The following is a 243793-nucleotide window of genomic DNA, read 5'->3' as shown; positions in this document are numbered from 1 at the left end:
ATAAACATACATACACACACACACACACACACACATATATATATATATATATATATATATATATATAAATAGGTTGTAATATTATAATTATTGTAAAAAAACAAATTAGATAGATAGATAGATAGATAGATAGATAGATAGATAGATAGATAAAAAATAAGTTGTAAAATATGCAAGATAAAAAAAAAAATGTAAATCACGGCAGGCCAAAATTATTTTTTAGTTCTTTAATTAGGAGTACAATAAGCATCTTTATACATGAAATACATGTATGCTTCTAGTGGACATAACTGAAGCGGTCCAAGGATATACAGCTTATGGGCATAATATATTCATAACAAATATATTCTCAACTATATTAGTAATCATTATTCACATTCTGCGATGTACAATAATATTATTTCAAAGCAGGAATACTAAATTAGCCACTGAGGAGAAAACACCTTTCGTTTACTAGTAGTGCACCAAATGCATGTAAATGTAATATGCTAATAAGGAAAATTATTTCCAATATTTTCAGTATTTCCATGTATCAAAAAGAAGCAGGAAAAAAGGTAGATCTCCTTGGAATGTTCATGAAATTTAATAAATGTTGGGGGACAACTATGTTTGCAACCAGCCATAGGTTACAGTGAAATCCACAGTGACTGTCAATAAATGAGGATTTGGTAGCTTTCCTTCTGTCCACAGTCCCAGACCAGGCATGTCCTGTCAGCAAAACTGAGCAGATATGGGGCATATGGTGGCACGAGGGTGGTCATGAGGTGAAACAGAGCCATCCCTGCTTGTCTGAAGCGGAAATAAGGACTGATGTAATTCAGGCGATCTGCACAACTGCTTGCCATCTGCACCTCCATCCTGAACCATTTCAATTTGAAAGAAACAAGTCTTTTAAAGGGCCAGTCCATGCTTATGAGTTTCATTATGCCTAACCTTTATCGTGTATGATCTGTAGTGTGTGGTTTCTATTTAGGAAACCAAGTAAGGAGTCCTCACTGAGGTCAAATGGATTTACTCGCAGGTTAAAAATTCACTTTCCAATGTGTAACAAACCCAGAACAGAAAAAAATTCCAAACTTATCCCAAAAATAAGACCCTCTAATACTAGCATGTGGGGCTTCTCTGTTGTAAACAACTGCTGAAATGACATTATTAGCAAAAAAAGTAAAAAATTATTTAAAAAAATTAAAAACGCAGTCTTTTTTTTTAGGCCTTTGTTGCGAGCAGCTGTAGCATATCCTCTCAGTGTCACACAAAAATGATTTTCTGGATGGTGGCATGCTGTTGATAAATGTTTCTGTGTTACGCTGCAGAGCGAGTGTAAATGCATCATCAGTACACGTCAAAGAGCTTGTATCCGATCCAACATAAATCAATATTTTCTAGTTTTCGTTGTGGTTTTAGATGCATTTCAACTGGCCAGAATTCTTCACTTTACTCTTAATGCAAACATTATATAATCTAATGTTGTCTGGATATCATGTCACTCAGTCTCGCTGACTTTCAAAACCTCAAACCACAAACAAAGCTGCTCTTTCCATGTGTGTGCGGTCTTCAGATGACGGGAAACAGGACAAAAGTGAGCCAGTGTATTTGGGGACAGCAAAGATAAAGCTATATACCAAAGAATGGCTGAAGATGAGCTTCAGTTGTTGATGAAAACTTGATATATGGTGCACCCAAAGAGACAGAGAAAGAGGCTAGTGTAGCACAAAACATGCAGCTGCATATACAGAATCAAATATATACAGTATATATGTACAAATATAAGGAAATCTTTTTGGCCAGTGAGCTACATCAGCTTTAGTAGACAACAGAGAGTAGTTCTGGACAGCATAATATACTCTACAAATACAGCAGATGTGATGAACCACTATTTACTATGGTTAAAAATATAAATATATTCATGTTTCCAGACGGGAAGTCAGTTGCACTGATTTCATTATGGCAACAGGTTGTAATCCGGAAACTGTACCAGTAATACGTTGCTTCATGGATGTTAGCAGTTCTGGGAAACAGTTGGTTTGACCCAAAAAGTCAGTATTACTACATAAATGGCTCCCATTTTTACCACAAGAGAAATCCCCAATGTTCAGTAACATGTGAATTTGATTCCTGAAGATTTATGAGAATAAAGTGTCATTTTAGAGCTTAAAAAGATTCACAGATTTTCCTACACCTTCAATTAAGATTAAAGTGGCTTTGTATTATAGATATGGGACTGACATCATAGATGAAGACAACTGGTTTGTGAATTAGTTCAGTACGTCTCATGGGAATAATGCTTGGTGGACGCAATAACAGAAAAGCAGATAAAATATCCCTTTAAGATCCAAGTCGGAATCGCATAAAATGGCACACAACTTTCTATCCAAGAGGAACCAGTTAGACTTTGGAGGAAGTGCTACATGCACAGACTCCATCCGTTCCAACGGTTAGTTGAGTTTGTAGCAACAGGTAGAGAAAACAAAGAACTTTGACATTTAAAAAGCTCTAGGAATTCTTCCAGAATGTCCAACGGGTAGAATCTGAACCCTCCGAAGGGACCCAGAAACGCAGGACTTTCAGGAGTTCAGATGTACCTCACGCAAGCGCTCAGAAATTCAGGAGTTCAGGTAGGTTCTTGTAGAGGTCTAAGGAGTCCGGGTTTGAGAAAGCCCCTCGCTGAGTGACGTCCTTACCTGCGATCACCTGCTTTACTGCGACCTCGACCTTCTTTCCGCTGATAGTGTACTGCAGGCAGAGGAAATGAAAAGTCAATCAGGCGGAAAAGTGCAGAAAATAAAGCAAGGGAAGGAATTGCGACATTAAGAGCGAATGTCCAAGCGTAGCTCACCGGGATGTCTTTGGTCTCCAGGATCAAGGCTGGTATGTGTCGTGCAGAGAGAGCTACTCTGATAGCGCTGCGGATCTTCCCCACTAGCTCCTGACTGAAGCTCTTATTGGGTCCCATCTTCAGGAACAGAATCACCCGCTCGTCTCCATCGCTGTTGTACTGAGGGACACAAAGGCTGTCGGAAACTTCCTCAAAGGCTTCCACTGGTTAAAGAGAGGGCCAAAAAATCTTAGTCTTAAATCTGTCTTGCTATTATGTTAGCACATTCTAAATTATTACATAATCATATGTAATTATTTAGATAAAAATCTATAAAAAATATTAAGTCACTAAAAAATTAAATTGATGGCTTGAGCTTAAAAAAAAAAAGAGCATTAAAAGAAATTTGTTTAATATTAGAGTTTACACTTAATGGTGTTATTGTAATGTAAAACTGTAAAATGAAAGCAAATCTAATCTAAATATATAAATAGGTGGAATAAACATACACAGTTTTTAAAATCAGCTGATATGCATCCGATATTGACCGATATCAAGCATAGTTTCCAAAAAAAAAATTTTTTTTTTTACCAGTTTTCAAACCATTTCTTGAGCACTTCAAAATGATTTCTGGAGCATTGTGATACTCAAGACTGGAGTAATGGCTACTGAAAATTCAGCTTTGCATAACAGGAGTACATTATTATAAAATATATAAAAATGTAAATTTAAGATTGTAAATTGAAATATTTCACAACATTTTTATTTTACTGTATTTTGGATCAAATAAATGCAGCCTTAAAAAACTAAAACTTATCTGTGTGTGTGTATGCGTATACATATATATATATATATATATCTGTGTGTGTGTGTGTGTGTGTGTGTGTGTGTGTGTGTGTGTGCGTGCGTGCGTGCGTATATATATATATATATATATATATATACACACACACACACACACACACACGCACATACATATATGTATATATATATATATATATATACATACATACATACATACATACATACATATGCACATGCACAGACATATATATGTATATATATACACATACATATATGTATGTGTATGCATGCATAAAAAAATATATATAAATATATATACCTGTATACACAATTTTATTTATTAAATTAATAAATTACATTAACATTTTTTGAGATTTTAGCCTGCTAAAAAAAGTATTTATTTCTCACCAATGTTATAAATTTCTGAGCTCCCAAACCGAACTCCATTAGGATTCAATGTTCCGTCGCTGAAAGCACAGACAGAACAAATACTGCTTAATACCATAACTAAACTCACAGTATCATAATACAATAACAGCAATATTATAAGCATCTAAGCATAAACTAGAGAAGATGATCAAACAAAGAACAAAAAGCGAGACGTACCTTCTCCCCAGCATGACGACTCCTCCCGTTTTTGGATTTATCTTACAGTAATCACCGTGGGCCCAGACTCCTGAATGAGGAGATACACACAAAGATATGGATTGGACAAATAGTTATAAAAAGAAGCAGAGAACGCTAATGATGCTGAACTGTCCCGCTTGGCCTTTTCCTGCTTCTCCAAACTGACAGCAGCGAGGCTTCAAGGAGATTTTTCTTGTGCTAACAAAAGCTGGCAGCTTTTTTTTTTTTCTTTCCACCCGCAAAAATCATTTAATCAATACGGCGGAAAAGCTGCAGCCTCTTCCGAACACACTGAAGCGGCATGTTTGTTTTCCAAATCAAAGGGAGGACTCGCTTGCTTTCTAAATCGCACAGAAAACACACTTGACTGTTTAAGAGCTTCGAAGGAAGGAAGCACAGTGCATCTGTGAGCCTCTATAGACAAATGTGAGTATATGCAATGAGTCTGAAGCAATGCATTTTGGAACGACACCTATAATGCCTTAAATGAGATCTAGGGTAATGTCATGTGAAGGGTTACCTGGGAAGGTAGAAAAGTAGGCTTTGTGGTATTTGCTGCCGTTCTCGTCGTTCCAGAAATGAGTGGGCTGACACGGGATGGGCTTCAAACACACCAGCTCTCCGCTCTCGCCCCAAACAGGGTTACCTGAAATATACACCAAACACAACAAGGTTACTGAAGCAATAAATAGTCGAATTCAAGCAAGCAAAAAAAAAAAAAAAAAAAGTTGCATCATTTTTCTGCCAGTTAAATAAGGTTCTCAGTATTGTTTTAGGTAATATTGTAAATATATAGTCTTTAAATAATATACATTATATAATAAATCTACACCACCATTTAAAAGGTTGAGGTTAGTGAGATTTTTTTGTAATGTTTTGAATTTTTTTGTTAAATTTTAATAGTGTGCAATATTTCTACAATTTAAAATCAATTTTCTATTTAAATATATATATTTTTAAATTGTATTTATTCCCACTTAAGTCTTCAGTGTCACATGATCTTTCAGAAATCATTTTTAATATGCTCCTTTAGAGGAACATTTCATATTATTTCCAATGTTGAAAACGTCATGCTGCTTAATATTTTTGCACAAATTATGATTTATCTTTTTTCAGGATTCTTTGACGATATATATACATTATCTACTTCTTATGTTAATATAATCAAACCAGATTTCAGATCCAAAACTATTATTTTTGTATTAAAAACTGTACATTTAAATAAAAGACGAGCTCCATTGTCTTGTCCATAAAATCAGAGATAAACATGAGCGGTGTCTCACCTTCACAGTTCCAGGACTCGATGGCCATGCCCAGATTTCGGGCCTGAATTTCCCCTCTGTAAACCGGCACCGTCATGTTCTGACCCATGAAGCATGAAATGATGTCTGTGCCACCTGAGGGAAAGAATATTAAAGATGTTAAAATACAGTTTATCAAAATCTTCAAGGCAAGAAAATCTCACAGGTTTGTGGAGAAACTCAATATCAGACACGCTTCACGTTTCAGAACATCTTCACAATGGATAAAAAGCTCTAGAAAATTTAGTTTACTTTTTGGGAACCCATGGGATGTTTTCATTAAGGCAAACTTGTTGGCATAATTTGCTGATTGCTCCATTTATATGGATCACAGTTTCTATACCACAGCTCTTCCCTATTGATTTGCTTACCAGACACAATAAAAGCAAAAGATGCTGACCAAAGGTGCTCAAATATCTATTTGGCCCAACAAACTCTTCAGGAATGAAACTGAAACTCTTTTTGATGGTGGAGAAAAAGCCAAAGTCCAAAGCCATAAGCCATAAATGTTGGGAAGTAGCAGCTCAACAAAAGCAGTGACTTTGTTACATTTTGGTAAAGATTCTCCAGCAGCTAACTTGAAAGAGGTGACTAACTGAAGGAAATAACACGCAATACAGCGCCCCCTGTGGCAATGATGAGAAATGCAATGTGTACTTATGTTATGAATTGCATCAACAGATTTTGAATCTCAACAATACACAAACCTATGCAGCTAGAAGTATACGAGTTATTGTACATCAACAGAGCAAGTTTAGGCCTAAATTTAATGAGTTCCCAATATAAAGATCTACAACACGTGTGAGCAGTTCGAATGCTCATCAATTATAATGCCAGCACAGAGAAGAGTGGAGAGAGACAGAGACAGATATTGCAACCCAAAAAACAAAAAAGCAAGACAATCAATATTTCAATATAATGAGGTTTTGTAGAGAAAAACAAGGAGAGGTTGTGTCGGATAGAGTAAAAATAAGCTCAGTAATTGACAAAGGTAACGGCTGTAAAATTGAATTATAAAAGAGACTGAAAACCGAAAAAAAAGCAAGAGCAAAAAGGTTGCTGGGACAACAGATATGTGTGTTTATGTGTGTTTGTGACAGATGGCAGGTGATATCAGGGGGTCTATTGGATTCAGGAGATTCTGGGTGGCTGAAAGTGTTAAAAGTTTCCCTCTGCGCTCAGGAGTCTGGCTGGCACAGAAACAGGAGCGGCGGGAAACAAGCCCTGTCACATATGCTCTGCTTGACATTGGGGTCAAGGTCAAATCTGCCTCGGGTCGGCAGAGGTCACGTATCTGAGGGGAGCCGTGCACGGCGCTGATCCCGGACAAAGCGGTTTCTCAGTATCTCATAGGGCCGAGAGGCTATCTGAGCTCAGAGCTGAAGAAGAGCATGGAGTAGCTGCACTGCTGTTTTCCAGCACACATCTTTAGGGAGCCTGACATTTCAAAAACCCCTGGAGTCAAGAAATGTCAATCAAAGCCTTTTTCTGAAAAGTTATGAGGCTCGTGTGCTCCGCAAACGTGCCAGAATCCAATGAGAGTGCTGTCATGGTATCAAAAGTGAGCCAAATGGCAAATCAAAAAGCCTTCACGGCAGACATATGCAAAAACATCTTCAGAACACATCAAAATCTAAGACCATTCAAATAAATTGTCGACTTTAGACTTACATTATGATAATTTTTTAACAAAATTCCAAGTTTACTGCTAAAACTCTTTACCATGCTAAATCATAATAACTATATTAAGCATATCACATGAAACATCGTTATTGTTACTACTGTAAAGCCATAATAAATTCCATATAGTAAAATGAGAACTTCTGTTCTGTGGAGAGGTTATAAAGCCATGCTTTATCATTAATAAAACTGAAGAAAAAAAACAAAAAAAACAAAAAAAACACTGACCAAGAAGCATTAAAAAAAAAATTAAATCTAAAATAACAGCAAAGACAAAAAAAAAATTCTGTATGGTGAAACAGTCAAAGCCATGCTTTATTCTAAACACAACATGACTACTGACTTCATCAGCTATCTATTTTTTATATAATAAAATATCAAATACTGAGACAGCTGTAACTTCCTTGTTTTTTTCTTTGCAGTAGTTAATGAAGGAACAAGCGCTGCACATAAGAAGTCAAATAACAAACAGCTCTTTAATCTGAAATACAGGACTCCAGCAGGCTGCCGCTGACCTGCCATGAGAGCGAAGCTCATCTGGTGAAACCGCAGGGAGAGACTGGGCACAGGTGGTGTGTGAGAGAGGCGTGCTGCGAGACCCCAGTCACAAACACACACACATGCACACAAAATCAGCAGTCCACCACAGCTGTTAACGCTGATGCTAATTTGTTTCCGCAGGGCCCTGCAGGCATGAGATCGCACTGCCACACACACACACACACACACTATCAAGAGAAGCTGGAGCACTGATGATTGGAGAGAAACTGAAGAGTGGGCTCATCAGAATAGAACAGAGTAAAATAAAGAAGAGAGAGAGCGAGAGAACAGAACTACTACCTTTGCCAATTGTTTATTAGATAAACCATTTAAAATTAGACAAATCCTCTCCAAATACATATCAAGTAACCATGATTTAGAAATAGAGAGAGGAAGACACAGACACACATGGACAGAGCCAGAGCACAGGATCTAGACACTGTGATCTATAGCAAATAGTTAAATAAATAGTAAAGTAAAATAAAATGCCCACCTGATATGGATCCCAGTAGCACATTGTTCTTAATACAGCTGTACACATACTCATAGCTCTGAGGCTTCAATGGAGATCCTGTAGAGAGGAGTGTGTGGAGGGTCTGCAGGTTGTGTGTGTTTACTGTGAATGGACAAGGAAACAAAATCTTAGTTAAAAAAAAAAAAGAAAAGAAATGGTAGTTCCTAAAGGAAACACTACTGCTTGTAAACGCTCAGAAGAAGATGAACCGTAATGGCCACATATATGTACAGATCAATCTACCTATACGTTCATTCTGTAACAAACATTTTTAATGCTTTATGAATGCCAGTTCATGTCCCTTTAAGAATGAAGCTCTTTGTGCATCTGAGGTATTAGGTATTAGGGTTTAGGGGATTTATTTGTTTTGCATATTTTTCTATTGTTTTGCAATAACCATAGCATGTATTTAATAAAAAACGCTATTCGAATCAAAATGTAAAATGTCAAGAGCATTTTGATATGCCCTAATTCTACATTATATTATAAACAGTCCTGAAGTATAAAGCTCAGCTCAAAGTCTTCTATTAAAAAACTGTGTGGTCTGGAGGCAGATGGGAATGGCTCACAGTGATCAGAATTATGAACCACGTTAAACTGTGCTGAAATGTATGCAGGCGACATGCCAGGCCACCCGTCTGGGGTCCCGTGTAGAGCGGGTCTCTCGCCCCGGTTATCAGAGTCAGTGCCACACCCCACAGGCTAACAGGTGTCGCTCCGAAATGTCAAGCAGCCAAAGGGAGCAGCAGAGGGCCAGGAAGCACGTCTCTGACCCCCAACACATGATCCACTGAACCACACACACACACACACACACACACACACAAAACAAATAAATCCCCTAACTCAAGCACACCAAGAGCTTTATCTTTAAAGCGACATGAACTGGCATTCACAAAGCACTGAATATGAATACAGATTTCATTCTTCTGTTATACACAAAAGAATATATTTTGAAGACTTTAGGGAACCTAATCATTTGTTGCTAGTCAATGCATGGGAAAAAAATACTCTGGAAGTCAATGGCTACCAGCAAATGTTTTGCATTCTCCAAAATCTCTTCTTTTGTGTTCTGCAAACACATACAGGTTTGGAACAAACTGAAAACCGAATTGTAATTTTTGAGAGAACTATCACTTTAATTTTTCCATTGATAGACATTCTCATATAGCTGCATATCCTGACCAAGCATTTTCATTTCAAGGTGTATTTTTTAATCCCTGCATTGGAAACCACAGGTGCTCATAAAAGTGTCTCCTCATCAGAGCAGTTCCAGCAGTAACTCTTTAAAAAAACACTAATGTGATCGCTCTCGTGGCAGTCATTACGCATAAACTCCATCTTCCACTGCAAATTGCATTTTAATTCACTTTCAGTTTATCTCATTATTGTTGAATATTTACAAGCACGCACACGGTTTAGTGAATGATTCAGAGGCATCTAGAGACTGCTGGGAAAGTGGGCAAATTAATGTGTACTAGGGATGTCAAAAAACAGCACTATGGAAGCTAATTGAAGCTAACAAAACCCATACACATACATTTATTAGTCTTTAGACTTTATCGGAAGTATCAAGTACAGACATGAATAGTCAAACATGTGCAACAACGTGCTTTCAGACACGGTAAACAGTAGATGTGTAACAAGCAAGAAAGAAATCATTTGCCAGAAAAAGGTTTTGCATTGTAAATGTAAACTAGCCACTCTCCTATATGTCAATGAATGTTTATCCGATTAAAAATACTTACATGCCACTTTTTATTTTGATTATATAATTATTAGATTCTTTGAAGAAACGAATGATCTACAACATTTTTTTTGTGGTGGTATCAACTTGATATTAAGAAATGAGAGACATCACTGGTACTGAAATATTGTATAGTGACAATTCTATTATGAAACGAAAAGTGAAGAAATGAAAGAGAGAAGACCGAGGGATTGTAATTCTCACCAGGTTTCAGATTTCTCTCCTCCAGCACAGACAGCCACTTCGCTCCGGTCCCAAAAATCGTGATTCTGTCAACAAATGATAAAACAAATGGATGTTAACAATTAATTGTACATTTTAAATGTGTAAAAGCAAAATGGCTTTCTTAGAGCTAGTCAAATCTGAGGTACGCTTTACTATAGGCCACATCTCTGAGAAATATGAAAACCTCATTTCCAAAGCACTTTAGATTTCCACGCTTTCATAATAGACGAAAAAGTGGAACACTTTCAATGTCAATGAGGTGGAATTGATCTATATGGCCTGTTGACCTGCAGAGGCCTTGGTCAGCCATCTCTTGATGGAATCACTCGCAGTCAGAAATCAGGGGTCAGGGGTCAAGCCAATGCAATATCTGAAGAGCACAGACAAGCTTAAATGCTGTCAACACGGTTGTGTTAGTGTAACCTCCATTTGTCTAGCCCAGTATCCACTGCAAATTTACAGTACAGAAGAAATGAAACTGACCATTCCTAAATACAATTTGAATAGAACTGTAACTGCAAGAATTAAGTCTGACCAATGGTTTAAAATTAAACAGTGAAAAAAATGATTTCTATGTACTTCAACATTCACAATGCACAAAAAAAAATCTGAAATTGTCAGCATATTGATGACACAATGTATTAAGTATATACTTTTAGCATTATTAATTTTACATTTTTAAAAAGGTTAACCAATCACAAGGAACTTGCATAAAGTGTAAAATGTATAGCATTAAAATTATTTAATCTATAAGGCAAAAAACTAATCTATATTTGTCTTGCAAAATAATGTGCAAAATATCAAAATCTGCACATAAATGTAATTTAAGTAGCCATCTAAACCTACGACATTCTTGTTTTTTTTTCTTCTTTTTTTCTTTGTTGATTTTTCTCTTTTCTAGAAATGTCTAAAAAGAGACGTCCACTATGCGGATAGGTGCCATTACAACGTCCTGCTTGCGTGTGATTGGTGGCAGCTGGCAAGGCCTGGTTAGTAATGGGTCGTTTAGGATGTAGAAAGAGAATTGTATATGAAATGAATTGGAACATGATTTTACAAGCAAGATATCAGTCAGGAAAAAGAAAAAAAGGGAAAACTTGCCAGTACCAATCTAATGATATGACCAACCACTGATCTTCCTTCCGTTTATAGCATCATGGATCTCTGATTTACTGCATAGTCTAGCCATAGAATTCATCCTGGGGTTGTTCATTTGTCTAATATTAAAGAAGTGAAGCTCGTCTACATATTCAGACAGCTCATTTTGTATAAGTCACATAATTTTGGCCCCATCTGTACATGGAAAATTACAACTGGCAAATGAGACAATTATGCAAGTTTGGAATATAGACGTAAAATCTTAAGCAAATGCAATTCAGTTAGACTTCCGTTACAATATATAGGTGTATACCAGATCTCAACCTGATCCTTCGCTTATTGGCTAAAGGTTTGGGTTTATAACCAAGAGGCTGAAGGCTCAAAGGGGAGATCCATCAGCACTGAGAAACAGCACTCAGAACCAGGTTTGGTTCAACATGGCAAAGTCATGGAAGGTTTCACTGTCCCCAAATGATGCATAAATATTATAACAGGATTGTAATACGCTCATTCTTGACTTTAAAACCCAGCTCATTAAAAAAAACCTGTGTTCCTGTGGCTATTAGCATTGCAGAGCAAAAAAGGTTGTGGGTTCAATTCCCAGGGAACACACATACTGGTAAAAAATTTATAGCCTGAATGTACTGTAAGTCACTTGGAATTAAAGCTTCAGCTAAATGCATGAATCAAAATTTCAGATCCCGGACGAGCCCCCAGTTATAAGTCCCAACTCACTGTGTATATCAGGGGTGTCCAATCCTACATCTTTCATCAGAGTAGCTCAAACCAACTAATCAAGATTCAACGAAAGTAACACTCTGGATTGAATTTAAAACCGGTAGAATTGATTGTGGGTTCCTCTCAAATGATGGGGAAAGTATTGTGTCTATTGTCTTACGTCAACACAATCCACTCTTAGTCTCTTAGTCGTAGAGCTGCACAATAAGTCGAAATGGAATCGAGATCACGATTCGACAGAAGCGGTTATTTTCATGCGTATCTTTCAGTGAAGCACGGTTCTGTGATCAGCAGTAAATCTCCATCCAAAGGCCAGAGGGTGCTCTCACACTGAAACTCCAAATACACACTGAAGAAGAAACCCAGGAATAGCGGTAGCTGGATAAACAGAAGAACTGCTTTTATTGATTCAACATGACTAATATACACACGATTATGACAATATACGGTTTATCAGAGATGTTATTATTATTATAATTTTCTTTTAAAAAATGCCTTTATCACTGCTTAGAATATTATGAAATATGTTGCGTGCCTTATTCTGTGTAAGAAGCCCAATCATTTCACAGAAGGATTTATTTCAAACACTTGACTCAATTTTGGATTCAAAATATGTTATTACATGCTTTCAGATGGAGATGCATTTACTACACAGAGCCATAGTTCACTTAGAAGCTATGCAAACAGCTTTCATTATCGCAAATGATTTCTTCGATTTCATAATCACGCAGAAATCTGCGAAGTCCCTGATTTTTTTGTGTAACTTGTCAGTGAATTACGGCTCTGTGTAGTAAATGCTCCTCCATCTGAAAGCATGTGACGATGAATTACTGCTGATTACAGAACCGGCTTTACGATCAAAATGCACATGAAAATAGCAATTCGATTAATCATGCAGCCCTACTTAGCCTCGCCTAATACAACAATATAGGACAAAGAATAGTTGTGTAGCATGAACGATAAGTTTCTCAATGGTCCTTTGTCCAGAATAGGTTTCCCTTGCCTATTTTCCTTCATCTACTGTACATTGGCATCCCATTTGCCTTCAGATTGAATATTGATCATTTGTAAACATTAAACACAATTAACCTGAAAGGCAAGAAGTACAAGATAAAAGCTAATCCAGGATCAGTATACTCATACTACTAAGCATAGAGTGACAAAAGAGAGCGAAAGAGAGGGCAAGTGTTATTCATCGTGTAGTGGACAACATCGGTGAGAGTTCCACCTTTTCTGCAGACCAGAGGAGGACAGGTTGATTTAGTCTGAAGTTTGTCACAATGTCAAATGTCTACAAATTCAGACAGCATGTTCAAATACAGCCAAGTACAAATAAACATTTCCCTGCTAACACGACTGATCGCAGACATTGACTGAAGCAATGATCCCAGAATATATTTCTTCACCAACTTTCTTACAAAGAAACAGGAGAAGTGTTTCTTGACAATGTAAACCGACAACAGGAAGGATAAGCTTGTGATTGTTTCATACAGAATTGCTCGAACAGGAAAACTAAGATAGAGACCTGAAAAATACAGATGAAACAGTGCTGGGTGAGATTTTTGGAGCAGTTTGATGTTTTTCTATTTATTTTTGCTCCAGTTTCCTAAAGCCTTTCACACTCGCAGCTTCATTGGCTGTTGCTTATTACTGCCCTCTCGCTTGTCAGGATAGTGAACACAACCGTAGACTAAATGGAGCATATTTCAAAGTCTGAAACAAGCCTGAAGCAAGCTTGAAATCTGTCGGAGCCTCGACAGCCATAGTGTCTCTCTGAAGTGTGCTTAAGTCCTGTAGTGTGCTCCCAGTTAAGAGGCCCAATTTGAAACAATATCTTCCTTGCTCTTTTGAAACAAAACAAGTTGTAAACATCCTGCTAGTCTAATAATATAAAGGTTCAGAACCAGTTGAGGTTGAATGCTTGGAAGTTCTTAAAGTCGTGATGAAATGGAAGCAGCAAAAGATCTGATGCACTGTGACAAACATTTCAATGTAACATAATCCAAAAATAGTAGGGGGGCATTTAGTTGCATCCATCGGTTGTTGAGTGGAATTAAAAAAGGTAAAAAGTTTGGGTTTGAGTTGCAGTGAATGATGGCGTATCCACTAAATATATATAAAAAAGAACCATCTTTTCATCATCACCATAAACTCTAAATAAACCCTAAACTGCCCAGGGAAATAACTTAATTGGTGTCAGCGACAGGGCTCTAACTTAAAAATAATCTCATAAAGACTCTCAGATGCAAATCAGAGCTGCCTTTCAAAATTAGGACTGTTAAATTTTAAATTATCCACTTAATACAATTAATAACTATATAAAATAATGTGATTAAACACATAACACAGTTTAAGATGCCCTCTGACCCATGTGTAAATTCCACATTAGGAATATTCCTACCATTGGAGCAATTCATGCTTGAAATTCAGCTGCTACTAAAAGCAACACGCCTTGCCAAATCACATTTACAGAGAGCAGACCGCTCAAAAACAGTTCACACAGGACGCATTCTTGCGTTTAAAATAGCAAGACAGAGTGCAACTGCATGGAAATGAACGCAACAGACCAACATTTGAAAAAGTACAGACTAAATGATAGAATGCATCATGTGTGCACTTTACTTCGTTCAGACAGAATGAAAACTCAGTCTCAAAATTAATTGTTGTGGAGCGTAGAACTGTGCTAGACATATTCATTTATGTGGCAAATCAAACCAATTGAAGTAATTTTTTTGTCAAATCTCTTGCTTTACATGTTTGTCATAATGATACATCTTGAAATTTATGCTTCATGTGAGGGCTTTTTGCAATTAATATAATTAAATTTCACATACACTAGCACTAAGTTGGTAAGATTTCTGTTGGTGTTTTAAAGAAGTATCTTATGCTCCTAAGGATGCATTTTTTGACCAAAGAGGAAATAAACAGCTATATAGTGAAATAATTGTACAATTTAAAAGCTAATTTTTATTTTAATACATTTAAAATGTAAACTACTCCTGTAATGCTAAAGCTGAATTTTCTGCATCTTCAGTGTCACATGATCCTTCAGAAATCATTCCAATATTCAGATTTTATGCTCAAGAAACATTTCTGATTTAAAGATAAAATCAGTCCTGCTGCTTAATATTAGCATCTATTCTTTATTGCCATTAATGCAGATTAAAAGTAGTAATTTCTTAAAATAATCCTACGGACCACAAACTTTTGAATGGCAGTGTAATTAATTATATCAAATTGCAAGTAATTCATTATGCATTATTAGGAATTGACAGTCAACCCTAATTAAACATTTAAAAAAATGAAAACGTCTCTGAAGTGATTCAAGCACAAATGGGTCTGGTGAGTAACAGAAATGTGTGTTTTTTGGCTTTCCCAAAAGCTGCTGCAAAAATGTCTCTATTTTCTTCCTCTTGGGAAGAGGAGAGACAATGAGAGTTAAGAATAGAAGCTTTCACCAGAAGCCAAGGGAGCTGAAAATGAGCACACACACACACACACACACACATCAAGTGTGATCCAAAGGAACTCCAGTGTCTGTTGCACTTCGATCATTTCTGATCAATAACAGGTAAACTCTGAAAGGAACTCGATGCTACATTAGAGCTGGCCAATTAGACCCATCTCTTTAAATCAGCTTGCCGTCGTGATGTGGTGTCATTTACACAAAGGGCACAGCAGATGCTGGTGATAAGCACTGCCACACTTCAACCAATTACAGCTCGTGCATGAGGAGAAAAAAGAGAGAGTGACTGAAGCTCCTGACTGTGATACCTTCATTATAGAGAGTCACACACACACACACAGACTTACCCCAGACGGTCTACAAGGTCCCAGAGCACATTGGCACTGGGAACAAGAGGAGAGCCATCGTACAGGACCACAGAAGCCCCGACGGCTAGAGACGACACCAGCCAGTTCCACATCATCCAGCCCGTCTGCAACGAAACACATATCTACTTTAAGAATGGGTCAGAAACAACGTTTTTGTCCCATGTTTGACCAGATTGGACAAACACACCAACTACTCAAAGTCTAACAAACCGTGCTCCGAATGGACCATTTCAACCCAAATATAATTTTTAATATCACACCGGACCAACTAGATATTGCAAATCATGTGTACTTTAATTTTGCTAACATTACATATAGACATAGAGGAAAGAAAATACTTTGCCCTAACAAAGACATCATGGAAAATGATGTTAACCTGATGATTATAAATGGAGAAGAGGCATTGGAAGAGGCTTTTAAGATGCCAGATACGTACCGTAGTGTAATATATGATGACATCATTGTAGGTCATGTTGCCATGGAGAATGTGTTCTTTAAGATGCTGGATGAGAGTGCCCTGGGGAACGGAGAACAAAAGGGTCAGACTGTTGTTAATGTGATGGACCACACCTGAGGGTGCTTTGCTAGGACAACTGTGAGAACTTCAGGACAACGGACCTCATACATCCATCACAAATCACGTGAGTGGGAAAAATGGCAAACATAAAATCAGAAGAAGTCTGTAATATCAGAGGCGACATAAAAGAAAGCATTAGTCAATGACGATTGTGTTTATTTTTCTGGATCTCACGCTCTTCTCAAGTGCTGGTGTCCTGGCAGGCAGGGAACGAGCTAATTAACGAGCTAAAGGATCAGCGACACTGCATAGATTAAAAAACCCTCTCATTGCTTCTCTTCTAACACCATGTCCAGCAACGAGTGTCTAACACGTCTCCAAGCGAAAGCATTAATTGCATTCATTCGCTGACCGCCATAACCCGACGTGAGTACTGTTTTCATAAGAGCACACTGAACACTGATCATCCACAGAGCGAGAGGAGAGGAACGCACCAGCATGTGTGCATGTGATTGTGTGTTTTCATACACACAGCGCTCTAATTATCCAGCACGCAAGAGAGGCGGCAGACACAAATGCTGCAAAGGCTGAAGGGAAAAGCTGTGAAAAATGAAAACACAGTGTTATACACACACCGACCAAGCGCTAGCAAAGTGTGACCGTAAAGCACCCAAAAAACTGTGTTTTTGCCTTCCCTGATTTTTTCAATGCATTTTCTATGCAGTGCTGATTTTTTAAATTGATGTGAGCTGCTGTGTCCCGAATGTTGGGAGTGAACAGGAAATGCATTCAGAAGGGATGTAAATGGTGCACATAATTGCTCGTCCCAATTGCATCCAGCTTATAGTGTCTAACAGATTTTAAAACTGTCTCTTACTGTCATCTAGTGGTCAATGTTGGCTATTCATGAGATGGTGTGTATGATGATCAACAGGTGCTTTGACACACTTTTGGCATACAAACATCACAAAGCAGCTCAAGACACAGACCAAGTGGAAGGGTAAACTTAGTAGACTGAAACATTAGTTTGGTTGTAACTATAACATTCTAGCCACAACAATATAAAAAAAGTATCTATAATGTGGTGCCACTCCCAAATCAGTGTTATTTTAGTATTATTTACCAGTTCTATCAAACCTTTACAACTGTTCCAGTAGATGGCAGCAAGATCATTTTTTTAACGAGCTGAAAAGAATACATGATGTCACACCTCTGTTTATCAATTTGCACTGGTTACCAATAGCTGCTCGGATAAAAAATTCAAGGCATTGATGTTTGCATACAAAACCAGCACTGGCTCTGCACCCCTTCACCTAAATTTGTTACTTCAGATTTATGTGCCTCTCAAAGATTGCATCCTGCAAGTGAACGTCGCTTGATTGTGCCATCCCAAAGAAGCACAAAGTCACTTTCCCAGACTTTTACAGTAAATGTTCCCTCCTGGTGCAATGACCTGCCCAACTCAATCCCAGCATCTCTTCCTTCTTTGTTTGACCCTCTAACTCTAGCACTCTCATCAAAAAAAAACTTGCACTGTTAATTTACTGCTTGTTTTCTTAAATAAAAATAAAAAAACACTAACTAGCAGTTCTAATCTTTTTGCTCAATGGTTTCTTTTTATTTATTATGCAACTAACAAAAGCAAAAAAGACCTCTAACACTAGCTTGTTCTATTCTTTTTCTATTCTATCCGTTTTCTTTTTATTTATTACAGAATAAAAAAAACTGTACTGTGTTAAGCTTGTTATAGTCCTTGTATATCATTGCTCTTATGTTGATTTTGATTGCTTCTGTTGTCCTCATCTGTAAGTCGTTTTGGATAAAAGTGGCTGCTAAATGACTAAATGTAAATGTGAATTTATATATACAAAATATTAATATTTTGCATGGCATTTTTTTCTATTTTCAGGTTTCATCTTACTTTTAGTTAATTCATGTAACTCTGTGATATGCTGCTGTCATTTTTTTTCTTCAATATTTCAGTTTTCATTTTAGTAATTGAATGAAATGCACTGAATGTCAATTCTATTATTTTTAATTATATTTGAAAAAATGTTTTGGTTCTTAGAATCTATTTTTTATTGTTCATTTTTATTTCTTAATAAACTGTTATGATTATTTTTTTAAACATTTTAATGTATATCACTTTGAATTACCGTAGTGTATGAAATTTATTTTTATTAAAGCATTAAATAAGCATTTTTTCAAATTTGATCATCTAATATTTACATAGACTATTTTAAGCAAATAAAATGCATCAATATGTTCCTACATTATAAACTGATAATTTAGCTCTTGATATTTGCACCCATGCAAAACAAATGCATGCATCTGTATATTCTATTGTTTATACATCATGTTTGGGTCGAGGCGCTCCAAAATGCATCCATCAAGTAATTGCACAGAGTACAATATTTGCTCACCCCAGCAGAATGCACCATGCACTTGGGAGCTCCTGTGGTGCCAGAAGAGTACATGATGAAGAGAGGATGAGAGAAGGGCAGCTGCTCAAACTCCAGCTGAGGGTCCTGATCCCCTTCTTTACCTGTGGCCAAGAAGTCATCCAGGAACACGCTGACAGAAAAAGTACAGGAGACAGACAACACTTCAGATCTCATCTGAACATACAGCAGCAGCAGTCACTAAAAGAGACGGAAACTGAACTTCTACATACAAATGGAAGTACCAGTGCAATATATAATAGATGTGATTGATTGAAATATGATGTAAACACACATCACACACAGACCTGCTGGGAATCTTGGAGAGGTCAGTCTCCTGTCGAGAGCGGACGTATGGAATGACCACAACCTTCTTCAGGTCAGGGAGACCTGAGAGATGACAGGGGAAATATATATATATTAGGATCTATGAAATGTATGCATGTTAAAAGTAAAAAATATGGGGAAATTGTGGGCTGAAATGTATGCTTTAAACCTTTAACAACGTTTTGGAGTTTCTCCATGTGATCGTGCTGCTTGCCGTTATACACAACAGCTGCTACTGAGAAGATCAACTTGGGCTGGATCTGAGAAAATCGGTCGAGAACTCCCTTAAAATGAAACGAGACGCATTAAAGATAGAATAAAAATAAGGAGTAATGCTACTGATACAATAGGCTATATATATATATATATATATATATATATATATATATATATATATATATATATATATATATATATATATATATATATATATATATATATATATATATATATTTATTTATTTATTTATTTATTTATTTATTTATTTATCAACAATGAATTAAACAGATCAAACGTAAAGACAAAGGATTCATATTTCTAATAAATGCTGGGTTTTTTTACACCTTTTAATTCTTAAAAAAGTATCCTGAAATTTTATTTTACAATATTAATGAGCACTAAATCAACATATTACAATTTTTCTGAAGGATCATGTGACACAGAGGACTGTCATTTGGGCTCAAAATTTAGCTTTGCATCACAGGTATAAATTACATTTTAACATTAAATTGGAAACAGTATTTTTGATCAAATAACGTGGCCTTGGTGACTTTTTTGAATGAAAAAATACTGAGTTTGGACAAACTTTTGAACAATAGCTTATACACAATTGGCACATTGAATTTGCTGTAGTACCCTGACTTAACCACAGATGGCAGCAATTCATACACTAAGTTTGCTTCAGTCAATAAGACATGGTGAATCTATGTTGCTTTATCTGCTAGAGCCTGTCCTATTTATAGAATAACCTCGGCCTAGACTTACTTTAATCTCCTCATAGGAGAGAGAGTGTGTGTGTGTGTGTGTGTGTGTGTGTGTGTGTGTCTGTGTGTGTGTGTGTGTGTGTGACAGAATGTCTGACATAGCTAACAGGTCACACACACAACACACACACACACATTTAAAGACAGCCAGAATTGATGGTCAGATGACCTATTTTTTTGTACATGGGGACAGACACATTGCGATAATATGACCCTTGGAATCTTACTCTATTATTATATACACATTTTTTGCTAGTGAGAAATATAGATTACATTTAAAACACAAGACAAGAACAAAGTAGAAGCTCATGACAACAAACTGGCCCAGTGTCAGTATGAAGGCATGTGGGGCTATGAATGCTGGGACTGCGTGGTACAGCAATGCCTGGCAGCCGAGGGCATCCCGACTCATTCTTTATGCTGACAACCAAATCTGATATTCATACATCCAGAAAGGATTTCTCCACACCACTAAACGGATCCATCAGTGTCAGGTTTTTAATTTATTATTTATTAAAAATGAATAATCTGGCACTTTAAAACTTCAGTGACCGACAGTAAGGATGATGTCAGACAAACAATTTGCTATATGAGGTACACTGAATTGATCTAAAGTGACAGTAAAGACAATAATAATGTTAATAAATGCCATTCTTTTGAACTTGAATCTTAAATGTATCACCGTTTTCACAAAAGTACTAAGCAGCACAACTGGCTTAAACATTGATATTAAGAAGATATTTCTGCACAAAATAAGCATATTACAATGATTTCTGAAGGATCATGTGACAACCGAAGACTGGAGTAATGTTTTACTCAAAACTTCAGCTTCACCATCACAGAAATAAATGCCATTTTATAGATATATTAAAATAGAAAACAGTTATTTTAAATTGTAATATTTTACAATATTACTGTTTTTACCGTAACTTTGTAAAAAAAAAAAATGTTAGTGTTCATAAAAAAATAATCTATAATATAATTTTATAAAAATAAAAAAAATTAACTTTAGACCACGTTTTTCCCTGGATCAAAATGAAAGTGAAATACCTTTCCAACATGATCCAGCCTGTATATTACACATGTTCAGATGATCCACATCTCACAGAAAAATGGAAGTGGTTGCTAAACACTTAATGCATATTTTATCAAAAATAATATATTATAGTGGTCATATGGTTACATTATGCATGTAAAGCTCTTACATTGACACCAAAATCTGGAGAGGTTGAACTCCAGATGGCACCGATACTGGCAGCAGCGAGCATAGCCTCAACAGCATGAATCCCGTTGGGAAGATATCCTGAGGTAAAGAGAGAGAATAAAATCAAACATCACATTACAGACAGCAATCGATCACCTAAATGGTGCAAGAATAATTCTCAGGACATGCAAGTTATTTTAGGGAGCACTCAGCAGGCACAATATATTAAATTATAACAATGCCAAAAGAGTGTCACTGAAAATATTACACAATGGAAAATAAAGCTTCTAATATGTAACTAATATAAAAAATACAATTGCAATTTTTACTAGAGAATGCCAATGAACCAACAAGGCGTTTGACTTCACTACAATACAAGCCTTACATATCATATATCAAATCTAATTTGTTAAATTAATCATTGAGCAGTGTTTCCCACAAACTTACACTCTATTTGTGGCGCCATTTATATGCAAATTAATTCTCTGAAAGCAGGAGGCGCTTAGAGCGGGAGAAATAAAGGTTTCCCTGGTAACAGCTGTACAGAAAGCAGGGCTCCTCTCACAAATGCTTACAAACATTGCTTTATCAGATATTTATGGAAGCCCATTACCACCACTGAATAAAAAATAAATAAATAAAGGTTTCCTTTTTTCACATAATTATGAGATATAATCTTGTAATTGCGAGATGTAAAGTCAGAATTGCGAGATATTAAGTCAGAATTGCGAGATGTAAAGTCAGAATTGCGAGTTATAAAGTCAGAATTGCGAGTTATAGTCAGAATTGCGAGATGTAAAGTCAGAATTGCGAGTTACGAAGTCAGAATTGCGAGATATTAAGTCAGAATTGCGAGATGTAAAGTCAGAATTGCGAGATGTAAAGTCAGAATTGCGAGTTACGAAGTCAGAATTGCGAGATATTAAGTCAGAATTGTGAGATGTAAAGTCAGAATTGCGAGTTATGAAGTCAGAATTGCGAGATATAAAGTCAGAATTGCGAGTTATGAAGTCAGAATTGCGAGTTACGAAGTCAGAATTGTAAGATATAAAGTCTGAATTGTAATATATAAAGTAAGAATTGCAAGATATAAAGTCAGAATTGCGAGTTATAAAGTCAGAATTGCGAGTTACGAAGTCAGAATTGTAAGATATAAAGTCAGAATTGCGAGTTATGAAGTCAGAATTGTAAGATATAAAGTCAGAACTGCGAGTTACAAGGTCAGATTTGCAAAATATAAAGTCTCAATTGCAAGATAAAAATTGCGATATATAAAAAAATTCTGAATTGTGAGATAAAAAGTCGAAATTACCTTTTTTATTTTTTATTCTGTGGCAGAAACGGACAAGGGAAAAGCAGTTGGTTTCCTACAGAAATACAGTGATATATATATAAAAACAAACACGAGTTTCGATTTTTAAACATGCATTGCTCATGTTTATTCAACGAAGTCAAAGCCTTTTGGAAAATCTATTTATGGTGGTCAGTTTGATATTGTGGCGGGCTGCCACAAATGAATCAATGTATGGGAAACACTACATTAAGGCTATTTTTTTTGTGAACCCAATTGCAGTTTAGCCGATCAACCCTAACGGTTGCTATTTAACTTGACTTGTCTTCTTTCAGCTCTGAGTTTGTGGCTACATTTGAGGCTCAATTTAAATATTATTGCCTCGACAAGTCACTTTGGTAAGAAAGTACATGTCCAAAATAAGTGTATTTTTTTTAAGTGTTTTGCACAAAACAGAGAAAGGAAAGACAGAAAGCAGCATGGAATATAAATGATGTCCATTATCTAAATGATACTGCGGCTAGAAACCTTGGCATCATCTGCAAAGTGACCATATATTCGCTCCTACTCATGCACACACTCAAAATCAAGGGGACATACAAGGACACTTTAGAAAGAAACACACTTTATACATGAACACACACTCAGAACTGCACACCTATACACTCAGCTTATGTAAACATCTACACCTTTACGTCTCATAACACACACTCCTAAAAACAGACACACCTCTGTGAACACACAGTCATGATTGCATCCACGTAGACAAGTTTATAAAAAGGGCACAGTAGTCCAGGAGTTTTACAGCATAATTAACTAGCTAATAATTATTAAAGATAAACTGTGTTGGATTAAATATACTTTATTGTCCCACTATGGCAAATTTGTTTTGTTGGACTACATGATAATCAGACATTCATAACACCCAAACACACACAAGGGGATCTACACGTACTCAGAAAATGGTTCTTGAAATTATTTGATTTTTTAAATAATACAAATATTTCTAAAAAATAATTCGGATTTATACATATATATATATATATATATATATATATATATATATATATATATATATATATATATTTATATTTTTATATAAATATAATAAAATGAAAAGTTATTCATTCAAAATTTCTACTTATAAAAGTTACATGTATTAAATTTCCCCTAAATGTACTCATTTTAACTGGCAGACCATAAATGTGCAAAAAAAGATATCCAGCGAATATTTTTCAAATCTCTCCCCAAATAAAAATCTGAAGATATTCATAAAACTATCCTAAATGTCTTCATAGAGGAATAATCTCTATTCCATCTTGCTCAGTTCTCTCTGATTCTCTATAGGGACTTGCATAAATAAATCCTCCTCCCATTTACAGCCATTACGATAAAGAGATGATCAGCACTGCAGATAATGAACCCAGAATGACGTCAGCGATTACACACACATTTTCTCACATCAGAATTAATCTCACATGCTGCCACAGTACAGGATGGAGACATAAACATCTGAAGCTTCTAACCCACATCCGGCTTCATCTGGCCTGAATGCACTGAAATTTTAAATCTGCATTGCATAAAAAGACGAATTACCCCTGCCACGGTATAACTGTGCCCCTCTTATTCTCCATCCACAGCTATGAATGGCTCTGGCTGAAGCCCAGAACTGAGACAGAGTAGAGGAGTTTGTGATTTTGGGCTCTAAGAGTTAGGACACTCATGAAGACAAACAAGGACAGAATAAAAAAGCAAAGTAAGAGTGCAGTAAAAACAGGCGAGAGTGCCTAGGCCCGATGCAATATAAAACAGATGTAGATTTTCTTGTATTTGGTTCAGTGTTGACTTGTATTTCCTCATTCCACTACTGTCACATGGGTCAAAGAGTGAGAAAGGGCAACACGAAATAATAAGAGACAGATAAAGTGAAAGAGAAAGGGAAGTGACGCTCACCTGCAACCCTGTCTCCAGTTTTGATGCCCATCTTCCTCATGGCAGCAGCGAAGAGAGCGACATCACGCCTCAGCTCCCCGAAAGTCACCTTCACGATCTCCTCTTTTGCCTCAGCTTTAAAAATATATATAATAATGAAAAAAAAAGTAATTGTAACTTTTCTTAATATCATACATGCTAAACAGACATGTCAGAAAGTCATTATCATAATAATAAAGAAAAAATATAGAAGATAAAAATAGTAAAAAAAATGTTAATCATTATATTTTTTTATTTAAAAGGTAGGCCTATATTTAGTTACAAAGTTACATCATAATAAACACTAGCATTCAAAATTTGGGATTTTTAAATAGGTCTATTTTTTGCAAGAAATCACTTTTTCTCACAAAGGCTGCGTTTATTTAAAAAAAACTATATATATATATATATATATATATAATAACATTTTAAAATAACCGATTTATGCATTTTAAACAGCAGTGTCTGGAATAATTCTAATATGCTGATTTGGTGCTCAAGCATCATTTCTGCAGTGCTCTTGAATAAACAGGTGTGCTGCTTAATGAGCTTGTGCAAATCATGATATATTGTTTATTCATATTTGTTGGTAACAATATAGCACAGGGACCAACTCTCACTATTAACTAGCTGCTTATTTGCATGCCTATTATTAAACACATTGACTGTTTATTAGGATTTATAAAGCACATATTGTGCATGACCATATACTACATCCCTAATCCTATACCAATACCTACTTAACAAATAAGTACTAACAATTAATTAATAAGCAGAAAATTAGAAACTTAGAGACAAATTTTGTAGTCAATGGTGAGAATCTGGCCTTAAAATAAAGTGACCTATTTTTTTTATGAATTTAAATTTCAGTGTTTATTCAAAATATAAATCTTCTGAAAGATGATTAATGTGACTTTTGATAAATTTAATGCATCCTTGCATAAAAAATTTTTTTTTAGTTTTATTATTAAATGCATAAAAATGGCTGACCCCAAACTTTCAAACAGTCCTGTTTGTAAAATTGTCTCCATTATAATTAAATCTACATTAGGCTAACATTATCAGTGCATACAGCTAACTTTAATGAGCAACAAGAGAACTCTTTGCCATCTGTGACTGTGCTGCAGCAGAGATATCGCCGGTAATGTTTTTCATTACTGTACGTAATCAGCAAATGAAGTGTTAAATTTAATTTGCGCTCCAGAGTCCTGTGTAATCTACTTTTTCAGGTTAATGAGCCTCCCAATTTCACGAGGACACAAACCAGTGACGCAGGTACATTTCTAATAGATGCCACTTTGGTAATTACATCCGCTCTTTCCTGGACCGCATCACAATATAAAAGCACAACTACATGCATCCCGCCCCTACACAGACACTAAACCCACAAATCAAATTACAGACAGCATAATTCAGTTAGTGTTACATTAGCCAGAGGACCACAATGACAGATTCGGTCTATACAGATAAAACACACGCACACAGCACTGTTGCTTTTTTTTTAAAGAAGACATTTGTGCATCCAAGGTCAGGCTGACAAAGGCTCAAGGAGATCAGCAGACATAACAAATCTTTTTTTTTTTTTTTTTTTTTTTTTTGTATTGGGAGACATTTGGGAATAAAATGATGAAATGTTTCAGAGAAGAAAAAAAAAATGCAATGGCAACCAGGGTTCAAGAGCATCAGGATCAACCAGAAAGGATGCATTTTGCAATAGTGGCCAATTTAACCTGTTTATTACCGAGCAAGTACGTGAATGTGACCCTGGAGCACAAAACCAGTCTTAAGTCGCTGGGGGATATTTGTAGCAATAGCTAAAAATACATTGCATGGGTCAAAATTATTGATTTTTCTTTTATGCCAAAAATCATTAGGATATCAAGTAAAAATCATGTTCCATGATATTTACTTGATATTTCATGATATATCAAAACGTAATTTTTGATTAGAAATATGCACTGCTAAGAAATTCATTTGGACAACTTTAAAGATGATTTTCTCAATATTTAGATTTTTTTGCATCCTCAGATTACAGATTTTCAAATAGTTGTATCTCAATCCTTATAAATCATATTTATTCAGCTTTCAGATGATGTATAGATCTCAATTTCGAAAATGATTTACAATTATGACTCGTTTTGTGCTTAAGGTTCACAAATGGATATGAAATATTGATTTGAGATTGCATTGTTTCATTTAGAGGGAAACTAGCTCAGTCTAGACAATTATCCTGACCCGAGACATGCTCAGTAATAGTGTTGACCACAGAACAAAGAACGAGAGCTAACAAATACACTTGGCCAGTTCAGAGATTGGCTGTGGCTTACTTGCAGCATACAGAGCCACTTTGTCTTGATCTTTGTGCTTGAGCAGGTTCTCTGCATAATTCAGTCTGCTGCCTTTAAACCACTCAGGTACATCGGATATCCTTTTAGACACATCAACCACCTGAAACAGAGAGGGAGCAAAAAACTCAAATATATCACACATCAGTCTGATTGATGGAGCATTTCTCTTTTTTTGTCATTTTAGTCATGTTTATGTTCTTTATGGTATTATTTATTGATATTTTGTATTAGCCTTTATTATATTTTCTGTTAATTATGTATATTATTTTTATATTTCTGTTTAGCTTCCATGCATTTTTATTTCACTTTTATATTTTTAGTAATTTAAGTGCTAAACATAACATTTTTATTTAAGATGGTTTGAAAGAAGACATTCTAGCCACAACCCAAGTACTTTGATATGAACAACACCCTTCCCAATTATTAGTTAGTTTAACTACACAAACATACTGCAATGTTGTCATAAAACTGAACAACAAAATAATCTTTGAGTCAGCAAATAATCAAGTGAGTGCATGTAGTAAAATAGTCTGAGAAGGACATGCATAGATAAAAAGCCATATATGGACTGTAGATTGTGTTGTTTTATTATATTTTACCTTATGACCCTCTTTAAGTAAAACTACAGTTGTCTCAGACAGAAAAGCCCCAACAGAGATATGAATATTCCCAGCAGTAGTTCAGACAGTAGTTCGGAATGGTAATCAATTCATAAATGTTTACTAGGATAGTTACACGATTCAGGCATGACTAATGAGTTTGTCCATCATCTCTGTCATCTATTGCACCTATACATCCACAGAAGTATGACTGAAAACCAATCAGAACCTGACAACTACTTCATCATCATGGTGACATCATTTTGTGGCTATGGGTGCCACTCATCACAACAACAGGAGATGACAAACAAAACCCCTCTACATGCCTAGAGATTTAAATGTGAGAAATGTTGATTAATATATAAAACAAACTTACCTCCTCATACATCTTCGAACAAGTGATGCCACCGAATCTCCAAACCTGTGCCCAGAACTCTGGATAAGAGTCCACAGACCACTGATACAGGTCATTATAATTAGCTACAAAATAACAAAACAAAACAAAAAAATGATAGAAAGTACCATTAGACAAAAAGCATGGATTACTTCATTTCCTTCAGCAATGACGCAATACTACAAATCAGTACTTTAAACACAACACACTTGTAACATTTGATCTGACTCATTTTTTGTTATTTGCAACAATTCACAATATTGTGAATTACATATACCTACTAAAAAAGGCATTATTCAATTACTTACTAAATATTAAATACTAGTAACATGCAAACAAATACTTGTTGGTTAGTTTATTATAAATGCAACTGATGTCACGCCTGATGAGGTGCATGTAGATGATGATGAGATTCTGGAAATATTTAACGCATGGTATGAACGCCAGTCTCTATTCACTCTGTCGGTCTGTTTTGAGATTAACTCATAGTGTGTGCATGCATTGAGTTGTGGCATGCACGGAATGAATGGAAATATGTGGCCAGACATCCCTGCCAATGCAACTGAAGGAGTTAAAGACAAAATAGATCCTGGAGAAATTTTAATGGGCCAAATTTACAACTGAAAGCATAGTTAGAGTAACTGTTTTTGCTCAAATGTGGACATGGCATAAACCATGACTATCCCAGGATGAGCTATTAATGGGATTAACACCACACCATGCTACTATGTTTTGTTTTTCTGTGGAATAGGGGTGTGTTGTTAGCTGATATAGTAGTGTGCATCCATTCTAGCCCAGGCTGGCTCTACTCACCCAGATGCAGCCCGAAGACTCGGTTCACTAGACTCCGGAATCGGTCCATTTGTGTGTTTCGTTTCGAGTCCGGGTACCAGAGCACCCTCGACTCCATAATCTCCTCGCTCTTGGCCTCCGTGTCTTTAGACATGATAATAGGACGACACGCGTCGGTATGCCGTGAATAACCTATAAAAACTGCAAGAAACGCTCTACGGGAGTTAAACAGGCCGATCTGGTGATCGTGTATTGGTGCAACTCAGACACATGGATCACTTCCGAGCGTCAACCGCACATAATCAACTAGACGCGGCGGAAGCCCCGCCCACCGCGCAACCACACACCACCCTGCCAACCTCCATGTGTTCTTCCGCTTCTTATGTAGTGCCAGGTTTTAAAACAAATGTAGGTTTATGATTAAAAAAAATTCTAAAGGAGTTTTTATTGAAAAATATATATTTTTTTTTAGAAAGTTAATGGACCAGCATTTGCATTTGTTGGCTAGCACATTCATGCTGGACGGTCTATCTGTTCTATCTAAGATAGATAGCACTGGAAAGGAAATCCGTCTGATTTCTGCCAATCGGTTCTTCAGAAGAGTTTATTTCTGAGAAGGATAGTATTAATCATCATCATCACAACTTCATGTCTTCGCCCCTGACATCCCAAATGACATTCTCTTAAAAGTTTGAATAAACTTATATTTACATATGCACATAATGCAATATACTGCGTTTTTGAAAACACCTTTAAAGGGCAACAAGGTTTGTTTGTAATACAATTTGACTTAGTTCTCTGTATTGCATAAATTATTCAGCTTATTAAAATATTAAACAGGTAGAGAGAGCCTACAACAGCCAAGATTCAACTATTTGAAAATTTGGAATCTGAGGGTGCAAATAAAATAAAATAAAATAAAATAAAATAATAAAATAAAATCATTAATTAATTAATTTTTAGAAAATCTAAATACTCAGAAAATCACATTTAAAGATCTTAGCATTGCAATTTACTCATAAAAATTATGTTTGGATATATTTATGGTAGGAAATTTACAAAATATCTTCATGGAACATTACTTAATATCATAATGATTTTGGCATTAAAAAAAATCGATAATCTTGACAAATATACTAGAGATACTTAAGACTGTTTTTGTGGCTCAGGGTATGAGTCAAATCTGTTATCGATTCAGTGAGTCAGCGAACGAGTCTTTCAGAAAGGTGTTTGTGAACCGATTCATCACTTGATTGAAAAGAATCGGCTCAAAAGAACGATTTGTACACGGATGGGGCATCAGTTATTTATTTATAAACTTAATAAACTAAAACGATTAAGTGATGCCAACTAATAAGGATGATAGAATGAAATCTCAGTCTCAGTTTGGAATAATTATTTTGAACTTCACACAGCATTTATCCGTGCTTACAATATATTTGATAACATATGTATGGATAAGGAATACGCATAATTCCTGTTATAGAATGCAGAACAATTAAAAGTAGCATTGAAGAGCCTCTAAAAGTGTTACACAGATTCTTGTTTACGCAGAATATTGTATATAATACTTGTTCTTAACCAAGGGTCTTAGATAAAGCATCACTGTTAGGCTTTGGCGGAGGAATATCTGTCTGCGCCATAATTAGCATGTCTTTTATTCTATTGGTTCCTAAAGCTGGTCTCACATCAGCCGAGACCTCGGCACGAGAGAAAGCAACATGGACAGACGGAAAAACGAACCAATCACAAGTCAGACAGCCGTTCCGCCTCAAGCGCCCAGCCAATAGAAAAGGGATACTTTAGAGGTGTGCCCATTCACGAGCCAGCAAAACGATCTAATGGAAAAAACATAGGTTAACGTGTGAAAGGTGGCTCTGCGTTAAATGTTACATACATTTAGTTTGAATTTATACAGGTGACTTGTGTTTTCTAAACATGAGAGAACCAGAGAAGGGTACTGGATTGTATAGAGCTGTTGAATATTTTTGCTGAGTCACCAGCAGTGATTTCCAAGGCCAACTTCATCAATATCTATAAAACATTTAGCAATTAGGAGTTGCTTCATAGATTGGCCATATAACCTTGGCTGATTTATATTTAGATGTAATGAAATTAAAAGATAAAAAAGATCTATGAAAAAAATTAATCATGTAAAAATTTCTGGAAGCAATAAAAAAAAGGTTTAATATATAAATTAATTCAAAACACTGGATCTGCAACACATTGAATTTAGTTTTTAGTTCATTTCAAATTATCTGTACAGTGCTTTTTACTATACACACTGAAAGCAGCTATACAGGAAATAGGAAAATACAGAAAATAACAAATCGAGATCACTGTTACATAATTGCATATCAGTCCTCATTGTCCTGGAATGACAAAAATGCCCATCACCATGAAATCTTAAAACTATTCTTTTACATTTTTTATGTTTGTTGGACAATTTCTGGTTTTCTCTATACACAAGCTCTTTTCACTGAAATATACTTACATCAAACGTGCACCAATATGCATCTAATAAACTGTGCTAAAACGGAATTGCAGTTCTTTGCACTTGCATCCTGAGGTCTTTACTAGCGTAATCTTCACAGATTCAGTGTATCTGTAAGCCTATGCATTTACATAAACACAAAAGTGAGGAATAAAGAAAAGAAAAAGGAAATCTAACTGTCTGTCTGTCTTAGTAAGACTGATATGAAGGTTAGTGCCATAAATGTGCTTTTATAAAAGTAATCGGGTCATGTCTGCCCTTTGGGCACAACAAATAAAAAAGCAACAATGCACTTATATTTATACACAAGCCAAATATGGATGTCTTAAATACACAGTGTTCTTTATGATTGTTACATATTATGTAAGCCATTTAAGACAGCATTTGAAACAGGGATAACAAGGGATGCAGATGGCTGAATAAGACAAGACATGTTTGAGACAGAATCCCAGAGTATGACAAAACAGAGAAGAAGAAAAAACATACATGGAGGTGATTTTAGACACAGTGTGTTAAACTGTATGAGGAAACCAAATATCAAATGCAGCTAATAGTTTTCACCTAGTTATCAGAACAGTTGTGCTGCCAGCATTATATAACGTTCATTTCATTTGTGCAATGATCTGTTGGATCAGCTTCAGTATTACTGATTATATCCCAAACCATTTTTTGCAGAGCAAACATAAAATTTGCTCAATCTTCAAAAGCACCTTTGGAATGCTAAACTCATCCTTTGCTTAGCTGTGTGTCAGACCATATACGTGATTTAACCCTTCACAGACAGAACTGACTAGATCTGTAGAGTTCAGCGGAGGCCATTTGAAGAAACAAATGAAGCAATGTTCAAACAAGTGTCTGTTGCACCACATACAACATCCTATGTCCAAATTATGAGGTGAAGCAACTTCATAAACACCCAAAAAAAACTTAAACTTCAGTGTCCACTGTTTAACTTTTTGTCCACTGTAATTTCATTTCCAGGAGTGTTTTTAGATTCGCAAGGGTGATTATTATCACCATATTAATAATTGTCTGTTGTCACATAATTTAACTAGTTGCTTCAATCAATCAAAACACTTTAAACTGTTGCCAATAACAACTGATTACATTTAAACTCAGGAGCTGCTGCAGTATTATGACAGATACCGGTAGTCGTCGATTGCTATTGATCTGATGCAGTGAGAGCGAATGAAAATCTAATTAAGTGAATAGACTTTTTACATTCATTTTCACATTTTGTTTTAATCTCGACAGCTATAATCGATTGTCGAAATGAATCCCCCCCTTTAACTTCCATTTGTGCTGCATTTTTGGCCACAAGCACCTGTTATTTTCCCACCCTGGTGTGAGCAAATATAAACTATAATACTATTAAAAAAAAAAAAAAATTAAATAAAAATAAAAAACATTCAAGAACAGTTGGTCAAATTGTATAACACATTTATTAAATCACTTTTGGACCACATCATTGAACAAATTTCATAAAAGACATACAGGTTACAGACAGCGCAAATAATACCACAGCAAGCAACAGCGCAGGTAAACAGTCCTGATGAAACTTATACAGCACAAAGCAACCCTGATATAGAAATCTAGGCATTTACAATGCAAAAATACCAGTTAAAGTCTAGACTTCCCAAAGATTCAATGCCTTCTAGTACAAATCAATCAATGATTAAAAATCCTCAACACACAATAAATGGCACTGGTGCAGTCAACTGGGATCTGAGACATTGTGAGAGAGAACTGAGTCTTTCTGGTCAAGTGAGTACAACTCCCTCATATAGAATATAACAGATATTAATCAAATGCATAATATTCCAAAAATAAATTAAGGACATGATGCGTTACTGCAACTTACAAGAATGATATTAACTGCTAACAGTGCGGCTAGGAAAACACCTGTCATACATATTTCTGCAAGCAAACTCAGCACATTCACTCTGTAATCATAAGATCCAGAGCATTTTCCATGGTATATTACTGTGGCTTCTCATTCATCACAGATATGCAAGTACACAAGACAATTATAAATACAGGACTGTTTTTGCTGAGACAAGTATGAGTGTAATTATTATTAGTTGTCTCCAGTACTTGTACAATAATGCTGGTACATTGCAAGTACACAAGAGTTTGCTATTTGGAGATTCTTCAAGGCTGGTGTTTATGAGTTCCTTCACACATTCATACAGTAAAAAACAAAGGGATCTTCTTGAAATTAGTGCTTTCCGGAAGGCTTGGGTTACGTCGCAGCATCGAACTGTGATTGGTGGAAAAGTGAGGGCCAGTTTCTGGACTAAAATCAGTGAGGTCCAGGAAAAGACAGACTGTACATTTTGATCATATATCTGCTAAAAGTAAATTTCATCAATCTCTAAAAACAGTATAGAATGGCATCAACACTGACACGAGGGCTTAACGCCACAAAACTCTCACTCTGAAAGAATGACATCTTTAAAATAACTGACTGGAGACAAACAGAACATGAAAAAAAGTATAATTCAGTAGCGTAAATCACCAAAAACGAAAAAACAAAACAAAAACTGATTTCACAGTAAACACAACCTTTCACAATATTACACAAAATAAAAAGATATGTTCCCAGTATATATATATATATATATATTAACCTACTTTCAATGTTCACTGCTGTCCACTACTTCATATATTATAATCAAAGTTGAAAACCGTTGTGCTGCTTAATATTTTTGTGGAAACTATGGTACTTTTTTTCAGGATTCATCAATGCACTATAGGCTTAAAAGAACTTAACATTATTTAAAAAAAATAACAAAAATTAATAATATATAAAACATATTGCCTGAACAACATTAACGTCATATAATAAAATCTTACTGACTACAAACTTTTCAACAGTACTATTAAATACAGCAGTACTAATCGTGTAAAAAAAAAAAAAAACATAAAATAATGGCATTATATGGAATGAAAATATACTTGAACACAGACCATTCATAATCTTTCTCTTAAAATGGAAAAACATGTAAATTTTTTACTTACAGTCTTTTTTTTTTTTTTAATCTATCAAGCAGTAATAATAAATGTTCGAAATAGATTTTAAAAGACATGCAAATTAGCTTTGACTACAAGGGTTTAGCAAATTAGCAAAAACACGACGAATTAAAATCCAAAAAGGTTAGATTACAAACAGATTAGATTAGTAATCAGAAATCTCTAATAAACAAAATGCCACGGTGGTTCAAACCATAGAGGCCACTTTCTTAAAATGATTTTCCTAAGCAGCACTAACAGGAATTAGAATTAAAACAATATTTAATCAATTCAGCTCTAGAAGGGTATTAAAAGGATAAATATACCGTAATGAATACAATAATCTCATGCTGAGACCAAAGTGCATGACCAGGTTTTACCTAGCACGTGAGAACCTCTCTCTCTCGCTCTCGACTGAAGGTGGACAGAGACACCGGTCTAATATCCTCACGCTTCTGATGACTAGCTGCTCTCTGAAAGCGATTTCCACATACATCTCTATCCCTGATCGATCCTGAACTCAGAGTAACTTCTGGTGACCTCAAGAAGAGACAAGGGAGATGTGAAAAAGTAAAATAAAAATGCAGTGATACTGATTTTTACTCACACTTTGAGTGATTCAAGTGAACTAACTCTTAATTGCATCGCCTTAATGACTGATAAAGAACACACACTTATAGAAAGTGCCCTAACACAGTTAATGGAAAAAAGGGCTTAACACTGCACAAACGACTAACACACTCAACTCAAGGCTTGCAGACACACACAGACCCACAAAAAATCCTGATATTTGCTCAAAGATGGGCAGTTACTTTAGAAGTGGACACTTATAATACATTACACACAACAATAGGGTGGATCTAATCATTTCAGCATACCATCTAGGAAATTTGTCACATAAAATTCTTGCCTGACTAAAATGTTGGGACATCCTGAAAAAAAAAAAAAAAAAAAGGTTTTTTTTTTTTTCTTCTTATGCCATCTCACAAACCACACCTCTGACTCTCATTTCTCTAGGTTTTCAATCACTCTGCTCAAGCGGATGTTAAGGAGACGGATCTGGGTATCCAGGTTGTCGATCTTATCCTCCAGATTTCCAGATCCTCCCCCTTTCCTCCAGTATGCTCCCACCGGTCCTGTCATGAAGTACATGGCCATTATGAAGCACAGTGGCAGCACTGCCTTCTCCGGGTCACCCTCGAATTTCTGCAGAATGTACAGGCAGGAGAGGGCAAAAAGGGCCACGCGGGCCAGCCAGAAGAAACGGCCAAACACTGTGTGGAGGACGTAAAAGAAACCGCTCAGGAACAAGGACAGGAACCAGTAAGCCAACAGCAAGGCTGCCACCAGGAGGAGTGCACGAGGAGGAGAACTGGACACAGACGATGGGCTGAAGTAGTGCGTCAGATTCGAGGCTGAGGAGAGAATAAAACAGAGACAGATGGAAAGAGGAGCAAAGAGAGGGAAGGGAGAGATACGAAGGAGGTTTTAAGGACATGATTTTTCTGCATCACACACAAACAGTGAAGAAGTGCTATTTCAGTCCCTGACATACATAACTGCAGCAATTCTGATGCAGACTTACAGTCGATGCCCATTACATCGAGCAGATCCACCCACAGCTTCCACAAGGCGTCCACTAATAAATCGACTCCATGAACAAACCCCTCTGTCGTTTTTGAGAAGAACTGCAAAACATTGAAAGGTTTTTTTAATTAATGAAGACTGCAAAAGAGTTATATGACAAAAGAGCAAACATGTATTAGTGTGGACATTATAAAACATGCAAAGGTCACAGAAGAAAATCACCCAACTACCTATTATCTAAATTAACTTTTAAATATAAATTACAATAGATTTAGATTCAGTTAATTTTATTTTTGATTACACTGCATTGTAACATTATTTTTCTGACAATTAAACATATCCCTCTTCCCATTTCACAACGGTATATAATGTGTGGCATTATTTACATATATATATTTATATATATATAAACAAGTAAATACATTCTGAAAAAAATAAGTCAGCAATGTTTTTGAGGGCATTTAATGTGCATAATTAATAGACTATTAATTTACTATTATTGTTCAAATTATACAATATTGAAAAATCACGTATTTACTCAAGTTATTATTATAAATAATAATAATAATAATAATATTTATATAACACAACACTGACAAAACCCAGAACCTAGTGACCGAGATAAACAGAAAGATGCCGATACAGTGTGCTCTCTAGGTAGGCAGCTCACTAGATGTTGAAACACGGCCGTTGGTAGCTGATGATCTCTTCATGCCTTAAACTAGTGCACCTGAAGACAAAACTATATTTTTAAGCAGCAAGATAACACCGAACAATCTTATACGGACCTTGTGCACAGCCCTCATGTTGTCCTCTCCGAAGATGCTGCTGAAGGTTTGGTATAAGCTCGTGGCCGCCCTCCTGAAGCTGTTCGGGCTGCTGGAGTCTCTCTTGCTCCGAGCCGCCTCAGTCAGGAGCACGAAGGCCAAACACACGCTGAAAACCACGGCTAGTTTCGCTCCCTTCATCCTTGTAGGCGACCTGACAACCGGTGATATGCAATTGAGAAAATTCTGGATGGTAGCGGTCGAATAGAGTTTATAATACGCTGAATAAAGAGGTGTGATGTTCCGGAAGAAGATACTGCGAAAGAAGGAAGGAAGAAGCTGTGCGCGCGAAATAGAGCTGGAGCAGGGGCAAACTGAAACGGTGAACGAACGGTACCGGAAGTCTGAAAATATTCTTCTTCTTCTTCATTGGATTTTCACGGCAGTTGGCATTCATAGTGTTGAATTACTGCCATCTGTTGTCTCACTCTAGCTTACTCAATTTTTTATTTATTTAAACTCTTCTTTCCAGTCCAGTTCTCCTTAGAAAATTACACAAATATCTCCGTCCTTGGTCACTATTTCCATATGTTACTATATTTTTAACATTATATTCTAATATACTTATTTCCCGTAGCTGATTCTTGAACTCTTGCCTTTCTAGTATATATTTCTTACATGACATAAAGATGTGATTAATTGTTTGCTCCTCCTGACATTCATCATAATCCTGTTGGGTGTTTTCCTATAATATGAAGATTTTTGTTTAACTTGCAATGTCCAATCCTCAGTCTGTTTATTATGACTTGTTCCTTCCTCCCCCCTTTCTTACTTTCCATACTTATCCTATTTTGTATCATGTACAGATGTCTCCCTTTGATTTGCTGCTGACCCATACACAGTACAACCATAATCTAATTTAGACCTTAGTTTGTGTTTTGTGCATTGTGCATTAGGACATACTGTATTTGTTGTATATCTTATGCTTGGGAAATGAAGTTGTAAAGTTTATATTCTGTGGTGTTTTACCAGTCAATTTCTTCAACTTTACCACAGCTCAAGAGACAGATATGTGGATATATGATACGTCCAATCGAAATAAAATACAACTTGTAATTAACAACAGCAAAATTTATCACCACCATAATCTAAATCAGAAATCTGCTACTCATGGGTTAACTTTTGCTGACATTTTACGTCTACAGGTCTGGAGCAAAATGGAATGATATGTACAGAAACAGAAATCATAAAATAAATATGACGTAAATAAATATGTCAAAGTGTAGAATTAAATTAAGTAAACATGTCAACGTGTAGATAGAATTAAATAAAATGAAGATTTTGTTTTGAATTTGAATTGTATTTTATTCAATGTTTTGAAACTAATAAATAAACCACAATCAAGATTTAACAGCGGTAAAGTTAGTTTGACATTTGACATTATTTTTTTATTTAATTTTTTGCCAATTAAACTCTTTGCTGCTGTTGTTTTAATAATATAATTTAATAATTTACCTATATGTGTAATTATAATAGAAATCCAATAATAAAATGTTCATAAAAACATCCCTGTTATTGCACAAAGCTCCACTTTTGGAATTACAATTTTATGTGTTTTATAATAATTTTACAACTTTTAATGTATGAAATAATATAAATCCATTAAACTCTGACATTATTTGAGATAAAGGAATTAAACCAACTGCAAAATATTCAGAATATTATTCCCTATAATGCACACGAATTGTTTTTCAGAATATGCCTTTTTTGTTTTTAAAAATAATAATAACACACGCACAAGCATATAAGCATATTTGAAACTGTTTAAAATGTTTAATAAATATTTTTTTTATAAGAAATACTCTGACAACATGAAAACTGTTAATTTCTATGATGGGGACTTTTATTTTAAAATATTTATTTTTTTGTCGATGTTTTCACATATTCGTCGTGACTGCTTTTGGATGATTCTTGTGTCCAAATACATTCTCTTACACATGACTTAGGAAGAAAAAGTTTTTATTTTTTTTAATGGTCATGGCGAGGTACCAGTGACAGTTTGTCATTTTGCTTGACGTTGTGTGAAAGGAGGAAACGGCGGCACTTCCTCAGCAGAGTGACTCTGTGGCAGTGCGTCATAGCAGCCGTTAACTCTCCTTTGACTACTCTTGTTGAAGTCATGTCGTTTCGGAGAGCGATCAGTCTTGCGTGCGGCTTCGCCGGCGGATCCGCGGTTCTGGTGTGCGCGGCGGTGGCGGCAGATAAACACGGCTACTTCGCAGACCGACGCCGGTTGAGAGAGACCCTGGCTGCCGTGCACGCTGCGCAGCCTCCGACATGGCCCACTGCGAACGGATGGGACTATAACTGGGACAAGTAAGCAATAGAACCTGGTTTCTGATTGATTACTAGTGTACAAATAATATTTTGACGTATCTCTAAGAATAATAAGGTACTACGTGGACAGAAAACCGGAACGTGTGCTGCCATGCCACCATGTCCAAAAATCATCATAATAGGACGACAAGTGTAGCCTGAGGTTTAATGCCTTGTTCACTACTTGCATATTAATAAACTACAGCTGCTCTGTAAAATATTTAAAAAATAAGTCACCAAATATCAAAACTACAGTTTTTAAGCTTTCCAATAATATATAGTTTGTCAAGATTACTTTAGGTTCAGACTAAGATATTACTGTTAAAAACATGTAATAGCAAGTGGGCCCTTGACATTTAATAGGTTAATAGTTTTCTAACATTAATAAGACACATGAATGTGATATTTTAAAACTCTATCAACTATTTTATTGTTTATTGTAGTTATTTTCTTAACAATGCAGCGTATGCTTCACCATTATTTACTGGACTGAGTTCAATGGGCCTACTTTGTGAATAGCTAGTCTGAACACTTTTTGACTCTTTCAGACGTGATCCCTCATCTCTGGTGAACGGGAAGAGAAAGGAGAGCACTGGTGACGGTGGAAGTCCGGATGCGGAGAACAGCAAACCCAAAGCTACACGCCACATCTTCCTCATCAGACACTCGCAGTACAACCTCAAGGGGGATGGAGATAAAGAGAGGATACTGACGCCTTTAGGTACGGGTCCCTCAGCACATATCAAATGATGGAAGTGCTCAAACTTATCTATTAGTAGATGACATGCTGGTTTCTGTCTTGGCTGCAGGACGTGAACAGGCTGAGTACACAGGACAGAGATTAGCGGCGCTCGGACTGAAGTACGACGTTCTCATCCACTCCTCCATGACCAGAGCTACAGAGACGGCCAGCATCATCAGCAAACACCTGCCAGGTACTGCATTCTGAAGAGAATTGGTGGAAGAAAACATCGATGCATGTGCGTATCGCATTATTTTGTTTGGCGATACTGTATCGATTCTCAAACACCAAATATCGATATTAAAAAAAAATCATACAAGATTCATGGTTGTTTTGAGTTTATATCTAGATAGCAGTAGTTTTATCTCTAAAAATGTAATGACATTGTATGTTAGAATAGGAAACATGAACTATGAACCTTTAAGCAAGGTCTAAAAATACTTTACACATGTAATTTAACTAAAGAATCATGCAAGCACTTTACTTTTACCCCTTAACTTGTACTGTAGTAAAAGTGGTTCAATAACGTTGAACGTTACAGGAACTGATTAATTCAAATGCAGATTATAATAATAATAACAATAATAAAAACGTGTGTTCCTGTGGCTCAAGTGGTAGAACATTGCATTAGCAGCGCTAGGTTGTGGGTTCAATTCCCAGGGAACACATGTTAGGTAAAACATGTATAGCCTGAATGTACTATAAGATGATCTGGATAGAAGCATATGCTAAATGCATAAATTTAATTTAATTTAATTTCACTATGGCATCTTTTGAAAGCAGCAACATTTGTTGTTAAAGAGTTTGCATTAATAATATAATGAAAATAATAACTTAACTAATAAAGAAAAAGAGAGATGCTTGAAGGGCACGTCATACATTTAAATATCTGGAATAACTACCGTAAAACCTGCGATTGGCAAGAATATAGCTATAGAAGCTGGCATTGTATTGAAAAAACAATCAAATTTATTTAATTGGTTATTCTTTATTTAATTTAATTTATTCCTATTTTATTACTGACTGTTTACCTGTCTTTTTTAGTTCTAATAAATTGAATTTAAAATCAAAGTACTTTATAAATAAGGTGCCCTGACTTTAAAAAGGCTTTTAAAGGATGAATATGTAAAGTGTTGCCATAGTAGAGATGCTGAACTGTTCTTTTCTTCATGTTGTGTTCTAGATGTGGAGCTTGTGAGCTGTGATTTACTGCGAGAGGGTGCTCCCATAGAGCCTGTCCCACCGGTCACACACTGGAAACCTGAAGCAGTGGTCAGTGCAAAGTCTTCCTTAACCAGTCTGAAGCCACTGTGTTAGTCCCCATGTGTTTTTATTGTCTTTATGTGTTTTGTTTCTGTTGATGACTCATATATGAGTCATAACAGAACGATCTGCTAAGGTTAAAGCCGGCGCACAACTGTTCTTGTTTCGCTGCTGCTCATCTTAAAGCTTGATGTCTGAAATGTTTTTTGGAGTATGTTGAGTTTGGTTTTGCTCTGCGGAGTCTTTCCTCTCCTCACGTGGATGGTTGTGAAACTCTTGTGCTGGTTTCAGCAGTACCATGAGGACGGCGCGCGGATCGAGGCAGCGTTCCGCCGCTACATCCACCGAGCGGACGCCAAGCAGAAGGAGGACAGCTACGAGATCATCGTCTGTCACGCTAATGTCATCCGCTATTTTGTGTGCAGGTTTGTGTTCACTTGCTACTCAGTGCAGTCTTTCTTTTTGTGCTCTTTGAAGCTTTCATAAAAACAAAAAACTTTCATAAAAACCAGAGCAGTCTTACCACGGAGAGCGAATGTAATCGTAAGTATGCGCTGATCACTTTGTATTGTTACGTATATGTGGTTGCAAAAGTTTCATACATGCCCATTTCAGCCGCATAAGAAAAAGTTATTATGCTTTGGTAGTTCATAATTATGACTTGTGATAAAAATTACTTTTTTTGACTTTTTACGGTTTGTTTGCATCATTTTCTCATGTGGTAGAAATTAGCTTCCATATTAAATATGTGGAATTCATGAAAAACTGTTTGCAAACTTTTTCAATGGTTTTTGCAATGTCAAAGATCACTATTGCTGTTGCTCATACCTCAAATTTGCTAGCATTAAATGGTAAGTTCATCCAAAAATGAGGAACCTGAGGTAACTGTTCCACTCTTTCAGAGAAAATGTCAAAAGCATGACTGTAATGGAAATGTGTCTTCAGGGCCCTGCAGTTTCCTCCAGAGGGCTGGCTGAGGATGGGCCTGAACAACGGCAGCATCACCTGGCTGACGATTCGTCCCAGTGGCCGAGTGGGTCTCAGAGCGCTGGGAGACTCGGGCTTCATGCCTCCAGATAAACTGACACGGACATGACGTTCTCCAGCTAGACCAGCATGCCTCAAATCAGCCTAGAACTGAAGATCGTTGAGATGGACAGATGGTAGAGTTGCAAAGGATTTCCTTAAATCTTCTCCTGAATGTTTTTTCAGAGTCACAATATTCTAGAATACGGAAAGCGATTTCATATTCATCAACTTTAGGAGAAGATTGCTGTGAAATTTTCATTTGCAACTCTACCATGTGTTTCTGTGTTGATCAGTGACCCCACAAGTGTCTTGAGTGATTTGGTTTTGTATTTTTTTTAAAACAAGCAAGTTGAGAATTATTAATGTTTCTTCAATTAGACACTCCTGTGCCATGCTTTGTCTGAACTAAGGTGGAATTAACCAGCAAGTGTACTTTTTTATGTATATGACGAGGCGTTTTTTTTCCAGTAGCATTATGCAAACTCTGGATGCCTTGTTTTGGCGTTGGTGTGTATTTGCACGGTTTACTTGGAATCGTTTATCATTGCTTTAGAAGCACGGTGAAATGTGAGTATCTTGCCACTGAAAGGTTGAGGATGTTGTTATTGTTTACGGCAGTAAAAAATGAATGAATTGAGTTGTTTACAAGTGTCATTCAATGTTTGAGTCAGGTAATGGATTAAAAAAATGTCCAGATCATATTTTACATGAGGAAAAAAAAAACATTTGAACTGTCATGCACATGAGAAAAATAGCTTATCGTTTACAAATATAACAAATGTGTTTTGTACCTTAAAGAAATGTACATTTCAAGATTTGTTTTTTCTTGTAGAGCCAGATAAAGTCAGTGAAGTTATAAGACTGCACACTTTATTTATCGTTCGTCAATAGAACATCAAATACTCTTCTTTAACATACAATACTGTAATAAAATAGGACTAGAAATGCATGCAACGTAAAGGCCAGGACAACAAAAATAATTCAATTCTCAACAATAAACTGCAACTCATATTCAATTCACCAGTGTTGGCACTACAAAGCATCATTTAACAAAAAGTAAGGCTGGCATTGATAACTAAACTATAAACCTTTTTTCCCTCTCTTACAATTGTTTTTAAGAGGTATTCAGACACTGCATATGCCAATGCTACTGTACTGTATTTTATTCTAGGAAACAGAAAAAAGGTCTATTCAGCTGGTATGTGGTCAGTGCATCAGTGTTCCTTATGTTCCAAACAGATCATAATCAAAGGCACTAAAGCTTTACGAAGCAAAGATCAACAGGCCAGCACTACACTGAGACCGATGGGCACCAAAGAAATAGATCACATGATCTGAAAGAACCACAGAGGATGTTCTGGACTCCATTCCTTGAGATATTCATAGCAAAGCTGAGCTACCTGGAGCTTTTAGGAGCTTCTGCTTCTAGTCATGTAGCTTCCAAAATCAATGGGCTGAATCTGGCAAACGGATCCATTTACAAATCACTGGGACTAAAATCTTGGCCATTTATGATGCGATGAAGGAAAATGGTGTCAAACTCCAAAAAGAATTAAAAGTGCAAACAAATGCATACATAGAAAAGATAACTCACATTTATAAAACTTAAAAAGGGGATACTCACATGTTACAGACCTCTTGCCCCTCCAACACAAAGTTGTTATCACCAAAGCAAGAATCAACACCTGCTTTTGAGATTCAGAAGTTGGTCTTTTCTTATAGAAATTTAAGGCAGTTCTCCAATCAAGGAATAAAAATAACTCCTGGCAGTCAGTTGACGTTTTTCTTTTTTAACCTTAAAAACCCTTCAAATAAGTAACTTGTGCTACTGACAGTTAAGTAGCAAAAATAATTCAATAATTTATTAACATGTTATTTTAATTTAGCTCTGAGCTTTTTTTCCCCCTAATTTAAATGACTGTGTTAAGTAGGAAATTGTTCATTTCCGTTCAAGACACAGTTTTGTGATTCCACAGATACATCTCCCAAGCACACACACACACAGACAGATAAGAAAGAAAATAGAAAACAAAAAAGTCTATATGACCATCACAGATCAACCACTGGGTGTCATACACAGAAGTACTGAATATTTACATTTCTATTATGATTCGGGAACCCCCTGGGAGAGGTGCATATTATTATTTGAGCTGTGTTCCATGAACCTAAGAGCATAGAAACTGAAGACGGCCTGTTTGCGAGATCCTATCTGCGGTTTTCATGGCACTAGGAGTCCAATTTGAGCTTTTCATGGCTTCCACTGTGACTTTCATCCCATAATCCATTACCATTTCAGTTGCTAATTGGTAGAAATTGGTCCGGATTGGATTGAGAGCATCTGTTAAATGGGGGCGTCCCCGAAATGTTTGAGTCGTATGCGCTGGATGTAGCTCACAGGACTGTAGTTGGAGTGTGCAGGGCTGCAGACGTCCGGTGAGCTCATGTGACGGACTGGACTGAAGCGACCCGCTGGAGAGCCAGGGGTGACTGGATGAGCCCTCAAATGGCTCTTGTTCACCGCAGGAGTCTGCCAGCTGGAAACATAAACACAGACCTCTTAGTGCACATAAATATTTGTCACGAGATGTTTTCAAGAGCAATCTTTAAAAAAGGCCTGTTGTCATTTAAGTTTTTTTTATAAATGTTGTTTTCAAAGAAGTTTCCTATACTCTCCAGGATTGCATCTATTTAAAAAAAAGACAGTGATATTGTGTAACATTATGATGTTTTCTGTTTTTTTATATATTTACCACAGAGACAGTGATTGATGAACATTTTATCTTTACCAGAACTTTAAAAGAACAGCCTTTATCTTAAGGGGTCATCAGATGCTAAATTCACTTAAACATGTTTTTTTTTTTTACATGAATGTGTGTTGGCAGTGTGTGCACACATCCACCCTATAATGCTAAAAATCCCAGAAGAAGTGTATATAGTTTATTTATTTATTTTAATTAATATTTGCAAATCAGAAAATGGGCATTTGATATCCCCCTTAAAATAGTTTTCTTGGTAACATAAATGATTTTTAATAATAATAATAATAAAAAACTTCTGTTTTGAACGGTTGTGTAATGTACTAGACAGCAGTGTAACATAACTCTCACATGACCCACATGCCTACCTTTGCATTTCTAAGTGAGAGTATGCCTGAACTGTGCTCTTCCATTTGTGAATGCCGGGATACTTCAGAGGGTCAATGTCTGCGTCTCCTAAAGCTGACAGAACCTCTCGGTCCAACTTGGTGGGTGAATCCCTAAAATAAGAAGTAAAGAAAGAAGGTTTAAAAGCCAAAAACCTGACTTTTGGACTAAAGATGTTTTTTTATTACTATTATTTAAAAATATATATATTTCTTATGAGACCATCCACAAATTGTTCAGAACAGGACCTTAAATAAAAGATTTGCTTTCTTTTACAGCAAATGGTTAGTGTCAAAGATGAATTTTTGTATTATTACTAGTGCTGTCAAATGATTAACTGCATTCAAAATAAAAGTTTTTGTGTACATAAAATATGCATATACGTGTACTGTGTAAATATAAATACACACACATGCATGTATATATTTCAGGAAAATGTATAAATTTATGTATATTACATTTATATGTTATATACATTATATGAACAAATATATACATGTACATATTTAAAAAATATATTGTATGCGTGTATATTTATACATACATAATAAATATTCAAAGTACACACATATACATAATGTAAACAAAACTTTTATTTTGGATGCAATAAATCACTAATTACTACAGCACTAATTACTATTTAAAGATTTAAAGAATTATTCCAGTCCTCAGTGTCAACATGATCCTGATTTTTGCTCAAGTAAAAAGTTTTATGAAATTAAAAACATGCATTAAAATGTAAACAAAACATTTTTAATAAAATAAATATATGTATTGAAAATAATTTAATGCAATAAACTGAATGAATAAAAAAATAAAAATCGCCACATTGGCTAACTTGGTTGCAAATTTAACTGAAATTAACACTTCAGTAGAGGCCAGCTAGGTTTAGAACCATATTTATTACTATAATAACTTCTAGACAAATATATCTTAAGAGGAGTGGCAGTGGCACCATATTTATTTATTTTTTTGACACTGTGTGAGGGATAAATTCACAGTGTGTTTGAAGGTATGTAATGATGTTTAACAACTTCCAGGTTTGATGGACAAAAACTTCTTCATTTCAAAAGTTGTGAGTTATGAAAATAACATGTGAACTTGGACCTCTGCACTGAGCGTGCCACTGTAAACTGCAAGTCTATCCATCCTGGCCTTGTTTTCATCTGCATAAAATTTTATGTGGCATCTAACCTAAGGGCTATGCTTAAAAAAATGTACATGACACTGTTTACCAAAGTGTACTATAAAAGTCTAATATTTAGGAAATTCCATCACTAGCCTAGATATCTCCATTTTCTGCTATACTGCTGGAAATAAGTAATGCCTTTCTATCGAAGCATCACAGTGATCACACGTCCTCTCACCCTTCGATGAAGAGTCTATTTGTTACTCTAGGAGGAGTACGCAGAATGAAGTCCTGAGAACTGTCAAGTGATCTGTAGGAGCTGGAAGACCCAGAGGAGCTGAGGTCTCTTCCCCCATGGTCCCAAGACTTTGATCTAGCAGAGATCATGCGCTCGCCCCCTGGAGTCTCTATAGTCCGTTGGTTTATAGGTTCTAACCTCTCGTTGGCCAGAAAGTATTCATCTGAACTTGCACCGGACCTCGCATCTACTTTGTTTCTTCTCTCCAATCCATCATTCTCTGCTGCTCGTAATGCAGACGTTCCTTCTTTATCAAAAACAGAGGAGTCGTCTTCCGAGGACAAAGAGAGGCGGCCCAGTCCAGAGGAGAGCTCTGTGTAAGGTTTCCCTCCACTTCTTCTCTCCCTGTTAGTTCTATCTGGCTCATCCAGCAGAGACATCCTCTCAAACTCAACCATTAGGTTTGAGATTGGCGACAAAATGCAGGAATCTGATGAACTGCAGATGCGAGGGGACGTTTTGTCCCCGTTTGGAGTCCTTTCCCCAAGGCTCTGCTTACAGCACAGGCCGTTTTTACTGTTGGAGAGCAGTAGATCCTGCTCTGCTGCCACCTCGATGAGGTCAGCACTGTGGGACACTGGTAGGATGTGAAACTCAAGCCCCCCTACTGCCCCCTGCATGCCATCTTTGGAGCACACACAAGAAATACTGGTGAGGGCAGCGTTCTGCCTGTTCTTCATCTCCTCCAGGCTGATATCGTCACCCTCGTCCAAAAATGCCCCCACAGAGACGGAGTTACAGAACTTCTTCAGTTTGCCTGAAAACACAAACAAAACAAAACAAATTAATAGACCTATATGAAATAAAATTTAGAAATAAATTAAGAAAACAAAAGAAAGAACTGTGCAACAAGTAGTATGCAGAGATTCGGTTCATTTTTGTGCTGTGCAAAAGCAAACCAAGATGGCAGAAAGCAGCACCCTATTTTTCTTTAAACCTATTTTACAAAAGCATGTAAGCAAATATCTGTTTTATTGTGAATTTACACAAATAAATGCAAACCCATTTAAAATTCAGATTATTTTTATGATTTAAAGAAGTAGTTGCTTCCAAATGGAGGGAAAAAAAATTCAAGTGATTGCTTTTGCACCACATGCGCTCACAATGCTTTGACTGTCTTCATTTGAAAGTCACTTTGGATAAAACTGTCTGCCCAAAAGTAAATGTAAACATTTTGCGTCTGCATTAGATCTATTTCTGAATTAATAAAATGTGACTTATACCCTAGTTTTTTTTCTCTCTAAAACGCTATATATGTTATGCACGTAGTTAAAATGAGCATTCCTAATTGATATAATATGATTTTTATATTTTTTTATATTTTATAATGTAATTTATTCCTGTAATGACGAAGCTGAATTTTCAGCATCATTACTCCAGTCTTCAGTGTCACATGATCCTTCAGAAATCATTCAAAAACTCTGATTTGCTGCTCAAGACACATTTCTTCTTATTGTGGTGCTTACCATGATACATTTTTATTCAGAATTCTTTAATGAGTAAAATATAAAATAATTAATCTTTATAGTTTGATTGATTAAATGCCTTTTGAATGGGATGTTTTTATAAAAAATAAAAGTAAAAAAAATAAAAAACAGAAGAATTTTATAAACCAACTAGGGATGTCAAATTTCGATTATTTCCATGATCGATCGTCGTTTAAATTAACGATCAATTAATCGATTAATCGTTAACCATAATACTGCAAAATGAGTCTATTGCAGGCACGCAGTCAGCGGTATGACAAGATGTGCAAAAGCCACACACACACACACAAAACGCTTTCTCACTTGAATTAAAGAGGTTTTAGTCTGAATAAAATGCTAGTAGCATGATTATAAAATGAATAGATGCGATTATGATCATTTGATAAAATGAAGAGAGCGCGCCATACTTTTGAGGTCATTTTACTTTGTTGACAGTTTCCAATCCCGCACGGAGAACGCTGAACGCGCCTCTTTAAATGGTTTTGTGGTGCTCGTTGTTGTATTTTAAAGCACAATTGCAATGTTTTCAACTGACATTATTGTATAAAATTATCCGAAATGTGGAGCGCGTGTGACTGCGCTGCACATTAAGTGAACTACATCGGGGCTGCTGCACCAAAACACAGTTGCTCACATTAATTTGATCCTGCTGGATTCTGTCCTAGAAAATGTCAGATTTTTAAAAATCCGGCATACAGCGCATTAGATCGTGACAGTGCATGGGTGCACACGAGGATGAGCGAGCGCGGCTTTGGCTAGATTTATTTGGAGGTTATTGCTCATGTCTCATTCGGCACAAATCGAAATGTTTCCATATTCGCAATGTATTTGAATGTTAAACTATTATTTATAATGTAAACTAGGCTTGTACTTAACACGCATTCGCATATAGACGGAAAAGATGATCCTCTTCATATGAGCAAAAACGTCCTTGGAACAGCAGAGAGGACCGGTATACTACGGTCTATTTAAACTGACCAGTTTAACCTTTTAATGTTTAGTTGACATTTTATTTTGATAATGAACAGACTGCGATGTAAGTTTGAATCGCTAGAATATACGTGTGCAGCAGGCTCCGGGGCGATCGAAACAGCGGAGACATTAAAAAATATATATATTTTCCGCAAAAGTGTTTACTTTCATTTGTGCACACTCACAATAAAAACAGAAGATTTGTGCTCTTGTAAAATAAAGCAAACAAACAGAATGCGTTGTCATCCTTTTTTTTTTTTTTGTGAACTTATGGTGCGCCCACACTTCTGTTTTAAATCCGTTAATCTAAATTAGCCTATTTAAGTCGGATATATTTCGCATAGCCTATTTAAAAAAAAAAAAAAAGGTTTATTTTATTATCTTTCGCTTTTAATAACTGTTTTCGCATCTCTTACTGTGGTAAACATGGGAAGGGAAATTAAAGATTTCATGAATTAAGAATTCGTTCGATTTATTAATTTGTTCCCTTATTTCACTTAAATCATGGGTTATTTAGGGAACAAAATTAATGAAACATGGACAATTGCCACATTAATAATTCGTAGGAATGAATTAACAAGTTGTAGGAATGAATAGACTACCTGTCCTGTCACTGTGTCCCGCAGCCCTGCAAAGCGCACGATATAAAACAGTTATCTGATGAAATGATTAGTAACTACATTTCTATTGCATTTAATGTTGAAGAACTTTTATGTTGTTTCTATTTTAATGTACTTTAAAGTTTAAATCACATTAAAAGCTTAATTTGTACATTGTGAATGAATGATGATGCTTTTATATATCGTCACCGTCACTCACAGCCGCTCGCACGTGTTGAGTGCGCACGAGCCGCACGCAGCCCAACATTGAATCGGTTAACCGACCATCGATAGCCTTAATCGATTGCATCTCTTATCGACAATTAATCGATCATCGATTAATCGTTGACATCCCTAAAACCAACATTTGAAAGCATTTCAGAAAAATGTAGATATTAGAATAAAACCTAAACCTAAAAACCTTTTTTTAGGTAGCATCTTTCTTTCGAAAGCACCCTAAATATGATAGCTTTTAAAACACTGTAAAAACAATACAATAATATTTTTTAAGTTTTGACAAAAAGAAAACATTTTAAGAAAATGACAAAGCTCAAATTCAGAATAATAAAAGATCATGTATATGTTCTACAATTGTCAACTGTCTGAACAAAAATGTCCGATGGAATTAAAGAAAGCTCTAATTCACTCTCTGACATTAGATGAACAAAACAGCGCTGTCATATGGATTTAATCATATGCTATTTGGTAGAAGGTATCATATGGATTTAAGATCTTTTCTGAAGACAGTCATATAGACGGTTTCAACGGCATCAACATAAACAAACATTAATGCGCGTGAGCGCTTTTGTGGACCTAACTTAACTTCCGGTAGACTCCAAATAGAATCAATAACAACAGTCAAGTCCCTCTATAGTAGATATTTTTTGATAACAAACAAAATATGTTTGCTGCGTGGATCAGGCGGACTTAATGAAAATGCAAATTCATTCTTTGCCAGCAGGAGATGTTTTAAAGCACAGACATAAAGCGCGAGAAATAGAGGTTTCCCCAGTAACAGCTGTAAACAAAGCAGAGCTGGTACGCTCATACGCTGCTATCAGGCATATAACATGCAAGCCTTCCTTCAGAAATACAGCGATATAAAAACACCCGTGCCTCGTTTTGATATTTAAACATAAATTTAAGGAATTATTATTATTATTAAACGTGCAGTACGTTCCGTAATGTTACATTACTCGTGTTTATTTAACGAAGCCTTTTTGAAAATCGATCAGTTTTAAAATTGTGGCGAGTCTCCAAAAATAAATAAATGTATAGGAAACACATCCCACAGCACAACCACCTGAGCCCAACTTCAGTTTACTCATCACCTTGGCTTTAACTGCGTTTGTAGAAGGCATAGCAGCCAGACCTATATAACACAGACCGGAAGTTAACTTAGGTCCAGGCGCGTGCGCCCGATGAAACCGTCTATAGTCAGACTGTTAGATATACATTAACAAATGCAGTGTCAGAATGACACTTTTCACCAAGAGGTGACAAGTTTGCAGTTATGTTAAAAGTCAGTGGTCTTACCGGGAGATGGGGTTTTAAACCTGTTGCTGGTTTTGTTCTCTCCAGCGTCCTCGTGAGCTCGCTCTCTGAACTCCTTTTTACAGAGGTATGCTTCAAGCACTTTCAGGCCTTCGCTTGACTGCAGGTCTACAAAACTGTCCAGGAAATCCCAGTACTCTGCCCAGGGGTGACCGAGCTCATGGGCCAGATCTCTGCTTACAGACAGGGCACCATTATCTAAGCAATGCTTAATAGCACTCTTAAACGCTAATAACATTAAATAAGTGTCTATGATAATACAAGTAATGACCAGCTTCCTTAAATGATATCTTAGCACTGACCTGCCAACTCTTTCTGCTCCACGGTCTGGGTCCGACTTTAGGATGTTGTGGAAATGGTCTGCCTGTTCTCTTGGAGGAGTCTTCCACGTTCTTCTGAACTCATCTGCCTATATATATATATATATATATATATATATATATATATAAAAAACAATTTATATAAAAATTTGATGCGGTCATAAAACATGCCTAAACATACTACGCACAAAACTCACTTTAGATGGACTTAAAGGTCCAGCGAAGGCCCTGACTGCCATAACTGGATTCTTCGGGCTTCTGGGTAATCGCAGTGACAGATTTTCCATTGGCTCAGGGGACCAAGGTTGACCAATCACAGCTTGGGAGGAATTATCAGTAGCTCTCAATAAGGGGATGTATAATCGATCTGTAGCCAATCAGAAATCAGTGTTAGAATAAGGAATGCATCTACATTTTTAAAGTATAAAGAATAAATGCAAAACTATACAACCGCTGACTTGCCTTCCAAATATTCATTTATCTTCTGTTTGACCTCCTGAATTTTACCCTTTTCTTTCATTCTTTCACAAACAACCTAAATGAAAAATAATACAAATAAGCTTTGGTAAATGATGAAATCTTTAGTTTATGCACCACAGCTGCTGTACCTCAGAGGGCTTCTGGTTGTACTTGTTCTTGCAGTTCTTGTCGATATCTGGATGAGAACAGAGTACGTTCACAACTGCTGGACAGCCAAACTTGCATGCAAAGTGGAGCGGCGTCTCAAATCCCTGTGAAACACCAGATGAAGCATTCAAACCCTAGTGAGCCGCCTGCATTGACAGTATTCCAGCAATAATATGAAAGTACCAGACATATCAGATGCTCCAAACAGTGTCATCAAAATAATGCTGGCTTATACGATATTGTCTTTGTCAAATTCTGAGGCAGTAATGAATGTATCATCCTACAATGCATTATTAAGTTTTTAATCCAAGATGGCAACTGTTTTTTTCCAGAAATGATATTTCACAGCACACAATATTTTTGTGTTTATCAGAATATATTCAATATTTGAACAGTTAAATAACAAAGACAGATAAAAAGCACCACTTACAGCTTTATCTGGCGTGTTTAGGTACAAGTCTACGATATATCGGATGCGTTCCTGCAGCATGCTCTCCTGATCGTCTGGATACATGAGCCGCATGAAATCTGGGTTCTCAAGAGTGTCCAGCAGGATCTGAACAATGCCTGGCTGGTTCTCTTTAGCTGCCACATGCATCACATTATACCTGCAGCCCTCCTGCAGTCAGAATTACGATAGACAAACATTCAGAAGAACAGCATTGAGAGATTGAGAAGTTTAGATAACATGTAAAAAAATAATAAAGAAAAGAACACGCTGAAAAGTAAACAGCTGAATTTATACACAAGGGGAAATTAGGGCCCTATGAAATCAGTTTTATTTTTTCCCAAATTTTGTTTTATTTATTTTTTCAAAATTTCCATTAGAATTTTTCTGGATTCCAATTTTTTCTGTTTTAATTTTTCTTATCTCCTTTTAAATGGTTAAATTATATTGTATAACTTGTCTAACTATTTAAATGCATAAAATAGCCTTATGAAATGTATGAAATGTATGAAATTCTGTTGTGTAATAAAAATTTTCTGGTTATCAAATGAAGGCATAAAAAATTCATTTTATTTATCTTTTAATTATGAAAAATTAAGCAATCTTTACTTTTTGGTAAACAAAGAGGATTTACTATTAAAAATAAAACATGGAAGAAATGTTGTGTGTTTATTCCTTAAAAAAATAATGTTTGTTTCTTTGTAGTAGCAGTAGTAGGCTATGTGTATTCTGCTGAACATTTCTGTCAAATACTAGTCTTTAAATTAAACCAGACTTTTATTTTGACAGGTTACAGTGAATACCTTTACAGTTCTGTGTATGTGATATGACGGTAGTTTTACTCAAATCAAACGGTCAAATGCTCATATAGTGACTCTCAGAGCAGTTCTGGAGATGTTGTTCATGTGTTTATGTCCTTATTTAGTGAGACAGCAGACGCTGAAACACAGCGAGCGTCACCCGCGCTTCCGTATGTGTAATAAATGATGTTGCGCTTCTGCGCCATTTATTAACACAGCATAACAGGGAGGATTCATATTTAAATAAACTTTTCCAGCTTAATATTTACAGATATTAGTCCATATCGCGATATGATGTAATTGCAATGACCTACTTTTGATTAATTCTTTCAAAATTTGACAAATTCCGTGACATTCTGCGTTAAACTGTAAATTCCATTTTTATGACTGGATTCCATGATTCCGTCTGCGTTCATAGGGCCCTAGAAAATGGTGCATGTGAAAAAACTTGGGTTTTAAATAACATAATATTAAGGGTGTACTCACACTAGGCACGGTTGCCATGAACCGGGCCCGAGTACGATTGTCCCCCCTCCCCACTCCCCCTCTGGCCTGCACTCACATATAGGGTTTCAGCATTCGTGCCGGAGCACGCTTACGTCATTATGGTGCGATGGTTTCGGGATAAACAGGAAGAGCAGCGCTCTATGAACACAATGGAGTGCATCGCTCTGTTTTCTTTGTGGATAATTTTGTGTTGTTTGGTCCACAGCCTGTTGTTAAACAGATGTGTCGCCTTAGTGGCGCGAACATTTTCACGTAATCGTGCTGCTCGTATGAGGATGTTTGCATGATACCAGCTGAAGTGCAGCAAGGACTTTGCAGTTTTTTGTTTTTTTATGCGTTTTGCACCTCTGCCGTAGACCAAAGCGACCCTTTCCCTGCCATGTTGGTTTTGGAGCGTCGCAAAACCGTGATGCAAAGCGTCCTTTTCCGTGCCCCGGCACGGTTAGCGCTCACACTGCATGCGAACCGCGCCCGAGTCCAACTGAACCGTGCCCTGGCCCACCTCTTCCAAGCGGGCCAGGGCCGGCTAATCGAGCCGCGCCCGGGCACGATTCGGAGCACTCACACTAGTCAAACGAACCGCGCTTTGGTGGTCAAACGCACTCGGGCACGGTTCAAACTGGCAGTGTGAGTACACCCTAAGATAACAGGCTAGTTTGGAAAGAAACTTTGAACTTTGCAAAGAAGCCAACAGCTCACCATATCAAGTGGAAAAACAGCCGAAACATCCAAACCGATTACGGTACAAAAGCTCTCACCTGGACTACAGTAGGGTTGTCCCCTGAGCCGATCAGGTAACGAGGGTTGCTCCACACCAGCTCGGTGAAGGCCAGCTCATCTCCCTTCTCCACAGCCTTCCTTAGCTTGGCTGTCAAATCTTGTGTCCGAGGGCTCTTAAAACTGTTCGCCTTCTCCCTGTTGATTGTGTCTGCCTCCATCATAGATAAGTGGTCTAATTTAGGGAATTTAAACAAAAAAAAAAACTTTACATTAACAGTTTTTAACACATGATTATCTTAGCTTGACATACATTTTTATTATCAGAAACTTTAATATATAACATTTATATTGGGGTGTGAGAAAAAAAAAATCAGTCTTTTAGCATTTTCATTCAATTCATAAAATCGATTTTCTATTTAATAATAATAATAACAACATGATGTTGTTGCAACAAGACAGCAACAGCAATGAAGGAGGAAAAACACAAAAAAGTTTATGGAAAAATATGAGAATTGTTGATCTTCTGTAGTTATTATGGAAAGTGTCAAATTATTGATTTATTACCAAGTTAATAGTAAACTCTGATTTCTCAAGTAAGGAATACCCTTATGATTATGAATACCCTTACTATAGACTGGTGGTTTTGTATTAGATAACTGGTGTGTTTGATGAAAATCGTGAATCGTTTTTTAATGAAATCATGACCCCAAGAATCATATAACTTAAAATTTATACACTAAATTCTAAACATATAAATCAATCAGTTATGTTCAAATGGGCTTTACATTGGCATAATTCCTCACCTTTGCAAAACACCAGGCCAGATTTGACAGGAGAAACACAGGGAGCGCTTTTACTGGGCGAAGGATAGTAGTCACATATGCCTTTGGCAAACTTCTCAGCATCCTCACGATTGGAGAAAGCTTTAAACCGAGCCCCCTTCATCATTTTAACAGCCTGCAAAGCCTCTTTCTTATCCGTGTACACATGGGCTCTCTCTAAAGAGGAAGAGGAAAATAACAATCTTACACCAACATAACAGGTTTGAGTCATGTATTCTGCACAGTACAGGCATATAAAAGGCAATTGTACTACCAAAGTCTGTAGTACGAGTGCTAAAATACTGTTATCAAAGCAATAAAAATGTGATAATTTTCATATTACAAATTCTTCCATTCAAATGTTTGTGTGTGTATGTGTGTGTGTGTGTGTATATATATATATACATACACATATAGATATCAGGGCTGTCAATCAATAACAGTTTTTAATTAATTTATCACACCCTTTTTTCTGTGATTAATCGCACACTTAATGAATCAAAATCTGTATTCGAGATAAATTTAGATGTCTCTCCAAAAAGGACACTTAGAAACATCAAAAGGACACAGAAAGAACCAAATCATAGAAGAAGCACATTTGAAAAAAAAATCTGTATTGTATAGTATGTGTATAGTGCAACAGCAAAGAGCTTTTTTACATTTTAGAGAAGTTAAGTACCAAACAGGACCACATGGAGATGCGAAAAATAAATAAATAATAATAATTAAACCACTGGATCACTGGACTGAAAACTTTCCCGGAGTTTAGCATCTTAAAATGATCTGATCGCAAGCAGAGAAGCAAACCTGGGTTAAAGGGTTAGAATAGACTGTGCTTAAATTCTTTTAACCTGTTAAGGATTGTAAAATTAAATTGCATGCATTAATGTGTTAACAATGACTGTCCTAATTTATATATACATACAATAATTAAAAATGGCTGCATTTAATGAATCAAAAGTGACAGTAAAGACTTTAATGCTGTTAAAAAACATTCTATCTTGAATAAATGCTGTTCTTTGTATTAAAAAAAAATATTAGAAATATTAAGCAGCACAATGGTTTTCAAACCGTTGAATAATATTTAATAATTAAAATTATTAAATTAATGCAGCCTTGGTGAACGTAAGAGGCTTCTTTCAAAAACATTTTAAAATCTTACCAACCTTAAACTGTTTAACACAAACACAAGAATTCTCAGTCTTGTGCCAGGTGCCTAAAGTAAAGGTAAAAACTCTTACCATTCCTAGCCAGCGCATCCTCCCACAATGGACACACTCCGTAGAAAAAGGTGGGCGACACCTGTGCAGTTTTCGAGGGAGTCTGTGTCTTCTCCTCATTACAAGGGCACACTGTTCCACTCAGAGCCTCCTCTTCAGGCGGGTTAAGGCCTATGCCGTACCCAAAATCCCCATCCTCGCCTGGGACTGAATATTGGGTTGCTGATGTGGCACTGTTTCCACCGCTGCTGTCGGGCTCGTGAAGTCCAGCGTTCTCCACCAGAGTCCTGGCAAGCTTACGCTCAAATATGGCTCTTGTCGTGGCAGTGATGGGGCCACATTTCAAGTTGGCTTTAATGATCTCCTCCCTCAACTCGTCAGCAGTGAGACCTTTCAACCTGCTCAGGACCGCGTCCATGCTTCTGCTGCTCTACGGCTACCTGGTCAGCAAAACAATACAAACAGAAACTGATATGAAAGCAGAAAAGGGAGTTTAAACTGGAAAAACCCCACAGGTCTCATGCTGATAACAGCATCAGCTGGGACGGGTAACAAACATAGTATAAAAGCACCACTGGTGCTTTTCAGGAACAATATACTTCCTTTTTAATTGTTAAGACATTTTTTTATTGCACATGCAAAATGTACAGACGTAATTTAGTGCACATAACTAGGAATGAAAAGCACCAATTATAAAATAAATATTAAACATTAAAAATCTTAAACATTAAAAAAAAATGTAAATGATGAGATATGACATTGAAAATGCATGCGAAATGTGGCAAAGAGCAATAAAAGATTAACAATAAAATACTAATTATTTTTATTGTTTGGGTTTTAGAAACCAAACACATTCCTATGACAGCACTGAGAACCCCATGAGCAAATTCTGGTTAATAAACAAAACCAACACAAAATAATTTTGTTTTAAATGATAATCACCCCCCAAAAATAATAATAAATAATAATAAATAAAAACACATGAGGTGCATTTTCACTAAAGGAATCACAAAAACAGAAATCTGTTTCTTTATCTAATGTAACTTTGGTGCTAGTTTGGAAGGACATCCCTTACTTTATTATTTCTCACTCCTCTTAATCGCATCCCATGTGAGACCATCATGCATCTGCAACATCTGAAAAGTTTACTGAAATCGAGGCGTCACTCCCATACTACAATCCGTTGTAGGTTTTGTCTGTATATTTCACGATCCTGATTAATGGACATGGTAGATCAAAACACGGGGGATGAACATGTCACCCGTCATTTTTGCACCACTTACCATCAGCTAAACAGTGGGGCCGAGCGCGACGGGAACGCGCAGATGTGCATGAAGCGCGCGGACGCTTTGGAAGGGTCGCGCTGTTTACAGTTCGGTTTGCGCGTGCGCGTGGAACGGTCTACGCCTGCTCACTTCGCCAGGCATCGGATCTTTTCAGTAAATCGACTGAACAGGTTCACGAAAGAGCTCTGAATGATTCGTTCATAAATTCAACTGATTTTGGGAAGGAAATGGTACATTATCAAGTATTATTATACACAAAATTAGAGAAGCATTTACATTTACTCATTTAGCAGACACTTGTATCCAAAGCGAGGACAAAGAAACCAATCAAAATCAACAAAATAATAGAATATTTTGTAAACAATAGAGATGGGTTTTTAGCCGATTCGTGAAGATGCTTGGATTGAGTTAAGCAGGTCAAATTTTTAAATAGTTTTATTTCCGCAAAATATTGTCAGATCCTAAAAAAAACATACATCAATGTAAACCGTATTTATTAAGCTTTCAATTATGTACAAATTTAAATTCCCCAAAAATTCCCATCATGACTGGTTTGTGGTCCAGGGTCACATATTAATGACAAAATTCGATGAGGACTGACGGAACCGTATGAAACGAATTGCTCGAAAGAACCGATTCTCGAAAGAGCCGACGAGTCCCACGAGTCAATACTTTGACAACAATACAGCAAATACTAATGCCAATATAGGATCTCATCGCGTTATATTTAAGAATGAATGGTCAATTTTGCCAATGAAGATAAAAAAGGAGATAAGCTGCAGAACTGGGTGATTAAAAACGCAAGTTACCTCTGTTTTATGAAGGCTGCAGGTGAAGAGCTCCTTACGTTACATGTTCAGTTTCCATTCAGCCAAGCCTATTGACACGTATTGTGGCAAGACAGGAACTATCACTGTAGGTATATCGTATATCTGTACGTAAACAACTATAATCAAATAATGAAAAAAATTCAAGTTAACGTCTGAGCAAAGTGTGCCTCCCGGAAGTCTCTCTTTGCTTGTTTTTGAACTGCTTCAGCAGCGCCGTCTAGTGGCTGATTTGTGTATTTATTAAATAAAAAAATATTAAAAGGTTGAATGTTTGTGAAGCAGTACACCGTGTATGACGATAAACGTTCAAATCACCTTTAAAGTTGTCCAAATGAAGTTCTTAGCAATGCATATTACTAATCAAAAATGGATAAAACAATAAACTGTAATAACACTATTTCACGTTAATTATATTTAATTTTTGCAAGTGCATTCCTTGTTTCATGAAACAAGTTTACCAAATAAGCCAGATTTATTTCACTTAGTCTGAGGTATTGTAAGTTAATTTGGTTCAAAATAACAGAAATAACCCTGGCTTGTTTGGTGAACTTGTTTTATGAAATGGGCTTCAGTTTTCATCCCATCATAATTATATTTGTCAATTTTAACGGTCATTAATGAAAATTCATAAAAATATATCCTTGTTTCATGTGCATACTTTTATAATAACCAATTATGCACAGTTACATGCAAGTAAACTATAGCATATAGTATGCATGTTAATAATTCAGTACTTAACTGTATAATTACACTGTAACAAAATAAAGAGCAACCTGTTTAGCTGATAGTATATTACTGTGTAAAGCTTAAATGAGATTACATTTGACCAATTAAATAAAAAGCAGAATGTGTCTTCTAGCAAACAGTATCTGCCATAATAACATCATAAACATTGTCATCTAATAGGAACAAAAGACAAGATGTGATCGTTTTACAGAATGATTTATATTTTTTACACAATATGGTACATCCCATAAAAATGCAGAGCAAGCAAAGAATTAAGTCAAACTTTTTTCTTATTTATAAACACTGAACAGAAACTCGTGCTTTTAGTCAGTACAGCAATTAACACGCAGTATGCTTTCAGTTAATCACTGAATATGTATTAATCCTTTGAAGATAAATGTACATGTGAGTGTGTAAATCTTGGTTTCCCATTATGTCTACAGGTTATTACCCATCAATGTCATCCTCTCAGAACACACTTAAAACAGTTTAAGCCACTTAACATGGTTAAATCCAGCTCCACGGACAAAATCAAGACATCAGGGGGAAAGACAGAAATATTTGACCTAATTAAAATACATTATTCAAAATATATTTGCACGCATTTTCAATAATTAAGGCTGTAATGACAAACCATCCATGAGAATTTCAGGAAGCGGAAATGTTTTTAAATAAGTCAACAAAATATTGGGCAAAAAAAGGCAAAATTTGTCCATACCTGAAAGTCAGTAAGCTTGCTTTCTTTTATCAGTTGTGCAATAGAAGTAAACACCTTTCATATATATATATATATATATATATTATAAATATACGTACAACACACTCAACAGCGCTTTCGAGAGCACATTCAGCCTATTTTACATGATTTCCCAAGATCTCTCAACAGAAAAACTTCATTCAAGCTATACATTTTTAGTAGTATTTAAAGGTTTCCTTATTGGCTTCATTTGAAGGCGCAGCCCTAAACAGATCTAGTCGGATTCTGACAGCCGTTATCAAGAGACAGCCTTTTCTATGAGATCTCACATCGGTGAATACTAGCTGAAGATTGATGGGATGATCTGATACTTTCTCCCAGTCTCACACGTACGTTCCTGGGGCTTCAGGTCCTGAGTTTCAATCAGAAAGAAGTGTAATATTGTAAGCACGTCCTTAAGGTCCCCACAAAGAACAGTGGATCTGAACTCTGAGACCTAAAGCATTACACAGTGTGTACGTAGACAGGAAGTTGTCAGCATCGCTTTAGACGTGATCTAAGAACGCTCTGTTTTGGGTGGACTCTGTGCTCTAAAATGCGTGATTGATATGGGGCCTCGTATTGATTAATAGATCATATTTGCATTATATTGCATCAGGCATCTGTCCAGTGATGAGAGGAATGAGAGGTCAGCTCATTCACAGGCACAGAGGAATGGAAGAACCAGACGGATATGTAGGATATTCATCTGACCAATCGGGTCAATAGGTCACTATAACACTGGAGTCTGGTGCCCTGGATGTTTGTTGATCACATTTGCGTTTTTCACTTCTGCAGGACCAAGCAGCTTAGCAGTAGCCCTCACAAACCTCTTTCTGCACCTCTTATGAGATGAAGCTGAACAACAGGTGGGCGACTATTGTGAACTACAAGCGAGAGGAACAGAACAGCAGCTGTTTTCGTTCAATGTGAAATTAGACAAACACCAAAATGATTCCTGAAGATAAAGCTGTGGTTGGTTGCACCCGAGCAATCTCGGTTGGGAAAGGATAAAGCCAAATATTGGCAGCTGATTAGAAGTAAATAAAGGTAAAAGTGCCCACAGAGATAAAACGGAACTTTCTCTTCAGATAATGAAAAGTTCAGGATTCTCTGTGTATTACGAGGGCTGCATCTCTTCGTTCTCTTCTTTATCAGGTGAATCGCTACTTCTGTTGTCGTGAAGCCCCAGTTTTTGGAGCTCCTCCTCTGCACTGGCCAACGACGTCACAGTGACCGTGTGCTCCTCCATCTGCTTCTGGAGGCTGTCCATCTCCTGCCTGCAAGAAATGACCAGCTTTAGTTCATTTACTCAAAAAGGGCATATTGCAACAACCTTACGATGCTTCAAAACCTGATTATGAATTTTATCGTAAGTGTCTGAAGTCTGGTAATCGTGTTGTATAACACGTGTGAGCCATTTAATTATTTTCTTGAAACAATGATACAATTTTGTCAGGATTTTAAGATGGCCAGAATGTTTAAAAGTAACAAATCGTTTGTAACATTAACTCTTGCATTTTTAATTTTTGATTTAATGTCATGCATTCTTGCTTTAATAAAAGATTTAATGTAAAAAAACTAACAAACAACCTGTTACTGAATAGTAGTGTATTAAATTAAATTAATTAATTAATTTGGCAGCTTGGAAATGAATACTCAGAGCCACTACAGTATATAGGTCAAATTAATAATAGGGAAAATAAATAAGTTAATGGTGTTACACATAGAAAGAGATGTGTGCAGGTCTTACTTTAGCTGTTTCAGACAGTTGTGGAGGTTATTGAGAGGCTCTTTACTGGCGGATGCCGAGGGTTTCAACAGTTCGTCCAAAAGCGAAGCAGGAACAGGGCAGTCTGGGATTTTTACTGGAGTCACTGGGGTGGATTCTCCCTTTACATCAACGCGCTGGTGTGGGGACAGAAATACACTCTTCCATGCAACATCCATGTTTTCTATATTTCAGATTTAAATGTGCATTAGTCTTACCTTTCTGAGCCTGCTGTTTTTGAGGTCCTGTTTGAGCTGGTTGTTCTGCTGGAGAACGGTCTTCACGCTGTTCCTCAGCTCTCCCACTTTAGCCTGCAGCATGAATTTATCCTTCCGTGTGCCGTTGAGCTCCTCCTGCACCATCTCCAGCTCCACCTTTATCCTCTACAGATCGCATCAAACAGAAAAGTCCAACATTCAGAAGAAAGGAACTATAAAACGTGTTCTGTCAACAGAAGCGGAGTAGTGTATCTGACCTGAAGAGTGTCCTGCAGGGTGTCCATCTCTCTCTGGTGACACTGCTCCACCATCTCAAGCTGCTGTTTCTGAGTCTCGATCTCCCGCTGCCTCTGCTCCACCTCCCACTTCAGATCCTCCACCTGCAGAGACAGGAACAGCACATTCATGATACACACTGATTCTGAGTAACAATGGGGGGTGCTCGCAACTCTCTGTTCAGATATCAAAGATGAAGATGAAACTAACTTGTGATAGGTCTGTCATGTGATTTCATGTGCAAAAACTTAGGCACAATTTTGTACTTGTCTACCCCTAAAAGTTGCATATTAATACTTCAGGACAGTTACATGTACCCTTGAGGTACTACTATAAAACTTTTAGGGTTAAATAAGATTTAAGAATGTCAGATTTTTAAGAAAATGTCATCTGTAAAGCGCTTTTCACAATACACACAATAAATATCTCATATGTGAACCTGAACCACAAAACCAGTCTTATGTATCAATTTTTCACAATTGTTATGATCGGACAATATTTGGCCGAGATGCAACTATATGAAAATCTGGAATCTGAGGGTGCAAAAAAAATTAAAAAAATAAATCTTAATACTGAGAAAATCACCTTTAAAGTTGTCCGAATGAATTCTTAGCAATGGATTTTAATAATCCAAAATGCAGTTTTGATATATTTACAGTACAAAATATCTTTACTTAATATCCTAATGATTTTTGGCATAAAAGAAAAATTGATAATTTTGACCCATACAATGTATTTCTAGCTATTTCTACAAATACACCCCAGAGACTTAAGACTGGTTTTGTGCTCCAGGGTCACATATTATGCTGTGTTCACAGGAAACGCGAATAGAGCATCTGGCACGAATGATTTCAATGTTAAGTCAATCTAAAGACGTCTTTAAGCGTGTCTGGAGGTCTGAGGCGTTTAGCGCGGCACGGTAGACGTGAATTCGCTCGCGAATGGTGCTTTTGTGCTTTTATGTGTTTTACACGAATTCGCGTCTGACGCCCGATTTGAAAAATTTTGGCGTCAATTCGTGCCGCGTTAACCAATCAGGATCCTGCGTAGGAGTCACTCATTCAACATGGAGGAACGACTGATGTTGTCAGTGAGCAGTCAGTTGGAGCTTTATGACACAAGTATCACACACAAGTTCATATTTCATGAATAAAAAGGACCTCGCTTGGAAGAGTTTGTTGTAAATACACATTTATCGACCCGCGGCCTTCCTGCCGTTTTTTACAACTATTTTCTCCCTAATATAGCCTACAGCTACTTTTTTACTAACAAGGTAATGTGTTTATTCAGAGGAAGTGTGCAGGAAAAAGTGGAAAAGACCCGAGTGCTCGATCTACATCAGGCATCTTGCAAACAGACAACCGCTAGCACTTGCCCCTCCCACAAGAAGCGGATTTCACCTCGGACGCACGTCAATTTTGCTTCAAACTAGACACGGTAGACGCGAATTTGACGCTCTATTTGCGTTTGGTGTGAACACAGCATTAGCATTTAGCAGATTAGGGCTGGGTTCAGGCTCTTAAACCTTAATACAGAATTTCAATGCATAACAGGCGAGTGTAAAGATTCAAACGGAGAGGCATTAGGTTTGTGCTGTACCTCTTGGTTAGTGAGGGGCTGTTTGCTGAGCTCATCATCAAGTTGTTTTTGAAGGATCTGGAGTTGAGCGTGAGCATCAGCTAATTCCTCCTGGAAATGAGAAACCTCTTCAGAGTGCTTCTCATCTTGAGCCCTGCCAAACAGAGACAAATCTCTCACAAAACACACCAAGACAATCTGAGGAGTCACAAGCATCTGCTCTTTAAAGTTCCCAGGCAGAGAAGTGACTTACGCAAGCGTTTGAGCCTCGGTCTGCAGGCTCCTGATGAGCTCCTCTTTGGCCTGCAGATCTTTCTTGATCTCGCTGAGTTCCAGCATGGCTGCTCTGTAATGCCTGCGGTTATGGGCTGCCTCCAGCTTGGCCTCCGCCACCTGAACAAAGCGTACAGACACACAGGTCACATGCTAGCACGTAACAAAATAAACCAAAGCCTTTGGTAGTTCTAAAGGGGAACTGGATACGCCTTGCAGCTGTTAAACCATGTATTAACCTGCTCGGTCAGATCCTTGACTTTTATTTTCTCTTTCTCCAGAGCAGCCTGCAGCGTCTGCACCATCTGTCTCATCTGCTGGTCCTCTTCTTCTTTACGCTTTAACACTGCCTGAACCTGAAGTGAAGGATTACTGAGATGTTAAAACAACCCTCCTAAAAAAAATACAAGTTAAAGAACAGTTTTGTGAATCTGAGAGGTAGCTATGAGATGTAGCATCACACCTGTAAGTTGAGCTGGACCAGATCTGCTTCTCGCTTTGCCAATGCAGCCTCCAGAATATTGGCATGTTCCCGCAATGCACCATGGGATTTCCCAAGCCCGGAGAGCTTCCCTTTCTCATGCTCTAGCTCAAGCACAAGCTTCTTATTAGCATCCTCCAGGCGACGAATTCTCTTCTTAAAATTTCTTGACTCTTGAAGCTGTGGGGGGAGAAATAAACCATTTAAACAAAACTTATCAGTGAAATTAAATGAATAAATCAGTTTATCAAATTATTGCACAGAATTACTGTATTTAGTATCGTAGAAAATGTACATGTACACTATCATTCAAAAGGTATGCATTGATTAAGATATATTTTTAAGAAATTAATATTTATCTTCAGCAGATGCATCAAATGCATCAAATTGATTAAAAGTCACAGTAAAGAAAAAAAATCTAATTTCACATAAACACTGATCAAAGGATCCTCATATGAAAATTAAAAAATAAAATTTTCCACAAAATTAAGCAGCACAACGGTTTTCATCATTGATAATAATAAGAAATTTTTTATGAGCTGAAAATTAGCATAATAGAATGATTAATGAAGACTGGTGTAATGCTGCTGAAAATTCAGCTTTGTCACTAAAAGAATACATTACATATTTAATCATAAGAATATTTTATGTTTTTCCATTAAATAAATGCAGACTTGGTCACCATTAAGAGACTTCTTTCAAAAATCGTACAAAATAATTTTCTGACCTCAGAAAATGATGTGCATGTAAACATGTTAATAAATAATAAACCATATAATTTGCTATTTTGATTCGATTGTGTCCTATGCAGCATTAATGAGTTTTTCCTCACCTCGTCTTCCAGTTCCAGCACTTTCTCCTGATATTCCTCCAGCTCAGTGCTAGTGAGGGTGATGACCTCCTGCAGCTCTTTCTCCAGCATGGCTTTACTCTGGCTCACTGCCTTCAGCTCTCCCTGCAGGGACTCCACCTTGATCTGAAGCAATAACAACCAATACACACCAACTCGTTACTGAAGTTATATAAGTTATATAAGAATTACAATCAAACGTTTACGGTATTTATGCATTTCTTTTAACTTTTAGTATGGACATTGCAGACCATCAGTAGCAGTTTACCTGAAGTTCTTGGCTATTTCCACCCTCTGAAACCTGATTTCTGAGTTTGACAAGTTCAGCTTCAGCGGTCTCTTTGGCGGCGAGGGCTTCCTGCAGCCTGCGACTCAGAATGCCAACTGCATTCTCATAGGCCTTATGCTTGGCCTTCATCTCCTTCTGTGCACTGGTTAAATCAGTTCCTATACGCTTCATCCTCACCTTCTGCTCTGAGATAGCCCTGGAAGAGGAAAGAACAGCACATGACAGTCATTTTTTGGCGTCTACTTCACTATCAGTTGTTCCACTTGTAAAAAATGCATCCCATTTCTCAGTGATTTCATTCTGAGATGCAAGATCATAAGCAAACACGCACTATTGTCTATACGTCACATAATATTCCTGATCACTGTGGAAACCCTTATAGCAGGAGTGGCGGTGTGATTGTTACTCACTTTCTGGCTTCATCTTGCATTTGATCGATCCTCTTCCTCAGATTTTCATTCTCTTCGGTCACTGCTGCCAGCTGGCTCTGGTCAAACTGAAGGGACTGAAGCAACAAAAGGGAGAGAGTAAAAATGCTATACACTACTGTTCATCAATGAATTTTAAAGTTTAAAAGAACAGCAATTTAAATTATCATTATTTTTGCAACATCATAGCTGTCTTTACTCTCACTTTTGGATTAATATAATGGTCCTTGCTGAATAAATATATTTACTTTTTTTATTTTTTTTTAGTAATGCTTTCGGTGTTTACCTGCAGTTGAGAGTCAAGTTGGTCTCTCTCTGTCTGTACGGATTGTAAATGGGCTTCCAGACCGTTCATTTGCTGCTGGACTCTCTCCACTTCCTTCTGCAGGCGAGTCTGTTCCTGTTCTGCGCTCTTCTTTTCTCCCTCCATTTTTAACAGCTCCTGCTTCAGGTCCTTCACTTCTGCCACCAGCCGCTTTTTAGAAGCCTTCAGCTCAGAGATCAACTGTTCTTTGGAGCTGGCATCTCTCCTGTAAGCTTCAACCATCACCTGCAGTAAAGAGCAGACACTTCTACCAACTGCATTTTGATTGGCCGATTCTGTTGATTCGATTGCATTAGGTGTATATTTTTTGGTGGTAGAAACTCGTCATAACTAGTCTTTTCCATCAGTAGACAAGTATTTAACGCCTTACTGAAATCAAAAAGGCCAAATGGAAATTCCTATGTTAAAGAAAAAATATATAACACAGACTATATAACGAGAAAACTAGATTCTATACACTTTAAGGTACTGAGATCTTACCTTTTGCTGCATGAACTGCTCTTTCAGTTTCTGTGCTTGTTTTTTGAGGTTGCCATTCTCTTGCTGGAGAGCTTCAATCTTGTGGAGAGAAAGAAAAAATTGGAATCTGAACCAATTCTAACATTCTTTGCGCTTCGCTCATTTCTAAACCTCTCACCTGGGTTGATTTAACCTGCACTTCCTGCCTAAGCTGGTCAAGAGTGTCTGACGCCACCAGCACTTCCTCTCCAAGCCTTTCCGCTCCTTCATCCAGTTCGCTCTTATCAGCCCGTGCCGCCTGCAGAGCAACTTCCAGCACTATTTTCTCATTTTGGAGAAACTGTAGTGTTTCCTCTTTAGCGGTGTTGTCAGTTTGTAGCTCCTCCAGCTGGGTCTGGAGCTCCTGGTAACGTGCTTCCAGCTGATTAAGGGTCTGTTCTTTGGTTTGGAGGGTCTCCTGAGTATTCGTGAGCTGCTTCATCAGCTCAAGGTGCTCATGCTGAAGCAATTGCACCTGGGCGTCTTTTTGGGAGAGAATGAGTTTGACCTGAAATGAGAAGAATCATTAGGGGGATGCTTATATTCCAGTCAACATATTACAAAAATGTCCCTGTGGAGCAACATGTGATTGAGGACCACAACAGTGATGGGTTTGAACCTACAACTCTTTAATAACAGGATGAGATCTTGAATACAAGAACACATCACAAGAGACAAATGGGGAAGTGTGTGCGAGTATTTCGTTACCTGATCTAGCTCTCTCTCCAGTGTTGTGGCTGTGTTGGCGAGTTTGAGAAGATGCTCTCGCTCCTCCTCAAACTCTTCCAGTTTGTGCTGAAGATCTTCCTCCACCATTGACTTAGCCTCCTGGATTTGATGGATGGCCGCTTCTTGAGTCAACATGTCTACCTAGATAGCAATCAGTAAATTAATACTATTATTGTGCACAATTAACTTATTCACTAAAGTAAAAATATATATTTGTGAAAGCACACTAAACTGGGGTGCGTTTCCCATTGAATGACGTAACTTGCTGATTAACCACAATTATACACTGCATTGTTGTGGAAACAAACTACCATGTTTCAGGTAATTGTGCCAAACCTCTATACTTTGTAGCTGGACAGCAATCCGTTCCTTCTCTTTTATAGACTGATGTTTCGTCTCTGTGAGTTTGTGAGACAGGGTAACGTTCTCCATCTTTAGATTTTCCATCACTCCGATCTGAGTCATCTGACCCGTCTGAAAGCAAATATTCAAACAAATACACACTACAGATGGCCATTTTGCATTTGAATCTTTCTGATAAACATAGGTTTCTGAATACATACATTATCACAAGGTTTAGGGTCAGTAAGATTTACTTTTTGAAAGAAACTGCTGCTTTTACTCAGATGGATGCATCAAATGAATGACTATATTTATATTTATATATTTATAATGTAACAAAATAAAATATAAAAAAATTATGTTGTTCTATTCATTCAATATTGAAAATACAAAAATATTAAAGAGCACAATCACTTTCAGAATTTATAATACTGAGAAATGTTTCTTGAGCAGTAAATCAGCATTAGAATGATTCCTGTAAAGATCATGTTCCATGAAGATATTTTGTACATTTCCTGCTGTAAATATATCAAAACTTAATTTTTGGTTAGTAATATGCATTGCTAAGAATTAATTTGGACAACTTTAAAGGTGATTTTCTATAAATATTGTCCTCCTAACAAACCATACATCAATGGAAAGTGACCCTGGACTACAAAACCAGTCACAAGGGTCAATTGTTTTTTTATGTAGATACATCATCTGAAAACTGATTAAATAAGCTCTCCAGAGATGTATGGTTTATTAGGATCTGACAATATTTGGCTGAGATGCAACCATTTAAAAATCTGGAATCTGAGGATGCAAAAAATCTAAATATTAAGAAAATCACCTGTGAAGTTGTCTAAATGAATTCTTAGCGATGCATATTACTAATTCAAAATGAAATTTTGATATATTTATATTTATTTTGTTACATTATAAATATATTTACGGTAGGAAATGTACAAAGTATCTTTATGGAACATGATAATTTTGACCCATACAATGTTTCTTTGGTTATTGTTACAAATATACCCCAGAGACTGAAGACTGATTTTGTGCTCCAGGGTCAAAAATGATAGTACACATATTATGGGAAAATAAATTTACAATAAATTGCACTTCACCTACAACATCTTTGCAAGTTTTAAAATGTCTTGTGCTGGGACATTTATGAGTAATGCATGTGCAATGCATGTTCAATTTCTCTGGTGCAATGCAAATTTCAATTCGATTTATTATTATTAGTGCTTATTTATTAATACTAGATTAGTGTGCAATATATACTATATAACTACTGGACTTATTATACACAACATTTATGTTATTGCACCTAATCATTTTTTTTTATATATTTGATCTAAAGTACCATTTTTATTTGAATAGTCTTATATTATTATTTGTAGGTCTTATTCATTTTTAATTTATCGATGTGCATATATTTGTCCATTTTATTTTTTACTTGTTCTTTTCTTTCTTTTTGAGAGCAATTGAAACATGGAAAGCAATTTCCCTCTGTGATTAATAAAGTTCTTTGACTTGACTTCAACTTTCTGTAAACAACATTATCTTCATGAGCTCACAGCATGACAATAGCGGGCCACAGTTACCTGCATGTCTGTCATCTCTCCCTGTAGTCGCACGCGTGCCTCCTGAGCCACGGTCAGCTGCTGCTGGTACCAGAGACGCAGCTGCTGTAGAGAGTCTACTTCTGCCTGCGAGGTCTTCAGTCTGCTCTGCAGAGCGTTCCTCTCGCTCTGGACGCGCTGAAGCTGTGTCTGTAGGCCTCCCATCAGCCGCCGCAGCTCAGAGACTAAGAGGAGAACCGCCGAATAAGAGAAAGACAGGGAAAATATTTAATAGTTCTATATATTTACTCAACATTTCTCTTCATTTTGTGAGCATGCACTCAGAAGCCCAGACTTCTGTTAATCACTCAATTGGGAATAGTTATCGTTTTTTTAAACAGGCCAAATTGTTCAAACAGTAACTTCAATACTTTCCAGTGTATTGATCAGAAGGGAAATTACCATGTTAAGCATCCTGAGTAAATATATACACTGGGACTAATATCTCAGACTCAACCCTGACATTACAGTGGGGCTCGAAAGTTTGGGAACCCCTTGCAGAATCTGTGAAAATGTGAATAATAAAAAAAAAGAGAGATCATACTAAATGCATGTTATTTTTTTATTTAGTACTGTCCTAAGATATTGTACATAAAAGATGTTTACATTTAGTCCACAAGACAAAACAATTGCTGATATTATTAAAGTAACCCCATTCAAAATTCAACTGTTCTTCAGAAAAAATCTTTCCAGCATCTTTGCATATTTTAACCCTTTCCAGCAGTGACTGTATGATTTTGAGATACATCTTTTCACACTGAGGACAATTGAGAGACTCAAACACAACTATTAAAAAAGGTTCAGATGTTCACTGATGCTCCAGAAAGAAACAAGATGCATTAAGATCTGAGGGTGAAAACTTTTGGAATTTGAAGATCAAGGTAAATTGTACTTAATTTGTGTTCCGGGAAACATACAAGTATCTTCTGTTGCTTACGAAGGGCAGAACTAAATGGAAAAAAAATAAGAAACATTTGGCCATCTTCACGGTGTTCAAAAGTTTTCACCCCCCAACTCTTAATGCATCTTGTTTCCTTCTGGAGTTTCTGCAAGGGGTGCCCAAACTTTCAAGTCGCACTGTATCTACCACTTTGTCTTCACCTGTGTTGTCCTTGGTATTCAGGCTCTGCTGCATCTCCTCGACTTTGACCATGAGCCTCTGATACTGCTCTTCAGCCAGCTGCAGGTCATTGCCCAGCGAGGCCAGGCTGGCATTCTTCCCCTCTAGATTGGCCTGGAGATCCACCATGGCCTTCTCCAGCGCAGAGCAGTTGGAGCGTAACGTGAGGACTTCAGATGTGAGGGAGCTGTGCTTCTCCTGGCTGGCCTGGGTCTGCTCCACCTGTGCCTGCAACTGAGCAGTCGCTGTAGCCAGCTGGGCCTGGAGCTCGGTCTTTTCTTTCAGAGCCTGGAAACAGAGGAAGGTCTTAGATGATCCAGGTGGTTGCAACCACATTTTAAAGAAGCATGTACTTTAGAGGTACATAACAATAAATAAATAATAAACAACTGTTTAAAAGGTTGGGATTAGGAAGATTATTTTCTTTTTCTTTTGCATTAAATTGATCAAAAGTAGTAATATTATATAATTATATCAAGTTTGTTATAGAAGTTTATTATAGATTACATTATAGTTTATTATAAATTATTTGGGACAGTGCAGTGTATAAGACATTTATATTGTTACAAAAGATTTCAGATTTTCTATCTGTTCTATTAAACTTTTTAATTCAACAAAGAATCCTGAAAAACTGATAACATTTCAGATCTGCCATTACAGAAATCTTTTTTAATGTATGATTTTTTTTAAAAAATATATTATACATTAAAATATTTTTTTATTTATTTAATTTTTAATGTAATTTTTTCATAAAAAAAAATAAAATCCATGTCAGTCGATCTCTAATAGATGTATATGTTCTGTTGGTAGCAAGTAACAAATAATGGACAAATACCTGGCCCTCTAGTATTCACTCACCTGATTGGCCTCGGAGGAAACAGACTCCAGTTGTCCTTCTAACCTCATTTTCTCTTTCAGCACTTGCAGCATCTCATCATGAGTCGCCATCACAGAACTCCCATACGACACGCTGCAGACGCATAATTTCACAGTGAGGGTGTAAAGGGCTGGTTTTAAGACAGATAATGACTTGAAATGAACTATTTACTCGTACCTGCTGGAGAAGCTGTCCCTGCGACTGCGAGGCTCCACGCTGCCCTCCGTTTCCAGGTCCTGCTCTTCCATGTGCCTCTCTTCAGTGGCTGCCTGCAGGACTTCATGCAGGGATGGAAAATCGCCCATGGCTTCTGGAGCAATTTCTCTCCCTTCGACAGTATATGGAGCCTTTGGCCGGTTCACTATTGAAGCTAACATATTATATGTGCCTGTAGTAGACACGCTACTATAGGACGAGCTATCGCTGTCATTACCATCGGCTTTGAAACCTGATTCGCTTCCATCCACCTCCGAGACGTTGTCTCTGACTAGCTGAGATGATTCAGAGTGAGCATTGGTCTCAGAACTGATTTCCGAAACGGTGGAAACTGAGCTGATGGTGGAATGCAGAGAGCTAAACGACGAGTCGGCAGACGCCGAAACTAGCCGGCCAGATGCATCGGTGCTTTTAGCGTCCGAATCCGGAGTTCTGTAGTCGGCGAGAGAGTGGATCTTGTTGGAGCGAGATGATTTGGATTTCTTCTCCTTGCTGGAAGGGATCCCCAGGCTTCCCAGTTTGGGACCACGAGGAACGCTGGTGCGCAGGAAAGAGTATTCCTTAGTCATGGCGACAGTACTTGCCCGTGGGAGACCCTCGGGATGGAGCATGAGCTCCGGGTCTAAAGTGCTAAATGGGCTGCGCTTAGGAGCGGAACGCCGGCTCTGAAAGGAACAAAGAAAATTAAGATGGAATGCAATAAGAAACAGCAGCCAACACTGGACAAAACAGAACGGTTCATCAGTAGGGGCTTTCGCACCACATAATACTAAGAACTAGCCAACATGTGATTCCTAGAGAACCAGTTTCTCCTGGTTGCATTTGCACTGGCAGCAGGAACTCTGAAGCAGCAGACAGAAAAGTCAACAACAGGTGAAAGGAGGACGGTGTGTGCCGTGGATTTCGTGATAACGGAGATGGAAACATAAATGCACAATTTACATGACTAAAAGTTGGGCTAAGAGACAAAAATTTCTATGACAACAAGGCTGAGAAAAAAACACGAAAGCTAAATGCCGTTATTGCTGTTTTCCATGATCATGGTGTAAATATTTTTTTTACATGGCTTTTTAAAAATTCTGGGTAGCCGGTGTTTCCCATGAGCTTGTACTTGCATCACTGGTAGTTTTTATAGAATTGTTTTATACCCTTCTCTGAGGTAGGAGCTAATTTATTTCACCCAAATGGAATTTCTAGAACTAAATATGTTCTAGTTCCTGTGGTGTGAACACACGAAAAAGCGGGTGGTTTCACCAATAGTTCTAGGAACTACGAAAAGGTTCCTCCGGTGCTAAAGCTTTTAATGTGTAACAAAGTCTACAAATGGCAACATATAAAAAAACCCTCATGTTGTTCAAATCAAGTTTGACATTCTTTTTTAAGTGGCGGTAAATCAAATAAAATAATTTAAAACAAATCAAAGCAATAATAATACACCAATCGTTCGGCATTATTGAAGTCAAACTTAGTATGATGCTTCTTCAGGTGCCATATTTAAATATAATTGAGAGCTGTGGCAGATTTAACATCTGGTCCATTTTTCAAAAAAGCTATAATATGACCTCAGAAGATATGAAATATAAGTTTTCTGTCATTTTTAGAGATTGACAATGTCCATTCAGTTTCACTGTAAGGAAAAGATTTCCTTTTGAAAGTCGAATGAGGGCGAGTAAAATGATGACAATTCTCAGTTTTCGGCCAACTATTCATTAAATTAAATATCAGTCATTTCACAGAAACTGACAGTTCTCATTTGCTCACTCACTCTCTCAGTGTGCCGCTGTACTCTGTATTGTTTGAGCTGTTCCTCCAGACGCCGACGAGCTTCCTGACGGATCTTTTCTTCATTTTCCATCTCCACAGATGGCTCTTTCGATGCTACAAGAAAGGCATGGTCAATAAAAACACTAAAACTCTTGCTACGTAAAAAAGGGCAGGTTGAAAGTTAAGATATTGTCAACCAAGCAACAAAGGATTGAACGCAAAAGGCTAGTGATTATACAAGAAAATGGTTGACGATGTCTTTTCTAGGGATAGAAACAGACAAATGGTTCCATTTTTTTAAAATACAAAAATAAATGGATTTGGCTTCACTTTACAGACGTGTTCAATGCAATCAATTGCACTGAATCAAATCATTCATAATTTCAATGCAATTAATTGCAGTTAACACTTCTTTGTATAAATGCATCTTTTGGTGGTGTAGATTTTCTAGGCTGAGTAAAGGTAAGGTTTTAAATAAATCTGTTACTAAGATGTTATTACTTTTTTGCTTCCAGAGCAAAATTACTAGAAAAATCATTGACTGTAAAAGTGGAAATGGAACCAGAATCATTCAAATGTCGTACGATTCCTATCCCTAGTCTTTCAAGAGTGAAGCTTCATGCTGGTCCTAGTACAGCAAACACCTCGTGAGCTCTGAATACAACCAATAATGAGCCATTCCAGCTGCCTTAGTCAGAAAAAGAGAAAAGCGCACTTGATTTTCTGCGTCAGTTAGTACTTATTAGTTCAGCCAAATTTCACATCCAAGCCAAATTGACTTAAGACGCATGATGTCTTGCCAGTATTTATGCTGTTCCCAGAAAATCACCAACCAGCATAACAACCCCAGGATTGCTGTCATAAAGCAATCACAATCACAGGAGAGACTAAATAGCCTTTTATTAATTTATTAGGTTACATAATGCGATGAAGAGATTCCCACACCAAGCCAAAACATAGGAGCAGGCAAAAACAGGATTCACCAAACAGGGAGAGTTAGCCTAAATCAGCCTCAAAAGCCAAACTTGGGGAGAATTACGACACAACAGGAAGGGAAGGCGGTGATTTGAAGGGTCATCTAATATCTTGTGCTTACACAATTCAGTCTCCTGCATAGGAATACTTAGTCTGAGTGATTGCAATGCATCACCCTTGAGAACAGTGCCTTCTGCAAGAGCTGCCTCAGACTTCTCTAGGCTTTCAGAGAAAGAGGCCACACCTGGATCCAGCTGTGCGCTCGGATGGGAATCGGGAAGGCGGCTGCCCGGGGATGGAGTTGCCAGAGGTGGGGTGCTGTCTCCGCAGGTGTCCTGACCCTCCACCATGGCCTCTCCGTTTGGCAACAGCTCTGCTTTGACGTGACCTAACACAAAGAAGGGATTCATTCATCAAACTAAGTGTAAACTTCTAAGCCAGTGCAACATATCTATCATGCAAAAGAAAAAAATTTCGGGTTTATTACAATATGGACCAAGTAAAATTACTGACTGGACATTCAAAAAGTCTAGGCCTAACAAATTAAGTGTTTGTGCATTTAAAATGATTAAAATTACGAAAAATGTAATCAAATACATTTATTAAAAAAGAGATGCACTTTAATTATTTTGGTAAGAATCATTTAATGCAAAAGCAATTAGTAATGCATTAACATTTACAATACATTTAATACAGTATTATAATATAACTATTCACTGTTCGATCATGTTAGCTCAAGCCCAAAACTAATGAAACTGTAAATTGCTACCAATACAACAATTCTCTAAATAACACTGTCGCATTCACAGGCATATTTTTCATCCGTAATTAATTAATTATTTTACATAGAGAAGCGTCTGTTAATAAAATAAATAGTTCACTACCATCTTTTCATCTCATGCAAGGTGTGCATAATTTTATGAGAAAAAATACTTTGCCTACCTTTTTAAAATACTACTAACCCAAATGTGCCGGCTGATATCTATGTAAAGAGATTATGCCTAGTGCTTTTTGGTCAATGTTGTATAACCTTTAAACGTAATTAGTGACCTGAAAGTTATCTTTTGCGCAAGTCTTGCAGAACAAGTCAAACAGCCTAATCGAGCTACAGTGACAGTTTAGGAAACTGATACCAAAAGCAGGGGGACGTTTGTGGATATATCTTGAAAAAACAACAAAACTTCTTTATAAGGTAACGAATGGCACTGGAAGAAGTGGGAAGAAAAACATCTCAAAGCCAAGTGACGCAGTAAACAGCAAATGTTCACTTTGAAATCTTTCCAGGTTTTGAATGAGCACAACAAACAACTCTCAAGCACAAGCTTTACAGTAAATCCTGCACGTTTTGAGCATAATTTGTGCATGCATGAGTAAAAAATAAAACTCAGAAAGTACAAACGAACAGCCTGTGAATCCATCAGATTGCAACAGCATCCATCAAATAAATTTCATCTCCAAAGAATGCTTACCGTTAGGGATTTTCTCCATTACGAGGGATCTCTCCGGCTTCAGAGACTCTACGATATTGCTGTCTAGATCTTTCCCGTGTTGTGCGCTCGGCTGCTGAGGGTTGGCCTCCACGGAGACGGTTTCATTATTTCCATTTTCCATATTTCTTGAACCACAGATGATGCTCTAGCATCCATGAACATGAGCTGGTCTCACAAGTGCAATTTAACCTTCACTTCATGCTCTGTACACTTTGGTTAAGACAGTCCTCCTGATCCTGGAGAATGGAAACATATGATTAGTTTAACCCATCCCTACTCTGAGAAGATCAGAGTTGCTGGATGCAAAATCAAGCAACAATAAATCTATGCCAATTCATCATTTAGTCACAATGTTGATGCTTCCAACTCATCGAATGGTACGATAATTACAGGAATGTTTTGCTTGAAGCAATGTTTTGATCAAGGACACAATGCTGACACATGTCATTGTCACTGGATGTGGCACTAGCAAGTTCCCCTCAGTAAACCACAAGTTGTTTTTCTCTCTATCCTCCAAAGATTTAAAATAACAGGCTTTGTCTTTGACACTAGACATGGACTATCCAGCAGAAGAAAGGCAAAACCAACTCACCCAATTTAAACTTTTTAACTTCGTAGTAGTTCAAACAGAAGTGGTTTCAATGACAGTCTGATCCTCGAGACAATGGGACAAAACTTGTTCCACAACTTTACCTGCCATTAGCACTCAAAAACAACAGTTTTGAAACGAACTAGTGATTATCATTTCAATGTTCTGATTTTTCTCTTTATTACATTATCATTCACCCCATCTGAAAGCATGTGTCCTCCAACCATAACCTAATGTCAATTAAACATACATGTTAAAATAGAAAAAAGTTATATAAATGCATCTTATGAAGTAATATTTATTTTTATTAGATTTCAATTCTGTCAAAAATAATAGAAAAAAAGACAAGCTCCAATAAAACCTCCATATATTACAAACAAGGTAGTTGTCTTTTATAAGGTTTCCAATGCATTTGGTTAAATATTCTTCTGTTTTAATGCATGTGTGGCATGCAAAGTATGTTTTAGTCAACACAGATATCCATCCATCAACACTTTAAGGTGTCAGCAATACAGTTTTATAAATGAAATAATTCATGCACTGAAGTGAATGCTTCATTTGTCAGAATTTATTATAAGTGACAACAATCTTTCTTGCACAAACTTGCATCAGTACTGTATTTCATTTTGTTCTAATACTCAGAAATCAATCAGCTTAGTGTCATTGTAGACTAGTAACTGACAAAACATCTCACTGTAACCCATTAGACTGACAATGAACACGAGACTAACTACAAAATAAAGCGATTGAACATATTTAACAGACATCTGTCATGAAACCAAAGCTGTCATGACTGTAATATCAACCTAAATATGCTTATGTTAAAAATCCCATATGGACAGATCAGGCTTTGATTAACTGTCACATTCAGCCGAGAGAAAATATCTCTGCCTTTAAGAAAACTAAAAGCACAGCCACAAGCAAACTAATCACGATAAATAACCAACAACACGGGGACGGCGAAAAATAACGGGAGATAGTGTGTCAATCGGAGTTTATTATTATAAACCTCTGATTTGATTAGCATTAGCCTTTAGCCACATCGCGCGATATCCAAAAAGCTTTAACTGATGCGTGACACAGGACCTCACTTCTGCCAAGCTAATATCACGTGAAATGGTGAGTGATTAGTGTGGTGATAAGAAGAAATGATAAAAATAATTAAGCACCAACCTCAGACGTGCTCTCGTCTTTACTACGTGGCTGTTCAGGTTCCGTCCTTCAAACAGATCCGACTCGATACATTTCCTCGCAACAATAAACGTTCCGCGTGATAAAGCGAAAACATCCAGATTTAAAATCCCTAGTGATGAATTTTAAAACCAACTAATTTCACAGTAATCACTTAATTCAGCATTATATCGTTGCATAGCTACATTAACGTATTTGCTTTTATGATATATATACATTATGCTGCTGTGTTTTATATACATACATTATATACATACATTATATATATATATATATATATATATATATATATATATATATAAAAATCTGTAATTTTAAAAGGTTTCAATTCTACTAGCAAATTAAACAGAGCTGTCTCATGGTCTCTAATTGATATGCTTTTGGCCAAGCAGAAAACTCATATTTATCCCATTAGGCTTGTAAATGGAAGCCAAACAGACACTGATGTATGACAAAGCATCAGTCTTTAATTTTTTTTCCTCACAATCCTTTTACATGATTTATGATGAGTCAGCACTATAAAATGTGAAATATCAAGTGTCATCAAATGCCAAGTAATTTAAGGGACCCTGCTGTTTTTATCCAAAAAAATAAAAATTCTCAAAAACCAGGAATGTGGAAAATTTGCTGTTCATCAAAACACAGAATCAAAACTTAAATTCTCTAAAATATACGTTCAAAACAAAAATAAATAAATGCAAAAACAACGTCTAAGAGCCCAGAATATTGTGCATGATAAACCTCAGATGTAAATCTTGATCAGTGCTGTTTCTTGGAATTTAACTTGTGGAATGAAAACCATATTTAGTGATACAGAACCTACGTATTTCACTTATTTTTTATATACATTTAAAAAAGCATTTATTGTGCATTTTCACAACACAGGTCCCTAAACATTTTAAATCCTCGTTGCCACAATCAATAGACAGTCAACCAATTTTTTTATTTTCTTGATAACCATTTCAAACAGAAGAGGGTCACACTCATGACAGGTTGAAAAGGTCCTCTAGTTACTCAGGACAGAGCTGACTTTTTTTTCTTTGCCAGATGCAGCCCTCCACAGAAAAATGAGTAATTCAATAATAAATTCATGCCACGGAGAAGTCAAATGTTCCTCGTGTGACTTTATTGTAAGGAAAAGATCTCAGATACTCATTCTCCCTATCAACTCACACACAGCCCACTCTCTTACCAGACAGTGCTCATCTAGAAACTCGCAATAGAACTCTTTAAAGTACAAAAGAAAAACAACCAAAGAGGTTACCCAATGTGGGAATCAATCAATAGCACAAGCCTTGTATCATAGCGCGTCGTGTAAATACACAAATACATGATGACTGGTCCACAATATGAGTAAATGAAGGGCGATATGAGAATTGGTGAATGGGACAAAAGCTCACAACATCTTAATGATTGAGAAATGGACACATTAAGAGTGGCACCAAGGTCTTGTGAAGTCGAGGCCAAAAAGAAATCAAGTGTCCAATTTTTCATTTTCAGAGTCTGTTGTAGAAAAGGGGAAAATGGCAAGTGGAGGATCCGTATGAAGCTACGTTCCTGGGCTCATTTCTTCTCCTCCTCGCCAGCTTTCTCCTCTTTCTTCTCTTCCTTCACCTCTTCTTTCTTGTCCCCTGAACTCTTCGTCTTGTCATCATTCACAGACAGCTCCTCCAGCTTCTCTGCCACTTTGTTAGCGCTGTTCATGCTCCCTGTGAAACAAAGTCAAAAAGGCTCAGCTGAAGAAACACTTCATTACAAGCCTAATAAAAGATCAGGAAATAAAATTAAATGTCTGAGAAGACACGGTCACCTCCCAAGTGAACGACAAGGCAGGTTATAAAGTTCTTCGTCTAACATTACTGTCGCAGACAGAAAAAGTCTAAGGCTGGATTTGTCAGACTTAAACAGAGTGAGTCTGCATGGTAACATGGTAGAGAATTATATTAATCTTACCTTCTAAGGACTTTCTGACCTCTTCTTTGCATTCATCAAACTTCATCTTGAACTTCTGTGCATCTGCAAGACAAAGGGAACAAGTAATCATAAAATATACATTTTCAGACACCGTTTTATGCTATATACTGCACAACTATTGTCACAGTTGGCATGAAATGTAAGTTCATCTATTTTCTAAATGCATATTACTGATCTTATTGGGAATGGTTCATGCATGTATAAATGCAACTTCCAAAGGTGTCAGATTCAGCAACTAATGGACAGAACCAAGCACTCTTCTCATTATCCATTGAGTCTGGAAAAACTTTTTCATAATTGTTTTTAAGCTAAATGGCACATAGATAGTTGAACTACTTCAAAATACTTATTCTGTAAATGCTGTTCATTTCTACTCACTCTCTGCGTTGAGGAATCGAATAGCCAGCATCTCTGGTTTGGGTTTTTCATCTGCAAAGTCAGCATGTGTATTCCACACCCAGGCCCTGTCGCTGCCTGCGTTGGGCTTCAGCTCCATCAACGGCATAACTAGAGCAAGGCATTGCAATAAAACAGTCAACGAGATTGGAAACCAATTAACAGAAGCCGAGCGGGTGAAGAACTGCTGAACTCACTGTTATGATTGGCACAGATTTTGAGGGTACGGTCTCTCCTCATGAGAAGACGGATGGAACCCTTCTCTTTGTGTCGCAGGAGTTTGACGTCACCCGTCCCACGCTCCTTCCACTCTGGGGGATCATTCTCACTGGCAAAACGATACAGCTTTGCCCTCCTGCATGAAAATCACATTGAAATAGAAATTGTCAGCAGTCAAATACAATACAAAAAAAAAAGTTTATCATTTGCACTTTTTGAAACCATTTTTAAAACTACTCGAGCACAAGATGTGAAAAAAACCCCTCACTTTTATTTCTAGCATTTCAAAAGATAAAAGCACACGAAGTTGTCAATATGCCCATATTTTGGAGCGTTCTCAAATGCAGATGTTATGTTAATGTAAACAGTAAGGAAGGAGATGAAGGATTTATCAGTATATCACATCTGTACATTCTTTTAAAGTGACAGCTGTCTAATATACCTGCTGTGTTCTTAAACGGTCATCAAACAAAAGAAAGAAAATCATTTACAGCTCTTGACAAACACTTTTGCTTTTTAACCTGCTGTGGCACCAAAATCGGAACCGTTAATCAATCTGGTATAATATTGTATGTTGTAACAACCTTATTTGAATGCATGGTTAAAGGGGTCACTATGAACACTAACATTCAGAGATGCAAACAGGTAAGCGGGGAAAAAAGTGAGAATACTTTACGGTTTTACATTATGTGCCCAAAACTGTAATTAAAAAAAATATATATAAATAACATCGTTACAACATTTTACAAAAATCAAGATTGCATATATTTGGTCAAAATCCCATGTTTTAAAAGATGAAGTGCTATGCAGGCTATTTAACACAAAATTAGCTGATTAGACTCAAAACACAAAATGATTGCTCTCTCTCTGGCTGTTCTCATAACTCAGACCTCAAATACATAAAATATAGTTACAATACAAAAAACACCAAGTTGCCCAAGTGGTTATCAGTCTTACTTCTCCAATACAAATAAGCCCAGTCTACCTTTTCATTGCTGAATAAAAAAAGTTATTACCAGATAATTTCTGTCCTATAAATGTTTCCTAATTACATCTGTATGTAAATATATCTGCACAGCTTTTAGTGACTAAGGAGTGTGATATTCTTTATACTAAAAGGAGTCATTAAAAGAGCAATAAGCCAGAAAATAGAACCTAATCTGTTAATAAGGTACTGATGGAGATGAATAAAAACCATTTCATTCATACAGAGCTCTATTATTCAATTTCTGTAATATCTTCCCTGAATACTGTTAGAGTTGGCAATAAAATAAATATTATAGACTACTGATACAAACTAAAGAAAGTGCTTTTTCATTCGTTTTGATCATTCAACTGTCTTCAATTACTTTAGGCTACTAGTTTTTACTCCTCAGTATCTTTTAAAATAAGTCTTAAATCCAACATGAGAAAGAATCAGGACAATAGCCTGGAACACTACTTTTTGCCATATCACCCAAATAAGTAATGTGCCCCTTTTAGATTTAGTGACTTACATCTTGAAAAGTTCTTCCTCGTCTTCCTCTAGGGTCTTGACATCCTGCTCAGGGAGTGAGACGATGGGTTCAAAATGAGGGTCATGGTTGGAGTCCTCTACGTTGTCCGTGGATGCTTCATGATCATCTTGTGCCTCCTGGAGGGGGAAATTATAACAGCAGTTTTGTAAAACCAGCTTAAACGGTTAGTTCAACCCAAAATGAACATTATGTTATTAATGACTCACTCTCATGTTGTTCCAAACCCGTAAGACCTCCGTTAATCTTCGAAACACAGTTTAAGAAGTTATTTTAGATTTAGTCCGAGAGCTTTCTGTCTCATCCATTGAAAGTGTGTGTACAGTATTACTGTCCATGTCCAGAAAGGTAAGAAAAACATCAAAGTATTCCATGTGACATCACAGGGTCAGTTTGAATTTGTTAAAGCATTGAAAAAAATTGTTCCAAAAAAAAAAAAAAAAAAAAAACCTTTAGGACTTTATTCAGCATTGTCTTCTCTTCCAGGTCTGTTGTGAGCAGGACTGCTGTGACTGTTGACATACGCCAATGCAGTCCTGTGAACGCGCTCACAACAGATCCAGAAGACAATGCTGAATAAAGTCCTAATTTTTGTTATTTTTGAACAAAATCTATTTCCGATGCTTCAACAAATTCTAACTGAGCCTCTGATGTCACACGGACTACTTTGAAGATGTTTTTCTTACCTTTCTGGACATGGGCAGTATACCATACATACATTTACAATGGAGGGACAGAAAGCTCTCGGACTAAATCTAAAATATCTTAAACTGTGTTTCAAAGATGAACGGAGGTCTTACAGGTTTGGAACGACATGAGGGTGAGTCATTAATAACATTTTCATTTTTGGGTGAACTAACCCTTTAAAATACAACAATAAAACAGGCCAAACTAATGTCTAATGCAATTGGAAAATGCCCCAGGAACAGATGCATGACAAATTTGCTACAGCATTTGTTATGCTGAGATTCACAAAGTCCTGATCCGGTCTGTAGGGATCCTGCTTCCACATTACTCATCAGATCAGTGGAGTGAAAGGCTGTGGGATTTAGGGATCATTCTCTGGAGTTTGGCCTATTGTGTCTAAATGTGCTGCTGCTGCAACCAATCTTACAGCCACCAGCTCTGAGCCATGAACTTAAACTCACATGATGTGATGCTGATTAATTCAGGCACTTGCTATGCACTAATCACCAGTCTATCATCATTAAAGGCCTTGTAGCTTGCATTATTCAAACGCTTTCTGACCAAACATGTGAAGCTTTGAACTGGTTCAACTACTTTTATTACTCACGTTTTACTCAGTCAGCGTTTTAAATGACGAAACAGTTTATTTAGCTAAACAACCGAGCTCATTCGAGCACAGATATCGGTTGTTTATGTCTAAAGAGGCGAGTTACATCAGTTCTCAAAAGTGGACGATCAGTTAGCATCCAAGCTAACAGAAGCTAACAAGAGGCCTATATGCGTTTTAAGTATTTAAATCTCCGTCTCACCCCACAGTTTTGACAACATTAAGCAAATACAGTTAAAAGACGTAAATGAACCCGGAAGGGTGTTGATAACCCGGCTTTGAACGTCACGTGTTGTAGGTTAACGATGCTAACGTACACAAGCTAGCATGATTTTAGCATAATACATTTCTATTAAAATCACGAGCTGTATTGACCTGGAACATGTTGTTGATATTTTTATTACGTCAATAAAATCACACATATTTGATTGTCCGTTATGTTTAAGGAAGTGACGAACACAAATACGCACACAATTATGAATTTTAGAACATTAACGTACAGCTACTACTGACAGTGTAGCGTAATTTTAAAATAATAATAAAAAAATGACAGGGTATAATAACTAACAACAATAGTATTTAGAATAGTACGTGAAAATAGTGAATTTTAACGTCTCATATTCAAGCACGCCCAGCAGTAATATGAAAAAACACCTGCTTTTTCACACTCTGTTAAATAAGACCCTCATAAAACATTTATCGCCAACAAAACACCCGAAATAACCGTCTGTCGTGATCCGAAAGGCACAGGAGATGAAGATAGTGGCATTCTCACCTTCGGGTCCGCCATAGTTTTTGCAGATGTTTGAAGATTACGGAGAGTTTCTGCGCGGTTTGATCAGCGTTAGCTACTTTCGCGCGCGCCTAACCGGAGAAGAGAGACGCGGTGACGTCAGCGCGCGACTCGGCCACGCACACATTCTGCGGGATTATTAAAGCTCCAGCTGTGGTTAACAGATGTTGCTTTTATGTTTGTTTCTTTATCAGTTTATCAAGTACATATGCACTTCTGAGCATTTGACTCTCTGGAAATGTTTATGGTCAGGTAGCTGCATGTAAAAAGATATTACTAAAAGATAGAGATATTACTTATTGGACCAAAAACAGTACACAATCTCGTAGACTACAGTTTGCAACTAGACGGATGTACTGTTACTTCCTCTACAGTCAAATATCTGGGTGTTATGTTAGACAGCAAATTGTCTTTTGAAAAACAAATTTCCATGTTACAAAAACAGCATTCTTCCGTCTTAGAAACATTGCCAAAAGCTAGTTCATGCATTCATGACCTCTAGACGGGACTATTGTAATGCATTGGTTGTCCTGCATCTTCAATAAACAAGCTACAGGTTGTCCAAAATGCACTGTTGATTGACAGAGCACCACCCCAGCTTTCTGGAGGTTGTTGCTTGATTTCTCCATACACTTTGTTTTTCCTATAGTTCCAATTTACTTCCTCTTTTCTTTTAGCATCCAAATTGCTTGCTTTTCTTTCAGAGTCGGCTTCCTGGTCTTCATCCCGGTTTGTGTGTGTGTCATCATTGAATGCAAGACTTGATATAACTGATAAGACACATTCCCTGCTTTTAATATCTGAAGAATTAATGCAACAGGACATAGCTGAACACTTAGCAAAACCTGTGAGGCAACTGTTCTAATACTAATGCTCACATCAGATAGGGAGATGAAACTCTAAAAGTGATGATCTTCTTAGCTGGTAAAACATCTTTGTGTTGAATCACCCAATAATAAAAAGTCTGTAGTTTTGTGTTATACAGTATTGTTCAAAATAATAGCAGTACAATGTGACTAACCAGAATAATCAAGGTTTTTCGTATATTTTTTTATTGCTACGTGGCAAACAAGTTACCAGTAGGTTCAGTAGATTCTCAGAAAACAAATGAGACCCAGCATTCATGATATGCACGCTCTTAAGGCTGTGCAATTGGGCAATTAGTTGAATTAGTTGAAAGGGGTGTGTTCAAAAAAATAGCAGTGTGGCATTCAATCACTGAGGTCATCAATTTTGTGAAGAAACCGGTGTGAATCAGGTGGCCCCTATTTAAGGATGAAGCCAACACTTGTTGAACATGCATTTGAAAGCTGAAAATGGGTCGTTCAAGACATTGTTCAGAAGAACAGCGTACTTTGATTAAAAAGTTGATTAGAGAGGGGAAAACCTATAAAGGGGTGCAAAAAATGATAGGCTGTTCAGCTAAAATGATCTCTAATGCCTTAAAATGGAGAGCAAAACCAGAGAGACGTGGAAGAAAACGGAAGACAACCATCAAAATGGATAGAAGAATAACCAGAATGGCAAAGGCTCAGCCAATGATCACCTCCAGGATGATCAAAGACAGTCTGGAGTTACCTGTAAGTACTGTGACAGTTAGAAGACGTCTGTGTGAAGCTAATCTATTTTCAAGAATACCCCGCAAAGTCCCTCTGTTAAAAAAAAGGTATGTGCAGAAGAGGTTACAATTTGCCAAAGAACACATCAACTGGCCTAAAGAGAAATGGAGGAACATTTTGTGGACTGATGAGAGTAAAATTGTTCTTTTTGGGTCCAAGGGCCACAGGCAGTTTGTGAGACGACCCCCAAACTCTGAATTCAAGCCACAGTACACAGTGAAGACAGTGAAGCATGGAGGTGCAAGCATCATGATATGGGCATGTTTCTCCTACTATGGTGTTGGGCCTATTTATCGCATACCAGGGATCATGGATCAGTTTGCATATGTTAAAATACTTGAAGAGGTCATGTTGCCCTATGCTGAAGAGGACATGCCCTTGAAATGGTTGTTTCAACAAGACAATGACCCAAAACACACTAGTAAACGGGCAAAGTCTTGGTTCCAAACCAACAAAATTAATGTTATGGAGTGGCCAGCCCAATCTCCAGACCTTAATCCAATTGAGAACTTGTGGGGTGATATCAGAAATGCTGTTTCTGAAGCAAAACCAAGAAATGTGAATGAATTGTGGAATGTTGTTAAAGAATCATGGAGTGGAATAACAGCTGAGAGGTGCCACAAGTTGGTTGACTCCATGCCACACAGATGTCAAGCAGTTTTAAAAAACTGTGGTCATACAACTAAATATTAGTTTAGTGATTCACAGGATTGCTAAATCCCAGAAAAAAAAAAAATGTTTGTACAAAATAGTTTTGAGTTTGTACAGTCAAAGGTAGACACTGCTATTTTTTTGAACACACCCCTTTCAACTAATTGCCCAATTGCACAGCCTTAAGAGCGTGCATATCATGAATGCTGGGTCTTGTTTGTTTTCTGAGAATCTACTGAACCTACTGGTAACTTGTTTGCCACGTAGCAATAAAAAATATACTAAAAACCTTGATTATTCTGGTTAGTCACATTGTACTGCTATTATTTTGAACAATACTGTATAATAGCTACATTTAAAATAACCAAATTCAATCAATTAGCTTGTAAGGTTTGTTTTTACTTTTACTATGCACTATAGAACAAGAATAAACGATTGCATTCTGCATACTCCTGGAAAGTTATGTGAAACATATCGAAAGACAAAAATCTCAAGAGAATGAAGGCTGAATCCTATGTGATTATTTCCCCCCAGGCTGTGTGCAAAAGTAATACCTTGAAAGCACAAAGAAGAGCCAACCAGTGAATGCTTTAAGAGAACTGAAGAATAACACGGCATTAACCTCAGTGTAGAACGGCAGAGAGAAAATCTAGGTCTGTGCTTTTTATTAACCTAAAGTATTTTCTAGAATCTCAACAGCAAATCAGTACAGTAACAGTATCACAATAATAAGACCCCTGCTAACTATACCACCATTTGTGCAATGCTCAAATACTCTATTTCATGCTGTTTAATCATATTGCCTGATGCCAATAAACTTTAAATAACTCAAAGGGTGACATTTTAAGGTATTTTAAAGTATGCTATTTTCAAGAGTCTGAGATTTTATTGCTGTTCCGATCAGCAGATTTTCTTCAAGTCAAAACCCAAAAAGCTAGATTGTCCATGCGAGTTTCTTAGGGGGCTGTGGTTGAGCCCTCATGGCATGAAACACTACAGAGTTTTTATTTTATTTTATCTACACAAGCTTGTTTTTAATTTCATAAGTGCATGTATTTTATTGATCATACACAAAACATACAGGAGCAAACCTTGGCATTGCTTCTCAAGTATCCCTTGGCAAATTACGGTCAAACACTAGTTTCACCCGCAAGTCGCAGAGTTTAATCAATTTTTAAAATATACATCAAGAACATTTTAAATACCCTAAATTCCCTCCCGTTCCCGCCATCACTCACTTGGCAATCTTTTCCCTCCATCCTAACAGAGAGGGCACCTACTACCTCCAAAAAAACTGAAATTAGTCTAGTTGTGCAGCATATTGCTTTTTTTTTTTTTTTAAGACATTTGCGAACATAAATACTACAGTTTGTTTTCTGCTCTGATGTTGGACTGTTCAGAAGAAGTAGTTGGAACAGCAATGTCCTCCAAACTGCCCTTCCAAAAAGAGAAAATGTCCAAAATAATGAGTTATTCTCCTCTTCACGACCCATGTATTACAAGCACAATGGCGATACTGAATGGATGTCCTTCAGTCCTATGTTCCACTGGTCTCTTTCTTTCTAGAACTTTCTTATCCCCTACACTAGACAAGTTACAGTGATGTCCACTGTTGAAACTCCAATCTGTTCCTCGGATGTCTCTTTTTCCATTTGCTTTGCCTCCATACATTCTCATTCAACATCAGTCCTCTTTGATCGAGGAAGTCTGTATATACTGACCATCACCAACATTTTAGAATAGAGCGGGTTGGTGGACATGGATACAACTGGTCCACAATGAGGCAGGTGCAGGCAGAGTCAAGGGCAAAGCTTAACTGTTTAACAGCACTAGAGGAAAACTCAATTAAGTCACAAGGCATGCATGTTACACACTCAGTTCTAGAGCTGGTCCTCAAGAGGGTGTGATATCTGTGTGTGTGTCTGAGTATGCATGTATGAGTGTGTCTGTGTTCAAGTGTATAGGGATCTCTTGTCTTGCAATCTTTATTAATGCAGGGCATCCCGATCTCACACTCTGGGGGAGTATTTGGGGTTTCTTGGCACCTCGGTGAAAGATTTCAGCTCGTAAGGAATCCCAGAGTCCACCTCGATGGACTTGCGGGAGAATAGCAGCCGGATATCATTGTGCAAGTAGATTTTCCCAGATTTGGAACTCTGGAATCTGAGATATGCAAACAAAGAGGAGAAGAAAAACTGGTTTATAAGGCTCCATCGCTTCTATTAGGAATATACCTCTTAGAGGAGAAGTACTTTTATGCTTATATTTTAAATATATATTAAACATAGCTATCTAGTCTTTTAAGTTGGTTGCAAACTAGCATAGAAATACACACTTGGAGCCCACTTTAGAATTAAAAGCATAACTAAGAGAAAGTTAAAAGTGGGAGCAATTTGCAACTATTTGAGGTAGTACAACAGTTTGCACCCATTATATATATATATATATATATATATATATATATATATATATATATATATATATATATATAAATGCGTTCATGGTCATACTGATGCTCAAATGTTGCTGTCCCATTTATTTCTTCTAAATTAACAACAACAAAGAAATAAAAAATGGTTACTAAAGACACATTGTTTGAAAAAAAATTCTGTTCTTTTGTTCATCAAAGAATCTTGAAAAATTACATTACATTTGAAACAAAAATATTTTTTAAAATAGAACACTTATTTTAAACCATGATAATTTTTCACAATATTACTTTTTACTGTTTTTATTATCTTTTTTATCAAATAATTACAACATTTGTGAGCATAAGAGGCTTCTGCTTAAAAAAAAAAAATCTTATGGACCCTAAAATTTTGCAGAACAGTAGTGTACATTTTTGTAAAAGTTTACCTGAGGTGTATCAAGTAGCAGAGAATCTTCTTTCTGTCAGACAGTGAGCCCTCCTTCCCCTCCGCCTCATCCACAGGCACCAGGAAGATACGATGGCGCAAGAAGGTCATGTGATTGACGGGCATGTCCCCAAAATTATATGTCACCAAAAACATTTTAACCACAGTCTTATTGGGGTTAAATAAGGTCTGCAAAAAAACAAAACAAAGAAAAAATAAATAAATACAAAAACAGTTATAACATTTAGTTTGATGGATTTTTTTTTTAAAGCAGAAGAAGGAAAAACTCGGTTTATAAAAATACCTGTGTACGTGTGGACATGCCTTTAGAAAATATATAGTACAAAGTACTCAATATAAAATAGAATAAAATAAAAAACACAAATATGGAAAGACATAGAAAGAGAGCCCACCACTTGAATGGTCCCTGCTTTGGGTACGCTGTATCCTTTTTTTCCAAGTGGTTCTAGCAAGATCACCCCCTAAACAATGCAAAAAAATATGACTGTTAATATGCATTTTACAACAGAGAATTTTTAGTTTTTTTATCAAGGAAAGTAAAAAAAAACAATAAAGTACAAAGAACGAAAATAGAGACGGAAAGTATATACCAGGAAGGGAGAAGGGGCACTGTGCTCCGAGGTGTCATAATAAGTCACTTGCACAGGTAAGGTGGCATGCTGCGGGCAATAGGAGCCGCTAGCCCCGATCTCTGCTGTGAAGCCCTCTATCCGCCCAGATGGAGTAAAACGACCCTTCAGAATCGACTCCTGCAGACAGATGCACACAACAACCAATCAGAAATGCAATCAAAACATTAGTCACTGTTGATTAAGGCTGGAATAAATCTTTTTAAACATCTAAAATATGAACAAATCTTTAAACTAGTCTTCATATATTGTTGTTAAAGATGAAAAATGGTCATCATAAGTGGGTATAAGTCGTGCATTTTTTTAAAGTATCAGTAACCTGACAACCAAACCTTGGTAAATCAACTTGGAAAGGGAAATTATTTTTTAAACACTTTTTAATTGCTAAAGTTTCACTGCCTTTCTTTAGTAAATCCTGACAGTAGAGTTTGCATTGCTGCAAATTGTTAGTAAATCTGGCCCATAGATAAATAAATAAAAACTACCGTCTATTCCCATAATTCACTACGAGATTTCCTGTGAACTGTTAACTCCGACTGCTCAAAATCTGTAGTCTTCCTCTGACTTTCAGCAAATAGCGTGAATTCCTCCAGACTGCGAATTAGGGCAAATATCTGTGCAAAGTTGTGAAATCTATTCCAGCTTTCAGTCTTTTAGTCTCTTTATTAATTTGCATACCATGGTTTTATTGGCTTCAAAGACAAACAGTATACACATTTATATAAAACAGGCGTGGTGTGTTAATCTAATCTTAATCTAGTATTTTATTTAATCATGGTTTAGGCTTGTGTACCTCAAAGTTGCCGAGAAGAGGTCTGCTAATGGAGGATAAAGAGGAGATTGAACTACAGGAGCGACTGGTGTCTGTTCGGCGTCCACTGCGTAACTGTCGACTAGTAAAACAAACATAAGAAGTAATAAACACACATTCTTATATATTAATACAACATCATTTAAAGAAAAAAAGATGACTTACGATTTGAGTCGACTCCCTACTTTGAGCCTTCTCCCAGATCGTGAACAGTCTGTAGCAGTCTGAAAAATGAAGTTTTAAATAGATGTTACAACAAAAACTATGTTTTATTTCCAATAGAAAAAAGGTATATAGCTTCGAAATAAAGTTAAGGTTCATTAAAAGTAGATTTTAATCTTATGGAAATGACAATAAATCAAATACAAGCTTTTGAATGACTGGGGAAAATCATTATGCCAGCGTTAGAATTTCACATAAAAAAAAAAAAAAAAAAAATTTTAGATTAAGAAGTACTTACAGATGAAGATGTGGCTTCAATATCACACATCTCACAGTAGTCCATAATATCATTCTGATAAGTTATTAAATATCAGCTAGATTTGACTATAGAATGGGTTTCAAACTTGAACATTTTCAGCTAGTTTGAACCTTTATTTCAGTCTATTCATCTCTTTGTTTCTCTTTTCTAAACCTATATTTGCTATTTCCTCTTTGTTGGCCTGTTTCTATGATCATTTCTCTGTCCTTCACTTTCTCTTTTATTTTTCCCTTCTTGGGCTTTCTTCAAGTCCTGAGCTCAGCCTTTGAGCACCGACACCGACCGGCGTGATGAAAGTGACAGCATATGAGCCTCTGTAGTCCGTGTAACCTTGCTCACCCCAAATTCACTCATTCTGGAACTGAATTTGGCCAGAACCTGTATGTGTGTATTTGTTAGGTCAGGTGAGGGAGGTCTCACCTCTTGAACAATGGCTCTGTCAATGGGCTTTGTTCCAGAGTCCCAACGCTTATTGTGTTGCAATGGAAAAATGAAGCATGCATATTCTATAAATCTCTCACTCCCAATATGTCTTTTTTCATTCTGACTATTCACCTGACCTTTCATGATGACTCTTTCAGTAATGGGAGACTATCTCCACCACCCTGACAAAAATAAAAGCTTCTCAAACTAATCAGCACCTTCCCATTTCCACATGTAATGTGGAAAAATCTAACATGTTTTTACCACTGAATTAAGGCCCTTTCACATGACTCATATTCAATGCATATCTCACATGCCGCTGTGGTGTTTATGTGTAAGGATTGCAAAACAATAATTTTTAATGCATATTAAAATAATAAAAATGTGCATAAAATAAATTCAATTTCTAAAAACATTTTCTTTTCCATCTTGAGTTGAAGACTTTGAGAGTTGCATTACCAGATCCCTTCCCCCAGGGGGAGTCTTCAAGGTTAGCTCAAAAATGCATGTGCTAGGATCCCAAATGGGAGTCCAGTGGCTGTTTTGTTTGTCGGTGGAGTCAATGGAGAAGAGGCCGCAGAATGATGAATGAAAAGTTAATTGGGGCCATTTACACAACAAAGTTTCCAACCAAAAACGGGTATCTTTTTATGCGTTTTGCCAGTTCGTTTATACGACAATGGCATTTTGGGGAATGAAAACGCATTTAAAAAAAGGGGGGGGGGGGGTTCAAAGTGCAAGTTTTTAAAAACGCAACTGAGTCTTTGAAAATGGCGACGTCATGCGCATTCGTAGTTCATGTTAGTTATGTAGACGTGCAGTACGTGTTGATTTTAAAGCCAAGCCCAAACAAACATACACAACAATGGTGGAGTATATGGTACTATTGTTGCTGCTCAAGAGTTTGCTAAGCCTTCTTCAGCGAAGTGTGGATTTACTTCACCAATACTACAACCAACAGGGGAGACGCATCATATACACACGGCAACAGGTAATGTTTAATAGCAATGTGACAGCACCAACTACTGGCTTGGCAAACGTAATACAGCGTTTTTGGTAATTTGGGTTGCATTTTGAGGTGCACACTAGGCAAGATTGTACGGTATTTCTAGCTGCATTGTTAAGTCATGTGAAAGGGCCTTCGGTTTCATTTCTATTTTCTTTGCGTTTCACCTTGGTGTGCTCCCTTGCTGATGGCAGTAGATGGTTCCAGAAGGGTGCACCCTTGGCATCAGTGCTGCGACAGGATGCTAATCCGAGCCCCGGTGCCAACAGTGCCAGCCGACTGCGTTTTGATGTAGATGGACCCTCATCCTCTGAGCAGGACTCTCCTGTATCACTTGAGGAGAGAAGTCTTTTCTTCACTGGACAGGAATTGGATGATCCCGATACCAGGCCATTTGCTTCCACTGGTGTTTTCTCAAGAGAGCTCAGTCTGTTAGTGGAGGAGGTCTTTGTCTCTGCCGGTGGAGGAGAAGATTCAAAAGTCATCCCCCATTCGACAGCTTCAGCTGGTGTTGAAAACGGGACAGGCGCCCAACTGCTCTCTGTTGCAGAAAGCATGCCCTTGACATCGACAGGGTTATGGCCTTCGTCCCCTGGTTCTTCAATGGAGCCAGCCAGGATGTTTCCTGCTGTGGAGGCCTCGGTTCTGGGAGTAAGTGTGGGAGGACTTCCCTCACAGTGGCCCCAGGTGGAGTGAGGGCCCTGTGGGTCCACCATAGGAGGAGATTTTGGGGACAGCGGGGTGAAGACATCTGGGACGGGCCTGTCGTGGTTGTGCTGGGCTGGCCGGCGACCAGGAATCGGTGGATGTGAAGGGGAAAGGGGAGGTGACCTAGGGATTTCTGAGTCTTTGTGCTCAAGGAGTGAGTTGCAAAAAAGTGGTTCCACCCCAGAGCCACACAACACCTCCCCATCGGACTCATCATCGTCTTCATCCTCATCCTGTTGGACAGGACGCTTAATGGCGACAGGAACCGGCATCCCCTTCGGGCTACGTTTCATTCCTACTCGGACAGGCCGAAGAGTCTCTTGACTTTCCCCGAAACCACCTCTTTGGGAGAGGATGGATAGCTGGTAGACTTTCTGGAGCCTGATCTCCTCTTCTCCAAAAGGTCTGGGAACGACTCGACGTACTTCAGATTCAGGGCTCTCGCCTTGAGTGCTAGGCAGAGGTAGATCCCCGTCCTGGGCTGGAAGCTCTTTACGAGCCAGGTCCACGTGGATGTGACGCATAGTGACTTTGTTTGTGCTGGGTGACTTTTTCAGGGGAAGTTGTGCAGTGTTAAATAATAAAAAAAAACTAGCTCCAGAGAGTTCTAGGAAGTCTGAACAAGTGCAACAAGGCTGTGGAATCGAAAGTAAGCTTCCCGTCGCATAGATGAAAGGCTTTAGTTTCCAGTGGTCAGGTGTGGAGTTAGGACAAGCTGATTTCCACAGTGCATAAAGCTTCTGAAGTAAAACAAACAAGGATACGAGTATAATCAAACTGACATGAAACGCATAATAAAGATTACACAGCAGAATAGTAACAATGAACACTATTTCAAATATGTATCTTTAACAGTACATTTTAAACAAAATTTGCTATGTTTTGATATGGACATCAATAAAGCTTATACATATATGATGAAATACAATGAAAATCACATGATACAGCTAATATCAGTAGCAAGACGAATCTTGATTTAGTAATTTTAGTAATATCAGTTTCACAAAGGATTTGTTAGGTTCAGATCAGGAACTCGTCTTTATGAACAGTAAAAAACATTAAAAAAACGGGTCCTTAATTCAAGAATCAGACTCTACTATTTGCACTACATGTTTTTGGTTCACTTACATATACCATAACATTCATTCCTTATAAAATGAGACAAACTGTTTTTTTTTTTTTATTATTATTTGTAAAAGGGACTTGCTCATAAGAGTCATTCAGTTGGGAATCAGACTGGTTTTGCAGTACATTACTGATCCACCATATAGAAAGCTGGCATCATGCATATATGATGATTTGTGAATCGAATGGCACTGAAAGCATTATATGTTTGTTTTTGCAAGTAGCCTGTAATTTTGCAAATTCTTTCTGGCACACTGACTTTTTATCTCAATCACATTTCATTCAAATAGCAAACTTGCATTTAAAAAATTCAGGTAATATAAGATTTATTTTGCTGTGGCACAGACGATTCTGCACTCACTGTTGTAAACTGGAGCAGGAGTGTCAGAATAAATACAGAATAAGTGTGTGCATGACCAATTTCCTAACATACATGCTTCAGGTCCTTCTGCATCCACTCCTGCAGCTTCTGAGTTGTGTTGACCCTTGAATCTTGACCCTGACCTTAGCCCCTGAGTTTGGCCATCTCCAACACTGCCCCTCTGATGCAACAACAGCATTCCCAAATACACAGGCAGCTAACAGGGGCCTGACGGGAAAAAAAGAGAGAAAGAAAATGTCAGAGACAATCGACCAGATTTTTCAATGTTAAAAAAAAGGCCTCACCAAGGCTGCATTTATTTAATGAAAAATACCATAAAAATTCATATTGTGAAATTTTACAGTTTCAATAACTGATTTTAATTAAAATGTAAAAAAAATTAAATTAATTAATCTGATGGAAATTAACATTACTTGTATTATCTTTATTCCTCATAAATCATTCTAATATGCTGATTTGGGGCCCAAGAGGCATTTCTTATTATTTCTAACTATATATTACACCAATATAATGGTGTAAACCGTTACATTAAACAAAAACTTGATAATTTAAATGTTAAATGTGACATTAGGACTATAAATCTTTGACAAAAGTTCTAGCCTGCTAAACAATCCCTTGGTTACCAGTATCATAGTGCATGCTTTTAGTTTACTTACCAAGGGCCGAGCGTCAGTGAGGTGGGAGGGGCCTTGCAGAACGTGCCAATGAATAAGTAATATCCCTCCTACAGCTCCACCCAGATAAGGCCAGCGGCCAATCACGCCTCCCCTTGGCTCCTGAAAGGAGTGGACTGCTCAACAGCTGCATTCTGAGCCAGGCATTCCAGAGACACCACCTACTGAAGAGCAATGGTTAATCAACAACAAATCAACTTGATCAAATCAGTAACCGTGCCACACAGTTCAACCTGCACATGATCTGAATCAGTCCTTAAAGTAAAAATCAATTTATCTGGCTTTTTAATCAAGCTTTAATAGCTTTTTAGCATTCTACTGGTCAATAAATAATCAACCAAGAAAATAACACTAACAGAGAACAGACACAAAGAGCAATCGTATGACTCACTATACTCATTTTATGCCATCTGATTAGGACACATGCTTGAACAGACTGTGTACTGCATAGCTCTGACTGCCTCTCTGTCTCTAGAGCTCAGACCTGCTTGGGATCAAGACTAGCAGACAAAACACAGAGACACACAACAGAACCTTTGTGTTGTCTTGCTTCAGAGAACGAGCAGTCCTGCTCATTAATAGTACAAAAACAGGAACATACGAGCAATAACGCACTAACTTGTGTAGATCGAAGTAATGGAAAAACATGAAACAAGTGAACATTATCTACTCTATATACTAAGTAGTATATAGTTGAAATGCATATTAGCAGAAAAAATGTGTTCATCCTTCCTTTATAATATTAAAAATGCTGAAATCTTAAGGATGCATACATTACATCCATGGGGAGCAGATATTACATATGCCACAAAAGAGATCTGCGAATGAAATGGTTCCTGACTAAGCAATTTGCACATCACTTACACTACCATTCAGAATTTTGGAGTTGGTATTATTAGTCATTTATGCTTACATAGGCTTAAAAAATAAAATAAATTATATATATATATATATATATATATATATATTTTTTTTTTTTTTTTTTTTTTGAAGTAATAATACAATTGAAAACACAGTTGTGTCGATTAATATTTTTATAGAAATCCATTCTACATTTCTTTCAGGATTCTTTGATTAATTCAAAAGTTCAAAAGAACAGCATTTATTTGAAAACTATAAATCTTCTGACACGTCATGTGATATAATTAATGCCTGCTGAATAGAAGTATTAATTTCTTTAAAATTTCTTACTGACTTTAAGGTTTTGTGTCACATCTTGCAATGCAGTGAGCACAATCTCATGAATGTCAAATATGACAGTGTGATGGCTATATATATATATATATATATATATATATATATATATATATATATATAATTTTATTTTTTTTCTAGACACTACTGTTCAAAGGTCTGCGCAATTCTTATTTCTTATTTCTTATTTCAAATAAATGTATACTTTTATTTAGCAAGGATGCATTAAATTGATCAAAACTGACTGTAAATACTTACATTATTACAAAAGAAATAAATTTCAAATAAATGCTGTTCTTTTAAACTTTCTATTTATCAAACAAACTTTTTCAAAGTGAAGTGCATATAGAAGTGCAAGTCTTTTTTCTTTCATTTTCATTTTTATATTAGTTTGCCAAGCATGTGGGGGTCTGTTACAGATGATGTAAGACCCTCAGAGCATTGTTGTGAATCTTTCAGACTCAGCATAAATAGAACCCTGAACCCCAGGTCAAATACAGCTGACAAGACACACACACACACACACACACTAACCAACTAACATACTGCCGTTACACACCAACATGTTGCCCGGAGAGTAGAATGAGAGATGTAATATGTGTTTATTATAAGCACATGATGCCAGTTATATAACTACACACTCTCTAATGCATTTGTCAGCTGTGCAATCAAATGTTTTTTTTCTGAAACATATTTAACCTCATTTTACCAGTCATTAATATTTATTGCCGTTAAAGACTGCATGATTTCATTATCAGCTTAGTCCTATTCCTCAGTTTATCCACTGTCTGTAAAAAAAGCAAGAATGTCCATCCCCACCCCCAGAGAATTCAATACGGAGCAGAAGAAAATAGATGGGGAAACCAAACATCCAAGACTAGCATGAACAGCTGTCAGCTGTATGATGTTTTTCTGGGTCCTAGGAGTTATTTAGGTGAAAGAAGTCAGTCAAGAATTAATCAAGCCAGTTTCATGTGTATAGTGAATACCTCAGCCAATTTCCAAGCAGCTTTACATAATATGGTGTCTTTATACCCCAATGAGCAACTGAGCCATGGAAAACTCCCTAAGATGAATAAGTGGAAAATTTATGGGATATGAAAAACATAGATTTTTTTTCATAGAAGGCATTTGTGCTCGTCTTTAGTTATTGGAATTATTGCATGCATAGCTGTGCATCCGTATATTTATGAAGTGAAGGAAGTGGATCAAAGCAAAAATAATTCATTCCACATATTACAGTTCCTCAATTCAGGATCACAATGACATAGATGAAAGATCGAAGGGATCAAGGAGCCAAACAATCAAAAAATTACATTGGAGCTTCAGTCTCGATGCCAAAAACTCACTTGTAGCTTCTACCTGGCAAAAGAGCAGTAAGCCACTTCCTCCATTGGCTTTAATGGAAACATGAAAATGTTCTCAAACAAACAATACTTGATTCAAGCAAGCTAAAAAATGGCACACTTATACCCAACAGGTGCTGTTACTCAAACAATAAAGACAATTTATTAATTTTCACCATGCATGTGAGAGAGTGAGTCAGTGAGAAAGAACATCCCATGGACATGATTGCAGACCTCTACAGTGAAGATGAGTGCAGCCCTTGAGGTTTTTGCTAAACACCTGACTTTTACATCTGCGTAAGTTACAAAATGTAATTACAAACTACAGCAGCATTAAAGACTAAAAACTTATAAGCTCACCTCTGACTAAGCTTATATCTCCGCAACTACAAGTCTGCCAGTTTGTAAAACCAACAGCTGAAATATTATCTCTACATGTGGCAAGGGTCATGATGTCTTTGATTCATTTGTGCATTGACCTATATGGTAAGAGAGAGAGAGAGAGAGAGAACAGCTGTCTCACTCTTTTTCTAAGTTCTCTTTGAAGCTACTTCCTTTTCTACTTCCAACCACCAATGTTCATAAATGGGTGGTTGACAAAAGATATAGATAAAAATAAAGATATTAGGTTAAAATCACCTTTATATACTGTTCTATGTATTATATATATACTATATATATATATACAATTCAATTGTATCAATTCATATAATGACATAAAAACGTAATATAAAAAAATAATACATATACATTGTTTAAAAAAAAAGTGTCACACTATTCATAAACACATAGATCAAAACTTTAGGTTTAAATCTACATGAATACATAAAGGGCTGACACTGATGTGTCAAAAGACTGATTAAAATAAATTTTTAACATTTTAGGTCTAAGCATATAATTGCAGTTTTTTTAACCACTTTTTTCATTATTTAAAACAGACTGTGGCTAGTTTGTGGTTCATTTAAATAGCCAGTTGTGTGACAAATTTACTTTTAAAAAGTACAACTATTCTAAATGTAGTCTGTCATTTAATACAAGGTCAGAAAAACTGCATGTATAATGCATACACAACATTTTTGTCATAGTTTTGCCGTGGCACACTACTGTCATCGCAAGACATCTCTCGTCAACCATACATAAACACGTTAGCCTCCTGACTCACCTTTCTAGGAACTCCTGCCCTTTCCTCCTCCTCTGTTTCTCCGTCCTCTCTGTCGGAGCTCTAGAGTCGTTCTTGTTGTTGCTGTGAGGGGTTGAAAGGTTATTTGCGTGGAATGAGGGAGTGCAGGCCTTTCTTTCTGTTCCTCCCCTGAGAGGAGTGAGAAAGAGAGAGAGAGAGAAACATACAAAACTTTAGTTTAATCAAGGTTTCTTGTTCAAGCTGTCACATCTCGCTGTTTATGCTCTCTGTGCACTGCTATTCTGGTATGCCCAACTGTGAATCCTCCCTAACTCCCCCTTCTCTCTTTCCCTCTTTCAATAACACACACAAAACCTCTCTCAGGCTCCCTTTGGCACATGCATATAAACTCTGTAACCCCCCTCTACATCTTTTACCCTCTCAAATAACTTCAACACAATGAAAGCCGCTTTTAGTCCCCCCTCACTTCTTGTGCTCTCTCTTTCTAGCTGAATTTCTCACCACTTGTCTCTCTCTCTTCTGTGCTTTGCCTTTCAGTCTACTTCCTCTCAGCTGGTTACTGAAGGCAGGCGTGCTTGCTTGCTCAGTCAGAACACAACTCATGTAAGATTTGGGCTTGCTGTGCTGTCATCTGATTGGCCGGGGGGAGGGGGATCAGATGCCACAGTGACCGTCCTGATAGATGTGAAGGCAAAGGGAAACCTCAAAAGTCCCGCCCACCTGTTCGGCTTGTTTTGCAAAGTGTATTCCTTCATAGAGCTTCAGAGAGTTACTGTGTGCATTAGTTCCAGCTTGTGTTTGACTGAAAGAGGCATTCCAGAGCAACCCAAACGTGTTACTCTGGAGGCAAATATGCCATTAAACAGATTTACATTCGTTTTGGTTATAACTTTTAAAAGTTTGGAGTCAGGAATCTTTTGTTTTGTTTTAAAGAAACCAATCATTTTAGACAGAAGGGATGTGTTAAACTGATCAGAAATGACAGTAAATACATTTATAATATTATATTGTGGCAGTTTTCGATTTCAAATAAATGCTACTCTTTTGAAATTTCTATTCAACAAAGAATCCTAATATTAAAAGTATTATGGTTTCCACAAAAAACATCAAACAGCACAACCTGAGAATGATCTGACTATGAGTAATAGCTGGTAAAAATGCAACTTTGCCATCACAGGAATATAAAATATTTATAACTAAATATTTTAAATAATAATAATAAAAACAATGCATGAAAGGGTGTTATCTGCTCTTCCACAGAAACAGATCCTGAAGGATGCAAAGGGATGGGTGTATGTGTGTGTATGTTTGTGTAAGTGTGTCTGATGTAGCATCTTCCAAATAAGGAGACGTAATTCCACATGCATCTTAAAGGAAAGCATGAGATGCACATGAGCTTTAGATGCAGTGAGTAAGGTAGATGGGGAGGTGTGGAGAGCGGGGGGAAGTGTTTGGAGATGTTACGTCGAGCACATGGTGAAGTTCTGATGTCTTGCATTGGTTGTGGAGTATAGACCAGCTTAAATTGAAAACATGCCTTACAGAGACATATAGAGCTACTTCTCCTTTAAGAGCTCACGTTCTGTACCCATATAAGGAATGCTTGGGGGCGTGGCTTGAGACAGTCAACTATACAGAGTGAAGCAAAACCATACATACAAATACAGAAGTGCACAAAAGACACACAAACATGCCTTTATACACACTCACTGGTGCTCCAGCATAGATTTGGTGTATGATGCTGGCAAAACAATGAAAAGGCAACACTGCTCTAAGCTACTTCTCCAAAACAAGTTTTATTCTCTTTCAAAACACCCTCCCGGCAGCTATTCTGAGCTGTAGATGGGATCAACTGGTCTATGAGGGACTGTAAAAGCTCACAACTACATTCTAACCCTTCCCTTCCTCCATGCTTGAGTGTGTGTGTGCGTGTGTCTTGTATGCCTTTCTAGTCAAAAACACTTAAACTGTCAATATTGACACAAACAGCTTGACTTTTACACTTTTTTTCTGTAGAAAATCTGGTGTTCGCCTGTTTAAATTAATTGTGACAATGAAGACTTTTATACATTTATAAATGCTGTTCTTTTGCACTTCCTTTTTATCAAAGAATCCTGGGGGGTACAATATTTTCAAAATTGTACAAAAATTTTTCTTGGGCACTAAATCAGCATATCAGAAGGATTTCTGAAGATCATCTGACACTGAAGATTAGGAATGGATTATTTAAAACTCAGTTTGCCATCACAGGAATAAATGGAATTTTTAAACAGAACACGAACAAACACTTTCATTTTAAAATGTAATAAAATTTCAGAATATTTCTTTTTTCTGCATTCTTGATCAAACAAATGCAGCCTGGGTAAGTCTATAAAAATTTATTTAACATATAGTATCTTAACAATATAAATGTTACCAATATATTTTAAACAAAACATCTACATGCAAAGCATTCATCTTTTTAAACCAGAACTGAAGTCCCACCAGACAGTCGCTATTATAGTCAGCTGTGTGCTCAACTTCCTGTTTTCCACTTCAATGAGCCAAGTGAGAACACACAAATGGTGCAATCCTCTGCTCTCTGTAAATACACAGGATGTGATTTCTGCTGGTCACACCTTCAGTTTACATTATACTTTCTCACTGTATCATCCTCTTTTTCGATGTTGCAAAGAGCAAGAGAAATAGACCGAATGACTGAACAGAATGTTCCAGAAGAAAAAAAAAAGTGCCTTTAGAGCTATTTCGGTCAATGGTTCACCAATCTTGTACTTGCACAATCCTTGAATGAAGTGTGCATGTGCCAAAGTACGCACTCAATAACTAGATCAATGAAATGATACGAGCCAACAAAAGGCATTGAAACACTATAAAGCCTTTTATGAGGAATCTGCTATGGGAGTCTGTAAATGTCACTACAATAACAAAAACGTAGCTGACGCTAGATATTAAGGTTAGTCCCTCTGTAGAGATTAGCACCTGACACTGATGAATGAGGACGGTAACTAACATGCCCTTGGTAACACGCTCTCCAAGGTGGGGGTGGCGGGTGACAAATGTACTTCTCTGTAACAGAGTAAGGGCGTAAAGAGAGAAAAGCAATAGATGGTGGATGGTGGATATGAGGGCAAAGGTGAAATGAAAGATAACTGCTGGGGAAAAGGGAGCTTGGGTACGGAGGCAGAAAGATGATGAAAAGATATGTTAATGTGTGCACGCATATCTGCAATTAGCCTAGCAAAAAGCAAAGCACTATATAATATTCAGAGTATTCATCTTAGGCATTGCTAAAAATAGATGTTCTGTGACAATACAGCTGAGCTTTAGCATTTTAAAGAACAATACAATTAAACAAGATATTCTAGCCAAGTTAAATGCAATTTGGGGTGAGAGAATAATTTATATAAATATATATAGTTTTATCACATGTGTGCACACACTTAGCTGTATCACAGCACATGCCTGCACATGCACGCACACATTTATCCCTGTGATACTGATATGGGACAAGCTTCTATTATTGAAATCCTAATCTAAGCCACTACAGGAGAAATCCTAAAGCTGAGCTTAGATCATGAGACGGTTAAAATGTGAGGCGGATCTTAGATAAAAATGCCTAGACAGGTGGCGAGTAGATTGGGTTTGGCTATCATGGTTAACCATTCATGGCATCTCTATGGCTATTTAAAGAAGTCAAGGAGCATTTTCTAGAGGTGAGAGAAAATCCAATGTGTGCACAATCAAAATCGTGCTGATAAGGTGTTCTAAATGATGTTGTTATGCAACTGCTAAAGGGGTTTTCAGCATATTTGTATGCTGTTGTTTTAATATTATTTATGTAGTACTTTAAAATAGCTTTTAGCTTTAGAATTGCCATCTTCATTTTAATTTTGGTTTAATATTTAAGATATAAATCTTAAATTAAATTAAGACATATTTACGTTTTTCATATTCAGTATTTTTTCACACCTCATACAAGAACAAGGATCCAATGCAAACAGGTCAAACGCCGGAAGAACGGTGTTAATGGAGCGCCACCATCCTCATTCTCATCAAGATGAGAGAAAGAGAATACATTGCATTTAGGGGAGATGTTGAACTGAAACCCCTCATTCAACATTTACAGGTATCAGTTGCAGAAAGGGAGCCGCTACAGGCCTTAACGTCGCACGCTAAGCCACCTCACCCTGAATACGCATCTGCTTCCTACACCAGCTTGACATGCTTATCCTCAGATTTGCTGCAGCTATCCCCACCATGCATGTCCCAAACCCAGTGATGTAATACATACTTCTGCTGACGGCCATACAGAAAGAGGTCACCCAGCAAGGGCATTAAGAAGCTGATCTGAAGCTCTTAATATTCAGGCTTCAAACTGATGAAAAAGGTCACATTCTACCTGCAGCTCTTTCGGGACATCTGAGCCCACTTTGGGTCACTGATGATTCTCTGTTTGTTTTGTGTGCTGTGCCTTGTCAGGCATCAGTAATGAGCAGAACAAATCCTCTCGTGAAATATTAGTATTATTGATATTACTTAGCCTATGAGAACAACACAATATCAACAGCGTTTAGGCAACAGCAGTCTATTTATACCAGCTACTAAAAGCTGGGCATGATTCATGGGCCCAGGGATAGGGGTGCAACATAGACACAGAATCATGCATACTTCAATCAATCAATCAATCGCAAAGCATGCAATAAACAATAAAATAAAACCTCAAAGATAAAGAAAAGGACGCACTGGGGTGAGAAATGCACGTGCATTGTGCACGGATAAAAGTTGCCTTCATTGGATGAAACAGCATGAATCAGACAAAGCAGAAACGCCCCCCTGCGTATTAACATACAGAAGCTCCTGTATGCATTGTGTGTGCGTGCTATGATTAATCTGCCATTATCAAACACAAAAGGTGGAAAAGACCCAGGGAATCTACTCTATTTTATATATCACACTGCTGGATCAGTTCATGCATTAATCTCACATGTAAAAAAGAGAGTTTAGAGTATTAAGGTATATACACGATTGATTAGTGAGATTGTAACTTGTTAGAATATATCTGTCATTATTATAATCTCTCTAAAATCTATATTTAGATGGTGGAATGAGAGTGATTTAAAGGTGGATGGCAGCACAAAGAGAACTCACCCACAGCAAACACAAATAACGATGACAATGACAAGGGCAGTCAGTGAACTAACACTCCCATCATAGCTGGAGGAGGAAGAGTTTGATCCTGTTTTAGACAACAGACTGGATCTCCAGATCTTCAGTGAAATCGACGTCAAACTATCTGCGTTGAAATCCCACAGTGTGACGAAGATATATCTGACCACCAGATCCTGCTTTCTGAATGTCGACAAGGCTGTTCAGATTGCCTTTCTTCTCCTTTCCACGTCCTATAGGCTCCCTGCCAACGGGCCTTTGCTATTTTCTGCTTGGCTCTCTGTCCAAAGCCCTCGCCCATGAAATTATTCTGTCCCTTTAAAAACAATACTTCCGGGATTTGCTGAAAAATAACTAGAGGGAGGGACGCTCGAACAGCTGAAGGGCTGTCATTTAAGCGATTGGTCGCTTTCTCGTCTACGAACCAATAGCAGTAGTGTATTAATCCTGTTTTTGAATATATTTGAATAATATTCATATATTTCGAGGAACTTCATTCCCATTGGCTCTGTGGCTTGTCAAGCCACGCCTCAGTCCACGTGCAAGTTCCTTTTACTCCGCTTTGGTGGGGAAACGTATAGATAACGACTGGAACAAAAATATGGTTTATGTAACGTTGTTGAACTAATAATATTTCGATTTTGTGGCAAATTCATATTTTGTAGACTAATTTAAGCAACCAAAATATATTATTCTAAAATAAATACCTTTACTTACAAAGCTCAAATAACCCTATAGAGTTCCAATAAGGCTAACGTTTCTGTTCTATAGAATGATTCGGAAGAAAAAATATATATTTTAAAAACATTTAATAATTTTTAATCAGTGCTAAATTAGTAAAATCTGTAAAAGTTTTTTCCTAACACCCCTACAAAATCATATTTCCTCTTTTTTAGCTGTCGACAACCATGTAACTTAAATCCATAAGAGCTGGAGACTTTAATGAATAAATTCCATTCCATTAATTTATAGATTTCTATAAATTAAATAACCAGTAGACTTAACAACATTATTTTAAGTTTAACCCATATAACTAAACAACGTTTAGTGCCATTTTAATAGATTCTGCACAAACATTTGCATCTTTATATGCTGCTGATTGTGCTTTTCCAGAGTGTTCAGATTCACGGTTACTTTGAGACAAATGTGAAAGTAAATTCATTTTTAGTTAGGTTTTTTTTTATTTTTATGAAGCAGCATACGATCACCACTAGATGGAGCGATTGCACCACAGAAGCATCAGGTATAAATAACATTTTACACATTGTCATAGTTTGTTACAGTTAAAATGCGATTATATCCGTGGAAATTAAACCTTAAATGTATTTCCTTTAATTAATAATTTTAAGAAGCTGCACGCTGTTCTTGTATCAAAGCTGCAACATTTTTATATTTTACATTTTTTTATTAAAATACATTAAACTCAAACCTACAGCTTCTGTTAAATATATATATATATATATATATATATATATATATATATATATATATATATATATATATATATATATATATATATATATATATATATATATATATATATATATATATATATATATATAATAAGATTATACTAATACAGGTGTTGTAAATAATTACTTAAAGAGCGATTTGCACATCTTATTTATTTATTTTAATTAGAAACAAACAGAAACAGGAAAGCGAGACATTAATATATTCCAACAAAGAGCAATTATAAAAATAAGAAAGAACAGAAAACAAATATTCTCGATTTGTCTATGTCAAAGTATGATTTTGCGATTTACACACCTGTGCGCCAACAAAACGTTATTCGACGCAAAATTTTTTAGACCCGCCCAAATTCTCCGGTTATCGAAGATGATTGGTTCCCGCACCTGTCACTTACGCAATGGGGACAGTTCTCCTGGCGCGTTGCAAACGCAGTCGGCACTTCACTCTTATTATTATGATGAATTTAAATAGCTACGATTGTATATCGCAACTTCAGATATCATCTCGAAAGTGGAGGAAATAAAGTGGCAAATGCAACAGGAGTTGATCAAGTCGTAATTGTGCACGCTGGACTAAAATCTCAGCAATGTCGCTACTGTGCGTGCGAGGTAAGTGTTTTGGACCTTTAAATATTGATCCGTTTTCTTGTTATTGCATTTTCTTTCTTTTTTTGTATACATGTGTCTATGTCCATCTGTTTTGATAAAGCGTGTAGTTGCTAAACTTGAAGTGCATCTAAAAGCAACAGGTTATGATGATGTTAAGTTATAACTCAAGAAAAGGTGAAACTTTCGATTAAAATGTTCAACACAGACTCGAATGTGTGTTATTGTGGATTGAATGCGACTCATCTTCCTCGTTAATGCGCTTAAGGGTTTTCCCGGTGCTGAGATGTTATTGCATGCATATGTGATCACCTGTCTGATTGTCTTACTGTACACTATGATTATGCATGACAACATACACACATTTTTACTTTGGACTATTGCATTTCATCCACCTGACTTTACCGTGGGTGTGTTTTTGTGTATTATGCTCTATAAGAGATTTCTGTAGCCTACTGCAAAAAATATGTCGACTGTACTTCACTGTTACTATTTTTTGCATATCTTTCTATATCAGAAATGTTAATTTCACAAGACCACTGGCTCCTGTGTGTTAGCCAATCAGAAAACTGGTGTGAGATTGGGATTTGGCTACCTGTTAGGCCAACAGTTATTAGATTAGGTATTGATATAGATTACAGTTGCTCATAAACAGAGTTAGGAATTTAAGCAAACTTCTAACCCTAAACATTAAACTTGATCACAGATTACTAATATACATTCTGCTACTGACGAATTGATACCTTAAACTTATAAAGGAGGAGAAATTTTTTTCCCCAGCAAAAAATAAGTAATTTATCCTTGCATTGGTGGACGTACCTATTGCATATTTCAAGTCATGGATATAATAGACTTGAATGGGCTCTTTTGATTTGAGCCTGTAAGTAGCAACCCACTACATGCATGTTAGATCTTGTTACAAAAATGCAGTAATTTTTCCATTTATTTATTTGAATCTTAACTTCTATTTGTAATTTGAAAATCATAACTTGATTTAAACCTAGTCTCACATAGCATGGCCTTGTTTGAGGCTGAGACCAGTTTAAACCCTGACCCTGCAAGCTTATATACATCTGCTTGTGTTTTGCACGTGCATGCACCACTTACATTTCTTCAGTGGTATAAAAGTCTTATTTTATCAGTTCTGTTTACCTATCAACTATTGAAATCATTCACAACAGCTAAATGTTCGGCTTTTTTAAAATAAGTGGTATGGGAAAACAGAATATTTGCAATGTGAGCATGATGGAAATTTTAAACTGTCTATAGGAGTTTCATCTCTTTATAAATCCAATGCAATTGATTTTAGTTTGCCTGGACTAGAGTAAATTGCTGTTCTGTGAGGTCTTTTGTGTCACAAATATATGTCATGCCTTCAGCAATCATGAGGGAGGAAGCACGTACAGAGAATCAAAAGAGACTGACATCTCTGATGATGAATAGAGAGATATTCTGGGAAAAAAAAGAACAAAATAAAAACGATTTGGTCTCATTGTGAATGTAACAGTGGATTATTATGTTTTGCCTTTTCTATCAGCATTTTGCTGCAGATCGTGTTTTACAGTTGAGTAACAAAAAAGGCATAGATAGGTATGGAGAAAGTGAATGCATGGGAATGTTTTAGCAGATTTGGTTTGCAGTGTTTTGTGCATTGCTGTGGATGGTTCAAGAAGTTTGTTCTCCATATGTAGAGAGGAGCGCACACAGGCACAAGGGGAAAGTGATAAGTTAGTATATAGCAGGATGCTGCTGTTGGGGGAAGGACAGAGCTTCAGTGTAATCCTCCAACCATCTGGTGCTGTGTGTATGCGGCCGCAGCATCACATAAGCTCTCTACAGCCTCGGTTTATCCAGTCGGACAGAAAGAATGCATCTAATATCCTAGACCTATCCTTTTTTTTAAGATCTATAAAGATCTATGTCTCTTCCATTTTTTTCTGGAAAGATTGCGATTGTTTGAAGTTTAGGTTGTGGCATGTTGTCTTCACCAGGGTACTTCTGCCACATTGCTTTAAGACAGGGCTTTCAAACTTATTGTATTATTTTATATTACATGGAGCAGAAAATGCTGACTTTTTGTTCTAAACCGTGTTATTTTGTTATTAGTATTTAGGGTTGTAAAAAGGTGGAAGATTTCGGAAATATGTTGGACAAACTTTGGAAACTTTTTGGAAAATGTTTTTGGAATTTTCCAGGGATTTCTTTTAATAGTTTCCGTAAATTTACCAGAAATTATCCACCCCTTTGCAACCTTTGAGTTGCAAGTTTGAGGAATTTTGTGTGTTTTGTCACTTTTGTTTAGTAATTTTTTTATTTTTTTATTTCAGTTAGTTATTATTTTCGTCTAGGTTTTAAGTTGTCCAAATAATGTTTAGAATTTGTTTGATTGCAGCTTTATTGCAGTTAATGAATCATTTAGTCAAAGCAAAACAAGCCAAAGCAAATTACTTAAAAATGATCTGGCAATGTTTTTTTTTTCTTTGCGCTTTATCTACAGCTTTTTTTCTCTACCCACTAAGAGCAGACATGCACTACCTGGCAAAAGTTTTTGAACAGTAAGATTTGTAATGTTTATTTTTTTTTTTTTATAATTCTCTTCTGTTCACCAAGGCTGCATTCATTTGATCCAAAACACAGGAAAAGCAGCAATATTGTAAAATACTTTTACTATTTAAAATAACTGCTTTCTTTTTTAATATATTTTAAAATGTGTATATATGTGTATCAATGTATATTTTTAAATGTATTCCAGTCTTCAGAGTCACATGATCCTTCAGAAATCACCCTAATGCTGATTTACTGTTCATTAAATATTTATTATTATTATCAATATTTAACATAGTTGAGTACATTTTTTCCAGGATACTTTGAATAGAAAGATCTAAAGATCAGCATTTATCCTAAATAAAAAGCTTTTGTAAAATGATGGATCCCCTAGCACCCCCCTAGAAGATTCCCAGATCCTATAGTTTTAAAATGTGTGTTTTTTTGATAGGTGTAAATACACCTTTGTTTGACTCGAATGGTTTTGGACTGTCATGCTCTTGTGGAGCTATGAGCCAGTCAGTGTATTCATGAAGTCATTTTCTGTGGTTCCAGACTAATTAGTCACTTGGCAATTGTGATTACGTCAAATCATGATTGAGTCCAAATATTCTACGTCCCTTGATCAAGGATGGCTGAATTTGGGGTCTTGTGGCAGCTAAACAGCTGTCATTAAAATGCAGTGTGAATGTGAATTTTTCCAGGAAGACCTAGTGGAAATCTTTTGGGAGAGGGTTATTGAACACTGTCCTTTGTTTGAACTCACTTGACATATGTGCATAAATCCTCAGCAGTGTTTTATCTGTATTTTTTCCCTTTCATCAGATATTCTATTGCTTAAAAAAATGCAATTTGTGGTTTTCACTTACTTGTCTTTTTCTCTCTTCTTTTCAGTGAAAAAGGCCAAGCTACAAGGACCTCCAGGTAAGGGACTGTTTGCCTTATGAATTAAATTGTGGCTCTACAATTACCCTGGACACAAAGAGGAAAAAATAACACATCGTTCAGTCAACATGAGTGTTTGGTGCTTGAATCAGACTCACGCTGCGGCCCAGTTTGGCGCGGTGAACTGGTTTTCTTGCTAGCCAGCAGGCAAGCACTAGACTGTCAGGGGATATTCACTCTACTATAACACACATTACACTCTACACAGGAGAGATAGAAACACACACACATTTAAGTGTGGTGTTTGTCTTTTAGAATTAGAATAAGCTTTATGGAAGAGCAATTACATTAATTAAGTTTTATAGTTTATCAGTATCATCTGATATTAGATATTTAATATCTAATATTTGTGCATGTTCTTTTTCCTATTTTTCATTTAGATTCTCTTGATATCTTTAGCAATTTTTTAAATCAAAATTATTGATTTAAATTTTCAGTATTAAATTTTTTTCATTTATTCAGGAAAAGTAGTATAGAATTTTATAACAGCAAGGCTGTTTATCCATTTTCTGGCATGAAAATAATCTGTCCCAGTTTTATGCAAGTAGAGACTTGTACAATTTTGCCAGAAAAGAGTTTAGCTATTTTTTTATTCATATGTTAATAATAATAATAATAATAATAATAATAAAAACAATATTGTATAATTTTAACTGCTGTATTTTTGTTTCTATTTAGTTTGTAACTCTTGTATTATTTTAATTCATTTTTTGTCATGCGATAGCCTTAGATGCTGACATGGCAATGAAAATATATGACATAGCAGCCAAAATGTCAATATTGGTGCATCCCTGAAAAATGCACACAAGCTTTTTCTGTCATTTCTGAATTAGTTTTGGGATTACATATTATAATCTGATGCATGTGGGCATACAAAAATGGCAAGAGATGGCTACAATCTCCAGTTTGTGTCAAGCTGCAGAGGTTTATAGCAGTCTGCCAGTGAAAGGTTGTGTTTATGAGGTACCTAGCTGCTAGAATGTGTGATTACATATTAACATGTTAACATGCTAAACAGAACAACATCAGCTCGACCCGTGGCATGAGTTTGGGGGCAGAATACCTGTCCAGGCGTTGACAGATGGGGATTATTCAAATTAATTTGAAGACAGTCACTATTCCTTTAATTCTCATAGAATCATAAAACCAGTCATAAGTGTCAATTTTCCAAAATTTAGATTTATGCATGAATAAATAAGCTTTCAATTGATTTATGCTTTGTTAGGATAAGAGGACAATATTTGGCTGAGATACAGCTATTTGAAAATCTGGAATCTGAGGGTGCAAAAAAATCTAAATACTGAGAAAATTGCATTTGAAGTTGTCCAAATGAAGTTCTTAGCACTGCATATTGCTAATCAGAAATTAAGTTTTAATATATTTACAGTAGGAAATGTACAACATATCTTCATGGAACACTTAATATCCTAATGATTTTGGCATAAAAGAAAAATCAATCATTTTGACCCATGCAGTGTTTTTTTGGCCATTGCTACAAATATACCACAGAGACTTATGACTACTTTTGTGCTCCAGGGACACATATATGTACTTTCTGTATGCATATATGTGTGTTTTTATTACTGTATGAGAACATCATATATGCATAATTCATGTACTCTTGATTGACCTCATGTAGAGTGACTATTCCATAAATGAGACAGAGAGAGAGAGAGAGAGAGAGAGAGAGAGAGAGAGAGAGAGAGAGAGAGAGAGAGAGAGAGAGAGCAGCAGAGCATCAGTCTGTGTCTGACTCCCAAATGAACAGAGGTCTGTCTGAGTGACACAGAAGCCCATAGAAATCTAATCTATTGCTAATAACAGAAAAAGCCTTTTCAGCCTCTTCTCTGAGTGTCCCACCCACATCGCCAAATTCAATACTGTGCTAGAATCAAATGCAGTTTGACTCCTAATAAGATTCTATTATCTTTGCTGCAGAGGGATTCTTATTGAAAAGTGAAAGTGGTTCACATTAGTTAAACAGCTGGTGATGCTTAATTGCATCAAATGAGGAAGATTATTATTGAGACGGGTGTCTAAATCCCTGCTCTAAACATGCATTCATTTTTTTATCTGAAGATATTTCATCTTCCTTTTACATTGATGGCTTGCACAATGTATATCATGATGTGCAGACTACCAATCAAATATTAGGGCTTTGTCTCTGTTAAGCTATTATTATAATTCTTTTTAAAGAGGTCTCTTATACTAACCAAGGATGCATTTATTTGACCAAATATGCAGTAAAATATTACAGTGAAATATTAGGCTGTTTTGATTTTAAAATAACAGTTTTCTATTAAAATATTTTGAAATGTTGTTTATTCCAGTGATGGAAAAGATGAATCCACAACCATTACTCAGTGTGTCACATGATCATTCAGAAATCATTTCAGTATGCTGATTTGTTGCTTAAATAACAGTTTTTATTATTGTTGAAGACCGCTGTGCTGCTAAGCTTATTTTTCTGGAAATGCTACTTTTCCAGGGTTAGCTATTTATTAAACAGAAGGGGAAACTTTTGAAAAAGTGAAAACTGTTGTTGCATTATAAATGCCTTTTGTTTAGTTTAGCGTATCCTTGCTGAATAAAAATATTTATTTTCTCTTCTCTATAACATTGACTAGATTTATTGCCTTCACTTAACTGTTTTATATTTAACATCATGTGGGAGTGTTTTTCCAAATAGCTTGAAAATGTCAGCTGTATAGGCCTGTATGAATATGACTTATTTATTTACGTAAGTCATCAAAAATGAAATATTCATCAGGTTAGGCGTCCCTGGGAGCCCCTGTGCACTCTGGGACAGTGAGAGAGAGTGAGAGCGTATAAAGGAATCTTGTGAAAGGAAGAGTGTAAAGATGTACCCACGAAAGAGTCTGACGTACATAAGAGTAATTAGAGATTCAGAGTTATATGAATATTTGATCATTTCCCTGTTTCTAGGCCCAGATAAAATCACAAAAATCACACCTCGTTTCTGTATTTCCATTCATTGCCGACTTCTTTTTCCTTCAGATATATTTCAGCTGTTCTGTAGGATTGCATGTTACGTGATCCACAAATTGGAAAGATAAAGTTAAAGTTTAAACTTTTCTGTTGCTTTCAGATTTTTAAAAACAGATATAAGTGCATATTTCCTCACGAAATGTAGATTTCAATCTGAAGCACAACCTACTGTTTTGGACAGCAAAATAACTTTGTGCATTTTTTTTTTTTTTTGTCAATATCAGAGATGTATAGCTATGCAAAGTTAGTCGATCCTGTAATATTTGCTCTACCATTTCAGCTGAATCCCTTTTAACCCTTTAACTTTAACAATGACAGACCCGCACACACATACAGAACCAGCCAGGCTCTTACAAAGAATCAGTTGTCCTCCACTGACTTTTTCTGTCTTTTCCAACTCTATCCTTCCATCTCTCTCTCATTCAGCCCCAATCCTGCTCTGCATTACGGTGCAGGTCGCATCAAGAGTGGGCTGCAGAAGCTGTGTCCCTCTCTGCTGAATCCACGGGGACAGAGATTACACCGAGGGTCTTATAGCCTGTCTGCAGAGAGAAATTGGAGGAATTCTCATTAAACTAGCATTACCTCTTGAGAAAAGCTGTCTAGTTCTCACCTAGACAAACACGTGATGCTTGACCATCCAGGATTATATTAGCACCAATGTATGCACACACACATTTAGAGGACAGTTTTATTGCTCAACTGTTGCGCTTTTAAAGCTCAGGAGACTTTTTAATGACTTCATTTTAACTATTAGTTTTCTCAGATGTTCTCCTTAGATGGAAAATATATAAAATAACAAAGGTGACCGTTGTGTAAATGCAGTTAGAGCAGCGAAATAAGTGTGGATTGCATTCTGTGAATATAAACTGTTGAGATTTCTTATACTAATGGCCAAGTGAACTATTAATTTAGAAAAATTACAGTACAGAATCAGGGAGAATATTACTAAGTTCAGATATATTTTTTAAATGGAATAGTTTCAAATTATTGTGATATATTTAAGGTAAAATAAGAGTTAATGTTTGACATTGATGCATAGATGGATATAAATGCAAATGTTTGCAACTTACAAAAAAGCATCATAAATTGAGTTCATATCATTTGAGAATTTGTAATTTTATGGTGCTCTACTACTTTTCTGCTGAGTTGACTAGAAGAAACAATTAATTCAGGATTCATGAGACTGTTGAAATAAAACAAGAGCGAAGGACAGAAAGCCTTTCGAGAGGTGGCCAGTATTCAGGTGATTTTATTGAGCATATTCTTTGAGTTGTTTTAAGAAAGCTCTCCTTGCAAGACTGTACAAAATGTAGCTTGGTTTCTGTGAGGGCTTCTCAGGGCCAAACGCCTTGATTGGATGAATAATGCCGCTGTAAATAGAAATGTCATTGAGCAATCGTCTGCTGATTAATATCCGCAGCTGAGAAGTTCAGCCCATGCTGATATTTATGAGCTAAATTTAGAGTAATCACAGGGTCATAAACACATTGTTTTCTAGAAATAATATCCTCTTGAAACAAATAGTATTTTCTGGAAATAAAAATGTTCTATCTGAAATGAATATTTTTCAGAAGAATCCCTTTTTTGTCCAATTTGATAATGCTGCTTCCTCTCTCCCTCTAATTGTTTTTCTCTGCTTGTGCCATTTTCTATTAAAAATTCACCCTTGTGAAATGAGTTTTGCAGTCTTTGCTAGTTTGGTCATCTGTTTTGAGGTCTTCATAAGAACGTGTCATTCAGTACACAGAGTCCTGGGTCAAGATTGATTAACTCTTATTTTGCTCAGTGTTAATTAAACCCGCTTGGTTTCAAATGCGTATTGTATTTCATATAAGTGACAACATTGTGATTAACCAGTTGATAGCAGATTAAAAAGCTGTGTGTCAAAAATATTAAAATAAATGTTGTTCTTTCTATTTACCCCAAAAAAGTACTATAAATTCTACAAAAATATTAAGTAGCACAACTATTTTTAATGCTGATGATATTAAGAAATTATAATATTCAGATATTTCTTGAGCACCAATTCGGCTTATTAGGTATGATTTCTGAAGGATCATGTGACACCGAAGACTAGATGATAATGGCAAAATTCCATAAAATTCCGTTTCAGATATAAATAAATACTTTTTTTTTTGCCTTTATGCAGCCTTAAGAGCATAAGAGACCAACCCTAAACTTTGAGACGCTATTTTAATTGCCATGAAAGTATGAAAGGCTTTAATATGGTAGATGACTTGGCATGCAACACTTTTTATGTCCTCTGCCTGAAAAATGTTGAAGACCCCTAACCTTTAAATATGGACCATAAGGTGAATCTGCCCCACTTACACATTATGTGTGCAGTCTGAAAAAGGCCTTCAAATGATGTTAGACATGTCAGACTTACATGAACTAAATGGAAAGTAGGACAAGTTTTTAAACCATATTCAATTTTGTATGTGTAAAAAGATGAATGTGGGTTGGCCCTTTTGTGTTTTCTTGGTGTGTGCGTTATGTTTTTTGTAAAGTCTTTTTCTCTGAGAAAGAAGGATTGATGGAGCCTTACATTTTTTGCATTTCTCAGTTTTAAGTTTTTTAAGTTTTTCCCTTGCACAAAAGTTTTACGTACTGTATACACCATTTTCAAAATGATCCGCGTTTACACGTATCCACGAAAACGACCAAAAACGCTGTATTACGTATGCCAGGCCAGTAGATGACTCTGTCAACTTATTAGTAAACAGCACCTGTAAGAAAGTGACGATTATGTTGTATTATAAAACGGATAATTCTGGTCCTTGATTCTGATTGGTTGAGCCACATTGGAACTGAAGCTGTTGTAAATTACTCTACAAACACACCTTTGTTTATTTCTGTGTGTTGCTCGGCAACCACTTTGTTGGAACCACAACTGTTTCTGATAAACTACATTTGGTGGAAGAATACTGTTTTTATTAATATCATTACACTTTATTTGCTGTTTTATTCTGTGAAACCTTACTACATATATGGAATAACCATTTTATAAAAGCAATTAGCCCTGGGACTCTGCTTCGCATTGAGCCTAACATCACTACAACTACAAAAAAAACCCTAACAAGTACCACGCACGTGCATGACGTCCGCGTTTTCAAAGATTCCCGTTCAAAAACGTGCACTTTGAAACCCGTTTTCAAAAATGTCATGTAACTGAACAGGCAAAATTCATAAAAAAATCTCAGAAGATCAAGTGACATTTGTCTGTATTTTTCAAATCAAAAGTTTGTTATCCTGAAAAAATGTTCTCAGACCATTTAATAATGAGATTGTACAGAGAACAGGTTTTATAACGAGATGATAGAAGCACTCACATGTGTCTTCATATTCCTCTGTACTCATTGCTCTCGTGCAGCTCTTGTGGCACTTTATATCTAGGTTTAATTATGCCTGCTTGTTTTGACCTCCGACAGCCTATTTCAACCCGTCTGTGTTGCTGCACATAATAACTATTGCATTTACATAAAACCATGAATATTTAACACACACTTAGAGGTGAATGTCACATCTCAATTTTCCATTACAATACTTGTCGGTTTGATATGACATCACATGAGTTGGTTTATTTAATATAGCAAAAGATGGATTGCTCAACTAAATCCTGTATTCCTTTGCATGATGAAGTAGTTTCCTTTAAAAAGAGCGTTTAGTGACCAGTACAACTTCTGAAATGTTGTCTTTTGTTTTTCATGGAAGGAAGCCATACAGCTTTAGAATAACATTAGGATAAGACACTTGTTTTGAGGGGTGAACTATATGAAACTGGTAGACTTTAATGTTCTAACCTTTTTGTAATATTTTTTTTTTTTTTTGCAGACAAGTTTAATGTGTACGTCACGTTGAAGGTCCAGAATGTTAAAAGCACAACCATCACGGTGCGAGGAGACCAGCCTTGCTGGGAACAGGACTTTATGTTGTGAGTAAATCTGCCTAAATTTGTGCCTAATGAAAGAGTCCTACGCTGAAGGACTCAAAAAACACTCAAAACTACTTTGCTGTGGAAAATGGAAGATTGTTTTTGAGCACATCAAACTGGGTTTGCAGATGTGTTCTTTGAAACAGAAAACAATTTATTTTAGGAGAGTGTAAAATTGTATATTTTAGAAGAGTTAGAACTGTTATGTTCTGTATACCTTCACATAGTTCTTTTTTTTTTATTATTAAATTGCGCACACACATTTCACTTTGTCCTACCTTCTCTTACCTTTGACCCTCTTGTGTTGCAGTGACAAATGTTGAATAGCTTTTTGATGGGCTCTCAGGAGGTTTTGTGCGTCCTAGAAATTGTCCCTGATTTTCAGATTGTTCCAAAGAGAATTTTGGCAATTCTTCAGGAAGAATTCTGAGAATCAGAGAGAGAGGGAGGGAGCACAAAACACAAGGACTGACAATTAAAGTTCTTAGTTCTATTCAAAAATCACATTTGTTAATTTTCCACCAGAGATATTAATTTCTTGTTTCCCAATATGGTCAGTAATCTAATCTAAATAGTGTTTAAAGAAACATTGACATTATTACAGATTTTTTCACATTTGTCTTGAGTGACAATGGTGAGAGAAGGGTTCATTTCAGTCTGTTTCGCATACAGAGCTCTTGAAGCCAGATCTATACTGTTGCATGATTTTTGAAGATTAAAAGACTCAACCCTATTTATTGTAATTGGACTAAAATAGTAAACCTGGGGGGAAAATGTTACTTCTTTATGTTTTGGGGCAACTTCAAGAAATAATATGTGAAACTGTCATTAGTTTGATTATGTTTACTATTGTTAAATGATCTGGTGTTGTGTATATTTTATATATGCTGATATGGGGTCTGTAAACATGTGAACTGTAAACAAAATTGACAGTAAAGACAGTTGTAACATCAAACACATATATGTGTTTCAAAAGATTTATATTAAAAAAAAGCTCCTCTTTTGAGCATTCTTTTAATTGAAGAATCTTGAAAAAATTTATCAGATTGATAATAAGAAATGTTTATTGAGCAAATCCTAAAATCAAAATCAGTGTGTCTTTTACCGCTTGGAGAGCGCGTTGTATAATTCTAGGGATAGTGTGTTAGGATTCTAGGCCAGTGGCTCAGTTTGTGTGTGTGTTCTATTCAGACGGAGATCCTCTGTGCCTGGATTACTGTCCACCTGCTCAGCAGGTTAAAGTTGAGGGATTGAAACAGCATTGTGTGTGTAGAGGATAGAAGGATGAAGAAAGGGAGAGGTACTGATAGAGAGAAGCTGTGAGGAGGAGTAAATGTGAAAGGGCCGTTAGTGTGTCATTATGCAGAAAACTGTCACACTATCATATTTAGACTAGAGCGGATGCAATATTCCCAGCTATCAGTACTGTCTTTGTGGCTAGACTCTGCCGTACAGCCATGAGTAGATGGCTAGTTTAAATATGCTTTCCAGATATGACTGGCGAAATTAACTTATCATCTGTCCAGGGAGAGGGGCATCTCCAATAATAGATTAGGTTACAAGTGTTTATCCAGGTTGAATACTCACAAACAAATGCATAGTCTCACGAGTTTTCCAATATATAGTCTGCCATAAAATAATTTTTTTTTCACATCCGAAAGTAGAAAGAACAGTGCGTCTGCAGCAGTTAATGTGTCTTGGAATTATTTTATTTTTATTTTATTTTAATTAAATTGTATTTAAATTTAATTTTATTTAATTGTATTTTATTTAATTGTATTTAAATTTTATTTTATTTAATTGTATTTAAATTTTATTTTATTTTATTTTATTTAAATTTTAATTTTAATTTTAATTTTAATTTAATTTAATTTAATTTTATTTTATTTTATTTTATTTTATTTTATTTTATTTTATTTTATTTTTTAATAACTGTGTTTTGGTTTAGTTTTGGAACATACTATTTGAAAACAGTCAAACTGCTGTGTCTATGTTAATATCACATTTACCACGAATTGGTTATTAAATTGCTATATTAAAATCAAATATCTTGTACATGTGTCTCTCAAATGATATATAACAAAATATATTTGTTTATCAATTCCTTTAATTAGTGCAACAAAGAGCAGTGTCACTTTTTAATCGGGCTGCTGTACAGAGAAGAAAATGTTTTCCAGTTAGTTTCTGAATTGTGGGGTTGTGTTACCTGAGGTCACAGTATAATAAATCAGTCGATATGGACTAATATCTGCCCTCTCATAAGAGGCTTACAGTACATGCCCAAAATAGAGGCTTTTTTGTGTGTTTGTATGTGTGTGTGTGTGTGTGTGGTGTGTTTACTGTATAATTCTTCTTATGTGACACTTGAAAAAAAATACATATTTTTAAAATAAAAAATACTTGTAAATAATTACTAGTGACATGTTAAGGTCAAAAGACAGCAAAATGAAAATATTTGCTTTAAAATACAAATTCTTACAGTCGTCAAACACAGTAACATGAAAATGATGTGAATGAAAAATGTTTGCGTCACTGTCAGGGCAAATTCTGATCTTGTGGAGCGGTACAATGCCATCTGATTATGTAACGTGAAGATTAAGATTACTAACAGCTGGATTATATCGTAGATAATGATGGACACCAGTATAATGGATACATTTTTCATTACATCTGTCATTTACATCTGTTTTTTATTATTAATCACAGGATACTGACTACATTAATATGCACCTGTATGAAAGAGAGAGCTGTGTTGCAGTATTATGTTTGTTTTATTTGTTTTTCTTGACCAGCGTATGTTTTCATTGTTTCATTTGCTGTAAAACTGTAAGATTGAAATAATTTAATGAAATGATATAAAACAGTATTGTGCTCAAGCCCTGGATTCACTAGAAAACCATAAGTGGGTTTGTTTTCCCGTGTTTGTGTGTTAGTAGTATAAGTGTACATTGTCAGGTGTGTGTGTGTGTGTGAGAGAGTGTGTGGGGATAAAGAGGATGAGTGTGGAGCATTTATCTGCTCTTTGAGGGGTTAAACTGAGCCACGTGCTGACCTCACATGGCAGGGATCAGACTAGCAAAGAGACAAGATGAATTGATAGCAATAGACAAAATGAGAGAGAGATAGACAAAGAAACCATTTGTTGAGATACTTTCTCGAATTGCTAGCATTTAATCTTGTACAGAGGAATATTAGTCAATACTGCTATTCAGAAGTTTGCTGTCTGTAAGATTTTTTACAGTAAAAACTGAAATATTGTGAAATATTATAACTTTTTTTCTTAGAATCACTAAGGAAGAGAGGGATAGAAATGGAAATATTTAGAGGAAGCACGACTCTTGACAGACTCAATGTTCTGATCGTGGTGTTCGGAGAGACGCATGATGAATTCCCCCTCCTCCTCCTCTCCCGCCTCTTAATATAATTACTGTGTCTTTATATTGAATATGTTTGTGAGGAATTAGCCTGGTGTGTGCAAGGAAAACATTTTTGCTGGAGTAGGTTAAATTGCATGAGCTTGACATTATTATTGTGGATATTGAGAGATGTTCAGGGAAAATTTGAGGTGAAGAAACTGTTAACACTAAAGCAGGAGACTCTTTTACCTGAATTATTTCACTCCTTAATAATGAAAATTTTTACCCTCATTTTGTTTCTCACTACATAATTCCATTCCAAAAAAAAGTCAATTTAATAATTCATAATTCAATCTTTATGATCCGTACAAAATACTTATGCCCATTTCCTCAATCTCCCCACCATTGGTAAGGCTATTTTTAGAGTCTCTCCTAAAAGACACTGATGAAGTGTCTTGAACTCACCGGGAGGTTTGGGTGAATTGGGAGAGTTCAGAATTGGTACATTTCTTTGTGATATTTGTTGATGGTCTGATCTCTATTTCTGTGTCTCTATCTGTGGCCCAAGTGAGATTAATCGACTGGACCTGGGTCTGGTTGTGGAGGTGTGGAGTAAGGGACTCATCTGGGACACTTTAATAGGAACAGCATGGATCCCACTTAACACCATCCGCCAATCAGATGAGGTAAGTGAGTACCTCCAGCCAATAGGAATGAAGAGATGTGCTCCCTCGACAGTTGTTAAGACCATCTGAGTCATGCCCGGAGCTGAGGTGGGTGGGGAGTGCAGTGCAAATGGTGAGGATGATGAAAACATTGCCTGAATAGTTTCCAACTGGACACTTTATGGAATAACCCCAAGTTATCCATCAGAGGCGGTCAATTAAAGGAATAGTTCACCTTCAAATTAAAATTTGTTGAAACTTTATTTATCCTAGGCCATCTAAGATCATGATGAGTTAGTTTCTCCATCGCAGCAGATTTGAAGAAATTAAGCATTACGTCTTCGGCCAATGGATCTTCTGTAGCAAATGGGTGCCGTCAGAACGAGAGTCCAAACAGCTGATAAAAACATTATCAGAATGCAGCGAAAGCTTCACTGAGATGTTTTAACGTCAAGCCGTTGATTCAGGCTAAAATGAGAAAACCCATCTATAATGCTTTCTTCAGTGGATAAGTTGTCTCATCTGAATCAGGAGAGAACAAATGCACGATTCAAGTACTGTTTGCAAACAAAATCAGTTCAAAACACCATCAGAATTTGAACGTTAGAGGACAAGGGTTTCTTGTTTTCTGCAAAAAAATATTAAAATGTAGTTGAATTAGTTAATGCACCACTAAATTGACTGTGAACAAATACAGTCAAAGCCCCCTTGTTGAAAAGCGATACCTTGTGACTTTAAACCTCCAAAAGCACCCCCGCAAACCATTTGTGACTCTGGAGCACAAAAGCAGTCTTAAGTCGCAGGGGTATATTTGTAGCAATAGCCAAAAATACATTGTATGGGTCAAAATTATAGATTTTTATTTTATGCCAAAAATCATTAGGATATTAAGTAAAGATCATGTTCCATGAAGATATTTTGTATGTTTCCTACCGTAAATGTATCAAAACCTGATTTTAAATTAGTAATATGCATTGCTAAGAATTCATCTGGACAGTTTTAAAGGGCGATTATCTCAATTTTTAGATTTTTTTGCACCCTCAGATTCCATATTTTCAAATAGTTGTACATCAATGGAAAGCGTATTTATTATGATGCATAAATCGTATTTTTGAAAAATTGACCCTTATAACTGGTTTGTGGTGCTTGGGTCCGAGTTGGCATGACTTACAGGTCTCTCTGTCTCTCTTTCTTTAGGAGGGGCCTGGAGAATGGACCTCACTGGATTCTGAGGTTCTGATGAAGGAAGATGAGATATATGGCACTAAAAACCCCACTCCTCACCAAGTGCTGCTGGACACACGCTTTGAGCTCCCTTTTGGTAGTCCACATATAATAGAATAGAATATGCCTTTTTTTTTTTTTTTATGTACTTTTTTACTTGCTTTTCTCAGACCTCTTAGAACAGATTCTAAGCAGTTCCTGCCACAAATTTTTAAGTGACTCGAGTTCTTTTTAGAGCCACTGTATGATATAAAAATCTAAATGAATTAGGAGATGTAAATGGAGAACATCTGAGGAAAAAAGAGAGGAAGGGTGCTGATGTATTTGCGATGTTGCTGCAGTAACCTCTGTGTCTCATGCTATATTAAACACTGTGAATACAGAACTGAGTGCTGTGTGGCCAGAAAAACTGGAAGGAAAGAGCAAGGGATGCATTGGAACAGTGGACGCTGGAGTTTTATCTAAAGATATCTATAGACTTTCTTTCCCTCTTATTTCTGTATTATTTGTTTGCCTGTGCAGATATCCCAGACGACGAGGCCCAGTACTGGACTAGAAAGCTGGAACGCATCAACTCTATGAGGATACATGATGAGGTACAGACTGTGTGTTTAGATGGAGAAGAGATGCATGAATATGTACAGTAAAAGTAACATGGTTACCACTATTCAGATTTTTTTTAAAAATGATGCAATCTTTTAAAATTGGGATTATATGAATTGAGCTATTGCCTGAAAAAAAAATTCTCAGAACCTTTTCTTATATGTGTGTCTGTGTGTATATGTATGTGTATGTGTTGTGTATATGTATGTATGTATGTATGTCTATTTGGTATTTTGCTCTCATCAATATTGCATTGGTACTCCACAAAAAGGAATTCTGCAGGTTAGTTAAAATAATGAAGTTCTACTGCCCTCTGCTGTGAGCTTGGAGCTATTGCAAGGCCTTTACAGTTATGCTGTCAAAAGAGCACTTATGTGTGCTGGAGGGGAAGATTAGTGCCCATGAACATCACTTCTAATTAGTTATGTATAATTCCTAGCGGACATTGTTTATTGTTATTTTAGCCAGCGTAATAAGTAAATACATATGTTTGAGTAAGCCTCTATCTTAGACTTTTTGATTCACCTCATTTATGAAAATACACAGGACTTGTTAGCTGATGGCTTTTGACCTTTTTGTTAACTCCCCTTATGTTTGTTATTTATTTATTTTTTATAGTGTTCACTGCAAGATGAAGCACAGAGAAGACAGCTGCCACCCGTGCCTTCCCAGTGCTGTAAGTATCTGTTTTTAGCCTTTACTATGGGAAAAGAAATGTTATTATGTGATGAGTCACCTGTTAGCCAGTAGGTGGCAGTAGCTTATAGCTGTTGTAATGCATGTTGCCCTGATGATTATGGCAGTGAGTTTTTTTGTTCTGTTTGTTGTATTAATATTGCAAGTGTCAAGATTTACTTTTGCTTAAAAGGATAGTGCACTCAACGAATGAAGATTCTGTCATTTACCTTCAAGTTTACTTAAACCTTTATTGCTTTCTTTTTTCACTTGGAACATACAAAACCGTGTTAGTTAGAGTTACCCCATGATAGTCAATATTTACTTTCATTGTATGGACAATGTAACATTCTTTGCATTTACTTTCTTGTTCCATGGAAAAGAAATGTCTTATAGATTTGTAACAACCTGCATTTTAATAAATAATTGCTGAATATTCATTTTTGGTGACCTGCCCAACCGTGAAATAATTTAATAAAATATTTTGTAACAAAAAATACAGAAGCAGATTTCGGATATCAAATAATTAAGAAAGCAGATATGCATGCTCTAACTCTTTAAAATACAATAAAATATTGTAAACAATAAGGTTTACAATAAGGTTGTATGATTTTAGGGTTTTCATGAAAATACTTTTGTTTCATTATTAGTTCTTGCTCACTAATGTAGGTATTTAATGTTATCAAATGGAACCTCGTTGTAAAGCATTATCATTATATCTATCTTGTGCTGTTTTAATTTCTCCACACCACAAGGCAATTGGACATACTTTGGATGGAATGATCAGCAGAGTATGTACTTCATGTGTGTTGTTACTAATCATCATTTCACTTCCTTTCTTCTTTCTTTCTTTTAACATTTATTATTTACAGAGAGAGTAAATAAGGTTTGGTTGGAGGCAATTATATTCGAATATTTTATTTACATTACACAGATTTGTACACAGATTTTAAGAGTGAATAATATGTTCATACTACACTTTTTTCGCTCCATTGACTTCCATTCATTTATATGCCAATTTAGGAGAGCGGAAATGCAAGCTCATGCGAAGAAGTTGTGACTAACAACAGATCAAAATGTCAAGGCATGACCTTGTAGCTGAATTAAAACAACAGAATTGGAGGAATGGGAAGTAGATTGTATGGTTTTACATTTTGGATTTATCATTATTTGTTATGTGTTGAATTTATGTTTTATTGAAAGATTTCACGACCATTGCAGTGTCTAAGGACATTTTTTTTATGCTCAAAGTCTAGTCTGACCGCAGTTTTAAATCTTTCCATAATGTTTATATTCCTAAAATTAATTATAATTGTGCCATATGGTATTCATTTCCAAACTAACATTTGTTTTATTTATTTATTATATAATTTTTTATGACAACATTTTATTTTCATTGGTAACTTTACTATTATTGTAAAATTTTGAAAATATTAATAAAAACAAATGTGTTTATGTGCCCAAGCTACTGATTAATAATGTACATAAAACAGGATATGTATATGCATATGCAAACTTTACATTTCAATTGTTCTAACTCCTTTCCTATTTTGGTTATTCATCGTTCCTTCATTATGCGTATATTTGTGCTTCATGAATGTATTTGTTATGCATGTGATTTGTATTTAGAAATATGTAATTGATAAATAACATCTCCATCAACTTTTTTGACACCATAACTTAAGCTTAAATCTTAAAAAGATGCCATCAAATTTTCCCCACCATTTTTATATTTTAGATTTAACTTGTATGCAGTGTTGTGACAGAACCTTTTAAAAGTAAAAATATTATTAATATGAACTTTTATGAAATACATTTTTAACATGTTTAAAATAATTTATGCAGGAGTATAGCATATACCACAATTATCGCTGCTTTAACATCATCATTGTAGTCTCTGCAACCATGTTATTTCATTAATTTAAAGTCTTGGGTAAAGTCCTCCCTGACCACACTTTACTCACTTCTGTATTTCATTGTGCTTTAGATTTTGATGACCATGACATCACTGTGGATGACAGGGACAGTGATTACCGCAGTGAGACAAACAGCAGGCCTCCACGATACCACACCACAGCTCAACCCAATTCCTCAGTACATCAGTACCCTATTGGCCGAAGATTACAGAATCAGGCATTGTCAAAAGAGTCTAGAAAAGACTCTATCCAGAGCTATGACTTGGATTTTAGAGAAGGACAGGAACAGAGGTATGTTTGAGGTAACACTTGATTACACAAATACATGTACAGCGTGGCATACATCATTTTGGAAATATAGCATTAATCACCCATTATCTAAAAACATTGCACTTATTTAAAGCAACCCTAAATAAGATACTATGACTTATTTTCAGATAATGTCTTGAATAAACTTGTATTTTGTCTTTCTTCAATTCTGCACAAACTTGTGTTCTTGTTTAAAGTTTACAATAAAAACAAGGGCAGTGTGCCAAAATCTGCCAGTGCAGTAAGGCAAAATGCATATACTCAAGATATGATCTATGAATAATCTCTAAGAGTTGTTAAAAATACATTAAGAATTACAACCATTAAGAAAGCATGTATTAAGTTTTTTTTCAATCAATTTAGCTCCAGAAATGTTCAGTCTCAGTTGTTTCATACATTCTCATTTTTCTGTCTTTGTTTGTTTTTATCCATCTATATATTTTGATTTAAGATTTTGTTTATTTCTCTTCCTTTTCGTTCTTCTCCTCATCCATGCTTTTGGCACTTTCACTTGATGCACACCAGATTTTCAAGTGGTACAGATGATGTCAGAATGATTCCAGTGGACTCCGGTATGGGAGTTGAAGACTGGGAGAGCAAATACAAAATTAATGACAACATACTGGATGATTACCTGGAACCAGAGCAGAAAACGTGGGATGACGATGATGACACCAAGAGTGAAATTTATAGGATCGTGAGCAGCCCGGATGACTCCAAAGGGAGTCAGTTTTACCAGACAGTAGAGTGTGATGCAATGTCCACAGAGGAGGCTGGGGAGAATGAAACATTAGGAAATTCCACTAGGAGAGCAGTCACAAGAAGCAGTGAGGTCCATTTAGTCAGTAAGGAAACAAGTAACTTTGAGGAAGAAATTTCCCCTCCTGAGATTTCCATCATTCCTTCAATTAAGCAACTTCGCAGGACAAACCAAGCATCGTATACAGAGGGGCTTTTATACAAAACCAGGATGTGGGCCAAGAACTCATTTGAAGACACCCTTGAGAACTACACAATTTATTGTGAGGAAGAGGAGGCCAGGATGAGAGCAAGAAGTGAATATGGGTCTGCAGGATCTGATGAAATGCAGTTCTCTCTTGGGTCTGAAGAGGAGCTAGATGATATGGCGTTTGTAGAAGAGGATGCACAGTATGAATATGACAGCTACTACAGTAATGCAAGAAATATTTCCTCTTATGATGAATGGTCTGAAGGCTGTTATGAACAACAGCGTAACATGAGGAATGATTACACAATGGACCCAGATGAAATATTGTCACCTGTGCAGAAGCCAGATAAGGAGTATCATGATACAATGGATGAACTCCAGAATTTAGTTGACTCGGTGTCAGAATATCTGGCTGGAAGAGAGGAGGAAATGAGTAAATATGAATCAATGCAAAAATCTGTCACTAAAACAGAAACCGAGAGCGAAGAAAAGAAAACTGAGGGTGAACCAGCTGAGATGAAAGAGGAAAATGCTGTGGGACAAGGTATTGCAGGTGTTAAAAATGCCATGAACTCTTTATTTAACTCAATCACAAATACTAAACCAACAGCTGAAAATACAGAATCAACAGAAACTGCATCAAAAAATCCATCTCCAGTTCCTCCCCAGTCAGAGTCTGGCATTTCAAAACTGTTCTCTTTCATTCCTAAATCAACTAGTAGTCCAACTCCTGTCGCTGTTGTACCACCTGCTAATCAGGAAACTAATGCAGACAAGAAGTTCACTTTGCAGTCACTGTTGCCATTTCAGTCCCCAGAGGTCAGTCGGCCATCTAGTGCCACATCAGAGGCTGAAGCTACAAACACTGCTGATTCAAGTGGCTCTCAAACTCAGGATTCAACTCCAAGTCAGACACAAACAGTGGTTGATTCAGTGCTAGGAAGATTGAGCCCTTTCAGGCTTTTTGGAGACAAATCTAGTGCTGATACTGTTTCACAACCAAATATAACTCAGGGAAACAAAGATTCTAAAGAAACATCAATGGAGAAATCCAAAAGTTTGTCTTTAGAGGGATCTGGCGCACAACCTGAGCACCAGTCCTCATGTGGGGGATCAGGAAGTGGCTCAGTAGAGCTCTTGCCTGAAACAGAATCATCTGGTGAATTACCTGATTCCATGCCCAGAGAGCCTACACCCAAGTTAGTAGAGAGTAAAACTGAGGCAAAGCCTGCCAGTCAAACACCTGCAGAAGACACCGGATTCTTTAGCCCATTTAAGAAATCATTGAACTCACTCATATCAAACAATGCTCCTGACGATAAGCCAGCTGAGGTCCCCTCAGTGTTTTCTATTTTTAAGCCAGCCGAGGCTCCAGAATCTGAGGATGTGTCTGGCACTTTTGGCAGTAAATTAAAGCTCCCTTTCTTTTCCTCAGATGCTCCTGTCAATACTCAGGCACCTAAACAAGAAGGTGGTATGCTGTCTGGTTTTCTAAAACTGACAACAGGTGAGGATCTCAATACTTCTAGATCTGGAGGATTCCAGGCTGGTGCTAAATCACCACTGTCTAGTCGTTCCGCGTTGCTTGAAAGTGTTTCCAAAGGAAATGCAGATACTGGCTGGTTCTCCAATCTGTTCAAAGCAAGCTCCACTGAACCACCAAAGCCACAGACTGGAACCCCAGCCTCATCAAAGCCAACAGCAACTACACAGAAAATTCCCACTGTTGTTGTGAATCCTGAAAAAACAGCCAATGTCGAAGAAGCTTCTGCAGATATAGTTGCAGAAGAAGATGCTGCAACAGAATGTCATACTGACCAAGTTGACAGAAATGCATCTAAACTTCAAGATAGAACCAATGCCAAGTCAGATGACCAGTGCCATTCAAAGACTCCGTTTCAACCAAAGACACAAAAAGATACACAGGCACAACCTCAGTCTCAGGGCTTGCTATCCGGTCTTTTATCTGGCAACAACAAGCCCCACGCAAGTTCTGGTCCACCTCCACAGGGTGGATTACTGTCAGGGTTACTTTCCACTGTTACTGGTTCCCAAAACCCAAGCCAGGTTCAACCAGGGGCTGGATCTGCTCAGTCAGGAGGGCTGTTGTCTGGAATATTGAAAATGGCTGCCACTGAAGGTTTAACCACAAACCAATCAACAGGCCAACAACAGCAACAACCCACCAATGAAGGAAACTCTTTTCAAGAATCTCCTGCAACTTCTCAAAGCAACAACCAGCCACAGCAGAGCACTGGAATTTTCTCTGGGTTATTGAAATTCGCCAGTGATACAGTTTCAAGCCCCCAGACAGCACCTGCCCAGCCAGCACCAAATTCTGAAAATAAAAATGTCCCAAAGCAAGGAACATTGGAGGATGCACACAATGAGCCTTCTCAAGGAGTTTCATCTCAGCCTCAGTCGGGAGGCTTCTTATCTGGACTTTTGAAGCTGGCTGCCCCTGAGACTGTCCCAGCATCTGGAGAGGTATCCCAGCCTCAGCAACAACACGCATCACAACAGAACAGTAATCAACAACCAAGTCAACAAGAACCAGACACAAAGAGTCAACCGCTGCCATCTCAGCCACCACCAATTGAACCACCTCCAAGTCAGACAGGAGGACTTCTTGGGGGGCTCCTGAAACTAACAGAGAGTGCTCTTGCAGGGTCACAACAGCCAAGTGGTTCTGGCAGTCAGCCTAATCAACAGCAAACCAGCAATCCAAATGCACAGTCACAACAACCATCTGCTACAGCAAGTGGAATGTTTTCTGGATTTTTGAACAAGCTAACAGCCCCAGAGAGTGTCCCTCAACAGCCACATCCAGGAAATGGTAACCTGACATCACAACAGAACCCTAAACCCCCTGAACAACCACTACCTTCCCAGACTGGTGGCTTCCTTTCTGGCCTGTTTGGTATGAGTGCATCAGATGGTAATAATGCCAAAGACCCAGCTCCCCAGAATCTTCCACAGCAGGAGGCCCCTTGTTCTGGTCAACCTAATGCACAGCAAAGTAACAGACAAAACTTGCGAAGACAAAACCATGTTCCACCTCAGCCGGTACCTCAAAGTGGACCAAGTGGAATGTTCTCTGGGTTGCTTAATAAGTTTGCAGACACAGCCACTGCACCACCCCAGGCACAAACCACACAGCATACCAATAGAAATGTTCCAAATGAAAGTGTCCCCCAGCAATCTTCTACCCAACAGGGTGGGTTCTTTTCTGGGCTTTTTTCAACCAACCAGACACCAGCACAATCACAGCAAGGACCTCCTGGATCCAGTCAACAGCAACAGGCAAACAGACAGCCTTTACAAAGACAGAATCCGATTCCATCTTATACACAATCAACCCCTGAACCATCACAAGGGGGTCTGCTTTCAGGCCTTTTCAACAAACTTGCATCAGCGGATACTCCAGCTCAGACATCAACGTCTGGAGTTCAGCACAACCAACAAACAAGTAGGCCAGATGCATCAGGACACAGTCAAACATCTACAAACAAGCCACCCCCTTCAAACCAGTCAGGTGGACTTCTTTCTGGTCTTTTGAAGATTAGTTCAGAAACTGCATCCCCAAAATCACCTTCTGTAGGACAGCTGCCACATCCTGCCTCTGGAAGCCATATGCAAGGTCCACAACGTCAAGGTCAGGTGTCACAAGGAGCAGCACAACAGCAAAGTCAGTCCAGTGGTCTGTTTTCTAGCATCTTCAAAATGGCCCCCTTGGATGAGTCTGTGCAACAACATGCACAGTCAAGCAATCAGCAAGCAAATACATCTGTTCAAAGTACCAACAATCAGCAAAATGAGTCTAGTGGCATTATCTCTGGATTTTTGAACAAACTTACTACATCAGCTGAAGTAACAATAGCAAAAAGTGAAGTTTCCCCTAATGAGAAACCAAAACAGCAGCAACAAGATCGTTCTGGAATTAAACCTAGTCAAGGACGTCCACAGATTCAGAGAGCCAAACCAGTTGAACTTATGTCCTCTGAAGATGGAGGTACAGAAAAAGATCAAAAAGTTTCAGCACAAAAAGGGTTTTTGTCTGGGCTGTTTAGCAATGCTTCAGATGAAGACACTTCATCTAAACTTCCCTCTCTAAACAAAGAAACGCCAAAAAGTAGTTCTAACAGTGGTGCAGGTATGCTTTCTGGAATTTTTAAATCTGGAGGTAATGAAAATGACACTTCAGCACAAAGTAAGGGCTCAGAGAAGGGCTTCCTTGATCGACTAATGTCTAAGCAGAGTAAAGATGAGTCCACTACTTCAGTTACCTGCAGCACTGGTTCAGAGTCTAACAATTTAGTGAGTGAAGCTTCTCAACAACCTGCTAACCTGCATCCTGCAGTGCAGTCCACCCAACAGTACATGGAGGAGATCCATAGACTCTTATATGGCACGACTATTAATTATGGTTATCAAGATCTACTTTATACATTTGCTGTGCATGGTGTGATTCCCCCAGAACTGTATGAACATCAGTGTCTCATAGAAGCTCTTCTTTGGCAGCAACTGAATGATTATGCTCTTTTGGAGACACTAGCAACACAAGTTCCAGACTGTTATTCTGCCAATCAAATGGAAATGCCATTATCCTCCGAACCTGTTGTAGAGACACCTGAATGGTGGAACTTAAAAAACATTGATCCTAGTCAATTCCATATACCCTCCCATCCTTGGCAGAATGTTATCAACCTGCCATTTCAAAATAGTCTTCCACTAGCAAACGGAGAGGATATTATTGTGTTTGACATGAGTGGCACAAACAAGAAACCCTGTGAAGGCTGTGACTGGGAAGGGGATAAAAGAACCAAAAAGACTTTGATGGAGAAAAATACTGCCATAAATCTCTCAACAGAATTAACAGCAAAAAAATATTCGTGTCAGTCAATGTCAGACTTTAGTAGCAAAAATGCTTCAAAAATAACCCCAAAATCAAATTTAGATTTAAAATTTGACTCCGGATTCTTCAGACGACTCACTGAAAAAAAGGGGCCATTGGATTTGACTCCAGGTGCAGTCGACCTCAGTAGCTCTGTAACTGCCAGTGAAGATATAGAGGATGACATGTTTTTTGAAGATTCTGAGTGGTACCAGCAGTGGCTGTCCTTGTTGGAGCAGGGAATTTGGTGGCCGGCTGAGGCAGGAGATTGTGGCTATTATGTTTACATGGATGAAGAACATATATACACTCTTTTGACTGATAGGGCTGGGAAGCACCTTTATGCATGTGCAACCCCAGAGGAGAGCCGTGTTTTAGAACAAATCACTGAAAATATTTCAAGTATTCTGCATAAAAAAGACAAACCAAAGATGACGCTCTGTGGTTTTAAAATACCCCTGTGCAATGAAGATGAAGTTCTGTGGATACCAGGAAAAAAACATTGTGACTCACAGCTCCTAAATAATCCTGTTGATTTGTCTTCAGCTCTTCAGAAAGGAAACAGGATTATGAACATGAATCTTGTGCAGTTTTCACAAATGTTTCAGGATTCCATAAATGCGCAGACTCCGCAACCTGTTGATTTCAGCATGTACAATCTCAAAAAAGTAAAAATGGGTTCACAAGAGCCAAGTATTATTTTTACAGAGGAGCAACCTCAAGCAGCTGACCTCTCTAGGAAAGCAAAGAACCTTTGTCATGGAGGACCATACTGGATAAATCAGGGTCTTAAAGACGTTTTTCCTGAAGTATCTGTGCACCAATTCGGTTCTCAAGTTACTTTTACTTCATCAGTGGGCTATAGAGAAAATCCCTATACTATAAAATCTTCAGTTCCTGAAATCAGGATTGGATATGTAGATGATAAGCCTGTTGACCAGAAAACTCAAAGTAGTCAAACTTTCAGTCCAATTATTTCACCAAATGTAAACTTTGTTGAAAAGACAACTACTGCACCACAAACAGCTAAAAGCAATGCATTGGCAGGATCTACAGTTACACCACAACCTCAGGCTATTTCTAGAAAACCTTCTGATCTACTGAATTGCAATGGAATGCCACCTACATCAACTAGGAAACTTCCTGTAAGACCAGCAAATTCAACAATACAGGATCGGTTTACACAGCAGAGTGCACCACGAGTATTACCTACTCCACCAACCTCAGAACAAGTCACAACAAGTATTTCTTCTAAGCCTTCTGCAGCATCTCAGAAACACAAACTGGCAAGACAACCATCGCAGTCAACACAGTCTCCTTCATCAGAGAACGCATCAAATTTTGATAGCTCTAAGACAGAAGAAGTTCCCTTGAAGCCAAAACCTTCCACGGTGATGTCAAATCAAAAACTATCATTACCACCACCACAGAATTTACTTTTTCACAAGCCACAAATGCCAGTAGACACTATTCTTTGTATTAAACCTATGGATTTCTCTGGAACCTTGAGCAAAAAAGACAAAGATAATAATGATAAAACTCCAACAGATATTGATCCTGAAAGGTCAATTCAGGATATCATTGACTTTACCACTGCAAAACTAAAAGTTAAAAAGCAGAATGAAGAGACTATTCACTTGGGTGAGAAAGCTGCTGTAGATCTTACAGTTGAGTTAAATGAGGAAGTAAAAGAAATCAATGTCACATTTCCAGCTCTAGAGGTCAGAAATATTTCCATGACAATGTCTGATGTGCCTCTTGGAACTGTTTCTGCTCCGGCCTCTCCGAGAAGAAGACCACAGTACTTTCCTCCAGACAGTGGATTTCCCATGAAAAAAGACAGCTGTGGCAATAAAGCACCAATATCACCAAGACAAAAACCCCAGCTTGCAAGACGAGCCTCAGATCAGGTGTCCCAGGCAAGCAGCATTCAAGTAAGCTCTGACAAAGTCCTGGTGGATTCATCCTTAAAGGTAGCGTCAAAGTCAGCCTCAACACCAGTTAAACTTGATCTCCTCGAGGGAGGCCCAATCAAGCAAATTTCCAAACCCAGCCAAGTACCAACTGCCATACATAAGGCACAATCACCTCAGATATATCCTGAAATAAATACAAGCCCAGCATTACACATATCTGCTCAAAATAAACAAATTGGCCTCACAAGGCAGACTTCATTTGTTAATGAATCCACGAGAATGAGTCACATGACTTCACAGTCATATAATGAGAACACTGCTCCAGCTAATTCAGTCAAAGCAACACTGGATATGACTTTAAAGACAGCCAATAAGAATATAGAGATGGTGATCACTGAGACTTCAGCAACTGAAGCAGTACCCCTGGTAAAAAGCAGACAGGCATCGGTCAGAGAAATCAATACTGATTCTGTTGGTTTGCCTTTGCTTGTAGAGCCATCAGCACCAGAGGTGAATTTTATCCTACAAAGGCATCAATCATTACCCCAGCTCTTATGTAGTGAATCCAGGTTTTTCCAGGAAGGTTCTGTTTTACGCAGCCAAAACCAATTTTGCAACAGAAATGCAGGTTTGCCAGTGCATCCTTCTCATTATCATCAAACAGCAACTGCTCCAGCAAATGCAATAAAAGCTACATTAGATATGACTGCTAAATCAACTAATCATTCAACTGTGGATACTGAGGCAATTCAAAAGGAAGCACTGCCACTTGTGAGAGCGAGATCAACATCAATCTCAGATTGCAATGAAGAGCTTGTAGGATTGCCTTTGCTTATTGAGCCATCAGTGCAAGAGAAATGTCTTATCCCACAAAGGCGTCAATCATTACCACATCTCTCTTCTAATGACTCCAAGTTTTTCCAAGAATATAAAAGACTTTATAACAGTCCTTATAACAGGACTGCAAGTTTGCCAGTGGAACTTACTCATTGTGATCAAATAGCAACTGCTCCAGCAAATGCGATTAAAGCTACTTTAGATATGTCTGCAAAATCAACAGCTAGTTCAGGTGTGGTAACTGAGGTTGTTCAAAAGGAAGCATTGCCACTTGTAAGAGCAAGATCAACATCAATCTCAGATGCCAATGAGGAGGTTTTTGGTATGTCTTTGATTGTGGACCCTCCAACACAACAGAGGAAAAATCTTCTCATGAGTTGTGAACCACAATCGAATGTTAGAAAAAGTGATTCTTTACAACATGTGTATGTGAAATTATCCCAGTTAAATCCAGCCTTAAGTCAACAAACACCTAGTTGGCAAGCAGCTTCTACTCCAGCCAGTGCAGTTAAAACAACTGTGGATATGTCTTCAAAACCAATTGAAAAAATCAAAGAGGAAAAGCAAGAACTATCTCCAATGCCACTGATGAAAAGAAAAACATCTGCAACTGTGATTGCCACAGGAACATCTGCTGGTTTGCCTTTAATTGTAACACCCTCTTATTCCCAAGTAAATCATATGTCAGAGTCCTCATCTCAATCACAAAAGCAGCAAACATTGAAAGAAAAAAATAATGGTACTTTAAGCCAGCATTCCCTTGAAGTCAGAAGCATCTCTCCTAAAGTGGGTTGCTTTCAAAGCAAGGGTCCTACATTACAAATAACACGGCAATCCTCTATTTTAGGACAGCCCAACAGAATACCCTCAGCACCAGCTAATACAATCAAGGACATAGTTGACATGTCTCCAAAACTCTTGTCAGATCCAACAGAGGTTTGTGGAGAAGTTTTGACTGAAGCTGGTGTGCTGTCACTTGTAAAGACAAGACCAACCACTGATGCTGAAGTAACAAAAGGGCTAGCTGGTGTACCTTTACTGGTCGAACATCCTTTGCTTCCTAAACTAGTTCATAGGCAAAGCAAATTGCCTGATAAAATGTCATCTTTCTCTTTGAAATCAACTAAAGCCCAAGGAACAAAAGGACCTTCGGCACCATCTAACACAATTAAATCCACTATTGATATGTCTGTGCGCCGATCAACTTCTATGATGTCTGAGGGATCAAAAGGAGAAATGCTTCCAAGTGGAGTAATGTCTCTTGTCAAAGATAAAGCAGCCATCAACAAATATTCAAGAAAAAATTCTGTAGGAATGTCATTAATAGTTGAATCTTTTCCATGTCCTGAACAGGGTTCTCAAAAAACATCACCTTTTATATCATTATTAGAGGAAAAAGGTAATCCACACCAAATGCAATTATTGAATGGACATCATACTACAGAACCTTTGTTGCGCCAACAGATCTCTACCTATCACCAAAATGGAATCCTCTCAATCTCAACTGTAGAATCTCAGCCCTCCAGCAAACCAATAGACTTCTCTGTAATTGTTTCACCTACAAAGCGCAACTGTACCTCTGTTCTGCAAAATGGACATCCTGTAGATTTTACAAGAAGTGAGGAAGAGAAATCATGGATTGGAAGCAGATATCCAAAACATGGTTGTAGCACTTTTAAGAAATCCTATTTTGGGGCTGTTGACCTGAGTGCTGGCATAATGATTGACGTGAATAGAAACAAAAGTGGTGATGATGTCAAAGATCTTTCATCTCCAAGAACTACTAGCATATCCACTCATAACGCCTCAGAATGTACAGCAGTTATGTATTCTACCGAAACAAATAAGAAAAATTCTTATCAACTGTCAGGAAATGAGGACATATTGGCCCCCCAATCAGAGAATGTAGCTAAACCTCAAGCATCATACCCATCTTTTCAGTCCAGTGTGCCTACACAAATGACAGATGTATCCGATCAGATGAAAATTCATTTGCACAGAACTGATTTGCATGTTTCTACAACTTCTGTACAACTAAAGAAAGAACAAAGTGAACTTGCTGAACCAATAAACACACATCTTTTGAATAAGGAGCTTCCATTTTCAAGCAACACAAGTGTTGATCCACATGGCACTCATCTCTCCACACAAATCAGTAATTCGTCTAAAATGGTTACCTTCAGTGACCTGCCCCCAAAATCTACACCTCAAATAAGTAGCTCAGCGCATACAACTTATCAGCAAGTAGCTCAAAGGTCTATCATCAGTAGACAGGTGGTAACACACCAGTCAATTCTCTTGGCCTCATCTAAGAATGAAGGGACTGAACCATTTTTTACTTCAGCTGCTGCTGCTTCAACTACAGTCTCAAGACCCAAAGGTATTATCAAACAATCAACAGTGGAAAGCTTTGGAAAAGATTGCACCTCTCACAGTGGGACAGCTACTTTCATCGGAAAGCCTTTAGCATTAGACAATACACTTGTTCAAACCTCAGTTGTTCCAGTTGTATCAGTTCAGGATGTATCCATACCTGACCATGATTTGTCACCTAATATTGTGTCAACTGCTGCAAACCTGCCAGTGTCAACTTCTGCCATTTTACTAGAATCAGTAGTTGTTGTACCCACAAGTACAACAAACTCTCAAGTCTCCATGGAATGTTCAAGTCTACTTTCAACAAGTCCTGCTGTCACAACAAGTGTTATGGATAGTCGTGAAGTCTTAAATTCAAGCCCAGCCACAAAGAGGTCAGTAAAAGGTTTGATATCATTGTTTGATGAAGCAAGCTCACATCCAGCAACAGCAATCTCACAAAGAAGTGATAAAATGATACCGACAATTGACAAAAGGTCACAAAATGTTTGCATTGAGTTTAACCAAGAAATGACTACATCTCCAAACCAGACAATGACAGAAACAGCAGAAATGTCAGTGATCAGTGGAACCATAACATCTGTTGTTAAAGCACATGAATCATCATCCTTAGTTGATCCTCCTACAGTGCATCTGCCAAGTCCAGCAAGTGCTACACCACCTTCTGTAATAAGACCACCTGTTGAACTTAATGAAGTTTCACCAGTTTCAGCTCAAGTTTTTCCCACAGACCAGCCTTTAACAAGAAGTGTACTCATACAACATAACAAAATAATTGTTCCTCAGACTAAAGCATCTTCTCAAAGCTTTGTTCCAACATTAAGTGGCGCAATTTCTCAGCCAATGAATGATTGTGTTATTCCAGCAGAGACACAGTCTCAAGAAAATATTTCTGAAAGCATTCCCTTTTCTGAAGTTTCAGTCACAAGTGATGAATCCCCAAGTCCTGCTACATCTTCCTGTGGGTCTACAGTTACTCCCTTACCACTTAAAACACAATTGAAAGAGATACCATTTATGGTTATGTCTTGCAACCAAACTGAAGCAAGCCAACCATATGAAATGTCAACTCAACATCATCCTGCTACAGTCATTGGATGTGATGCCCAGCATATGCCAGTTCAAGCCACTTCACACTTCTCTGTACCTCAAACAGCAGCGGTGTCTGAGTCTGTTTCAGCACAAGATACTGTGGTGGACAATGTTAGTCAGTTATATATTACTCCCCAGCAGCTTGTTTTGTCTGAGATTATGTCTATTGAAGAGAAGCCATCTTTCATTCAAGTTTCACCCAGTGAGCTAGAGGGACGATCATTAGTCATTTCTGGTTTGGGCCCAAGAAAGATGCTTATACCTCAGATCATGATTTCAGAGGCTAGCAGTCCTGAAGACTGTCCTAGTGAGGAAGATACCGTGACAAATGAACCTGATGCAATAGAGAAAGATGATCTTATCATTGACAAGATTCCTATGGAAAGCACAGATGGTCCTCAAGACAATTTAGCTATCAAGGTTGTGGAATCTCAAGAAACTGACAGTCAGAGCATAAAAAATATTATCTCTAATATCGTGGCATCCCCAGAGGCTCTACCAGAGGTTTTAGAGATTAAACATGATAACTCTATTGATGTACTCAGAAATTCTGATGTATTTTCAGCCCCATTAATACCAATAATACCAATACCAATAATTAATAGCGCTGTTGAACAAAATGAGAGTATATGCCCTAAGGGCAGCTCTTCTGAAAAAACATGTCCTGATGAAGATTACAAGAAGGGTGGACATGTGTCTAATCTAGAAGATGGTGCAAACACAGAATCAACAATGTGTAAAGAGAAAACAAAAGATTACGAGGCATCCTCTAAAGTAATGTCTGACAAATTGAGTATAATTTCTGGACCAGTGTCTTCAGAAACAGAAAATGTACCATCAGAATTCACCCTAAAAACCTCTGAGGTAATGTCTGAAGAACTGAGTATCACTTCTGGATCAGTGTCCTCAAGTACAGAAAACACACCATCAGAAGACACCATTAATACCTCTAAAGTAATGTCTGACGAACTGAGTATCACTTCAGGACCAATGTCTTCAGGAACAGAAAACATACCATTAGAAGACACCCTAGAAACCTTTACGGTAATGTCTGATGAACAGAGTATAACTTCTGGGCCAGTGTCATCAGGAGCAGAAAAAGTAGACACACTAAAAACCTCCATATCCGAGCCAAGTACAAAGGAAGTGGTAGGGCAGAGTTCAGGGTCTGCAAAATCACATGAAGAGGCAACACCCACCAGCACTGAACCAGTTTCTTCTTCCACAGCTGTTGAAGAGCAATCTGGCAAAGGCATATTTTCACTTTTTGGCACTTCATCTTCGGGTCAAGCTCAGCCACAGAGTGGACAGTCCATACTAGGAGGGATACTCCCTGGGTCCTCATCCTCTAAAGAAATGCCAGGTACAGGATTATTTTCAATGTTTGGAAGTTCTGCTCCTCAAGCAACCCAAGCACCATCTGGATCTAAAGAGCCACCTGGAAAGGGCTTCTTTTCCATATTTGGTGGATCTGTTGCTCAGTCACAACCTGTCCAGCAAGGTTCAGCTATGTCTGGCCCAAAGGATCTTCCTGTAGGACCAAGACTACCACACATGTCTACTCCAAGGATGGCTCCAGGACCTGGACCAAGAGGACCAACAGGACATGTTCCAAGAACTACATCGGGACCTGCGACAAGGGGTCCAACTCCAAGAGGGCCCACTCCCAAAGAACCATTGGGGAAAGGACTATTTTCTGTGTTCGGTGGGTCTTCTCAGCCAGCAGCACCAACATTAGGAACTGCTGTAAAAACACCTGGATCTGGATCCTCAATACTTGGAGGTATTTTGCCTGGTTCTGGGGTCAAGGAAAACAATGGCCCTGGTTTATTTTCCATGTTTGGTGGAGGTAGTTCTCAATCCCAGACACCAACTGATGCTGCTGCAGCCGAATCTACCAATAAGGAATCAACCGGAAAAGGATTGTTTTCCATGTTTGGTGGGCCAAGTCCAATGGTAAACTCTGAACCAGAAAGTGTCTTTAAAGTTCCTTCTGTGTTCTCATCAGATAAAACAAAATCGACTGGATTCAGCCTCATGTCTTTTGTGGATGATAAGAAATCTGATTCAAAACCTGTAGATTCATCCATTGTAAGGACGGATTCTCTCACATTCTCTCACTCTCACCATATAATACCCCCACCTTTAACTGATTCAATTACATATGAAAATACATCAGTTGAGGCTAAAAAAGAGGTTCATGCTGAGATAACCTTTGAACCTCCTGGCAAGAATGATGAGAAACTGAGTGATGAAAAGAAGGAAGAGTTTGGGAATGATACAGGGAGGACTGATGAAATACACCTTGATGATACAAAGTCTGAAATGGTGACACTAATAAAAGAGTCTGAAGAGGTTGCACCTCTGACAGAGAAACAAGCTGAAAAGGAAGAACATTCAAAGGTTGACAAAGTAAACGAGGAACAAACCATTAATGAGAACCTTAATGTGGAGCTGGACATGAAAAATTACAAAGAAACTATAGCTACTAGTTCAGAGAAAACTGATTATGTGACACCAATAAACGAGACTGAAGAGATTATACCTCTGACTGAGGAACAGTCTAAAAATGAAGACATTTCTGTGGTTGACAAAATGTATGAGGAACAAACCAATAATGAGCAACTTAAAAATGAGGAACTGGATGTGGAAAATGACAAAGAAACTGTAGCCACTCGTCCAGATTCTGACAAAGATTTAAACCAATTTGTGCTTGAAAAATCATCAGAGCAAGAGAGAGTTTTAGAGCCTTTAGAGCTTGAGAAACCATCAGAGGTTTCATTAGAATCTGAGAAAATTATAGAGCCTGAAAAACCATCTAAATCAGAAGACCCAGTGCAGAAAAACATGGAATCAGAGGAATGTGTGGAACTGGAAAACTCTCAGGAAACTAACAAATCTCTGGATTCTGAGAAACCCTCGGAAAATGAGAAAGCTCTCACTGAAGGAACAGGGAAAGTTGATGATGTACAAATAGCAGACAGAATTTCAGCTGAATCTGAAAAAGGCATTGTATTGACAATTTCTGACAACCAGCAAGCAGACCTTAAGGAAAAACCAGATGAAATCACAAAGTCACAAGAATGTGATACAACTTTATTGGTGGCAACCACACAACCATCTTTAGATCCACAGTTGATTTCTTCCTTTCAACAGCAGCAACAGCCCAAACAAGACACTATTGTACCTCAGCCAGGAAAAGTGGATTTTCCTGCTCAGCCAAGACAGAGAATGGCAGGACCTTTTTGTCAGCCCAGACCTGGAATGCCTGAACCAAGAGGACCTAGACCTGCCATTTCTAATCAACCAAGACCAAGAATGCCTGGATCTCAAAGACCCCCAGAGCCTGCTGCATTTTCTGGGTTCATGTCAATGTTTTCTGGCCCAAGTGCTCCTAGCAAGCCAGCGACTTCTAGTTTCTTCTCAGTGCCACAGACCTCTTTCTTCAAGTCATCACTACCTTCTGCTCCAGCACAACCACAACAGCAGAAGAGCTCATTTTTTAATCTTCCAACCAGTCTGCCAACAGACTCCCTCACAGGTGATCTGTTCGGATTGTTTAAAGGTACAGAAGCTGCAAAATCAGATGAAACCAAGCTGCCAGAGAAAGGTCATGATGGAACACAAGGCTCTAAAGAGCAAATCAGCCTCGCTGCTAGTAAGTCAAGTGATGTCTCTGAACCTAAGTCAACTGTGGTAAGCACTGAATTAGTAAATGAAGAACAACTGAAGCAAGGTGATTCAGATTCATTAAAGCTTGTTGAGGAGCAAGAGGTCAAATCTCCAGATGAAACAAAATATGAAAGCAAGGAAATCACAGAGACATCTGAAACTATTCACGCACAGATATCTGAATCGGGTTTACCCTCAAAGGTACCACCAGGAGACAAAGAAACCCCACCATCAACACCCAAAGCAGTAGTTGAAGATAAACTACCAACCTCACCACCTTCAAAAGGTATCTTTGCTTTACCTGGTTTATCAACATCCTCTCTTGGTGGTTTGATGTCTGGTGCAGCAGAGACAGCCAAACCTTTCAGCTCTTTTTTTGGCTCTACCACTCCTGACCCTTCAGTCAGCACCAACCCTTCACGGCCACAAGCAGAGAGCAGAGGAATGTTTTCCGGTTTAAAAGGTTTGTCTGCGGGTCTCTTTCAAGAAGAGAAGTCACCTTCTGCAACGGAAGAGACAATGTCTTCAATGTTTGGAAAGAAAATAGGCTTCCCATGGCAAAGTTCACCCCCTCAGACCCCTCCTGCAAACCAGTCTAAACACCCAGACTTGAATCCTGAAGAAAATGATGAACCAGAGGCTGATAAATTGTCACTTGAATCAGAGGTCACAGGAAGTGCAGATCCCAGTGATACAGAAGGACAAAGTGACAGCTCTTCACATAAGCAGCCAAGCTTTGACACAAGTCCAGAGAGTCTGACAGCATTTAAACAAGGGGCTTCCTGTTTGGAAGTAGAACATGTGGACAAATCCCAAATTTCCCAAGATTGCATAAACAAGAACAAGGACCCTCCTGATACAGATTCCAGTGCAGAAAAGCCTTCAGAGAGTCTTCAACAACAAACCTTTGATAAAAGGCTAGTAAAATCATAATATATGGCTTTTCTAAGGCCATTTATTATGGTTTGTTGTGTACATTACCCTACATCTTTACAAGATATATAATTTTTGTTATTAATTATCATTTTATTATTTATTCCTGTTATTGATTTTTTTAGTTTTCTTACAGTCTGTCAAGACATTACATAAACCAAATAACATTGCAAGAGCATTGCTTGCTCCTTTAATTAAGAATAATTTAAAGAACCACTTTATCCTTTAAACTGTGCTTACATTTTATATATTTTTTATATTTATCTTTCTTATCTAGTGTTCTATTAAATTAAAATGTGCACTTTCCCCAGTATGTTTATTAAACATTTTCTCTAAGATTCTTCATACTACATTACTGTAATGACCTAATTGACTTATTACTAGGGCCGGGACTTTAACGCGTTAATTGAGATTAATTAATTACACAAAAAATAACGCGTTAACTAAGATTAATTAATTACAGACAAAAAATTCCTGCATTTTTAATAACTTATTTTTGCACCGCGGAACGTTTCTCACTGGATGAGTTTCGGCGGACCGATTATACTGAAGCACCAACTAGCGTTCGCATATCACCGCATCACATCCTTTCTTTTACTGTCTATGAGCACATCGAACCTCAAGTATCACCTCAACGCAAAACATATAGCAGCTAGCGTGGACTTTACACTTTATGTTGAACTATGTATTATTTTGTTGGTGCAACAGTTTATGTTGAACTCTTTATTGTTTTGGCCAAGGTTATTGAGAGTTGGACTTAGTATGTTATGGCCTCTGAAGCAACAGAGAGATGTTTTCTAATAGTCAGTGTTTCCAATGTTCTGAATGTAATTGACAGTATTGTGTTTTACTTTATAAAAAAAAAAAAAAAAAAACACTTATAAGCTTCCTGAATTTCTGAAATGTACTATTTCTAAATTGTTTCTAAATATGATATTGCTACACTTCATGGCAAAAATTGCACTGGTCTGCTAGACTTGGTTGAACAAAAATAAACAATATTTTGTTGCTTAAGCTTATGTATTCAGTCATTATTCAGTGTATACTATAAATCCATGTGAAAAAAAATACTTCTCACTGTTCTCAGGTCAAATATTTATATGCGATTAAAATGCGATTAATTTCGATTAATTAATTACAAAGCTTCTAATTAATTAGATTAATTTTTTTAATCGAGTCCCGGCCCTACTTATTACCCAAACAGATTTTTAGTTTGAAACTAAATTTAATCTGTTTTGGAAGTGACTCCCACTTGTTTATTCAGTTCTTTAAAAAATACCACATTGAGCCAGTCAGTCTTAAACCTGTGCAGTTGTTCTAGAATTCATTTGATAATTGTATCTTTTTGTGTTCCTTCACCAGCCCGGTGGACAGTTCTCGATTTGGGTCTTCTGGTAACCTTAGCCAAGCAAGTTCCCAGTTCAGCTCTGAGCCAGAAGATCAAAGCTATTCAGATGCTCAGATCAGGCCTTCTGTTGTTGCTCAGCCTCTTCCAGCCTCAGATGACACAGAAAAAGGGGAAAGAGAAATATTAGCGAATGTGGAGAAAGAAGTACAGGGACAGTGTGTCACCAAGCCTGTTGCTAATCAAGGAAGAAAGCCAGAGAGGCAGCACAGGCAAGTTTTCTGCATCGAAAATATATATGTGTACAGAGGATGGGAGAATTTATCGAGAAAAGACAAGGAAAGGGGACACAATCACATGAAACCTAAAAGCTAAGCTAAATAAATGTAAAGTACAAGACTGGTAAAGGTATATTGTTTGACCTTGATTGTAACTGTAAACATTTTTTATCAGCTTTTTAATAATTAAACACTGTTGATTATATCAGAAACATGTTTTAAATATTTGTTTCTGATCTGCATCTAAATTTGAGATTTGTTGCCCCTTAACTTTTGTCTCTTAGATTTGAGACCATCTGTATGCTTCTAATTTGTCAAATTGTATGTAAATGTATAATAAACCCTTCCAGGAAATGAATCAAAAGCATAGTTACAGCGAGTAATTTCAGCCACATGGTTTTATGTAATTTAATTGTGGGGTTTTTTTCAGTTTCTATGAGGATGGACCACCTGTTTTCTCTCCTTCCCGTCTGCACTGGCTGAAGGCCATCAGTAAAGTCAGAGTGAAGCTTCATGAGGTAGGAGGGAGAGAACAGAACCTCTCTCACCTTTTCAAAGTTAAAAAAGAAATCATCCTTGCTTTGTCATCTTCTTCCTCATCCTTTCATTTGTTTGCTATATTGATATTTATCTAAATTTAACAATTCCTGGTTCGTTGCCCTTCTGTTGTTTGGTTGATTGAGATTCACTTGACAAGTTCAAAGTCACAGGCTGCTGCTGGGAATGAAAGTAATACATTTCACTTATTTCTAATGTTTATTCCATTTGAGTGGACTGTATTTACAAGATAAGATGAAGAAATATGCATAGTTTTATTTTTTTAAATGACTAGCTTTTGTAATGTACACATTTGTGCACTTTGTTCACAACACTTTGCTGTTCAGTTATCATGTTTGGGTTGTGTATTTCTTTAGTTTTTTGATTCCTTGTGTGTTTATGTATGTGTGTGTGCTAAGCAAGATTCAGATTGATTGTGAACAGCCACTGAATGCATGTGACACTGTCAGTGAATGGTTACTTTCTTAAGCTTTTCCCTGAGTCATACTCTGGTTGCTTTGGTAATTGAAAAATGCTCTGTTTTTGTTTATCTGTGGTCTAATTTTATTTGAGAGTTTTAATTTTTTTATATTGTTTATGTTGTTTGACATGCGCTGCTGGAAAGACTGTAGGGTGCTTGTCGCTGTGACTTAAATCATCCCACAGTACTAGATGATTGTTACTCCTGCAGGGAAGGCTTTATTAAAATAAAGATTAAATGATTCTACACTACTTGAGGTTTTTGGTGCAATTTAAGTACTGTCAGTGGTTCCCTAATCCATTATTCCAAATAATATATTTTAGACACCTTCAAAAGATCATTTAAAGAATCCCCAATAGGTTCCACCAGTGTGGCCTTCTGAGAAATGTCTCAATTTTTTCTCTCTCTCTCTCTCTCTCTCTCTCTCTTCATTATAGCATAACATTATCAGTGCAGAGGTTTTCATATAGAATCAGTGTTGTGTCCTTGTGTGGTCTTTAGAGACCGAAGGTGGAGAGGGCAGATACAGTAGGTATAAGAACAGAGGAGAAATGATTCTTTTGCACTGCTTTAGTTCCAGAACTAAATGTACAGTACTAAAGTACTGGGACGATTTTGTGCGAACTATTTCCCAGTACCATTTAAAAGGTTGCATTCATACAGACACTGTGTAGAGACAGCAACATCATTTGTGTGCGGTGTTCAACAATGGAAACAAAGAACAACGTTGCCGACAGGAGGATGCTGTGATCGCAGCTGTGTTTTTGTTGTGTCTCACGGGTTTCACAATAATGGACATGGAATGTCGACGTATACATAAAGCGATTGAAAGGAGGATTAAGAATCTCCAACTACAACTGGCAGGTCACATTTGCCTGCACTTCAGCGTCCGTCCATCTATCGCTGTTCTCCATACTTGCAAAATAAGTTTACACAATGTTTAAAGTCTGTGTTTTAAATCATGGTGGGTGAAGGCATTTTTTTAATACGTGTTTGGCCAATCAATGTCTACTTACATCACAGGTATTATTAGTTGTGCTGGTTAGACTCTGCTCCGGAATAGGAGCTAATTTGGAATTTTGAAAAAGGCAGTCCGGTAATAAAATCGCACCCATTTCCGGCGGTGCAAAAACACCAAAAAGTGGGTAGTTTTCCTCTCCTATCAGCCTCTCCTATTTTTTTTTTTTGCTTGTTTTGTTTTTCACTTGATCTAACACAAACTAAGTGAAAGCGTAATTTTGAATACTAAACTGGTAATTGTCCGTTTTTTTCCTTGGATTCCTCAGATTCTGGAAAACTTTGTATCGCAATGCTTAGATGATCCACCAATCAAAATGATGGTAAAACCAAAGAAGGATATTTTTTGTGGACACTCGTTGATATTTACAATCTGCCTCAGCAGCTGTGTCTTCCTCAGCATGCAGCTGCTAGTGGGAGGGACCGTGGTAAAGGCTGATTGCTCTATGGAGACAAACGCAGTGACAGGGAAAGTGTTGGGCAGAAATGTCATCTCCATATGATCACTATTTTCTGCTGACAGCTTAAACAGTACCTTCAGCTCTTAATGTTTGGAGTATTTTTCAATTTCTTTATTAATGGATCTGAAGTGGATCTGTTCCTTTAGCATGTTATGTGTACTGTATGTTTGCATTCTGTTTGTTTTAAGTCCTAGAGACAAGTGTCAAAAGGGACAAGCAAGGCAGAATATGATTATAAATATCTATACATAATTCAAAGTGCTGAATATTTCTTTGGAGAAATAATGTGCCATGGCAACAAAGTGACATTACTATGGAAACACAACCTTGATTGTTGCATGCGGAGCCTCCCTTGCATTTTTCTTGTAGTTTGACTCGATCCTCTCTTTAATGATATTAAGTGCTGGTTCAAATTGCTGTCAGATGTCTTGAGAATGAGTTGAACCATTATTAACAAAGCTCAGCGTCTGTGTTTTATTCATGGTAATTTCATCCAGGATTAGGGAAGTGAATTTAAATGTTGCTTTTTAGATAATTTGATGGATGTCATTATGCTGTCAACACATTTCCCTAAATGTTCATACTGAATTTATTATGGAAAGTAGGAGCTTGTTTATTTTCTTTGAGGTGACCTTGTGGAACAAAGAAGCCTGGCAATAAAATTAGCAGAACCTAAGCTTTTATGCTAATTAAAACTGTGTATTATCACTGTTGTTGTGGTAACCATTAGTATCTAGCTTTTTAGTTTTAATGCAAAGCTTCAAAGCGATGACTTAAAATCACACTGCTTGCAGTGATCAAGGTTTTGTGGAAGAGTTAAGAGCATGTCGAATAATTAATGAATTAGTGCACTTAAATTGAACAGCTGTAAATCATGAATGTTGTCCCTAATGCTACTTTAATTTGAAAAAAAACCTATGTTCATATTTGTTAGCTTCCATTTAACAGTTGGTTCCGAAGTAAACTGACATTAACTAATTGCAGGGACAGTCTTGCCGTTGTAGCCCAAGGTTAAGGAACTTGTGCAAGGAAAAATACAACTGTAGTAAATCTTGATTGGCTAATTCTAAATGACATTGTTGCTCACTTGAACTATGGAAACGAAATGATATGAGGCTGTTAGCATAGTGTACATATGTTCATTTTAAGGAAGAAATTTAACATGTGATCCTATGTAAGGGGATCACTGTTTTATGGCTGTAAAAATGTGGTATCAGCCATCAATTCATTGAATGAGCCATAAAATATAAACTCTGCAATGGTTATTAAAATCCAAAATATAGTGAAAACACTATTAATTAGCCCAGTAACATGACCGGCAGTTTAAGACATTAACTTGTAAGCACAAAACACAATGTACGTCTCTTTTCAATTTGAATAAGACTTTATTGATAAATCTAAGACAGTTTAAACTAATCTAACACAAAGATGTACAGTATACGCACTGACATATTCACACAAGTTGAAAAAAGAAAAGCTAATTCTATCTCTTATTGTGCTGTTTTTTCACATCACACTTGAGTATGACGTTCTGTGAGAAGCACAGTAACATTTTTGAACACTTGAACACATTTAAAATGAGTGTTCTTTTTATGTTCATGACAATATAAGAGGACAAGAGATGGGAAAGATGACGAGAGCTGAAAGATGATGGGATCAAATTTGCCCTACAGGATTAAAACTGAATTTGAACGGTGGAATGATAAAGGCTTGTTTGCACAATGCTTCTGTCCGTTTGTTAACTCTTATAGTGTAAATTTCACATTTCTTGCTAACAGACTTCAGAAATGGTGAGGCATAGTAACAGCGCACATACAGTACATGCAGTCACCTTTGGAGCTGAAGCTGTTGGGTTTTTTCTTACATGATAAATTACTTTGTTTTAGTGGCTTATTCAATAACCACAATAATGATTATTTGGACATTGCTGTGCTTTGTTTTTATTCCAGTTTTTTCGTTTTTGTTAAATACTTTTTGTGCCTATGAATTTAGTTCTAATGCATTGTTCATGAAGGAAGGAAAATTGTGCATCATCTGTCCCTGTGATGACATTTGGCTAAGCATCATTTTAAGTTTATCAGAAGAATGACCTGATTGATGCACTGCATTGAAATTTTTAAAACTTTTTCCTATATACCAAACATAAAGGCACACAAAAAGCCACATCAATATATGCTTCTTAGTTTTTTTCTTTGTGAAACTAAGGACAGAATATATTTATTTATGTTCCAGATCAGACAGACATTAATATCCTTCAGACTTCAAATCACTATGCCCATTACAATAGTCATCCTCAAAGCTGGAAAACCCTAGAGAGACGGAAGTGAGAAGATGTGTCAAAGAAAATCAAAGTGATAGAGAATAGCGAATGAATTGGATAAGGAAGAGTTTCTGACTCTGAGTAGTGAGTATGCACAGAATACTAACTGGAAGGAATCAAAGGCATGTAGGATGACATTGGCTGAAAGTCACCAAAGAAATTCACCCCCTCCAATCGCACCTCAGCTTCCTTTTCCTGCTGATTTCCCAACAGCATCCACAGAAACTGTGATAACACAGTGACAGTCTATACTTCTCCAGTGTTGTCTCCCTAATCAGAAGATCAAAGAGAATATGCCAAGAGGGAGTGCGGATGTGAAACGGAGAATGGTATGCTTGTGCTTTCGGTTGATGGAGCATCGATCAGGCAGTACAGAGCATTGTGGAGAAAACTAAAAACTGAAAAATGATACATTACATCTGTCGTCTGTGGTTAAAGGGGTCATATGATTTGATTTTCAAGTTTTCCTGTCTTTTTGGAGTAATACAAGCTGTTCGTGAATAGTTAAGATCCCTAAAGTTGCAAAGACTAAAGTCTCAAACCCAACGAGATATTCTTTATAAAAGTTAAGACTTGTCCATGCTCACCTAAAACGGCTCATTTAAACATGCCCCCACATGTCTACGTCACGATGTGGGAAGATTTGTATAACACAGCCCAAATGTTCACGCAAAGAAATAATGTGTAATTTTTATTCAAAAATTTTTATTTTGCTGCTGGCGCCATGTCACGCTGTTTCGTTGTGAAAGCAGAAATACTTTGTATGGCCTTCCAAAAGAGGACACAACTACAAATCAGTGGTTAAGTTGTATTTACAACACTGTTCGAACAGTTAAACAACCCAAATATTTAAATGTGTGCAGCACATTTTATGGAGGACTGTTTCCTGAACATTGGAAAGAAGATTATAATGCCGCTTTTCTGACTCACAGTCTGTAAGTACGTTTTCATATGTAAAAGATTTGCCACTGATGATTCAAACGTTAGTTCTGAGCAGTGTAGAGTAGCACTTGTTGTTTATCGTGTCTCCCATCACAAATACAGACATGGGTTTATGTTTACGCAGCATGATGCAATGCGTAAAACTCAGTATCAGTCATTACAATCCGTAATTATGTCCCCACTGGATGCAACAAATGGCTCATTTGTAATGGGTTTTATTGTTTGTTTTTTCATGCCGGGGTTTTCTGATCGGGACATGAATCACAGTATGACAAGGGGCGTAACGTTTCCGTCACACGCTTGTGGCATTCAGCCAATCACAAAGCACCATTGTTTTTGTTGTTGTTTTACCTTTACACAGCATAAACACATTTCATTACACCAAATACACCAAATAATGTTCTTTTTAGCAACATCAAATGAACCCTTTACTAAATAGTGTAAATATTTGAATCCTTATTTTTCTATAATGTGGGATAATGTGCATACAATCAACCATTATCAATTAAATAGACACTTTCAGGGACATAAATGTTCCTCTGACTCATGTTGGGGTCCTGATCACTCACTATTTTGTGATAATTAATATAGTAGTTGGGGGCCCGAGGTCCACTAGGGCCTCAGTAATCTTCCAAAATGGCTTCAAAATGATTTAAAATAATTTTCATTATTTAAATAATTGACCAATTCATATTAGTTATTGCTAAATGTGTACAAGATATTTATCGTACCCTTTTTTAACTGTAAAGAAAAAAATAAACTTTACATGTTTTTCATTCATGTTGTGAATGTCTGTACTAACCTCTCACTTTTATAGTTTTCCTCATTGTAGTGTGCGTACTGCCTTGATCAAACAAAACTGGCAGATTTTTTTATTAGTCCCCTCAAGTCTTGTCAGCAGATATAAAACCGTTGTATTGCCAAATGATGTGCTGTTGTTGTTTTTAACTTGTACTCATGTATCCATTAGTTCACTCATAAATGACAGTTCTCATCATTTACTGAACCTCATGTGGTTTAAAACCTGTATGACTTTCTTTATTCCATGGAACTTTTTATTTATTTATTTATTTTTTTTCGAGCACAACATTATAACCAAAAACAACATTATAACCCACAGACTTATGTTCTCATGATCAACTGAAGATGAAAAAAAAAATCATACAGGTTTGGAACAACATGAAGGTGGATAAATAATGTCAGGTTTGTTTGTGGATGAACTAATCCCTGAAGCAATTCTTTTGTCAAAAATGACATGAAAAAAAACTTGCTGCGCTCATGATGCAACTCATCTAGCACTTTGGACACAGCGATGAGATGATGTCATAGTGAGAGGAAGAAGAGTTGTAGGAGAGATGTGGAGTGTGTGCAAGCCTCCGCAAGGGGGAGGAAGAGAGAGAGAAACAGATGGATGGAGAAGTGAAGAGTGAATAAGGCAGAAGTGTGAGGGAGAGCGAGAGAACGAGAGAGAGAGAGGAGGAGAATGGGTGAAAGTGTGTGAACACTCACACACAGCCGAGGGTGGATGTGTTCTTAGCAACAAGCCCGAGGAGTGTAGGAGGAAGAGACGGGAGAATCAGAGATAGAGGAGTGGAACACTGACACAAATGTGTGTGAAGGAGCAGGAATAAGAATTACGCGTATATTTGAATGAATTATAGTTCGTCAATAATTTAAATGAGAAGATTGCATTGAGGAGCTTGCCAGGACTACATAGACTTTAACTTGTGCTATAATAGAGAACATAAGGAACTGACATTGATTTCTTTTTAAGGTTAATTTATTGGATTATTGTGGAAGCTCTCTGGAGCTTTGGATAAAAGCTAAATCTGTCGTTTTCACTCTATTTTTGACATTTATTTTACCTTTGGACTTGAACCAGTCCCTTTCTACATTTGAATCACAATGTGGAGCTCTTTTTATAATTCGACTCTGTTGGAAAATTCTCACTATATTTTTCATATAGACATGTGGTTTAACTGATCTGTGCAGCTTCAACGTGGTAAGTTGGATTATTTTTTTTTTATTAAATATATTTCGATAATAATTTCTGTTAGTATTTAGAGAACTTATCTTATTGCAAGCTTTTACAAAATTATTTTAGAAAAGGTTTTGCTTTATTTTCTGTATTTTGTTGCACTATGTATTGGTTAATATTATTAAGGAAATCTATTTGTGTATGATTTCTTCAAGTACTCTATTCACTGTATATAGGTTTATGCAATTGAAACATAAACAGGACTAATCTAATCATCTGAATACTTTCCTCTCTTATCTAAGGTGTCATGCATCCACTGATATAAGTTTGAGTGTAATCGTGTTGGTTAGTGGTACTTTATTGTAATTTAGTGCATGTTCAGTAATATAGATATTGGAGCTGGCTGGTTATCTCACTCTTATTTGCATTTAGTTGCAGTTACTGTGAAGTCAACAGGTTGTTGTTCCATCGTTATGATTGCGTTTCATTTTGAATGTGTGGCAGATTTAATATTTACTTAGTTTGCATGCAAAAAAGTAGCCAAGTTCAATTCAAAGGTCGTGCTGTGCTGTAGGTATTGTTCTTCAATCTTGACCTTCAATGCATTTCTGGTCTTTTATTCTTGAATAAGAAAAAAACACACAAAAAAATATTCTTGTCTTCCACACAACCTGTTGTTTTTAAAAGTTCTTTTCTTTTTGTTCTTATTTGCTTTGGATGTTTGAAGCAACATTTAGACACAGCATGATCAATGAAATGATCAATATCTGAAAATATGTAGCAGATTGCAGTGAAGAATAGATCTTCTACAAACATTGTTTAGACTGTGTGCTATTGCTTTTGCTTCGGTAGATGAATGTCTAGTCATTTCACTTGACTGTCTGGATAAAATTATAGTGAAAAAGAGAATGGGACATGGGTCAGTATGAGAGAAAGGGAAATAGATTGGCACAGCAATTTTCTATAATTGATCATCAACTTATTGTGCCTTTGCTTGCCGTATAGTTAGAATCATTTTCTATTTTAAGTAAGATGTAATATTTTCACAATTAAAATTTCTGGCATACAGATTTGAGTCTTCTATGTGTGTACTATAGAAAGTGTGTCTTCTGTATGTAGCAAGGTCACACTGTCTGGTAGTGTCAGCAAAGACACGTGTTTGAACCAAATCTAAAGCCCAGTGAAAGGCAAGATTCATTAAAAACCCTGGCATTCATCACATTGTGTAGACAATTACATGCTTCACTTGTAATATGGTACTGTATATGAAAGATGTGAGAAGTGGTGTGCAAAGCTGTGAGCTCTGAAAGAGGCATTGGCAATTAAAATTCCAATTAATAATCAGTCACGAAGAAGCTATTTATTTGATCCTTCTATTGCATTATAAAAAACATTTTCTTTATTTTTTTGACAATAAAATGGTTAATACGTGTTGCTGACCATTAATCAATTATATTTATTTAATGCACTTTTTGACTTTGGATCACTGCACTCATGAAGAAAAAAACATTATACACACACACACACACACACACACACACACACACACACACACACACACACACACAGTATATAGTATATATAGTATATAATAAATAAAGCCAGTGCTCCACACTGATCTCATCATCATCAGTCTTTCTGGAATAACATGAAGAAACAGAACAAACTGAGACAGACTCAATCCAGAAGAACTGTGGCAATGTCTCCAAAACGCTTCAAGGAACCTGCAAAGCTACAGTACTGTGGAAAGTTTTAGGCACTTGAGTAAAAATGCTCTAAAGTGAGGATGCCTTCAAAAATAATGCCATAAATATATTTTATGAATTAACTTCTATTAACTTAACTAAATTAAATCAACATTTGGTGTGACCACACTATGCATTAAAAAAAAAGCTTTTGCCCTTGGTGCATGAGTGCATTGTCTTTCAGGTAACATTGCAGGTAAGTTTCTTGAAGTGTCTTGGAGACATTACCACAGTTCTTCTGGATTGAGTCTGTCTCAGTTTGTTCTGTTTCTTCATGTCATTCCAGAAAGACTGATGATGATGAGATCAGATCTCTGTATGGAGCACTGGCTGCTGGTTGACTCCCTGTGCAAACAAAATTCTCACTGGATTATTACATTTAATGGCAAAAATAATGTTTGGAAATGTAAACTGATATTTACTCCTAACACACTACAGCAAAAGATAGAAATAACTGACTTAAAACCATTTTTTGTTGGTGAAAATACTAGTGGCTGAAGACTTTTGCACAGTAATGGAATTTTTTATAATTATTATTAATCTTTTTTTTTTTTTTTTTGCACCCAGTAAACTCATTTTAAAAGTCAATTTATTTGTATTTAATGAAAATTGCTTAATGTGTGTTGCCAAGGAGAAATGCTGTTATTTTTATTAATTGGTTTTTGATTTCGGTAATAAGATCTGTTTTGTCCAGGAAAAGGGGATGAAATATTGGAATCACTGGAATTGAATTTTTGGACTTATAATGTCTGTAGTAGAGGCATAGTAATGTGTATCATCTTCCGGACAGCTGTAGGGCTGGGTGAAAAGACTCTGAAATAATTTTAGCTACCCTAAGTGAAACGTTCCTCAAGCACTCAGTGTCACAGACGCCTCGCTTTGCCTGGCACCTCATTTTTTTTTGGTCCCCTACCTTCCTGTCTCAATGTCTCACTGAGGTGAATGTGCTCCATGCTCAAAAGCTGGTGTTGTGGGTGGTAGTGTGTTTACCCTCTGCTTTCTCCTTCCAGCATCCCCTACGCCTCTGCTTGTTCTGTGCCTTTGTCTTCCACACCTTTAGGTAGACAGAAAACGCATGCCTTGAAGATGGGCAAAACACATAGATGCAGAAATGGTGTTACCTTTAGCCCTTGTGCTTCAGTGATCTCAAAAAGCCACATTAGTGTGCTTCTCACTGTGCTTATGTGGATCACTCACCCCTGAATGCCCTTACCTACAGTGAATGACAGATAGAGAGAGTGTGGAAAAGACTAGGTGAAAAGGCGAGACCGTGAGGCATGCAAGCAAACTAGTGAAGCGTAAGACTGTGTAAACAAAATGTGGCATAAAAATTTTGGCTTTTGAGAACTCTCATCCAGTTGTTTCTAGTTAGACAAGTGTGAGTGTACGATCGAGACAGGAGATGCAGAAGGACTTAAGGTTTCATCACATATGAGAGATATAACACTTCCGCCACAACTCTCACACCATTTATAACACTGTGGTTTAACCACACCATAACTCATCTTCTCTTAGCCTCACTGTCCAATCGAACACTACCTCAGAGAGACATACTCGACCGTGTACTTATTTGGGAGAGACTGCTAAAATATGCAGTTGGTGTCTGTCAAAAAATATATGCAGCATGCAGACTCCCAGAACAAGGGTGTCAAAATAAGATAAGCAGAATAACTCAGAATAATCTATTTTGGGTTATACCTGCTTAACATCTATGGGTCGATTAGTAATTCCTGATTGCCTGCATGTATAACTTGTCTTAAGTTGATGCTTGGGAGTAGATAACAGTACAAAGAAACATAGATGGGAATAAAAACATAGAAGAGTGAGTTTTATGCAGGTAACTCCCATCTTAGTATATAGATAGATATCTTTCTATAGAGACCCTGACTGCAGGTATAGCACATGGTTTCCATGGCTACTCGTCCAATGTCACATGATTTTGCACAAACATGTGACATTTTCTCTGGTTAATTGACTCTCCACAAGGAGTCGATGAGCCAGCATGCATCTTCAGCTCTCCCAAGATTCCAGTTATTTTTATATACTGATCTCCGAAAGTGAATGAAATGTTCCTGAGTCTGTTTTTGCAGATTTTCCATGGCAAAATTTGTATCTTGCTGTATTTCGTACTTTAGTATGCATGGAGAATGAGTTAGGCATAGCAAATAGTATAATGCACCAAGATATACAAAGAGAATAGCCTTTTGTGGTTTTAATGCAGCTCTCTTGTAGGGAAACATTATTTTGATTTGATTTATGCAATAGAATGTGTATATCATATAATGTAATGTCAGGGCTGTGTTGCTATATTACTTTACTGTTGCACTGAGATGCCATGGATTTAAGTGAATGTTCTTAAAAGGTCTTTAGTTTATCTTTTGCTCTCCTTATCTGTTGTATGTTTTCTCTTTAGCAGATAAGCAAAGCCAAAAGTGCTGTTGCATTTTCAGTCTTTGTATATTACTGCTGGAATGCTAGTATAATGTTACTTTGTCCTTTCACTTTTATACATTTTTGTTTGATTGATTGATTTATTTAGATATGTGTTTGCATCACTAATTTTCACATTATTTACATGAATCTTTGTGTGTGGTAGATTTTAGTTCTTGCGAGATAAAAACAAAGGGATAATGTTCATTGTGTTTCTGAGGAGAAAATGCTAGTCAGTCTGATAGAGCTGCCCATAAGCTTGCATAAATATAATTGGGGCACATTTCAACATAATAAATGTGACCTCTGTCAATGGTATTTTGGACCAGGTCATGTGAAAATTAATAAGTAGACACTTTCAGTGTGTTTTAAACTGCGCTTTGGGTGAGTCAGAACATATGCAGATGATAAATTCTCTGTGTTGTTGTTTACTTTGTGTTGCTGAAAATACATGACAAAACTTTGATAAGGGAGGAAATTAACTGTATACAAAATTGAAGGTCTAGATCAAATGCATATTCAGTCATGTACTTGACAAAATCAGTAAATTTTTGCTGGTGTGATGCTTCAAGATGTACTTTCCCCTCATAGTCGTGGATTTAGCCCTACTTAAATCAACCGATAATCTCTCACTTATATCATCAGATGCTGTATTTCAAGCCTGAGTAATGTGATTCAGCTCTACAGCATGGAAGAAGGGAGGAAAACGATGTTCTCCCGCAACCGCTGCAATGGACAGGATGGCACAGGTGTCCCTCAATATCCCCGACCCAAAAAGAAAACTTCAGCGCCAAAGAGAAGGCAGCCTAATCCCAAAGTTGCTCTGGTGTTGCGTGGGAAAATTCATCGTTTCTTGCAGGGATCTGCAGATCATTCTGTCCAGCCTTCGGGTCTTTACTGTGCTGGAATTGAAGAAGAGGATGAAGAGGGGGAAGAGGATGTTGAAAAGCTGCAGAGCTACTACAGGAGAGGATTAGCTTCAGCAGAGGTCTGCTGCTCACCTCAGGTGCCAAATGGACATGGGCTGGGAGTGGTTTCTGGGGCAGCTTGTGTTGGGGAAGTGGAGCTAAATCGAGAGGGAGGCATCAGAATTCCTTGCACTTTGCAGCACAACAGTAATTCTACAGTAGCTCAAAACCAAATGACCCAAGATGTAAATGGGACTACGCTTTTGTCTGGAAGAGGACTTGATGGTGAGCCTAAAAGACAGACGGAGACTTTGCTGTGCAGGTTAAATATGGCGATGCTGGATGAAGTCGTGGAGGGGAATAATGAAGACTATAAAGAGGAAGAATCAAGTGCTATCGTTGAGCACATTCTGAAGGAATTGAGAGGGATCAATAAAATTCAAGAGGAGATTTCAGACTTGAGGGAGTACCTGTCATCTGTTCATGGCTCTGTCGAGGAGGTCTCTAGCTGTGTAGATGCTGTCCTAATGGAGATCGAATGCATGCGTTCTGGAAACAAATCTGGTGTCAATACTTGGCCAGGAGCAATGAGTGGCACTGAGGGTCACTCCCTCCATACACACAAATCAGATAACACTGTTAGTATAGGCTGCTACACTGTTGAATCCTCAAATAGCTGTGGTGATATACTCTCAGAATATCAAGTCATAGATGGGAAGCACAAAGAGGCACCAAGGCAGTCAGCTTTCACTAGTGTTGAGACTTCAAACCACAATGAACATCATCCTTTTATACAAGAAGCATCTAATCAAAGGTCTGATGTATCTCAAGGTGCAAGGAGAAGGAAGCTTAGCTTTGGTTACCTTGAGCGCCAGGATGGACAGGACTGTCCGAGCACCAGTTCTCTGTCTTCGGGTCAGAGTTCCAAGTCTGAATCTGATCCAGAAAAACCCAACTTTGGACATGGCAAAGCAGGGGGTGAAAGTCAGACCTGGAACCCAGTGGCTTTAAAACATAGTGGGAGCGGAGATATCTGTTGGAGCGAAGATGATTCTTGCTCCAGACAAGGCAGTTTTGAAGAGGCAGAGTGCTGCATGGGTGAAGTGGGCAGCTGGGACCCATCAAGAGCTGTAAGTACTTGTAAGATGGGCACCTCGGATCAAATTTCCATAGTATCTGGTAAACACTACAACTCTCCTGTTAGCAATAGAGGAGATTGGAAGCTGTATGATGCAGAAATGCTGCCTGAAGAACCTGGTTTGGGCTGCCACAATTGCAATGCACATGCTAAATGTCCTCAGAGCTCTGTTGATCAGAATTGTGCGTCGTCTTGTGAAAATTGCGTAGTTCCATTTAAAAGCAAGTCAACAGAAAGTGTGATTGTTGAGCCATCCAGAAACTTTCTATATGAAGGTACATCACTCTGTAATCAAAATGTCCCTGATTGGAAGCCAGGCTCTGCTGATGACAGTAATGTGACGTTTAATGTGAAAAAGTTTGGTAGAGCAGTTCTTGATTTCAAAACTGCCTTGCGAGGAGCTCTGAAGAAGATGGATGGAGCTACTGCTACTACACCTGGTGAAAGGGTCCAAGTCCATACGCAGATCTCCCCACGTGAGGAACCACAAGGAATGGTAAATACTGAGACACCAAATTTAGACATGCCTCAAACAGAGATGGAGACTACACAAATAGAAACAAATTATTCTGAGCAGCCTCCAGCCATCGTTACAGAAAAAGGTTTCATAGAGATACCTCAATGCATCTCCACCAAAGCAAAACCTGAATTGCCTGAACATTCAGAACATCCAAATTCTCCAGGGTTGGACTCATCCACCAGTAATGCATCAGATGCTACATCTGGACATCCAACCAATGCTCAGTTACCACAGTGTTTCTCTACAGACATTATCCCAGACTCTTTTTCTCCTGAGAAACTAACAGTAGAAGAGGAGCAAAGAACACTGGCAGGGGAAACGCAGCCTCCCACTGAGTCCTCTACAGAAGGAAGTAGTGAAGCAGAGCTTAGTCAGCGGGATGCACGTCGTCTGAAGTGCCTCAGAAGTTTCCAGCAGATCCTAAGGGAGAAGAGAGAGTCCAGAAGACAACTCAGTATAGGGACCATGTCAACATTTTCTGAAGATGATTTGAACCCAGGTATATTGAGTTTGGAGGCTCTAAACATTCCTATTCATTGTTCTCCTTCATTGTCACGTGTTAGAAGTTCTTCTGACGTTTCAAATTTGCAGTGTTAGTTAATTTCTGTGAAGTCAATCTTCTGAAATGTATGTCAGGAATTGAAAATAAATCATTCTGGTGGCTATGCACATCAAATGTGTCTCACAAATAACATTGAAACATTTTTTTTAGCTATAAAATATCTGATGTCATCAGAAACGTAGCCAGTGGGTGTTTGGTCCTTTCCTGCAGATATATTACCAAGCGTCCTGCTGGGTGTTAAACTAATCTGGTTCCCCAGGCTCAAACAAACTAATTACACTCATCAAATTGAAATTAAAACAAATCAGACATGAAAGTAGAGTGCAGTGAAAATTTAGGAGCCATTATAAATGAATAATACATCTTAGTGAAACTTTTATGAACTGTCTTGATTAATTGCGAAAATCCCAACACTTATGCAGTTCATGTTCATCCGCAGATGTACTGTAAATATGTTCTTGAACAACAAGTTTAATTGCTTTATTTCTATTTAAAGAGTGTTGTCTAGTTCTGGTTAAAAATGGTGTGATAGCCTGTTGTGCTATTTATTGTTATTTTCAGATGGAAGCCAGGATGAAGATCAGGTTATATATTTTTCTCATGGTTTAAAAAGTGCCTTGGTGTTTTATGTTCGCACTGCTAGAGATAAATGATGCTGTTTGAAGGTCTCTAGTGTGCATGGTGCTAACAGGCTTCCTTGATTTGGGTTTCCTGCATTGTGTTGAGTTACTTGTGTCTGTTTTATTTCATTTTTAAATCATGCCTTGTTCTCATGGCTTGTACTCTATGCTGCATTGTAAACATTACACACATTTTCAGTCTGTGTTATTGATTGTGGCTCATTAAAGTATCCCTCCCGGTTATACCGTATAAAATAGAAACTGTGATGGCAGATTCATTTTAAGGCCTAGGGTTGCTGAGTCAGAGTTTTATAGCTATGATTTTTTGTTTTGAGGGGTTTGGCATTACAAATGATCTTGCATTGGGAGGTTATTGATTTTGTTGCAATTACATTAACAATTAATCTCTTTTGGAGTAAGAAATGCTTCATTTAGTGCACAGTCTGTTGCCAAATGATGAGTTATGATGATGAGATAACATGGTCTGTGTTTTGACAGCACGGAGGTGGCATAAATGCTACTTCAATTATTTGTCCTAATTATATAGTTAACAAAAATATTCTAAATATAAAAACTTGTTTATTCTAGTTATATATATATATATATATATATATATATATATATATATATATATATATATATATATATAATTGCTTCTTTGAAAGATAAGCCTTTATCTTCCTGCATTCACATCAAAAGCAAAAATAATTTTCTCTTGTTAGATTTAGGTCTTGAAAGTAAATTAAATTGTGATTTTCTGACAGGAAGTTACATTAGAGAATTCTGAGCCTTTGCATGTTTAATCTTGCCTTGACTGGAATTGTTCTCGTGACTGGATCATTCTGCTTGTATATTCATGAATATAGTGAAATTCAATCAACCAAATGGCAGGGCTTTCTCTGTTCCTCTTTCTCCTTATTTTCCATTACGTGCTGTTTTTGTTGTCTATATGTTTTAACATTTAATATTTGTTTTAATGCATCACAACTTGATCATCCTCTCAACAGAATATCAATGGAGACTATAACAAACATCCGTGGGCCAAAGCTGGGTATGATCTCTTACTCATTCACTTTCACCGTTTTTGAACAATGTTGTTGTTTAGCAGTTTTTTTATTTATTCTGTAATATCCATATAAATATCTTTAGGGGAGGAGGAATATTTGGCATTGATAGCATGCCTGACCTTAGGAAGAAGAAGCCTATCCCCTTGGTTAGCGATGTGGTGAGTGATTTTGATTTGTTATTTTTTTCATATTGTTCCATATTGAAATGCAACATTTTCACATTTTTGGTAATATTTCCAATTATTTTCAATTGTAATCTAAATCTTTCCAATATAACTAAAAGTTTAGCTGAAATATGATCTGATCTTTTGTCATATTTCTTTTCCCTAATGCTTTGCTTTCCTTCATTACCAGGCCATGGTAAGTAAATCTTTCTATAAGTGAATGCTTTGTAAAGATTTTTTTAAGGTCTAAATTATTTAAGCTATAATACGCGTCCTAAAAAGACACGATGTTAGAAGATTCCAGTGACAAGCATTTTTTCCGTCCACACTAAAGACAAAAGTGCTGTAATTTTTTCACGCAAAAAATATAATATATATTGTACAGATGTAGTTTATATGTCAAAAATGATTGGTCCTCAGTGTGTGATACCATCATCTTTGGTCTGCTGCTCTATTCTGGTGTGATTGCAGAGCAGTAATAATATATCACCAATGAATAACCGTATGACATCCTGTCTCAGAAGGGTTTGATATTACAAGTGGTCTGTTTTTGTTTAAAATGGATTTTGGTGTAATTGGTGTAATACGTGTAATTTTCCAGCAATCTTGTAGTTGAATGTCTTCTCTACTCCCTTAAAGAAGGACATCTTATGTGACTAAATGCATTAAAAACCAGACAAGTGTGCATACGATTGAGAAGCAGAGCTTTATTTGAAGTGCTCATCTTCTCCTCCAGTTTACTGACATGCCCATGAGTCAGAAACTTGCACAACAGTTTTCATGCCAGCAAACACTTTTTTTTATATAAAAGTTGTTTTAAGCGGAATATAAACAAAGGTTATTGCACAAATCGATTCTGAAAGGTCACTTGCTGAATTCGGTGGTTAAATATTTCTGTGTAATCAAACCTGGACACTAATGTTGCCTAATTTAATGTTGACGTGTACATATAAAAAACATTTTATCATTAGAATTTAAATATTTGCATAATATTAATATTAACATGCATAGAAGTTACGAAGAGTAACATTATTCAGCAGTGCATTATCCAACAATAATATATTCCATAATAGTGGTGTTTATTGATTAATAAACATTGCTTTAACATTTCCAATATTTTACCCATAATTAGAGTGATAAACATTATCATATGATTTATCCTTCATTATTTTGTCAAAATTTTAATATTTTTTGTTAATAATTATTAAGATGTGCCATCCAAATGATATACAAGGGATAAAATACTTATTTTTTCTTATTTTTGTTTTTCGCCTAGCAATGTAATATCGATCCTTGTACAGTAGTTAGCTTTCAGGCATTTTTCTCCATCGACTGAACCTTAACCATGACCTGCCAGCCCCGTCACTCACCCTGTACCACAATTGACTTGCTGAGTGATTGGGGGCTCAAGAAAAGAAAAAGCCAGGACATTTGCATGTTTTTAATCACTGTCATTAGCTAAGAGAGGCTAAATTATACTCTCATCTCTGTTCTCATGGAAAATCAATCTTTGGCGCATTGGTCTGCCTTAAGCTATATAACTAACACTGAGAGTTCAGCATGATGTATCAACAGTTTATCTAGGCTGGGTTTTGTATGTGTTGTTGCTACTATACTTTATTATTTACAAAGTTAACTATGAAATGCTAAAAGCCATTTAAGTAGACCTGGTGCCATTAATGGCAGAACAGTGCTTAGCAAATTAATGGGAATGTAGTGGAAACACACATAGAACAACATTTTCCAGGTGTTTAAGGAAACTTAAAGGACAACTTTTGCTAAACCCACTGGGAGAGCATAAAATGGTATAATGAGTGCTACAATTACTGATTGTTAATAAATAGGCTCATGTTCATATTCAACCTTTGCTCCCCTCTCAGTCTCTTGTGCAGTCCAGGAAAGCAGGGATCTCTCATGCATTAGCTGCACGCTCTTCACTGAAGGACGAAGAACTGGTAGGAGATGCAACAAACACAAACATCTGTTGTCTTTCTGCTTCTCACTTTATCAAGCTGTTTGTGTTATAACAAGACTAGCGACAGAGCTTTTGTCCTGCATTGTGAAATACATTTGAGTGAAACAGATCATCAAAAAAAAGTCTAGATGCAATGCATGACTTGGTTCTATCATTGTTGATTGGATAAATGGAAAATGATTGGAAAAGCCCAGTTGAACAGTTCACAATATGCATTTTTAAAAACAGCCTGACATTCATGGAACTGCAAAAAGGAACAACAACAAAAAAAGTTTCTACTCACTGAAAAGCCATGAGTAACATCATTGAATACCATTTGGTCACATGTATTGTAACCAGTAACCATGTGACAGTTTGGTAAATAATGATCTTATTTGTGTCAAATGTCTTCATTAAAAAGTACTCACCAGGAAAATATATCATTTTTAACAAATTAAAAGAACGAATGATGTCTTTTAGCAGACTTTCAAAAATAATATACAGAAGCAGACCAATCATGAATAAACAAATTGTGTAACATTTTTACGTTAAAGATGTTTTTTGTCATTTTTATAGCTTGACAGCATCTTTTTCATTTGATTTTAATTTAAGTGTTTTTTGTTGCTTTTGTGTTGTAGTGATAATAGAGTAATTGTTGACATAATTCTAGTTAAAATGTCTTTTATCAAAATGTAAAGGTATCCTTCAAAATGCTTCTTTGGATTGATGAAAACTTTTTTTTTAAAATAGAAAAAGATGTATGCCACCTACACTTTATGTAGATGTGATGTGGCTCTCATTTGGTCATCAGTTTGACACCTGTGAGCCCACTTGCATAACTACACCTACATCATGAACCAGGACCAGAATTTATAAAGAGTATCTTTGTACTCTTGCCTTTTTATGTACTTCTCAATGCTTCTGTCTATTTTCTGTTTGAACCATTCTTAACTACTTCATGATGTTTTATTTCAACACGTCCTACATGTGATCTGGGGTTTGTTTTAAAATGTCCTCTTCATGGTTGCATCTAGGGCCTGTTTATGGCAGAAACTGTTTTCAGTGTATTTTCTCTCTCTGTAGAAGAATCACGTGTACAAGAAGACCCTCCAGGCTCTGATTTACCCTATTTCTTGCACGACACCCCATAACTTTGAAGTGTGGACGGCCACCACGCCTACCTACTGCTACGAGTGTGAGGGTTTGTTGTGGGGCATCGCGCGGCAGGGCATGCGCTGCTCAGAGTGTGGAGTCAAATGCCACGAAAAATGCCAGGAGCTTTTCAACGCAGACTGTTTACAGAGTGAGTCATCAACCAAACACAGAAAAAAAAACAGCAACAGCAAAACAAATCTATATATGTATTCTTTCTTTAATCTTCATGCAACAATTACAGTAAGCTGTTTATTTAATTTCTTAGCAGTATCTGTTATGAATGTTACATCTGTGCCATTGAGAAATGCTTTTTTAATGAAAGTTACCAACTCCGTGAGGAGAAAGCATGTAAAAATTAGTAAGAAATATTTAAGATTATGCACTATGCAATTCATGAAATATATGCCAAATATGCAAAAAGTGTACAGTGTTCAGTATTTGTCATGTTTTTGATTTCTTTTTTCATTGCATGTTTTATTTTGTGATTCAATTATGTCATTAAACACTTCTTTACGATTGCTAGGAGCTGCTGAGAAGAGCTCCAAAACCGGAGCAGAGGACAGAACCCAGCACATCATATCAGCCATGAAGGACCGCATGAAGATCCGAGAGAGGAACAGGCCTGAAATCTTTGAAATGATAAGGCTTGTGTTCAATATGACTAAACTGAACCATGCTCAGCAGATGAAGGCCATCAAACAGACTGTGCTTGACGGAACATCAAAGTGGTCTGCCAAAATCTCCATCACGGGTACGGAAGCAGGGACAGCTGTTATTGCTCTCATACCTTTCTGTAATCAAGGAATGGTTGTATAAATGCAGATTTCTAATAGAGCTTTTAATGATATGCACTGTGCCAGCATTGGAATTCATTTTCCCCTACAAGAGTCTGTTTGTTCATGTGTTTTTTCCAGTGGTGAGTGCTCAGGGCCTGCAGGCTAAAGACAGAACTGGTTCCAGTGATCCGTATGTGACCGTTCAGGTTGGCAAGACTAAGAAGAGAACCAAAACCATCTACGGTAACCTTAACCCTGTGTGGGAGGAGACGTTCAATTTGTGAGTCTTTTACAATATTTTCTGTTCTCTTTGCTCTTTTGGAATCCTGTCTTTTATCTGCTGTGTTCTTATTTGCATTTCTTTTTAATGTAATCAGGAAATCATTGCTTAGGTGTTGTTATATGTCATCACTCTTGTCTCAGATATTTCTTCTAATGCTCTCGACGATTGTGACGATTATATCTTGTATCTCCGCTGTTGGTTGTAATATTGGTGAAGTAAATCCACACTTTGCAACAGTAGGCTACCATTGTTGTATATGTTTGTGCGCGCTTGCCTTTAAAATCGGCATGTACTGCGCATGTGTACCTACCATACTGTGTACACGCATGACATCACGGTTTTCAAAGATTCCAGTATTGGGTGTTGTTTACACGTTTTCAAAAGTATGCTTTTTCATTCCCCAAAACACCATTTGGTTTAAATGAAAAGGCAAAAAGCATAAAAAATTTCCCGTTCTCGGCTGAAACATCGCATAAACGGCCCCTAAGAGAACAACAAATGATTTACAAAAAAATATGAGGAAGATTTTAAAGGTGAATTTTGCACTAGTTTGTTAAAAAGTGTTATACCGGAAGAAAGTACTGCATTGCATTACATTTGACAAATAATCTTATATGGCTTAATACAACATATAAGAAGCAATAATCTTTCAAATAAACATGGTTAAGCAGTGTTGTAAGACACCCTTAACCATGTTAATATTGTGCCTTACCATTATTTAATAACCTGTTGTTTTATAAAAGCAATAGTATGTTTTCAAGGATAGTTTCAAGAATGTTTGTAACCAAACAGTTGCTGGCAGCCATTTACTTCCATAATAAACAAATTAAAAATACAATGGAAGTCAGTGGCTACAAACAACTTTTGATTGTTTGGTTACCAATAGAAGAAAGAAATTCATCCAGGTTTGGAGCAATTGAAGATGAGTAAATGATGACACAAATTAATTTTTTGGGTGAACTGTCCCTTTTTTTTTTTTTTAATGAAAATGAGATAATGCTTAGTTTATTGAATACATTTGTTTTTAATAAATATCACAGTAAAAGTTCTTACAAGTAATACAGTTAGGTTCATCAATATAACTACGCTGTTTACATTTGTCAAAAATATAGCAACTTGTGTTAATAATGATTAGTTGTCAACTTTGTTGAAATCTCAGCTTTCTTTTATAAAGCAGCTGGGATTTGTTCACAAATTTACCTTCTCCTCCCTAGTGAGTGTCACAATTCATCTGACCGCATTAAACTGCGTGTGTGGGATGAAGATGACGATATAAAGTCTCGTGTGAAGCAGCGTCTGAAGAGAGAATCTGATGACTTTTTGGGTCAGAGCATAATTGAGGTCCGAACCCTCAGCGGAGAAATGGATGTCTGGTACAACCTCGGTAAGTTCCTCTGCTTATGCATGTGTCACATGTGTGGTGTTACTGATTTTTTGTTTAAATGAATGATCTTTTTTATTCTCTAGGGCTTTGAACGTACTGTAGCTCTCCTGATTTTAAGGCATGATGTCAATTTGTAGACAAACTTGAAGTCTATTTTGCTGTGGGTCCCCTCTGGAATTTTGAAAAGGTTTTATGTTTTGTTCCACAAAATAAATTACACAGTGTTACATGAATTTTTAAACCTTCATGTGCAAATTTTTTTCAATACTGAAAGCTGAAGTTGCTCCACAAGGCCTAAAGAAGAGCTTATTTTTCTCATAAATCTAAAAGTGATATTTGAAAAACCCAATAGAAATTCTCAAGGGAACTCATGACTAGACACTGGTAATTTTCTTAAAGGTTTTAGGACTACGAACTGAATGGCTCTATAGCATGCCACACAAGAAATGAAACCATCTGTCTGTCTAAGTGTTGCAATTTCCGTGCATGTCATAAATTATCTATGCCTAAAATATGAAATGTGATTTGTAATAATATGTATATATTATTTTATTCTTAATGCTTTAATAAGCCTGGTCCCAAAAAAATCTTATAATGGAATGATTTGCATGAAATGCATTTAGATCAAAGATAAGATTGTGACTTGCATAATAAATTAAATATGTCGAACATTAGCACTGGATCTTTTACAGTCAGTCAGATGGTCTACAGCCACACGAGTGCATAATAATGTTACAGAAAGTATGGTTTCTAAAACAACACATTGTTTGTTTCCGATGGAAATACTCAGTATTAGTATTCATTTTAAAGTTTTGATATCTTTACATTTGTTTTCTCTTGAAAAAAAGTTAAATGTAACTGTATCTACTGCTATGCATGGATCAAGGGTCACCATTACGAGATGCGATAAATGAAGAATTGTGTTTCGTATCAGATATGTAATGGCCATGTGTTATCTTAAACTTTTGCAGAAAAACGCACAGACAAGTCAGCGGTATCAGGGGCCATCAGACTGCAGATAAGTGTGGAAATTAAAGGGGAAGAGAAAGTGGCCCCTTATCATGTTCAGTACACATGTTTGCACGAGGTAAATGCCTTCACACACCACTTTGAATTCTTTTTAGATAACAAATGTCTGTGTACACTACAGTGCAAATAATGTGCAGTTACGGTTTTTAAAAGAATTTACTTTTATTCGGCGTGGATGCATTAAATTCAAATGTGACCATGATGATCTTCTATATTGCTTAAAAAAGATATGCTGTTTTTTGAACCTGTTCTTTGAAAAATGTATCATGGTTTCCACAGCAGCACAACTGTTTACAACATTGAAAATAATGCAAAATACTGAGCAGCAAATCAGTATATTAGAATGACTTCTGTAGGATCAGGTGACATTTACGACTGGAGTAATGATGCTGAAGATTCAGCTTTGCATCACAGGATTTAATGACGTTTTAAAATATAATAAAACACTTATTTTAAATTGCAATTATTTTGTACAATTTTAACTGAAATTTGCATCAAATAAATGCAGCCTGGGTGAGAATAAGGCTGTGGAAATATTACAAAATCTAACTCAAATCTGACCATATCTAATATATTAACTGTATGCTTGAAAGCAAATAACACACAATAATTTCTATAGCAAAGGACATCACCGAGCCTCTTTCTCCCTCTCTTTTTTTGTAGAATATTTTTCACTTTGTGACAGACGTTGAAGGACAAGGTGTGGTGAAGTTGCCCACGGCACGAGGAGATGATGCCTGGAAGGTCTACTTTGATGAGCTTGCTCAGGATATTGTAGACGAATTTGCCATGCGCTACGGAATAGAATCCATCTATCAGGCCATGACGTAAGCCCTGGAGCATTTCTTCTGTATCCTGACAGTCCTTTGTTAATAGGAATTATCTGCTTGTAGCATTGTGTAACCACATCAGTAATCAGTTAGTTAGAACTAATAATCCTATTCAACACATTAAACCTGATTATGCGTTTATGAATGTAGTACTCACCCTTATGTTGTTCCAAACACATAAGACCTTTGTTCATCTTCAAAACACACATTAAGATATTTTTTGATGAAATCCGAGAGCTTTCTGACCCTGCATAGACAGCATCGCAATACTAAGTAATAATAGTGAATGTCACTTTTTTCGAATAATAAAAGCATGCTCAGTTTCTTCCTGGATGTCTGTGTCTGTCCACCTGTAGGCATTTTGCATGTCTTTCCTATAAATACATGCTGTCTGGTATTCCTGCGGTAATGAGCACACTCCTGGCTAACATCAACGCATTCTACGCTCATCCCACCTCAGTCACCAACGTCTCCGCCTGTGACCGCTTCACTGCCTCCAACTTTGGGGTAATGCAAAACAACTGTGTTTTTTGTATATATATATGTGCAAACATGTAAAAAGAAATTAATTATTTTATTCAATAAGCATGCATAAAGTGACAGTAAAGGAACATGTTGTCATGAAAGATTTCCATTTGAAATAATTGTTAAAATAAATTCTTTTCAACTTTGTATTCATGGAAGCATCTTGGAAAAATGTGTCACCATTTCCACAAAAATATTAGGTGTCACTGTTTCCAGCATTGGTAATATAATAAATGTGTCTTGAGCACCAAATCGGGACATCAGAATGATTTCAGAGGCATCATGTGACCCTGAAGACTGGAGTCATGGCCACTGAAACCACAGGAATGAATTCAATTAATAATAATATATTCAAGTAGACACAATATTCATAGTCAAATATATTAAAACAGTTCTTTTAAATAGCAATGTTCTTCTAAAATATTTTGTAATGTTAATGTAAAATATTATACAAATTTGATCAAACCTAAACTTTTGGATAGTAGTCTGAGCTGCTGAGTAGTTTAATGATACTGATGTGTAGTGTAATGATATAATCTGGAAAATCTTTCTTGAACATGCAAACACAGAAAAGCGATACATGCATTGAAAAGTCCTAGTGGTGTTGGACTCTGTGTCAATGCTTTTGGAATGTTGCTCAGCCAAATTAAAAAACCGGAATCACCTGTTGTGTAAGATATAATGTCACATTCGATCACACAGTGATAGTGAGTTTGACTGTTATTATCAGAGTCACATAAAACCTTTGATCCTAAATGCCCTGAGGCTCTCATACGACACAGATGAAGATGCTATCTTGCCAGCTCCTCCTATCAAAGCATAAATACAAACTCTCCCTTCTTCTGTAGGAGTGTTGCTAATACAAGGATTTTGAAAAGAGACAGCACGGTGAATAACTGAGAACTTCAGTGTCCCTGAACCTTTGAATCCCTTTTAGGTTGTCTCATTGCCATCAGATGGATTAATCCAAAAGCCAGTATGTTTTTGTTCATGTGTGTCCACGCTCTGTGTCCTTGGTTCAAGGTCTAGATCCCATTCAAAGTGAGACTGGTGTCAGAGAAACACATCTTGTGTTCTGACTCAATAACTAAACCATGCTTTGGCTTTCAAAATGCAGAAAGAAACAGCCAATCTTTTTTGTTTGCTAGATTTTATTCACCACTGACTCATTTCTCTCTCTGTTAATGCAGAAAGATCGCTTTGTTAGACTGCTGGATCAGCTCCATAACTCTCTCCGAATTGACCTGTCAACATACAGAGTAAGTATTCATCATGGTCTTTACCCTAACCTAATCTACAGACACAGTTTATGCACACTAGGATGCTGTGGTGTAAAACAAATCACAGCTTAGTTGGAAAATGACACACATTAAAAAATATTTTGCTGCTTACACGTGTTGTTATTTACCTTTTTGTCATCCCATTTTATTCTTTGTTGTCATACTGCATCTTAAGCTCAAGCTCTTCACTGAGACTGTTGTCTCCTTTGTAAACTTTTGACAAGGTTTTTATTATGGGGGAATTTATTTATTTATTTTAATACTGATAGATCTTTAGTCATCATTAAGTCATTAATCTTTAAAACATTTCATTATTATTTTATAATGGCCAGAATCAGAAAGAGATTTATTGCCAAGTATATTTGCACATACAAGGAATTTGTTTTGGTGACAGAAGCTTCCAGTACACAGAGAAACAACATACAGATAATAAAAAATAAAGATATGCGAGTACAATACACATATGTGTAGATATATATAAATGGACAAAATTTGTTAGTGCAGGTGTTCTGTCCATCCATCCATCCCTTCTCCAAGCCACTTGTCCTCTGTATGGTCACAGGGATGCTGGAGTCTTGGGCTATCATCTCGGGCAGCATATTTAGGGCTCAAGCCCGAAGGGGCGAAGAGCCCTATTGTTCTTCTAAGGATTATTAGGGCTCAAGCCCGAAGGGGCGAAGAGCCCTATTGTTCCCCTAAGGATTATTAGGGCTCAAGCCCGAAGGGGCGAAGAGCCCTATTGTTCTTCTAAGGATTATTCTTCTTATTATTATTTTTTTTATTTTTTATTAAACCTTCCGGGGGGTTTAAGGGGCCTTAACATGCTCAAAAACTCTTGAAAATTGGCACACACATTGGAATCTGCGGCCATCAGGACGCTGCAGAGGCTGGGACCCGGGCGTGGCACAGGGACTCTACAGCGCCCCCTGGAACACCTTCAGAAATCTTGAACCATAGCTCACACACACTTGCATGTATTTATATGAAACTCGGTACACTTATAGATCTCATTAAGCCGAACAACTTTCACACTTTATGTCTTAGGCTCCGCCCAACAGGAAGTCAACTATTCAGGGCTGTTTAAAAAAAGCATGCTCTGGAATTTGAAATACTCCTCTGAGGATTTCAACCCGTTCGTCACGAAACTCGGTGAACATGATCTCAAGACATTGGGGATGAAAAATTGCGAGGGGATTTTTGATATCTCGAACGGTTTGCCCGTGGTGAGGCGTTGAAATTATGGCGAGAAATGAGAAACAGGAAATGTCTAATAACGTCCACATACATTTCCTGAATTTGATCAAACTTCATTGGTTTGTTCGTTGTATGATACAGATCGTATATATGTGACTATTAAGAGTCAACGTTATAGCGCCACCAACTGGCAGCAGGAAGTGAGTCATTTTCAAAATGTTTTGAATTTAGCATCTTATTTTTACTCGATTTCCTTAAAACTTCATCAGAATAATGACAAAACACGGCCGATGTAAATCTGTTGTGGGGATATTGATATCTAATATGGCGTTGCCATGGCAACATGTCAAACTTGAATGTTCTGTTATGGTGAGTTTGAGGCAGACAACAAGCTCAGACTTACATGAAACTCAAAATACATATCGGTATTATTGATAGCTAGACAATGGCAAAAGCTTTTAAAAGGGCGTGAAGGAGGCACGCTATAGCGCCACCTTTTGTCAAAAGTGGGGGGGTTAGTTTTAGCTACAGACACAAAACTTGGTACATAAATTGTTCTAATCAAGACGGACAACTTTCTAATTCACAGTCATAAGCTACGATCAACAGGAAGTCGGCTATTTTGATTTGAATGTGTATTTTTGAGATTTTACAGTTGTGAATTAATGCATACTCCTCACAGGGGAAGTACACTATACACACCAAACTTTGTCTACATGAAGAAAAACCATTGAGGAACTTAAATTGCGAACGGATTTTGGTTAGCTTGAACGGTTTTGTCGTGGTGAATTTTTGAAATGACAGTAAAAAGGGAAACATTAATTGTCTTGTATGTTTAAATTGCAGCTTCCAAACACTTCAAAGCATTTTTTTATACAAAGATCAAATCATTCTGAGGAAATATGCATAGTTTCACGACTTTACAACACTGTATGGATAAAAGAAAATTAAAAAACTGTCAGACTTCTCAACTGACATGATCTCACTCTGGCCACCCTGTCTGTGTGAGGGAAGTGAGGGGGAGAGGGAGGGGGAGTGTGAGGGGGTTGGTGACTGTGACAGTGTGTGTGGACTGTAGGGAGGGGCTGTCTGGCAGAGAGAGAGAGAGGGAGACCTAATCATCCCTTTAATAATCAGGAAAAAAAAAATTGTATTTTAAATTGTTATTGTTTTTGTTGTTGCTAATGGTGGTGTTTTTTCCTTACATTACAGGTTAAGAAATCTCTTAGGCCTTATCCTTTTCTGTCAGTTTTAAGGATTTAACAACATCCTAAGAACCCTAATTTGTGCTGCAAAAAATAATTTCAAACTCATTTGATACTGACCTATGACAAGCTGTGACGTGACATGACATTTATTAATCTCATGGATGTAACAGTAAAACTCTTCAACTGACAGATAAAGCTGCAATGCAAGCAAAACTATTTCACAAATGCTTATAGGTCATTAAAATCATTACAAAACACTAATACATTATTTAAGGATTTGGTAACACTGTAAAATAATGTCTAATTTGTTAACATTATGCAGTATAACATAGTATGCAGCCTTCGTAGGGCACCAACTCCCAGAGGGGGCACCATCCCAGTTGCTCAAAAAACAAAAAAAACAAAAAAACATGCGCCATTCTCCCATCCACACTCGCGACCGCTCACACCTCATGTTTGCGGCTGAATGTTCGTAATTGATGGATGGACATCTATGCCTGGGTATAGGACATCAGCAATCCGGCACAGAGAAAAGAAAACTAAAGAAAATAAAACAGGCATAAAGTTGTCTTGACATTGGACTTTCTAGAGTCTCAAATTTAGGATCGGTCTCTAAAGTTACATGTGATATTGTTATACACTTTTCTAACGTCAGTAGCATTTGAAGAGAATGACTTACAGTCATAAAAACAACTGTAATTGTTCATCTAGGTGACAGCTATAATGCACAATTAAATTGAATGTTTGATATTTATTACAACAAACTGTAAGTCATATGTAAATTATGCTACTTTTTCACATGGGCTCAAATGCAAATTTGAAGCTCAATAGCATTTGAGAAGAAAGACTTGCAGTCACAAAACAATTGTAATGTGTTCATATAGGTGTCAGCTACAATGCACACCTTATACATTTTTTATAAATATTAAAATAAAGTGTTACTAAAGTTATATATATTGTTCTGTGTATGTGATTTCAAAGTCTAGATTGGTCGGATTAACCCTTTAACTGCCGCATCCCTTAAAACTGATTGTCAGAGGGTTACTGTAAATGCTTATGCCCGCTGGGCACAGTTATCCTGATGCCACCGGGGTGGCGTTGCACTGATGGCTTGAGCCCGACATCGCTGCTTGCAGCTATATTTATTTTTTTTATTTTTTATTAAACCTTCCGGGGGTTTTTGGAGGCCTTAACATGCTCAAAAACTCTTGAAAATTGGCACACACATTGGAATCTGCGGCCATCAGGACGCCACAGAGACTGGGCCCCGGGCGTGGCACAGGGACTCTACAGCGCCCCCTGGAACACAGTCAGAAATCTTGAACCATAGCTCACACACACTTTCATGTATTTATATGAAACTCAGTACACTTATAGATCTCATTAAGCCGAACAACTTTCACACTTTATGTCTTAGGCTCCGCCCAACAGGAAGTCAACTATTCAGGGCTGTTTAAAAAAAGCATGCTCTGGAATTTGAAATACTCCTCTGAGGATTTCAACCCGTTCGTCACGAAACTCGGTGAACATGATCTCAAGACATTGGGGATGGAAAATTGCGAGGGGATTTTTGATATCTCGAACGGTTTGCCCGTGGCGAGGCGTTGAAATTATGGCGAGATATGAGAAACAGGAAATGTCTAATAACATCCACATACATTTCCTGAATTTGATCAAACTTCATTGGTTTGTTCGTTGTATGATACTGATCGTATATATGTGACTATTAAGAGTCAACATTATAGCGCCACCAACTGGCAGCAGGAAGTGTGCCATTTTCCAAATGCTTTGAATTCAGCATCTTATTTTTACTCTATTTACTTAAAACTTCATCAGAATAATGACAAAACACGGCCGATGTAAATCTGTTGTGGGGATATTGATATCTGATATAGTGTTGCCATGGCAACGTGTCAAACTTGAATGTTCTGTTATGGTGAGTTTGAGGCAGACAACAAGCTCAGATTTACATAAAACTCAAAACACATATCAGTATTGGTGATAGCTAGACAATGGCAAAAGCTTTTAAAAGGGCGTGAAGGAGGCACTCTATAGCGCCACCTTTTGTCAAAAGTGGGGGGGTTAGTTTTAGCTACAGACACCAAACTTGGTACATAAATTGTTCTTTTCAAGACGGACAACTTTCTAATTCACAGTCATCAGCTACGACCAACAGGAAGTCGGCTATTTTGATTTGAATATTTAAATTGAGCTCTGATTTAATGCATACTCCTCACAGGGGAAGTACACTATACACACCAAACTTTGTCTACATGAAGAAAAACCATTGAGGAACTTAAATTGCGAACGGATTTTGGTTAGCTTGAACGGTTTTGTCGTGGTGAATTTTTGAAATGACAGTAAAAAGGGAAACATTAATTGCCTTGTATGTTTAAATTGCAGCTTCCAAACACTTCAAAGCATTTTTTTATACAAAGATCAAATCATTTTGAGGAAATATGCATAGTTTCACGACTTTACAACACTGTATGGATAAAAGAAAATTAAAAAACTGTCAGACTTCTCAACTGACATGATCTCACTCTGGCCACCCTGTCTGTGTGAGGGAAGGGAGGGGGAGAGGGAGGGGGAGTGTGAGGGGGTTGGTGACTGTGACAGTGTGTGTGGACTGTAGGGAGGGGCTGTCTGGCAGAGAGAGAGACAGAGAGACCTAATCATCCCTTTAATAATCAGGAAAAAAAAAATCTGTATTTTAAATTGTTATTGTTTTTGTTGTTGCTAATGGTGGTGTTTTTTCCTTTCATTACAGGTTAAGAAATCTCTTAGGCCTTATCCTTTTCTGACAGTTTTAGGGATTTAAAAACATCCTAAGAACCCTAATTTGTGCTGCAAATAATAATTTCAAACTCATTTGATACTGACCTATGACAACCTGTGACGTGACATGACATTTATTAATCTCATGGATGTAACAGTAAAACTCTTCAACTGACAGATAAAGCTGTAATGCAAGCAAAACTATTTCACAAATGCTTATAGGTCATTAAAATCATTACAAAACACTAATACATTATTTAAGGATTTGGTAACACTGTAAAATAATGTCTAATTTGTTAACATTATGCAGTATAACATAGTATGCAGTCTTCGTAGGGCACCAACTCCCAGAGGGGGCACCATCCCAGTTGCTCAAAAAAAAAAAAAAAAAAAAAAAAACATGCGTCATTCTCCCATCCGCGCTCGCGACCGCTCACACCTCATGTTTGCGGCTGAATGTTCGTAATTGATGGATGGACATCTATGCCTGGGTATAGGACATCAGCAATCCGGCACAGAGAAAAGAAAACTAAAGAAAATAAAACAGGCATAAAGTTGTCTTGACATTGGACTTTCTAGAGTCTCAAATTTAGGGAAGGTCTCTAAAGTTACATGTGATATTGTTATACACTTTTCTAACGTCAGTAGCATTTGAAGAGAATGACTTACAGTCATAAAAACAACTGTAATTGTTCATCTAGGTGACAGCTATAATGCACAATTAAATTGAACCCTAATTTGTGCTGCAAATAATAATTTCAAACTCATTTGATACTGACCTATGACAACCTGTGACGTGACATGACATTTATTAATCTCATGGATGTAACAGTAAAACTCTTCAACTGACAGATAAAGCTGTAATGCAAGCAAAACTATTTCACAAATGCTTATAGGTCATTAAAATCATTACAAAACACTAATACATTATTTAAGGATTTGGTAACACTGTAAAATAATGTCTAATTTGTTAACATTATGCAGTATAACATAGTATGCAGTCTTCGTAGGGCACCAACTCCCAGAGGGGGCACCATCCCAGTTGCTCAAAAAAAAAAAAAAAAAAAAAAAAACATGCGTCATTCTCCCATCCGCGCTCGCGACCGCTCACACCTCATGTTTGCGGCTGAATGTTCGTAATTGATGGATGGACATCTATGCCTGGGTATAGGACATCAGCAATCCGGCACAGAGAAAAGAAAACTAAAGAAAATAAAACAGGCATAAAGTTGTCTTGACATTGGACTTTCTAGAGTCTCAAATTTAGGGAAGGTCTCTAAAGTTACATGTGATATTGTTATACACTTTTCTAACGTCAGTAGCATTTGAAGAGAATGACTTACAGTCATAAAAACAACTGTAATTGTTCATCTAGGTGACAGCTATAATGCACAATTAAATTGAATGTTTGATATTTATTACAACAAACTGTAAGTCATATGTAAATTATGCAACTTTTTCACATGGGCTCAAATGCAAATTTGAAGCTCAATAGCATTTGAGAAGAAAGACTTGCAGTCACAAAGCAATTGTAATGTGTTCATATAGGTGTCAGCTACATTCACACCTTATACATTTTTTATAAATATTAAAATAAAGTGTTACTAAAGTTATATATATTGTTCTGTGTATGTGATTTCAAAGTCTAGATTGGTCGGATTAACCCTTTAACTGCCGCATCCCTTAAAACTGATTGTCAGAGGGTTACTGTAAATGCTTATGCCCGCTGGGCACAGTTATCCTGATGCCACCGGGGTGGCGTTGCACTGATGGCTTGAGCCCGACATCGCTGCTTGCAGCTATATTTCTTATTATTATTATTATTATTTTTTTTATTTTTTTTTAAACCTTCCGGGCATTTTTGGGGGCCTTAACATGCTCAAAAACTCTTGAAAATTGGCACACACATTGGAATCTGCGGCCATCAGGACGCCACAGAGACTGGGACCTGGGCGTGGCACAGAGGCTCTACAGCGCCCCCTGGAACACCGTCAGAAATCTTGAACCATAGCTCACATACACTTGCATGTATTTATATGAAACTCAGTACACTTATAGATCTCATTGAGCTGAACAACTTTCGCGCTCTATGTCATAGGCTCCGCCCAACAGGAAGTCAGCTATTCAGGGCTGTTTGAAAAAAGCATGCTCTGGAATTTAATATACTTGTCATAGGTTTTTTACTTGATTCCCACGAAACTCGGTCAACATGATCTCAAGACATTGGGGATGAAAAATTGCCAGGGGATTTTTGATATCTCGAACGGTTTGCTCGTGGCGAGGCGTTGAAATTAGAGCAAAAAGTGAGAAACAGGAAATGCCTAATAACATCCACATACATTGCCTGAGTTTGATCAAACTTCATCGGTTTGTTCGCTGTATGATACCAATCGTATATATGTGACTATTAAGAGTCAACGTTATAGCGCCACCAACTGGCAGCAGGAAGTGTGTCATTTTCAAAATGCTTTGAATTCAGCATCTTATTTTTACTCGATTTGCTGCAAACTTCATCAGAATAATGACAAAACAAGGCCGATGAAAATCTGTTGTGGGGATATTGATATCTAATATAGTGTTGCCATGGCAACGTGTCAAACTTGAATATTCTGTTATGGTGAGTTTGAGGCAGATAACAAGCTCAGATTTACATGAAAGTCAAAACACATATCGCTATTATTGATAGCTAGACAATGGCAAAAGCTTTTAAAAGGGCGTGAAGGAGGCACTCTATAGCGCCACCTTTTGTCAAAAGTGGGGGGGTTAGTTTAAGCTACAGACACCAAACTTGGTACATAAATTGTTCTAATCAAGTCGGACAACTTTCTAATTCACAGTCATAAGCTACGATCAACAGGAAGTCGGCTATTTTGATTTGAATGTGTATTTTTGAGATTTTACAGTTGTGAATTAATGCATACTCCTCACAGGGGAAGTACACTATACACACCAAACTTTGTCAACATGAAGAAAAAACATTGAGGAACTTAAATTGCGAACGGATTTTGGTTAGCTTGAACGGTTTTGTCGTGGTGATTTTTTGAAATGACAGTAAAAAGGGAAACATTATTTGTCTTGTATGTTTAAATTGCAGCTTCCAAACACTTCAAAGCATTTTTTCATACAAAGATCAAATCATTATGAGGAAATATGCATAGTTTCATGACTTTACAACACTGTATGGATAACAGAAAATTAAAAAACTGTCAGACTTCTCAACTGACATGATCTCACTCTGGCCACTCTGTCTGTGTAAGGAAAGGGAGGGGGAGAGGGAGGGGGAGTGTGAGGGGGTTGGTGACTGTGAATGTTTGGTGACTGACAGTGTGTGTGGATTGTAGGGAGGGGCTGTCTGGCAGAGAGAGATAGAGAGAGAGAGAGAGAGAGAGAGAGAGAGAGAGACCTAATCATCCCTTTAATAATCAGGAAAAAAAAATCTGTATTTTAAATTGTTATTGTTTTTGTTGTTGCTAATGGTGGTGTTTTTTCCTTTCATTACAGGTTAAGAAACCTCTTAGGCCTTATCCTTTTCTGACAGTTTTAGGGATTTAAAAACATCCTAAGAATCCTTATTTGTGCTGCAAATAATAATTTCAAACTCATTTGATGCTGACCTATGACAACCTGTGACGTGACATGACATTTATTAATCTCATGGATGTAACAGTAAAACTCTTCAACTGACAGATAAAGCTGCAATGCAAGCAAAATTATTTCACAAATGCTTATAGGTCATTAAAATCATTACAAAACACTAATAAATTATTTAAGGATTTGGTAACACTGTAAAATAATGTCTAATTTGTTAACATTAGTAAATGCATTGGTAACACTTTATAATAACTGCACTCATTAGCTAAGCATTAGTAAATAGTTCATGATTATAAAGCCTTTTCCCTTAATAATAGTCATTATTAAGCAGTAATACATCTATAAATAAATTGTTCTTGGTTTAAAAGCACATATATTACAAAATAGATTAAAGTCTCAGTTGTCTTATTAAATAAATGAATAAACAAAACCCAGTTTGATTCAGAATTCAGAAATATTTATTTCAAGATGCAATAAAAGGAAACTGTACACTTGAATAGCTTTTGAGCGATTCTTGAAGGATTAGCATCACCTTCTCTTGTACGATGGTTTGAGGAATATATCTTCCAGATAGTACTGCCGCTCTCTATATGCAGAGTATGCAGTCTTCGTAGGGCACCAACTCCCAGATGGGGCACCATCCCAGTTGCTCAAAAAAAAAAAAAACATGCGCCATTCTCCCATCTGTGCTCGCGACCGCTCACACCTCATGTTTGGGGCTGAATGTTCGTAATTGATGGATAGACATATATGCCTGGGTATAGGACATCAGCAATCCGGCACAGAGAAAAGAAAACTAAAGAAAAAAAACCAGGCATAAAGTTGTCTTGACATTGAACATTCGAGAGTCTCAAATTTATGGCCGGTCTCTAAAGTTACATGTGATATTGTTATACACTTTTCTAACGTCAGTAGCATTTGAAGAGAATGACTTACAGTCATAAAAACAACTGTAATTGTTCATCTAGGTGACAGCTATAATGCACAATTAATTTGAATGTTTGATATTTATTACAACAAACTGTAAGTCATATGTAAATTATGCTACTTTTTCACATGGGCTCAAATGCAAATTTGAAGCTCAATAGCATTTGAGAAGAAAGACTTGCAGTCACAAAACAATTGTAATGTGTTCATATAGGTGTCAGCTACAATGCACACCTTATACATTTTTTATAAATATAAAAATAAAGTGTTACTAAAGTTATATATATATATTGTTCTGTGTATGTGATTTCAAAGTCTAGATTGGTCGGATTAACCCTTTAACTGCCCCATCCCTTAAAACTTGATTGTCAGAGGGTTACTGTAAATGCTTATGCCCGCTGGGCACAGTTTTCCCGATGCCACCGGGGTGGCGTTGCACTGATGGCTTGAGCCCGACATCGCTGCTTGCAGCTATATTTAGGGCTCAAGCCCAAAGGGCGAGAGGCCTATTGTTTTCCTTAGGATTATTTTTTATTATTATTATTAGGGCTCAAGCCTGGAGGGCGAGAGCCCTATTGTTTTCCTTAGGATTATTTGTTATTATTATTAGGGCTCAAGCCTGGAGGGCGAGAGCCCTATTGTTTTCCTTAGGATTATTTGTTATTATTATTATTATTTTTCTTCAAGGTTTCGGGGGCTTTTGGGGCCCTTAACATGCTTAAAAAGTCTTGAAAATTGGCACACACATTGGAACCTGCGGCCATTAGGGCCGGGCAGAGACTGATACACGGGCGTGGCACAGGGGCTCTACAGCGCCCCCTGGAATACTGAGGGCCATATATCATACATACTTGCACGTAGACGCACGAAACTCGGTACACATGTAGATCTCATCAAACCAAACAACTTTCGTACTGCATGTCATAGGCTCCGCCCAACAGGAAGTTGGATATTTAGCATTTAGTATTCATATTTTTCGTCAAAGTTGTGGGGGCTTTTGGGGTCCTTAACATACTCAAAAACTCTTGAAAATTTGCGCACACTTTGGAATCTGTGGCCTTTAGGAGCCTGCAGAGGCTGGGACCCGGGCGTGGCACAGGGGCTCTACGGCGCCCCCTGGATCACAGTCAGAAATGTTGATGCATAGCTCACACATACTTGCACATATTAATATCAAACTCAGTACACATATAGATCTCATCGCGCTGAACAACTTTCGTATTGCATGTCATAGGCTCCGCCCAACAGGAAGTCAGCTATTTAGAGTTATGTAAAATGCGCATGCTCTGGAATTTGAAATACTTGTCATAGGGTTTTTTGCCGATTGACTCCAAACTCGGTCAACATGATCTCAAGACATTGGGGATGAAAAATTGCCAGGGGATTTTTGATATCTCAAACGGTTTGCTCGTAGTGAGGCGTTGAATTTATGGCGAGAATTGAGAAACAGGAAGTGTCTAATACCATCCACATACATTTCCTAATTGTTATAAAACTTCATCAGATTATTCATTGTATGATGTCGATCGCATATATGTGACTATTAGGAGTCAAAGTTATAGCGCCACCAACTGGCAGCAGGAAGTGTGTCATTTTCAAAATGCTTTGAATTCAGCATCTTATTTTTACTCGATTTGCTTCAAACTTCATCAGAATAATGTTAAAACACAGTCGATATAAATCTGCTGGGGGGATATTGATATCTAAAAATATTGTTGCCGTGGCAACATGTCAAACTGGAATACTTCTCAGGTGATTTTGAGGCATATAACATGCTTAGAATTTCATCAAACTCAGAACACATATCAGTATTAGTGACAGCTAGACACTGGCAAAAGTTCATAAGAGGGCGTGGAAGAGGCACTCTATAGCGCCACCTTTTGTCAAAAGTGGGGGGGGTTAGTTTTAGCTACAGACACCAAACTCAGTACAAAAATTGTTCTTATCAAGACGGACAACTTTCTAATTCACAGTCATTAGCTACGACCAACAGGAAGTCGGCTATTTTGATTTGAATGTGGATTGTTTTTTACATTTAGCTGTGAATTAATGCATACTGCTCAGTGGAGAGTAACACTATAAACACCAAACTTTGTCTACATGTTGAAAAAACATTGAGGAACTTAAATTGTGAATGGGTTTTGGATAGCTTGGATGGTTTTGTCGTGGTGATTTTTTTAAATGACAGTAAAAATGGAATTATTAATTTTCCTGCATTTTTAAATTCCAAACACTTCAAAACATTTTTTCATACAGAAAAGAAAGTTATTCTGAGTAAATATGCATAGTTTCATGACTTTACAACACTGTATGGATAACAGAAAATTAAAAAACTCTCAGACATCTCATCTCACTCTGTCCCTCTGTTTGAGTGTGTGTGCTTAGACTTCCATTGTCTGAGAGAAATAGCGCCCCTACAGGTGCATATCCTAAACTAAAAAAGGGAGGAGACTCTCTTTTGGTTTCACTTTTAAATCGATTAAAATACAAAATAATACTTGGATTTAATTCACACTGACAAGCTAAACCAACATATATGATTATTACCAGGTCAGGGCTCATTAATAATGGATGTGTGGTCAGTGATACCTGAGAAACACGAGAGATGAATCACCGCTCTGAGCAGGAGCGTGTGGAATGATGAGCTCAGAAAAACGAGTTTATTCTTGTTTTATAGCTATTAAAAATAAAGTATTGCAGCGATATCACACAATTCACCAATTAGAACACACCAAGAGCTAAATTAAGATGTTTTTGAACTGTTTGTGTGATAATGAAATATTTGCGGCTGCCTATCTGAAATCACTGCCTCCGATCAGCGCGCACAGTGTCACAAGTTCAAAACAAACGAATTTATTCTTGTTTAAGAGCTTTTTAAAATAAATTATTGCCATAAATGCACACTATACACCCATTATAACACAACACGAGCTAAATACATGTGTTTGTGACCCGTTTATGTGCGCAAGACTATTTGAAAGCGCGACTGGCAGAATAACATATCTCTCGAGCTGCATGATTCTGCCTTTCGTCGTAAGAACGAACACATCACGGACAAGATTATTTCAAAATACATAATAGCTTGGCTAATATAAACGAAAACAGCCAAGTGAACATAAACTGTTGAGAAATAAATCTGAAGTGGATCTACTGGATTTTAATATTAATTGACCGCATATACCAGCTGCTTCTGTCTTCAATTTTAATCTATATAAAAAATTAAACTCATTAATCTTGGCTGCTTTTTTTAATGTGTGTAGGTATTTATTTATTATTTTGCTCTAACAAGACTTAATCTATATTTAATTAAATCAATTACATTTTATTTTACATTTGATTTGTCCATTTCTGCATCTAAACGCCTAAAAACCTAAAACATGCTCTATTATATTATTGTTAGCAATTTCTTTATCGTCCAATTTATCTGGTGTACACACTTTTATTTTCATAATAAACTTTTTTGTTAGATTATACACAGTTGCAGTGGTCTATAATAAATATTAACAGGTTTTATTCAAGCTGTTTAGAATGATTGCCATAGGATATTTTTTTAAATGTAAATCCATACAGCTATAAATAGCTTGTTCTTGGTTTATAAGCACATTTATTAAAAAGGAGAGTAAAGGGTCAGTTATCTTCCTATGAAAAATAAAAAAATAAAAATAAACAAACAACAACACAGATTGATACAGAACTCAGAAATGTTATTGTGGATTTATGATAAACTCAGCCTGTAAATGAATTCATTCTCCTCCAAGAAGACACAAGTAGTTCACACCTGTTTTACTGTTTTAACATGAAGCCATATACTGAAGATGTTCAATTTCGAATGGGTTTAGGATACCTTAAATGGTGTGGCCATAGCGATTTATTAAAGTAACATAAACAAAATACAATAGTTATTTTACTATATCTTTAAAAAAAATTTAATTCCAACTCTTCATAATTTTTTATATACGTAGGAGTCATCATTTGAAGGAAGCACAGTAAGTTTCATAGCTTTATCATTTTCAAGAGCCAGCATAAAATTAAAACTATCATAACATATAAATCAAGCTTGCAATTCTTAGTACCAATAATGGCCACCAGATGGCGCTATAGGATTACTTTTAAATAATTATTGTAGAAACAAGTATGATTTAAATCATTTATAGAAATCTTTCAAAGAAAAATAATATGTATTTTACTGATAAAATGACCCTCACTTAATTAGAATAATATGCTGAAGTATTGTGAAAACTGTGTATTAAGAATAATTATTTATAGGCTTTATGGACAGATAAGTTTGGAGTGACTCTTGAAGGATCAGCACCACATCCTCTTTTACCACTGTTTAAAGAATTTATCTTACAGAACAGGTGCGAATTAATTTTGGATAGCTTGAATGGTTTTGTCATGGTGATTTTTTGAAATAACAGTAAAAAAGGAACCAGTAAATGTCTTTTATTTTTTTAAGTGCAAGTTCTAAACAATTCAACAAAATGTACCCATAGAAGACAAGTCATGCTGAGGAAATATGCATAGTTTCATGACTATACAACACTATATGGATGATAGAAAATTAAAAAACTACCATACATCTGATGTCATTGTCCCTCTGGTTAATGTGTGTGTGTTTGTGTGTTAAGTGTGTGTGTGTTAAGTGTGTGTGCTGAGTTTGTGTGAATGTGTGGGAGAGGGGATGGGCTTGGTGTCAGAGAGAGAGAGAGAGAGAGGGGGGGGGGAGGGAGACTTAATCATCTCTTTAATCACCAGCAGAAAAAAAAGCAATTTGGTGTTGTTGTTGTTTTTTCATCATTACAGCTTAAGAAATATCTTAGGCCTCAACATCAACTGTTGCTAGCCTACTCCCAAAATTAATAGTCATTAGTAAGCATTTTATAAATACAGCTATAATTAAATTGTTCATAGTTTATATGCACATTAATTTTGAGGAGATTAAAGGCTGTAATCTTCCTAAAAAAATAAAAAAAATAAAAATAAAAAAAATAAACAAACACAGAACTCAGAAACATTTATTTCAAGATGCAATAAAAGAAAACTGTACACTATATATATATATATATATATATATATATATATATATATATATATATATATACACACACAATTGAATAAGTTTATGTTTAATTTTTTTTTATCAAGTGTACAGCTAATAATAATAATAATAATAATAACAATAATAATAATGCATTTTATTTAAGGCGCCTTTCAAACCACTCAAGGTCACCGTACAACAAGTAACAACAGCAACAATATTAAAACAAAAAATAACAGCAAATAACAATGTCAATAAAAAACCACAATAATATTAGAATAGCACAACATATTGTGGAATACTATATTAAGACTTTATATATAGGCTTTATGAACAGATAGGTTTTGAGAGATTCTTGAAGTACTAGCATCACCTCCTCTTGTACAACGGTTTGAGGAATATATCTTCCAGATAGTACCGCCGCTCCCTATATGCAGAATACGCAGTCTTCGTAGGGCACCAACTCCCAGAGGGGGCACCATCCCAGTAGCTCAAAAAAAATAAAACATGCGCCATTCTCCCATCCGCGCTCGCGACCGCTCGGACATTTGCGGATGAATGTTCGTAATTGATGGATGGACATCTATGCCAGGGTAAAAGACATCAGCAATCCGGCACAGAGAAAAGAAAAATAAAGTAAAAAACAAAACAAAAACAGGCATAAAGTTGGCTTGACATTGGACATTCGAGAGTCTCAAATTTAGGGACCGTCTCTAAAGTTACATGTGATATTGTTATACACTTTTCTAACGTCAGTAGCATTTGAAGAGAATGACTTACAGTCATAAAAACAACTGTAATTGTGCATCTAGGTGACAGCTATAATGCACCATTAAATTAAATGTTTGATATTTATTAAAACAAACTGTAAGTCATATGTACATTATGCTACTTTTTCACATGGGCTCAAAAGCAAATTTGAAGCTCAATAGCATTTGAGGAAAAAGACTTGCAGTCATAAACCAATTGTAATGTGTTCATTTAGGTGTCAGCTACGATGCACAACTTATACATTTTTTATATATATTAAAATAAAGTGTTACTAAAGTTATATATATATATATTGTTCTGTGTATGTGATTTCAAAGTCTAGACGGGTTGGATTAACCCTTTAACTGCCATATCCCTTAAAATTTGATTGCCAGAGGGTTACTGTAAATGCTTATGCCCGCTGGGCACAGTTTTCCCGATGCCACCGGGGTGGTGTTGCACTGACGGCTTGAGCCCGCCATCGCTGCTTGCAGCTATATTTATTATTTTTCTTCAAGGTTTCGGGGGCTTTTGGGGCCCTTAACATGCTTAAAAAGTCTTGAAAATTGGCACACACATTGGAACCTGCGGCCATTAGGGCCGGGCAGAGACTGATACACGGGCGTGGCACAGGGGCTCTACAGCGCCCCCTGGAATACTGAGGGCCATATATCATACATACTTGCACGTAGACGCACGAAACTCGGTACACATGTAGATCTCATCAAACCAAACAACTTTCGTACTGCATGTCATAGGCTCCGCCCAACAGGAAGTTGGATATTTAGCGTTTAGTATTCATATTTTTCGTCAAAGTTGTGGGGGCTTTTGGGGTCCTTAACAAACTCAAAAACTCTTGAAAATTTGCGCACACTTTGGAATCTGTGGCCTTTAGGAGCCTGCAGAGGCTGGGACCCGGGCGTGGCACAGGGGCTCTACGGCGCCCCCTGGATCACAGTCAGAAATGTTGATGCATAGCTCACACATACTTGCACATATTAATATCAAACTCAGTACACATATAGATCTCATCGTGCCGAACAACTTTCGTATTGCATGTCATAGGCTCCACCCAACAGGAAGTCAGCTATTTAGAGTTATGTAAAAAGCGCATGCTCTGGAATTTGAAATACTTGTCATAGGGTTTTTTGCCGATTGACACCAAACTCGGTCAACATGATCTCAAGACATTGGGGATGAAAAATTGCCAGGGGATTTTTGATATCTCAAACGGTTTGCTCGTAGTGAGGCGTTGAATTTATGGCGAGAATTGAGAAACAGGATGTGTCTAATACCATCCACATACATTTCCTAATTGTTATAAAACTTCATCAGATTATTCATTGTATGATGTCGATCGCATATATGTGACTATTAGGAGTCAAAGTTATAGCGCCACCAACTGGCAGCAGGAAGTGTGTCATTTTCAAAATGCTTTGAATTCAGCATCTTATTTTTACTCGATTTGCTTCAAACTTCATCAGAATAATGTTAAAACACAGTCGATATAAATCTGCTGGGGGGATATTGATATCTAAAAATATTGTTGCCGTGGCAACATGTCAAACTGGAATACTTCTCAGGTGATTTTGAGGCATATAACATGCTTAGAATTTCATCAAACTCAGAACACATATCAGTATTAGTGACAGCTAGACACTGGCAAAAGTTCATAAGAGGGCGTGGAAGAGGCACTCTATAGCGCCACCTTTTGTCAAAAGTGGGGGGGTTAGTTTTAGCTACAGACACCAAACTCAGTACAAAAATTGTTCTTATCAAGACGGACAACTTTCTAATTCACAGTCATTAGCTACGACCAACAGGAAGTCGGCTATTTTGATTTGAATGTGGATTGTTTTTTACATTTAGCTGTGAATTAATGCATACTGCTCAGAGGAGAGTAACACTATAAACACCAAACTTTGTCTACATGTTGAAAAAACATTGAGGAACTTAAATTGTGAATGGGTTTTGGATAGCTTGGATGGTTTTGTCGTGGTGATTTTTTTAAATGACAGTAAAAATGGAATTATTAATTTTCCTGCATTTTTAAATTCCAAACACTTCAAAACATTTTTTCATACAGAAAAGAAAGTTATTCTGAGTAAATATGCATAGTTTCATGACTTTACAACACTGTATGGATAACAGAAAATTAAAAAACTGTCAGACATCTCATCTCACTCTGTCCCTCTGTTTGAGTGTGTGTGCTTAGACTTCCATTGTCTGAGAGAAATAGCGCCCCTACAGGTGCATATCCTGAACTAAAAAAGGGAGGAGACTCTCTTTTGGTTTCACTTTTAAATCGGTTAAAATACAAAATAATACTTGGATTTAATTCACACTGACAAGCTAAACCAACATATATGATTATTACCAGGTCAGGGCTCATTAATAATGGATGTGTGGTCAGTGATACGTGAGAAACACGAGAGATGAATCACCGCTCTGAGCAGGAGCGTGTGGAATGATGAGCTCAGAAAAAAACGAGTTTATTCTTGTTTTATAGCTATTAAAAATAAAGTATTGCAGCGATATCACACAATTCACCAATTAGAACACACCAAGAGCTAAATTAAGATGTTTTTGAACTGTTTGTGTGATAATGAAATATTCGCGGCTGCCTATCTGAAATCACTGCCTCCGATCAGCGCGCACAGTGTCACAAGTTCAAAACAAACGAATTTATTCTTGTTTAAGAGCTTTTTAAAATAAATTATCGCCATAAATGCACACTATACACCCATTATAACACAACACGAGCTAAATACAGGTGTTTGTTACCCGTTTATGTGCGCAAGACTATTTGAAAGCGCGACTGGCAGAATAACATATATCTCTCGAGCTGCAGGATTCTGCCTTTCGTCGTAAGAACGAACACATCACGGACAAGATTATTTCAAAACACATAATAGCTTGGCTAATATAAACGAAAACAGCCAAGTGAACATAAACTGTTGAGAAATAAATCTGAAGTGGATCTACTGGATTTTAATATTAATTGACCGCATATACCAGCTGCTTCTGTCTTCAATTTTAATCTATATAAAAAATTAAACTCATTAATCTTGGCTGCTTTTTTAATGTGTGTATGTATTTATTTATTATTTTGCTCTAACAAGACTTAATCTATATTTAATTAAATCAATTACATTTTATTTTACATTTGATTTGTCCATTTCTGCATCTAAACGCCTAAAAACCTAAAACATGCTCTATTATATTATTGTTAGCAATTTCTTTATCGTCCAATTTATCTGGTGAACACACTTTTATTTTCATAATAAACTTTTTTGTTAGATTATACACAGTTGCAGTGGTCTATAATAAATATTAACAGGTTTTATTCAAGCTGTTTAGAATGATTGCCATAGGATAATTTTTTTAATGTAAATCCATACAGCTATAAATAGCTTGTTCTTGGTTTATAAGCACATTTATTAAAAAGGAGAGTAAAGGGTCAGTTATCTTCCTATGAAAAATAAAAAAATAAAAATAAACAAACAACAACACAGATTGATACAGAACTCAGAAATGTTATTGTGGATTTATGATAAACTCAGCCTGTAAATGAATTCATTCTCCTCCAAGAAGACACAAGTAGTTCACACCTGTTTTACTGTTTTAACATGAAGCCATATACTGAAGATGTTCAATTTCGAATGGGTTTAGGATACCTTAAATGGTGTGGCCATAGCGATTTATTAAAGTAACATAAACAAAATACAATAGTTATTTTACTATATCTTTAAAAAAATTTTAATTCCAACTCTTCATAATTTTTTATATACGTAGGAGTCATCATTTGAAGGAAGCACAGTAAGTTTCATAGCTTTATCATTTTCAAGAGCCAGCATAAAATTAAAACTATCATAACATATAAATCAAGCTTGCAATTCTTAGTACCAATAATGGCCACCAGATGGCGCTATAGGATTACTTTTAAATAATTATTGTAGAAACAAGTATGATTTAAATCATTTATAGAAATCTTTCAAAGAAAAATAATATGTATTTTACTGATAAAATGACCCTCACTTAATTAGAATAATATGCTGAAGTATTGTGAAAACTGTGTATTAAGAATAATTCTTTATAGGCTTTATGGACAGATAAGTTTGGAGTGACTCTTGAAGGATCAGCACCACATCCTCTTTTACCACTGTTTAAAGAATTTATCTTACAGAACAGGTGCGAATGAATTTTGGATAGCTTGAATGGTTTTGTCGTGGTGATTTTTTGAAATAACAGTAAAAAAGGAACCAGTAAATGTCTTTTATTTTTTTAAGTGCAGCTTCTAAACACTTCAACAAAATGTACACATAGAAGACAAGTCATGCTGAGGAAATATGCATAGTTTCATGACTATACAACACTATATGGATGATAGAAAATTAAAAAACTACCATACATCTGATGTCATTGTCCCTCTGGGTAATGTGTGTGTGTGTGTGTGTTAAGTGTGTGTGCTGAGTTTGTGTGAATGTGTGGGAGAGGGGATGGGCTTGGTGTCAGAGAGAGAGAGAGAGAGAGAGAGAGGGGGGGGGGGGGACTTAATCATCTCTTTAATCACCAGCAGAAAAAAAAGCAATTTGGTGTTGTTGTTGTTTTTTCATCATTACAGCTTAAGAAATATCTTAGGCCTCAACATCAACTGTTGCTAGCCTACTCCCAAAATTAATAGTCATTAGTAAGCATTTTATAAATACAGCTATAATTAAATTGTTCATAGTTTATATGCACATTAATTTTGAGGAGATTAAAGGCTGTAATCTTCCTAAAAAAAAATAAAAAATAAAAAATAAAAAAATAAACAAACACAGAACTCAGAAACATTTATTTCAAGATGCAATAAAAGAAAACTGTACACTATATATATATATATATATATATATATATATATATATATATATATATATATATACACAATTGAATAAGTTTATATTTAATTTTTTTTATCAAGTGTACAGCTAATAATAATAATAATAATAATAACAATAATAATAATGCATTTTATTTAAGGCGCCTTTCAAACCACTCAAGGTCACCGTACAACAAGTAACAACAGTAACAATATTAAAACAAAAAATAACAGCAAATAACAATGTCAATAAAAAACCACAATAATATTAGAATAGCACAACATATTGTGGAATACTATATTAAGACTTTATATATAGGCTTTATGAACAGATAGGTTTTGTGAAGTGAAGTGAAGTGACATTCAGCCAAGTATGGTGACCCATACTCAGAATTTGTGCTCTGCATTTAACCCATCCGAAATGCACACACACAGAGCAGTGAACACACACACACACACACACTGTGAGCACACACCCGGAGCAGTGGGCAGCCATTTATGCTGCGGCGCCCGGGGAGCAGTTGGGGGTTCGATGCCTTGCTCAAGGGCACCTAAGTCGTGGTATTGAAGGTGGAGAGAGAACTGTTCATGCACTACCCCCACCCCCGATTCCGTCCGGCCCGAGAATAGAACTCACAACCCTTCGATTGGGAGTCCAACCCTCTAACCATTAGGCCACGACTTCCCTAAATGAAATAACTGCCATGAATCTTACATTAATTTATTTTGTTAAATATTAATATTCCATTTTTGAGAATGGTAAATGGACTGCATTTATATAGCGCTTTCAACAGACCACATGGCCGCTTTACAATTTGCCTCACATTCACCCATTCACACATCGACGGTGGTGTCTGCCATACAAGGCACCATCCAGCTCGTCAGGAGCAGCTGGGGTTAGGTGTCTTGCTCAAGGACACCTCGACACTTGGTCAGGTGGAGCCGGGGATCGAACCACCAACCTTCCGGTTTGTAGACAACCTACATGAACCACTGAGCCACTGCCGCCCCAATTTGAGAGATTCTTGAAGTACTAGCATCACCTCCTCTTGTACAACGGTTTGAGGAATATATCTTCCAGATAGTACCGCCGCTCCCTATATGCAGAATACGCAGTCTTCGTAGGGCACCAACTCCCAGAGGGGGCACCATCCCAGTAGCTCAAAAAAAATAAAACATGCGCCATTCTCCCATCCGCGCTCGCGACCGCTCGGACATTTGCGGATGAATGTTCGTAATTGATGGATGGACATCTATGCCAGGGTAAAAGACATCAGCAATCCGGCACAGAGAAAAGAAAAATAAAGTAAAAAACAAAACAAAAACAGGCATAAAGTTGGCTTGACATTGGACATTCGAGAGTCTCAAATTTAGGGACCGTCTCTAAAGTTACATGTGATATTGTTATACACTTTTCTAACGTCAGTAGCATTTGAAGAGAATGACTTACAGTCATAAAAACAACTGTAATTGTTCATCTAGGTGACAGCTATAATGCACCATTAAATTAAATGTTTGATATTTATTAAAACAAACTGTAAGTCATATGTACATTATGCTACTTTTTCACATGGGCTCAAAAGCAAATTTGAAGCTCAATAGCATTTGAGGAGAAAGACTTGCAGTCATAAACCAATTGTAATGTGTTCATTTAGGTGTCAGCTACGATGCACAACTTATACATTTTTTATATATATTAAAATAAAGTGTTACTAAAGTTATATATATATATTGTTCTGTGTATGTGATTTCAAAGTCTAGACGGGTTGGATTAACCCTTTAACTGCCATATCCCTTAAAATTTGATTGCCAGAGGGTTACTGTAAATGCTTATGCCCGCTGGGCACAGTTTTCCCGATGCCACCGGGTGGTGTTGCACTGACGGCTTGAGCCCGCCATCGCTGCTTGCAGCTATATTTAGGGCTCAAGCCTGGAGGGCGAGAGCCCTATTGTTTTCCTTAGGATTATTTGTTATTATTATTATTATTATTTATTCTTCTAATTTTTTTCCAAGGTTTCGGGGGCTTTTGGGGTCCTTAACATGCTTAAAAAGTCTTGAAAATTGGCACACACATTGGAACCTGCGGCCATTAGGGCCGGGCAGAGACTGATACACGGGCGTGGCACAGGGGCTCTACAGCGCCCCCTGGAATACTGAGGGCCATATATCATACATACTTGCACGTAGACACACGAAACTCGGTACACATGTAGATCTCATCAAACCAAACAACTTTCGTACTGCATGTCATAGGCTCCGCCCAACAGGAAGTTGGCTATTTTGGGTTTAGTAGTCATATTTTTCGTCAAAGTTGTGGGGGCTTTTGGGGTCCTTAACATACTCAAAAACTCTTGAAAATTTGCACACACTTTGGAATCTGTGGCCTTTAGGAGCCTGCAGAAGCTGGGACCCGGGCGTGGCACAGGGGCTCTACGGCGCCCCCTGGATCACAGTCAGAAATGTTGATGTATAGCTCACACATACTTGCCAATATTCATATGAAACTCAGTACACATATAGATCTTATTGTGCCGAACAACTTTCGTATTGAATATCATAGGCTCCGCCCAACAGGAAGTCAGCTATTTAGAGTAATGTAAAAAGCGCATGCTCTGGAATTTGAAATACTTGTCATAGGTTTTTTACTCGATTGCCGCCAAACTCGGTCAACATGATCTCAAGACATTGGGGATGAAAAATTGCCAGGGGATTTTTGATATCTCAAACGGTTTGCTCGTGGCGAGGTGTTGAAATTATGGCGAGAAATGAGAAACAGGAAGTGTCTAATACCATCCACATACATTTCCTAATTTTAATCAAACTTCATCAGATTATTCATTGTATGATGTCGATCGCATATATGTGACTATTAGGAGTCAAAGTTATAGCGCCACCAAGTGGCAGCAGGAAGTGTGTCATTTTCAAAATGCTTTGAATTCAGCATCTTATTTTTACTCGATTTGCTTCAAACTTCATCAGAATAATGTTAAAACACAGCCGATATAAATCTGCTGGGGGGATATTGATATCTAAAAATATTGTTGGCGTGGCAACATGTCAAACTGGAATACTTCTCAGGTGATTTTGAGGCATATAACATACTTAGAATTTCATCAAACTCAGAACACATATCAGTATTAGTGACAGCTAGACACTGGCAAAATTTCATAAGAGGGCGTGGAAGAGGCACTCTATAGCGCCACCTTTTGTCAAAAGTGGGGGGGTTAGTTTTAGCTACAGACACCAAACTCAGTACAAAAATTGTTCTTATCAAGACGGACAACTTTCTAATTCACAGTCATCAGCTACGACCAACAGGAAGTCGGCTATTTTGATTTGAATGTGGATTGTTTTTTACATTTAGCTGTGAATGAATGCATACTGCTAAGAGGAGAGTAACACTATACACACCAAACTTGGTGTACATGTTGAAAAAACATTGAAGAACTTAAATTGTGAATGGGTTTTGGATAGCTTGGATGGTTTTGTCGTGGGGATTTTTTTAAATGACAATAAAGATGGAATTATTAATTTTCCTGCATTTTTAAATTCCAAACACTTCAAAACCTTTTTTCATACAGAAAAAAAGTTATTCTGAGTAAATATGCATAGTTTCATGACTTTACAACACTGTATGGATAACAGAAAATTAAAAAACTGTCAGACATCTCATATCACTCTGTCCCTCTGTTTGAGTGTGTGTGCTTAGACTTCCATTGTCTGAGAGAAATAGCGCCCCTACAGGTGCAGTTACCGGACTAAAAAAGGGAGGAGACTGTCTTTTGGTTTCACTTTTAAATCGGTTAAAATACAAATAAATACTTGGATTTAATTCACACTGACAAGCTAAACCAACATATATGATTATTATCAGGTCAGGGCTCATTAATAATTGATGTGTGGTCAGTGATACGTGAGAAACACGAGAGATGAATCACCGCTCTGAGCAGGAGCGTGTGGAATGATGAGCTCAGAAAAAAACGAGTTTATTCTTGTTTTATAGCTATTTAAAATAAAGTATTGCAGCGATATCACACAATTCACCAATTAGAGCACACCAAGAGCTAAATTAAGATGTTTTTGAACTGTTTGTGTGAAAATGAAATATTTGCGGCTGCCTATCTGAAATCACTGCCTCCGATCAGCGCGCACAGTGTCACAAGTTCAAAACTAACGAATTTATTCTTGTTTAAGAGCTTTTTAAAATAAATTATTGCCATAAATGCACACAATACATCCATTATAACACAACACGAGCTAAATGCAGGTGTTTGTGACCCGTTTAAGTGTGCAAGACTATTTGAAAGCGCGACTGGCAGAATAACATGTATCTCTCGAGCTGCAGGATTCTGCCTTTCGTCGTAAGAACGAACACATCACGGACAAGATTATTTCAGAATACATAATAGCTTGGCGAATATAAACGAAAACAGCCACGTGAACATAAACTGTTGAGTATTAAATCTGAAGTGGATCTACTGGATTTTAATATTAAGTGACCGCATATACCAGCTGCTTCTGTCTTCAATTTTAATCTATATAAAAAATTAAACTCATTCATCTTGGCTGCTTTTTTAATGTGTGTACGTATTTATTTATTATTTTGCTCTAACAAGACTTAATCTATATTTAATTAAATCAATTACATTTGATTTTACATTTGATTTTTCCATTTCTGCATCTAAACGCCTAAAAACCTAAAACATGCTCTATTATACTATTGTTAGCAATTTCTTTATCGTCCAATTTATCTGGTGTACACGCTTTTATTTTCATAATAAACTCGTTTGTTAGATTATACACAGTTATAGTGGTCTATAATAAATATTGACAGGTTTTATTCAAGCTGTTTAGAATGATTGCCGTAGGCAAATTTTTAAAAATGTAAATCCCAAAAAAAAAAAAAAAATTGTAAATAAATAAAAAACATTGGAAAAGAATAACTTGTACTTTTTTATACATTTTGTATAGTTTCATAGTTTATGCATTATAGTTATAAAAAACAAACAAATTTAGCCACTCACATAGAAATCTTAGGCCTTATCCTTTTCTGACAGTTTTAGGGATTTTTACAAATCCTAAAAAACCTTATTTGTGCTGCAAATAATAATTTCAAACTAATTTGATACTGACCTCTGACATCCTGTGACATGATATTTATTTGAATTTACATAATCTCATGGATGTAACAGTAAATCTGTTCAGCTCACAGATCAAGACTAAGCTGTAATGCAAGCAGAACTTTCACAAATGCTTGTAGGTCAATAAAATCATTACAAAACACTTACAAATCATTTAAGGGATTTGATAACACTGTAAAATAATGTCTAATTTGTTAACATTAGCAAATGCATTGATAACACTTTATAATAACTGCACTCATTAGTAAATAGTCAGTCCATGCTTCATAAAGCCTTGTCCCAATATTAATAGTCAGTAGTAAGCAGTTTATAAATACAGCTATAAATAGCTCGTTTATTAAAAAGGAGAGTAAAGGGTCAGTTATCTTCCTATGAAAAATAAAAAAAATAAAAATAAACAAACAACAACACTGATTGATACAGAACTCAGAAATGTTATTGTGGATTTATGATAAACTCAGCCTGTAAATGAATTCATTCTCCTCCAAGAAGACACAAGTAGTTCACACCAAACTGTTTTAACATGAAGCCATATACTGAAGATGTTAAATTGCGAATGGGTTTAGGATACCTTAAATGGTGTGGCCATAGAGATTTATTAAAGTAACATAAAAAAATACCATAGTTATTTTACTATATCTTTAAAATTTTTAATTCCAACTCTTCATAATTTTTTATATACCTAGAAGTCATCATTTGAAGGAAGCACAGTAAGTTTCATAGCTTTATCATTTTCAAGAGCCAGCATAAAATTAAAACTATCATAACATATAAATCAAGCTTGCAATTCTTAGTACCAATAATGGCCACCAGATGGAGCTATAGGATCACTTTTAAATAATTATTGTAGAAACAAGTATGATTTAAATCATTTATAGAAATCTTTCAAAGAAAAATAATATGAATTTTATGTATTTTACTGATAAAATGACCCTCACTTTATTAGAATAACAAGCTGAAGTATTGTGAACTGTATTTTAAGAATAATTCTTTATAGGCTTTATGGACAGATAAGTTTTGAGTGACTCTTGAAGGATCAGCACCACATCCTCTTTTACCACTGTTTAAAGAATGTATCTTACAGTACAGGTGCGGATGAATTTTGGATAGCTTGAATGGTTTTGTCGTGGTGATTTTTTGAAATAACAGTAAAAAAGTAACCAGTAAATGTCTTTTATTTTTTTAAGTGCAGCTTCTACACACTTCAAAAAAATGTACACATAGAAGACAAGTCATTCTGAGGAAATATGCATAGTTTCATGACTATACAACACTATATGGATGATAGAAAATTAAAAAACTATCATACATCTGATGTCCCTCTGTCACTGTGGGTAATGTGTGTGTGTGTGTGTGTGTGTGTTTGTGTGTGTGTGTGTGTGTGTTAAGTGAATTAGGTGTGAAACTATCAGGGAGCATTTAGTCTCCAGTGCCAACATTTTACAGAACTGCCACTTTCCTGGAGTCTCAGAATTACAATGTGTCAGGTTCTGAGAAATCAAAGATTCCAAAAAAATGATTTAATTAGAATACCATGAAGTATTGTGAAATACTACATATTAAGACTTTATATATAGGCTTTGGATTAGAGTGACTCGTGAAGGACCAGCACCACCTCCTCTTGTCCGATGGTTTGAGGAATATATCTTCCAGAATCCGGGATTAAGATTTAGGAGCTCATTTTTATTCCACCTCCTTTCCTGAAAGTCTGTCTTGCAGAATTGACTAAAAATTAATCTTCACATTAATTCCTAATTATTTTGCAATTATTTTTGTCAGTTCTTCTTGACCTGTTTTTTTTTTCTTCTTCTTTTCTGACCTCATGACCCAGTCAGCATTTTTGTACAATGGTCAAGTCTTAACTTATCCATTTCTGTATTGCATTTGTGTTTGATATTTCTCATGGGTATTTCATAATTTTCGACTTTGAGTTAAAACAGTTTGAGTTAAAACTCTTTTTTAGCGCATTTCATCTGTAAAAGAAAACATGCCTAATGATTCTGCACACATGAATATAAGGAGTTTTTCTCTTCCAGCTTTCCTGGACTATTGTATAGCACTTATAAATGATTAAATAAAAAATAATGGTAGTTATTAAGATTGATATGGTTTGGAATTGGTAAAATGTGCTTGGAAAAAAATCACAATAAAACAATGTTTTAATGTTTAAGTTTGGAATATTAACTGACATAAATTAATGCTATATAAATATTGTTCATGTTAACATAATGTTTATAAATGAAATCTTATTGTAAAGTGTTACTAAATATATATATATGTTTGGGGAATATATATGTATATTGTTCTGTGAATGTGATTTTAAAGTCTAGATGATTCGGATTAACCCTTTAACCGCCATATTCTTTAAAACGTCACTGCCAGAGGGATATTGTGAATGCATGTGCCCGCTGGACACAGTTTACCTGATGCCACCGGGGTGGTGATGGCATTGGTGGCTTGAGCCCGCCATCGCTGCTTGCAGCTATATTTAGGGCTCAAGCCCAAAGGGCGAGAGGCCTATTGTTTTCCTTAGGATTATTTTTTATTATTATTATTATTATTATTATTATTATTATTATTATTATTTTTTTCCAACGTCTCGGGGGCTTTTGGGGCCCTTAACATGCTTAAAAAGTCTTGAAAATTGGCACACAGATTGGAACCTGCGGCCATTAGGGCCGGGCAGAGACTGATACACGGGCGTGGCACAGGGGCTCTACAGCGCCCCCTGGAATATGGAGGGCCATATATCATACATTCTTGCTCGTAGACGTATGAAACTCGGTACACATATAAATCTCATCAATCCAAACAACTTTTGTATTGCATATCATGGGCTCCGCCCAACAGGAAGTTGGCTATTTAGGGTTTAGTATTCAAATTTTTCGTCAAAGTTGTGGGGGCTTTTGGGGTCCTTAACATACTCAAAAACTCTTGAAAATTTGCGCACACTTTGGAATCTGTGGCCTTTAGGAGCCTGCAGAGGCTGGGACCCGGGCGTGGCACAGGGGCTCTACGGCGCCCCCTGGAACACAGTCAGAAATGTTGATGTATAGCTCACACATACTTGCACATATTCATATGAAACTCAGTACACATATAGATCTCATCGTGCCGAACAACTTTCGTATTGCATGTCATAGGCTCCACCCAACAGGAAGTCAGCTATTTAGAGTTATGTAAAAAGCGCATGCTCTGGAATTTGAAATACTTGTCATAGGTTTTTTTCTCGATTGCCGTCAAACTCGGTCAACATGATCTCAAGACACTGGGGATGAAAAATTGCCAGGGGATTTTTGATATCTCAAACGGTTTGCTCGTGGCGAGGCGTTGAAATTATGGCGAGAAATTAGAAACAGGAAGTGTCTAATACCATCCACATACATTTCCTGATTTTAATCAAACTTCATCAGATTATTCGTTGTATGATGTCGATCGCATATATGTGACTATTAGGAGTCAAAGTTATAGCGCCACCAACTGGCAGAAGGAAGTGTGTCATTTTCAAAATGATTTGAATTCAGCATCTTATTATTACTCGATTTGCTTCAAACTTCATCAGAATAATGTTAAAACAAAGCTGATATAAATCTGCAAGGGGGATATTGATATCTAAAAAATTGTTGCCGTGGCAACATGTCAAACTGGAATACTTCTCAGGTGATTTTGAGGCAAATAACATACTTAGAATTTCACAAAACTCTGAACACACATCAGTATTTCTGATAGGAACTTAAATTGTGAATGGATTTTGGATAGCTTGAATGGTTTTGCCGTGGTGATTTTTTTAAATGACCTTACAAAGGGAATCATTATTGTATTTTTAAATTGCAGCTTCCAAACACGTCAAAGAATTTTTTCATACAGATGAAAAAGTCATTCTGAGGAAATATGCATAGTTTCACGACTTTACAACACTGTATGGATAACAGAAAATTAAAAAAACTGTCAGACATCTCATCTCACTCTGTCCCTCTGTTTGAGTATATGTGCTTCAGACTTCCATTGTCTGAGAGAAATAGCGCCCCTACAGGTTCAATTCCCGGACTTTTACTTTCACTTTTAAATCGGTTAAAAATACAAACAAATACTTAGATTTAATTCACACTGACAAGCTAAACCAACATATCTGATTATTACCGGTTCAGGGCTCATGGATAAATTATTTCTGGCCAGAGATACGTGAGAAATAGGAGAGATGAATCACCGCTGTGATCACGAGCGTCTGGAGTAAAGAGCTCAGAGAAAACGAATTTATTCCTGTTTTAAAGCTTTTAAAAATAAATTATTACAGCGATATCACACAATCAACCAATTAGAACACACCAAGAGCTAAATTAAGATGTTTTTGAACTGTTTGTGTGAAAATGAAATATTTGCAGCTGCCTATCTGAAATCACGCCTCCGATCAGCGCGTACAGTGTCCAGCTCAAAACAAACGAATTTATTCTTGTTTAAGAGCTTTTTTAAATAAAATATTACCACAAATGCACACAACAAACCCATTGTAACACAACAAGAGCTAAATGCAGGTGTTTGTGACCTGTTTAAGTGTGCAAGACTATTTGAAAGGGCGACTGGCAGAATAACATGTATCTCTTGAGCTGCAGGTTTCTGTCTTTCGTCGTACGAACGAACACATCACGGACAAGATTATTTCAAAACACATAATAGCTTGGCGACTATAAACGAAAACAGCCACGTGAACATAAACTGGATCTACTGGATTTGAATATTAAAGTGACCACATTTACCACTTGCTTCTGTCTTCAATTTTAATCTATATAAAAAAGGAAACTCATTCGACTTGGCTGCTTTTTTAATGTGTGCGTATTTATTTATTTATCTTTTTATACATTTTGTATAATTTCATAGTTTGTGTATTACAATTATAAAAACAAAAATAAAATTAGCCACTCACATAGAAATAGCTTAGGCCTTAACCTTTTTCTGACAGTTTTAGGGATTTTTAAAAATCCTAAAAAAACCTTATTTGTGCTGCAAATAATAATTTCAAACTCATTTGATACTGACCTATGACATCCTGTGACATTATATTTATTTTAATTTACATAATCTCATGGATGTAACAGTAAATCTGTTCAGCTCACAGATCAAGACTAAGCTGTAATACAAGCAGAACTTTCACAAATGCTTATGAGTCATTTAAGGATTTGATAACACTGTAAAATAATGTCTAATTTGTTAACATTAGCAAATTCATTGATAACACTTTATAATAACTGCACTCATTATTAAATAGTCAGTTCATGCTTTATAAAGCCTTGTCCCAATATTAATAGTCAGTAGTAAGCAGTTTATAAATACAGCTATAAATAGCTTGTCCTTGGTTTATAAGCACATTTATTAAAAATGAGAGTAAGTTATCTTCCTATGAAAAATAAAAGATAAAAATAAACAAACAACAACACAGATTGATACAGAACTCAGAAATTTTATTGTGGATTTATGATAAAGCCTGCAAATGAATTCATACTCCTACTCATACTACTCCATACTCCTTTTTCAACATGATGCCAATATACTGAGATGTTAAATTGTGAATGGGTTTAGGATAGCTTAAATGGTGTTGCCATAGAGATTTATTATAGTAACATAAAAAATACAATAGTTATTTTACTATATCTTTACAATTTTTCATTCTAAATCTTCATAATTTTTTATATAAGTAGAAGTCCTCATTTGAAGGAAGCACAGTAAGTTTCATAGCTTTATCACTTTCAAGAGCCAGCATAAAATTTAAACTATCATAACTTATAAATCAAGCTTGCAATTCTTAGTACCAATAATGGCCACCAGAGGGAGCTATAGGATTACTTTTAAATAATTATTGTAGAAACGAGTATGATTTAAATCATTTATAGAAATCTTTAAAAAAAAAAAAATGAATTGTATATATTTTACTGATAAAATGACCCTCACTTTATTAGAATAACAAGCTGAAGTATTTTGAACTGTATATTAAGAATAATTCTTTATAGGCTTTATGGACAGATACGTTTTGAGTGACTCTTGAAGGTTCAGCACCACATCCTCTTTTACCACTGTTTAAAGAATTAATCTTACACAACAGGTGTGAATGAATTTTGGATAGCTTGAATGGTTTTGCCGTGATGTTTTTTGAAATAATAGTAAAAAAGGAACCAGTAAATGTCTTTTTATTTTTTTAAAGTGCAGCTTCTAAACACTTTAAAAAAAAAAAATGTACACATAGAAGACCAGTCATTCTGAGGCATATTTCCTCAGAATGACTGGTCTCATGACCATAGTTTCATGACTATACAACACTATATGGATGATAGAAAATTAAAAAAAAACTATCATACATCTGATGTCACTCAGTCCCACTGTCACTGTAGGTAATGTGTGTGTGTGTGTGTGTGTGTTAAGTGAATTAGGTGTTAAACTATCAGGGTGCATTTAGTCTCCAGCGCCAACATTTTACAGAACTGCCACTTTCCTGGAGTCTCCAGAATTACTCGGTGTCGGACTCTGAGAGACTTAAGATTCCAAAAAATGATTTAATTAGAATACCATGAAGTATTGTGAAATACTATATATTAAGTCTTTATATATAGGCTTTATGCACAGATTAGAGTGACTCGTGAAGGACCAGCACCACCTCCTCTTGTTCGATGGTTTGAGGAATATATCTTCCAGAATCCAGGATTAAGATTTAGGAGCTCATTTTTATTCCACCTCCTTTCCTGAAAGTCTGTCTTGCAGAATTGACTAAAAATTAATCTTCACATTAATTACTAATTATTTTGCAATTCTTTTTGTCAGTTCTTCTTGACCTGCTTTTTTCTTCTTCTTTTCTGACCTCATGACCCAGTCAGTATTTTTTGTACAATGGTCAAGTCTTAACTTATCCATTTCTGTATTGCATTTGAGTTTGATATTTCTCATGGGTATTTCATAATTTTCGACCTTACAGTTTGAGTTAAAAGTCTATTTTAGCGCATTTCATCTGTAAAAGAAAACATGCCTAATAATTCTGCACACATGAATATAAGGAGTTTTTCTCTTCCAGCTTTCCTGGACTATTGTATAGCACTCATAAATGATTAAATAAAAAATAATGGTAGTTATTAAGATTTATATGGTTTGGAATTGGCAAAATGTACTTGGAAAAAAATCACAATAAAACAATGTTTTCATGTTTAAGTTTGGAATATTAACTGACATGAATGAATGCTATATAAATATTGTTCATGTTAACATAATGTTTATAAATGAAATCTTATTGTACAGTGTTACTAATATATATATTGTTCTGTGAATGTGATTTTAAAGTCTAGATGATTCGGATTAACCCTTTAACTGCCGTATCCTTTAAAACCTCACTGCCAGAGGGATATTGTGAATGCATGTGCCCGCTGGGCACAGTTTACCTGATGCCACCGGGGTGGCGATGGCATTGGTGGCTTGAGCCCGCCATCGCTGCTTGCAGCTATATTTATTATTATTATTATTTTTCTTCAAGGTTTCGGGGGCTTTTGGGGCCCTTAACATGCTCAAAAACTCTTGAAAATTGGCACACACCTTGGAACCTGCGGCCATTAGGGCCGGGCAGAGTCTGATACACGGGCGTGGCACAGGGGCTCTACAGCGCCCCCTGTAGTACCGAGGGCCATATATCATGCATACTTGCACGTATACATATGAAACTTGGTACATATATATAACTCATCAAACCAAACAACTTTCACACTGCATGTCATAGGCTCCGCCCAACAGGAAGTTGGCTATTTAGGGTTTATTATTCATATTTTTGGTCAAAGTTGTGGGGGCTTTTGGGGTCCCTAACATACTCAAAAACTCTTGAAAATTTGCGCACACTTTGGAATCTGTGCCCTTTAGGAGCCTGCAGAGGCTGGGACCCGGGCGTGGCACAGGGGCTCTACGGCGCCCCCTGGAACACAGTCATAAATGTTGATGTATAGCTCACACATACTTGCACATATTCATATGAAACTCAGTACACATATAGATCTCATTGTGCCGAACAATTTTCGTATTGCATGTCATTGGGCTCCGCCCAACAGGAAGTCAGCTATTTAGAGTTATGTAAAAAGCGCATGCTCTGGAATTTGATATACTTGTCATAGGTTTTTTACTCGTTTATCACCAAACTCGGTCAACATGATCTCAAGACATTGGGGATGAAAAATTGCCAGGGGATTTTTGATATCTCAAACGGTTTGCTCGTGGCGAGGCGTTGAAATTATGGCGAGAATTGAGAAACAGGAAGTGTCTAATACCATCCACATACATTTCCTGATTTCAATCAAACTTCATCAGATTATTCATTGTATGATGTCGATCACATATATGTGACTATTAGGAGTCAAAGTTATAGCGCCACCAACTGGCAGCAGGAAGTGTGTCATATTCAAAATGCTTTGAATTCAGCATCTTATTTTTACTCGATTTGCTTCAAACTTCATCAGAATAATGTTAAAACACAGCCGATATGAATCTGCTGGGGGTAATTGGATATCTAAAAATATTGTTGCCGTGGCAACATGTCAAACTGGAATACTTCTCAGGTGATTTTGAGGCAAATAACATGCTTAGAATTTCATCAAACTCAGAACACATATCAGTATTTATGATAACTAGACACTGGCAAAAGTTCATAAGAGGGCGTGGAAGAGGCACTCTATAGCGCCACCTTTTGTCAAAAGTGGGGGGGTTAGTTTTAGCTACAGACACCAAACTCGGTAAAAAAATTGTACTTATCAAGACGGACAACTTTCTAATTCACAGTCATCAGCTACGATCAACAGGAAGTCAGCTATTTTGATTTGAATGTGGATTTTTTTTTTACATTTAGTTGTGAATTAATGCATACTGCTCAGAGGAGAGTAACACTATACACACCAAACTTTGTCTACATTATGCCAAAACATTTTAAACAACTTAAATTGCCAATGGATTTTGGATAGCTTGAACGGTTTTGTCGTGGTGATTTTTTTTAATGACAGTAAAACTGGAATTATTAATTTTCCTGCATTTTTAAATTCCAAACACTTCAAAACCTTTTTTCATACAGACAAAAAGTCATTCTGAGTAAATATGGATAGTTTCACGACTTTACAACACTGTATGGATAACAGAAAATTAAAAAACTGTCAGACATCTCATATCACTCTGTCCCTCTGTTTGAGTATATGTGCTTCAGACTTCCATTGTCTGAGAGAAATTGCGCCCCTACAGGTGCAATTACCGGAGATTTAGTTTCTCTTTTAAATCGGTTAAAATACAAATAAATACTTGGATTTAATTCACACTGACAAGCTAAACCAACATATATGATTATTATCAGGTCAGGGCTCATTAATAATGGTTGTGTGGTCAGTGATACGTGAGAAACACGAGAGATGAATCACCGCTCTGAGCATGATCATCTTGATGAGCTCAGAAAAAACGAGTTTATTCTTGTTTTATAGCTATTAAAAATAAAGTATTGCAGCGATATCACACAATTCACCAATTAGAACACACCAAGAGCTAAATTCAGATGTTCTTGAACTGTTTGTGTGAAAATGAAATATTTGCGGCTGCCTATCAAATCACGCCTCCGATCAGCGCGCACAGTGTCGAGCTCAAAACAAACGAATTTATTCTTGTTTAAGAGCTTTTTTAAATAAAATATTACCACAAATGCACACAATAAACCCATTGTAACACTACAAGAGCTAAATGCAGGTGTTTGTGACCCGTTTAAGTGTGCAAGACTATTTGAAAGCGCGACTGGCACAATAACATATATCTCTCGAGCTGCAGGATTCTGCCTTTCGTCGTACGAACGAACACATAACGGACAAGATTATTTCAAAATAGCTTGGCGAATATAAACGAAAACAGCCACGTGAACATAAACCGTTGAGAAATATATCTGAAGTGGATCTACTGGATTTGAATATTAAGTGACCGCATATACCAGCTGCTTCTGTCTTCAATTTTAATCTATATAAAAAATGTAATTCATTCATCTTGGCTGCGTTTTTAATGTGTGTACGTATTTATTTATTTATTATTTTGCTCTAACAAGAATTAATCTATATTTAATTAAATCAATTACATTTTATTTTACATTTTATTTGTCCATTTCTGCATCTAAACGCCTAAAAACATAAAACATGCTCTATTATACTATTGTTAGCAATTTCTTTATCGTCCAATTTATCTGGTGTACACACTTTTATTTTCATAATAAACTTGTTTGTTAGATTATACACAGTTACAGTGGTCTATAATAAATATTAACAGGTTTTATTCAAGCTGTTTAGAATGATTGCAGTAGGCTAAAAAACATTGGAAAACAATAACTGTTGTACTTTTTTATATATTTTGTATAATTTCATAGTTTATGCATTATAGTTATAAAAACAAATAAATTTAGCCACTCACATAGAAATCTTAGGCCTTATCCTTTTCTTACAGTTTTAGGAATTTTTAAAAATCGTAAAAAACCTTATTTGTGCTGCAAATAATAATTTCAAACTCAAAAAGTAAATAGTCAGTTCATGCTTTATAAAGCCTTGTCCCAATATTAATAGTCAGTAGTAAGCAGTTTATAAATACAGCTATAAATAGCTTGTTTTTGGTTTATAAGCACATTTATTAAAAAGGAGAGTAAAGGATCAGTTATCTTCCTATGAAAAATAAAAAAATAAAAATAAACAAACAACAACACAGATTGATACAGAACTCAGAAATTCTATTGTGGATTTATGATAAAATCAGCCTGTAAATGAATTCATACTCCTCCAAGAAGACACAAGTAGTTCACACCAAACTTTTTTTTTTAACATGAAGCCAATATACTGAAGATGTTAAATTGCGAATGGGTTTAGGATACCTTTAATGGTGTGGCCATAGCGATTTATTAAAGTAACATAAAAAAATACAATAGTTATTTTACTATATCTTTAAATTTTTTCATTCCAAACTCTTCATAATTTTTTATATAAGTAGAAGTCATCATTTGAAGGAACCACAGTAAGTTTCAAAGCTTTATCATTTTCAAGAGCCAGCATAAAATTAAAACTATCATAACTTATAAATGAAGCTTGCAATTCTTAGTACCAATAATGTCCACCAGATGGAGCTATAGGATTACTTTTAAATAATTATTGTAGAAACAAGTATGATTTAAATAATTTATAGAAATCTTTCAAAGAAAAATAATATGAATTTTATGTATTTTACTGATAAAATGACCCTCACTTAATTAGAATAACAAGCTGAAGTATTGTGAACTGTATATTAAGAATAATTCTTTATAGACTTTATGGACAGATACGTTTTGAGTGACTCTTGAAGGTTCAGCACCACATCCTCTTTTACCAGTTTAAAGAATGTATCTTACAGTACAGGTGCGGATGAATTTTGGATAGCTTGAATGGTTTTGTCGTGGTGATTTTTTGAAATAACAGTAAAAAAGTAACCAGTAAATGTCTTTTATTTTTTTAAAGTGCAGCTTCTAAACACTTCAAAAAAATGTACACATAGAAGACAAGTCATTCTGAGGAAATATGCATAGTTTCATGACTATACAACACTATATGGATGATAGAAAATTAAAAAACTATCATACATCTGATGTCACTCAGTCCCACTGTCACTGTGGGTAATGTGTGTGTGTGTGTGTGTGTGTGTGTGTGTTAAGTGAATTAGGTGTGAAACTATCAGGGAGCATTTAGTCTCCAGTGCCAACATTTTACAGAACTGCCACTTTCCTGGAGTCTCAGAATTACAATGTGTCAGGTTCTGAGAGATCTAAGATTCCAAAATTTTTTTTAATTAGAATACCATGAAGTATATATAGGCTTCATGAACAGATTAGAGTGACTCGTGAAGGACCAGCACCACCTCCTCTTGTCCGATGGTTTGAGGAATATATCTTCCAGAATCCGGGATTAAGATTTAGGAGCTCATTTTTATTCCACCTCCTTTCCTGAAAGTCTGTCTTGCAGAATTGACTAAAAATTAATCTTCACATTAATTCCTAATTATTTTGCAATTCTTTTTGTCAGTTCTTCTTGACCTGTTTTTTTCTTCTTCTTTTCTGACCTCATGACCCAGTCAGCATTTTTTGTATAATGGTCAAGTCTTAACTTATCCATTTCTGTATTGCATTTGTGTTTGATATTTCTCATGGGTATTTCATAATTTTCGACTTTACAGTTTGAGTTAAAACTCTTTTTTAGCGCATTCCATCTGTAAAAGACAACATGCCTAATAATTCTACACACATGAATATAAAGTGTTTTTCTCTTCCAGCTTTCCTGGACTATTGTATAGCACTCATAAATGATTAAATAAAAATAATGGTAGTTATTAAGATTGATATGGTTTGGAATTGGTAAAATGTTCTTGGAAAAAAATCACAATAAAACAATGTTTTAATGTTTAAGTTTGGAATATTAACTGACATGAATGAATGCTATATAAATATTGTTCATGTTAACATAATGTTTATAAATGGAATCTTATTGTAAAGTGTTACTAAAGTTATAAATATATATATATATATATATATATATATATATATATATATATATTGTTCTGTGAATGTAATTTTAAAGTCTAGATGATTCGGATTAACCCTTTAACTGCCATATCCTTTAAAACCTCACTGCCAGAGGGATATTATGAATGCATGTGCCCGCTGGGCACACTTTACCTGATGCCACCGGGGGTGGCGATGGCATTGGTGGCTTGAGCCCGCCATCGCTGCTTGCAGCTATATTTATTATTATTATTATTATTTTTTTTTTTTTTTTCCAACGTCTCGGGGGCTTTTGGGGCCCTTAACGTGCTTAAAAAGTCTTGAAAATTGGCACACAGATTGGAACCTGCGGCCATTAGGGCCGGGCAGAGACTGATACACGGGCGTGGCACAGGGGCTCTACAGCGCCCCCTGGAATATGGAGGGCCATATATCATACATTCTTGCTCGTAGACGTATGAAACTCGGTACACATATAAATCTCATCAATCCAAACAACTTTTGTATTGCATATCATAGGCTCCGCCCAACAGGAAGTTGGCTATTTAGGGTTTAGTATTCAAATTTTTCGTCAAAGTTGTGGGGGCTTTTGGGGTCCTTAACATACTCAAAAACTCTTGAAAATTCGCGCACACTTTGGAATCTGTGGCCTTTAGGAGCCTGCAGAGGCTGGGACCCGGGCGTGGCACAGGGGCTCTACGGCGCCCCCTGGAACACAGTCAGAAATGTTGATGTATAGCTCACACATACTTGCACATATTCATATGAAACTCAGTACACATATAGATCTCATCGTGCCGAACAACTTTCGTATTGCATGTCATAGGCTCCACCCAACAGGAAGTCAGCTATTTAGAGTTATGTAAAAAGCGCATGCTCTGGAATTTGAAATACTTGTCATAGGTTTTTTTCTCGATTGCCGCCAAACTCGGTCAACATGATCTCAAGACACTGGGGATGAAAAATTGCCAGGGGATTTTTGATATCTCGAACGGTTTGCTCGTGGCGAGGCGTTGAAATTATGGCGAGAAATTAGAAACAGGAAGTGTCTAATACCATCCACATACATTTCCTGATTTTAATCAAACTTCATCAGATTATTCGTTGTATAATGTCGATCGCATATATGTGACTATTAGGAGTCAAAGTTATAGCGCCACCAACTGGCAGAAGGAAGTGTGTCATTTTCAAAATGATTTGAATTCAGCATCTTATTATTACTCGATTTGCTTCAAACTTCATCAGAATAATGTTAAAACACAGCCGATATAAATCTGCAAGGGGGATATTGATATCTAAAAAATTGTTGCCGTGGCAACATGTCAAACTGGAATACTTCTCAGGTGATTTTGAGGCAAATAACATACTTAGAATTTCACAAAACTCTGAACACACATCAGTATTTCTGATAGGAACTTAAATTGTGAATGGATTTTGGATAGCTTGAATGGTTTTGCCGTGGTGATTTTTTTAAATGACCTTACAAAGGGAATCATTATTGTATTTTTAAATTGCAGCTTCCAAACACGTCAAATAATTTTTTCATACAGATGAAAAAGTCATTCTGAGGAAATATGCATAGTTTCACGACTTTACAACACTGTATGGATAACAGAAAATTAAAAAACTGTCAGACATCTCATCTCACTCTGTCCCTCTGTTTGAGTATATGTGCTTCAGACTTCCATTGTCTGAGAGAAATTGCGCCCCTACAGGTTCAATTCCCGAACTTTTACTTTCACTTTTAAATCGGTTAAAAATACAAACAAATACTTAGATTTAATTCACACTGACAAGCTAAACCAACATATCTGATTATTACCGGTTCAGGGCTCATGGATAAATTATTTCTGGCCAGAGATATGTGAGAAATAGGAGAGATGAATCACCGCTGTGATCACGAGCGTCTGGAGTAAAGAGCTCAGAGAAAACGAATTTATTCCTGTTTTAAAGCTTTTAAAAATAAATTATTACAGCGATATCACACAATCAACCAATTAGAACACACCAAGAGCTAAATTAAGATGAAATATTTGCAGCTGCCTATCTGAAATCACCGCCTCCGATCAGCGCGTACAGTGTCCAGCTCAAAACAAACGAATTTATTCTTGTTTAAGAGCTTTTTTAAATAAAATATTACCACAAATGCACACAATAAACCCATTGTAACACAACAAGAGCTAAATGCAGGTGTTTGTGACCTGTTTAAGTGTGCAAGACTATTTGAAAGCGCGACTGGCAGAATAACATATCTCTCGAGCTGCAGGTTTCTGTCTTTCGTCGTACGAACGAACACATCACGGACAAGATTATTTCAAAACACATAATAGCTTGGCGACTATAAACGAAAACAGCCACGTGAACATAAACTGGATCTACTGGATTTGAATATTAAAGTGACCACATTTACCACTTGCTTCTGTCTTCAATTTTAATCTATATAAAAAAGGAAACTCATTCGACTTGGCTGCTTTTTTAATGTGTGCGTATTTATTTATTTATCTTTTTATACATTTTGTATAATTTCATAGTTTGTGTATTACAATTATAAAAACAAAAATAAAATTAGCCACTCACATAGAAATAGCTTAGGCCTTAACCTTTTTCTGACAGTTTTAGGGATTTTTAAAAATCCTAAAAAAACCTTATTTGTGCTGCAAATAATAATTTCAAACTCATTTGATACTGACCTATGACATCCTGTGACATTATATTTATTTTAATTTACATAATCTCATGGATGTAACAGTAAATCTGTTCAGCTCACAGATCAATACTAAGCTGTAATACAAGCAGAACTTTCACAAATGCTTATGAGTCATTTAAGGATTTGATAACACTGTAAAATAATTTCTAATTTGTTAACATTAGCAAATTCATTGATAACACTTTATAATAACTGCACTCATTATTAAATAGTCAGTTCATGCTTTATAAAGCCTTGTCCCAATATTAATAGTCAGTAGTAAGCAGTTTATAAATACAGCTATAAATAGCTTGTCCTTGGTTTATAAGCACATTTATTAAAAATGAGAGTAAGTTATCTTCCTATGAAAAATAAAAGATAAAAATAAACAAACAACAACACAGATTGATACAGAACTCAGAAATTTTATTGTGGATTTATGATAAAGCCTGCAAATGAATTCATACTCCTACTCATACTACTCCATACTCCTTTTTCAACATGATGCCAATATACTGAGATGTTAAATTGTGAATGGGTTTAGGATAGCTTAAATGGTGTTGCCATAGAGATTTATTAAAGTAACATAAAAAAATACAATAGTTATTTTACTATATCTTTACAATTTTTCATTCTAAATCTTCATAATTTTTTATATAAGTAGAAGTCCTCATTTGAAGGAAGCACAGTAAGTTTCATAGCTTTATCACTTTCAAGAGCCAGCATAAAATTTAAACTATCATAACTTATAAATCAAGCTTGCAATTCTTAGTACCTATAATGGCCACCAGAGGGAGCTATAGGATTACTTTTAAATAATTATTGTAGAATCGAGTATGATTTAAATCATTTATAGAAATCTTTCAAAAAAAAATGAATTGTATATATTTTACTGATAAAATGACCCTCACTTAATTAGAATAACAAGCTGAAGTATTTTGAACTGTATATTAAGAATAATTCTTTATAGGCTTTATGGACAGATACGTTTTGAGTGACTCTTGAAGGATCAGCACCACATCCTCTTTTACCACTGTTTAAAGAATTAATCTTACAGAATAGGTGTGAATGAATTTTGGATAGCTTGAATGGTTTTGCCGTGATGTTTTTTGAAATAATAGTAAAAAAGGAACCAGTAAATGTCTTTTTATTTTTTTAAAGTGCAGCTTCTAAACACTTTAAAAAAAAAAAAAATGTACACATAGAAGACCAGTCATTCTGAGGCATATTTCCTCAGAATGACTGGTCTCATGACCATAGTTTCATGACTATACAACACTATATGGATGATAGAAAATTAAAAAAAAACTATCATACATCTGATGTCACTCAGTCCCACTGTCACTGTGGGTAATGTGTGTGTGTGTGTGTGTTAAGTGAATTAGGTGTGAAACTATCAGGGTGCATTTAGTCTCCAGCGCCAACATTTTACAGAACTGCCACTTTCCTGGAGTCTCCAGAATTACTCGGTGTCGGACTCTGAGAGACTTAAGATTCCAAAAAATGATTTAATTAGAATACCATGAAGTATTGTGAAATACTATATATTAAGTCTTTATATATAGGCTTTATGAACAGATTAGAGTGACTCGTGAAGGACCAGCACCACCTCCTCTTGTTCGATGGTTTGAGGAATATATCTTCCAGAATCCAGGATTAAGATTTAGGAGCTCATTTTTATTCCACCTCCTTTCCTGAAAAGTCTGTCTTGCAGAATTGACTAAAAATTAATCTTCACATTAATTACTAATTATTTTGCAATTCTTTTTGTCAGTTCTTCTTGACCTGCTTTTTTCTTCTTCTTTTCTGACCTCATGACCCAGTCAGTATTTTTTGTACAATGGTCAAGTCTTAACTTATCCATTTCTGTATTGCATTTGTGTTTGATATTTCTCATGGGTATTTCATAATTTTCGACCTTACAGTTTGAGTTAAAAGTCTATTTTAGCGCATTTCATCTGTAAAAGAAAACATGCCTAATAATTCTGCACACATGAATATAAGGAGTTTTTCTCTTCCAGCTTTCCTGGACTATTGTATAGCACTCATAAATGATTAAATAAAAAATAATGGTAGTTATTAAGATTTATATGGTTTGGAATTGGTAAAATGTACTTGGAAAAAAATCACAATAAAACAATGTTTTCATGTTTAAGTTTGGAATATTAACTGACATGAATGAATGCTATATAAATATTGTTCATGTTAACATAATGTTTATAAATGAAATCTTATTGTACAGTGTTACTAATATATATATTGTTCTGTGAATGTGATTTTAAAGTCTAGATGATTCGGATTAACCCTTTAACTGCCGTATCCTTTAAAACCTCACTGCCAGAGGGATATTGTGAATGCATGTGCCCGCTGGGCACAGTTTACCTGATGCCACCGGGGTGGCGATGGCATTGGTGGCTTGAGCCCGCCATCGCTGCTTGCAGCTATATTTAGGGCTCAAGCCCAAAGGGCGAGAGGCCTATTGTTTTCCTTAGGATTATTTTTTATTATTAGGGCTCAAGCCTGGAGGGCGAGAGCCCTATTGTTTTCCTTAGGATTATTTGTTATTATTATTAGGGCTCAAGCCTGGAGGGCGAGAGCCCTATTGTTTTCCTTAGGATTATTTGTTATTATTATTAGGGCTCAAGCCCGAAGGGGCGAAGAGCCCTATTGTTCTTCTAAGGATTATTCTTCTTATTATTATTTTTTTTATTTTTTATTAAACCTTCCGGGGGTTTTTAGGGGCCTTAACATGCTCAAAAACTCTTGAAAATTGGCACACACATTGGAATCTGCGGCCATCAGGACGCTGCAGAGGCTGGGACCCGGGCGTGGCACAGGGACTCTACAGCGCCCCCTGGAACACCTTCAGAAATCTTGAACCATAGCTCACACACACTTGCATGTATTTATATGAAACTCGGTACACTTATAGATCTCATTAAGCCGAACAACTTTCACACTTTATGTCTTAGGCTCCGCCCAACAGGAAGTCAACTATTCAGGGCTGTTTAAAAAAAGCATGCTCTGGAATTTGAAATACTCCTCTGAGGTTTTCAACCCGTTCGTCACGAAACTCGGTGAACATGATCTCAAGACATTGGGGATGAAAAATTGCGAGGGGATTTTTGATATCTCGAACGGTTTGCCCGTGGTGAGGCGTTGAAATTATGGCGAGAAATGAGAAACAGGAAATGTCTAATAACGTCCACATACATTTCCTGAATTTGATCAAACTTGATTGGTTTGTTCGTTGTATGATACAGATCGTATATACGTGACTATTAAGAGTCAACGTTATAGCGCCACCAACTGGCAGCAGGAAGTGAGTCATTTTCAAAATGTTTTGAATTTAGCATCTTATTTTTACTCGATTTCCTTAAAACTTCATCAGAATAATGACAAAACACGGCCGATGTAAATCTGTTGTGGGGATATTGATATCTAATATGGCATTGCCATGGCAACGTGTCAAACTTGAATGTTCTGTTATGGTGAGTTTGAGGCAGACAACAAGCTCAGACTTACATGAAACTCAAAATACATATCGGTATTATTGATAGCTAGACAATGGCAAAAGATTTTAAAAGGGCGTGAAGGAGGCACGCTATAGCGCCACCTTTTGTCAAAAGTGGGGGGGTTAGTTTTAGCTACAGACACAAAACTTGGTACATAAATTGTTCTATTCAAGACGGACAACTTTCTAATTCACAATCATAAGCTACGATCAACAGGAAGTCGGCTATTTTGATTTGAATGTGTATTTTTGAGATTTTACAGTTGTGAATTAATGCATACTCCTCACAGGGGAAGTACACTATACACACCAAACTTTGTCTACATGAAGAAAAACCATTGAGGAACTTAAATTGCGAACGGATTTTGGTTAGCTTGAACGGTTTTGTCGTGGTGAATTTTTGAAATGACAGTAAAAAGGGAAACATTATTTGTCTTGTATGTTTAAATTGCAGCTTCCAAACACTTCAAAGCATTTTTTTATACAAAGATCAAATCATTCTGAGGAAATATGCATAGTTTCACGACTTTACAACACTGTATGGATAAAAGAAAATTAAAAAACTGTCAGACTTCTCAACTGACATGATCTCACTCTGGCCACCCTGTCTGTGTGAGGGAAGGGAGGGGGAGAGGGAGGGGGAGTGTGAGGGGGTTGGTGACTGTGACAGTGTGTGTGGACTGTAGGGAGGGGCTGTCTGGCAGAGAGAGAGAGAGAGAGAGACCTAATCATCCCTTTAATAATCAGGAAAAAAAAAATCTGTATTTTAAATTGTTATTGTTTTTGTTGTTGCTAATGGTGGTGTTTTTTCCTTTCATTACAGGTTAAGAAATCTCTTAGGCCTTATCCTTTTCTGACAGTTTTAGGGATTTAAAAACATCCTAAGAACCCTAATTTGTGCTGCAAATAATAATTTCAAACTCATTTGATACTGACCTATGACAACCTGTGACGTGACATGACATTTATTAATCTCATGGATGTAACAGTAAAACTCTTCAACTGACAGATAAAGCTGCAATGCAAGCAAAACTATTTCACAAATGCTTATAGGTCATTAAAATCATTACAAAACACTAATACATTATTTAAGGATTTGGTAACACTGTAAAATAATGTCTAATTTGTTAACATTATGCAGTATAACATAGTATGCAGTCTTCGTAGGGCACCAACTCCCAGAGGGGGCACCATCCCAGTTGCTCAAAAAAACAAACAAAAAAACAAAACATGCGCCATTCTCCCATCCGCGCTCGCGACCGCTCACACCTCATGTTTGCGGCTGAATGTTCGTAATTGATGGATGGACATCTATGCCTGGGTATAGGACATCAGCAATCCGGCACAGAGAAAAGAAAAATAAAGAAAATAAAACAGGCATAAAGTTGTCTTGACATTGGACTTTCTAGAGTCTCAAATTTAGGGCCGGTCTCTAAAGTTACATGTGATATTGTTATACACTTTTCTAACGTCAGTAGCATTTGAAGAGAATGACTTACAGTCATAAAAACAACTGTAATTGTTCATCTAGGTGACAGCTATAATGCACAATTAAATTGAATGTTTGATATTTATTACAACAAACTGTAAGTCATATGTAAATTATGCAACTTTTTCACATGGGCTCAAATGCAAATTTGAAGCTCAATAGCATTTGAGAAGAAAGACTTGCAGTCACAAAGCAATTGTAATGTGTTCATATAGGTGTCAGCTACAATGCACACCTTATACATATTATACATATAATATTAAAATAAAGTGTTACTAAAGTTATATATATTGTTCTGTGTATGTGATTTCAAAGTCTAGATTGGTCGGATTAACCCTTTAACTGCCGCATCCCTTAAAACTGATTGTCAGAGGGTTACTGTAAATGCTTATGCCCGCTGGGCACAGTTTTCCCGATGCCACCGGGGTGGCGTTGCACTGATGGCTTGAGCCCGACATCGCTGCTTGCAGCTATATTTATTATTTATTAGGGCTCAAGCCCGAAGGGGCGAAGAGCCCTATTGTTCCCCTAAGGATTATTCTTTTTCTTATTATTATTATTATTATTTTTTTTATTTTTTATTAAACCTTCCGGGGGTTTTTGGGGGCCTTAACATGCTCAAAAACTCTTGAAAATTGGCACACACATTGGAATCTGCGGCCATCAGGACGCCACAGAGACTGGGACCCGGGCGTGGCACAGGGGCTCTACAGCGCCCCCTGGAACACAGTCAGAAATCTTGAACCATAGCTCACACACACTTGCATATATTTATATGAAACTCAGTACACTTGTAGATCTCATTGAGCTGAACAACTTTCGCGCTCTATGTCAAAGGCTCCGCCCAACAGGAAGTCAGCTATTCATGGCTGTTTAAAAAAAGCATGTTCTGGAATTTGATATACTTGTCATAGGTTTTTTACATGATTGCCACCAAACTCGGTGAACATGATCTCAAGACATTGGGGATGAAAAATTGCGAGGGGATTTTTTATATCTCGAACGGTTTGCCCGTGGCGAGGCGTTGAAATTAGGGCAAAAAGTGAGAAACAGGAAATGCCTAATAACATCCACATACATTGCCTGAGTTTGATCAAACTTCATCGGTTTGTTCGATGTATGATACCGATCGTATATATGTGATTATTAAGAGTCAACGTTATAGCGCCACCAACTGGCAGCAGGAAGTGAGTCATTTTCAAAATGCTTTGAATTCAGCATCTTATTTTTACTCGATTTGCTTCAAACTTCATCAGAATAATGACAAAACATGGCCGATGTAAATCTGTTGTGGGGATATTGATATCTTATATATTGTTGCCATGGCAACGTGTCAAAGTTGAATATTCTGTTATGGTGATTTTGAGGCAGATAACAACCTCAGATTTACATGAAACTCAAAACACATATCAGTATTCTTGATAGCTAGACAATGGAAAAAGCTTTTAAAAGGGTGTGGAAGAGGCACTCTATAGCGCCACCTTTTGTCAAAAGTGGGGGGGTTAGTTTTAGCTACAGACACCAAACTCGGTACAAAAATTGTTCTTATCAACACGGACAACTTTCTAATTCACAGTCATCAGCTACGATCAACAGGAAGTCAGCTATTTTGATTTGAATGTGGATTTTTTTTTTACATTTAGCTGTGAATTAATGCATACTGCTCAGAGGAGAGTAACACTATACACACCAAACTTTGTCTACATGATGCCAAAACATTTTAAACAACTTAAATTGCCAATGGATTTTGGATAGCTTGAACGGTTTTGTCATGGTGATTTTTTTAAATGACAATAAAAATGGAATTATTAATTGTCCTGCATTTTTAAATTCCAAACACTTCAAAACCTTTTTTCATACAGAAAAAAAGTCATTCTGAGTAAATATGGATAGTTTCACGACTTTACAACACTGTATGGATAACAGAAAATTAAAAAACTGTCAGACATCTCATCTCACTCTGTCCCTCTGTTTGAGTGTGTGTGCTTAGACTTCCATTGTCTGAGAGAAATAGCGCCCCTACAGGTGCAGTTACCGGACTAAAAAAGGGAGGAGACTGTCTTTTTGTTTCACTTTTAAATCGGTTAAAATACAAATAAATACTTGGATTTAATTCACACTGACAAGCTAAACCAACATATATGATTATTATCAGGTCAGGGCTCATTAATAATTGATGTGTGGTCAGTGATACGTGAGAAACACGAGAGATGAATCACCGCTCTGAGCACCAGCGTGTGGAATGATGAGCTCAGAAAAAAAACGAGTTTATTCTTGTTTTATAGCTATTTAAAATAAAGTATTGCAGCGATATCACACAATTCACCAATTAGAGCACACCAAGAGCTAAATTAAAATGTTTTTGAACTGTTTGTGTGAAAATGAAATATTCGCGGCTGCCTATCTGAAATCACTGCCTCCGATCAGCGCGCACAGTGTCACAAGTTCAAAACTAACGAATTTATTCTTGTTTAAGAGCTTTACAAAATAAATTATTGCCATAAATGCACACAATACATCCATTATAACACAACACGAGCTAAATGCAGGTGTTTGTGACCAGTTTAAGTGTGCAAGACTATTTGAAAGCGCGACTGGCAGAATAACATATCTCTCGAGCTGCAGGATTCTGCCTTTCGTCGTAAGAACGAACACATCACGGACAAGATTATTTCAAAATACATAATAGCTTGGCGAATATAAACGAAAACAGCCACGTGAACATAAACTGTTGAGAAATAAATCTGAAGTGGGTCTACTGGATTTTAATATTAAGTGACCGCATATACCAGCTGCTTCTGTCTTCACTTTTAATCTATATAAAAAATTAAACTCATTCATCTTGGCTGCTTTTTTAATGTGTGTACGTATTTATTTATTATTTTGCTCTAACAAGACTTAATCTATATTTAATTAAATCAATTACATTTGATTTTACATTTGATTTTTCCATTTCTGCATCTAAACGCCTAAAAACCTAAAACATGCTCTATTATACTATTGTTAGCAATTTCTTTATCGTCCAATTTATCTGGTGTACACGCTTTTATTTTCATAATAAACTCGTTTGTTAGATTATACACAGTAACAGTGGTCTATAATAAATATTGACAGGTTTTATTCAAGCTGTTTAGAATGATTGCCGTAGGCAAATTTTTAAAAATGTAAATCCCCAAAAAAAAAAAAAATTGTAAATAAATAAAAAACATTGGAAAATAATAACTTGTACTTTTTTATACATTTTGTATAGTTTCATAGTTTATGCATTATAGTTATAAAAACAAACAAATTAAGCCACTCACATAGAAATCTTAGGCCTTATCCTTTTCTGACAGTTTTAGGGATTTTTAAAAATCCTAAAAAACCTTATTGGTGCTGCAAATAATAATTTCAAACTAATTTGATACTGACCTCTGACATCCTGTGACATGATATTTATTTGAATTTACATAATCTCATGGATGTAACAGTAAATCTGTTCAGCTCACAGATCAAGACTAAGCTGTAATGCAAGCAGAACTTTCACAAATGCTTGTAGGTCAATAAAATCATTACAAAACACTTACAAATCATTTAAGGGATTTGATAACACTGTAAAATAATGTCTAATTTGTTAACATTAGCAAATGCATTGATAACACTTTATAATAACTGCACTCATTAGTAAATAGTCAGTTCATGCTTCATAAAGCCTTGTCCCAATATTAATAGTCAGTAGTAAGCAGTTTATAAATACAGCTATAAATAGCTCATTTATTAAAAAGGAGAGTGAAGGGTCAGTTATCTTCCTATGAAAAATAAAAAAAATAAAAATAAACAAACAACAACACAGATTGATACAGAACTCAGAAATGTTATTGTGGATTTATGATAAACTCAGCCTGTAAATGAATTCATTCTCCTCCAAGAAGACACAAGTAGTTCACACCAAACTTTTTTAACATGAAGCTAATATACTGAAGATGTTAAATTGCGAATGGGTTTAGGATACCTTAAATGGTGTGGCCATAGAGATTTATTAAAGTAACATAAAAAAAATACCATAGTTATTTTACTATATCTTTAAAATTTTTAATTCCAACTCTTCATAAATTTTTATATACCTAGAAGTCATCATTTGAAGGAAGCACAGTAAGTTTCATAGCTTTATCATTTTCAAGAGCCAGCATAAAATTAAAACTATCATAACATATAAATCAAGCTTGCAATTCTTAGTACCAATAACGGCCACCAGATGGAGCTATAGGATCACTTTTAAATAATTATTGTAGAAACAAGTATGATTTAAACCATTTATAGAAATCTTTCAAAGAAAAATAATATGGATTTTATGTATTTTACTGATAAAATGACCCTCACTTTATTAGAATAACAAGCTGAAGTATTGTGAACTGTATTTTAAGAATAATTCTTTATAGGCTTTATGGACAGATAAGTTTGGAGTGACTCTTGAAGGATCAGCACCACATCCTCTTTTACCACTGTTTAAAGAATGTATCTTACAGTACAGGTGCGGATGAATTTTGGATAGCTTGAATGGTTTTGTCGTGGTGATTTTTTGAAATAACAGTAAAAAAGTAACCAGTAAATGTCTTTTATTTTTTTAAGTGCAGCTTCTAAACACTTCAAAAAAATGTACACATAGAAGACAAGTCATTCTGAGGAAATATGCATAGTTTCATGACTATACAACACTATATGGATGATAGAAAATTAAAAAACTATCATACATCTGATGTCACTCTGTCACTGTGGGTAATGTGTGTGTGTGTGTGTGTGTGTGTGTGTGTGTTTGTGTGTGTGTGTGTGTGTGTGTGTGTGTGTTAAGTGAATTAGGTGTGAAACTATCAGGGAGCATTTAGTCTCCAGTGCCAACATTTTACAGAACTGCCACTTTCCTGGAGTCTCAGAATTACAATGTGTCAGGTTCTGAGAAATCAAAGATTCCAAAAAAATGATTTAATTAGAATACCATGAAGTATTGTGAAATACTATATATTAAGACTTTATATATATGCTTTATGAACAGATTTGAGTGACTCGTGAAGGACCAGCACCACCTCCTCTTGTCCGATGGTTTGAGGAATATATCTTCCAGAATCCGGGATTAAGATTTAGGAGCTCATTTTTATTCCACCTCCTTTCCTGAAAGTCTGTCTTGCAGAATTGACTAAAAATTAATCTTCACATTAATTCCTAATTATTTTGCAATTATTTTTGTCAGTTCTTCTTGACCTGTTTTTTTTTTTTTCTTCTTCTTTTCTGACCTCATGACCCAGTCAGCATTTTTGTACAATGGTCAAGTCTTAACTTATCCATTTCTGTATTGCATTTGTGTTTGATATTTCTCATGGGTATTTCATAATTTTCGACTTTGAGTTAAAACAGTTTGAGTTAAAACTCTTTTTTAGCGCATTTCATCTGTAAAAGAAAACATGCCTAATGATTCTGCACACATGAATATAAGGAGTTTTTCTCTTCCAGCTTTCCTGGACTATTGCATAGCACTTATAAATGATTAAATAAAAAATAATGGTAGTTATTAAGATTGATATGGTTTGGAATTGGTAAAATGTGCTTGGAAAAAAATCACAATAAAACAATGTTTTAATGTTTAAGTTTGGAATATTAACTGACATGAATGAATGCTATATAAATATTGTTCATGTTAACATAATGTTTATAAATGAAATCTTATTGTAAAGTGTTACTAAATATATATATATGTTTGGGGAATATATATGTATATTGTTCTGTGAATGTGATTTTAAAGTCTAGATGATTCGGATTAACCCTTTAACCGCCATATTCTTTAAAACCTCACTGCCAGAGGGATATTGTGAATGCATGTGCCCGCTGGACACAGTTTACCTTATGCCACCGGGGTGGTGATGGCATTGGTGGCTTGAGCCCGCCATCGCTGCTTGCAGCTATATTTATTATTATTTTTCTTCAAGGTTTCGGGGGCTTTTGGGGCCCTTAACATGCTTAAAAAGTCTTGAAAATTGGCACACACATTGGAACCTGCGGCCATTAGGGCCGGGCAGAGACTGATACACGGGCGTGGCACAGGGGCTCTACAGCGCCCCCTGGAATATGGAGGGCCATATATCATACATACTTGCACGTAGACGTACGAAACTCGGTACACATATAGAACTCATCAATACAAACAACTTTCGTATTGCATATCATAGGCTCCGCCCAACAGGAAGTTGGCTATTTGGGGTTTATTATTCATATTTGTCGTCAAAGTTGTGGGGGCTTTTGGGGTCCTTAACATACTCAAAAACTCTTGAAAGTTTGCGCACAATTTGGAATCTGTGGCCTTTAGGAGCCTGCAGAGGCTGGGACACGGGCGTGGCACAGGGGCTCTACAGCGCCCCCTGGAACACAGTCATAAATGTTGATGTATAGCTCACACATACTTGCACGTATTAATATGAAACTCAGTACACATATAGATCTCATCGTGCCGAACAACTTGCGTATTGCATGTCATAGGCTCCGCCCAACAGGAAGTCAGCTATTTAGAGTTATGTAAAAAGCGCATGCTCTGGAATTTGAAATACTTGTCATAGGTTTTTTACTCGATTGCCGCCAAACTCGGTCAACATGATCTCAAGACACTGGGGATGAAAAATTGCCAGGGGATTTTTGATATCTCAAACGGTTTGCTCGTGGCGAGGCGTTGAAATTATGGCGAGAAATGAGAAACAGGAAGTGTCTAATACCATCCACATACATTTCCTGATTTTAATCAAACTTCATCAGATTATTCTTTGTAGGATGTCGATCGCATATATGTGACTATTAGGAGTCAAAGTTATAGCGCCACCAACTGGCAGCAGGAAGTGTGTCATTTTCAAAATGCTTTGTATTCAGCATCTTATTTTTACTCGATTTGCTTCAAACTTCATCAGAATAATGTTAAAACACAGCCTATATTAATCTGCTAGGGGGATATTGATATCTAAAAATATTGTTGCCGTGGCAACATGTCAAACTTGAATACTTCTCAGGTGATTTTAAGGCATATAACATTCTTAGAATTTCATGAAATTCAGAACACATATCAGTATTTATGATAACTAGACACTGGCAAAAGTTCATAAGAGGGCGTGGAAGAGGCACTCTATAGCGCCACCTTTTGTCAAAAGTGGGGGGGTTAGTTTTAGCTACAGACACCAAACTCGGTACAAAAATTGTTCTTATCAAGACGGACAACTTTCTAATTCACAGTCATCAGCTACGATCAACAGGAACTCAGCTATTTTGATTTGAATGTGGATTTTTTTTTACATTTAGCTGTGAATTAATGCATACTGCTCAGAGGAAAGTAACACTATACACACCAAACTTTGTCTACATGATGCCAAAACATTTTAAACAACTTAAATTGCCAAAGGATTTTGGATAGCTTGAACGGTTTTGTCGTGGTGATTTTTTTAAATGACAGTAAAAATGGAATTATTAATTGTCCTGCATTTTTAAATTCCAAACACTTCAAAACCTTTTTTCATACAGAAAAAAAGTCATTCTGAGTAAATATGGATAGTTTCACGACTTTACAACACTGTATGGATAACAGAAAATTAAAAAACTGTCAGACATCTCATCTCACTCTGTCCATCTGTTTGAGTATTATGTGCTGAGACTTACATTGTCTGAGAGAAAATGCGCCCCTACAGGTGCAATTCCTGAAAGGGAAATTCGACTGAAAGGGAGGAGACTCTCTTTTAGTTTCATTTTTAAATCGGTTAAAATACAAATAAATACTTAGATTTAATTCACACTGACAAGCTAAACCAACATATATGATTATTACCGGGTCAGGGCTCATTAATAATTGATGTGTGGTCAGTGATACGTGAGAAACACGAGAGATGAATCACGCTCTGAGCACCAGCGTGTGGAATGATGAGCTCAGAAAAAAACTAGTTTATTCTTGTTTTATAGCTTTTAAAATTAAAATATTAAAGCGATATTACACAATTCACCAATTAGAACACACCAGGAGCTAAATTCAGATGTTTTTGAACTGTTTGTGTGAAAATGAAATATTCCCGGCTGCCTATCTGAAATCACTGCCTCCGATCAGCGCGCACAGTGTCACAAGTTCAAAACAAACGAATTTATTCTTGTTTAAGAGCTTTTTCAAATAAAATATTGTCATAAATGCACACAATACACCCATTATAACACAACACGAGCTAAATGCAGGTGTTTGTGACCCGTTTAAGTGTGCAAGACTATTTGAAAGCGCGACTGGCAGAATAACATATATCTCTCTCGAGCTGCAGGATTCTGCCTTTCGTCGTAAGAACGAACACATCACGGACAAGATTATTTCAAAATACATAATAGCTTGGCGAATATAAACAAAAACAGCCACGTAGACATAAACTGTTGAGAAATAAATCTGAAGTGGATCTACTGGATTTGAATATTAAGTGACCGCATATACCAGCTGCTTCTGTCTTCAATTTTAATCTACATATAAAAAAGGAAACTCATTCATCTTGGCGGCTTTTTTAATGTGTGTACGTATTTATTTATTATTTTGCTCTAACAAGATTTAATCTATATTTAATTAAATAAATTACATTTGATTTTACATTTGATTTGTCCATTTCTGCATCTAAACGCCTAAAAACCTAAAACATGCTCTATTATACTATTGTTAGCAATTTCTTTATCGTCCAATTTATCTGGTGTACACACTTTTATTTTCATAATAAACTTGTTTCTTAGATTATACACAGTTACAGTGGTCTATAATAAATATTAACAGGTTTTATTCAAGCTGTTTAGAATGATTGCAGTAGGCTAATTTGTTTTTATGTAAATCCCAAAAAATACATTAAATAAATAAAAAACATTGGAAAACAATAACTGTTGTACTTTTTTATACATTTTGTATAATTTCATAGTTTATGCATTATAGTTATAAAAACAAATAAATTTAGCCACTCACATAGAAATCTTAGGCCTTATCCTTTTCTGACAGTTTTAGGTTTTTTTTAAAAATCCTAAAAAACCTTATTTGTCCTGCAGATAATAATTTCAAACTCATTTGATACTGACCTCTGACATCCTGTGACATGATATTTATTTGAATTTACATAATCTCATGGATGTAACCGTAAATCTGTTCAGCTCACAGATCAAGACTAAGCTGTAATGCAAGCAGAACTTTCACAAATGCTTGTAGGTCAATAAAATCATTACAAAACACTTACAAATCATTTAAGGGATTTGATAACACTGTAAAATAATATCTAATTTGTTAACATTAGCAAATGCATTGATAACACTTTATAATAACTGCACTCATTAGTAAATAGTCAGTTCATGCTTTATAAAGCCTTGTCCCAATATTAATAGTCAGTAGTAAGCAGTTTATAAATACAGCTATAAATAGCTTGTTCTTGGTTTTATAAGCACATTTATTAAAAAGGAGAGTAAAGGGTCAGTTATCTTCCTATGAAAAATAAAAAAATTAAAATAAACAAACAACAACACAGATTGATACAGAACTCAGAAATGTTATTGTGGATTTATGATAAACTCAGCCTGTAAATGAATTCATTCTCCTCCAAGAAGACACAAGTAGTTCACACCAAACTGTTTTAAAATGAAGCCATATACTGAAGATGTTAAATTGCGAATGGGTTTAGGATACCTTAAATGGTGTGGCCATAGCGATTTATTAAAGTAACATAAAAAAATACAATAGTTATTTTACTATATCTTTAAAATTTTTAATTCCAACTCTTCATAATTTTTTATATACGTAGAAGTCATCATTTGAAGGAAGCACAGTAAGTTTCATAGCTTTATCATTTTCAAGAGCCAGCATAAAATTAAAACTATCATAACATATAAATCAAGCTTGCAATTCTGAATACCAATAATGGCCACCAGATGGTGCTATAGGATTACTTTTAAATAATTATTGTAGAAACAAGTATGATTTAAATCATTTATAGAAATCTTTCAAAGAAAAATAATATGTATTTTATGTATTTTACTGATAAAATAACCCTCACATAATTAGAATAACAAGCTGAAGTATTGTGAACTGTATATTAAGAATAATTCTTTATAGGCTTTATGGACAGATACGTTTTGAGTGACTCTTGAAGGATCAGCACCACATCCTCTTTTACCACTGTTTAAAGAATGTATCTTACAGTACAGGTGCGGATTAATTTTGAATAGCTTGAATGGTTTTGTCATGGTGATTTTTTGAAATAACAGTAAAAAAGTAACCAGTAAATGTCTTTTATTTTTTTTAAGTGCAGCTTCTAAACACTTCAAAAAATATACACATAGAAGACAAGTCATTCTGAGGAAATATGCATAGTTTCATGACTATACAACACTATATGGATGATAGAAAATTAAAAAACTATCATACATCTGATGTCACTCTGTCCCTCTGTCACTGTGGGTAATGTGTGTGTGTGTGTGTGTGTGTGTGTGTGTGTGTGTGTTAAGTGAATTAGGTGTGAAACTATCAGGGAGCATTTAGTCTCCAGCGCCAACATTTTACAGAACTGCCACTTTCCTGGAGTCTCAGAATTACAATGTGTCAGGTTCTGAGAGATCTAAGATTCCAAAAAATGATTTAATTAGAATACCATGAAGTATTGTGAAATACTATATATTAAGACTTTATATATAGGCTTTATGAACAGATTAGAGTGACTCGTGAAGGACCAGCACCACCTCCTCTTGTCCGATGGTTTGAGGAATATATCTTCCAGAATCCGGGATTAAGATTTAGGAGCTCATTTTTATTCCACCTCCTTTCCTGAAAAGTCTGTCTTGCAGAATTGACTAAAAATTAATCTTCACATTAATTCCTAATTATTTTGCAATTCTTTTTGTCAGTTCTTCTTGACCTGTTTTTTTTTTTTCTTCTTCTTTTCTGACCTCATGACCCAGTCAGCATTTTTGTACAATGGTCAAGTCTTAACTTATCCATTTCTGTATTGCATTTGTGTTTGATATTTCTCATGGGTATTTCATAATTTTCGACTTTGAGTTAAAATAGTTTGAGTTAAAACTCTTTTTTAGTGCATTTCATCTGTAAAAGAAAACATGCCTAATAATTCTGCACACATGAATATAAGGAGTTTTTCTCTTCCAGCTTTCCTGGACTATTGTATAACACTCATAAATGATTAAATAAAAAATAATGGTAGTTATTAAGATTGATATGGTTTGGAATTGGTAAAATGTGCTTGGAAAAAAATCACAAAACAATGTTTTAATGTTTAAGTTTGGAATATTAACTGACATGAATGAATGCTATATAAATATTGTACATGTTAACATAATATTTATAAATGAAATCTTATTGTAAAGTGTTACTAAATATATATATATATATATATATATATATATATATATATATATATATATATATATATATATATATATATATATATATATATATTGTTCTGTGAATGTGATTTTAAAGTCTAGATGATTCGGATTAACCCTTTAACTGCCATATCCTTTAAAACCTCACTGCCAGAGGGATATTGTGAATGCATGTGCCCGCTGGTCACAGTTTACCTGATGCCACCGGGGTGGCGATGGCATTGGTGGCTTGAGCCCGCCATCGCTGCTTGCAGCTATATTTATTATTTTTCTTCAAGGTTTCGGGGGCTTTTGGGGCCCTTAACATGCTTAAAAAGTCTTGAAAATTGGCACACACATTGGAACCTGCGGCCATTAGGGCCGGGCAGAGACTGATACACGTGCGTGGCACAGGGGCTCTACAGCGCCCCCTGGAATACTGAGGGCCATATATCATACATACTTGCACGTAGACGCACGAAACTCGGTACACATGTAGATCTCATCAAACCAAACAACTTTCGTACTGCATGTCATAGGCTCCGCCCAACAGGAAGTTGGATATTTAGCGTTTAGTATTCATATTTTTCGTCAAAGTTGTGGGGGCTTTTGGGGTCCTTAACATACTCAAAAACTCTTGAAAATTTGCGCACACTTTGGAATATGTGGCCTTTAGGAGCCTGCAGAGGCTGGGACCCGGGCGTGGCACAGGGGCTCTACGGCGCCCCCTGGATCACAGTCAGAAATGTTGATGCATAGCTCACACATACTTGCACATATTAATATCAAACTCAGTACACATATAGATCTCATCGTGCTGAACAACTTTCGTATTGCATGTCATAGGCTCCGCCCAACAGGAAGTCAGCTATTTAGAGTTATGTAAAAAGCGCATGCTCTGGAATTTGAAATACTTGTCATAGGTTTTTTACTCGATTGCCGCCAAACTCAGTCAACATGATCTCAATACATTGGGGATGAAAAATTGCCAGGGGATTTTTGATATCTCAAACGGTTTGCTCGTAGTGAGGCGTTGAATTTATGGCGAGAATTGAGAAACAGGAAGTGTCTAATACCATCCACATACATTTCCTAATTGTTATAAAACTTCATCAGATTATTCATTGTATGATGTCGATCGCATATATGTGACTATTAGGAGTCAAAGTTATAGCGCCACCAACTGGCAGCAGGAAGTGTGTCATTTTCAAAATGCTTTGAATTCAGCATCTTATTTTTACTCGATTTGCTTCAAACTTCATCAGAATAATGTTAAAACACAGTCGATATAAATCTGCTGGGGGGATATTGATATCTAAAAATATTGTTGCCGTGGCAACATGTCAAACTGGAATACTTCTCAGGTGATTTTGAGGCATATAACATACTTAGAATTTCATCAAACTCAGAACACATATCAGTATTAGTGACAGCTAGACACTGGCAAAAGTTCATAAGAGGGCGTGGAAGAGGCACTCTATAGCGCCACCTTTTGTCAAAAGTGGGGGGGTTAGTTTTAGCTACAGACACCAAACTCAGTACAAAAATTGTTCTTATCAAGACGGACAACTTTCTAATTCACAGTCATTAGCTACGACCAACAGGAAGTCGGCTATTTTGATTTGAATGTGGATTGTTTTTTACATTTAGCTGTGAATTAATGCATACTGCTCAGAGGAGAGTAACACTATAAACACCAAACTTTGTCTACATGTTGAAAAAACATTGATGAACTTAAATTGTGAATGGGTTTTGGATAGCTTGGATGGTTTTGTCGTGGTGATTTTTTTAAATGACAGTAAAAATGGAATTATTAATTTTCCTGCATTTTTAAATTCCAAACACTTCAAAACATTTTTTCATACAGAAAAGAAAGTTATTCTGAGTAAATATGCATAGTTTCATGACTTTACAACACTGTATGGATAACAGAAAATTAAAAAACTCTCAGACATCTCATCTCACTCTGTCCCTTTGTTTGAGTGAGTGTGCTTAGACTTCCATTGTCTGAGAGAAATAGCGCCCCTACAGGTGCATATCCTAAACTAAAAAAGGGAGGAGACTCTCTTTTGGTTTCACTTTTAAATCGGTTAAAATACAAAATAATAATTGGATTTACACTGACAAGCTAAACCAACATATATGATTATTACCAGGTCAGGGCTCATTAATAATGGATGTGTGGTCAGTGATACGTGAGAAACACGAGAGATGAATCACCGCTCTGAGCAAGAGCGTGTGGAATGATGAGCTCAGAAAAAACGAGTTTATTCTTGTTTTATAGCTATTAAAAATAAAGTATTGCAGCGATATCACACAATTCACCAATTAGAACACACCAAGAGCTAAATTAAGATGTTTTTGAACTGTTTGTGTGATAATGAAATATTTGCGGCTGCCTATCTGAAATCACTGCCTCCGATCAGCGCGCACAGTGTCACAAGTTCAAAACAAACGAATTTATTCTTGTTTAAGAGCTTTTTAAAATAAATTATTGCCATAAATGCACACTATACACCCATTATAACACAACACGAGCTAAATACAGGTGTTTGTGACCCGTTTATGTGCGCAAGACTATTTGAAAGCGCGACTGGCAGAATAACATATCTCTCGAGCTGCAGGATTCTGCCTTTCGTCGTAAGAACGAACACATCACGGACAAGATTATTTCAAAACACATAATAGCTTGGCTAATATAAACGAAAACAGCCAAGTGAACATAAACTGTTGAGAAATAAATCTGAAGTGGATCTACTGGATTTTAATATTAAGTGACCGCATATACCAGCTGCATCTGTCTTCAATTTTAATCTATATAAAAAATTAAACTCATTAATCTTGGCTGATTTTTTAATGTGTGTAGGTATTTATTTATTATTTTGCTCTAACAAGACTTAATCTATATTTAATTAAATCAATTACATTTTATTTTACATTTGATTTGTCCATTTCTGCATCTAAACGCCTAAAAACCTAAAACATGCTCTATTATATTATTGTTAGCAATTTCTTTATCGTCCAATTTATCTGGTGTACACACTTTTATTTTCATAATAAACTTTTTTGTTAGATTATACACAGTTGCAGTGGTCTATAATAAATATTAACAGGTTTTATTCAAGCTGTTTAGAATGATTGCCATAGGATAATTTTTTAAATGTAAATCCATACAGCTATAAATAGCTTGTTCTTGGTTTATAAGCACATTTATTAAAAAGGAGAGTAAAGGGTCAGTTATCTTCCTATGAAAAATAAAAAAATAAAAATAAACAAACAACAACACAGATTGATACAGAACTCAGAAATGTTATTGTGGATTTATGATAAACTCAGCCTGTAAATGAATTCATTCTCCTCCAAGAAGACACAAGTAGTTCACACCTGTTTTACTGTTTTAACATGAAGCCATATACTGAAGATGTTCAATTTCGAATGGGTTTAGGATACCTTAAATGGTGTGGCCATAGCGATTTATTAAAGTAACATAAACAAAATACAATAGTTATTTTACTATATCTTTAAAAAAAATTTAATTCCAACTCTTCATAATTTTTTATATACGTAGGAGTCATCATTTGAAGGAAGCACAGTAAGTTTCATAGCTTTATCATTTTCAAGAGCCAGCATAAAATTAAAACTATCATAACATATAAATCAAGCTTGCAATTCTTAGTACCAATAATGGCCACCAGATGGCGCTATAGGATTACTTTTAAATAATTATTGTAGAAACAAGTATGATTTAAATCATTTATAGAAATCTTTCAAAGAAAAATAATATGTATTTTACTGATAAAATGACCCTCACTTAATTAGAATAATATGCTGAAGTATTGTGAAAACTGTGTATTAAGAATAATTATTTATAGGCTTTATGGACAGATAAGTTTGGAGTGACTCTTGAAGGATCAGCACCACATCCTCTTTTACCACTGTTTAAAGAATTTATCTTACAGAACAGGTGCGAATGAATTTTGGATAGCTTGAATGGTTTTGTCGTGGTGATTTTTTGAAATAACAGTAAAAAAGGAACCAGTAAATGTATTTTATTTTTTTAAGTGCAGCTTCTAAACACTTCAACAAAATGTACACATAGAAGACAAGTCATGCTGAGGAAATATGCATAGTTTCATGACTATACAACACTATATGGATGATAGAAAATTAAAAAACTACCATACATCTGATGTCATTGTCCCTCTGGGTAATGTGTGTGTGTTTGTGTGTTAAGTGTGTGTGTGTTAAGTGTGTGTGCTGAGTTTGTGTGAATGTGTGGGAGAGGGGATGGGCTTGGTGTCAGAGAGAGAGAGAGAGAGAGAGGGGGGGGGGGGAGGGAGACTTAATCATCTCTTTAATCACCAGCAGAAAAAAAAAGCAATTTGGTGTTGTTGTTGTTTTTTCATCATTACAGCTTAAGAAATATCTTAGGCCTCAACATCAACTGTTGCTAGCCTACTCCCAAAATTAATAGTCATTAGTAAGCATTTTATAAATACAGCTATAATTAAATTGTTCATAGTTTATATGCACATTAATTTTGAGGAGATTAAAGGCTGTAATCTTCCTAAAAAAATAAAAAAAATAAAAAATAAATAAATAAACAAACACAGAACTCAGAAACATTTATTTCAAGATGCAATAAAAGAAAACTGTACACTATATATATATATATATATATATATATATATATATATATATATATATATATATATATATATATATATATATATACACAATTGAATAAGTTTATATTTAATTTTTTTTATCAAGTGTACAGCTAATAATAATAATAATAATAATAACAATAATAATAATGCATTTTATTTAAGGCGCCTTTCAAACCACTCAAGGTCACCGTACAACAAGTAACAACAGTAACAATATTAAAACAAAAAATAACAGCAAATAACAATGTCAATAAAAAACCACAATAATATTAGAATAGCACAACATATTGTGGAATACTATATTAAGACTTTATATATAGGCTTTATGAACAGATAAGTTTTGAGAGATTCTTGAAGTACTAGCATCACCTCCTCTTGTACAACGGTTTGAGGAATATATCTTCCAGATAGTACCGCCGCTCCCTATATGCAGAATACGCAGTCTTCGTAGGGCACCAACTCCCAGAAGGGGCACCATCCCAGTAGCTCAAAAAAAATAAAACATGCGCCATTCTCCCATCCGCGCTCGCGACCGCTCGGACATTTGCGGATGAATGTTCGTAATTGATGGATGGACATCTATGCCAGGGTAAAAGACATCAGCAATCCGGCACAGAGAAAAGAAAAATAAAGTAAAAAACAAAACAAAAACAGGCATAAAGTTGGCTTGACATTGGACATTCGAGAGTCTCAAATTTAGGGACCGTCTCTAAAGTTACATGTGATATTGTTATACACTTTTCTAACGTCAGTAGCATTTGAAGAGAATGACTTACAGTCATAAAAACAACTGTAATTGTTCATCTAGGTGACAGCTATAATGCACCATTAAATTAAATGTTTGATATTTATTAAAACAAACTGTAAGTCATATGTACATTATGCTACTTTTTCACATGGGCTCAAAAGCAAATTTGAAGCTCAATAGCATTTGAGGAAAAAGACTTGAAGTCATAAACCAATTGTAATGTGTTCATTTAGGTGTCAGCTACGATGCACAACTTATACATTTTTTATATATATTAAAATAAAGTGTTACTAAAGTTATATATATATATTGTTCTGTGTATGTGATTTCAAAGTCTAGACGGGTTGGATTAACCCTTTAACTGCCATATCCCTTAAAATTTGATTGCCAGAGGGTTACTGTAAATGCTTATGCCCGCTGGGCACAGTTTTCCCGATGCCACCGGGGTGGTGTTGCACTGACGGCTTGAGCCCGCCATCGCTGCTTGCAGCTATATTTATTATTATTATTATTTTTTTCCAACGTCTCGGGGGCTTTTGGGGCCCTTAACGTGCTTAAAAAGTCTTGAAAATTGGCACACAGATTGGAACCTGCGGCCATTAGGGCCGGGCAGAGACTGATACACGGGCGTGGCACAGGGGCTCTACAGCGCCCCCTGGAATATGGAGGGCCATATATCATACATTCTTGCTCGTAGACGTATGAAACTCGGTACACATATAAATCTCATCAATCCAAACAACTTTTGTATTGCATATCATGGGCTCCGCCCAACAGGAAGTTGGCTATTTAGGGTTTAGTATTCAAATTTTTCGTCAAAGTTGTGGGGGCTTTTGGGGTCCTTAACATACTCAAAAACTCTTGAAAATTTGCGCACACTTTGGAATCTGTGGCCTTTAGGAGCCTGCAGAGGCTGGGACCCGGGCGTGGCACAGGGGCTCTACGGCGCCCCCTGGAACACAGTCAGAAATGTTGATGTATAGCTCACACATACTTGCACATATTCATATGAAACTCAGTACACATATAGATCTCATCGTGCCGAACAACTTTCGTATTGCATGTCATAGGCTCCACCCAACAGGAAGTCAGCTATTTAGAGTTATGTAAAAAGCGCATGCTCTGGAATTTGAAATACTTGTCATAGGTTTTTTTCTCGATTGCCGCCAAACTCGGTCAACATGATCTCAAGACACTGAGGATGAAAAATTGCCAGGGGATTTTTGATATCTCGAACGGTTTGCTCGTGGCGAGGCGTTGAAATTATGGCGAGAAATTAGAAACAGGAAGTGTCTAATACCATCCACATACATTTCCTGATTTTAATCAAACTTCATCAGATTATTCGTTGTATGATGTCGATCGCATATATGTGACTATTAGGAGTCAAAGTTATAGCGCCACCAACTGGCAGAAGGAAGTGTGTCATTTTCAAAATGATTTGAATTCAGCATCTTATTATTACTCGATTTGCTTCAAACTTCATCAGAATAATGTTAAAACACAGCTGATATAAATCTGCAAGGGGGATATTGATATCTAAAAAATTGTTGCCGTGGCAACATGTCAAACTGGAATACTTCTCAGGTGATTTTGAGGCAAATAACATACTTAGAATTTCACAAAACTCTGAACACACATCAGTATTTCTGATAGGAACTTAAATTGTGAATGGATTTTGGATAGCTTGAATGGTTTTGCCGTGGTGATTTTTTTAAATGACCTTACAAAGGGAATCATTATTGTATTTTTAAATTGCAGCTTCCAAACACGTCAAAGAATTTTTTCATACAGATGAAAAAGTCATTCTGAGGAAATATGCATAGTTTCACGACTTTACAACACTGTATGGATAACAGAAAATTAAAAAAAACTGTCAGACATCTCATCTCACTCTGTCCCTCTGTTTGAGTATATGTGCTTCAGACTTCCATTGTCTGAGAGAAATTGCGCCCCTACAGGTTCAATTCCCGGACTTTTACTTTCACTTTTAAATCGGTTAAAAATACAAACAAATACTTAGATTTAATTCACACTGTCAAGCTAAACCAACATATCTGATTATTACCGGTTCAGGGCTCATGGATAAATTATTTCTGGCCAGAGATACGTGAGAAATAGGAGAGATGAATCACCGCTGTGATCACAAGCGTCTGGAGTAAAGAGCTCAGAAAAAACTAATTTATTCCTGTTTTAAATCTTTTAAAAATAAATTATTACAGCGATATCACACAATCAACCAATTAGAACACACCAAGAGCTAAATTCAGATGTTTTTGAACTGTTTGTGTGAAAATGAAATATTTGTGGCTGCCTATCTGAAACCACCGCCTCCGATCAGCGCGTACAGTGTCGAGCTCAAAACAAACGAATTTATTCTTGTTTAAGAGCTTTTTTAAATAAAATATTACCACAAATGCACACAATAAACCCATTGTAACACTACAAGAGCTAAATGCAGGTGTTTGTGACCCGTTTAAGTGTGCAAGACTATTTGAAAGCGCGACTGGCAGAATAACATTTCTCTTGAGCTGCAGGTTTCTGTCTTTCGTCGTACGAACGAACACATAACGGACAAGATTATTTCAAAATACATAATAGCTTGGCGAATATAAACGAAAACAGCCACGTGAACATAAACTGGATCTACTGGATTTGAATATTAAAGTGACCACATTTACCACTTGCTTCTGTCTTCAATTTTAATCTATATAAAAAAGGAAACTCATTCGACTTGGCTGCTTTTTTAATGTGTGCGTATTTATTTATTTACCTTTTTATACATTTTGTATAATTTCATAGTTTGTGTATTACAATTATAAAAACAAAAATAAATTTAGCCACTCACATAGAAATAGCTTAGGCCTTAACCTTTTTCTGACAGTTTTAGGGTTTTTTAAAAATCCTAAAAAAAACTTATTTGTGCTGCAAATAATAATTTCAAACTCATTTGATACTGACCTATGACATCCTGTGACATTATATTTATTTGAATTTACATAATCTCATAGATGTAACAGTAAATCTGTTCAGCTCACAGATCAATACTAAGCTGTAATGCAAGCAGAACTTTCACAAATGCTTATGAGTCATTTAAGGATTTGATAACACTGTAAAATAATGTCTAATTTGTTAACATTAGCAAATTCATTGATAACACTTTATAATAACTGCACTCAGGGGCGATTCTAAGATTTTGATTTTAGGGGGGCTCAGCCCCCAATAAGGGTATGATTAAAAAATATTATTTTACTATTAGGGTAGGGTTGTATACTACTAACCTTATTGCAATCCACTATTCCATTGTATTCCCTGTATTTCATATATGGGAGTAGGAGTACTGACTGAGCCATATATAACACTGTAAAAAAAAACTAATACAGTTTTTTACATGTGACCAGTCACTGGAAAATTTTGAATAGGGAATGTAGATTTTTTTAATTTTTTTACAATAAAGACTTCCTGATTCAGTATTAGGACATTCATGTTTATCCTTTGATGATACCACTGCTTTTTCTTATGAAATGTACGTGGAAATTGGCAGAAAATTAAAACAACATAAGGGTTCAATGACTGCAATGAATCTTGGGAACACAGTGGTATTGTGTGTGTGTGTGTGAGGCTGTCTGTTCTATTCTCACCTGACTGTTGCTCATTTGCAGACCTACTCCCGCACGACAAAAAAAATGTTGTATATCCATCTACAATGAAATATAAATTATTATATTTTATTTTTTTTATTATTATTATTATTATTAATTTTTTAGCTTTTTAGCCTTTATAATCAACAATACGGTTGGTTATACATCAAGTCAGCCCCTGAACATTTATTTCATTTCAAATCATTTAACTAACCAGCTAATATTCATTAAGAATATAGACAAAACATGTATTAATGTAATTGTCTATTGGCAATATGTTTAATCTGTTCTATATTTATTTATATTTATTAAAAATAACATCATTATCAATTTGCCACTTCTATAAATCAATTACTTAAAAAAAAAAAAATCACAGATCCCTTTAGCCTACTCTTACTCTAATATATGTATCATGATACACTAATGATTAATTATTACTTAATACAAAATTATGTTTAATAATAGAAAACAAAATAACTCCACATGATGTTTCTCTCTCTGTGCCATTTAGTACTTTCAGACAATGATGTGTGTCATTAATAATTTATTTTGCATGGCTGCATAATGTAATGCCGAAATACACAATAATATGTTTTCAATTTCAAAAAGTAAATTAAAATAAATCATGATCGTTTTCTAAAGTATGTTTTCATGGGTGTTAATCGCTTCATTTTTTGTTGGAAGAAAAAAAAAATCTGTCACACTGTGATAAAGGCTGAAAGTGAACGCAGCGAAGACGTACTGGTATTGGATGCGAGAACACACACACCACACGCACACACGCACGCACACACACACGCGCACACGCACACACACACACACACACACACACACACACACACACACCTTGTACTCTCTGATGTTCGCTCTGCTCGGCGCCCCTGTGGATTGAAAAACGCGCTGAATCCGTGCAGACTCAGATCAGGGGAGGAGCCGGAACTTGATGCAGCTTGCCACCGTCTCAAATGAGATTTTAAAGGGGACTGAAGCGATCACTAATTAATTAATCAAATAATTTTTAGGGGGGCTGGGCATAAGTTTAGGGCCTAGCGACGCCCCTGACTGCACTCATTAGTAAATAGTCAGTTCATGCTTTATAAAGCCTTGTCCCAATATTAATAGTCAGTAGTAAGCAGTTTATAAATACAGCTATAAATAGCTTGTCCTTGGTTTATAAGCACATTTATTAAAAAGGAGAGTAAAGGGTCAGTTATCTTCCTATGAAAAATAAAAGATAAAAATAAACAAACAACAACAACACAGATTGATACAGAACTCAGAAATTTTATTGTGGATTTATGATAAAATCAGCCTGTAAATGAATTCATACTCCTCCTCATACTACTCCATACTCCTTTTTCAACATGATGCCAATATACTGAGATGTTAAATTGTGAATGGGTTTAGGATAGCTTAAATGGTGTTGCCATAGAGATTTATTAAAGTAACATAAATAATACAATAGTTATTTTACTATATCTTTAAAATTTTTCATTCTAACTCTTCATAATTTTTTATATAAGTAGAAGTCCTCATTTGAAGGAAGCACAGTAAGTTTCATAGCTTTATCATTTTCAAGAGCCAGCATAAAATTAAAACTATCATAACTTATAAATCAAGCTTGCAATTCTTAGTACCTATAATGGCCACCAGATGGAGCTATAGGATTACTTTTAAATAATTATTGGAGAAACGAGTATGATTTAAATAATTTATAGAAATCTTTCAAATAAAATAATATGTATTTTAGGAATTTTACTGATAAATACCCTCACTTAATTAGAATAACAAGCTGAAGTATTGTGAACTGTATATTAAGAATAATTCTTAATAGGCTTTATGGACAGATACGTTTTAAGTGACTCTTGAAGGTTCAGCACCACATCCTCTTTTACCACTGTTTAAAGAATTAATCTTACAGAACAGGTGTGAATGAATTTTGGATAGCTTGAATGGTTTTGTCGTGGTGATTTTTTGAAATAATAGTAAAAAAGGAACCAGTAAAAAAAAGTGCAGCTTCTAAACACTTCAAAAAAATGTACACATAGAAGACAAGTCATTCTGAGGAAATATGCATAGTTTCATGACTATACAACATTATATGGATGACAGAAAATTAAAAAACATACATCTGATGTCACTCTGTCCCTCTGTCACTGTGTGTGTGTGTTTGTGTGTGTTTTAAGTGAATTAGGTGTGAAACTATCAGTGAGCATTTAGTCTCCAGCGCCAACATTTTACAGAACTGCCACTTTCCTGGAGTCTCAGAATTACAATGTGTCAGGTTCTGAGAGATCTAAGATTCCAAAAAAATATTTAATTAGAATACCATGAAGTATTGTGAAATACTATATATTAAGACTTTATATATAGGCTTAATGAACAGATTAGACTGACTCGTGAAGGACCAGCACCACCTCCTCTTGTTTGATGGTTTGAGGAATATATCTTCCAGAATCCGGGATTAAGATTTAGGAGCTCATTTTTATTCCACCTCCTTTCCTGAAAGTCTGTCTTGCAGAATTGACTAAAAATTAATCTTCACATTAATTCCTAATTCTTTTGCAATTCTTTTGTCAGTTCTTCTTGACCTGTTTTTCTCTTCCAGCTTTCCTGGACTATTGTATAGCACTCATAAATGATTAAATAAAAAATAATGGTAGTTATTAAGATTGATATGGTTTGGAATTGGTAAAATGTGCTTGGAAAAAAATCACAATAAAACAATGTTTTAATGTTTAAGTTTGGAATATTAACTGACATGAATGAATGCTATATAAATATTGTTCATGTTAACATAATGTTTATAAATGAAATCTTATTGTAAAGTGTTACTAAAGTTATATATATATATATATATATATATATATATATATTGTTCTGTGAATGTGATTTTAAAGTCTAGATGATTCGGATTAACCCTTTAACTGCCATATCAAGTTCAAGTTCAAGTTCAAGTTCAATTTATTTGTATAGCGCATTTACAACAGCCTCTTGGCTGACCAAAGTGCTTTAACATAAGAGCAAGAATATTACACATACATAAAAATAGACCAGACAAAAAATTTAAAACCACCCATTTCAAAATGTAGCATAACACAGTAGTCAGTACACTAAGGAAAATAAAAAAGTTTTTAGCAAAGATTTAAAAATAGACAAGGAAGGGGCCAGTCTGATCTCTAAAGGCAGGGTATTCCAGAGTCGTGGCCCAGCCACTGCAAATGCACGCTCCCCTCTACGCTCCCCTCTATCCTTTAAAACCTCACTGCCAGAGGGATATTGTGAATGCATGTGCCCGCTGGGCACAGTTTACCTGATGCCACCGGGGTGGTGATGGCATTGGTGGCTTGAGCCCGCCATCGCTGCTTGCAGCTATATTTCTTCTTCTTATTATTATTTTTTTTATTTTTTATTAAACCTTCCGGGGGGTTTTGGAGGCCTTAACATGCTCAAAAACTCTTGAAAATTGGCACACACATTGGAATCTGCGGCCATCAGGACGCCACAGAGACTGGGACCAGGGCGTGGCACAGGGGCTCTACAGCGCCCCCTGGAACACAGTCAGAAATCTTGAACCATAGCTCACACACACTTTCATGTATTTATATGAAACTCAGTACACTTATAGATCTCATTGAGCCGAACAACTTTCGCACTCTATGTCATAGGCTCCGCCCAACAGGAAGTCAGCTATTTAGGGCTGTTTATAAAAAGCATGCTCTGGAATTTGATATACTTGTCATAGGTCTTTTACTTGATTGCCACCAAACTCGGTCAACATGATCTCAAGACATTGGGGATGGAAAATTGCGAGGGGATTTTTGATATCTCGAACGGTTTGCCCGTGGCGAGGCGTTGAAATTATGGCGAGAAATGAGAAACAGGAAATGTCTAATAACATCCACATACATTTCCTGAATTTGATCAAACTTCATTGGTTTGTTCGTTGTATGATACTGATCGTATATATGTGACTATTAAGAGTCAACATTATAGCGCCACCAACTGGCAGCAGGAAGTGTGTCATTTTCCAAATGCTTTGAATTCAGCATCTTATTTTTACTCTATTTACTTAAAACTTCATCAGAATAATGACAAAACACGGCCGATGTAAATCTGTTGTGGGGATATTGATATCTGATATAGTGTTGCCATGGCAACGTGTCAAACTTGAATGTTCTGTTATGGTGAGTTTGAGGCAGACAACAAGCTCAGATTTACATAAAACTCAAAACACATATCAGTATTAGTGATAACTAGACAATGGCAAAAGCTTTTAAAAGGGCGTGAAGGAGGCACTCTATAGCGCCACCTTTTGTCAAAAGTGGGGGGGTTAGTTTTAGCTACAGACACCAAACTTGGTACATAAATTGTTCTTTTCAAGACGGACAACTTTCTAATTCACAGTCATCAGCTACAACCAACAGGAAGTCGGCTATTTTGATTTGAATATTTAAATTGAGCTCTGATTTAATGCATACTCCTCACAGGGGAAGTACACTATACACACCAAACTTTGTCTACATGAAGAAAAACCATTGAGGAACTTAAATTGCGAACGGATTTTGGTTAGCTTGAACGGTTTTGTCGTGGTGAATTTTTGAAATGACAGTAAAAAGGGAAACATTGATTGTCTTGTATGTTTAAATTGCAGCTTCCAAACACTTCAAAGCATTTTTTTATACAAAGATCAAATCATTCTGAGGAAATATGCATAGTTTCACGACTTTACAACACTGTATGGATAAAAGAAAATTAAAAAACTGTCAGACTTCTCAACTGACATGATCTCACTCTGGCCACCCTGTCTGTGTGAGGGAAGGGAGGGGGAGAGGGAGGGGGAGTGTGAGGGGGTTGGTGACTGTGACAGTGTGTGTGGACTGTAGGGAGGGGCTGTCTGGCAGAGAGAGAGAGAGAGAGAGAGAGACCTAATCATCCCTTTAATAATCAGAAAAAAAAAATCTGTATTTTAAATTGTTATTGTTTTTGTTGTTGCTAATGGTGGTGTTTTTTCCTTTCATTACAGGTTAAGAAATCTCTTAGGCCTTATCCTTTTCTGACAGTTTTAGGGATTTAAAAACATCCTAAGAACCCTAATTTGTGCTGCAAATAATAATTTCAAACTCATTTGATACTGACCTATGACAACCTGTGACGTGACATGACATTTATTAATCTCATGGATGTAACAGTAAAACTCTTCAACTGACAGATAAAGCTGCAATGCAAGCAAAACTATTTCACAAATGCTTATAGGTCATTAAAATAATTACAAAACACTAATACATTATTTAAGGATTTGGTAACACTGTAAAATAATGTCTAATTTGTTAACATTATGCAGTATAACATAGAATGCAGTCTTCGTAGGGCACCAACTCCCAGAGGGGGCACCATCCCAGTTGCTCAAAAAAAAAATAAACATGCGCCATTCTCCCATCCGCGCTCGCGACCGCTCACACCTCATGTTTGCGGCTGAATGTTCGTAATTGATGGATGGACATCTATGCCTGGGTATAGGACATCAGCAATCCGGCACAGAGAAAAGAAAATTAAAGAAAATAAAACAGGCATAAAGTTGTCTTGACATTGGACTTTCTAGAGTCTCAAATTTAGGGCCGGTCTCTAAAGTTACATGTGATATTGTTATACACATTTCTAACGTCAGTAGCATTTGAAGAGAATGACTTACAGTCATAAAAACAACTGTAATTGTTCATCTAGGTGACAGCTATAATGCACAATTAAATTGAATGTTTGATATTTATTACAACAAACTGTAAGTCATATGTAAATTATGCAACTGTTTCACATGGGCTCAAATGCAAATTTGAAGCTCAATAGCATTTGAGAAGAAAGACTTGCAGTCACAAAGCAATTGTAATGTGTTCATATAGGTGTAAGCTACAATGCACACCTTATACATTTTTTATAAATATTAAAATAAAGTGTTACTAAAGTTATATATATTGTTCTGTGTATGTGATTTCAAAGTCTAGATTGGTCGGATTAACCCTTTAACTGCCGCATCCCTTAAAACTGATTGTCAGAGGGTTACTGTAAATGCTGTAAATTTTATTGTGGATTTATGATCAAATCAGCCTGTAAATGAATCATACTCCTCCAAGAAGACACAAGTAGTTCACACCAAACTTTTTCAACATGATGCCAATATACTGAAGATGTTAAATTGCGAATGGGTTTAGGATACCTTAAATGGTGTGGCCATACCGATTTATTAAAGTAACATAAAAAAATACAATAGTTATTTTACTATATCTTTAACATTCTTTATTCCAACTCTTCATAATTTTTTATATACGTAGAAGTCATCATTTGAAAGAAGCACAGTAAGTTTCATAGCTTTATCATTTTCAAGAGCCAGCTTAAAATTAAAACTATCATAACATATAAATCAAGCTTGCAATTCTTAGTACCAATAATGGCCACCAGATGGCGCTATATGATTACTTTTAAATAATTATTGTAGAAACAAGTATGATTTAAATCATTTATAGAAATCTTTCAAAGAAAAATAATATGTATTTTACTGATAAAATGACCCTCACTTAATTAGAATAATATGCTGAAGTATTGTGAAATACTGTATATTAAGAATAATTCTTTATAGGCTTTATGGACAGATAAGTTTGGAGTGACTCTTGAAGGATCAGCACCACATCCTCTTTTACCACTGTTTAAAGAATTTATCTTACAGAACAGGTGCGAATGAATTTTGGATAGCTTGAATGGTTTTGTCATGGTGATTTTTTGAAATAACAGTAAAAAAGGAACAAGTAAATGTCTTTTATTTTTTTAAGTGCAGCTTCTAAACACTTCAACAAAATGTACACATAGAAGTCATGCTGAGGAAATATGCATAGTTTCATGACTATACAACACTATATGGATGATAGAAAATTAAAAAACTACCATACATCTGATGTCACTCTGTCCCTCTGTCACTGTGGGTAATGTGTGTGTGTGTGTGTGTTTGTGTGTTAAGTGTGTGTGTGTTAAGTGTGTGTGCTGAGTTTGTGTGAATGTGTGGGAGAGGGGATGGGCTTGGTGTCAGAGAGAGAGAGAAAGAGAGAGAGGGAGGGAGACTTAATCATCTCTTTAATCACCAGCAGAAAAAAAAGCAATTTTGTGTTGTTGTTGTTTTTTCATCATTACAGCTTAAGAAATATCTTAGGCCTCAACATCAACTGTTGCTGCTTTATATAGCCTTCTCCCAAAATTAATAGTCATTAGTAAGCATTTTATAAATACAGCTATAATTAAATTGTTCATGGTTTATATGCACATTTATTTTGAGGAGATTAAAGGCTGTAATCTTCCTAAAAAAAATAAAAAAATAAAAAAAATAAACAAACACAGAACTC

The 243793-nt window shown here is 36.4% G+C and overlaps 8 protein-coding genes, 3 long non-coding RNA genes and 1 other non-coding gene across 23 annotated transcripts in view; 4 read left to right on the top strand and 8 right to left on the bottom strand.

The window, feature by feature from the left end:
- Positions 1 to 212: 212 nt before the first annotated feature.
- On the bottom strand, positions 213 to 29129 carry LOC127958426 (acetoacetyl-CoA synthetase). The gene is made up of 18 exons (XM_052557284.1): positions 28812 to 29129; positions 27981 to 28084; positions 26985 to 27105; positions 24640 to 24753; positions 21397 to 21494; positions 19378 to 19492; positions 19190 to 19271; positions 18864 to 19014; positions 16360 to 16440; positions 15903 to 16027; positions 10233 to 10297; positions 8261 to 8383; positions 5530 to 5643; positions 4767 to 4892; positions 4226 to 4295; positions 4028 to 4086; positions 2837 to 3039; positions 213 to 2733 (listed from the first exon to the last, which is right to left on the bottom strand). The coding sequence occupies exons 1-18, from the start codon at positions 28942 to 28944 to the stop codon at positions 2596 to 2598; spliced, it is 2022 nt and encodes a 673-aa protein (XP_052413244.1). The 5' UTR covers positions 28945 to 29129; the 3' UTR covers positions 213 to 2595.
- Positions 29130 to 32707: 3578 nt separating this feature from the next.
- LOC127958265 (BRI3-binding protein) lies at positions 32708 to 37050 on the bottom strand. Its single transcript, XM_052557070.1, has 3 exons — positions 36672 to 37050; positions 35882 to 35984; positions 32708 to 35711 (listed from the first exon to the last, which is right to left on the bottom strand). Exons 1-3 carry the CDS (start codon positions 36849 to 36851, stop codon positions 35302 to 35304), a joined length of 693 nt encoding a protein of 230 aa, XP_052413030.1. The 5' UTR covers positions 36852 to 37050; the 3' UTR covers positions 32708 to 35301.
- Positions 37051 to 38566: 1516 nt separating this feature from the next.
- LOC127958115 (serine/threonine-protein phosphatase PGAM5, mitochondrial) lies at positions 38567 to 42697 on the top strand. 2 transcript variants are annotated; one of them, XM_052556905.1, is made up of 6 exons: positions 38567 to 39026; positions 39575 to 39747; positions 39836 to 39961; positions 40952 to 41040; positions 41326 to 41456; positions 41977 to 42697. In XM_052556905.1, exons 1-6 carry the CDS (start codon positions 38830 to 38832, stop codon positions 42125 to 42127), a joined length of 867 nt encoding a protein of 288 aa, XP_052412865.1. In that variant the 5' UTR covers positions 38567 to 38829; the 3' UTR covers positions 42128 to 42697. The 2 variants fall into 2 exon arrangements, with proteins under 2 accessions (XP_052412865.1, XP_052412864.1); XM_052556904.1 differs by having other exon boundaries at positions 41323 to 41456.
- Positions 42698 to 42913: 216 nt separating this feature from the next.
- LOC127958114 (ankyrin repeat and LEM domain-containing protein 2-like) lies at positions 42914 to 59024 on the bottom strand. 3 transcript variants are annotated; one of them, XM_052556901.1, is made up of 13 exons: positions 58801 to 59024; positions 56727 to 57145; positions 55468 to 55662; positions 54703 to 54896; positions 52620 to 52808; positions 52171 to 52293; positions 52025 to 52097; positions 51760 to 51929; positions 51545 to 51651; positions 51225 to 51415; positions 46571 to 47387; positions 45185 to 45316; positions 42914 to 44594 (listed from the first exon to the last, which is right to left on the bottom strand). In XM_052556901.1, the coding sequence occupies exons 2-13, from the start codon at positions 57121 to 57123 to the stop codon at positions 44402 to 44404; spliced, it is 2781 nt and encodes a 926-aa protein (XP_052412861.1). In that variant the 5' UTR covers positions 57124 to 57145; positions 58801 to 59024; the 3' UTR covers positions 42914 to 44401. The 3 variants fall into 3 exon arrangements, with proteins under 3 accessions (XP_052412861.1, XP_052412863.1, XP_052412862.1); XM_052556903.1 differs by lacking the exon at positions 58801 to 59024 and adding an exon at positions 57989 to 58096; XM_052556902.1 differs by lacking the exon at positions 58801 to 59024 and adding an exon at positions 57781 to 57969.
- A 723-nt stretch (positions 59025 to 59747) lies between these two features.
- On the bottom strand, positions 59748 to 78270 carry LOC127957404 (golgin subfamily A member 3). Of its 3 annotated transcripts, none has more exons than XM_052555927.1 (24): positions 78156 to 78270; positions 76373 to 76629; positions 75025 to 75291; positions 73930 to 74042; positions 72126 to 72829; positions 71930 to 72041; positions 71053 to 71359; positions 69934 to 70136; positions 68336 to 68473; positions 67979 to 68140; positions 67410 to 67778; positions 67253 to 67330; positions 66734 to 66997; positions 66430 to 66524; positions 65999 to 66215; positions 65713 to 65856; positions 64863 to 65060; positions 64639 to 64755; positions 64380 to 64519; positions 64148 to 64280; positions 62530 to 62652; positions 62273 to 62437; positions 62037 to 62191; positions 59748 to 61563 (listed from the first exon to the last, which is right to left on the bottom strand). In XM_052555927.1, the coding sequence occupies exons 2-24, from the start codon at positions 76512 to 76514 to the stop codon at positions 61404 to 61406; spliced, it is 4506 nt and encodes a 1501-aa protein (XP_052411887.1). In that variant the 5' UTR covers positions 76515 to 76629; positions 78156 to 78270; the 3' UTR covers positions 59748 to 61403. The 3 variants fall into 3 exon arrangements, with proteins under 3 accessions (XP_052411887.1, XP_052411889.1, XP_052411888.1); XM_052555929.1 differs by having other exon boundaries at positions 75148 to 75291; XM_052555928.1 differs by lacking the exon at positions 78156 to 78270 and adding an exon at positions 76986 to 77130.
- Positions 78271 to 79097: 827 nt separating this feature from the next.
- LOC127957405 (ran-specific GTPase-activating protein-like) lies at positions 79098 to 84512 on the bottom strand. Its single transcript, XM_052555930.1, has 6 exons — positions 84346 to 84512; positions 82259 to 82395; positions 80741 to 80898; positions 80526 to 80654; positions 80127 to 80189; positions 79098 to 79882 (listed from the first exon to the last, which is right to left on the bottom strand). Exons 1-6 carry the CDS (start codon positions 84358 to 84360, stop codon positions 79737 to 79739), a joined length of 648 nt encoding a protein of 215 aa, XP_052411890.1. The 5' UTR covers positions 84361 to 84512; the 3' UTR covers positions 79098 to 79736.
- LOC127958934 (small nucleolar RNA SNORA77) lies at positions 80016 to 80092 on the bottom strand. The gene has a single exon (XR_008154187.1). It is a non-coding gene; the product is annotated as a small nucleolar RNA SNORA77 (small nucleolar RNA).
- Positions 84513 to 87758: 3246 nt separating the features above from the next.
- Positions 87759 to 104925, bottom strand: LOC127958048 (protein FAM214B). Of its 3 annotated transcripts, none has more exons than XM_052556826.1 (11): positions 104578 to 104925; positions 99451 to 99597; positions 95731 to 95912; positions 95126 to 95281; positions 93027 to 94307; positions 91115 to 91173; positions 90932 to 91031; positions 90100 to 90258; positions 89902 to 89970; positions 89490 to 89677; positions 87759 to 88796 (listed from the first exon to the last, which is right to left on the bottom strand). In XM_052556826.1, the coding sequence occupies exons 4-11, from the start codon at positions 95144 to 95146 to the stop codon at positions 88643 to 88645; spliced, it is 2031 nt and encodes a 676-aa protein (XP_052412786.1). In that variant the 5' UTR covers positions 95147 to 95281; positions 95731 to 95912; positions 99451 to 99597; positions 104578 to 104925; the 3' UTR covers positions 87759 to 88642. The 3 variants fall into 3 exon arrangements, with proteins under 3 accessions (XP_052412786.1, XP_052412787.1, XP_052412788.1); XM_052556827.1 differs by having other exon boundaries at positions 95731 to 95909; XM_052556828.1 differs by lacking the exon at positions 104578 to 104925 and adding an exon at positions 99931 to 100324.
- A 1553-nt stretch (positions 104926 to 106478) lies between these two features.
- On the top strand, positions 106479 to 117253 carry LOC127957299 (uncharacterized). Its single transcript, XR_008153762.1, has 3 exons — positions 106479 to 106676; positions 110112 to 110141; positions 117009 to 117253. It is a non-coding gene; the product is annotated as an uncharacterized LOC127957299 (long non-coding RNA).
- Positions 117254 to 151379: 34126 nt separating this feature from the next.
- LOC127957296 (protein unc-13 homolog B) overlaps positions 151380 to 243793 on the top strand; it is a 118289-nt gene continuing 25875 nt past the window's right edge. For all 4 annotated transcript variants that reach the window (XM_052555761.1, XM_052555760.1, XM_052555759.1 and 1 more), the window contains exons 1-14: positions 151380 to 151908; positions 156705 to 159124; positions 159749 to 159771; positions 160815 to 160858; positions 160957 to 161032; positions 162919 to 162993; positions 164076 to 164295; positions 164671 to 164898; positions 165062 to 165203; positions 166421 to 166590; positions 167562 to 167677; positions 168283 to 168446; positions 168806 to 168956; positions 170165 to 170233. In XM_052555761.1, coding sequence (XP_052411721.1) covers positions 156748 to 159124; positions 159749 to 159771; positions 160815 to 160858; positions 160957 to 161032; positions 162919 to 162993; positions 164076 to 164295; positions 164671 to 164898; positions 165062 to 165203; positions 166421 to 166590; positions 167562 to 167677; positions 168283 to 168446; positions 168806 to 168956; positions 170165 to 170233 — 3855 coding nt within the window. In that variant the 5' untranslated portion in view covers positions 151380 to 151908; positions 156705 to 156747. The remainder of the gene's footprint in view (positions 151909 to 156704; positions 159125 to 159748; positions 159772 to 160814; positions 160859 to 160956; positions 161033 to 162918; positions 162994 to 164075; positions 164296 to 164670; positions 164899 to 165061; positions 165204 to 166420; positions 166591 to 167561; positions 167678 to 168282; positions 168447 to 168805; positions 168957 to 170164; positions 170234 to 243793) is intronic.
- LOC127957300 (uncharacterized) lies at positions 172662 to 176293 on the bottom strand. 2 transcript variants are annotated; one of them, XR_008153764.1, is made up of 2 exons: positions 176214 to 176293; positions 172662 to 172773 (listed from the first exon to the last, which is right to left on the bottom strand). It is a non-coding gene; the product is annotated as an uncharacterized LOC127957300 (long non-coding RNA). The 2 variants fall into 2 exon arrangements; XR_008153763.1 differs by lacking the exon at positions 176214 to 176293 and adding an exon at positions 175540 to 175619.
- On the top strand, positions 176584 to 192477 carry LOC127957298 (uncharacterized). Its single transcript, XR_008153761.1, has 3 exons — positions 176584 to 176809; positions 185803 to 185975; positions 192257 to 192477. It is a non-coding gene; the product is annotated as an uncharacterized LOC127957298 (long non-coding RNA).

The sequence above is a fragment of the Carassius gibelio genome, chromosome B5 (genome assembly GCF_023724105.1).
Source record: "Carassius gibelio isolate Cgi1373 ecotype wild population from Czech Republic chromosome B5, carGib1.2-hapl.c, whole genome shotgun sequence".
Lineage (NCBI taxonomy): Eukaryota > Metazoa > Chordata > Actinopteri > Cypriniformes > Cyprinidae > Carassius > Carassius gibelio.
The sequence above is the reverse complement of the archived record's forward strand: the minus strand, read 5'-3'. Positions and strand labels throughout refer to the sequence as shown.

Coding starts and splice junctions, on each gene's coding strand:
- LOC127957405 (XM_052555930.1), bottom strand. Junction 80,899..82,258: donor GAGGAAGAACTTTTCAAGAT/GTAAGTCACTAA, acceptor ATTTTCATGCAG/GAGGGCAAAGCTGTATCGTT. Junction 80,190..80,525: donor TCGATTCCTCAACGCAGAGA/GTGAGTAGAAAT, acceptor TTTGTCTTGCAG/ATGCACAGAAGTTCAAGATG.
- LOC127958265 (XM_052557070.1), bottom strand. CDS start 36,851: ATGAAGGGAGCGAAACTAGCCGTGGTTTTCAGCGTGTGTTTGGCCTTC. Junction 35,985..36,671: donor ACATGAGGGCTGTGCACAAG/GTCCGTATAAGA, acceptor AATGTTTTGCAG/TTCTTCTCAAAAACGACAGA. Junction 35,712..35,881: donor CGATGTAATGGGCATCGACT/GTAAGTCTGCAT, acceptor TTCTCTCCTCAG/CCTCGAATCTGACGCACTAC.
- LOC127958426 (XM_052557284.1), bottom strand. CDS start 28,944: ATGTCTAAAGACACGGAGGCCAAGAGCGAGGAGATTATGGAGTCGAGG. Junction 24,754..26,984: donor AGTGGCTCTGTATGCTGCAA/GTAAGCCACAGC, acceptor ATATTTTTAAAG/CTGAGGCAAAAGAGGAGATC. Junction 8,384..10,232: donor GGAGAGAAATCTGAAACCTG/GTGAGAATTACA, acceptor GTCCATTCACAG/TAAACACACACAACCTGCAG.
- LOC127958115 (XM_052556904.1), top strand. CDS start 38,830: ATGTCGTTTCGGAGAGCGATCAGTCTTGCGTGCGGCTTCGCCGGCGGA. Junction 39,027..39,574: donor TGGGACTATAACTGGGACAA/GTAAGCAATAGA, acceptor TGACTCTTTCAG/ACGTGATCCCTCATCTCTGG. Junction 41,041..41,322: donor ACTGGAAACCTGAAGCAGTG/GTCAGTGCAAAG, acceptor TGCTGGTTTCAG/CAGTACCATGAGGACGGCGC.
- LOC127958114 (XM_052556901.1), bottom strand. CDS start 57,123: ATGGACGCGGTCCTGAGCAGGTTGAAAGGTCTCACTGCTGACGAGTTG. Junction 51,652..51,759: donor GACCTTTAAGTCCATCTAAA/GTGAGTTTTGTG, acceptor ATATATATATAG/GCAGATGAGTTCAGAAGAAC. Junction 51,416..51,544: donor GGAGCAGAAAGAGTTGGCAG/GTCAGTGCTAAG, acceptor GTCTGTAAGCAG/AGATCTGGCCCATGAGCTCG.
- LOC127957404 (XM_052555927.1), bottom strand. CDS start 76,514: ATGGAAAATGGAAATAATGAAACCGTCTCCGTGGAGGCCAACCCTCAG. Junction 75,292..76,372: donor AATGGAGAAAATCCCTAACG/GTAAGCATTCTT, acceptor TCTTTGTGTTAG/GTCACGTCAAAGCAGAGCTG. Junction 64,756..64,862: donor TGGTCCAGCTCAACTTACAG/GTGTGATGCTAC, acceptor CCTTCACTTCAG/GTTCAGGCAGTGTTAAAGCG.
- LOC127958048 (XM_052556826.1), bottom strand. CDS start 95,146: ATGCAGAAGGACCTGAAGCAT. Junction 91,174..93,026: donor CAGCAAGGGAGCACACCAAG/GTGAAACGCAAA, acceptor TTCATTTTTCAG/ACTGCTACAGACTGTTCACG. Junction 91,032..91,114: donor GTAGGGAGTCGACTCAAATC/GTAAGTCATCTT, acceptor TTGTTTTACTAG/TCGACAGTTACGCAGTGGAC.